The 281,468-nt window shown below is 39.7% G+C and overlaps 3 protein-coding genes and 2 long non-coding RNA genes across 11 annotated transcripts; 2 read left to right on the plus strand and 3 right to left on the minus strand.

The window, feature by feature from the left end:
• Positions 1-18,297: 18,297 nt before the first annotated feature.
• Positions 18,298-27,325, minus strand: LOC146439566 (uncharacterized). Of its 2 annotated transcripts, XR_014850836.1 has the most exons (4): positions 27,085-27,325; positions 24,891-25,050; positions 19,432-19,502; positions 18,298-18,892 (listed from the first exon to the last, which is right to left on the minus strand). It is a non-coding gene; the product is annotated as an uncharacterized LOC146439566 (long non-coding RNA). The 2 variants fall into 2 exon arrangements; XR_014850835.1 differs by having other exon boundaries at positions 18,298-19,502.
• A 111-nt stretch (positions 27,326-27,436) lies between these two features.
• Positions 27,437-39,904, plus strand: NTPCR (nucleoside-triphosphatase, cancer-related). Of its 2 annotated transcripts, none has more exons than XM_085055489.1 (5): positions 27,437-27,565; positions 30,065-30,227; positions 31,314-31,416; positions 34,135-34,344; positions 38,681-39,904. In XM_085055489.1, the coding sequence occupies exons 1-5, from the start codon at positions 27,532-27,534 to the stop codon at positions 38,747-38,749; spliced, it is 579 nt and encodes a 192-aa protein (XP_084911615.1). In that variant the 5' UTR covers positions 27,437-27,531; the 3' UTR covers positions 38,750-39,904. The 2 variants fall into 2 exon arrangements, with proteins under 2 accessions (XP_084911615.1, XP_084911614.1); XM_085055488.1 differs by lacking the exon at positions 27,437-27,565 and adding an exon at positions 27,741-28,186.
• A 3,893-nt stretch (positions 39,905-43,797) lies between these two features.
• Positions 43,798-195,665, minus strand: PCNX2 (pecanex 2). Its single transcript, XM_085055491.1, has 34 exons — positions 195,381-195,665; positions 189,010-189,215; positions 186,430-186,544; positions 184,100-184,136; positions 181,946-183,232; positions 172,432-172,579; positions 172,119-172,264; positions 170,790-170,883; positions 157,871-158,006; positions 154,704-154,846; positions 153,395-153,548; positions 153,264-153,296; positions 146,474-146,645; positions 141,411-141,521; positions 140,741-140,832; positions 130,999-131,108; positions 129,367-129,463; positions 122,860-122,952; positions 122,216-122,366; positions 117,974-118,115; positions 114,345-114,522; positions 103,081-103,190; positions 98,684-98,812; positions 84,750-84,808; positions 82,144-82,359; positions 71,522-71,775; positions 67,012-67,245; positions 64,764-64,867; positions 57,173-57,317; positions 55,927-56,157; positions 55,302-55,576; positions 54,096-54,283; positions 48,045-48,493; positions 43,798-45,986 (listed from the first exon to the last, which is right to left on the minus strand). Exons 1-34 carry the CDS (start codon positions 195,636-195,638, stop codon positions 45,813-45,815), a joined length of 6,471 nt encoding a protein of 2,156 aa, XP_084911617.1. The 5' UTR covers positions 195,639-195,665; the 3' UTR covers positions 43,798-45,812.
• Positions 195,666-200,258: 4,593 nt separating this feature from the next.
• On the plus strand, positions 200,259-242,954 carry MAP3K21 (mitogen-activated protein kinase kinase kinase 21). Of its 4 annotated transcripts, none has more exons than XM_085055484.1 (11): positions 200,261-201,124; positions 219,963-220,143; positions 225,117-225,265; positions 225,970-226,145; positions 230,341-230,581; positions 232,366-232,488; positions 235,023-235,163; positions 235,699-235,849; positions 236,882-236,976; positions 238,420-239,205; positions 239,743-242,954. In XM_085055484.1, exons 1-11 carry the CDS (start codon positions 200,389-200,391, stop codon positions 240,165-240,167), a joined length of 3,204 nt encoding a protein of 1,067 aa, XP_084911610.1. In that variant the 5' UTR covers positions 200,261-200,388; the 3' UTR covers positions 240,168-242,954. The 4 variants fall into 4 exon arrangements, with proteins under 4 accessions (XP_084911612.1, XP_084911610.1, XP_084911611.1 ...); XM_085055485.1 differs by having other exon boundaries at positions 200,262-201,124; positions 235,023-235,139; XM_085055486.1 differs by lacking the exon at positions 236,882-236,976 and having other exon boundaries at positions 200,259-201,124; positions 235,699-235,839.
• Positions 242,955-265,917: 22,963 nt separating this feature from the next.
• On the minus strand, positions 265,918-268,062 carry LOC146439570 (uncharacterized). 2 transcript variants are annotated; one of them, XR_014851278.1, is made up of 4 exons: positions 267,962-268,062; positions 267,268-267,362; positions 266,100-266,273; positions 265,918-266,011 (listed from the first exon to the last, which is right to left on the minus strand). It is a non-coding gene; the product is annotated as an uncharacterized LOC146439570 (long non-coding RNA). The 2 variants fall into 2 exon arrangements; XR_014851279.1 differs by having other exon boundaries at positions 265,919-266,011; positions 266,162-266,273.
• Between the last annotated feature and the right edge of the window lie 13,406 nt (positions 268,063-281,468).

The following is a 281,468-nucleotide window of genomic DNA, read 5'->3' on the forward strand; positions in this document are numbered from 1 at the left end:
AAAGCATGGACCAGAGGCATTTCTATTTTATGACTCCCATTTGCCCATGCAGCACACATTTCAGTATGCATCACATGCTCAGCAAGGGATCTTCTAGTCTCAAAGTATAATTCCCACTGTGGGCATTAAATGAAATTAGCAGGTGGCAAGAAGTTCAAAGCAAATGAGAGATTCTTGATGATACAATACATGGTTAAGCACGTATCTTGGCAAAATATCTTAGCAGGAATATGAGTAAAAGTGTATGTACATCCAAAACTGGAGAATTCACAATGAAAAATCTGTCCAGAACTCCTGAATACAAAGTTACCACCATTGCCTTTAGGGATTACCTGATACATAAATCCCTAGATCTTGGGGGAGTATTCTGTGGAGGGATTACTACAAGCTTGCTCTGTTCTTACATTCCTCTCCCGGCTTCCCCACCTGGCTATCACCACACGTACCCACCTTATCATATAATCCAGTGTGACTGTTCTGGATCCCCTTGGGTCCAGAGCCTGTGCCTCAGTTCCTCCTGAAAGTAATGGAGGCATAAATAATTTGTTGTATCACCTCTTGAGCTTGGCATACTTTCAAAGACACTCAAAAAAACCAAAAAAATCCTCCTTGTCATATAGAAACTACCCTACTGTTAACCCAAAGCTGAGGCTTTTAAAATCTGTGGTCCTGTGTTTTTTGCCCTGGTTCTAGAAGGACTGTGATTCCTCCTGATACCAGCCACATTCCTTAATTCAAAGTCATGCACAGAGCACACATGGTGAGTAGAAAGAAACAAGAGAAGAAGGTGTCCACTGAGGAAACCACCAAACCATGCCTTCAGCAAGCTGCAATGAGCCTGCCTCACACAGCGTAACTGTAGACAGACAGACAGGTCTCTCCAGACCTGTTTAAAACACAGTGCAGAGAATAAACAGCTGCCTACCTTTTTTATTGTTCTCCTGCCTTCTCTGCTCTCTTATACAACGAATACTGTGAAACAAAAAGTGCAGCCAAAGCAAACAGCACTTAGACCAAAACTCTGATGTCAGAGAGTTGAAAATGATGCTCCCAAATTCACAAGAAAACACCTACCAGAGCATTGCTAGGATGACTTTTGCCTCAGCATATAATGAAGGAACAACTACACACCATCAGAGTTACAAGCCCAGTCCAGAGATGAGGAACCTGGTCCCCACCAGTGGGTCTGTCCTGCATCACTTCCTCAGGACATCAGCAGTGGAGAGTAAACACCCACCCTGTGAGGATCTTACTAGAGAATATATAGGAGCCCAAAATTACTAACTTGAGAGATGAAAGTCAATGAAAACAGTTAATGCAAGCATCTGTGATGCAAGTTGCATTTATCACATTAGGGGAATTCATTAGTCATATTATTCTGGGAAACTGTGTCAGGTTGTGTTCAGCCTCAGAGCTCTGAGCCCTCATCAAAATATGCTATTTGGAAAAGGCAATTTCAAATCATTTCCTAAAGAACAAACTCTTATTTGTGCATATTTGCCCAAACAGACTTAAAATGAATTCCCAAGTCTTTGCAGACTTCACACAATTCATCAATTTCTCATGATCAGTCTGGGGAGGTGCAGAGGAGGCTTATGGTACTTTCATGTTTTCTCATTAAAAAACACCCATTGGTACATTAATAAGACAAGAGCATCTCAGCAGGACATGGAGCTATGTGACATTTCAAGCCTTTTGAAGAAAATGCACAGAAAGGAAATGAACCCCAGCAGCTACAGCCAGCAAGACAACAAGTAAATGAGCTTTTCGTGTAGAGAACAAAGAGAGAGGGTGCCAAGAATGGATGAAGTGAAGATATGACAGAAAAGGGGAGATCATTCTGCCTGAGAGCCTCATTAGTATCAACAGACTTGAAAGAATGAAAGACTTCAGAGGTCAAACTGTCCTGATGTGTCCATCTCACTTAGGGTAAGATAAAAGACACCAAAAAACCACTGTTCCATTCTTTCCTGTGTATACCACCCTGTGCTGAGCCCCATTCTGAAAGGGCTAAACAAACTGTTTACATTTATTGAGTGTGTGTATTACACTCTGTTTATTTTTAAAGTTTTAGCTTCAGAGTAGCCCCATAGAGTAGAACAAAGACAGAGCAAACTGTCTCATGGTAGGACTCTAGAAACCGGTATTCCTTGATTTTGTTACATATCTCAATTTTCTTGAAGACATGCCTCTCTATTTGGGCCTATCCATCTACATGTGTCTATCCTTCCCTTCTTTCAAACAAACTTTGTCTGAAACCACACAAACCATGCCTACACAGCTGTCAGCAGTAAATCCCCCCCTTTGATGCCCCTGCCATATTGACCAGCACTTCTCCACTGGGAGCAGCTGTTCAGCCCCACCAGACTGTAAGACAGAAAGGCATCTGCAAATACTGGCTACAAGTCTAAATACTGACTCCCCTGCTCTAGAGCATGAGCAGCTGCTGGCAGTAAAAGCACATAAATGTATGCTTTCCAGAAATATTTCCTAGTAGTGGGAAATTGTTTTTAAAACATAGATTCAGCTCTTCAAGATTGCCTTTCCATAAACCCCCCAGTCTGAGAAATACAAGTTTAGTGTGTATCTGGGCAAATGCATTCCCCACCATGCTGAACCTCTTTCACCTTTACTAGAAGGGCATCTCCCTCTAGCAAAAGGAAAGCAGAAGCCTTTTATGTATTCACTTCAATAGTTTTCATTTATTCCCATGTGATTGACATCCATCTTTCCAAGTAGCCTCCATACTTTATTAACATACTGGATTTATTAATCCCATTTTACAGTTTGTCGAACTTTCCCTCCATCCTTTCTCTTTGACCATAAAATACAATTTAAATACATTTAAATTAAAATACAATTTAAATACATAAAATACATCTTAACATCTTCTATTTTTCATCATATGCCCCCAGGCCTTTTATATATATTTGCATATTTTTGGCATATAACTTTAGGGGGAAATGCCCATAAAACACATCAAGTTTTTGTGTTTGTGTTTGGTTTTTTTTGGTTTTTGTTTTGGTTTTTTTTTTATCTTGTGTTCTTTTGATGTAGGAATAAAATACTCTCACAGAATGCCATATAGCATAACCAAAGCTTCCAATTTATTGTACTGTTTTGGAAATTTCCTCTCAAGAAACCGGACAGTACCTGTTTAAGCTATCTTAGAAATGCTGAAGTACAACAGTACAACATACATTTCCAAATATCTTCATGCTGACCTAAAACCATCCACATTTAGTTTCTAACAAGGGTCAAGGTATTTTACTTGCACGACTTGGTCAAATTGCCTTCAGATTTTTTAAAAAGTAAAAAAAATGTTTTAGCTAATATTGAAAAGTTTTCAGTATTATAATCTTATGAAACATACCTCAACAAACAAATTTCAATATATGTGGATACATTTTTTTCAAACAAAGGAAATCAGAAACTGAAACTGCTGTAACATTTCTTAAAAACAAAAACAAAAAGAAAAACAAAAACAAAAAAAAAACCCAAACAAAAAAAAGAAACTGCATTGTAAAAGGTAAAAATACAGAAATTTTAATTAAAACATCTGTTTTCCACCTCAAAGAAAATTCCTACATAGTTTTGGGACTTGTGACCTTTTAGGGTTGTTTAATTTTCATGAAAATCAAGCATTTTCATGAGGAAAATAAGCAATTCCCTGACCAGTTCTTTGAAGCACCTTGGATTATCTGTCCATGTTCGTCACATACAAGAAAAGAATAAAAATATCCCACAGGTGGTTTCTTACATACTGACTGTAATATTAGCAGGCAGATGCAAATAATTAACTTATGAGCTGATATTTATTGTCTTTTCAAAGTGATTAGGAATGGGTGGGTGAAGGAATATTAATAGAATATAAGGTACTTACTGAACTTAAGGAACCTTTTGGCACACCCAGCCCAAAGCATAGCACTCACATCCAGACAACCCAAAGACAACTAACAGAAAAAAAGTACATGAATGGGAGGCATTTGGAAACAGTATTTCTATATCAAAGTTAAGTTGGAAGAAAATAAATACTGGCTTTTATTTTGGTATGACATTAAGAAACATGGGGGATTTTTAATACAAAATGCTTCGAGCTGACCCTTTGGTATTAAACTGCAAATAAACATTCAGTAAGAGCTCCCACAAAACTGGTATTATATTTGCAATAGTGCTGACAGTCATCAGAGCAGCAGTTTATAATATGTTAGGCTGGCAGATCAGAGGTACAGATAATAAAGGAAGAATATATCCAGAAAACTATAGCCTGCAAAAAGAATTGTTTAGGTAATATCTAAGCTTGTTTTCCTTAGATGCACAATCAGAAAATACTATTTCCTGTGCCAATTCCTAGATAAAAAGCATTCACATTTTTCTTCCTCAGTAATATTAATAAAGTAATAAATATATTGTTAATAATGTTCTTCTTACAAAATTCTGATTTGCTGCATTGTCACCAGAAATTCTCTATAGATACCAAACATACCATTGGTTTTGATAAGTAATCAAACTAAAAATTCCACTGAATTATTTTCCTTCCATTAAAAAAAGAAGTGACTTTTGAGGTAGTTTAAGGAAGGTGACAGTCCATTTCTACTCTTCAGGTACAGTATGAGCAGCTTCCACACCTCTGATTAAGAACAGTAAGTGCTTTTACTCCTAAGCAGAGACTGAATGAAGAAATTGCCTACTAAGATGCTGGGCTGGGGAGGAACTTCTGGTAGATTGGACATTTAAACTAACATTCCAAATTGTTTCCCATCGAGAACTGAATGGCACTCTTTGGATAATAAATTGGAATCCAAACCACACCTATTGTCCTTCCAGTGGTCTGAGCTTTTTATAATAACCCCCCTTCAGATACTGGCAGCAGACATCCCTTCCTGCAAGAAGCCATACCAAATACACATTATTCAAATACTCCTGAATTATCCTTGTAGCAATTTGAAATGGCTGCAGAAAAAATCCATAGAAGAGATATAATGAAGCTGATTAAAAACAAGGAAGACACTGCAGAACACCACACAACCTGCTCTAGAGAGCAGCACCTCTGGGAGGAGCTCTGTGGTTTTGAACCTACAAGCTGAAATAGCAGTATAATGCTGTCCCAGGGAGAGAACACATCAAACAGCAAGAAGAAAAACATGGCACAGAGTTATATTGGTCTCAACTGCCATGTGCTGAGAGTACTGCCTCCCTCTGAACCACACTCTTCTGCAGAAATGTTTCAATACTATTTCCCTATTTTTGCTCTTTATTTTTTAACTGTTGACATATGGGAAGTTTGAACTATCCACTGTCAGTTTAAAGAACCATCTAGTTTACATTAGAGTCAGGCTTTCTATGTGTATCCTGTGTATGTCCTCTACATATCTTTTCAAAACCCTGGACAATTTAAACAAAATTTTATATAGATGCTGATAAATAAAAGAAAACAGGCCACTGGGTAAGGGAAGAAGACCACCAAGAGTGTGATGTCTGAGGCAAAAGAGGTCAGGCAATCTCACATGGAAATGGCCACCAAAGAAGGGACATGGGAAAGTGAGACATTCTCAGTGCTCCAACCAGGGGAAAATCTTAACTGCTGTAATTGCAGCTCAATCACAAGAAACAAATCCAAGGAGCTCCTTTTGGAACCAGGCCTCAGTTTATGGTGACTGGATTGTCAAGTGCCTCTGAGAACACAAAGCAGGGGCTTCCACATAAATACTCTTGATGGGTCTCCTGATCTTTGCTTGCAGCCTGGCCACAACCAGTGGTGGCAGTGCGACCAGCAGTAACAAGGTTATGCTGTTATGTCCCTTCTGGGCTCTCTCCCTCCCTTCTCCCTATGCCATTCCCAGGGAGGCCTTGGGAAGCTCTGTGTCACTCAAGTACACAGTACCATACAAAATTCCTTCTTCTCCCAGGCGTGTCATTCCACAGCTGCACTACTGCTTTAAGTAAATGCATGGACAATATTTTTAAGGTAAATATTCATATTAATATTAAATACTAAATATTAAATACCTGGTCAGTCAGACTCCTTGCAGGCAAATGTTTTAGTACACGGTATTGGCTTCATAATTCCCTGCTATTCTTATTAAACTCACCAGTCTCTCAAGGTGGCAAATCCCTTGTTAACGAGGGGACCCAGAATATAAAAATGGATGGTCCCATCAGACCAGAGAAACAGAGGTGCAATCCACATCCTCTGAGTATGTGAGATGAAAAATCAAAACATCAGATTTGTCTTGTAGTCCCAAAATGAACAGAAATGCTTTTCTTCATTCTCAGAACCTCCATTAACAGAAATTATTACAACTGTCTCAATATAAACAAGCAGTTCCATGGGCAGCAAAGCGATTCAAACCTATTTTACTTCAAACTGGTTTTCTGTAGTTGGCTTTGCTGATATGTAATACTATAGGAGAGCTGCTTATATAACATTTTGCCATTAAGGCATTATACTGTTTTTCTCCCACATGTACTCTTGGTGTCTAAAATGGCACAAATCTGTCCCACAGTTTTTTTTTTTTTTGTCTTGTGGAGACACTAATATGGAGTCTCTCTCCCTCCTCCTTGGCTTCTTCCTGAAGCTTGTAGGATTATAACACCTCTGAGATCAATGCCCTTCTGCCAGTCTGCCTGAACACATTGGTTCATCTCAAAGGTTGTTCATGGGGCAAGTGGGCATGATCCCAAAAACCTGTTGACTTATAATAAAATGCTGTAAGAAGACAAGACAGCTGTGTAGTGATAGAAGATACTCTTGTACCCCTTCAAACTGCACTGAGAGAGATGTAAAATAATCCTGCACCAGAAACATTTTCAAAATCCAGTCTGAGAAAACAGCATGACACAGCATTTGTGTTCCCAGATGAAAAAAAATCACTGTAGATTTTTCTACAGCTACACCATCCGTGGGATTTGTGGTTCTGTTTTCTGGCTGCTGTGAGATAGCAAGGAGTCAGAACTGGCAAAGCATCTCACAGAGTCAAGAAATAAAACACATTCACCCTCACCCTAAACCAAATACACTTATACAGTAGGATTGAATTGTTATTTCTCAGTCAAGGGCAGGACTTGCAATTTCTGTTATTTGTCTGATTTTTCCCTTGCTTTCTACAGGCATCCATCTTTGCTTTTACTTAAACAGTACCTTCCCTGAATGAAGGGGAAGGAAATATTTCTTAGCAAACTACATCACCCTGTTCTTCAAAAGCTTGCTGGTGCAATAAAAATTGAACCCTAAATGGTCAGTATTAAAAGAATTTGCAGGTCTCTATAGCACAATACAGTGAATCAGTATGAACAATGTCACAGAGACCCCAGAATTGTGGAAACCTCAGAAAGTATTGTAGGACCTTTCCCACAGCTGCATGTATATGCAAGGACTTTTTGTCTACAGAGACAGAAAATCAAAATAAAAATCCACTTCCTTCACAGACTTGAGACAGTGAGAACAAGTTAATGTAAATCATCTGCACCAGAATAGGGAAGATAAGTGGGGTTTTTTCACATCCTCACCTCACAAGAAAAAGCATGGAATATTTTAACTAGATTTATATGCCTCTGTTGATAACACCTACTGGTTTGAGGACAGTCAGTCTCTATCAATGGCAATGAACTCACAGCCAGGCTGAGCTGGCTGTGTGTAGTACTCTGTGTGCTGGCCTTTGAGGAACACTGATGAAAGGCTGGGGACAAACAATTAACCTAGGGATGCTTAAAAGAACAGGGGAAGGGGAGTTCTGAATAGCTACTGTTTTGGTTTATGAGTCCTGAAAGGCCACAAGTAATACTGTTGGTTTAACTTGTGCTTTCTATAACAAAATCAGACCTCTCAAGGTAGTCAGGCCACATGTCCACAATGCACTTTGGGAGCTGGGGGCAGAGATGTTGAAGAGAGAGCAGAGGCCTCACATGCTCTGTATCCAAATGCAGTGGATGTAAGGTCAGCACTGCAAGATACTTCCTTCAACTTAGAGCCTTGTTGCAATACAAAGACCATGCTGTTTCTCCCTTCCAGAACCATAATTTGCATATGGACAAACCTAGAGAAGATGAAACCAAATCAGGTCACTTGTAGCTTTGGCATCTCTATTGCAATTGTAGAGATGAGATGCATTTCCCAAGAACTGCTCAGTTCTCAGATGGGCTCAGCCTGGGACTGCACAGTGGGGAGAGCAGAGAAGGATATCAAGGAAGGGGGACACCATCCTTTGACTCCAGCTAGGACAATGGCAAGCCAGATGTGCAAGTAACTTAGAAACTACAACATGTGTCACTACATCCATGAAGCTGAATGGATGATTTCCTCCTCTCCTGCATCACAGAACAGTCTGAATTGGAAGGGACCCACAAGGACTATCAAGTCCAGCTCTTAAGTGAATGGCCCATAGGGGGATTGAACCTGTAACCCTGGCGTTATTGAACAGGACTGAACAGGCCTGTACTGAAAAGAAAGGCAGGAGTCTCCTTGACACTCTTCCTCTGAACCCACTCATTCAAAATGTTCAAAGGGGAAAAAGTGACATGTTACTGCACCACTCTCTTGTGTGATCCTGGGCAGCCTGGGGAAGCTACTCACACAGCTTTGAGAATTAATACATTTTCATGGGTTGGGGACTTTACCAGAAACAATTTCCTCCAAATCAAACTGACTGAAGAAACACTGTTTTTACAACCCAAACAAACAAAAACCTTGCTGTGATGAACCACCAGCAAGTTAGTCAAGAAACCACAATATTAAAATATTTATGTTACAGTAGTGACTCATAAAAGTATCTCAGAGAGATTACTCTGACAGGGAGTAAAGTGTTTAGCTAAAAAAACAGATAATAAAATCATTCCCTTAAGAGGTATTTCTTCTGTGAAATGGAACAGATGCAACTAAAGCTGCTACAATAATGGACACTTTGGTATCTTTAGATGACCATTTCAGACAGGTAAGATTTAAGCTGCTTCTGGATTCTACCAGAACTTCTTCTGTGCCCAGTAATTGATGGGAGGTTTTCTTATGGGGCTCATCCCTTCAACACAACAGGCAAGAATGAAGCAGAGAGTCCAAGTCAAAACAAGGCAGTGGGGAGTGGAGGGAGAGAGGAGAAGAAAAGAGGAGGGGGGAGAAAAGCAGTAGCCTCTATGAGACACATTCCATCTTGCAAAATTGAGCAGGATTTTTATCCACCTGGAGCTCCCTCTTGCATTGTTGAGATCACAGAATCACAGAATATTCTGAGTTGGAAGGGACCCACAAGATTCATCAAGTCCAACTCCTAGTCCTGTATGGGGCAGCCTCAAGAGTGACACCATGTGCCCAAGGGCATTGTCTAAACTCTTCTTGAACACTGTCAGGCCTGGTGCTGTGATCACTTCCCTAGGGAGCCTGTGCCAGTGCCCAGCCACCCTCTGGGGGAAGAACCTTGTCCTGATATCCAACCTAAACCTCCCCTGACACAACTTCAGGCCATTCCCTCGGGTCCTGGTCACCACAGAGAAGACATCAATGTTTGCCCCTCCTCCTCCCCTCATGAGGAACTTTTAGACTTCAATGAGGTCTCCCCTCAGCCTCCTCTTCTCCAGGCTGAACAGACCAAGTATCCTCAGTCCCTCCTCACAGGGCATCTCCTTGAGGCCCTTCACCATCTTTGCTGCCCTCCTTTGGACACTCTCTAACAGTTTAATGTCTTTCTTACATTGTGACACCCAAAATTGCCTCCAGCACTCAAGGTGAGGCTGCCCCAGTGCAGAGCAGAGCAGGACAATCCCCTCCCTTGCCTGGCTGGCCATGCTGTGCCTGATGCACCCCAGGACACATTTGGCCCTCCTGGCTGCCAGGGCACTGCTGACTCATGTTCAACTTGCCATCGACCAGGATGCCCAGGTCCCTTTCCATGGTGCTGCTTTCCAGCATCTTATTCCCTGATCTGTCCATACATCCAGGTTGCCCCATCCCAGATACAGAATCCAGCACTTTCCCTGGTTGAACTTCATATGGTTGGTGATTACCCAGCCCTCTAATTTGCTGACATCTCTGCAGGGCCTCCCTGCCTCTGAGGGAGTCAAGAGCAGCACCTTCCAGCTTTGTATAATCTGAACTTGCTTAGTATCCCTTCCAATTCTGTATCCACATAATTTATGAAGATGTTGAAGAGCAATCCACTAGTGACAGATCCCCAGTCTGATGTCACTGTAACCCTTTGTGCCCAACCCTTTGCATCAGCTGCTCACCCCTCTCTCTGTGTGCTGGACATTTAGTCCAGAAGGATCCTGTAAGAAACAGTATCAAAATCTTTACTGATATCAAAAAATATTACATCTGGCTTCCCTTGATCAATTAAGTGGGTTACTGAGCCATAAAAGGAAATCAGGTTTGATAAGCAGGACTTCCCTCTCATGCTGGCTGTGAGACATGTCAGTCTTATCAAACACAAGTCTATCTGTGGGAAGAACCATAGAATATACTCACACCAGTGCAATCCCATGTGAGTAACAAAGGTGTCATAGAGCAGAATGTGTCCCAGTGACATCCATCTCTTTGGGGACAAAAGGGGTTACTTGCCCTCACCACTGCAAGTTACGTTGCTGAAGCAACTGAAGCACTTGCCTTCAGTTTGTTGTAGACAGCTTTGAAAGTAATATACTTTTACACTGAACAGAAATGGATTGAAAACTACAGCTACAGAAGATGTGAGGAATGAGAAGACTCATAACAACCTCTGAGTAGTACAGAAATGCTGAACAACCTCTCCTAAATTAGCAGCATCAGATTATTTCACAGCTGTACATACAGTTTAAGAGGTTTGGATTTGATCTCCCAATCTGTTACATTACAAGTAGCATGGCAGTATTCCGTGGAATTTGCAGGACTCTCCACAAGGGCTAAGAAATAGTTGAGGGAATCACTCTCATATGGCCAAGTGTTGCTGAAATATAGTAGCAAGAACCTGGTGATCTGCCAGGTCTCACCGGAGATCCAGTGAGGACACAGGTGATCAGGATGAGCAGAGACCACTTTAAAATACTTTTTTTTTTAAATTACTTTAAAAAAAGTAGTGCTGGCTTGAGAGATGAACCACAAAGGGAGAGGGTTTCTATTCCTTCCAACACAGCAGAAGTGTTCCAGTGATCTGCAGTTTTAAAAGTGGTTTGTACCTTCACTAAAGTTGAATCTTGGAACCTTCTGAAGACTAGAACTGTACATCAACTACAAATAAGTTTAAAACAGAAAACACACATCTAGCCATAGCAGACACTCTCACACAACAATTCCCAAGTCACTTTAATAAGCTGCAGTCAAAACTAATTGTATGGAGAAGTACACAATCAGATTTAAGGTCTTGGAAGTGATGGAAAATCCATCATGATTGCTACGACCCAGGAGCTAATTACCATCCCATTAGAAAATCTGGCACTCTATTTCTAATATGAATTGGTCCAATTCCCCTATTACAGCTCATTAAAACTGCCATACTACAAATCTTCTTGTGTGTATTAAGATTGATATGTCACCTCAAGTCACCTCAGTGGGTGAATCTGAGAGCCTACCTTTTATTCTGGGAGACTTAATGAGTTTTCTACACCACTTTTTTCTTGTTTCTTCCTTCCTAAGTGTATGAACACAAGCACAGGATAAGGAAGCCCAGTAACAGGCACACTAATGCTGTATAATGACAGAATGTGCTTTTCCATCCCTGATCTGGATGCCTTCTGCTACAGTGCCTACAAGGACTGTGATAGCTACTCAGCCTCAGTGTAAAACTAGGGAGTACATGTCCAACCAACTACCCCTCCACCCCTGGCCCTTCCCTGTTATTTCTGAAGCTTTCTGAAGATGCAGTCCCACTATGTGAGATCAACATCTTTGTGCTTCTGAAACACACAAGCTTTCATTTTTCATGTTCAAATGCATCTAGTTGATAATACAATACCTTGTTCATTTATTTTATCCCACCAATTTTATCATCTCCAAACTTCCACGCAATGGCCTTACATTCTCTTCATGCTACAGATGGAAACTAACTCTCTAGATGAGAGAACTACTTAATCTTCCTTAATCTCAAAAAACTGCAAGCAAGACTGGTACCTTTTCTGTACAAAAGATGGCCAGCAGCATAAAAGAAACCAGTATTGTTGTTGGCAGACATGCCACAGCTCCACCAAGATATCAAACACAGTACAAAAGGCTATTACTCCATTCACCCCTCATAGGTCATTTCAATTTATTTTGTTTTAAAGAAACAATTCAAGCCCCATGGTGCTTCCTCTGACTGAGGACACTGCCAAAAGTGATATTTGGTGGCATCAATGTGCAATAAGCACTCAAAATTAGCAGCAAATCTTAATTTTAAAGAGCTTAATTTTGGAGCTATGTATGCTCTGGTATTTACTAAGACAATAGGACATCTAGGAAAGAGCCAAGAGGAGAAAAATTACTATCAATCACCTTTGTTATGAACTATGCCCTGAAACAGCTTTTCTATAAATACAGACTTTTCAAAATCCCATGAGCTTTTAAAAAAAGGGGAATGTTATTATTTCTGGTTTGCTTTTGCTATGGTTAGGTTTCGCTTGTTTCTTTTAACATAGATTTAGCAAATCCTTTTGACAGAAATTTCCACAGGAAAATCTGAGTTGGTCTTCTACAACTTCTGTATTTTTATGATAGGAAAGAACAAACAAATGTACAGAATTTATTATCTGCCTGCCACTATTTGAAGTGTATCTTGTCACCAGTTCTCTCTTTCAAAATACGTGCCACAATACATGAAGAAGACTGGAGGAGTAGAATGGAAGAGACTGATTACTCTGAACAAAAAGTTTCACTGATTTGCATTCCCCTCAATTTGAATGTTTCAAGCAGGTTATTTTTCTAACGTCTGGTTTTCTCCAGATAATTCTTTCCCTTACATGCCTCTTAAATAATTCTTCTCCAGAGTCAAGGACAACACTCTCATTTCTAGACAGTTCTAGACATTTTGTTAGCAAATTAGCCAGTCTGTTACCAAGATCCTCCACAATTAGACCAATCCTGTAGTTCCTGGTGACTCACTGCTTTCCAGTTTCCCTGGGCACTCCAGTATATGCTCATGTTCAACATATTCCTACTCTGGTGCAGCTTCAATGCAGAGCAAGAGGCAGCATAACAGCTGAGATGTCCCTACTGTATGACCCTCAGTGCTCAACGTGTCAAATTGGCAATGGCAAGGAGAGACGAAGTTGGGATACCATCTTGAGGTCCTCTCTCTGCCTAAATCTGTCCCTTCATCTCACAGGCTAAAATATACGGAAGAGAGGTTCTTAGAACTCTACATGAATAAGAGGCAGGGAATAGAAGAGGATTTTCTGCCATTCTGTCAGAACACAAAGAGCCAAACTTTCTGCTCAGTTTCACTCCAAAGGCCACATTCTGTCTCTTATTTTTGGCTTTAGTGGTGCTGTAAAATGCACAGTCTATTACCAGGCATAAGAGAAGGAAGCAATTTTAAAACTGATTCTGTGTAAGAAGAACAAAGAGAAAACAAAGAAACTAACTTTTCACACACCATAATTATTCCAGGATTCCACATACATCTGGTGCACCATAAACTGTAATTGTGGAATGAATTATAATTCATGGCTTTGTTAATTTCTAAGCACAGGAAATTCTCTCTACTTGTAGCTTCTCCTCTCCTTGCCACGCTTCTAGTCTTGGCCAGAAGTTGTAGTGGGAGAAGCAATTGAACATAAGCATCAAAAGAATAAGAAGTCAGAGTTCAGTGGTTTCTACAAGATAATCGGTGCCTCACACTTGGCTAGAAACTAAGATGAGAGGATTAAAAAAACCTCAAATCCATAGTTTTGAAGTGGTAAGTAGTTCTGAAAAAGTTACTTTGTGGAGATTGAAAACCATTTGGAAAAACTTCTTCCCATGGGTTTTACTGCATGTTTTTGGGTTCAGTGTATTACTGAGAATCTTTTATGGTAAGTCAATACCCACAACAAACAGGAAGATATATCTAAAACTTCAGGTACAAAATTAAAGATTGCACTTTTCAGTAAGGACAATACAGCAATCTAGCAAGTTCTAACAGTGCAAGAGGTGAAAGAGTGCTTACATTAAGTGGCATTGTGGAAGTGCACAATTCATAACCTCTGTAACTGTTTAAGCATGTGCAATACTTAGGGATTATTCTGGCAAACCAGCAAAAGCCTCAGTAACAGCTACAGACTCCTTTTTAATTCCTCTTGATGTCCATAGAAGTAAATTGAAAATTGAGCAGTGTTCATCACTCTGTGATCTCTGCTGGATTCAGTCCAATTTATATGTCATTGTGAATTACTGACACACTGTCGCAGTAATTTTCTGGGTATGATAAAGATAAAACACAACATGTAATTTGTTGACTCATTCTCAAAAATCAATTAATCTTCTTAAATGCTGTTTGCTTTGGAGAAAAATTAACATGGAAAGAGAATAACGTCACGATGAAGTTATTCAAGCATTAGTGCCACCATTATGGAAAAAAGTGGTCAAAATATATTGTCTGATGCTCACATCTGCATGACAGTGCACTTAGAGCTATGAATCTTGACAGGCTAGAGACAGTGTGACAAGGTTAAAAAATTCTATACATTCAAGAAAATAATTTAGAATCTGCACTGGTGGCTCAGTGCTGATCTGCAAACCTGTAACTCTGTATGCTGAATGTCTCAGCTGAAAAATGCAGCTTCGCTTCTCTGGGGGAGCAGCTCACCCCAGTGCCACAACCAAGAGGCGGGCTGTGGAGCCGAGTGGCACTGAGTCCACGTTGGATTGGCCATGGCAGTGCAGCTCACAGGTCGGAGGGCTGAGTCCCCAGGGGACGGAGGCAGGCAGGAACCACGGCAGGAGAGAAGAAATGCAGGCTGCTGAGGCTGAGATCCAGAGGTTTATTGAGGGTAGTGGGTGAAGGAGAAAGGGCGTGAAGGAGGAGCGGAGCAAGAAGGCTGGAGGAAGGGCTGGATCCAAGGCTCAAGAGCCCCGAGCACACGGTGACAAGGGGTTAAGAAGGTCGGCTGAAGGGGAGGGGTTTACCACGGAGAACCAATGGGAGCACGTTGGGACTGGGATAGACAGGAGTACAGAGCAATAGGGGAAGGTACAAAAATTGAAAATCCAATGGGGGAACCCGGCTGGGGTGAACAAAAACGAAGATTCCAGAACGTTAACCAAATAAGGGGTAGGGGAGGGGAGATGGGCAGGGCCAGTGGGCTGCTGGCCTGCTGCATGTTGATGACACCGGCCACAAGGTGTCCTGGGTGTGTACTGCTCTGTCACCCTGACCAAGACCTCACCTCACACCCAGGACTCCTCTTCAGGGGCTGCTGCCCCATGCAGTCGGTTGCCCAAGCCCATCTGGGCAAGAGCCACTGCTACAGAAAAATAAGACTCTTCCTTAGAAAATGAACCTGCCTAATAGTAACCTGGGTAACCAAGAAAGGTTTAAAAGAACTTGTTATCCCAAGAGAAAGAAGGAACTGAATTTAATGTGACATTCGTGAGGAGAGACAAATGGAAGAGTGGCCTAAGGACATTGTGTGCAGTTTGTTCATTGTTTTGAGCGTCGGTGCCTACATCGTTTACTTTGGGAAGTGGAGTAGATCTAAGAAGATCCAAGATCTACATGCTGAGAACTGCTAAGAACATGATGTATAGAGGGGAGAGCACTGAAGTTGTTTCCATTTTATTTCACTTGATTGTATGCTATGGCTATCTGTGTTCTTTCCCTTAAAAGTTTCTTTTCCAATTCAAGGAAAACCCCCCAGCATTTTGAACTGTAATACTCCTATGCAGATAATTATATTCAGCATATTAGGAAAGTTTTCTCCTACTGACAAGATAATCCTCATCAAATTGAACTGGTTTTATGGATTCCACAAGCCAAACAGGATGTCACATTGAAGTCAGACTTCTTAAGGGGAACAGAAAGCTTTCAATCTACCAACCTTTTTATCATGCCTCACCATAGAAAAGCAACTTGAGCCACACATGGCAAACAAGAGTTAAATTAATTTGGGAATTTACTTATACTGGTAAAGAATATTTTTTAAACTGTAAACAGACATCTGTTTTGATACTGACAACCATTCATTAGCCTTGGTGTTTGCCAGCATAGTGCAGCAGATGTTATTTTCTTGTTGCATATTTTCACAAGATGCGGTCATTGTTTAAGCTACATTCTAACGAGGACTCAGAATTAAATGGAACTGGTTAAATTAAAAATGGAATTTTACTCTCCAATGTGAATTAATTACAATGACACATTGAAGTGAGAAGAAGTAATTCATGTTCTGCAAATAGCTGCAAAATGGTTGCAATGTTAACCTTTGGCTGATCTTTATACACAAGTGGAATTAAGAATATACTGGAAATTATTGTTATTATGTCTCTAAACACTCTTTTATAACATAGATGTGTGTATAAATAATGTATATTTGACAGAAGCACACATATATGTGCACATATAAACACAGTCAGGTATCTAAATTTTGCATTTTTGTCCAAGCCAACAAATTTAGTGGGAAAGAACAAAATAATTCAAATAAACGGGAAATCTCTGGCTTTTCTCTGTCTCTCTAATCTGACATGTAGCTCAGGTTCAGACAGCTTCCAATTTCTGTTCTCATATAACAAATGGTGAGATGTAATTAAGAAATTTACCCTCATGCTATTTCATTTTAACAGCACAGAATGGTAAACCTATGTAAGATCTCTCTAGATTTGACTGGTTCATCTGATAACAATCTGAAGTGCTGGATGCTCATTTGGACTGCATTCTACATCCCTGAAGCTTTATCTATCACCAGCTTACAGACTGCAGGAACAAGAACCCTATTTACTTTATTTTTTGTTTTTCTTATCTTTCTTCCCCCCGCCTCAAATTTGCTACTTGTGAAAGGTCCAAAATTACTGTAACTGGAGACTAGATTGGATAAAAAGATGTTCTCTTTATCACCAGAAAAACTGCCCTACCTTGTCCTCTCAACAAAACTTCAGTCTGAAACTTAAAACCAGGGATACATTCTGACTACAAACATGCCTTTCATCATTGTGCATTTAACAGAAACTTTATGGCCCAGTTTGAAACGCCCTCTTCAGCATTCAAGGAACACAAAATATGTAAGAATTCTACAGCTAAAGACAAGACAAAGCTTGTAGGTCAATATAACTTATTTTATTAGACCAAGAGGTACAGCTTTTGAAAAACTTGAATAAGCTTTCAGACAGGCAATCCGTTCTTGGGATATGAAATACATAATAGAAGTGGCCTATTTAAGAACTATATAACATCAAGGGAACCTGAGAACTGTGACAATTACAACAAATCCTCACAAGACCATTGAAGACACTAAATTGTGCTATTTGAAATTGAGACTACACAAGATAAAGGCAGCAACGAAGTTAATAATGACATCTCTTTGCTAAGAGACCACAGAGAAACTGCAATTAGCCCTACAGTAAAAAAACACATGACTAAAAGCTAGTTCGTGTCCCAGGCTGTGCAACTATGACATTCTGTTACTATCTGTAAAACTGTAGTATTGACTTTCTACCTGTTCCACCAGAGCAGGCTCACCCCAATTACATTAATCTGAGTAAATCACATCTAGAACTTCAAAGGAAAGCACTGTAAAGTAAAAAGGATTGTATAAGGAATAGCACTTGAAAGAAAAGCATAAAAAACATACAGTGGTAAGCCCCCAAATATCCACAATTATCTGACCATCAGGTTTTGCCTCTAGCTAGAGTTCTGAACAAAACTTTGGAAGTCAACAGTAGAAGCAGAAATCATGGATGACATAATAGGAATGGACCTGAACACCATTTTATTTACTGAGGTATTTACAGCAGATCTTCCTGAAAATACAAGATCTGAGTCAGTACAGGTGAGAAGGGGAGAGAGCACACTTGTGTTCTAAGGAGGCCTTTCCCTTTCCAAGGCCAGCAACCACATCATTGGAGGACACAGGAGCTCTGACTTGCAAGCTCAGGGGCAGCAGCAAGCCTGCTGTCTCTCACACTGACGGGGTGTAACTGCAATCACCCAGAGTTTCCAGCCCTTGAGGCAAGCAGCCCTAGCGTAAGGTAAAACCCATCTTTTGTTTGGATTCCAGTTGCCAGGAAGGAATGAGTTTACAGCAGCATTAATTATGAGGCAGGAAGGAGCAACAGCAACAAAAAAATCCCCAAGAATAGAATTTTTAAAAATGCAGAAGAGGGAAATAGGAGTCAAGAGACAATGTAACAAGTTGGTAGAAAGACAGTATGTAGGATACATATATATGTGTGTGTCAGTGCCTGTCCACTACTAGCACTTCCCATAAGACTTAGCTGTTGAGCCAGAACTTGGCTTACTATTGATCATGATAATTTGAGACATCAGTGACTGTTATTCTCAGAAGACATTTAGTATCACTGTTCACTAGGCATGATGCCTAAATGTCATTCCATCCCTTGAGGAATTATATGTCAAACTTACGATGTAAATTACTTTAAATAGTGATATATTCTTTGTATGCTGCTTTGATTGATACAGGTTTTATAACAGCTAATAGAACCTACTGTAAAAGGTGCTGGGACCAGTTTGTGCTGAAGAATGGTTAGTTGTGGGAGCCAGGATTCTCACTTTATTCTCTTTAGATAAAACTCCAAAACATTAGGATAAAAGAGCAGGAAAAGCACTGAAAAACTAGCACTACCAGCAAGGAAAGGGTGTCAGAAGTATATTTAAGACTCTGCAAGCAGCATTCAGGTTTTTATAGCAGTCAATAATGATCTTACAGAGGATCTTCCATCCAGGAGGATTCATTTATGGGCTTTGTGCACACCATGGGAATAAGTGTCCTCTCTTCTGCCAACTTACATTGTGAAAAGCTGTTTACACCTCTGGAGGAAAATGTTGTGCTATGAGAATTGCTACATCCCAAACAAAATGGATTAGGACAGGCAATGCCAAGTGCTACAACAGTCAAGTACAAAACATAGTGGGGAATTTGAAGAAACAGAACATAAATAATCAAACCCACGTTCAAGACAGGATGCTGAGATTAACAGAGAAACTTCCAGAATGCATCCTGGTATCAATCCTCAAACTTCTGCTTTTAAATCTTTTAAATTGGACCTTTTGGCTCTCACTTAGTTTCTCTCAATGTATACTCATATAGGCTGCTCTCTGGAACATTAGCAACCAGTCAGCTGAACCTGACAGTACTGTTTCCAGGTACATTACATAAAATAGCTGGTAATTGCTACCTTTTAAATGGTACCCAATGTAAAAAAAGAAGGATTTAAAATCAAATAACATGAATTAAAAGCATTTATAGAATAACACTTATACTTTAAATGCATTAGGATAATTCTCACTAGGTTCAACTGCCTTCTTTAATTCAATTTGTTTCTGACTTAGTCCCATCATCCTTACTTACGGGTTTTTTTCCCATAAACGTGGAGAAGAACAGGATTGCCCATGGAGATAACAGGAGCAAACTCAGGACTTCTGCAACAGAAGAAAGGTAATATGAAAATTATGCACCACCACACCAACCAACCTACCTGCCTACCTATAAAGGTGCTGCTCTCAGTTTAGGAACTCAGGAAGAGAGTACAGAAAGAATGGGTCTTGCTATTCATTCAGCACAACACTGGTCTGATGTTTTCATTTGTTGGTACAGAGACTTATGACTGAGGGAAAACAGACCATCTTAATGAGCCTTAACTATTTCCCCCACCTCCATGTTTCCTTCCTCTCCTGGTCTTCCTAATTAAAAAGGTATTTTTGTCCCATAATCTCCCATTAACTTAACAAGTCAGAGCAGTCAGCTCTCCTTTTGACACCAGATTGCTCAGGTGATCTTTAGATGTTACTTTCCAAAATTTAATTTCCAACAATTAGACTTCATCAAGGTTAACACCGATTTCCATCCCTCCACAATGAAATGGGAATAATAATAAATGGGGAAAAGTTTCCTAGCAGAAAAGTAGGTATTTTCAAATTAAATTAAAAGGAAGGATCCTTCTACCACCTCTAAAAACATGCCAAGACATTGCTGGTCCATGAACAAGTAACAGTAGCAAGGCTGAATACAAACTTAAGTGCTTGCAGAATGATGGCCAACCTCTGATGCAAGGTCATGAGGCAGAGATCCACCCTTTATTACATTTTAAATGTTAAATGCATTGCCTTGCTAAATCTACCCACTTGGTGTTGATCGACTTGCTTAACTAATGAAGGATTTTTACTTGAAAAACACCTAAGCAACAAATGGACTCCAAATATCAGTCAGGCAGACAAAGCACATATTACAAACAAGTAAATAACAAGCTTTTCTTCTGGGAAGAAAACAAATCATCAGTTCCTGGCAAGGAGGAAAACCACTGTTTCCAGCAACCAAGACTTCAGAACAACAATCTAAACCGATGAATCAGAATTCATAATGACACAAATAGAATTATACACAGCCCTCTACAAGGGTTTATAGGAGAAATTAAACTTAACTACATTACCAGCAACATGACAAATGCAGCTATGCTAAAAAACACATGATAAAAAAATGGTAACTAAAGAAAATGGTAACTATGAAGATGGTTTTATCATTTAAAAAATTAATTTCATCCATCTGATTGCTCAAATTACATTTTTTCCCAGTAATATTGAGCTGAATTGGCTATTCAGTAATGTCAATACCATTTACTGCTAATGCTGAAATAGGGTTTTGTTTTTCACATCAAGCAATACATGATTGACAGCTATGCCAGAGATTGTATAGATTTTAGCACAGGAGAGACTGTTTGTTTACTCTCTGTGACTTTCCTCATTGTGGCAGGGCAAAAACATAGGTGGCACTAGGAGGAATTTATTCAGCACGCAAAATTTCTTTCCTTTGTTTTCTTGGTAGGTAAAGAAGGAATAGAAAAGCAACTGCAAGTGACACATTTTCAAGAAAATGTGTCCTTATAATAAGAACAGGGGGAAAGGATGTCCCTTTAACACCAAGGGTGAGGAAGAAGATGTAACAAGAGAAACGTACAGGCATTTCTTTGCTAGTGACACAAATACAAGTACACATAGTATCAGATTAGTAGAACAGCTTCCCCTTTCTAGAACAGACAAAGACATAACAAGATTCACTGGTTGAAATCCAAAGCTAGAAAAATCTGACCAGAAAGGGAAATGCAAATTTTAAATGAAGGTAATAAAGTACTGGGCTATGTTATGGAAATGTGTTGGTAGATTCCTCAGCAGCCCACTTGGACAACTTTCTATGAGATGAACTCTCAAATGACCACAATGCATTAGGCTTCACACAGAATAAATGGGCAATATTTTCTGGCATCTGATATAACACAGATATGAGTACATGTCCACAATGGTCTCTGCAGACCCTGAATGATCAAAAGCTTTAATGCAAATGGAATATACAAAAGAACAAGAGAACTATTTATGGCAGTTTTTAATGTAGCTTTCCGACAGCTTCATTTATGCTGATTAGTATCTTACCAGATAATAAAATCTAACAAGTAATTTCAAGGTATCACCAGTGTGAATAAGGCTGGAAAAACTGGAAACTTCCTGTTTTAGGAAAATTAGATTTTGTAGTTATGCTGTCTCTCCATTTCTTCAGACTTAATAACTTTTGAAAGTAATAACTAATTTAAAAAACAAATGGGATACTAAGTGTGTGAGAAATTAAATTTTTGAAGCTGATGGACCAGGCACATAATTTGCTTTTCCCCATTGTCAGCAAGAATCAACCTATTGACATATTCATGTCTGGAGACTTACTACAGGAATGTGGTGTCTGATCCTAGCAAGAAACCAGTCATGTTTCACAGATCTCCTAGATTTTATTAGAGCATGTGGAAATAGATAAACTGAATGGCAAAGTTCATTTGGGTTTCCAACAGACCTTTGGAAAGCCCATTCACCTAAGGCCTTTGTGTGGCTGTGTGTCAACTGGCAATATGTGCTTGGTGTCACTGCTGGCTGTTCCGTGAGGGAACATGGAGCCGAGCACACTTCTCTCTCTCAAGCTACCTGATTCAGCTGGTCCTAAACAGCATACATAATCACTCCATATTTTCCTCTTCTGTGTAGGTACCAAAGACATGAAGACCTTCCTGGAACATTCTTACACTTATCCATCAGTGTACTGCAGGGCTCACCACTGCATCCTTAATGCATAAAAGCTGTTAACCAGAAAAGGAGCATCTCTGAGGAGTATAAATGTGAAAATATATTCTCCTAAATACACATATATCTACAACTTGTCAGACTGGCTTAGCTTTTCCTTGTATTCTCTCAGCCCCAGTGGGAGATAATGTGCTTCACTTTCCTGTGATTTTTGTATTCACTTCATCCTATGGTTTCTCTGAATTGTCTTGTAGGAACTACTGTCTAATGCACTTTCTAGTAAAGCAGTTTGTACTCTGCCAACTGTCACTCAAAGTAGTATAGAAATTCACTTATATTCCTGCCTATTTAAATCAACAACCACAAGAATGACATTTGCTTGAGAAAACTGTTACACCTTAAAAAAAGCAATGAAAAATTTAGCAATACAAGTATTCTCTTTTGCAAAGCTCTTCCTCAATTACAGGTTATTCCTTTGACATCTGACATAATTGGTTGAAATTTGAAATTTTCAGGTCAGTATCTCTGTCAAAATAACAGATTAACACAATAAATTTGTTTTTATTATCTCATAACAAACCAAGCTGAATTTTTTTCAAAGTGAATGTATTTTGCTATTTCTAGTAAAAATATAAGTATACCATACAAAATGTCATGCAGTTTCAGGAAGACTATCTTTTTCAAGAAGTAGGAGGTGGGAAACTAGAAGAGCAAACAAACAAGATATTTCTTTGGAAGAATGGCAAAAATGAAACCTGGTTTCCTATGGATTTGTGCTGTGGGTTGAGCTCTATGTGACTTTTCTCCTGCCTAATAAGGATCCTGTTCATGCAGCGTAATTCCCCTCAGACCATTAAAAGGGTCTTCCTCTTATATCCCAAAATGTATGTTTTAAAAAATGTATAGCAATTTATTAGATTTTTTACTTTTTCCATTCTGACTGTGATTGCCCATAAGGTCCAACACGCTGGGCTGGGAGAGACAGAGAACTACAATCTTTGAATGCTGGTTGCACTCTGTTGCTTACAACAGTAAATTCAATTGCACAAATATTCGCCAACTTCCTTATATAGGGTATTTATAACATTTGATGTATTTATTTCTTATAGCTATTTTCAGGAAATACTTTCAGGAATTTATTCTATTTTTGGGGACACAACCATTGATGGAACATAAAGGATTTCTACTGCATGACCCACACAAAAAAGATCTATAGGTAAATCTCTGATAGAAGGAGTACCACAGTTTTCATCTAGAGGAAGCTCTGCATGTGGCTAATGGCTTATCTCTCTGGGAAGTTTAAGATTAAAGACTGTCAGGCTGTAGACACTCAGCTTCCTCTCAGACACCTGCTGATGCCATGATTACTCCACAGGCAACACAAAAGTCTACTCTGAAATACCTTCACTAATGTCATTAGATGGCCAGTGGATACAGCTAGAGCCACAGTGAGCAGGAGAATTCCCTCCAGGGGAGAAAAGGGAAAAAAAAGAAACCCTCAAATATGAAATGTTATTTTTTTAAAGTGTACTTCCCTATCCTGATGTAAGCAAAATGCTGTACCGACTTGAGATGCTGTGAATCGAAAACACAAGTTCTATTGGAGAGAAAGAAAAGGGTTTCAACTTAACCATTCTCTCTTCCATGAGGGGAAAAACTCCAAAACCCAACACCAGATAAACCAAGGGCTAAAACTGTAACACACTACTTTGCCTACCTTGAGCAGAGTGCTGAAATGTAAACTCCTGCCTACTGAGGCAGGTCAGAGATGGTAGATTACACTCTCATTCCTTCCAGCTTCTACTCTAGGGAATACCATAAATATCATAAATGGCCTCTTTTCTTACTCACTGGTCTGGAAACTTGCAGTTAATTAATTTTACCCCATTCAACATAAAGGTTTAGGACTCTATCCAATTTTTTTTTTTTTTAGGCAACATCCAGCAATAAACGCAAGCTTCCCCAGGCTTAGCTAACAGTTCATAACAACGACTGGCAGCTCCTTCCAAGGTCTCCACAGGTCACCCAGAATCACAGCCTGCCCCTGGAACTGCAGAAGGGGTCTTTTTGTAAACATTTTTTCATGGCCCTGCCCAATCACACAATTCAATTCAGCATGAAATGAAATTTACTGACCCTCACCTAGCAAAAACAGAGTTTAGGAACTTGGTCAGGAAAATATTTTGAACTGGGAACTTTTTAGGAATAAATTACTACTAATTAATTTAGTACAAAATATACATAAAAATTCCAGATAATTTAGCAAACATAAGGTCCACTTAACAGCAAAATTCTACAAAAACACAGCTGGCATAACTACTTCATGGGTTTCATGCTTTTAAATTACTTCAACCTAGACAGAGCATCCAGAAAGACAAAACATTTTATAGTAGAAATTACAATGGAAATCAAAGTGAAATACTAACTAATTTAAAGCTCTTGTGCTGCACCCACTTTGCTCACACATCTGTTTGCAAGACAAAGGTCTTAACCACACAGTGAAATAACTCTGGGAATCCTGTATCTGGAAATAGGATGAAATAGTTCTTAGAATACCAGAAAACAAGGGTTCTGTCAAACAGTAGCAATAGCCTTAAAATTCTCCACACACACTTTTGAAAAAAAAGGATTGATTTGTAAAACCTGGTAAAACTCTACATTGAACAAATCAACATTGTCTGGGTCTCTTTATGTGGTCTGCCTGGGAGATCAGCCAAAAGACTGAAATAGTTTAATATTATACAGAAAACCTACCTGTAAAATCAATCATGGTAAGCTCTGCACAGGCAGTTCAGGGCAAGGGTGAAGTAGCCAGTTGCAAAGTGTTGTTCTTGTGTTAATGGTCCTTTAAAATATCAAGTTCTTTGTGGTTCTCTCTTTAGATTAAAGGTGCCTCACAAACACCCTCAAGAAGCTGTAAGTTAACATCACAATTTCATTGATTATAAAAGCCCATCAAAACAAAGTACTGGAATGTAAACTATGAAAATGCAGTTTTAATTTTAGATGACAAGGGAAGCTGTCTTTGTTACTTCTCAACCCTCCAAACCCCCAAGAGGCATGCTAGCATTGTCAAGTTTTTTTAATTAAGTATTTAAGCATGAGTGTTCCCCACTACTCATGTGAAATGCAAAATAAAAGACATTATATTTAAGACAAAGATAAATTGACTAAATCTGAACATCAGTGAAAGCAGAGAACAAATAAACAAGTATTTGGAGTTACACCCTCTGAAATGACCTCTGGGCAGATCCAGTGAAGCAGTTAGGCCAAAGCAAGGTACAGATGTTCTTAACTATGGTAAGAACAATCTCTGGTCTGCTTGGAAGTGACACTTGAGTTTTGCTCCAGACATCTCCCCACATTTTACGTTAAAACACAAGTATACTGATTATATGTAACATATCCAGTGAATTGATTATATGCAATATATCCAGTAACTGTACAGTGTTGGTGGGGGCAGAAATTAGGTCTGCCTTCCTCTACATTAACATCTTAACTGTGCTCTATCTGGCCTCATCAGCTTGAACACATGTCAGCTTTAATAGGAATAGCCTGTGAATCTGGTTATAAAGACATTCTCCTGGAAAATGGACAATATGGATTTCAGCTTCTATGAGGCTGCAGTTGAAGAGGATGCACAGATCAAAATCTGTGCAGATGAAAATATGTGATGCACAGATCAAAAATATTTTGTTCAATTTATGGAAATACCCATCTACTGTAAGATGCACCCTACCTGCTGATGTGCACATTTCATCTGGTTGACAAGGATACTCATTATCTTTGTGAAAATGATGAATAACCATTAACTCCTTGAGAAATTACTGAAAATGAAAGCTCAACCAAAATGGGCTGAACCTGAAGTGATCCATTCTAGCTGAATCAAGCAGAAACTGGGATGTATCCCTTTCATACTCCAGTATTTCTGGGTAACCATTTTGGTGCTTATGGCCAGGCAGGAATCAGTATGCCTTGGTGTCAGGGCACCACTTCACCCAGACAGAAGCATGGGCACCACAGTCCTCCACACAAAAACCCTTTTCCCTGCTCCCTTACTACTCCCCATCACCCAAGTCTAAAAAAACAAGGAGGCTACATGCATATGGCATTTTGGGATCCAGAGGTCTATCAGCATCTTTGGTAAACCTGCTAGACCTTCTCATTTGTGACCCAATTTGCTTAGCTTTGTAACAATCCCCTGGATGTCTATTAATCCCCCCTAGTTACATTTGCTGTCTGCATCGAACTTTCAGACAAACTGTTCATCTTTTAATTGACTGGTGCACCCTGGAGCACATTGCTTACTTGAAACAGGTAAAAAGCTTTTGGGAGAGTTTATTATTATATCTCTGCACTTGTGAGGCCCCATGTGGAGAACAGTGTACAGTTCTGGTGTCCCCAGCCTAAGGAGAACATGGAACTGTTGGAGCAAGACCAGAACAGGCCATGAAGTTGGTAAGATGACTGGAGCACCTCCCCAACCAAGACAGGCTGAAAAAGTTGGGTCTCTTCAGCCTGGAGAGGAGAAGCAACCCTCCAGTATCTGAAGGGGGATACAGGGACATCATCAGGAACAGCCATGATGGGACAAGGAGTAATGGGTACAAAGTGAAAGACAGAAAAATTTAGGTTAGATATTAGGAAGAAATTTTCACTGTGGGGGTGGTGAGACACTGGAACAGGTTGCCCAGGTCAGCTGTGGATGCCCCAAGCCTGGCAGTGTTCAGGACCAGGCCGGATGAGGCCTTGAGCAGCCTGGTCTGGTGTGAGGTGTCCCTGTCCGTGGCAGAGGGCCTCGGGACTGATCTTTAAGGTCTATTCCAACACCTTAACATTCTATTATTGTATTAACGTACGCAGACATATAACGTGTCAAGCTAACTGGATAAAGAAAACGCTGGCCCTCAAGTAGGAAACTAATTGCATTTTCCCCCTCATCCCTAACCTGAAGTTGCTTCCATCCTCCGGTAATCACCACAGCAGCAGCCTTTCCCGGAGCCACACTCTGAGGCCGCCTCACGCCGGGCACTGCTCGTCACGCCCGAGACCTCGGAGGGCACCGCCCGCCCGGGGTTCGGGACACTCAGCCCGGGGTTCGGGACACTCCCTCCGGGGCTCGGGACACTCCCCGCGGGGTTCGGGACACTCCGCCCGGGGTTCGGGACACTCCCCGCGGGGTTCGGGGCACTCCCCCAGGGGTTCGGGGCACTCCGCCCGGGGTTCGGGACACTCCCCACGGAGTTCGGGACACTCCCCGCGGGGTTCGGGGCACTCCGCCCGGGGTTCGGGGCACTCCGCCCGGGGTTCGGGACACTCCCCGCGGGGGTGGGGCGGGAGCTGGGGCGGAGCGCCGGGCTGGTGCGGGGGCGGAGAGCGAAGCGCGGCTCCCGCCATGTCCAAGCATGTGTTCCTCACGGGACCCCCAGGTAATGGGGGCGGGAGGAGCCCGGGGAGCTGGACAGGGGAGGCGTTGTGGCTGAGGGGATGCCCTGGGACACGGCCTGGCTTAGCGTAGTTTAGCTCAGCTCGGCTCGGCTCGGCCTGGCCTGGCGCGGCCCTCCGCCCTGCGCCGTGCTGCGGGGCTGTGAGGCGCCTAGAGCCGGGGAAGGCAAGGCGGCTGCTGGCCCGGCCGGGTCCGAGGGAGCCCCGGAGCGCCTGCAGCCGCAGCTGGGCCGGCACTGCCCCAGCACGGCGGCTGCGGGCCCAGAGCCTCCCCCGTGCCTATCAGAGCTGCTGACTAATTAGTTTGTTCCTAATGAAAGCCCATTTTATCTCTTCATCCAGCCCTCCAAGGCATGTACTTCTCCAGGCGCTGCTGCTTTGTCCCTGGCTTCTGCCCTGGAGTTCAGTGTTGGGGAAAAAAAAAGCACCTCCTGGACAACTAATCCTGCTTCAATATAAACTGCAGCCATTAATAATTCTGAGAGCTTATCTTTCCTGTAACTGTAGTGGTTTAGCCCTTCAGCCTCAGAGCTGTGCAGCTGTAGGTAGTAAGTGGTGTTCCGGATGGGCAGGCCGTGATGGAAGCAGTGGAGCAGTTTGTCATGGTAAGGGAATCTGGTTATTGTGGAGGCTGAGCGGGACACAGGATGAGGGTCGAACTCTATGGTTAATAAAGAAATGAACCAGCTACTATGATTGCAAAGGTTTCCTTTGTGGTGTGGGAGTAAAGCAGTGGGCCTAATTCTCCTTTTTGTGAACCACTGACAGATGCATGCCTGTCTTGACTGGTGTTAATTTAAAATGCTGCTGCTAGGCTGAGATAGGAATAAATATCACCCCCTTCACTCTGTCTTTCCATCCACTTGAATAAAGGCAGCCTTCCAGCAGATGTAGAGGTTAGGGCTGCTTAGGCCTTGTCTCTCTTCATTTTTCTGAAATTGAATGTACTGTTTTGATTAGCTAAGTGTATAACTTCAACTTCCTTAAACTTAGTTTGAATCACTCTAGCTTTCCTTGGCAGTTTACTGAATGAATGTAAACAAATTAGAGATAGCAAATCCACTTAGTAAAATTAGTATAAATTCACTTCCAAGAGACAAGGCCTTGAAAAGATGTTAGATACTGAGGGTGCCACATTTGTCTTTTTTTTGTTGTTCAACTGCCAGGAAGTCCTCTTCTTCAAATTTGTAACGTTTTCTTAAACCTTTGACTAGCCCTTGAAGCCACAGAATATTTTGTCATTCGTACTGACCTTTAGGAAAGCAGTTCCTAAACCTGCTTGAAGTGTAAAGTAGAAATTTGGCGTGTGCATGTTGAAATTATTTCTGTTGGCATCTTTAGGCATTTCACATTTGGTCTGTGTTCCTTGTCACCAGGAATTTGAAGGTTTGTTCTGCAGGATTATTTTTTATTGTCTGAATTTTTAGAGCAGTGATTAGAAATGAAGTGATAGCACTAAATTTTATGAGAGGCTGTCAAGGTGAGTTTAAAAGGAGATTGTCAAGGGATGTACTTGTACAATGGCAAAGGAGAAGATCTGAAAGGACATCTGGAACATGGCCAGTGTTCACATTGTAAAAGGTACATCAGACTGTGCCAGGAGATCTCAGGTGGCGAGAGTTTTGAGGACCTGTCTTAGGGTAAGAAAATGAATTATAGGGTCAGAGGATAAATCATGTGAAAAGGGACTTGAGGTGTAAAAGAGGATCAGCTATGAGGCCAGGCTAGGTTGCTCAATGCTTTATCCAATCATGTCTTGAAAAACTCCCAAGTATGTGAAGACTGCATAACCTCTCTGGGCAACCTGATTCAGGGCTTCATTGGCCTCATGACAGACAGGCTTTTCACCATAGTTAGTGAAAATGTCTCTTGATTCAGTAACCTGAAGAAACATTTCTCTGTTGTTGGGACTACTTTTTACCATGTATGACCTCATATCTCAGGGACTTTGAGTGCTTCTGATTTTTAGGACGTGAGTGGAAGTAGTGTGTCCTTTGTGCTAGTTAGGCTTCTGGTAATAGCAGTCAGCTATATCTTTTGATCTAAAAAGAGGGTGTTCTTAAAAGGTGTTCTTAAAAAGTGTTGCATATCAGTGGTAGAAAGGGAGCTCATCAGTCAGTGTTCCAGCAAGCTTGTATATTGGTTTTGTACCAATACAGTCCTCACATATTTACCTGCCTTGTGGTAAGTTTTGTGGCCTGCTCCTGCATCATCTAAGATAACAAATTCGTTGGCAGCCTGGGATATCTGTACCATTCTGTTGTGACTTCTTAAAGACTAATAAAACTTTATGGTGTCAGTACGGGATGAACTTTAAAAGATGCTTCTGTTCTTTCCTACCATTTAGAAAAAGTAATTTGCAAACTTCAAAAGTAATCAATGTTCCTGCTGAACTGAATCATTACTGCGGCATTTTAAAAAATGGGCTTTTAGTGCAGAAGAAGATTAATGCTGTGTGCTTTTTTTCCCTTCTGCGTTTTTAGGGGTTGGAAAGACTACTTTGATCCAGAAAGTTGCTCAAGCTCTAAAATCCTCAGGCGTTCCTCTTGATGGATTTTACACACAGGAAGTTAGAGAAGGTGGCAGGAGAACAGGATTTGATGTTGTCACTCTGTCTGGAAACCGAGGACCTTTATCTAGAGTCAGGTACTGAGATTTTAATAACTGTAAGCAGCTTATTGTTTCATGTGTCTGCTCCAGTCCTTTGGCATGTTAAATGCTCCTCCAGAAGGTGATTTCCAGCACACATGGCTTTCATGGTCAGGTTCTTTGCTTAGTTTTTGTGTCCTGGCTGATACCTATATTGTATATGTAGGCAGTGTCTCTGATGCACAGTGAAATATTGAAAATCTGCTAGGCAGGGGTGTTGTCCCTTACTGGCTGTTTTGCACCAGATGAAGAAGAAGCACTGCTGAACCTTTTACTGTGAGGCCAAGTCCCTTTGGGATACAGTAAGCAGCTTATTGTGGGCAGGGAGGAAGATTTTTGTGTTTCCACTAGCTAATTTATGGACACAGAATTGGAAAATGAAACGGAAAATTGCATATAGCGTTGTTTCAAAGAACATTTGACTGGCCTACAAAAATTGCCTGTGAATTTTAAGAAAAAAAGGGTTTCAGAGCCCCAGAGTGGGGCCTCTGAAATGCAGAGTGGCTCACTGTCTCTTCTGATTCACTATAGATTTTTATACTTAGTGAAAAATTTAGTCTATGTCCAGGTGTGACCTTAGCACCTCATTCACACGGAGTTGATGTGACAAAATAATGTGCATTCTGCTAATAATGGAGGTTCACCTAGCATAGTGTGATACAGCACATGTAAACTGAGTATACTTCCAAGATTGTTCAAGGGTTTTGCAGCCCATATTGAGATTTGGGCTACTGCTGTAATGCTGTCTGTAGTGTCACATTACAAAATTCAAAGATCTGAACTGCACATGTGAGTTTTGATTTCAGTGTAAATATACCTGCTAATTTTTAAATGCCATTGTCCTTCCATATACTGCTGAAATTTGAGCTTGCATAGTTGTGAAGGATGCATATGGTATATTTATCTGACAGCAAACTATCTGCAGTATGACTTAGTGCTTAGAGTTTCTTTGTCTTCCCTTTTAGGAAGAATAAAGAGGATTTGATTTATTTGGGTAACTTTTTATAAATTCACTTGAAGTTACTGCAGTGGACTCTCACTAAACTCTGTATACTTAGAACAAATTGTGTATTTCTTTTTCAGCCTCAGTTCTGCTTCTTCTGCTTCAAGACGTGAATATCGGGTTGGACAATATGTTGTAGACCTTGTTTCCTTTGAGCAGTTGGTTCTACCTATGCTGAGAAATGTGAGTATTCTATGAAAGCTGCTGGTAAATGTATGCTTTATGGTAGTCAGTAGTACTGGAAGGCCCTTTTACAGAGCTAGTTTTTGATATTAATAAATGGCCTGTTTCTTGGGTGTTGCTGATTTTGATTGACCTTCAGGGTCAGGAAGTTGGAGGGGCAAATCAGGCTTGTTCTCTTGTCATTGTTGTGGTGTTGGAGAGATTGCAGTCCTGTGAGCAGGACTTCCTTGGCCTGAAGAGGCAGCAGGTAGAATTCTTCTTCCTATGCCACTGTCTCCTACTGGAAAGCAAACAAAATGCATGCATGACTTACCTTGAGAACTACATGGAATCAGTTGGTCCAAGAAAAAGGCTTTTGCTGCTGCTCTGTGTTACAGTCCCTTTTTCCCCCCTCCTCTTCTGATTTCCATATTCTTACAGTAGAAGCATTTGTTTCTTGCATCCCATGAGTATTTTTTATGACTATTGTATAATTACCTGCAGACTGATAATAGCAGCCTGATTATTTGGGATTTAGCCTGCTACTCAAGGTGTGCTCTGATTGTGGCAAGACTTTCCACATGATCTTTTTCCTATCCTTTTGCTAATACTCTGTCACTGCCTTTTTCCTTCTCCGTCCTCTCTCTTACTCCAACCTTTCCCCCTCCAAAATTAAACAAGAACAGATTTGATTTTGGCAATAACATAGCACAAACAGTGTGCAGCAGCTGCTGAACTGTACTACTAAAAAATCCTGTAGTGATTTTTCTATGCTGCCAAGGCTCAAGGGGACAAGGAAGAAGGGACATTTTGGTGAACTTAGAAGAAAAACAGCAAAGATGTGCAAGGATCAACAATGAGATTGAGCATCTGATTCTTGTTTTAGTCAAGGGACATTGAAGTGTGAGAGCTGGGAAGCAAAGAAGTTGGGGCAAGGGAGAAATACACATTGTCCCATTTTATTATTATATTCTGTGTTAGATTTCACTGGAACTGTATTTACAATGTGAATAAATAGAAAGTTTAATAAAAATATTTCATTAAGCTAGTGCTATACTTAGAATCCTTTTATTACTGAATTAAGGTGAAATCCAGGAGAGATCTTCCTAGAAAACTGTTAGCAGGGTTGAATTTTTTCTATTATATATATAGCATTCTGCAAGTACAAAAAAGTGAGGAACAACTGGGGCCAGCAGAGTTGCACAGTGCATGTGCTTGTGCTCACAGAAAGTGCTGTTTATACATTTTGTGGGAATGTGGTCACTCATGTAGATGGCCCAAAATGGAAGAGGAGAGTGAGGAAGATCATAGACCTGAAGCAAGGAGAGACAAATGAAGAATGTGGGCAGGAGAGCCATAGGTATGTTCTGGTTTGATCAGAGAGCAGCACAGAATGGGCACAAGGCCACTTAGACTTGAGGACAGATTCAGCTTTTAAAGCTTTGTATACTCCAGTGAGAATGGGATAGATCCTGCAATGGAAGATCTCTCTGGTTCTGCAAACTTTATCAGGCAGGACTGACAGTTTTTTCATTTTTCTTTCAAAGCAAAATACTCTCTTCTTCAATCTGTGACCTAGTGACTAGTATTGGCTTTTTGGCTCAATGATCCATGAAAGGATTTTAGATAAAACAGCTACTCAGTAGGGACTTAGCTTGAAAGGATTTTAGAATGCATGTTATACAGTTCTTTCACTTTCCCAGAAGCAAATACTTTGCCTTCATAAGGGGAAACATTTAGATTTTTTGGGGTTTTTTTTAGTTTCTGTATAATATGGCTTGGTATTGGTACATATTCATGTATCTGTAGAGGTTTTGAATTGAGTTGATTTTCTCCTCACTTCTATAAATAATGGAGTTCTCAGTCACTTTTACCGAAATAGGGTAGGCAGTGCACTTCTGTTGAAGAATTCCTCTGCTTTGCAAGCTGCCTTTCCCTCAGTAGCAATCACCCCTGTTTTCTCCTGCACTTCCCTGCTGCTTGCACCAGCCTGCAGCACAACACTGTTGGGCACTATATTCACTTCATGAAAAAAGCAAACCAACCACAAATGTGGTTAACTGTTAGTATGATGTCTCTCCTACTATCCAGTGGCTAGGGCTATAGAATAAGATATATCTCAATCTGTATCTGTTCTAATGTGAGGGAGGCTTGCAAATAGCTTGGTTTTTATCCAGACAGCCTTGAAGAAGGCCAGTTTTTCTGAGTGAATTGCTAGTTTTGACCTTCGTTTAACCCAACTACAAGAGGAGAAACTTCCACACCTAGATTTAATGGTGTAGTTTATTTTAGATAACTGTTTTGTGTGACTACTGATCACATAATTAAATGTCATCACTAAATGCATAATTTGGTGGGAAAAGTTTTTAAAAAGTGCTGATGGTCAGAATGGCTGAGAGCTGCTCATAGGCAAAGAGCAGTTCTTAATTGTCAAGTAGCTCATATGAGACCATTGTGAGAATTCTGCTTTAAAGAAAATCTGATACCATGGATATTTCCTGTTGTAGTTGGTATTTATACTGTACAGTTGTTTTCGTCCTTCCAAACATCTGTCTTGAAAAAGAAATTACAGATCTATAAGTCTATCATTTGCCAGCAGTAGCTTTGACTTTCCACTTCCCCCAGTATTGCAACTGCATTTATTTCCTGTGGAGGTATTTCTTTTATCAGCATAGAAATTACTTCCGTTGCTTGTTCCAAGTTTTGTTGTTTACGGTCTCTTGATTCACTTTTCCACAGGTAAACGATGGGGGTGATACAGAGAAGAGAATTTGTGTCGTAGATGAGATTGGTAAAATGGAACTCTTCAGCCAGGCTTTTATTCAAGCTGTTCGTCAAGTGCTGGCTGGCTCAGGGACTGTGGTGCTTGGAACTATTCCAATACCTAAGGGAAAGCCACTGGATCTTGTTGAAGAAATAAGAAGTAGGAAAGATGTTAAAGTGTTCAATGTGAGTAATATTTAATATCCTTAAAGAGCCTTCTGTTCTGGGTTACTGGTTTATATTTGGCTCTGTTTAAAAACTGTTACTGCCAATTGATAGCTGTGGGTAGCTTGCATGAAATAAGTTTTTTAGTTTCCATTTTATTCTTAATGGGCAGGTGTTCACCTTATTAAAAAAAATCCCATTTGGCATTTACTATAGCAGTCTCACACAGCTGGCTTTGCTTGTGAGGGGCTGCAGAAGTAATGATATAGTTGTTTTAAAAGGTTTCTTTGCTGTGGTATTATTGCTGCATAAGTATTCATTATTCCTAAGAGTTAAATCTTTTAAAGTACAGTCAGATTTTTAAACTTTTTTGTTTTTTCCAGACTGGCTTGCAGTATTATTACCAGTAATCATATTCAAGGAAAATAAAAAAGAAAGGAAAAAGGGCAGCAGTGGAGTTTGCAGGAATGATATATAGAAGACAGACAGTTGTAAATGGAGTGTACTTTGTCTGGAGTCAGTGTACCAATTTTGGAATTCATTATGTTTTTTTTACTGACATAATTTTCAGAATATTAGGGCCTCAAAGTACATTTGTGATTAGTTACAGGGCGGTTTCTCAAAAACTTACCACAGCAAAACGTAGCATGTTCCTAGGAGTGCATGTGTGAGGTTTTCTTAGCATCTGTAAGTGTCCTCAATGCTTCACAAAAACAAACTAAAAACCCTCCTCACTCCTTTGATTTATGCTGTTTCCTGTTCAAAGTTGGGTTAAAAAACTGCAGGGCTCAAAGTTCCTCAGCTTTCCTTTAATTGAGGGTCCCATCATCATCTTCAATTTCTGTTTTTATGTTAAATGCTGATGTAGTTAAGTGCTAAAGCAATTGTAGGAGCAAAGACGAGAGATTATTCCTTTCCTTGCATAAGCATTCAACTCCTACTGTTCCTTTCAGAGATAAACCCCCAGGATTTTCCACTACCAAGCTGATGTGTGTTCATTGTCAGGCTGTTGAACAGAGATGCACGTAAATGTGAATTTTGTATGAGTTGCTTTACAGTGGGGAAGATGGGATGGAGAAGCCTTGCTGAAGGTACCATTCAGTCATTCAAAGCTTAGGCCTCAAAAATTAAGGAAGTTTTTGAGGCTTCTACTGTCTCTTTTTGTTAGGTGATATTCAGAGGGCATGGGCTACTCAACCCTGGGTTTTCAGCAGTATCAGTCTGCTGATACATCTTTCTCTCAAGTATTGACTGCAACCAGCAAAAGTCTTCCTGTAAATTCCAACATAGCTGTGTTTTCTCTACCTAAAAGGTCTTTTCTGAAAAAATGACCCATCCTGTTCATGCTGCTGAGATTAGGGCATGCAGGTTTCTTTAATTAAATGGACATCTCTGTTGAATCCATTAACCAAAAGCGTGGATGTGAAATGTGTGACAGACTGCAGTCATTCCCAGGTGTCAGACCTGCTGAGCTGAAGTCTTGAACAGGAGAGCATCTGTCTCTCTTGCTCCAGTGACACTACATGCTCTTTCCTAGCTGGCTAGAATGTGCTCACGGGCAGGAGCAGAACCTGCTCGTGGGGAGTCAGAGGTGTTGGTAGCTGAAGTGAACACTGGGTCACCAGCTGTATTCTTCAAGGGCTGTGGCATGGGGAAGCCTGGAGTGCCCAAACAGCTTGCAGTCAGTAATTTCTTGCTAACTTGTATGGTGCCTGGAAGTGTACAGAAGTAGGTGGCTACCTTCCAAAACCATTCTGCCTGCTTTGTCACCTAGTATAGAGTTAGGCTGCATTCAAGTAGCTTATCTCAGTTTTTTTCATCCTGCTCCTAGTTTCGAAGGACAGTTTCGATGAGAGAACAGCTGTTTGGGGTTTTACAGTCCCTTCTGTCTTGAAAGCATATTTTGTTGGTGTAAATGGGCCCAGATGCCCTAAAAGCAGTTGAGCATTTGGTCCCAAATGTTTAATTTATTATGTTTAGGACACCTAACGATGGGAGCTCTGACATTTAACACATTTGTTTCTATTGTTTGCCAGTTCCATTTTGCTGAGAGCTAAACTTTCCAATGAAACTACAGAGGCTCCTTTTGCACTGGCTGTGTCTGTGTAGTTTTGCAGACATGGTGGCATGAATAGGATCAGGTTATCCTTAGCAGCTGGCAGATACTAATTTTCTCCCATTTTCCCATCTATTAATTTTGCTTGCATGAAACCCATCAGCAAAATGTGGTTGCATATGCCTATTAAGAAAGAAAGTAGTTAAATGGATAGGAAGAAGAAAAGGTTCCATTTGAACAGATCGTACACGACTAGTTTCCTTGATGGTATTTTGAACAGTTAGGGGAAGAAAGCTTTTGTCCTCTACAGTTGCCTGCTTGGCGTCTAGGTGGTAATTTCCTCCAGATTACATAAATGCTTAAGATAAGCAGCATCTACAGTTATTTTCAACTCCTTGTCTAAAAACGTACCCATATGTTTGTACATTCAGTACAGATACTGGGAGATTTGTTCTCTCTGGGAAAGCTGCCTGCACTGAATGTCTCCAGATCTTAAGAGGAGACTTATATCTATCAAGCAGCCTTTGTAAAACAGTTGTGAAAATTTCCCAGCACTTGGCACTTTCTCTCTGCTGTTCTCACTGGACTTCTGGCATGTAGGTATGGAAAAAGGATAGATAAAATGTAGTATTGTTTCTGTTGGCTGTGAGAGAGTGGGAAGAGCTATTAAATGTGCAGAAGGTCCTTTGAAAGTCAGGATATCGGTACACTTGCTGTGAGATTTAGAGTTTGGCTCATCTGTGCTATGTGTTGTTTACCTTAGGGTCTCAATAGCCTTACTGAGGAGCATTCTTTGTTGTCTTTCTCTGTTTTTGTGGGGTTTTCTGTTTATTTTATAAAAGCTTGGACTGATTCTCAATAAAAACAGTGACATTTTCAGGCAGATTTTGCCTTTCATTACTCTCCCCCCACCTTTTTTTTTCCCCTTCAGTGTCACTTTTTCATTAGTCATATGTTGATCTGCTGTCTTGAAGTCAGTGGTAGGTGACAGCACTGTCTGTAGGTTTTACAGTGTTGGTTTACAGCATTTGGATAGGATGTGTGTGACTGTAAATAGTGGTGGGCTCCTAGGGCCAAATTCTTCACATAGAACTGTCACCTATTTAGCAACAACAATAATAAGAGTAATATTTCTCCTGCTCATTATTGACTGTAGTACTGGAAGGGTACAAACTCTTGTGCTCACATCTTAAATGTAGATACAGGGAGTGCAGTGGAACCTTGCTAGTAGAGAGTTTTATTCTGTGCATGCTGTTGTGTCTCTCTTTCCTTGTCAAACAGCTTTTCTGCAACTTTATATGAGTGCTCTTACTTACTTTTTCAGCTCATGCATCTTTGTCTGATTACTTCCTGCCCTCTCTGCGGGGAGCTGAACAGTGGGGAAAATTTCTTAGGCTTTTTGAAATGAAGCTTTTGCTGATGCTTCACAGTTGCTTGTTACCCCTTTCCAACCCCAGTCATCTCCCCAGGTTTTGTTTGAGTGAGTAATGCATGGCACTGTGGGTCGCAGGGCTCTGGATCAGGACCCTGTCTGTCAGGCAGGGATAATTTACACACACACAGCCCCCCAGCTCTGTGCCCCTGGCAGCTGAGCTGATGAGCAAGCACCAGCATTTGCTTGGCAGTTTGCAGTCTTCTGTATGCACTGGAATGCAGATAGGCCCAGCAAAAGACAGGACACTGGACTACATGGATTTTCACATATGCTGGGTTTAAAGCCCAGCATTTCCATGGACTGGTCAGCCAAAGGCATAGCTCAGTGTGCAACAGAACATTCAGCTTTCTCAAGTAGTCTTACTTCTTTTTCAAGGTGTTTCTCTCCTGCAATATTAAGGTTTCTCAGAGTACAGAGTTATGCTGCTAAGCCTGTTTTAATGTTTTTTCTTTGCAGATGTTTTTGACGAGGTCTGTCATCTTAATAAATATGACCCTTTCAAGTAATGAAGGCATAAAATCTCCGCTTTATAGTAGGAAAGTTAAATTTGGTAGTTGAAAAGGATTTCTAGTTATGACAAAAGTACATGCTGGTTCTTTGAGTGGTTCTTGTTAGTTATTCAAGCCCTGAATAATACTGCACAATAGCATGGGTAATTAAATCAAAAAGATCACTAAATATTCAACTGCGGCTTTTGTGGGTTTAGCATACTGTGTTCTCAGTAGCAGAAGGCAGGTGTTTGACACTCAACATTCCTGCACTGAAAAAGAAATGCATTTGAATTTCTGCTATGATTGTTGCTGAAGTAAACACTAGTGTAGAAGCTATTCACCAAATTACATCAGTTTTAATTTCTCTTTCTCTAGGTTAGTAAGGAAAACAGAAACAGCATTTTGCAAGACATCTTGGCAGCTGTGGAATCCTGCAGAAAATGAAGACCTTTTCTTTCCTGTAAACACTAAAGCTTTTACTTCAGCAAAACATTACAACATTTTGCGGATGGTTTAGAGTCTGTCATTCCTGCTTCAGCCCCTGGAGGCATTGCTGGAGCCTTCAGAGTAAGCAGGGTAAAGCTGGTAATACTCTAAAATGTGAAAATGAAATAGCAGGATTGTCATTTGTTCAGTTCACTGGCTTAAAAAAATTGAACAGATGTGTAGCTAACATCCAGTTCTAATCTGGGTGTTTGGAAGTTAGGTGGTCAACTCTGATTAGAGTTACCCCACATAAAAATAATTAACTGTAAAATCTGTAAAATCAGATCTTAGTCTTTCTGAGTGTGTTTGGGCTGTTCTGCCTAGAGATCAATTCAATATCTGGAACATAGCCCTGGTGCAACAGGACAGAACCCTGTCCAAAACGTATGTGAGTCCTGCCTGATTTGTGTAGGAATATTTTGCTGCTGGTGACCCAGCTTAGGTGTGTCCTAGTGTGCTTTAGCATGGGTGCTGACAAGCCAGCAGGTAGAGGGAATAAGCTGATGTGTTCTCTCCCTCTACCCCAGACACCCCTGTCTGCAGTTGCAGTATAAGAAGGGTTATCCAGAGTTTCAAGAAACATCCTGTAGTCATGAGTGACATTTACAGAACTCAATTTTGGGAGGAAAAATACCCAAGAGTACCCTCTCTTACATGGCCCAGACACTAATTGATAAGAGGAGTGCATTTTGAATTTGTTTTCAATATTCTGGTGGCAGTCCTGTCCCACACCTCCTTAAAAATAATATATATATAAATCTACAAGTCCATGAAGTTAATAAAATCTTGTGTTTTTCATGCTGAGTTTGTTTAGTCATGACTGACTTAATACTGCATTTGTCTATATTTGTTTTACAGTCTGTTATGTTTATTGATACTTGGTTTGTTAGGCTTTCTTTTCCTTATTGAATTCTGTACATGCTTAATGGTGAACTAAGAAGTGTTTGCAAGCGTTAGACAATGTGTTTCCCAATGAGGTGTGTGAATGTGCTCAGCAAAAGTGCTGCCACTTAATCAGTTTTTCATGTTGTGAAAACAGAATTCCCTTCCAGGTGCACGCTGTTCATTGTAAAATTTATGATCATCTCTGGCTGAAGAAAGTTTTTAAAAATTGAGTTGTTTCTTGACTTTTTTTCTGTTCAGTTCAATGACTGCTAAAATGAGCAAACTGTTTAAAGGCATCTTCAAAAATAATTTTCTTAATTTAATTCTGTACAACTGACACCCCGAGTTGTATAGGGCTGGATGTAGACAAATATTTCTACACATGCCCTGCAAACACCTAGGAGCATGGAGGGAATATTCTTTTTTTTTCCTGTATTCAAAACGAGTGGTATAAAAATTGCCCCTCCACAGGTGGTAGGAGGTGCATGCCATGTTAAAGGATGCCATGGGCTCATTCCCTGACTGCCCTGTTGGGAATACCCTTCTGCCCAAATCCATCTGGATGGTAGTATTGTCTTCATCACATTTGGGAAAAAGAAAATTCCTCTTAAGGTTTCCACTTGGAAATGTACAGCTCCTGGCTGCTTTTTGCAAAATAAAGTTGTGCTCTAAAGACACCACTAATCCCTTAATTGCTTCAGGCATTTTACTCAGACAAAACACCTTTTTAGATGTGGAGGACTTGGGACCAAAGTGAATTTTCTCAGGGTTGTGTGCCATAGGTTTTTGAGCAGAAACGTCTCTGCGCTTAAGTTTTGGATGTTAACATCCTGTTTTGATGTTAAGTCTCTTAAGCTGTTAAATACGATGCAAAAGAATACTTCTTTCAATGGTTAATGCCAAAATCTAGCACAGTTTTAGTGGGACTGCTGTTGAGTCTTAAATGAGGACTGACCTTTAAATGTAAAAAAGTGGAGACATTTGACTCTTCTCTGGTAGAGGCTGTGGAGGGGAGTTCTGTTAGGAGTGAAGGCAGAGTTTAGTCTTCTGAATTCTGGTTCAGCCAGTGTTGTTGGGATATCACTTAAAGTGGTGGTTGTTCGCCATAAAAGTAGATCTATTGCCCTGCATATAGGGCCATGATGCCTACTGCAGTCCCATCATTTAGTAGACTGGGGGGGAAAAAAAACCCAAACAGTTATGACAAGAAGTTTGGGGAACTTTAGATCAGTGCTTATAGTACTTTGAACCATTGTTTCATGGTTCAGGGAAGACCTTTTGTACTGAGGCTAGATGGTCACTAGAAAATGCAGGTGGATTTTTACTTCACTAGAACTGTGAGTGAAGTATCAGCCCTTTTAAACCAATGCATATTTTTGCTACTGACATCAGTGTCTCTTGTTTTCTGTGACCTGTCTCTCCAGATTGGTGAGAGTAATTAATTCATTGTTCTTCTTTTATGCCCATTTTCTCTCTGAGCTAGAGTGCTTTACAAGAGAAATAAAGACAAATTCTGTGAACTGTGTTCAGCAGGAGAGTGTAGATGACCTTAACAGTCATGTGTGGCCTTTAAATCTCAGACAGTCCTGAAGATATGATTTGCCTGTTTCAAACAAGCATTGAATGAGTGAGAAAGTTGTATTTCCAACTGAACATAAGTTTTTATGACAACCTGTGTTTACTTTAAAGGTAAAAAATTATTGTCTGGTCTTGTACTAGCAAAATATTTGGAAGGCCCTGAGAGCACTGTAACAGCAAACAGAGCATTCACAATTCCCCTGATGGGCCAATGTTATTAATAGCACACATTTGGTGAAAAGCACCTCTGATGTACCAGCTAGATTCCAGATGACATTAGTGCACCTGCAGGTTTTAATTGGTGTAAAAAAGGGGAGAATGTGAGGTACCAATTACTGTCTTGAAGCCCGAGAAGCAAGGACATTTTTGGCAACAAGGCTTGTAATTCCAACATAAAATTGCACACAGCATGGAATAAACAGGACCTGCATTATTTATCATGTGTTAGGCAATTTTTGACTTGTAAAACTGAGTGAGAAAGGATACTGGACCTACTACAACGTTAATTATAAGTAATATGTCTGTGTTGCAGATTTAAGGATGTACAAGCACTAGTGAAACATGGTAATTAAATACCAGCTCCTAATCCAGGGAGTAATCTAAATACAGCAATAATTGGGTATTTTAAAAAAATGCATTGATGAGAAGATGATTATCACATGCTAGAGAATCTCACTGGTAATTCTAATCTTCTATAATGAGCTACACAAAATTCAGCTAATCTTTAACTTAAATTTTCCAGTAAGAGAAGAGCTGTCAGTTGGTGGGCTGAAGACAAATGCAGATGACATTTCTTGCCTTATTCTGATAAACAGTTTTATAAAAAGCCGTGAATGACATCACAGAGAGTCCTAAGAACTTAATAGTGTCAGAATGTCATTCAAAGATACTGAGAGTATCTGGTCATCCTGTCAAGGGAAAAAAGGACTTACTGGTAAGTCCTTTTTATTGAGATTTGTCTTCAGTGAAGTGAATGCCAAGATTTTCTGCTTGTGGGAATGAGGTGAGAGTTTGCAACAACTTCAGTTCCTCACAGAAAAGTTGCATGACACTGCTAAATGGAGAGAACAGCCAGAAGGACCTTAGGCTTTTATTTTTGCATGAACAGGAATCAACTTTGCAGACTATGCCCATCACTGGTTCCTACTTGCTTACTGTGGTGGGAAACAGCTGGGCTGAAGGCGTGGCTGGGGCTTGCCAGCATACCTGGTGGATGTGAGCAGTTTAGCAGTCTGTGCTTGGCTTTGGTAGAAAATCTTTTTGCCAGATCTTCAGGCCGTATTTCACCATTAGGAGTGTAGCAACTCGCTTTTACTATATGATATAAACAAGAGCCTGTTAAGGAAAGGAAAGTTTAGGAAAACAAAATGTGAGGGAGGTGTCACATGTTTAGTGCAAAGGCTGAAGTACTGTGTTTGTGCTTGTTTTACCATATAGTCATTATCATCCCTCCTGTAACCTGCTGTATTGTTCATATTCCTCTCTGGTTGCTGAGACTGTGGATAAAATCACTCCTAGTGTTTCGTTTCAGGAGTGGTGATGTTATCTGAGGTTAAGCTGGGGGGAAGCAGATAAGACCTCTGTCTCTTCATCCCTGCTGACATTTCTATGAAAGAACTGCACGAACAAATGGTCTTGCAGATTGAGCACTGGATTTCTTCAAAGGATGCATTCAGCTTGCTAACAAGATGGGAACATCACTGTCTTCATGGTGTAGAAACAAGAATATTCTGGACTGGTGAATGAGGTGAGTTAAGTGGCCTCTGCAGCTCTGGAAAAATCAAGCATGGCACCTGATGCAAAAAACCCTGATGGAACTCTTTATGAGAGGTACTTACGTGTTGGTGGTGCCATCCTTCCTGCATCACAGCTGTGGCAAGAGATCAGACATGTAGGCAAACTGTTAAGCCTGAGCAGCTTTAGGGCCAAGTTTTAACAGTGTTTGGCATTGTGAAACCCATCAGCAGTGTCACAGATGACATAAAAGCAATGAAAATTGCATTTGCTTTTCATTTAGAGGCCAAAACCTGCCCCAAAAGTGGCATACGTCCATCTTGCAACTCTGAGGCACCTCGTGTGTGAGGTTAAGTATCAAGCTGTTTAAGTCTTTCAGGCATAAAGGTGTGACTCAAAGCCTTCATGTCTATGTAGGCACCAGTGCTGAGGACTCGGGTGTCTTTTGGTGCTATGCAGAGCTGTTTGGAGCAGCTAACTGTTGAAATTAGACCTTGTATAAAGGTTAGGTTCCTATTTATTAGCTTGATATGCATCAGAGCCTCAAATACATCTTTTCACACAAGCAGAGTTAACTGGTATCTACCTCAAGCAGAAGTGGGGGAAGTCTAAGATGTGTTTAATAGATAAAACGTCATACCTAGTTGGAGGTTTCATTTCTAACCATTCTGTCAGATTATTCTGTAGGATTGGTTCATATTTAAAACCACTGCATATAGCAGTAAACTTACTAATGTAACAGCAGGCAATCCCCAAAAATAGGGAGAAATGTAACATGGGAGAGTTTGTTCTCATTTTTTTTTCTGTCCATGTTACACTTGTTAGTGGTCACTCTTGGGTTTTTAAACCCACTATGCTACATTAACAACTTTAAGGCAGAATAAAAGCCACATGTTTGCCCTGCCTTCATGCAGGACGACAGAGCATTGATTGTTTATCATGTGGACTGCCATGCAAAAGCCCCCAAGGCAGAAATGGGGCAGGTGGCTGTCAGTAAGAGCCCTCCATCTACCTGTATAACCTCCATCCTTCATTTGTAATGAAGCACTTCATGAACAGCATGGTGGAACAAGAGTCATCATCTGCCAGAACTGGTCAGATGGGAGCAGCTAAATTCAGTTTCCTCTTCCACATCTCACCTGGATGCTGGAGGAGACATAAGTAGGGCCTGAACTGATGACCATGTATCTAGAGGGCTGTACATGAGTACTCTGCTTTTGTCTTTGTGAACACGAGCAGAATTTTTCCAAGGCTGTGCCAAGCTTTATTAATAATCAACTCATCAAGATCTGAAGTGAACTAGAAAAGAAAAGATTTCTTAATTTTGTAAGGCAGAAAGCAAGTGAAAACAATTGCAAATAGAAAAGAAGACCCAGAAACTGCTGCCACACAAAACATACTTGGATCATTTTATTTTCACTCAGTCTTACTTAGTTCTACTACTCAGATCTGAAGTGTGGCACAGTAGGAAGCTCAGAATGCAACTGAGTATTGCCTAACAGTAATGAGACTTAGCTACAGCATCTCTTGTTAAATCCTGTTAATTGGGACAAGACAGCCTGGCTGCACATCATTGTGTTGAGATTTAGGAACAATCTATGGTTGTTACAGTAAAGAGGAACAGCAAGACACCAATAGCCGCAATTTTTTAAATTGAAAAAGAGAACACGCATGTGTTTGTTTAGACTCTATAGTAGAGGAAGGATTTGTAGCCTTTTGGGTTTCAAAGTAGTCATGCATTCCTGTAAATCAGTGTTTGTCAAACCTTGTGAAGGCATGGCCTCCCTTTTTGTATCATCTATATTTATTGGCAGCAGCAGTTTCTCCAGGGGAGGGAAATCATAAGGCTTTGTAATTACTGGCTACAAATGTTCATGGACAGTGAACTATGTCCAGCAATTAAAGGTATTTAGCTGTTCCCTTCCTAACACAAATACTTCCAGGCAATAATTACAGCCTGCTTTGCACTTTTCTGTCCTTGAGGAGTATTCCCCTTGGCCCTTTTGCAACTCCTAAGGGTACTGTTGCTTAGAATTTGAGAAACACTGCTGTAAACCAAACAGGAGCACGATATAATACCTAATTTATGCAAAGCTGCTTTGCAAATAAGGTGCACTGTATGCTTTGAAGACTTTCCATGCACTGGATACTTTCTTTTCTTACACTTGACTTTTGTTAATCGGTGTAGCGTGGCTGGTTCACACAGTATTTCAGTATGGCTGCATGCAGTATATCAGTCTGAGATGCTACGTTGCTATTCATCATTAGCACCTACATAACATGTCAAAGAAAAATAAGAGATTTGCTGTTGGAAAAAGAAATCAGATTTAGCTCTAATGTTACAGTACATTGTACTGTCCTTTTATGTATTCATTGCTTCTGTTCTTAGTTGCCTTTTGCCATATGTTATATACCAAATTTCAATTAGTTTGCATGCAATCAGCTGTTTAGTTATGGCAGGAAAGAGATGTCTTGTGTGCTTTTCACTGAGTTGTATTAATATTTCCTACTGTGTTGGTTTGTGATTCTAACCATTCCAGGGGAAGGAACATTAAACGGGTTGTATTCATTGTTCTAGGATTTACAAGAACCTGAGATGAAGTGGCACTGTGTGTTTTTTAGGATATCTTCCAACCTTACCCATGCCAAGGCCATCAGCTGAAGAACACCTGCCCTGTACTATTCTTGTGTAGAAGTTAGAAAAATAAACATTTGGAGGTTGCTTCTTAACATTTGAAAGAACCTAAACCCATGTGCAGCTTCCTGTCCTAACTGCCTGTATTGAATGCTAAGAAGCGCGTGGCCCTTGTGCTAGGAATGCTCCTTACTGCTCCTCGGACAGGCTCTGCTGAGAAGCTGTGTCTTCCAGGGCCATATCTTCCTGGCTGGCCCGCCTGCACTCCAGGTTCTGGCTCATGAACATGGCATGGGCTGGACCTGCCTCCCGCTGCGCTCTCGCTTCCGTAGCATCCGGTGCTTCGCAGGTCTCAGCCCGCTGCTGAAAAGTAAGGAAGAAAAAGTCAACTAGTTTAGGAAACTTCTAAGTAACACTTCAGCTATTTTTTGAAGTGACAGGTGAAAAAAGTTAAAAAATTGACGTAGGGATGTCATTCTGTGAAACTCCATGGGATTCTTAACATGCATTATTCACAAGGGAGTTCTGAAGAGGTACTTGTCACACTTTGTGTAACGCATAAATTTGGAAGGAAAAGCAGACCAGGAGCTGGAGGTTTAGTACCACAGATGTACATGTATAGAGAGCTGTAAAAGAATTTGGACTGAAAAGGACTTCTGGAGGTCATCCAGTCCAAACTGCTGCTTCAAGCAGGGCTGACTTCTCAGTTGTTAAATTGGGTTGCTCAGGAGCTTGCTTTATATACCAAATTTTAAATCCAACTTACAAAGAAACCTTTTCATCAAAACTGGGATGCAATTACCAGTCTGAAAACGTTAAGCACAGTGCCACCCCACCGTAAGGAGTCTTTTTGGATAAAAGCATTCCAGAACAGTGCTCTATGAACATTGATATGAAGCACATCCTCTTTACCGCTTTCAATCAAACAGGCACCTGGACTGTGAGCAGTCACATTGGCCAGGATTCACCTCATCTAAATTTAACCATGTGGTCTTGCTGTGTCATTTAGGCTACCAATGCATGGCAGAGAGATACAAATCTCCCAGGGAAAAATTTCCTCCTAATAGCTCCAAGGATGAAGTGGATTGGCCTCTCCACTGAATACAGAAGCCTCACCAAGAACTTAATGAGACATCATGCCCAAAGTTTACATGGCTTAAATTTAGACAAGGTGAATCATACCATTAGTCCTCAGTATTGCAGACTGGCTGAATTCTTGCAAATTAGGCCATAAACTCCTAAGAGTTGGAATTGTGCCTTGTCATTGGATATAGTCAGCTATATATGTGTAGAAATATTAATACTTGTTACAGTAACAAAGCAGGATTGGACCCAGATGAATAACATTCAATTGACTCCTGCTGAAGTTCATGACAAAACTCTAGGGAACTGTACCACACATGGTATTTTTGGGTTAAGAGCAAAATACACATAGGCTAAGGAGTTTTTCTCACTTGAGTTTTTGAGAATTCTTTGGAAATTAGGGAAGTTATATGCAGTTCAGAAAGATAGTAACAGCAACGTGCTTGGGAAAAAGTTTTTTTCCCGTATTTGCAGTCTTCCCCTGTCACCAGTTTGGTTTCCATTTTGATAGGGCAAATGCAAAATTCTGTCTCATTATGTTTTCTAATTGCAGTCACCCTTCATCTCTAGTCTATCTTCTCATGTTTCTACTTTCTGGTGCTGAGGTCAATTTTCAAAGTTCAGGACAGCAATGGATGGCAACCAAAGTTAAATAAATACACTTAAGTAAATAGTAAAACAGTAACTCTACAATGTGAATTGAATTTTTCAGGGAAGATAGGAATAAAACTGAGTCTGTTGGGAAGAAGGCTGGAAGTTCTTTGTGTGTACTGTTCTGCTGTTAGAAAATGCTCAGTCACAGGGCATGCTAGTTTCCTTTGGTAAATATTTCGTACAGGATTCCTTTGACTAACTTTCAGCAACAAGGTTTTAGGTCCTGGATTGAATTTCTGGTCAGAGAGAGGGACAGAATAAGTGCACTATTCAGGGCAAACCATTCCTCTTCCTACAAATAAAATAATTTTAAATCCTACATAAGCAGGCAAGGGAGGAGCTATTTAGTCTGCTTATAATGGTAGTCATAACCTGGGCTGCAGAAAATGGAGACATAAGTCTCTGGTTTGTGTTGAAAGAGTGACTTTGCCCCAGTTTGCAGGTGTGTATTTCATGTGTGTGTGTGTAACAGTTCCCATCAGTTACTTACAAACACTCTCACAGACACTAATATCAAACAGTCTCACTGTGTTGTAGCAAAATCCAAAGCAAACACCAAAATCCCGACATTGTGTTGGAAAAAACTGTTTTCTGACCACTGAGTAGGAAGAAACCCAGTACTGGTGAGAAGAGGTAAGAAGCAGGAGCTCACACTCAGTGCTGCTGTTCCAGTTTCAGCCTTACCCGAGCTGCCTGAGTTGCTGCTCTGGCCGATGGCCCCATGGCAATGTTCATACTGCTGGATGACTGCGTGTCACTGGTGTTACCTCCGTCTGCAGCCGAGAGCCCAGAAATCACCAAAGCACTTGAGAAACTTCTCTTGCCGAACAGCAGGCTGAGAGTTGAGCTGGTGGAGGAGGCCAGGCTGGACCTGAGCATTGCTGCAGCTCGGTCCTGCACAGTCAGCTGGCCAGCAACAGGAACAGCAGGGGACTGGGAAAACACAGACGTTGCCGAGTTGTGGAATGACAGCTGACTACTAGAAAGCCTTTGGGCAATTTCGTGGGCAGATGTAGATGTTTGGATGAAAGGCTGGCGGCTTTCTACTATTGGTCCAGAGTGACTTGAAGCAGGGGGCCTTTGGTTTAAAGCAGTGTGTGCCTGGACAGACTGACTCCTGGGTTTTCTCCTGCCTTCAAAAGAAAGATAAATATATTTAAGTAAGTGGCATTTTGATGAACTCCATGCTATTGACAGTGTCCCAAGTGTACATATTACTGTTGGCATATTACCACTGGTTTTACTAGCATAAGAATTCCAAGAACAGCAAAAGTAACTAACTCCTAAACGTATGAATCTTTCTATGTTTTCCACTACAGGTGTTCTGAGTTTTGGTCAGACTAGCTCTAGAGGTCGTGCACTGAGTCAAAAGACAGGGAAAGGAGAAGAGACCCCAAGCAAAGCACTCTAATCACAGGCTCACAGCTGTTCTGCTATGTACAGTTTAGCCAGCCCAGTGAATGATTGAGCAGTGTTGCTGTAACTCTGCTCCCCTTTGACAACCACACTAATGGAATGTTGAATATCCACCTTAAATGGCTTGGTGTAATTAAATGCAACAATGAAACCAAAAACCTCTAGGTTAAAACAATGGCACATTTAAAAGAATTATTCTTGCATATGCGGAGAGAGAATTTGAAAATTCAACCAAGTGGAAGAATACAGCATTCAAGCCACAAAGACTAACAGTAAACTCTGAGTTCCAAGAGAGATATTTGCAGTACATCTCAGACTTGAAAAGATGTGAATGCTTTTAGGTAGGGTGCACTGTTGAAGGTCTGAATGAGACCTACATAAGGATCTTGTCCCATTCCCTGAAGCATCTCAATGCAGCCACCACTGGATACAGAGAGTAGAGTAGATAAGCTATTCTGCCATGCCTAGACAAATTCTTCATGTACATATACATCCCCATATGTAACATTTATATCAACACTTCTGTCATTCAAGCAAACAATTTCTGTATTTCTTGTGCTTGTATATTTAAATAGCCATGGAATGAAAAATAAATCATAAAATACTACCCAGTGAACCCACCAGAGACCTGCTTGTACCCAGGCTTTCTGCAAGTAGCCTGCCATGGGCTGGAGTGTGCCACACGCCCCGTTTACTGTTTCTGTAGACAATCTCTAACCCAGGCTTACATGGCAATACCCAGTCACGAGAGTGCCTGCCTGGCTTTTTTTGCTCTCCAGGAAACTCCAAACATTAACACAAGCTGGCATTTTGGTTTCCTAGCTATAGCTGTGGGGTGGGGAGTTGATGCCAGAAAATCTGTTGAGAGCCATCAACACAGAAACAAGTTTTCCTGGCAGGCATTTCCAGGCTGTTGGTAATCTTTTTTTTTTTGCTTTGGTTTTCCCCACTACCCGAACTCCTCCAAATACTGAAATTTTGCTGGCAAAAAGGAACATAAATCTCACTCTATCTTCTGAAAACATGACTGCTGATATCACGCAGGTTCCAGCAATGCAGAATTTCATATCCAAGCTATTTTCATTACATAGCTGAAACATGCTGTTTTACATCCACAGACCTGCTTTTCAGAGGCTGGTATCATTATCCCCATTTTTCAAATGCTGAAGGAAAGAGAATTTAGGTAACTTGGCAGAGTCAGATGAGCAGAGCTGGGCTGTAACCTAACTGGAGCTCACTAAAACCTACTTGGTTTGGCAAGTATTGGACAATTTCACACCTCATTTACAATGTATCTTTAGCTCAACTTTTATACTCCAAACAATAAAAAAATAATTTTCCTAAGTAATAAGAGCCCCAAGATCTCTGCTTGCAAATGATGGGACAGACACACATGGCTCTTGGAAATGCCTGGACAATGCTCTCAGGCACAGTATGTGATTCTTGGGGTGGTCCATTGCAGAGCCAGGAGCTGGACTTTGATGGTCCTTGCAGGTCCCCTCCAGCTCAGGATATTCCATGATTCCATGGCCCCTGTGTCCTCTGTCCCTCAGTGGTGATCAGTAAGGAGAGCACGTGCTGTGACGAGGGCCAGGCCTGGCTGCAGTGGCCATGGTTGCACACATGCCTGGCGTCTGCAGGGATTCAGGTTCTTCAAACCCTGGCGTTCTGCTTAAGTGCTTCGGTTTCTACATCTGATGGTTATTTCAATATGTTACCTTTTTAAATAAAAAGGACTGGAATTAAGAACAGAAGGGCTGTGGTGTGTTAGTTTGTGCAGGGGCTAACGTGGCCAAACATCTGCTTGTGATTTAAATTGCGAAGCTGACCCCTGTCCAGAAGTATTCTATATTCGTCCCAAATGCAGTGCTTAGAGCACTGGGCAGGAGACCACCCATATCTACACATAAATAACTCTGTTCCTGAAAACACTTAGAAAAACAAAGCCTGTTCTATAAACTGCATCATGAAATAAGGACACTTTGGGGGAGAGCCCCACACATTTCCAGTGCTTCTGATTTTGGTCGCACTTTTATGGAGAGCTTTCATTGCATTTTTGCAGACTCAGTGGTACCAGGCTGCAAAATAAAATATGAAATACGAAAAAAATAAATGCACCTGATGCACAGATTGAGTATAGAAGGCATTGCTATGATTCTCCAGTCTGCTGTCCTATATAGCATGGGCCATAGAACTTCCCAGAATTAATTCCTATGTGGTTTTATTAATTGCTACTGTGATGTTTAAAAATGTATCCAGCATCTCCAGTCATGGAGAATCCACCTTAACCCTTAGTCTCTTGTTTCACTATTTATTTACTCTCTCAATATTAAAAATGTACTCTTGATTTCAAATCTGAACTTATTTAGCTTTGTTACATCCAAGTCTGCTCAAACCAATGGTCTTTGGTCACCTTTCGTTGCCCAGGTAAATACTTACAGACTACCATCAAGGCATCTTGTACAATACCAATTGTTTGAAAGCACTTTTTCTTTCATTATAGGACATATTTCCTAGAACTTTGATCATTTTTTGGCTCTTCTTTGAAGTGCTTCCAAACTAAAAATGTCCTTCTTAAATTAGGGCACTAGGACTGTGCAGGGCAGCAATATTCTGATTTTTAACGACAGGCATAGCGTAAGTTCTTTTCCAGTGGTCTGGTATTGCCTTAGCATCCTGATGCTTATTGAAGATCGAACACAGCTTGCTTTCTAACCAACTCTCTTAAAAACCTTCTTGAATGAGTCACTTGGCTTTGCTCAATTAAGCATATAGCTTTGATGGCCAGTCTTTCATGTTCTTTGTAGCTGTTAGGACGGAAGGAACTGTTTCATGATCAGATCACAGAAATAGATTATCTGCATTTTTTCCCAATATAAACCAGTTTTTCCCAATATAAACCTTTTCTCATTTCTACATATTGCATATTGGCAACTCTGCCTTTCTGTACAGTAACACATCAAGACCACTGCTAGGATTTCTTTTGCTTCTTAATATTCTTTAAAAATAAACAGCCACAAGCCCACTTTCATCTTGTTGTCCCTAATGGCCCTAGCCAAAAACTTCTTGTTTCATTCTCTACCAGCAGTATCTCAGGAGTGAATATGGATTTCCATTTGCTATTTTCCATTTCCTTGCATTTGTTGTGCGTGTCTTAATTTTGCCACAAGCTAGGTTGCTTTTCGTATCTTAAGTGTGACTTTCTCTCTTGATTATGGTTTTCTGGGCACCCACTCAGTATGTTATTTTAAACAACTCACAATTAACTTACTTTATTGCATGGTATGCTCAGGATCATTATTTCACAATTAAGTTCGCTACTCTGATTACCATTGTGTCAAGTTATGAGTATGCACATGGGGATTCCTCTAACACTAGACTCAATTAAAAGCAGCAGTTATTTTATTCTTGCAATGTGATTTATATGCGGGGCGAGGTTTCTTCCAGTCCTGCCCATTATCTTTAATGATAGGTCAAAATGATCTAACAGGAAACAAACAAGTGTCACACCCCTCAAGTTCTCTGCTTTAATTTATACCACATTTAGTAATATTTTAGTAATACCACAAACTTGTTAAAATGTGGAGTTAATTTGCTATACATTACAAGTCCTGATCCCACAGTGATATACCTCACAGTGACCCACTGATGAACTTAGAATCATTGAATGATTTGGGTGGGAAGAGACCTTAGAGCTTGTCTGCTATGGACAAGGACACCTATCACTAAATTAGGTTTCTCAAAGCCCCATGCAGCCTGGCCTTGAATACTTGCAGGAATGGGGCATCCACAGCTTTTCTGGGCAACATGTCCCAGTGCCTCACCACCCTCACAGTACAGATTTTTTCCTAATACCCAATTTAAACCTACTCTCTTTCTGTTTGAAGCCAATCTCCCTTGTCTTATCACTCCACGCTCCTGTAAAAAAATTCCTGTCCATCTTGTGAGTTCCCTTCAGGTACTAGAAAGTCGCAATTAGGTCATCCCAAAGCCTCCTCTTCTCCAGGTTGAACAAATCCAATTCTCTTTGCCTTTCCTTGCATGTAATCCTCTTGGTGTCCCTCCTCTGGACTCACTGCAACGAGTGAATGTCCTTCCTGTGCTGGGGACCCCAGCAGGGGATGCAGCACTGCAGGTGGGGTCTCACCAGAGCAGAGCAGAGCGGCAGGATCACCTCCCTCGCCCTGCTGCCCACACTGCTTTTAATGCAGCCCAGGAAAGTTGAGCTTTCCAGGCTGCAGATGCACATTCCTGGGTCATGTTCAGCCTCTCATCTACCAGCACCCCAAGCCCTTCTTGGCAGGGCTGTTCTGCATATGTTCATCCCCCAGCCTGTGTTGATACCAGGGATTCCCCTGATCCAAGTGCAGCACTTTGCACTTGGTCTTGTTAAATGGCATGAGATTCCCATGGGCCCACTTACTGAGCTTGTCTAGGTGCCTCTGGATGGCATCCCATCCTTCAGGTGTGTCAACTGCACCACTCAGCTTGGTGGCATCTGCAAATTCGCTGAGGGTGCACTTAATCCCTTTGTCTATGTTAATAATGAAGATGTTAAGTAACACTAATCCCAGTATGGACCCCTGAGGGACACCACTTGGCCCTGATGTCCATCGGGATTCTGAGCCATTGACCACTACCCTCTGGATGTGACTTGCCCAACCAATTCCTTATCCTTATTACTTAACATACATTTCCAATGTAAAGGCCACTAGTTCTACCCTGTGAATATGTCTGAAGCACTTTTGAATCAATAATTTGAGAAGGGCTCAGCTGTTAGTTGACAGAATGACTGGCAAGTTTTAATTTTCTCTTGGTAACTGCTATATAGACATAAGTTATTTTCCATTTGTTTGCTCTCCACATGCGCTGATGAGCAGCCAAACCAAATCCTCAAATAAATTGTCATGGTCCTTCCAAGATAATTAAGATTTTTGCATACTTTCATTCTGCTGTTCCCTGCCAACAATAAGCAGAGGTTCACTGTGGTGCAGGCTCCCTGCATTGCACATGTACACTTCCTCCCATCTGCATTTCTCATTCTGGAATTCTTAGTGGCATCTCCTAGGCCAAAAATTTTCCATAATGGACTTTGACAGTGGAACCTTTGGGGAATGACTTTTGTCTTATACCCTCCCAGTAAATACTTGGAACAACATCAGGAAGCCATTCCACAGGTTCTTGGTCATTACAAGAGACAAAGTGCACTCTCTTTCTAAAATTAGTTTTCCACTGGATTTGAGGGCTCCCCAAAAGCATTTGCCTATGTGACCCCTCAGGAGAAGACTCCAGAGAAAGCCAAGGAAATTGTGCACATACCTGCCCGCTGGTGGACCTCTTGAGATGAAGCCTGCAGCTGAGGGGTTCCATCCCTGGTGGGCTGTGAGCTGCTGCTCTGGCTTGAATTCCCTGTGGAGTTGTTGCTAGATGAAGATCCCCCTCCACTATCCACCTCTTCACCATTGCCCCTCTCGTGGTGAGCTGCAGCGTGGCAGTCCTTCCGCATTCTGTTTGCAGAACACACACAGTGTCAGCCACTTCTTGCAAATCAAAGTTTGTGTCACCAGTGTTAGGTGCCCTCAAACAGTGTTCTCTCACACCACTGCAGGTCTTCTGACATTTTATCAGATGGCAAAGATGATGGTGTTGTAAGTTTACTTGGAACAAAATTGTATACGACACGAACCAAATCTTTCCTTGTCTGTGTTTAGTGGCTTTGGCACCCTGCAATACCTTAGGACTCCATCTAATGTTACAGTGGTCTCTCAAGATTAAGTTCCACATGAGGTAACCAAGTAGCAAAGAGGAATGGGCTGGAGGGAGCTTGGAGGGATGAGCTACATGGTGGGAAACTAGCATGTTAAGCCACGAGATACAATCTTGACATTTTACCATAGGTCTTGGCCTGCGAGTTGGCTCCCACAGTGTCTCCATGTGCCTTGCCTCTCCTCAGCTACAGGGGCAATAGGGCAGGGGTGGGGGATGAGACAAGGGAGTTATTGCTGTATGAAAGGTGCATGCAGGAATGAGAGATGCAATGTCAGGTACTGATCCTGCATACCCCCAGGGGATGTCAGGCAGTTTTGGTGAAGAGCAAGTATATTTTTAGATGTGTTTTGGTAAAGAACAGTAACCTGGGGATGAATATACAACTGCCGAAGCTTTGGAGCATAACTCACCGTAACCTACCAGCACATTTGCTCATGTTCTGACATGTCAGAGTTACAGAAAAGATACCCTTACTTAGATGGCTTAAACAATAAAATTCCATTAAATAAGGCAAGTGTCTGTAGTGCTGTGTGATTTGAATGAATCTTCTTGAGCATGTAGAAAGCTTTGTCATATATGAGTTAATAAATTTGCTTTCTGCTCTATCTGCAGGGCTATTTTGTTATATTCTGAGTTATTTGCAATTAATCTTTTTACTCATAGATAACAGTACAGAATTACTCTCTTTTAACAGAAAATACAGTGAAACTAAAACTGTAGGGTCTCTTGTCATCATAGCCAAAACTTAACACCTACCTTAACCACTTGGATTTGAACCACTTTTTAATGTTGTCCAAACTGACAGGTCCCCCCCAAATGTTCCTCAGTTGGCTGTGTGTCCCAAGGTACGAGGTGGTTAAAGGGGAAACATACATTGGATATCCCAGTGGCTGATCACATGAAGAATTAATTAAGTTCCGCAAGACTTGTTTATTGTTCTGGATGCTTCCTCTCTCCGGGTTGCGATTGCGTAAGAAAATCAGCTCCTGCTGCTGCCCAGCCCAAAGCCCTCTGACACATTCCTTGTTGACCTACAGGTGGGTTAAAAACATGCAGTCATGCAAAAACGTTTGCTACTCAAGAAGCAGAACTACAGGATCTAAGTAGAACAGCAGTGGCTGCATGTACCAGCACCTCGTGTCTTCATGCCAGCAGTTTTTTATGAACTTTTGCAGCTACTCCCTGGTAAAGCCTGGAATGTTATTTCAGATACACAAAAATGTGGGTGGCAAAGTGGAATTCAACTGAAGAGAGCTCTTTTTGCCTCCAGTCCCTACTTTAATAACTACAATCAACCTCCCTATTCAACCACATTACTCAGAAAAAGTATTAGTTACCACAGCCCTGAATTACTGCCATATTCGAAAGATGGTATATGTACCTTGATCACCTTGAAGCTCAGGTAGCTTTTGTGCAGCATGATAACTTTATATTCATCTGCTCCTTCATCTACCACGTGTCTCAGAGTGAGCAGCTCCTCCCGGTTGGAGAGCACAGCGCTGCGCCAGGCTGGGTCTCCTTCGTGACAAATCACAACCTTTTCTTCAAAGGATTGGATGGCTTCATACAAAACTGCTGGGTCCTCATACTCATCCGGGCAGGTGAACTGGTCCTGGTTGTTCAGGGGAAAGTATTGAAGAGCCCAGGTATATTTGCGAAAATACAAAAATTATTGACACTAAACAAAATACTGCTTTTCCAGCAGTTGCCAGCTGACCCCCCCCTCCAAGTGACTTGCCATTTGATAAAGAGTGTCTTTTGGGAGGTAGAACAATTCATTTAACAGTAATATAGAAAGGTACAATTTGGTTTTATTGTAACCTTGTCTGATCTCATGGCTCCACTGGACAAAGACACCTAAAGAATACCAGCTTATCTACTTTTTTTAATGAAGTGTGAAACTGTGGGAGGCAGAATTTTTGGGTAAATTGGAAAGAGATTGGAAATCACCTAGGGCATTCCATAGTTCTTGTGTAAATCCTTATTTTTATTCACAAAACCTCACCAACAATAGCACAGACTGGGAATCCATCAGCAGATATCACAATACTGTGAATTCAGCTGTTCTGCAGCACCATGGCCAGCGATAACATCATAAAATTATTGTGTCAAAGAATCAGATATGAATTCACAGCAGTTCAGTAAAATCCCGAACAATTATAAATATAATTCATGATTAAAGCATATGATAATAAATCATAACATGCCAGAACAAGAGCAAAATCAACTCCAAGCTATACAAGGTCTGACCTGAAATTAGCAATGAAATCAGCATAATCAAGGTACTTCCTTTCAATCTAGAAACCACCTTTTACAGTATTTACACAAGTAAAATATGACAAGATTGTTTTCTTTTGATAAAAAAATGCAGGGTCAAGCACTGCAAAATGGTTTCAAACAGGCAGCTAGGGGGTACAGAAAAGAAAATCAAGTGAATGCCAAGTAAGTAAATGCCAAACTTTGCCACCTTGGTGTGGGCTATTTCTCAGAATAAGGCTACAAGTACTCCATCGACCTCTTTCTTTTTCTTTTCCCCTCTCCTTTGGACAGATGCTAAGGTTTCCTGTGTTTTCCTAAGAAAACAGATACAATAGTAAATTTATAAAATAAATAAATAATTACTCTACCTGGTGTAGCTTCAGAGACATTCGGATTGCTGGGGCAACAACCTTATGCAATAGATCCATGTCTGCAAAGACCCACTCATCTTTTGCTGCTATCCGGAAGTCTCCTTTAAACAGTGCATGGAGCCCATAAAGAAAAGAGTCCAAGCTGTAAGAGAAAGGCACCAGTCACTCCCAGAAGCCATTCCTGTTTCTCCAAGCCAGATCTGTCAGTCACCAGCCTCATGCTGACCTGTGCAGTGACTGGTGACCCTCTGGCCCAGGGGGAGTGCCTGCGGTGGGTAGAAAGCAGGGGTCACATCACAAGTTTCTAAAGAAAAAACATTCCTTGGGGCAGCTGGTTTTCCTTCTGCATGCCTTGTAAATGACTGGCCACAAAATGAATGCTGCACCCGGAATGCAGGATGTCCTCAGGATGGGTGACAGAGTCACAGGGTGCCTCAGGATGCCACTTCTCTTCAGCTGTGCCAAAGAGACCAGGTCAAAGAGTGCCAGCTGTAGTCCCAGGGCAGGCAGCAGAGGCTGCTTCCTTATTTGAAAGTTTATTGATCAGTCCTGTTAGCATTTCTCCTTGTCAGTAAAAAATAGTAATTAAAAAAAAATACTTTCGGCAAATATAAGACCTTTGTCATGACATTCAAACCTAAATGTGAACATAAAAACAAATGTACTGAGAATACTAAATTTCAGAACCGTTCAGCAAACTGGGTGAGAGCAGGAATCAAACAAGTGTTTCCTATTGAAACAATGAGCCCTAAAGTAAATGCACACTGGTTTCTTTTTCCTAATGTAAGAAACTAGCTGTAAGCAGTTCTGCCTGACTGTGCATGATGGTTTACCTGGACCTGAGATTTAAGCACAAGGTAAAAGCTTCAAAACCAGTTGTTAGAAGATGGTTGCACAAGGGCTTTGTGAAGGGGAAAAAACCAGCCTTCAGCTCCAATCTGCACCCTGAATTATGAGCTTCCCACGCCACTGTCACTTGTTTAATGCTTGTAGCTGACTGCAGTCCTCATGTTGCTCTGAGGAAGTGATCTCAAAATAGAGGGAAAAAGATCCATCTGTTAAAAACAGGCATCTCTTGCAAGCCCAAGGACATGGTTTCATCTACCTGCTAGATTTTACCCACTCTTACAACAGTTGATCTTTCAGATTGTAAAGGCTCTGAGGAGAAGCTGTATTAAGATGTTAGTGGTTTTCATTACTGCCCAGCCATTCTCTAGAGAACACATAATCTTTCCACATAATTGAGCTTTCTTAATTATTTTAGAAAAAGAAAAAAATCTTTTCAATATTTTCTCTTCTCTGAAAGAGGGAGAAGAGGGACTGGGAGACTGCCTAGCCAACTTCAGCTCAAAGGCATCCTAATTTTGCTCTTGGTGGGTAGCATGTTTTAAAAATTAAAATGGAAATACATATGTTGTTACCAGAAAAACAGCTGGATACTGATTTTCTCCATGAAAGCATCATGTAATACCAATCAACTAATCAGGGACCAAAGCTAGCCAGGAAGGCAGGGCTGCTGTGGCTGCTGGGAACATAAGGAGTACAGGGAAGCTCTTATGAATTCTTAACGGATTTACATTTATTAGTACTAAATTACATATTAAAACATGCCTATGTGAGACAGGCACACTCAGATCCTCAAAACATTCAAGCACTGATTTCAGTGGGAGTTATTATGTGTCTTCAAGGAGTGGGTCCTGGTCCCCACTGATTTTAATCCATCATCTCCACAGTTCAGAAAATGGTAATATACTCAAAGCCTGTTTAACAGCAAGGAAAGCCCTAGAATAAGCCAGCTGGGAGGGTGGGGGGGAAATGGTGAGTGCAGCCAGTGTGGTGAAATATGCGACTATCGTCCCCTTTGAAAAGGCTACACATCAGGAAGGCTCCTTTCACTTGCCAACCCACCAGGCATCAGCATAGACAGCTGAATTCTTGCCTGGAAAAAAGCCGTCTGTACCTAAATGTTCTTCCCAGGATTAAATTGTAAAAGCTTCCTTGGACTCTGCATCCAATGATGATCTATAGTACAGTTTTTCCCCACACAACACCCCTGTCTTTGCTCTGAAAAGTTGGCTGGGGTGAAGGGAGGAGTAGGCAGGAGAGAGAACTGGTTTTTATATCTTGGGAGGCTCTCAGTGCCAAATCTGAACACCAGAGCAGACAGAGGGTTTGCATTCACATCAAAGGGTCTTGCAGGCATCAGCAGCAGCTAAACAGGCTGCTGTGAACAGCAGTATGTGCTGAAGGCACGGCCGGGATGGGGAGAGCCATGCGAACTGCAGCCGAGCATCAGCAGAGGGAGTGGGGGAAGCACGTACAGCTCTCCCTGGGCTTAGGGGAGGTGCAGCCATTTGTCATCCCTCTGCATAACAAGTTCTCTAACTTAGAGGATTTTTAAGAACCAACATGACTGCTACAAGGAGCAAATCAGTGGTGGCAGTAGTTGTGAGAGGCTGAGAGTCAATTATTTTATGTATTGTATTTTCCACCAGAGCGGTCTGGAAGAGATTGCTGTATTCAGAAAACCATGGGCATCTTTTATTCTCCTGCCAGTTGTAATGAGGCTTTTGGGCACATTCTGCCTATAATGTGACACTATCTCCAGCCATTACTTCTGTTACATGCAGCCTCCTTAATCCATATAAGATACAGCTCTCGTTACTCTTCCCATTGTTATGCTCTCTCCTGAAGACACTAATGAGATTATTACGAAGCTGTAAAAGTCAACCACTTTGATCTCAGGCCTGACTCTCAACCACTTTGATCTCAGGTCTCAGTCAAGGTTGCTGCTGCTTTCTTGGCCCACTTTTAACACACCTCAATTAGTAATCTGCCGTACTTACATGCTGGTTCAAAATATTTAAAAAACTAGTTAAGGTAAAATTACATGTCAAAGAAACAGCATTAATCTGTAAGAGACATTACTATATCTGGCAACATTTCTAACCCTCTGAGCTAACAACCTGAAAAGCTGCTGTCACAACTGCAAGCTATTTTAGAACAAGACTGGTAGGTGCGTGGGAACTGTCAGCCCCTTGGATGTGCAGGAAAGAGGGGATTAAGTAACGCCACAAACACCAGAGGGAGGCTAACAGTGCCAAAGCAAATACTCCCTCCTACTGCACTCCTTACGCTGCTCTGACAGCTGAAACTAAAAGCATTTAGTGCCAGCCTGAAAACAGTATAGATGCAGACTAATGAGCTGGTGAAAATCTCTGTGTGTATTCTGCACACCAAAACCCATCCTCTGCCTGCAATCTGCAGACCTTCTCCAGTGTTAACTGTAGGTTTATTTATGGAATAAAGGAATGTGCATGTCTGTGAGCTAGTAATGACCTGAATGTCACAGTTCACCTGAAATATTTTCAGTGGTAGCCCTTCTAATTGGATATTTTAGATGATAATGGTTGTGAGCTAAGAGCAAGAGCAAACTTTTCTGCCCTCCTCAGCTCTGGCAAACATCAAGCTACACTGTGTGCTTGAACTCCCACCACCAGTGCAGCACCAGCAGCAGCACTGTGGTGCCATGGCCCATGCCCTCTATCTCTTCTCCACCCCTCAGATGCCAGGCAGTGCAATGGTGTGACCAGAAGTAAGGGACAAGTGGGCCCAGCTGCTTCCCTGGGCTTCAGAGTGAGCAACAGTTCCTCCAGGCAGAGGCATTCCTTGGAATGACCCTTTGCCCACACTGAGCTTGGGGAACATGAGCAGCCAAGCTTGGTAGTGTTGGAAGCATCTGGTGAGATATACTTTATTGAGAGATTTTTGTATTTTTCCAAATTTGAAATTTTTACTAGACATTTCTTTACTAGTAGCTCTGGTGGCTGAATAGTTATTCTGTAATTATTTTTTTTAACAAATACACAACTAAACATATCACTCACATTTGGATAAATGAATGGTAATGTCATGTCATTCTTGAAATTGCATTTTGTGCAGGATGCCTCCTAATGACAGTTTAAAAGAACAAGTGATTTGCATTGCAATGTTCTGCCTCCTTAATGAATGCATTTATTGTGTAATCTACTGCTAATGGTAGGTTTCTACTGACATTTACATGAACAGGTACACTGAATAATTATTTACATACATTATATAAGAGCATTTAAAATCTTGGTTTACACAGTGACATTTGCTGATTAATAGATTAGACAAAATCATGTGTAAATGAGTGCAAATTGATAGTTTGCATACAAAATGTAAACTTGACTCTCAACTCTGCAGTGCACAGCCCACAGTAACATTGCCCTTGCTCTACTGCACAGCAGTTGGATGACTCTCACTCCTCCCAGACACAGCAAGGACTAGACTTAGTCCAGAGAAAGTTTCCTACTACCTGCAAAGTCACCTCTGAGAATGGAACATGAACTGCAGAGCACAGTAGAGATTCTTGGGTGGTTGGCTCCCACTGAATATCTGAAATGCTTCATACAGTGAGGAAAAGAGTATGATACCTACCTGGCCCTTACATCTCAAGCTCATCACAAAAGCTCTAGCAATGTGGTACTCAAGATGCTCCAGAACACAACAGCCAGAATAAACAGAAAGTCCTGAGATGATGTTCAAGGTAATTTCTCAGCGTGCTTACCAGAGTAATCTAAATCTGTGTTTTTGTAATCCAGAATTTAAGTGAGACAAAGCGTGTGTTGGGAGTCCTGACCTCTGACAAAATGACCCAGCCCCCAACAGCCAGAGTCACAGAATGGCCTGGATTGGAAGAGACCTTGAAGATAATCTAGTTCCAGCTTCATACATGGGATACATTCCCCTCTCAGGCACACATCTGGCTGTGGGACTGCCCATTCTGACCATTCCTGCAGAAAACTAAAACCCTCTCCAGCACCAGTAGGCTCCAAAATGTCCCCAAAATATCAGGGCACCTTTCTGAAGAAAAGGACTGTGAAGCATCACCCAAGGAAAGGATCCTCATGCTTCTGAGCACCTTAAGCACTTCTCCCCTACCTGACTGCATGCAGACCTGCAGCAGTGTGAGAGCTGGGGGCAAGTACCAGCAGTAGTACTCAAAATCGCCCTTGCTGAGGGCTGCTGTGCTCTGCCAAACAGAGAGGGGAAGGTGCCTGAAGTTCATTCTCCAAAGCATCTCCTTCTGTCCTCATCAGCATTGCACACACTGGACAGTTTCCTTCCCCTGGCATGCTGTGTAATTGTATTCCTACTGAAGTCTCACTGACTTACTGCTTATTTGTGTTTAAACAAGTTGTGCAGGTCTGTCTGAAGCAATAAGTACTTCAGCAGGGATACACCTGCCCTCCGTGCTCAAGTGGTGTTTGGGGGATTTCTGTTGATAATGGTCTTGATGTCAAGGGGGTAGGATATCCACCTTTCTCCTTAGAAAATAATTTCTACTAAATTGGTTTTGAAAGTTACGGTACATACATTCTGAAAGATAAGAAGAAATGTATTTCACCAAGCTAAAATCATGTTTTGTAGCTGTAGCAATTTATAACTTCAATTGTGCTACTCAGATTCCTTTTCTATTTCTCAAAATCTTTCTGACAGTGGAAATGTTATTAAAGGTAATTTAACCAGGTGGGGAAGTGACACAGTTTTTCCACAGTGAAACTTTTCTAGGGAAACCTTTTGTGAAGTAGCATTGGAAAAGATACTGACAGAGGCTTCCACTTAATCCCTTTTATGTCACAAAATACATTTTAAAAATACAATTATTTGATACTGCCCTGGAACAGTTGCTTAATAAAAAGAAAACCAGGACTTAATTGAAGATTATATAGAACAGATTCAAAGGAAAAGTGTCAGAGCTGTGCACTTCATATGACTACCCCAGTTTTTGCCTTCCTGCAGACCTTTTCTCCCCAAGAAAAGTATTTTTAAATATGGAGTGTCCACTTACCAAAAGAGAGGAAATAATTTGATTCATTGGTAATTTGCCAGATTTTGAAAAGACATGGTATAATTGACTCCTGAAATTATTACTAAAATATTTACAGAACACTACACAAAAAAATTACCCTCAACATTGATATTTTCCATGTTAAGCTTTGGAAAGTCTCTGATAATATTATCCCTTTGCATTAGCTACTAACCATGTAAGCCAGTACAAATAGGTGACATTGTTATTGTATCTGTACTCGTGCCAAAGCACTGTAATGAAGATTTTAAGATCCAGTGGAAAGTACATGCAACGTGATGACAGTTTTAGGAAGCTTTTGTGATATTTTTAGATGCGTTCCTAATATCACTGTGACCTATCTATTGCAGGCCCAGATCAAAAATCACTTTAATCTTTTCTCAAACAAATATCATAAATGCACATAAACTTTTCCATCGTGCTCCTAAACTCTAAAATTTGGATCATCAAAAAAATAGGACAATTTAAAAGATATCAATGATTTACCAAACATCACACTAATTTGAGTGAATAGAAATGAAGGGAGAAGAAATGCAACCCTGAAGAAAACTACTACAGGAAGGGAATGTGCAAGGACTAACTAGTAGAAAAGAGATGACAAAAGCCCATTTAGAAAGTAGAAATCAGCAGCACACCATTAAGCCACGTGGGCCACAAACATTTTGCATGGAAGGCATAAAACAAAATGTTATAAATGTCTCAGCAGATAACAAAGCTAGAATGAATATTTTAAAGGACTGTTTTATCTTGTAGCAAAATGCATTCAAAATCACACATGCTGTCTTTGTTTGCTTGTTAGTAAGACAAATCCTCTCTAAGGAGCATGTTGATAGAGGTCTAGCTAGCATTGCTCACCGTTCTGTGCCAACACAGCAAGGTCACTTAGAAACTGCATTTATTCAACTTCTCCATTGTTACTAAACTCCTGTGAACACAGAGGGTTCAAATCAATCTAACAAAAACCTAAAATTATGTGGCAAGTTAAACTACTTCATTAAAATAAAGATTATTTCATTAATAAAATGCCTCATCTATAGCACACTGTATAAAACCCAAACAACCCAGAACTCCTAGTGAAAATGGAAGAATTTTAATGAAAATGTAAGATTAAAAGCATATTCAGAAACAATCTCCACATTTTAATTAACCAGACTTCCTAGGAAGAAGTGTTTTGAGTGAATGAACAAATGAGCAAGGCAGACTGAGAACAGACAAAGCTGCAGCCTCAGGAGATGAGAGGTTCTCCCTTCCTTAGTTGCTGCAATGAAGTGGCACAATGAACAGGAATACAACCCTGAGGCACACCGAGGGCAACCCTTATACATCTATTATTATTTATCTAACTACAAGTCAGATGAGAGCAGTTTCTTCCTCTTCTGGAGATTTCTTCCTCCTACTGGAATGCTGGAGAAAGGACAACATTCCAGTAGCCAGGCATGAGTGAACACAAAGCAATAACCACAGGAACCCATTCTTTCAATGAAAAATTCTGTTCTGCCCTATGAAATGAAGACTGGTATTACTTATTTAGCCAACCACAAAGAAAAAGATTACCAGGAATGACAGAAAACAAACCATTTTATGGAGGAAGGAGGCTTCACCTTGATCTGATTTTCTCTTGTGATTCTACATCATGTGAAAAAAGACAAACAGGTCCTTGTTTTAACATGAGGTAAAAAGATTCCTAAAAATTACCTGATGGCCATATTGTGAGATGCAGTTCCCAAAGCTCTCCGACCCAGTATACACAAGGCAAAGGAAAGTGTCACTAGAGGAGAGTCCTCATCGCTGTCCAGGTGCTACAAAGTTTTAAGATTAGAATGTTATTCTAAATGCAAACATCATATTTAAAAGCACCACAATACGACAAATGGTGACATTCATAAAATTTGCATGGAGCTGGACCTACACACCAAGACATTCTTTGCAATTAAAAAGAACAAGAAGGAAGACCATCACCATCAGAGGATTTTTGCCAAATGCAAGCTTATTTGCCCACTGGCTAGAAACAGAATATTTCATTCCCAGGTAGTGAGATCCCAAGGGAAGTGAGTTTTGGTGGTGGTGGTGGAGTTTTATTGTGGGGATTTTGTTTGTTTCCCCTGCTCTCTGATCTGAAAACAGAGGAGTTTCTTATTGTCAAGAGATATTGACTGCAGCTGGAGACAGCCAAAAACCTTTTCATGGGATACAGTTCCTATGAAACCCTACCACAGATTCCAGAGGTACAATCTATTTGGAAAAGTTTGGAGGCACACACTTTCAGTGAATAACAATATCTATCAAAATGGTTGATGGCAGTGACTGCCCATTTTAACAAGCAGTCAGAACATTCATTTATATTTACTAGCTCAGGAGACGTTTTTTTACTAAAATTTTTACAAAGAAAACTTTCCTGTCAAGCAGGAGTAAAGAACTGAAACAACCCCTCATGCATGTTAATCTTCAAGAGGATACAGATTATTATTTCAGTCCATGCAAGGAGTGATTTCTTAGAGCTTTCTCTGTCTCTGAAACTGAAGCCAATTACTATGGAGAATGTAGCTCCTTCTGTAAAATATATTGATTTTCTAGGTTATGTGTACAGTGAAGTTGGGTTTTTTTATCCCATCTCCTACATGATCTTTGCCTCTCTATAGCTACTGAATTAAAAAACAGATGTGAAATATGTAAAAAAAAGACAAATGTGTGAGTGTGGCACCAGTGCAGGCATTCATTTGCCTTTTGAAGCCTAACATACATGTTTCAAGCCTGTTGGCATCCCTAAATCTATTATTGAATTTGAAAATCTAAGCCACAGAACAAGTGAAAAGGCACCATTTAACAGGGGCTTTCCCTGCACCATGCAATTCTTTCTGTGTCAGAACTTGGGAGCTCAGACATGGAGATGAGAAAGAAAAGAGGTGCAGTATTCCCAGTAGGAGGAGATAGTGGGAAAGGGCTCCAAAGACAATTCAATGAAAATAATATCAATATAATGATATACAGCTGGACTGGTGGAATGGTACTCAGCATAAGAGACATGAGAAGGAACCAAAGTGGAGCAGAAATATCCAGTGATGTTCCAAAAAAGATTCAGTGATGTTGCAGTAATGGGATGTGCAGTCTGTCATCCTGAATGGAAAAATGCATAAAACACAGTGCATTGTGGCCAGGAAAGATACACTTCTCCATTTTTGCCATTATCAGCAATAATCAGAAAATTAGATCGAGGCAATATGCTTGTTTGAAACTGTACTCTCCCTCAGGGCTATTTTGAGCATTCCATGGAAATACAGTAGTGCATTTCTGACAAATGACTGCTGACCATCAGTAATCTTAGTGGCTCAGAGCATGCAAATGCACAGCTGTACATCTGCCCATGACCTTCTGGGGCTGCAAGGTGGTTTCACACAGCTTTGTGGTGTGGTTCATCTTTGAGCCTCAAGCTCCCAGAGGTGACCTCTGCCAGCAGTGAGTGTGCCATGCACTCCCCTACCATTCTGCCACTGTACACAAATACATGCAAACCTTCGAAAAGCATACAAAGACATCACAGACATTTGGCAAATGTACCAATCACTGGCAACACTGAAGGAACTGTAATGCTCTGATGACATTCTCTGAATGGAACCTGCTCTAGCAGTACTTCTGTGAGCACTTGATATATCCATGCTTTCTAGAGCTGACGAAATTAACGCTGTTGGAAATATGCACAGTAAATAATTGGTTCTGTATTCAAAGACTTAAGCTCCTTAAGACTCCATTTTTTGCACACGGGTAGTTTCCGAAATATGTTTTTTCCATTCCACAAAACATGTTTTCCTTTTACAATAAATCTAAAAGCTTATATGAAATAAATTTCATTATACTAATCCTGAGTGAAAGAGTAGTCATGCATCATTTAACTCATATCCCAAGAATTACACTAATACTACTAAAAAAAAAAAAAAAAGGCACATACCTCCACCCTTTTTCTAGCACAAAACTGAATCCAATCCAGATAAACACTGCAGAAGCTAGCTCTTGTTATTCCTTGGAGACACGGAACATAATCTTCATCTATGTTAACGTTAAACATGGCCAGGTCACGTTCAATATAATGCCACTTTGCATAAGGCTGCAGTATCTTTTGGATGGATTCATCTTTTATCCAGTCAAGGATTTTGGGAGAACTTGCTGTAAAGTATATTATACTCTGTTGACAAAATGTACAAATGTTAGTCATGCTTATCTCTGATTAATGCACACATATGTTACACAGAAGAGTATAAAACAAATAAGAACTATTATAAGAATAAACTATTAAGAACAACAGTAGTCTATATATTTCTTACATTTTACTGCTTAGCATAATTGCTTCCCAAAAGTGTTCACGTTAGAAAGATGATAATAATTGATATTGATAGTAGACAACAGAAAAAGAAGTCGTATTTTTAATATCCTTCTGCCTTACAGGAAAATCAATACAATGACAGGAATAGAGTTCCAGCATTCCAACAAGTGAACACTAGTGGGGTTCTAGAGTCTATCACCAAGAAGGTGATACTGATAATAGCTTAGGCATATTTTGAAAAAACAGCAGTAGATGGTCATATACTCAAAACAGGGTTCTTTTTTTCCTCAGTGGACTTAATGTTTTCTGGGTATGATGCTTTCCTAATTCCTTATTAGCCACAAAGATGAGATGTGACTGATGTGTATGACACAAGTCTGTTATTTGTCAATGCAGCAGGTAAAGAATAATAGATTTTCTCTTACATGTTGGGTTAAGAAGCTTATAACTGATATAACCAAATTTGCTTTTAAAGCACTGAAGGGGGAGCAGCCTTCAGTAGGGGCTCTTTTACCTAATACATAAATGTTAGAAAGCAGCAACACACATATCTCATTTGTGCCTGAGTTTCTAAGTTGAAACTCTTCAAACCACTGCATCTGGACACATTAAAATAATAATAAATAAGACAGTAATTAAAAAATTCTATCCAAACCCAACTCAGAGCATCTTTTCAAAAGAATATGAAAATTAAGAAGTTCCAGTGCTTTCCATTAGTGGCAAAGTCCCATTAAAATATTTTATAACATTAATTTAGAGTTGGATTCCAAAGCAAATGAGGAGTAAGTGTACATGACTGAAGATTATGTTGTTCTACTTTACCCAGTCAGTGGAAATAGTACTAAGTAAATAAATGTATAAAATGAAAATATGATGGATTACAGAGGACAGAAGCACTACCAGCCCTTTTAAAAAACCCAGATGCTCTCCATAGCTTATCTTTCAAATTATACAAAAAATACACAAGTAAGAGGAGAATCAAGCTTCAGAGGAAAGAGACAAGTCAGACAGATATAGACAGGATGGATCCTTAATTTCTTGGCATTTGGAGAACAGTACACTCTTTAAAAAAGATTCATGCAGAAACAATAGGAGCCGAAAACACAGCACTCAGCAAATACACAGAGTTCTTGAATACTAAAATATATTTAAATAAGAATATATTGAGGAGAGATGGAAGAGGCACAAGGGAAAAATATCACAGTAGTTGGGCAGGAAATTATTTCAAAATATATGCAGAAGGGCTACAGAAGCTGACCCACTTTATTTGTGGGGAATAAAAATCCTTTTATAGGAAGAAATATATGCATTTCTAAGCTATCCATGAAACTGCAAATGAAATAAATATGACTGCAGTAATAAGATGCGCAGTGCAACTCATTGTTTAAAAGACCAATACAATAATTATTCTTGAAGGATAGAAGAACTAAAACAAAGCATACATTCTCTTTGTTGATTTTCAAGATAGAGTTTGCTTTTTTTATTATCCTCATCTGTGTTTACAAAGAAGCCGATTCAGCTGGGAAAAAAATCAGACTTGCAATCAGACACAGAAACAACAAAAACTTCTGTCACCTAATTAAATTCTGCTCTTGGTAACTCTTCCAAGATATGTTTTGTGCACAAGTACATCCTCAGCTATATGGCAATTCTGAAACAATTCGGTAAATATTCACAACATTGTAAGCTACAGAGAATAAACCAGAAACACTCCAAATGCTCAATGTAATGGAAGTGCAGTTCCTGCAAAACTCCAGCCTAAGTGTTTTTCAAGTTTGTGATTTATGTGACCTGAATACTGCCTTATCTATAGTTCTTCTGACAATTACTTTCACACCATTAAAAAGAAAGTGTCAAGGACTTTCAAAATGTTCACAGTGAAACTGCACAGGGTCTTCATCTAAATTCTCCCAGAAGAAAGAGCTGGGGAAGGAATGAATTCTCACCTCTGCGTCTGATACTGTTTATTTGGAGGCAAGCATTAAATAAACAGGAAAAAACCTGATCTCATACATATTATAATCTTTTCACTTTCCAAGGCTGTACTACGGATTTTACCAAATCTTTTTAAAGCTCCTGTTTATAGAAAAAACCCGAATTACTTTAAAAATACAGAAAGAAAATATCCATATAACTTTCTTTTGGGAAGTGTCATTCTAAAGAAGGGATCTCCTTAGTGCACTCCCCCTTCACGGAAGGGAGCCCCAGCCCAGGCTAACATTGAAGATGCCAACAGATTATTATTATTATTATTATTATTATTATTATTATTATTATCTTCTGTTCATCCTTCCCTAAAAAGAGAAATAGATTAAAAAGACTGACTGTGTGAGACCCACAGCCTGAGAATGAAGACCGACCTTTCTGAGAATGAAGGTCTGTCAATGCAGTATAATAGTATTGTCTCAAATAAATCCAACCAGAAGAGATTTGATTTTCACACTTCCAGGGCCATCAGTGGTGAACACGAGCTCTGCATACAGTGGAGATGGAGCCACAGCACACCTCAGGGATGTGGAGAGCATTTAACAAACCTCCCTTTTACTCAAAACAGGATCAACTAACCACACCTGTATCACATGGGATGAAAGTCTGTCTAAGCCACCTTCCCTATGTCAGCTTCTTCTCAGAAGTGTGTCCAGAACCAAAAGCTCTAAACTACCTTCCAGTTAAGTTTTATGTCCCTCACGCTTTCCACAAGTCCTCCACATATTAACCCATTTAAAAGCACAAACACAGTTCCAGTTTACAAAGCACAAATCTTCACTGCTTTAACTTAATAAGATGCTGATTTGATTGCAGCTTAGACTGGGATTTTTTCAATCTCATTCCCCATCAAAAGCTGAGTCATATGCCAGCTTGCTTCAGTTTATGTTCCTGTTATTCAGGTTACCTTTTAAAGTAAAGCAAAGCAATTTTAGCAACATACTCATTACAGGTTAAAGAACGGTGGTTTTTTGGTTTCTTTTTAGTTTAGTTACATTGCTTTAAAACAATCTATAGCCACAAAACCCACTTCTAAAATGAAAGAATCATGCTCACATGCAGCTTTATTTCTAATTAGTTTGTTAAACAAAGCAGGTTGGTTACCACGCCGTACTGCCTGCAAAATTATTTATGAAATCCCAGAAGTAATCAACTGCATGATCAAAGCAGCTTTTTAAGGCAATGAGCTTGTTTTTACTACATTGGTTTATTTGCAAAAAATGGTGATTAACTTATTTACAACAGGTCTCTCTCTGATGTTGACAGATTTTTACAGTTACAGAGATATAAGTAGAAAGGAGATGTCAGGGATGGTTTGGAGCTTTAGTAACTGGCTTCATGGCTGTTCCAGTGGCATAGGAAGCAGCACTTTGCTCTTGCAGTTTCAGTAGAAGACTATAAAGCTCAACAAATTTTTCATTTGCTGGACTGGGAATTGTTTTGGCAGAGGACGATGTCTTGCTAGGTTCAATTATTTTGACAAATTAGTATCTGTGTGGTTATTTTGATCTTAATAACAATGCAAATATAGAAGTGACGTAAATGAGCTGCTGTGTAATCAATGGATAAACCAACTTCAAATGTGCTGTGGTATATATTTAAAACAGAAGGTAAGGCGGGGCTTTGCACTACTAAAAAAGTACATTTGAGAAACAGCTCTTCAGAGGTTTCACAAGAACTTTATGCTTGTTAATCTCTTTTTTTCCCAGAAAAAAAAAAAAGAACAGTGGAAAGGCCAAGACAAGAAGAAATAACAAACTGTTAGTGAAGTTTTGTAAGAACGTAAGAACATAAGTAACAACACCTTGTCTGGCTTTATCACTAGAGTATGGTAACTCACCTTCTTGATCTCCACTGAAGCATGCCTGCCATTTTCTATAAGTGTAAGTGTAAGTGTTCAGAATTAAATTTAGCAAAGGGAGACATGAATTAATTATCACTATTCCAGTGGAAGGTATCCCTGCCCATAGGAGGAGGGTTAAAGACCAAACCAAATGATTCTATGGTTCTGTGGTTGAACATCAAGTTCGTAGTGCAGATGGAAAAACATAAAGCAAAAAACTTCAAATGCTCTTTCTTCTATAGACAAGCAGCATTATTTCTATTTGACAAACCTGCCCAGGACCAAAGTACACTTGAGCAAAGGGTTTACCTTGATGTAGTATCTGATGAGGATCCTGCGCAGGTCGAACACCTGCAGCATGGTAGCAGCGTTGTTGTCGATGATGCTGTATCCCTCCAGGATGTACTGCGTCCGAGTTATCTCCCACGTCAGCCAGCGCAGGTTAAAGGCTGCATTACATGACAACAGGTGAGGCAAGTGCCCAGGCTTGCAACAGCAGCAGCCTTCGTTGTCTTCATCTCCTTCTGTGATGGCTTCCACTTCTCTCTGCTGGCAATATGTCCCTTGGCAGTGAGAAAAAGAGAATGTGCTGCCAGTTATTGGGGGAGGAGGAAACAAAGGACGTCTTGCAGGCTCACATTCAAAGTATGTTTGAAGGGTGTGCGCACTTGGCAAAAATCTAAAAGAGTGAGCTACGGCAACAAACTCAATGTGCTAATTGATCCACGTGCAGCAGCAAATAAAGGGATGTACATTACTCATTTACTATCATCTATAAAAGCCAAAAGGGCCTGATCTAATGTTCCAGTTCTAATGGGTTCTGAGCTGAGCTAAACTACAGACCACAGCTTCTGCCTTAATAAAAACTCACCAGGAAGCAACACTAAAGAGTCTCACTTCATAAGACATTAAGCAAATTGATCCAAGTCTCGGTCTGCTTCTTTAACTAACATACTGGACCCAGGGAAAGATTTTAGTGTGTCAGAGCACTTGTAAAATCTGGGTTTTAGCAAACTATCTTGGAAAGCAGGTTCCAAAAATAACATTTACCAGGTTGTTCTCTCTCCCACTGGAGTAAAAGCTACTCTGGATCAAACATCTCTAATGAACGGCACTAGTGGCAGTACATCACAAGAACAGAACAGCTTTCTAATTAGTCTATTACACAGGCTTTAGATCAAAGTAGAGTAAATTTTTCTAAAAAGGGTATGTTACCTCAAAAAGAAGTCACGAGGCAGATGCAGAAACAATAATGCAGACTCTGCATTTCCAGCCTGTGTTGTGCACACTAGATGGTCAAGCTGAGCCCTCGTGGATTTGAAATCTATGAACGTGGTTTCTATACTATGTAGGGCACTACGAATAAAGACCAAGGCAGCCACCCACGTGCTCCCCCCAGTATTATAAAAATACATGAGCTTTGTATTCTTGATGTATGCTTCTTTTAAAAATTTACTCTCCATTGCAGAGCTTATTCCCCACCGAGTTTGCACATAAACCACCTTTCAAGGCCATCTCCTGTGATGCAAGTCACACATCTTGCAAAAGCCTTCTGCAGAGGTTCAGTATCACCCCACGGACTGCTGACTCTGTCAGCTTCCAGACAGACTCGATGGGAGAGGAAGATGTGAGACACTGCACTGCAGTTCAACAGCTCCCTGCACACCAGGGCAAACAGGCCTGTTGTGTCACTGTAAATGGGAGAAGAATTTGGCTATGTTCATCATCTCAACATTTGACCAGGAAAGAACACAGTGCCAGCTCCAATTCCCTGCAGTCTGCCGACACCCCAAAAGAGAGCCTGGAGCAAGGAAGCATCCCAAAGGCCTTTCTGTGGAGCATGATGACAACTGCTCTGCCCTGATTGTCTGTTCCAGTCCCATCACAACTCTCCGGTCAACAACCTGTGAACTTCAGTTTGCATCAACAGAAGTAGCACCTAGAATATTCCTTTTTCCTCACTAAGAAAAACCTTTCAAAATACAACAAAATATACTAAAGTATTTGGTATCACCTCTTTTTTGCCTGTGCACCTGCTAAAATGTATGCAGCAAGCAAAACATACAAGTAAAAAAGAACAGAAAAATCAGAAGGAAATGTGTGAGAAAAAACAGAATTGTAGCCCTCAGAGATGGAGAAAAAAAATCCAGGATCCAGTGTATTCCAGTGTTCTCTGTTCAGTTTGCTATGAATGAACATTTACACTGTGAACCCAGTGCTGCTTGCACACTGATATGCATTCCTCCTTAGACTTCAGGGACATACAATATGAAAAATTATTAAATGTCTTCAGGTCATCCAAATATAAAGATCTTGCCTTTTAATACTGCCAAGTACAAAACATGACCTATTAGGCTGACATTTCCAGTTGGACTGGACATGAACTGGACTGCTTCTGCTTCATATTTCACAGATTTCTACATGAATTAACACTTACTGCTCAACAGCAAAAAAGAAATCAAGAACTGCTCTGGGTCAGCAGATGCTTCTGTGAAGTCAAGTCAGCAGACATCGTACTCAAACAGAAGTAGGGAAAACATTCCTTTGTGCATTGCTTGAAAAGAGTAAATAAATGCTCCATGCTGGTGCTGTTACTATTGCTGTTATGCTTATTTTTGAAAGTTTAAAGGTCTCTCAGTATTACACTGAATTTAAGAGAAGATACATCTTCATCCAGTTGCTAAATTAAGTATTGCCAAATGTTTGCAAGTGATGAAAAATGAAAAACACAATGAACAACTGTCACTGATCTGCCTACAACAACAGGATTTAAAGATGCCTTTGCTCAGTCTATGTAACTATTTTTTTTTTCTTTTGGAATGGAAATATGAAATTTTATTTCTGTGGAAGGCTGTACTCTCTGTACTACCTTTTTCAATAAATGCCAAATATTACTGAAGTTTCTGTAATTACTAGTTTTCTTAGGGGACACATTTTGTAAAATACAGGGCCTGAGGAGGCTGGTAAGGCAAAGAAAAGATGAATTCAAGAGACCCTTAATGTTTAAAGGAAACTGTCATCACATGCATAACAAACAGAAGATCATGCCACAGCATTATTTGCATTCTTAGCTAATTCAACAGGTTTAAATGCCTCCAAGTTGTCTTTGCTAGGTAATTTTAATCAGCTAGAGTTAAAATTATACTACAGGGGGTGCAATCAATGTTGAACTTGAGGCACAAGAGTCATTCTCACAAGGACTGTGTTATTACAAAAGCTCTGGGAAACAACCAAAGGAGCTCATGTGGTTGTTTTATGGATTTATTCCAAAGAATGAAATCGGGGTATGCTCTTCAACATCTGGCAAACATGCACTTGATTAACAAAAGCTGTTTGATGGACTTAGGCACTACACCACCTTGGGGATTTGGTGTCTTTACTGCTTGCAGAGTCTCTGGGGTATCCCTGTTAAGTTTAAAGGTGTAACCTGAGCCATGGCCAAGTGCTCTGACATAACACCAAATCCTCATTCCTGCTGATTAGTATTTCCAAACAACATCTACTGAAAGGACTCAAGTCCACAAAGACAACATTCAGGCTTGATGCTCAAGTACATGTTGGTTCTCTCCCAATTCCTGCAGTCAATTCTAGAATGACTGCCAGTCATTTTCTCTCATCTTTAATGGAGCCTTGCTTTGGTCCTTAATGCACTGGCTGGACTTCAATGTCAGGTTGCCATTTTACTGTAAAATTTCATTTACCAGTGCATACATCAATCTTTTTTGGTTCATTACTCCAGACATTGGTACCACAGAGACTAAGAGCACGTGCTCAGCTTTACCCATTGAGCCAGAAGGGACAGGACACAGTAAATGAAGTCAAGCATTTGTGTTTGTCTTTTACAGAAGGCTGGCCCTAGACTTTTTTTGTATGTGCTGCTATAAGATGATGATTTAAATGACAATTTTTATATTGCTTCTCAAAAAATTAGCAAGTTCAAGCAACTCTGAGAGAATTATTCATAAAACCAAAGAGCAGGGAACAGAACGTGCACTTCACTTCTGCAATATAATTAAGTGTAGTACCATTAAATATTAAAATATAGGAAAATGTTTTCACTAGTAATTAGTCATTTCAAAATCAGAGGGAAAACATTTTTTTACATTTCTTTCTGCAGTAGAAGGAAAATAATCTCTTGCACTTCACTCAAGTTTAATCATTCACTCTGACCCTTGCAAGTACAGATGAGACCAATTCATTTGTGAGATATCTAACACTGGAGGGTTGCCAAAAATCCATCAATGTGAAAAACATGTGCCAGCTGAACAAAGCAAGGTCAGCCTGTGTGAGCTCAGGAGAAAGCCAGGGTGAGAACTTGGAACTCTTTGTATTTTCCTGACACATCAGGATTTGAGGACAGACTTGTGCTCTGCCAAAATGATGTGATCTAAATGGAAATGAGAAAACTGAAACTGAAGACTCTTGCTTCAAGAGGATAAAATACACCTAAATGAATGATCATCCAGCCTTTTGGAATTTAAGGCTGAAACCATAGTGTGCTTTTGAATTCAATTTTGAAAACTCAGTGAGCGAAAAGCATTTTTCAACTTCTGAGGGGCCAGAAAGAAAAATCCATGATACAACCACATACTTCTAGGAACAGTTTTAATTTCCATAAAGCACTTCAGTTTAACAACTCATCCAGCACAGGGACTAATTATTGTGGCTGAAGGCAGCAACAGCTTGAGCCCTGAGGATTGCTGACATTTAAGCAACTCGGGTGCAAATCTACACAGAAAGGGCTCATGCCCAGGGTAACTCCTTTCCTAAGCCACGCAGAGGTCTCTTCACAGAAGGCTCCACAAAAATGCCTGGCTGCTCACCATTTGTTCAGCAAAACCAAGCACGTGAATGTCTTACAAATAAATGCATTACAGTAGAATTGTCTGGCTCTGCTTCAACAAGCTGTGCTGCAAATCCGAGTTTTCCCAAATTCTGATGGACAAGGCTCCTTCTCAACCAACATTTCTTTTCTGCTCAGGATAGAGGATTAATAAGCAGCAAGTTATCACACAAAGTAAGCACAATGAGCATAATTACAGCCACTGAAAGGCCATCCTCTATAGAAACATGCATCAGATATGGTTGTAGAAACACAAAAAACCCAATACTTCAAAGAGGAGTGAACTGAGCTCACAAATGGCAACTCATGAACCTCAGAATTAGACACATTCTGGAAACCAGCAATTTTTTGACTCCTTCCTGCTCTTCTGCTTGTGGAACTGGGATAAAGAACAGTAATTTATAGGTTCTGATAGCCTCAGCTTTTTCAAAGAAAAATGTCAGAACTCAAAAAACAGTATCAATTCCTCAAACATCAAAGCTCTTAGTTATAAAACTGTGGTTTGGCTTTCAGCTGCTTCAGGTGCTTGTATGTCTGAAAAACAATCCGGCTTTCAAACCAGATCAGTTGCTATAATAACAGGCATCCCCTTTCTTCAGAAACCTTCCCTTTTCTTGGCCCACAGAGACACATTAAGAAAGCCCACATGGACGTAGCATTCTCCAAAGATGTTTGCTGTTAAACTTGCAGCTATGAAATACCACAAAAGCTTCTCATGTCACATCTTTTGCAGTGCAATGCAAGATGCAGTATTTTGGTTTTGGCAAAGATATTTTCTCAATAAAAAGGCTGCACTGCATTTAATACTTTCGTTCCTTCCAGAAATCCTCTCCAGTGCACCTATAAATACATATAAAATTGTGAAAGGTAGAAAAAGGAAAAAAGACATCAAATATTTATTTTAGTATGTGCTACAGAAACTATTCTAAGCCTATTTGAAATTCATAGCTTCCGCTGTTGGAGCATCATTGTACACCTAGAAAGGCTTGTACATCACAGATTTCCTGCATTCAACATAAAGTATCCTCTTCCCTATTTCATGCTATTCTTCACAATTAAATCACCAAGATTAAAGAAACCCCTTCACATCCTTTCTGTCCATGTTTCTAGTACTTCCAAGAATTGTGTCTCTCAGTCTTTGTTCTTTCTCACAAACACAACACTTTTGGTTTTTAACCTTTTCTCCCAAGGGATGTATCAAAAAATGCTGTTTTTTCTGTGAACTCTGTGTAATTTATCAATACCTTTTAATGTTCTGGCACATATATTGAACATACCTCAGGTGTGGTCTCAGAAAAGACATGAACATGGGCACTTTTATTTCCCAAAAGCAAGAAGCAATTTGTAAAAAAATAAAAGTTGCAACCACTCTTTAAATAAAAAACTATTCTTCCTAGTGCTACAGAGCCTTCAGACACAAAACTCAAACACCAATAAATATTCCTTACACTGGTAATGTACTTCCTACTGTAATAAAACTCTGCAGCATACACATACACATATGCTGCAGAAATGAGTAACTGTCCTTATTAGACATCACTACTGTGCCTAGAGCACATAGCCTGAGCTGGCTGCTTTCATACTCCATTTTGCTTGGGAAATAAGCTAGCTAACACAGAGTGAGCCCCACAGGCTATCCCATCCTGCTGCCACAGCTGCCTTCCACTGTGTATAACTACATCTGTGTCTGCTCTGCGCCTCTTGCCTTGATCCAGCTAATGAAGTTTCAAGTGAAGCATGAATATTGCACGTGCAACATGCAATAACAAAAAATCACAGCAGAGATTTACAAGTTCATTAAATGACTGAAGAATATTGTGCAGGAGTTAGAAAACACTTCCTGAAGACTTCAGCAATGCTGTCAGTAAGTAGCTTCTATGCATGTAATGCCTAAATGAATATTCTCTAAAAGACACTTCATAGACACACAGACTAAACAGGAAAACATTTTAAATCTCCCTTGCTCTACAGGGAACTCGTGAGAGGGAGATATTTTGACATTGCTTCTGCTTGTTCCCTGATTGCGGGTTTTCCCATCTCTTCCTTTCAAATTAAATGATATGTTATGTATTTCTTCTGGCAGGCTGCTTTTAGCATTCCACTGTGGTCTAACACAGACAGCAGAGTTAAGTTACTGAAGGGCTCAATTCCCCCACACCACTGTGCAGCTCCTTGGAAGTGTTCCCCTAGTTTCAGCTCATTATTACCTTCTCTTTGTCTTCCATTAAGGAGGAGCTGGGCATTTCCTGTCAATGCCGGGAGCTCTTGAGCCTCCCCCTGGCTTTACACTCAGGATGGATGACACAATGGAGGCACATCCCCTCTCTGTCCACAGAACAGGAGAGTGAAGGACTATGCTTACTATGAACAGGACTAAAGACAGATGAAAGGAATCCCAGACTTGCAGACTCTTCTTTCAGTCTGCTCAGTCTATACCTTCTTATGCTGCCTGCAGACGTTCGGCTTGGTTTGTTTTTTCATTTAAAAGCTGAGTCAAATGCTTCTATTACAAACAGTTAGAAAGGCATCACTTATAAAGCCAACTCTCAATTAGGAGGGACTGCAAACTGGGGAGGCAGCAAGTGCCTCCTGCCATAGTACAATTAAATTCAGAGGGCTCTGTGACCCCTTCTTTGGGCACTACCAGTATTGCCAGCACAGCTCTTCAGCTGCCACAAGAAACACCCGTAGGAAAACCCAGAGCTCCACAATGCAAATATTGCTTTGGGTTTAGTCATAAACAGAAAACAGTCACAGAGAACACTGCTGTGATTCACTCATTTCCAAAGCAAACACAGATTTCCTATTTAAGGAACAGCAGATTTTTGGGGCCCTCAATTAGAATTACTTGTTTGAAGTTAAGCAGCCAAAGCTCAGAAATTACAGATTACAAGTTCCTCCTCTAGCCCTTTTTTCCTCCTTGCGGGAAACCATTCTCTACAATGAAAGGAATCAGGGTTCCCTGTAAAAACAGTGCATGACCAGACAATTAAAAACAGGAATGCAGGATGCCCAAAGCACAGCCTGGTGCTTAATAACTGCCACTTGACTTTGTAAGCCATCAGGTGCTTCCAGGGCTGTTGCATACACTCTCTCACTCCTGCAGAAAAAAGATCCAACTGTATTCAGTATCTAGGTTGTATTCACCAGCCCATTGCAAGACTTGAAATGGGGAAGAATGTGCCCAGTCCACATCGGAGATGGCTCTTGGAGCTGCTTGGCAGAAGCTGTTCTACCTTCCTGCACCCACAGGCAGCAATCCTGTTCAAAGGAAGGAGCAAGGAATGCCTTCCAAGGAAGAATTTCAGCCTCAGCTTTCACACAACTGCCTTTGAATAGCCTTAGTCCATCCCCTTATGTACTTGTGTATTCAGGTCAGCCCCTCTTTCTCCTTTTACTCAGACAAGTGCCTGAGCACCCCTGTGGCCTGCAGCCCCACCAGAGCAACCCAGCTTCATGTTGGCAGAAGGACCAGACCACGTACAGGAAGGGCACAGCTCTGCAGCACAGTTTATCTAAAGCACACCAGCCCTCATGGGTTTCCTAGAGACACAAACAACCCTCTGGTGTCAGCACATCACCCCAGCAGGTCTCCGCTGGGCACACGGCAGATTATCCGCTCACATTTTGGAGTCCATGAGGCTTTTGTTATACTCTGCATCAGGCAAATCCAGGCATCCTTATCTGGCTTGTGCTTGGCTCCCCTCTGGGCTCCTCTGCTTCTCCTACACCATTCTTAAGCAGGCTTGTAATTAGTGTGATTTCTCTGGCACTCATTCTGCACAGTCCAGTGGGGTTCAGCTCTCACATGGCATGGCAAATGCTACATGTTTGAGCTGGTTTTGTCTCTGGTAAACTCCTTTATTCACCCCTACATGGCTTCTCTGTTCCAGGCCAAACAATAGAATAGCAATACACACACTCCTAATTCCTCTTCCCATAACAACTCCTCTACTCAATACCCTGAAAACCAGAGACACCTTCCTTATGTATCATGTCTGTGAGGACACAGAATAACCACAAATTTTCTCTTATTCTTGGAATAGCATTATCCAGTGGGTTCAGAGAAGAAAGGGGGACCATTTTTCTCCCATTTCTAACTATTTCCTCTCCTAGCATTGAGCAGTCTCTTACTCCAGTGATACTCTAAGGGTAAGGAGGAATAAGGGACTAGATTTGTACTGAAGATGAGATAATCTAGGTGAAAACACCATTTCCCCACTGCTCTCCTCCTCCAGTAACCAGCATTGCTTTCCATTCAGTTTGCTGCTGCCCTCCTGGTCCTGGCCCAGTAAACACTCAGGTAAGAAGGAAATGCTGCTTTGCAGGCTGTCAGCCTCTGCCCGAGGGGTGCAAGACTGGGAAAGAGGATATTCCTCATGAGAACTCAGCTGGCTCTCAACAGCAGCCCATGAAAGATATGAGAGGCTGTGGGGCTCAGCCCCAGCTGAATATAAAGACCTGTGGCAGCTGGCAGACATGCTGGATCTATTAATAAAGTAAAAAACAGTATTAACTACAGTTAATTAACACTAAACAGTATTAGGCAATCTGCACGGAAAGGTCAATTTTCAGACACATTTAATTACTTAAACTGTGATTTTAGGGACTACAGAGATGCCTCGACAGGTGGCACACTGCAATTTTTGAGTTTTGCTCTCAGATCCAAATGCCAAATGGCACTTGTTGGCTGTGAATGATCCTGGCTCAACGTCAAAGAAAGTCTTACCAAACCACTTTGCAACAAAACTAGTTGTTCCCCATTCAACTTCCAGTTCATTATGCCAGTCTGCTAGGCCCCTGATCTTTTTATCCAGCTAGCACATGGCTTGAGCATCGTCTCATATGGTTTCATCTGTTTCCAGGATTTACTCTACCTCTACTGCCTGGGGATGGTGATGATAGAGAGCGACCCCGCAGTAAGGGGCAACCACATAGAGGAAAAAAAAAGCCACCTCACAAAACTCAAGTAATTTAAGTGTGAAGGAGATTTCTTTCTTCTGTTTGTTTCAAATCCCACACTGAACTATTCACAGAACGATGATCAGCAAAGATAAATTTCAGGTTAGAATGCAAGTCCCTATCCCTGACACTGCAGCACCACTGCTCACCCTGGGGGCACACAAGGAGAAGATGAACACAACAATACTTGCCCAAATGTCTTAGAAGTTCAAGCAAGCCTCAGAACCACACCTGCATGACCATGTAATCCTCACCAATCATCATCAACAACAAGAAATTATAAGGCTGATAAACAAAGTCTCTTTCTTCCTTTCCAGTTGTTTTCCCTCACATTTTGTATTTGTTCTGAATAGGCATCTCACCAGGTACTACAAGCTGTTTCAGCCTTTCATTGTTCTCTTTCCACATAACTCTGCTTAGGACACAAGAGTGTTATCTTCATCCACACCACACAGGAAGGAAAGCGAACACGAAGCATTCACCACAACCTGTTCAGCATCCTACATGGAGTCTGTCACAGAGTCAAGACTTGAGCCCACACATGTTAATCCCTAGTCTAATCCTCCCACACTTAAGTGCATTCAAAGAGCCAGTCTGTCACGTCTTTTCTCACACTCAACCTTGTTGAAAAGACACCTTGATTATACTCTGCTGTTCTAGTGTGACACAGACCATCTCAGTATTGGCTTCTTGCATGGTTTGACACAGGATATTTTCCATGGAAGGAGTCCTATTTTGGTTTTGTTTTTGTTTTTCCCAAAACCAAGTTTTTTTGGGTTGAAACATTTTAAGAAGAACTTCAATTTTTACAGTTATGGAGGAAAAAAAATAATCTGGAAACATAACTAAGCGTTACTCAGAAGATCTGTGAACCAAGGAAACCACTCAACATGCCTTCTTTCTGAAAGTCTTATGATACTGCAGAACATGGTTCCACATATCTTAACACCTAGATTTTAAAACAACATTCAAATGATACAAAGAACTAACAAGCTTTTAGACAGATAAATATCTGTAGAAAGAGAAAGGTCTTTAAACTCTACATCCTGCTATAGAGTTGTGATGGACTAAAAAGACAGGATTTATTGCTGGTTTTGCTGTAATTTAAATCATCAGGAATCCTTACCTCGAAATTCGAGCCCTCTGAGCTGGAAGGTGACAAGGCCATTTCCAATTTCGATCAAGTGCACAAAGGCATTTAAATAATCCGATGCCAGAATAAAACAGTCTCCTGTGTTGTAGTTCCCCCACCGGCCCAGAATCAAATCTCCACAAAGGGACTCCTGCAGAGATCTTGTCAAATGCTCATAAAAAATGGAGTTGAGATTATTGTCATCATTTCCTACAACCAGAGCAGCACACATTTGTAAAGAAAACAAATTACAATATGCAAAATCATTGTGCATAAAATTTCATGTACTTTTTTATTCCTACTTAAATCTTCTTCCCCTAGCTGGATGATGTCTTCCTGATACTTTATACAATCTGCATTTCCTAGGTAGCCCTTCAAAAAATCAGGTTAATACGAACAAGAATATTGTAAGTAAAAGATCACAACCGTGATAACATATTTCAGACTCAAGCAAACAACCTCCATGATGTACAACAGTAAGAATTTCTTGGCTCTGCTAAAAGTCTCTGAAATGCTAAGTTAATGTCCATATAATATTCTTAATCTAAAGAAACAAAAAATCAGTAGTACTTCAGAACATATGCTTAAATTTGAATGTTTTGTCTGAAATTTTTAAATACTTTGGTCACACAGCTTCCAATGATTTTGCTGGGATTTTTTTATTTTAGTCCTCCAGGAATTTTTCAAGGCTTTGTCCATGAACAACCTGCTGGTACTTAAGATGAGCATACTTATTTTAAAAGACTACTTAGTATACTAAGAATGAAACATTCACCACTAAAATTACTACCACTTTAAAAATAGGAGCTGTTCAATTGCACATTACTTGGACCAAATGCCCAGGTGAAAAACACCCCATCACAGTCTAGAAACGTCACCTCTTAAAGGTCTGTGGCATTTAATTGGATTACAACGAGCACTTTATGCTGGTGATTTGTGAAAGGGACTGAACCCCCCACAAATGCTATCATAGTGCCACATAACCCAGTGTGGTGTTGTCCTGTGCCTGTACTCTTTTACATAATATATACTTGATATGAGAACTGCTTTTCTCTTCTGTAGTGCATCAGTGTCTCACCTTCACTGAGGAGTCTCACTTACGCTTTTAAAATGCTGGTGCACGAATTCATGTACAAACCAACATCTTGTAGGTGTTTCTGTATGCATGAGAGTGTATGTGGATACAGATGTAGAGGCAGTCATGCATTTTCATGTTTGTGCATATTCAAAAGAAGATCTAACATGGAGGACAAAAAGCCCAGAAGATGAGGCTTCCAGAGGCTATGGCTTCCCCTGCAAATTTCTCCTTGATACCAGAGGAGGAGTGGGCCTGTAACTATATTGTTTTTCATGCCCATGGCCATTAAGCACCCAGCCCTGGTATGTCTGTCCATGGGTGTGCCCATGTCCATGCAGACACACCCACCTATGCACCTTCTGGAGTGTATTTGGGCAAAATTTAAGCAAGTAATGATGAGTCTTTTAAGCACATACACAAAATGAATGCTTTTCTTGAGCCACAGGGTTTAAAACATAATTAACTTATTAGCATATATAATAATGCTAAAGGTTAAAGCTATTAGATGACAGAATGGCCTTGGGGGGAAATCTAAGCTACCTGCCTTAAATGATAAATAATTAAAAAGCACTATTTGTGCTTCAAACTACTAATTTTGCATCTACTCTCTTGCCTTCTTGGACACTCTGGATTGCATCCATTTCTGCTTGAAGGCATGTATTTGTTCATGCTACTGATCTAATGGATAAGGATAAAAAGGGTATGGGGGTAAACCAGCAATTATTAAAATGTAAACTTCTAATTTCACAATACAGCCCCTGCCATCTCAGTGACCAGATAAGATTGGCCACAGAACACCAAAGTGGAAGAATCCTACATATGAAACCTTGGCCTTTCTCATTGGGATGGGATTTTGGCATGAGACACTGGTATCAGCTCCCCCAAAAAGGCTCTGTCCCACCAGGCACTGAAGAGTGTCAGCTGATGCACCACATGTTCTTTGTGTCCACTGATGTGCCAAAAACTGCTCTCACTTCCCAGTCTCACAGGAACCACTTGGTGCAGCCTGGGAAGTTGCTTTACACAGCCAGGGATTGGTGCTCATGTAATGCACTGATACCCAGCAGAACAGCCCACCATCTTCCCTACTTCTTCCTCTTGCAAGTTTTCCATTTTCCCTTCTCCCCCCTCTCAAAGGTCTCTCTCCAGGGAAGAGGAGACACCTGACTGCCCAAACTCCTCAGGGTAGGGGCACCACTAACTTGCTACTTTTTTTCCAAAACCTTTCTCTGCCCACAGCTGACCTCTAGCAAGAGTGCCTGCTGCATCTTCCACACAAACAGCAATGTTATGATTACCCAAGCAATTGGCAGCCAGCAGCTCTCTATCTGACCAGCTACACATAACTGAGGAGTAGATTTATTTATCAGGTCACACGACTGAAACTGGTGCTCTGTTACATTTAAAATGCTCTGCTTTGTACACACAACATTCAAATCCTTTGTATCTCTTTCAGCAAAGCCTCACCAGTGTAAATACATCACATTTTGCACATCAAGACACCCAAACTCCCAGGCCATACCTGCATCCTTTTCAATCTGAATTGCCAGTCTGGTGTTCGAATGGTCTGATCTTTTGGTGCTGGAAATAAAGACATGTTTACAGCCAACTCTTTTATTGTTAATAAAACAGTTCTCACAATAAACAATTTTTTTTAAACATAGCTCTTAATTTTGTATTTATACCATTAGACAGTTCACACTAATGCCTTTATCAGGTATATACAGTTATTTCAGGTCAGTATTGCTATTGATATTGTAGCTTACTAGCACACTCTTTCTCCCCATTTTCCTTCTTGTGGGGCATGGTTCATTCAGAATTTGGCATCTGTGGTAATACACAACACTACGCACTTAAATAATTGAACTGGCTCCAGAACAGGTGCCACCAAAACAGTGAATAGAAAGAATATTTAATCAGTCTTTCTTTCCTTCTAACCCTTAAGGGAAACAGCTGGACTCAAGGAGTTTTGTTTGAGTGAAAACATTTCTGTGGGTAACATCTATGGAAAAACAACAACAAAACAGTCCCTTTTTTAGTTGCATATTTAGCTAGCCAGCAACAAGAGTCCCTGGTCATTCTTATTGCTTGAAAAAGACTAAATTACAGGGCTTAGTCCATACAGGCACTAACCCCAACACCCTTATGAATGGCACATTCCCTATTCAGTATTTTCACTGCAACAGTGGAATATAAATACCACAGGAAAAATGGTTACAAAAGCGAAAGCAACTAAAAAGGTAGATTGGATTGAGCTTTTATTACTACAGGTAACAAAAGACACTAATAATGTCTGAAAATAAGGAACAGGTAAATCACTGTGGGCCATCATGTGTTAAACAGAAGGGAATGATTGTTGTAGTGAGTAGGGATATTCAGCACCAAGTCCAAAGCATCTCCCAAGCACCCATGGTTACTTGGGGTAAAAGCGAAGGCCTGACCAACAAAAATGCTATAGGAAATATCAGTTTCCTTGAAATAGTGCTCTAGCATGGGTATATAAGGATTTCAGGACACGTCATTAAGAATATTGCCTCAAAAGAATATTGTTCCAAAAATAAGTCAGCATAAAGTTAAGTGTGACAGTGTGACAGCCTCATCTGTATGGCAGCCTGCAAGCACAGGGGAAAAGTGCCACAAAAACACGTTCCCTGGCATGGGATCCATGGGACACACCCAGGCATGGCCCTCATCCTGTCCTGGGTCAAAAGGCAGTGAGGGTGGCATGGCTGGGTGGGACTGGCTGGGGTGTCTGTCCCAGGGAGCACAGGGCACAGTAGAGATTTTGAGCAGGCTAGTGGCTCATAGTCAACCTACACAGCCTGAATTTAACTATTCACTTTGAGAACTGAAGATGTGCCCCAAGGAAGATGGCACCAAACAGGGTATCAGTCATAAGGGAGGTTTTCAAAAAGCTTAAATAACACTGAAAAAGGATGACATAAAGATAATGTTGTCTTTGAAACGCAGCAGAGTCTCATCTCAGGGCTCGTTCCTAGGATTTTGTGTGTCAATATACAGGTTATTTAAAAGGTTGGAAGCTTCTGGCCTGAAGCTATAAGGTCATGCTGAATCCTACTGGGAGAAGGATGCCACTCATGTTAGAAAGTCTTTTCATGCACTCCCTACAGCCTCCCCAAAAAAGTTGTGAAAAACTGACCGACAGAAAAACTGCACACAGGTTTCCATGTAGTAGACAAAAGAGGAACAGAATTGCTTTAGTTCTACTCCCTACCAAAAACAACTGAACTTCTTTAAAAATCCATGCTCTTTACTTTGCAAAAAGTATGATTGAGAAAATAAGAGTCTTAATTAAAATTATTTGTAATTAGTATTAGTGTATTATCTACATAGATTAACATTTTATTTGAGCTATTATTTATCTTCCTGCTTCTGGTTGTCTCAGCTCATTGTAACTGCAATTTTCATTTCCTATTCAACAGAATATGGCAGTGGGGGGGAGGGCTTTCTAAGCAGTCCAGAATATAAAGAATGATTTTACTTCAGAAAGGTTGTCAGAATTCTTCCACACAGATATATATCCACCTGCATATGCAAGAGTAAGCATAAACATTAGGTTATGGAATTCAATCAATTTTGTATTCTCAGCAGAGAAACACTGCTGATTTCCAAATGCATGTGTTTTAAGATTATGAGACGCTTTATTAACTTTCAGTCCCTCTGAAATCAGTGCAGCAGTGTAAGGTACAAGTTAATATTATTCTTTACCCCAGTTTCCTACCAACCCATAAAGCATTTCTGTTCTGGAGGCATATTGAGACCCATACAAATCAACCAGTATTTCAGAAAATTCTACTCTATAATAAATAGGAATCCTTTTGCCCAGCATGCAGCTCTGGCTCTATTTCTTTCCCCTCCCCCTTTCTTTTTCCCTTTGACAGAAAGATGCATGAAATAATCAGGGAAAATCACAAGTGCTTTGGGATACTCCAAGACAGATGATGCAGCCTCACTGGGAAGAAGGGAAGGAAATAGAACAGCTCTCACAAATAAAAACAAAACAAAACAAAACAAAACAAAACAAAAAACCAAGCTCTGTTAAGGCTTTGTTTAAGTGGCTAAAACATGGACCTTGGGACATGAGACAAGGATTTGCCTTTTCAGACACAACTAGAAAAACTCAAATCTTTATACATATATCATGAGATATAATTTTATTTTGTTTTTTAAAGACCAAGGTTAATATAGATCGTTTATAAAGCACACTTCTGTGCTCAAAGTCAGCTTAGTTGAAAAAATGCAGTCAGGTGATTGATTTTGGATTTTAAAAGTCTTCTACAGTTATTAGTAACAAAAGCTGTGTTTGTATCTTCTTGAAGGCAATGGGAATTTGCATTGGATTAAACTATAATCCACTGCACCTAACAATCAAACTAACACTCTTACTTCTCAACTAGGACCTCTCACAGTGAACTTTTGGGATTAGTAGGTGATTGGACTTTCCTCCAGTGGCCTCTTGCTTTATATTTGGTTGTTACCACTCATCCAATGTGATAATTAGCTCAGTAATTGAATTTCTTCCTGAATTGCATTATTCTATGCAAAGCAAGTACAGGTCCTTCAGCAATTGCCCTAGAGAGAAAGTGATTGTGTTGGACTGTCTTCAGCTAAGTCTCCAGCAATTTTAAAATCAACATCCTACTTAGTTCCTGAAATATCTATTTCATGCTCTTTTAATCCCACATTTACATGGACACTGAGATAACCCACTGGTTTGTATAGCACTGTTCATGTCATTAAAACAATTGCTTCCCTTTGCAAAAAGATTAAGTCACTTCCTATATTCCCTTTTCCATACATATTGCCTGGAAAAATTTCCTTCTGCCACTTCAGTTTCCCAATTTCCCTAGTAAAACACAAAAAAGGCTGAGGGGGATTAAGGTAGTCTGGGGAATATAGAGAGTATGTTGAGAATTGGGAAAATTCAGAAAAATAATAAATCATTGCTGATTTGATGATGCTAAATAAATCATTATTTCCAGAAGATCAAAATAAAATTCCAGCTGTTCTATCTGCCTTGCAGCTGCTGAGCTTTACCCCAAAACACAAATTCAAGATTTCCAGGATTCCTGCTGTGCAGAAGAGGATCTCTACTTTGAAAGAGAAGAAAACAAAGAAAAGCAGCTCCCCTCTGGGAGATGCAGAGATGCCTTTCTAGGGTTGATCCAAAGTTTTTCTTTGTCTGTGTCCAATGAATTTTAATCCACTTTTCCATGACATCTAACAGGCAAATCTAACAGAGAGAAACTTTACTGTGCTGCAGCCCCATGATTATTCATGGGAATCTGGAAAAAAAAATTGTCAGTATTTTCATGTGAATGCCTAATGCTGCTGGCTCTATAAACAAAGGCTTAGCACTAAAAACACAGTAGCAGTTGTCTACAGTGTGAGGCAGGAGAATGACATGGCAGAATAAGCAGGCACCCATCAATATTTGAAGGACACCAGAGGCAAAAATGATGGTATTAATTGGAAGGGAAAGGATACTGAAGTAGTTTTAAATCAATTTCATCTGAAACACAGAATGATTTCAGTGTGGTTTGAACAGCAAGGGCTGACAGCCCCCTTGTGCATAACCATGTCCACGTTTTCTGGGCAGCTGCATGGAAGATAAACCTTGGGTTTAACTCACATTAAGAAAGAGATCTCTTAAAAATGAAAGCAATTTCTCCTTCCTGATCACTCACTCTGATTTTTATTTTTCATGCTTTCTTCTTCCTTTCCCTCCCTGACTGGGCCATTGTTTCATATACCAACAATAAAATGTGGCTTTGATTGCACACTAGGAAACTGGGGGAGAGATAAGGCATAAGAAGACCCAGTTGTTAAAGAGAGCACGGCTGAAGCATCCTTTTAAAACACAGAAAGGTCTTATTATCAATAATGCCTCCTGTTCTTAGAGTTTCTTTACTTCTTAAAAAGGCTTTTGTAACTGATTTGAGAACTTCTTGGGTTTGTTTGGTCTTTTTCATGTGGGGTTTTTTTGTTTGGTTTTTTGGTTTTTTTTGGTTGGTTTTTTTAATGTTTTGGTTTGGTTTTTTGCTTGCTATTGTTTAAGTAGGTGTTAAAAGCAGAGTTGCAGTCATCTGCTGAGATACCACTCAGCATGTTTATTTGGCATTTTCCAACACCTGTCTGGAAGTTTCTGTACTTCTGCAGCAAGGGGGATGAAAATGCAAGATGTGAGCTTGAGATCAAAAGCTGAGTGCCCAAACATGGGTTAAACAGCCCACCTAAGTGCTCTGACATTCAAAGGTTTAGCTGGGGGATTCACCTCTTATTTATAAGCCAGGTGATTCAAGCATCTGTGTACTTTAAAATATTCACTAATGTTTTACTAAAATGTCATCAATATTCCTGCTTTTGTCTTATTTAGCTACTGTGCTACTTAATTTCCTTCCCCTTTTCTAAGTATGCTTTTTCTTTTAAAAGGCATTTAATGACTGTCTTCAGACATTTATGCTAAGCAATATAAGAAGGTTCATAAGTGAAAAGATTTTGCCAGCTGCACAGAGATTTTTGTGCTCACTCTTGCCTAAGTGAAAAAGCTCTAGGACAGTGATGTTCCTCTAAGCACAGCCCTTACCACAGGACTCTGCTTCACAGCTGGACCTCACTGTCTGCAGTTGAAAGAAGTGCTTTTAATTTGAAAGCAAATGTGTTAATTACATTACACAAAAACAAGTATCTGAAACAGTACAGACAAGTGTTATTCTTCTGTTTTTCCCATCATGAGCCAACAAAAACATCACAGGAAAGGTCCTACACTGTGCCCAGCTCTGGGCAAAGAGTTCCACAGGACTGATTCCCTTGGGCTCTGCACTGGTGGGACCATGAGGGAAGCAGCAAAAGCCTGAGAAACTGCAAGGAGCTGGAGAGCTGAAAGGAGGTGATGAGAAAATCTTGGTGAAGTTTCCACCAGAAAGAGAGAGCGAGAACAGACAGGGGGGAAAAAAAACAAAACCAAAACAAATGTTGGGAGCTGCTTCAACAAACGAGGCCAAGATGTTTTTCTCCTTTACTTCACACAGAGAAACACATTGTTTAAACATCATAAAAGGAGGAAAGGATAACAAGGCATTTCAGAATTCATTCTTGATATTCTTTACTGCTCATAACAAAGTGCTTTCATGCTTTTTCAGTGGGCAATATTAATATAGCATATATTTAAGATATTTTAATTCTCACCTTCAGACTCAAGGTGATGGCTTAATAAAAAAATTAAAAGGTAGAGATGGCAAGAAAGTGCAAGGAAATACAAGACTAAGAAAAAGACTGGTCTTCCAAAGAAAAACAGTATCAGAAATACTAGTTTAGTTCACTACAGGGTTTTCCATATTTTTCACCGAAAGATGAAAGGAGGCAAAAGAGGAGCTAACCAATCCATTCAAGTGCTGCAAACCTGCAAGTGCAGCATCAGTGACACTACACTGAAGAGCACCAAAAATCCTACTCCTACTGTGCAGCTGTACAGAATCCAATCAAAACCAGGGGTAACTTTCAATACCTCTGGTTATTTTACGGGAAGGAGTGTTGAGAATGTTAATAATTTACAGCATTCATTTTGGCATCCTCTACAGTATTCTTCAGACTGAAAACATCTCTGATATTTTGAGAGCAAACACTTCTAGTCAAAGGACTTAAAAAGAAAAAAGAAAAAAAGTCCCTCTAGCTTTCATCCAGTGCTTACCTAGTCCCAACTAGCACAAAGTTTCAGAGGCAATTCTCAGTGGCAATGGTGACACAATTCTGCATTTTGCATTATCTCAGAAAGAAGAGATAGTTTACATTTTACTCTTATAAGCCCCAAGGCAACCTGGGTCCAGTGGATACCTTTATACATCAGATAACTAAGACCTGAGCATGCTGTAGCATGAACTATTCCCTGCAGCTATCGGTATACAATGTGTATTATCACCTCAGTGAGAATGATTACACTTGCTGAACATCTCCTCCGTGATCTCAGCTTTACCAGTTTTCACATTTTGACAAAAGTGGCTTGAATAGGAATTTCCTTGAATGGTGTGTTTGAGTTTAGTACTCCGAACCTCAGCTTGCCCCTAAACATTTGATTGAGTTAAATCTAAAACAGGATGTGATCACCATTATTCAAGTGAATGGGATGAACACTTGCTGAGAACGCTTATTCTTATGGAAATTCAGTCAACCCATTTCAAGGGGTTTCTGGTATTTGACATGATAGAAATTTCATGAGTTAACTTGATCTCATTAGATTTACATAATTTGGAAGCTAATGATTAGATGAACAGCATTATAAATCTTTAGTGCTACTGTATATCTTCATAAGCCCTTAAAATATTACATGTGCCCTAATTCTGATGGGAGTCCATTCTCATCTTTCTATTATGTCCTGTTGCTGCCTTCCTTTCAAAACATATTTAAATGCCCTTCTCTAGCACACTCATGATTTCTTCTCCTCTACAGGTCTGAGTTCCTGCTTACCAATGTCTGTTGGGTTACCCCCTCGGATATTTCACTGCATGCCTCCTTCTTTTTGCCCACCCACCCCTTTCCCTTTCCATTTATTCCACTTATGGTTTTGATCTCTACTTGTGTTCCTCCTGATCTCAGCATGCATTCCCTTTCTGATGTCTCCCTTCTGTCTTTGCTCTGTCCTCTTAGAATGATTCAGTGAATTGCAGTTGTGAATGCATCTTTTACTCGGCAGGGAACTACAGAGCACTGAATCAGAATACATTCTCAATTAATTATCACACATATGGCTCCTATTCAATTAGCCTCAATTTGTTTTATTGACTGCCAGGGGCAAAAATTGGAGAAGAAGAGACGTTACCAGTTAAAGAGATACTGCCAAACAGTTAAACTACATCTTGGAATTTTCTATAGCCTCCCTTAAGTGTGAAACTCTAGGCAACTCTGAAAACACTTATTCTAATACCAGACCTACTCGATTAAAGGTGCCTGGTTTTCTTTAGCCATCCCTTCTCAAGTTTTCTCAGCTCAGTATGACTCCACATGTGGAGGGGAGGGCTGGGTTGGAGAGGAGGTGTGCTACAGCAAGTGGCCAGAGGGGCACACATGGTCACTTGCCCGAGGGGAGATCACAGCTCAAGACACCGAAGGGAAGGTAGTTTCTAGCAGTGCTTCTTTTAGCCAGGGGCTGCTCCTGAAGCAACACCTCCCACACCTGAATGCTGTGAGTTGGTCACTCTACAAAGCTCTGCATTGAAAGGGATTAAAGACTCCCAAACCAGGCAAATATTGCAGGTACAAGTCTGTGGGCAGTACTGGTGGTGTGCAAGATGGACAGTGCTTAGACACGAGAGCAGGGAGCAGGCAAGGAAGGGTCTTGAGAACACAGTCAGATGAATAAGTCTAATGAGTAACATGTAATTTCAGAGAGCTTGTGAAGAACTAAGGCTGAAGTACACACAAAGATGTTCTTTGTTCTTCAAACGTTTTGGTTTTCTCTATTCTCTCCCCCGGTGCCAGAACCACGGCCACAAATGCCTCTGGAGAACAGGACACAACTTCCCAAAGACCAGTTTGTACTCATTCTTTAAAGAGAGGAGCATGTTTCACCCCCTCCCCCTTCCTCCAAAAATCACCTCTATTAGGAAATCTGCCAATCTTAAAAGAAGAGCAACAAAGGAAAAAGAGCAGCAGCTTGCTAACATGCCGGCTTTTGCACCACTGCCAGCCAGGGAGTGCCACTTACAACTGCATGAATGCTATTCTCAAGGACACCAAGTTAGGCCTAAGCATCACTCAGTATAGGCTGTAGTGTACCAGTGCTGGATTCTCACAGACCCAAGTACCTTCGAAGTTTCCAGAAAGACTCTCACCAAATTCTACATGCTCTGTAAATAGCATCAGTCAGCCTTTCTGATTTGGAGACAACACACCAAAAATTCAGATTAAGAACCATTCATTCACTGGGGGCTATTGGCTTTGACCTGAAAGTCCCATGCACTAATAAGCACCCATTTCAGGTTTATCTACATGCTGATACTTATTTATACTATTTTGCAGAGTGCAAATTCACTCTCAATAAAAGCCTGGAGGAGCCCTGAGGCCAACTCGGTGAAGACCTCTCTTAAAAGAACCAGAGCCACCAAAGGGGCCAGCATTCATCAATGAGTAATAACTGTGAACAAAGGCACCAGAACCTCAGCTCACTCCACAGTAAAGTCATGCAACTGAAATACTGTGCTTCTTGCAGGTCAGTTCATAAAAGCAGTATAGAAACAGAGGCAGCCAGAAAGAAACACAAATATTTGCAGAGAAATCAATTTGGAAGAAACTGAAACAATTGCAATGGACAGTAAACTCAAGGCTACAATGTGGCTTTCAGATCTGGTAGCTGGAAGCTTTCAAGAAAGTTTGAAACCTAAGTAGGGCAGTGACAGTAGTAAGAGCATAACATACCTGAAATGATATTTGAGGAAATAAGGCAAACACTATCTCCTGTCACTTCGGGAGGAAAAGCTTAAGTTATAGTATAACTGTTGACTTCGGAGGTTAATGTACCTTTCTTTTAAGTATTCACTATAAATCAAAGTTCAAGCCATTACAGAACTATAAACATCTGCTGCAATTGCTCCTCTGTAAACGTCACTACTATGGAGGTCTAAAAACTTGAAAAATCAAACAACGATGCAAGAAAAAGACTAAGTAAAAGAGAAATCCAGTCCTAAAAAGAACAACTTGAAAGATCTGAGTGTTCAGATCCCAAACAAGGCCCATGGACAGTTATGGGTGAATGATATTTTGTGTTTGGAGCAGGGGTTTTAACAGCTGTAACAGATGAGCAGGCTCACAGGGAAACCAGAGGCACCAGCGTGTGTTAAAAATAAGCATTTGGAAGTGGAAGGCCTGTTATTTTATGGGGAAAAAGGGAGGGAGCAGACAGGTACTTTTCACAGCTCCTTTTCCCTCACATGTGCATAATGTGGGGTCAACCAGAATTACGTGTACACTGGGAAAACTCTTCCCATTCCACCTGCAGGCTGTCTGCGATGGGCAGGTTAAGTGAGCTGGCAGGAAAAGTGAAGAAAAAGCCATCTGTGCTACATCTGAAGCAGGGCAGGTTTTCCTCACCCTCCATTCCCAGTTGTATTAACCCTCCAGGTGGTTATTTTCCAGACCACAACGACTGGAACAATAACACAGTGATACACTTCTTAAAAAGATGGAGAAAAGAAAGGTTTGCTCACCTAGTCCCAAACACAGAGAGGCATCCTATAATGCCAGTCTGAGATAACAGGCAATTTAATCACAGCCTCTTTAGAGACACCTAATTAATTCAGTTATACCGCACTGTAATTCATTCAGGGCGCTTCAAAGCAAATGCAAGCTGTGCCTTACCCAAAAATAGGCACTGAACCAGAAGAATAGAAACAGGAAGGTGTGGTAGAGACAAGCAGCTTGTAAACAGTGGAGTCTCCAGATTCCTGGTGGCAGTTTGCTGTTTGTGTGGACAGGTCACAGCTGTGGCAGGGAACAGGCTGTTTCACGTGATCCAGCTGTTAGACCCACTGGGGAATAAAAGTAAACTTCCCACTCTGTTCTGTCACTGTCACATCCAAGATACAAAGCAAGATAAGAGGAAGGGAGGAGAAGGACAGAGTCAGGCTGCAGCATGACAAAGTATTTGAGGAAAAAAGCAAAAGCAGGGGAATTGAACAATAGAGTTTGGACAAATACTTTATGCTTTAAAGGGCCTATACATTAAACAAGATTTACTGCTATTTCCTTTTCTCTCTCTGATATTACAGCCTAATCATTCCAACAGCTGCAAAAATAAGGACTAAAAGAGCACTCTTCAAACTGGGAAGCAGGACCCAGGCCAATGTCTGGACAAAACCAATGTTGCAGCAAACTTTTCTTTGTTAAAAAAACCCCCAAAAATAATGAGAGAGACAGAAATAAAAATTCTCATAGCTGAACTCCCACAAGGTAACCAGCTCATGAGCAGCAGCCCAGCTTCTCATTTTCCACCCCTCTCTTTTCAACAACAGTAGCAGCAAAAGCTGCAAAACCGTGATTGCAAGAGTTCTTTCTTATTCACTTTCCTTAATGCCTTAATTTTTCTTCTTAGTCAGCCTTCCTTTTCCCTTCTGAAAGATCCCTGGCCTCAGTGATGTATTGGTGCACTAGGCTCTGCATGCAGTGAGTACCAAAGGGCACAGGAAAACAAACAGCATCTGCTGATTGCAGGGAAGAACACCCATGCTCTGTGCACACACCGTGAGAGCACAAACAGGCACAGCACGAGTCCTGAATTTTGAAGAGCCTGTTAGGAATTTCACAGTTTGCTTACTATCAAAATGAATCCCTATTTCTTTTTTTACCCGCTGTAGTTCCTTCAGCTTCTTGAAAAAACAAACAAGCCACCATTTTAATTCTCCAAGACTTTCAGCTCCAGCTTGCATCCTCTAGAGTGGCAAAAGCTCAGCCAAAGAAATCTGAGGATTCAAACTCCTCTTTAGCCATCAGAAAAAGTGGGACCAAAAGAAACCTGGAAATGCAAGATACATGTGTGTGCATTCAGAAAACACCAGGTAGGGACTACCAAACTGACACTTTAAGGAACAGATGAATCAGTTGCTCAGCACTCACACTACTAGCCTAGTAGCCCTGTTTTATTAATAAACATGGTACTCTGTACTTGCTAAAGTCCTAAGTTTCAACTTTGGATTCACTAAACCAAAAATGAACTGGATTTTTTCCTTCCTCATCTAATTTCAGGCTGTTGGCCTGAATGAGATGCAAAAATAATTTTTCCTGAAGTGAAACAAAAACGAAGTTTCCTTGACAGCAGAAAAGTGTGTGAATACTGATGAACAGAAATGACAATCTAAGAAAGCAATCTAATATATGACTTGAAAGAAAAGCAATTTTGATATCTAGACTGCTTGTCAAAATTGCTTCCAGTTATTCCAATTAAAAGATTAAATTATTTAAAAAACCCCCTAGAACTGAGAATATCTAACTTCATGTAAGTGTAAATGAATTATTTGTAGCTAATATGTGATAATTTAACGTAGTCATCAATATAGCAAGGAAGTGTTTGAAAACGAGTATGCAAAGCAGGCCAAAAAAGGCAATGTAAAGTACATCGAAGGTAGCTTCCCCCTGGGCAAAAGTTCCTGTCAACAAGCAGTGAGTATGAAAAAAAAAAAAAAAATCTCCAAGAGCTTCTTCATATAAACTCATCTCAGACCACATTGCAGTGAACCTGTGACTTTCCATGAATACCCTGAGCTGAACTTGGGGAAATTGTTAATGCACCCCAGAAAGCAAATCTGTACACCAACTTCCCCATCTGTTTGTTCTGTTTTGTCTTATATGACCTTAAAACTCAGTGCACATCTGACTGTAAGGAACTGCAGCCCAAAACCAGGCCAGTGCAGGAGCCAGAACAACTTTCCATTCCAGCTCAAGTTCCTGATCCTATCTAACTCCACAGATCCAAAAGAAAGCAATTATGCCATCCCTTTGAATTTTCAGATGTTGAAAGGTCAAGATTCAAAGCAGTACGGCAAGGCCTATTCAGTTCATTCAATTATTTGAAGTATTTTGTAGAAAATGTCCTTATTTTAAACACAAAATTACTCCTTTTCCTTGCCTTTTTCTGTCTTTTCACAGTGTCCTTTTAATAAACCAGGAGTTTTTCTGTCCAACTCTCACTCATTCTGGTTAGCTCCCCATGTGAAATGGAAATAAGACAAAGGAGATTCAGAACCACTAGAGACAAAATGAATACAAATTTAGGAGGAGTCATCACATGTACGTAATCTGGGATGCCACAGGTTCAGGCAAAGATTTATTTCACTTTGATGACAATCTGAATCTTCTAAAAGGCTGTTTTCTACTTCTGAAAGGTTTTTGAGAGGTAAGGTTGTGGTTTTTGTTTTAGGTGAGATCACAGAAGAGACACTAGAATTTCTAGCAAGCAACAAAGCACGATTTTTTACAAAGAGAAATGTAATCCTTCAGGTTGAAGACAAAGCTGTAGTTGCTGCTTATTTTGACAGGACAAGCAGGGGTGGATTAAAGTATTAAAAGGGTTTGGGTTTTTTGCACTTGGGTTTTACAGTTTATGGATAAAATAATTACCTGGCTTTGAAAAAACATTAGCACTAACTTCTTCACTTCCCTTAGTGGGAATCACAGATAGTCTCTATGGATGAAAACAAGACACACACCCCCCCCCCCATATTTAGATATCAACCATTTTTTGGTATTTCCTGTGAATATCTCCTGTTAATTTTGTATCAAAAGATTAGACAAAGCAAAAGCAAATACAAATGACCCCCTCTATTTCCCTCGACAATAACCTAGAGACTTGACACTGATCTACCTATATGGCAATGATGTGCCTTCAACAGATTTTGGTTCTCCAACTGGTACCTAGAAAGGGAACTAGATGCCTTCAAAATGCTCTGCTTGAAGTAAAATGTAGCAGATGTTAAAATCCCCACTTCCCACTTAATATTTTTTAATGTTTCCATTCAAACATGTATATCTGTCTGTGAGATTAGTGGTAGCTTCCTGCCTTTTCAAAACTGCCCTCAACTTTACTCCCTTGAAACAATTAACCTGCTGACCCAGGAAAAAAAGATATATGAGAGAGAATTTTGTTAAGATCTAGTTCCAGATCTCAACAAACCAAGTACAAAACTCAGTTCCCCTCAAAAGGTTTCCACAAATCTCATCACATTCAGAAACAAATGCAAAGCCTCTTTATACTTGACTTTGACTAATTTCTTTATGAGTACATATTCACTCACTTGACACAAGTCAAAATGCAACAAAATAAAGCTCTTCAAACTAAACAGATCCTTTACCCTAAGAGATTGAAAATGAATCACTAATTTCTAGTTTTGAATTCTCTTGAGGTTCTCAGACACACCAGCAGCACCAACACAGGAGGTGCAGTAAGGCTCTCACTGGTGTGGCCAAGCCCTGATTGGCCAATGCAATTTTCACTCTGTGCCTCCTATCACTGCTCTGCAGCTGCAGTTACCTGCTGCATCCCACAGGGTAGCATTTAATCAGGCTAGTTAGTATAAAATGTATTTATGCAGTCTGACTGCTAGTGCCAAAGGCTTCACAGATGTAGCTGCTAGCACTAGCTAGCAAGACAAAAAAGGCTGACAACTGGGAGTTTTACTGCTTTTTTCTTTTTCACAGCTTCATTACTGTGTGGCTGTACAACAAATGCAACATGACACCTCATCTGTAACATACTGATAATTGTTTAAATACATTTTCAGAAATAACCAAATAACCATGAAGAAATAGAACACCAGAGACAAGATTCAAAGATTAACCTCCCATGCCCTAATTTAAGGATGACCTTTGGAAACAAAAATACCACCAGAAATGAAACTAATGAGAGTAAAACCTTTAAAAATAACAAGGGTAGAAATTTTTGAATTGTCTTACTTGTAGTTTTTCTCCCAGAACTTGACTGGTCGTGCGTATGATGCGATAAAGATGACACTACCCAGAAATGGACTCAGTGGTGTAGAAAAGACTGAAGTGGCCAGAGTTTGAAAAAAAAGCATAGCAGAGTCTGAAAATTGCAAGTTAAGGTAACACAAATGATTTCATTATACTTTACAAACGTTGAGGCAGTTCTTTGAACCATTTTTCTTTTTTCCGCTTGTTTTGGAAAGCCCTAGTGTGTGGTGAAACTATTGCCTCTATACTCCAACCTGCTGGTTAAACGTCATGCTTTCACTTTAATTCTTACTGACAATTATATAATCCATGCTGACTGAAGGCTAAAAAATGTTCACCATTTCATACTTTTTGAAATATATATGAAATGAGAAGGCAAGGACAGGAGAATAGTAAACATCACACATAAACGTCATAACAAATGCCTGAATCCGTAGTTTACTTTAACAGTAAAGCCATATTTCAAACTGCTGGAAAGCAAGTTAGGAGATGGATGAGGATACTGAAAAAGATGCAAGTTAAAAGAAACACAATTAAATAAATGCAATAAAATAAATGCAAGCAAATGAAGTGTTAGGCTTAAATTCTTCATTAATTCATATCACATCCATGAAATTTAAGGAAAAAAACTTTCAAGTTGGCATAAGAGACAAGTTGTCATTCCTTAAACCCCTCTTGGGAGGGAGGTGCGAAGTAAAGAAGCCATGAACTAAGGTACCGCTATCAAGGTACAGTGATCAAGCACATCTCAAACTAAATTTCAGGTAAAATCACCCAATAACCACGATCTTTTAGCTTACCCTCTTACAGCAATACACTGTGTGTGTGTCCCACAATTCCTGAGACTTCACAAAAAAAACATGTTAACACAAATAGCATCATTCTTGGTACAGCACCTCCGTAAAAATGCTAGCTAGCCCTGCTTTCAAAGCTATTTGCAAAATCTAGAAACAAATATTTGCCAACAGTTATCTTTCTAACCCCTCACCCTTACTAAAAGACAGTGGACTGTAACAGTGTCTTTGTGCATTAGAGAGACTGAAAAATGAGTTGCCCCAAGACTCTAAAGTTTAAAGAAAGAGACAGAGAGCACAGAGCAGAAAGCAAGTGCATCAAAAATGTTAAACTGTCACATTACACTGTAGTCATAACCAAGCACTGGCTGTGAAAGATGAACAAGTATTTACAAGTGTCAGATAAGGGAAGGAGACACAGGAGCTGAAGAGAGGAAAAGAGAACAAAGAGGACAGATAAGGACAGCAAATCAAGTTTTTTAAAGTGGGTACTAATATCGTGATTGATTTAAAAATTGCCACCATCGTGAGCTAAGACATTTCACACTCTGCTGTGAACTGTTTACGTTTAGACATAATCAGTAGCAACAAGGTTTTTTCCTAAAAGACGTCATGCTGTACTAAATGGATGGCAGAAGACATTTCCCATTTGACTTGTGAAAAGTGATTTTAACGGTTTCATATCTGTAAGTGTGTCATGAGAGCAAGCAACAGCATCTGACTCTCTTACATTATAGTTAATGTGTGCAATGGGCAATTATCTGTCATGGGGTTTTTTTTCATTTAAGGGTATCCAATTTGTTTGTATTAAGTTTGTTTGGTTTTGGTTTTTTTTTAATACCAATGCTTTAATGATGTCTAAGTAAAAAAAAGAAGTGTCAAAAACTTACAGGCATATTTTCTCACAACAGGACCCAAGCCAGGTGTCCTGTGGACCATCTTTGTTAGGCTACATTGTCTAGAGGCAGAACTTGTTTCTTTGTGAATAATGGATTTATTTTTTCTAACACAGCCAAAATCAAATTATCTTAAAACCCTTCCACATGAAAAAGAACATTGTCTTTGAGGATTAATTCTTGCAATTTAAAAATCTGTTTTAATTCAAACCAGCTTCAAAACAAGTAAGTGAAGACTTGAAAACAAGTAAGTGAATCTTGAAAATCTTCCACCCCCTTCTTTTAACACAAAACTATGCAGTAAGGCCAGTCCAAATCCTCTGTTTCTCAAAACCCACATTTTAACTTGCAATTACTAGAGGCCCCTTCCAGGCACACAATCACTTAGAGGATGGGAAAAAGGAGTGTCACAAGGCTCCATTTTCTGATGTCAGAGCTGTAACCCTGAAACAACCAAAGCATAAACTCTCCTAAACAGGATAATCATAACTACAAACTCCTGTTTCGCTTTGCTTTTTTATTTTCTCAATTTCACTGTTCACTTATCAGGTAAAATTGTCCTTTGAACTACAAACTACATTGACTTTCTCAGTGCGCTGATATTTATAAATGCATAACCTTATCTTACCCTTTTAAATACTAGGAAGTGAAGTTGCAGATCTGTCCTCAAGTCAGAAGCCCAGTCCCATTCCTGGTGTTTTGGGATTAAGAGGGACTTTGAAGAGTCAGCCCAGTCCATCTAGCAACCACAAGCAGGATCAGCTAAACCTACATGACTCCTGTCAGATATTCATCTAAACTTCTGAAGATCTTTAATGGTGGAGACTCTACAACCTGCACCAGGAAAAGTTCCACATGCATTGCCCTTCATGCTGGACTAAAATGTATTAAAGCACTCTGAGCTACTCATGTACTCATAGCAAAAGTTCAGCCAGGCACTTTGAAATTTAAAAATTTACATCCTGTGTGCAGAAGTGATTGAAGCAATTAAGAGCCACAAATAATTAACTCTGTAAAGAAATGGCAGGTTTAGTACCTCTGCAAACTGCAACATGCATTCATCATTACTGTTTGCAGGGTTATGATAACAACAAATAAAATTACTGTGCAAAGAGGCAGAGTTATTGCTGTTGTGGGAATATTAACTTCAGCATTTAACCAGTATCTTAATTGCAACATTGCCTTAGAAGACAGATTTGCATTTACAAAGCATACTATAAATATAAATAATAAAAAGCTAGGCTAGATCACCTTAGCAATAACTCTGTAAACTAACAAAACTCTGGTTTAACTACTTTCCATTTTGCAAAATTTAATTGGCATTTTTATCAAGAGCAAAGTTATCACTGCAGAAAATATTTGTAACCAAAGGGACACTTGTTGAAATATAATCTTAGTTCTTAAATGTTTTGCTAAATAACTTCATATACACTTCCCCAATAGAGATGAAAATATTTTTTTTGTTGTGAAATTCTAGAATGATTTGCTACAAATAATCTAAAACTCTTAGGACAGATCACTGCTTTTATAATGCTTTCCTTCTATAAGAAGACAATCTAAAGCCTTTCTTCTGGGAGTTATTCTGTGTGCACTTCCCTCTGTCTGAGGCTCCCATTTATTCTTCCTATCTAGAAATGTAAGCATTGTTACTCAACATTGCAAGTGTTTCACAGCAAAGAGCAGAGGGGGAAGAAATCACTCAAGGGAAAAAAAAACCCCAACCCTGCAGGATGAAAGGGACAAAGACTTAAGTGCGTATATCTAATAAATGGTACAAAGTAAACTCTTCAGTCGGTCTGAACTAAAAACATTCAGTCAACCCTTCTTCCACAACTTTGGTTAGCAGGGAAGGAAGAAATTAAAAGTTAGTATCTGATAATGCCTTAGATGTCAATAAAGTTAAATTTGTTCAGTTAAAATGTTTATTTTTTTATTTTTCTGTATTCAATCAAGTTTTTAACTCAATTTGACTTTAAACTGAATCATTTTTGCTCTAAAAATTCAATATACATTTTTAACACTACAGACATTTGGGGATCATTGAACTCTGTGTTTTACTCCTCATACCCACAAACCCTGGAGACAGCCCTGGAACAGGCACCAAAACAGACTGCTGCTGAAGGACTGCTTGGTGCTGACAAACAGATATTGCTACTCATAAAACTGACCGGAAATGTTAGAAAAGAGAATGCTTCTCAGCACCCCAATGAAAAATTTACATTAAAATGTAAAAATCTAGCTGCTTCTGAAGTTGAAAAAAGAAAACCAGGACATTTGCAGCAGAAATTGGCTCACTGAAGTGAATTTGTATCTGGCATACCAACTAGAAGCAACTGAGAAAGAAACTAATATTTGAGAGCTCAGTCAGCCATAAGCCCAGCAATATGTCTGTCACAACATTTCTTTCTGCATGCATCAAAACTCGGTGCTGAGGGCTGGGGAAGTAAGTGATCTGCAGAATGTGGCTGGGTGGGAATAAACACACCAGTTTGAGTCAGAGTTCAGTTTTCCAATTTCAGATCCTAAGCAGCCAAAAAAAAAAAGAAAACTGTTTCTCAGAAGATGTTCCAAGCATTTTCAAATTTTAAAATAGTTACCTAGGAATTTCAAACCTTGTTCAAACACTGTAAATAAATTCCATACATGAAGAGGAATTTAAGAATAAAGAAAAACAAATTTATAAAGGATATGAGGTATTGCAAAGAGCTGAGCAAAAACATGGAACGATGATCCCCAGGCAATCTGCCAGGGAGCTATGTATGTCATGATGAACTGCAACTTCTGCAGTAGGTCCCACAGCTGGAAAAAAAGGAAAAAAGAAAAACATGGTCACTTTTTAGGCACTGAGATAATGTCAAAATTATTATCTGAAAGAGACACTTAAAAACTGTGCCCTGGAATAAACATGAGATAAATTATATTGTATTATTAGCTTTCATGGGTATTAAGGTCTTACTTTCGTAAGGTATAAAAGTATATTCTTCATTCAAAATTCAAACTTGCAATGAGGTACGTTTTTAACCACACTGAGGAGGCTCCCAGATTATCTTTCAAAAGTATGTCTGCTCTAATTAGAAAGTGGGAAAACAGGTTCTGATATTCACTGACCATATATGGCCGCAAGTCAGACACTTACAGGAGAGGAGACTCCAAGTGAAATTGAATATAGTGAAGAGAGAAAGTTCAATGTGTGGCTCTGCACATGGAAACCAGACTTATTTCTCAAGAACACAACATTCCCATTTGTTGACTCAATGGGAGAAGCCATCATGATGTAAGCATATGCATGGCATTAATCATGAATTGTAGCTACATTTTCAAGACCATTGTACCATAAAAACATTGCATAAATATGAGTTTTTATTGTTGTGCAGTACAAACTGAAAAATGCAATGAATTTGCTTTTGCTTCCTGTAAAATATGCTTGGTGCTGCAACTAGCAGTTTCTGATTCAAGAATGATGTGTACTTATTCCCTGGAATACATTTTTTTTACCCCCCCTGTCATTTCCTGTGGCATCAGGCCAAAACAGATCTTATGTCTCATCTATTGCAGAGTGGGTTCCTGACAAACTGTCAGGAAAGATTTGGCCATCAACAGACATTAGTGCTCAACACACATAGAAGCTGACAGTGAAACAGGAGTATATGCAATATTTCATGCTCATATAGCAAATATATGTTGAATTTCTTAATTTTTTTTTTTTAAGTTAGCGAAAAACCAAGACTTTGCCAACATCCTGAAAGACATTAAGTCTGTATAAACACTTGTACATTAAAATGCTTCCAGGGAATGCTCCCAACCACTGATAATGTGCATATTTTTAAATTGCCAGAAAGTTGCCTGGGAAGGTTCTGGTCTGGCCCGGCTAACACAGTTCAAAGCAATCTCCAGAAATCCTTTTGAATGAAAACCTTCCATGGCTCATTTCTGGGTGGCAAGTCCATACCTCCACCTTGCATACCAGCTTCTCCATGAATTGCTGTAAATAATTGCAAATTAAACATGAGGGAAGTAAGAATGACTCGTAGAATTGACCTGTTTTGGTTTTTGTGCTACGAAACAATCAGAGCAGCAGCTGCTAACTCATAACCAGTGTCATGCTAGCTCCAGTTGCAAGTAATAAACCTTCCAGTCAAGATGCAAGCAGTGCTTCACACACTTTCTTTGCTTTGGCACAACTCAAATTAGGACCAATACACAAAGTATAGGTTACACTGCCTTTGCACAGATATACTATTTAAAGCCAGCAAAGCCCTGACAAAAACAAGCTGTTACAATCCCTTTAAAGCACAGCCTGGTTACCCCTACTTAGTTTGAGAAATTCATATCTTACTAACTTTGTTTTCTGTCAAAAATACTACACATGACTTGCATACATCATTAATGTAGGCAAGTAAAACTGAACTGAAACTCAAATGCGTATTTATTTATTTGAATCTTAATTAGCAGGTCGTGGGGTTGCTTTGTTTTGCTTCATTGTTATTTATCTGAAACATCACAATGAACAGCCGGAAGAAAAGTTTTATCTGCAAAAAGATTTAAGTGAAGGGCTGGAAAAAGGCTAATGACTTGCATTTGAAACCTCAAAATTCAAAACTGTAGCACAACCCAGTGAAGTTCTGCCTGTAACAGATTGAAATCACAAAGCCATAAATCACCCCAGCTGTGCTCAAAGCACAGAGTTCATCAAAAGGTTTTAAAATCTCAAATAAAATTCAGGTTTTGAATTTGCTAGGAAACCAGATCCAGGAGGACACCCTTTCTGGCTACTTATTCCAATACATAATTTTTAACTGTTCTTTAATATTTACACATTCTTGCAAAACAGGCCAAGTGGAGGCCAAGTTTCCTGTTGCATCTAACAAGTCCTACTCCTTCTGCATTCACCACGGCTTGAACTTGCTGTTGTTTCTTTCAACGCTTGCCTCTCGGCTAACACTTCCACAAGACAGGCAAAGGAGCTCATTTCCATCCACAAGAACATGAAGCAAGAACACTTTAGTGAACCTCTCTTGGCTTTTGAAAGCCTTAGACACAGCACTTAAAAGCCTAGAAATGTGTGATTTTCAAGCTACTGCTTTCATTAAGAGTTGTCGAGTGCCTCTGTTACCTCTTAAATCCCTGCTTCCAGGGCATGTTCTGCAAAACGCCTTCAGGGTAACATGCCATGAGCATTTTACATCTCTGACTATAATTGCTAAAGGTGATGTCATCTAGCAACTGCAACACTGAGATTTAGGAAAGGAGGACTTGGCTTTACATTTTCTCTTTTTCATTTCGCTAGAACCATCTGAAAAACTATTTCTCCTTATCAGTTTTATCCAATTTGCAATATGCTTTGTCCTGTATCTGATAGGGGAACTCCAGGGATTCACAGAGCTTTTCTCACAGAAAGAAACTGAAGCTGCTAAAAATTGCCCTTATAAACAGGGGAGGCTGATTCTCAGAAACAGCTCTTCTCTTGTTTCAGCTATAACTAGCTGCATTTCAGGCTTCAGTAATCTGAAGACATGAGCTAAAGAGGAAAACTTTCACGTTTTTAAAACTGTCAGAAACAATACAGAATGTATTGGAAAGACAGAGAAAAGCCAAAGCCCATCTGGAGCTGAATCTGCTGAGGAAAGAAAAAGGCAACAGAAAGGACTTCTACAGGTGTATCGACAGTAACACACAGACTGGAAAATAAATCACATGGACCTGCTGATGAACGGGGCAGGGCACCTGGTGACAAAGGGAAGGCTAAAGTACTCAATGCCTTCTTTGCCTTGGGCTTAACTGGTAACCTTGAGACCTGTGAGGAAGCATGGAGAAATTGAGACACCCTGCATAGCCAAGGGTTAGTTAAAGGCACATTAAACCAAAGTAGGAAAAAGAAATAATCTGTGCTGACTTTTAAGGCTCTTTTTATAACCATTTCATTAAGCATATATAAAAGGTTAGTTTTATTTAAGATTTCTGCATCCCACTTTAGAATGATTTATAAAAGAATATTTGTATTAAGTCTTATTAGAGCTTCAATATTTTCTATAGTTCAATAAGCAGGAACTATTATTTGTTTGTATTTTATTTATATGATTATATATTATTTAGGGGGCAGAGAAGTTCTTATATTCCTAGATATCTTTACTCATGTGACAGTTTTACACAGTAAACAGTTTTTAAAGTCTTTGATAAAGACTTTAAATTATCAGCATGTTCAATTATCAGCATGTTCAGTGAATTTAAACCAGCACATTCCCACTACTTTCAAGTGCAAGTGCAGAACATGCATCCATCTTTCATATTTATTTTATGTGACCACATATTTTATCTTAATCATCCTTAAGTCTTCTATGAGTTCTGAAGCCTCTACAGACTTCTGGCGTGTCAGCAAGTAATAAACAAAGCAAAGACTTATCTTTCCAGAATTTTCTTTAAATCTGGTTATTCTTACTTAATCAAATTTAAGTACCGTTACAAACTAGAATTTAATGGAAAACAGTTAACATACATGAAAAAATACAAGACTTGGGGAGTCTGAAATATCACTAGAATGGTATCTCCTTTTCTCAGTTTGGTAGATTTCAATAAACCAGGCAGAGATTAACACCTGAATTTAAATGACTCAATGTGAGATGGAGACTATGCAATGCTTTCAGCATTTGGCGGCCTTTTTCTATGTTTAGCATCTGTTGGGACTCTGTGTAGGAAGACTTCTTGGCAATACTGGGACTAAATAATGCATGAACATTAACATTTTCTTGCTAAGTTTGAATTTTTCTATGTTTTAAAAAACCTGTGTGTATATATATATACATTTACAGGTTTTAAACAAAAATAACTCTCACATATATATAGCTAAATGCTCTACACACAACCCAAAATTGAGAGATTAAAAAAGTTAAGTGCAGAAAGAAATTATTTCCCAATTTCTTTATATTCCTCTTTAGATCCTGAGAACTTGAGATAATTTGAACTGAGACTCTGAGAGGAGTATTTGCTTTTTCACGTTAAGATAATTCTGATCAACTGGTAACTCCAACTCTTGGAATTAATTTCTAATACCTACTGGTATATTTTTATTTTCTTTTTGGTAGATCAATAAAAATTACGATACCACAAGAGGGTGTGGTACCATGTATGTGTTTATGAAATTAACCTTAGGTGAAATCATTTTACTCTTTCTCATGTCTTTGCTTTGCAAATCATTGGCTTTTTGATTTTTATTTCATGCCATTTAAAACAAACTTCACCTATGAAACCCTACAAAACAAGAATTACTGGAAATACTAAAGATTTTTAATATTTATGTCTTAAGTCATTGTGACATTCAATGGTTGTATTTGGACAGCTGTGTTTGAACCTACAACAAAAACTTTCCAGGCTGTCTTTCTCTGCATATGCTTACAGACACTTGAAGACTTTATATGGTGGGCTTCAAAATCACTGTCTAATGAAATACATACAAGAGGATCAAAATATAATCAGTCCAAGTCTCTGATATCAAACCCTGGAGCAAAGACTATATTCCTCAAACACAGCATTCAGCACTTAACATTGACAGTGTACAAAACAGGCATGTTTTAAGCAGTTTGAGTAGCAAGCCTTGAAAGCCTTACAATTGAAGTTAAATGTTAACCAGCTGTAAGTATGATAAGGATTATGACAGTGAAATGATGATAAAACCTAACACAGCCCTGGATCTGCTCATGGCAAATGCTGCTTCTTCCTACATTGTCAGCTGATAGCAAGAGCCCAGGGAAGGAACCTGCAGCACTGCAAAAAGCCAGCTCACATAAATCCCAAGGTGGGGAAAAAGGACAAGATTAGAGCTCACCAGGTTAATATGCAAAGAGCCAGACAAGTGAAATAAATCAGAACAGCTGGGAAAGCACTCATCAGCTGCACTGATCCAAGCCTTTTCAGCAAAGCCTTCACAGGCACGGCTTCTGCCAACACTCTATTTTCCCAGAAATTTCCTTTTCTAAAGGATTGGGCCCATGCAAACCTCATGTAGCTGCACAAAGCCATGTGCAAGGTCCTACATCTGGGTTGGGGCAATCCCAAGCATAAATACAGGCTGCTCAGAGAATGGATTGAGAAAAGCCTTGAGGAGAAGACTTGGAGATGCTGGTGGATGAAAAGCTGGACAAGACTCAGCAATGTGCACTCACAGCCCAGAGAGCTAATTGTATCCTGGGCTGTGTCCAAAGCAGTGTGGGCAGCAGGGTGAGGGAGGTGATTCTGCCCCTCTGCTCTGCCCTGGTGAGACCTCACCTGCAGTGCTGCATCCAGAGCTGGGGTCCCCAGCACAAGAAAGACATGAACCCATTAGAGTGTGTCCACAGGAATAGAGTGCCTCTCTCATTAAGAACAGGCTGAGAGGGTTGCAGTTGCTCGGCCTGGTGCAGAGGAGGCTCCAAGGAAGACCTTAGAGCAACCTTCCAGTACTGAAAGGAGACGTACAGAAGAGCTGGAGAGATGGGCTTTTTATAAGGGCATGATGTGATATGACAAGGGGGAATGATTTTTAACTAAAAGAGGTTTAGATAAGGTATTAGGAAGAAATTCCTCACTAGGAGAGTGGTAAGGCCCTGGAACAAATTGCCCAGGGAAGCTGTGGATGCCCCATTCCTGGAAGTGTTCAAGGCCAGGTTGGATGGGGCTTTGAGCAACCTGGTCTAGTGAAAGGTGCTCCTGCCCATAGCAGGAGATTTGGAACAAGATGATCTTTAAAGTCCCTTCCAACCCAAGCCATTCTATGATTCTTGGTAAAAGTGGACGTAAGAAAAAGCACAAAGCTGTGCACTGAAATACTCCAGTTTTCTCTTTCAGTGCCTGCATCAACACATACAGAACAGGCCACTACCAGCATGAGCACACATGAACATAGTCCTCAGTGCACAGTGAGCCAGACTGACCCAGGGAGTGGGCATACAGCTCCCTGCACCCCCAGGTGAATTTGTCCCCTGAAAAATCACCAAAAAAGAGAGAGAGAAAACGTAATTTGGGAATAGCGTAAGGAATTAAGATTGACGAAGAGGTCAGTGACAGAAGGCTGAATGAAAAATCAATTAAACCATTCCACCAATATTAAAAGGAAACATGAACTCTACAATGCTCAAGAGAGTTAAGGAGTCTATGGAAAATACCATTGGGATTATCCTGTCAAATATCAGATGTAGCCTTGGGTATTTTCCTCAGCAGAAAGGGTCTTAAAAGGGTTTATACGCTAGATATCAAAAGTTGAGGAAACAGCTCTGAGCCAAGAGGGTACAGATGATTAAGACATTGGATTTCAGCATGCACAAATGGCAAGGAACGGATTAAAATATGAATTAACGACTTAGTGCCAGAAGCTTTGAAGTGAAACATCAGATTTAGAGAAGGATGGAAAATCAGAAGAGGAAAGGAAAAAAAAATTAGGCTCTTGACTTACAAGTAGCACCTAAATCAATGGGACATGCCAACTAAACAAGAGTTTTATTGCCACAAAGGCAATAAAAAGATCCAATAGGTTAATTACTTGACTTCAACAAAGCACCAAGAAGGTCAATGCACTTGGCAGCACTTTCTCATAAAATGAAGGAAAACAAGATGACACACATAACTTCTTTCCTGTCCAAGGGATTGTGTTGTGGATGTTGAAAGTTAAGCCTGATCAGCACAGGTCTGCCAGGTTGCTACAAATTGGCTGCCTTAGATAGGTCTACTTTGACAAAGATCATCTTTCATAAATGTGTGGTCTTGGATACTACTGCAGAAAGACTATACAGAAAAATTCTTATAAAAATGCAGATTCCTTATTAGCTGGAAAATGTATTCTCAGAAAGTAGAAAAATATCAAACAGGGAAATTGTATACTTAAGTGAGCGCAGCAGGAGTAAGAGTACTTAGGCAAATAAATTCAGTGTTAATGAAGGCAAATTTAACAAGCTCTGCTTCTTTGATTACTTTGCCTTATGCATGAAGACAAATTCAGAACCCTCAGAAGACCTGATGATAAGAAAATACAAGGTGATTTCATATTTTTGTATTGCTAATTAGTTCATCCACACACACAAATTAAGAGGCCATTAAACTGCCTGACAGTAACATACAAGACCCTGAAAAAGATAAGAAGTTGTAGTCCTATACATTAGAAGGTTAATGACACTGGGCCTTATTCCCATTCACATCTGTGTAGTAGATGAGTGTGCAAGCTAGGGGTGGCTCGCTCTTTAGGGCTTAAAGGAAGCTACACAGATTTGTCAAAAATCCATATTCTAAGTGCAGGTATAATTTCCCAGCTGTGCTCTAGAGATGAAAGAGTTGCTGGTAAGAGCCAGTTTAGCAGCATGCTCCCAGCAGGGAAGAGACTGGCAAAAAAACCCACTACTCTTGTAGCAGTCAAGAGCATAATAGTATAGCCAGAAGAATCCACAGTGACACTACCAAGTTTTTTGCTGTCTTTGCTCCTTCAGCTCAACATTAGCTCTACTTGAGGTTCCAAAAGCAGTTCAGGAAGATATTAGGACTCCTTTCCACCAGCAAAATTTAGAGGATGCCTGTGACACTTGGTGACATGGAAAACCATATTTTTAACAAAGCACAGCAAAAGAGCTGGGGACAAGTCTTGCCCTAAGCACCCTTGTTAACATTCAGCCAGTTCCAAACTGATATCCTTGCTCTTTGAATGAGTTGCACTTGCTTCTACCTCTCACTTGAAATACCAGCTCATTCTTGAACAGCTACTCCAGACATCCTTTAAAAGTATCTAACACATCTGCCAAGGAAGGCAGTGGTGGGTACATTACTATTCTGCTTTTTGTTTGTTTGCTTTTATCACACTGAAGAAAAATGGACTGGATGAGCTATAAAAACACTTTACCATCCACATGCTCTTCCTCTCATAGGTTTTGCACGTGTTTAAGTTTTTTCCTCAGTTACATATTATGTCAGTAGACAGCAAAAGGATGGAAGAAAGGCCCACCTTTTAATTAGTTCCAAATAGTTTATTCAAACCATTTAATATTTCCACTTTTTTTTACCCTGTTACAGAATGAGTCTCAGAATATTTCCTACTGTTAAAAGTCTAGGAAGAAATCGCCTAAGTTCTATTATATATATTCCATCTTTGTTATGCCTGTGAAGAGTATATTCTCAGGTTTTTTGTGAGTTTCCATTTTCACTTAATATGAACATTCTTATTAACCTTTGCACTGACATTATCTCCTAAAACATCCAGGGAGAATAACTGGCTCATTTGAGAAGTTTACATGGAGTCACGTAGACCAAGACTGTCTCGATTATGTGGTTTGACTTCCTGCAGAATATACATCAGAGCATTACACCCACACATCTTGAATGAGCAACCACATACTTCTAAAAGGCCATTCAGCTCTGATTTAAAGATTATAGACAACAGGAGTTTTGGGCAGAAGAATCCCAGGTTGTAGTCAAGGACACAGCCCGAACTCTCTACATGGAAAGTCTTATCTTAAGAAAGATGGAGAAGTCTTGTTTCACTTGAATTGAAAGCTGCAGTCATTCCAAAAACAAGTAAGGAAATCTTTCCTAAATGTTTGTCTTGCTGTCTTCCCAAGGCAATTTGAAATACAAAATAGCACACTCTGCATATGCCTAATCAACACTTAGTGTTTTCACATTGTGTGAACTGTCAAAATGTACACAGCTAATCATTTTTAAAAAAGAATTGAATCAACTGTGTCACATTAGTCCTATGATGTTAAAAAGACAAAAAATCCAAAGTGATTAAATAAATTCTCAGGAATAGAACTGAATAGGCTCTCTTGTTCTGTGTGTTACCTGAGTGTGGGAGTTTTGGCTAACAGAAATGAAAATCTGTGAGCAGCAATTCGGACTTCCATGTCCCAACTTGCTCAGGGAGCAGTACCCTCATTTGGAGCCTGATTTGACTAAATTACAATAAATCAACTGCACAATGGGGAAAATAAGGGAAGCACTATCAGTGAGATACTCAGAAATACTCTACCAAACATTATTAGCAAAACTTTATTCCACATAATCTGAGTCAAGAGTGACTACTGCAGTCGTGAATGTCTGCAGTTTAATTCTAAAAAAATTTAGATTTTCTTCCCCAGTGCCTGGAAAACGAAAAAAATATTACCACTGTGCTCTGAAAGCATGCAAAGATTTTTGTGGGGTAACTTTGCTTAAAAATTGCCATCACTATGACTAAGACACAGCACTTCTAGTGTTCCCTAATTATGAGGGTGGTAAATTGACATTTTCAATGTGCAAACAGAAAGCAGTCATGACTCTGTAATAAATTCTGCATAGCTAAAGGTGACAGTAATAGACAGTATTTCAGATCTTGTTTTTATTTTTAAAAATAATTGCAAACATAAAAATGACTGAAATACAGGCAGAATCTGTGAAGACCCATAAAGGTTTCAGGAACAAAGGTGGACACAGCTTCCTTAGGGCCTATAGTGTGAGATAAACACACATCATCGTTATCCTCAATGATCATTTCCTTTACTGAAGTTCCACAATGCTGAGCTAATTAAAGCTCAAACCTTAATTAGGGTAAAGAAAACTTATGCCCTTTATGATTTGAAATTAAAAGGAATTTAATTGCTATCATCTGCAATGCTATTTTTCATATTGGCTCTAATAATCACTGTGAAACTGTGCACATGCTTTTGTAACATAAATAATTCAACCGTTTGACTTAGAATTTTTTTAATGGAACAAGGACAATTCCACTTGCTGAACTAATGACCTGCAAAATTTCACATACTGCTAGAGAGAGAAAGGAGAATAACAGGTCTGAGGGTGAAGGCTTGAAGCAGGTGAAGCTTCTGTTGGAGTGTGGTCCAAGATTTCAACAAAAACAGTGAGCTCAAGTTTTCTCACCAAGTTGTGCCTCCTCTTTTCTCCTCCTCCATTAGAGCAGCACAGAAGTAAACTAGGAAAAGCATTTGATTTTTCCTTCACTCTTTCCATGAATGACTGGGAACTCCCAATGTAACACCAATGAGCTGGCCTGAAGCTTCCAGGTGGGCATGGACAGCAGTATGAGCTGTTGCCCCTCGTGCAGAAGGGCTAAACATCTCCAAGGTGCATGCAGCCAACAATACGGAACAATGTCTTTCTCCTCTCAGAAACTTAGTGATGCTAGCTGGGTCATACTCACACATATAGTAGGAATATTTTAGAAAAAGAAACCAAGCAAAGAAGCCTGACGAAAAAACCCCAAAAAAGCAAATAACAACAAAACCAAACACCTCACCAGAGTTATCCCTGGATCAATATTTTCAAATCTTGAGCACTTTCTCATGTTTTCTCCAGCTATCAGTTAAGCCTGCTTCTATCAGTAAAACAGCTTACAAACAGGGTCTGACCTGACTGATGCAGAAAGGGTTTTGTAGTTTTTAAGTAAACTCAACTCAAGCACACTTCAAGGGTTAACAGTGTAACAGAGAGGAAGGAGCTCTGAGGTTAAGGTTAAGGGCATCATCACAAGGATAACAGACTGAAAATAGGAAAAGAAAAATGTTAAGGCTGACATTAGGAAAACATTTATTATCATGAGGATGATTAGATAATGGAATAATTTCCCAAAGGAAGTTGTTGAGTCAACCACTAGAGGCATTCAAAGGAAACCAAGATAAAAACACCAGGCGATTGATCTGGAGGGCAGCCCTGCACTAATGACCCAAGAGGCTCTTTGAAATTTATTGAGGATTTGTCTCTTGAACAATTCTGAACTTTACATAGCAACATGTGAAAAAAAAGTAGATTAAAAACATTGCACAAACCCAGAAAAAAAACACTTAAACATAGAAATTTTTTCATTGTAACAGATTTTTTCCTCTATAGTACCAACAATATGAGTCTATACATGCATTTATTACTTCTAAAAAGTCCTAACACATACTGATCAGCCAAGTGACATTGAGAAGATATATTTTATAAAGAAATTACAAGAGCTCTAAAACTTGCCTTATGAAACACAATGGACATCATGAAGAAATCCAGCAAGAAATTTTCTGAAATGTCTCTGTAGTCAAATCGGAAGAAGATTACAGTAAAGCTCAAAGTAACAAATTGATTAATAGGATTACAGAATGAGGAGCGGAGGAGTTTCATTCCAGCAACTGTTATCAGGATAATATCACAGCTGTAAGAAAAGCAGAGAGAAAAACCTAATCAAGTCATAAGACATCAAATTAAGAAGCTCATAAATACAAATATCTGTACCAGATGTATTTTAGATTGCCATGCATATCTAAATCTACGTATCTTATTTATTAAAAGAATATAGAATTAATATCAGAAATCAGAATTTGTTTTACTTATAGGCAACTTTGTATTTTCCCCTTATCATTATCACACACTCATAAGCTGTAAAAAAGAATGAACTCTATACTAAAAAGGGTAGTAATGACTACTAAAACCCAAGAATCTAGACCAGACATTTTTATATCCCTCTTAAAATAAAATTTCAGTCTGGGAAATATCTTGGCACTTTCATTAATACCTTACTTTAATTTGAAATAAAAATCTTGAACTCCATTTTTTTTTATTACAAGAAATTTCACTTGATGACAGAATTTATAATTTTACTCGTAATTTCATTATGCACTGCCAAAATTCTGGATAGAAACACACGTAGATGTGAAGTGCTTGAAATTGTTACCGGCATTCTCGATCAGAAAGTTGACTATTTTATATAGTAGTTCATCAGACGAAACGAAATTGTGTTGTACCTATGTCATCCAAAACCTGGGGACTTCAACATATAATGAGTGACAAAGTAGGCCAGGTATTTGCAAAATACACAGAAGGTTTTCCTCTATCCTGCTGCTAACCAGGAGAATACCTGCTGCCATGACTGACACTTGGCAGGCTAGAAAGCTCTCAAGAGGTTTTCACCATTCTAGCAAGATTCCTGTTTCCAGGTTGATTTTATTTTATGTGGCATTTATTCATTATTGTGTATCTCCCATAATGCAGATGCAACTTCATTTGAGTGCTGGTCATTCTAAAGGATCAGCAGGGCATTACTGTTGGAATTAAATGCCAAGCTTACCTTATTTTCCACCTCGTCAAAGCTGTTCTTTTCAATTTGCCCCACATTTCTGAATGGGAAACCTAGCGACTAAGCTAAATAGATTCTGAAGCCACCAGAAGCCATCCCTGTATGAACCAGTTGTATCTCTCACTTTTCAGAAAGAAGAAAATTCTTGCAACATGGAGAAATTTTCACATGGAAATTTACAGATCATAGAGCAAAAGGAAGACTTTTCTGTCACTATGCCTGTTACCACAAGTAAAATCTCACCAAAAAATGACATTTTATAAAATAATGCATTCAGAGGTAACAGAAAGTATTTTCCTCATTATCCTGCTTTAAAAATACTGCCCCACAAGATGCTTTTCCTGGGACCTTAACTTCAGGGAAAAGATATAAGAGAGCACGGGAAGGGGGGCTGATATCAAGCACCTCTGTGGCAGGTAACAGGGGCAGGCATTGTCAGCATGGATCCTGCTAATAACCAGCACATCAGGGTCTGGCAAGCTCAAGCAAACTCCTGACTATAAAGGAGCTGTTCTGCCTTCTCAAGAAGCAAACTGCTTCACTCCATTAAAACACAAAGCAAGGTGAAGCTTCTTTAAAAAATAAAGTCAATGTGAGGAAAACTCTAACATCAAATCACACAAAATTTACCATCTCAGACACTTTCAGACACAGAGTGGGAGAATGTCTTCCCTTCCCTACAGCATGATGCCATCTGATCCTCGGGAGGTCAATAACTAAGGAATGTTCCAGGAACAGAAAATAGGTATCTATGCATTAAAGAACACCAAGTACAACCCTTAGTAACACTGTATATGGAAATAGCAAGGAGAATCCAGGATCCCTCACGGGCTTACAGAGTTAAGAAAGAGGTAGGATCTGAAGATGAATGCTTTGTTTGCGGCATTTGGATGGCAGCTGTAGGGAGAATATATTAAAGAGGAGAGCCAGAGGAAAAGGGATACTGGGAGGTTCACGGATAGACCTGAGTTTCAAGGAAAAGGACAAAACATGTTTCGCATACGTGATCACACAGACACAAGGGGGATGGGGAAGGAAAGGATTGCTCTGGTATTCCCCCACAGGCCAAACAATCAGAGGCAGACAAATGTAATTACTTTCTTTAATCTCAAGACTTCTGGGGGTCTGAGTCATTTCTTCTGAACACTTGAGGGAGGTGATACTTTAGAGTGCAATCTAGCTTGGAGGAATGACTATGTAAAAATAGCACCTTCCTAACCCTACACATTTGCTCCGTGCATGAATTCAGTCACGTCTTCTAACTAGTAACAAATTACATTCTGAATACTTTCAATTCTCCCAGCCTTGCAGAACTAAATGGAGCGATGAGTGTGGATTCAGTGTCACCCTGGACAATCCACCTGAACGCTTGAAGCACCTTGCCTGTAGCATCTTCTGAGTGCCTGGGGGGAAAAAGGTCAGTGGGGAACTACAGAGGCTATCAGTGAGTGATTGGTGAGAGTCTCCCATCTCCCAGGAAAAGTAGTTGTCTGGGAGAAATATGCAGAAAATTTGACTAATGCCCTAGTCCAATTTTCAGCCCCTGAAAGCAGAGGCCGCCTTTTCCTTACAGTTGTGTAGTTCCTAAAGCTGTGTTGCTCCTCAAGAGAGAGAAATAATTAAATCAACATTCAATTTTTACATCACAGTTTTTTTATCTAATATATGAAATTAAGAATCTGTATTATTATGAATACTGAGGAACCCTCCCCCACCTCCCAGCAGTTTTTCTTGCTACTGGAACATTCCAAGGCTGTTTCTTTGTTTTATCATCTGCATCACTGTCATTCTGATAAAAAGACTGCAGAAACTCTGCTCACTGGGGATACTGCAGTCACTATGCCTGCTGAAAACCTGCAGTAGGCAAGTCACTGACTAAAATACTTACCATAAAAGGCTGTCTGCAAGGATCATACTGTGAGACCATGGATCAGCATCACCAGTTCTGCTTAATATCTAAGACATCAGACTTCATCAAAACTTGTATCCCTCCCTACCTTTCTCACACCACTCTTAATGCAGGACTACCCACCCTTCTACACTGTTTAATATTTTATTCAGTCCTGCCTTAAAAGACTTGTGTGGTGAAGCTTCTGATAACTCCTCTGGGAGACTACGGCAGAGTGTTAAAAATCCTCAGTTAGGAAATGTTTCCTGATATCCAGCCTAGATTTCTCATTTTCATCTGATTAATTCTAGTTACCCACTGAGTTTATGCCCATCAAACACCTGCAGCCTGGTATAGTGTATCTTGTTTTTAATTGACATTTAGACCTTCCATATATATCTATATATAGCTCTTTAATCTTTTAATTTCATTCTCTCTCACTGGAGACATATTTTAGTGTGCTAAGGTAGTTTCGCATTTTTCTTGCGGCAAAGCCCATGATTATTGTATTCTGAACTAATATGCATGAAAGCAAACTGTGACAAGATTACAGGCTTATTTAAAAACAAATTCCATTTCTCAGTCTTCAGTCTAAAACCAAATATTCTACTGATCACATGCTTTGAGTTATAATCTACTTACTGTGTACCAAGCTTCTTGTATTTACTAATTGAGAAAGCATCAATGGTGAGTGCATTCAGTATTATGGCTGGATATAAAATGTATTTCTCAAAGCACTGTAGCCACACATAAAGCCTTTCAAACCACATCAAATGAGCAGCATCTGAAATAGAAATTCAGGTAACAGATCTTGTCATCAAATTATCAGCGTTTTTTGCACTGTAATACCATAGAAGACACAAGTTAGCTCACATTAATAAATACAGTCAACCACCTAATTTATGAAACAATGGAATTCATAATTCTTTGGCAATAGAGAAATAAATTTGTTCTCTGAGTTTAGAGAGTATCTCTCCTGCTGCTTATAACTGCACTCCTAAGACACACTCAGAAACAATAAAAGATAGTACATGCTAGAAGGTGGTTTTTACATCATCCAATTATTTAGTCACTATATTAAATAGTACTTTTAGCAGATGTAATAACCCCAAGGAGGCCCTCTCCAGCTCTGGCACTGACCTGGTGAATGACCTAGGAAACCTCATTTGAACTCTGTGCCTCCACTTCGCCATCTTATAGTAGCAAAACACTGTTCATTAGACTGTCAATTATCACGGACCTCATCCATACGTGAAACACCTCTTGAGATCTAAAGACTCAAGAATTATCCAGGAGCTAGAAACTGCCACAGATGTTTCCCAAAACACCTAAACAGACACTGTAAAAAGTATCTGCCAGAATCACATCTCACATAATCCTTCACTAAGGAATAGCTTTTTTTGCAGTAGACTTTTCTAACAATACCACAGTGCTTAATATGAGTCTTAAATGAGAACTGAATACTCCATACAATGCAACTGCTATGAGAACTTAGGCGAACTGAGTGCAGAATCAGTTGTGTACAGGAAAAAAAAAAAGTCTTTATCCTCAAGTGAGCTCAGCTACACAAGGTTGTTGGAAAAACAGTGAACACAAAAAGGCAAAAGTTGGTATTGACTCAGAAATAAATGTGCCAGCTACTGAATCTCCAATAATCATCCCTGCAGAAATGAAAACAATTATATATTGACAGCCCCCTCTCCCTTACACACCTTGTCAATGACAGACAAAGACATGCTGAATCAACAGATTTCTGTGTTCTACAGGCACAGTTGTATATTGCATAGGCTAAGAGAAAGATCTAAAAGCAATCCTTCCAAATTAGGTTGAAGTCATGCTTTGCCAGTACTTTAAGTTAAGGCAATGCTCTTGCAAAAAATCCCCCTTCAGAAAATATAACTAACTTCTGTTTCGTGTCATAACATAAAAATATTTCCTCCTCATTACCTAAAGACCACCTCCTAAAGATTCATACACACAGCAAAATGACCATTTTGGAACCTAGCTGTTCTTCTCTGTTCCTCTCTCCTCCTCCTAAATCCAAGAGGTCCACTCAAGAGCTTCATCCATGTCTCTGTGTAAGAATTTGAGCTTCACCAGGAGAGGTGCATGTCACGCAGACCAAAAAGAAGGTAGGTGCAGGAGCAGAGAGAGATCTGCATCAGACAATGCAGACAGAAAAAAGAGCTCACTTCAGCAGGGCACCAGGGAAAGATGTGGATGATTTGAAAATGGCTTACATGAACCTGAGGGGTGTAACAGCAGTAATGGGGAGGAAGGAGAGAAAAAATAGCCCAGTATATCAGGGTTTCTTTCTCATTTAGTCCTGCATTAGTCTCTACACATCTATTATAACATAAGCTCATACATCTTGACCTCAGCCTTTCTTCCTGCAGCCAGGAAAAACAATGACAAGTAATAGTTATCTCACAGGGGCATCACGAGAACTGGTCTGCTAATTACTATTCTATGGAACACCTTAAAGTTTGAGCAGCTCATCCAGAGTCTATAAAACAAAGGCAGGAATAAACTTGTGGAATTGTCATTGCCAGTTGTTTGTCTAATTGCAAGCAGTCATTTGTCTTTCCATAGCACTGCCCTTGACAAAAAAATAGAAAGATTAAAATTAAAATCCATGCAGTAAAAACCCCTCACAGACATCTTTTTTTGTGTACTTGTCCTTTCATTGTCTGTGCCTGACAACAACGGGGTACTACTGTCCTTTTTCCAAGTTTCTCTTTCTATACAAGCAGGGAACATTTTAAAGTTCGGTTCCTACATTTTTATTACAGGACAAAAGAAAGAAGACAGCCCCTGTCAGACATATCTATCAAAGGGATTACCTTTTCCACAGTCTGTCTCAGAACATGATAAAAATCCTCTGCAGTAGCCCAAGGGACTGAATTTTTTTTTTTTTTACTCTTGTTTTCTAACACACAACACCAGCTACATTGCAATAATACTTAGACCCCAAAGTATAGAAATGGACCATATATAAATGAGGACTGCAAAAGAAGAAAAAAAAAACCTGTTGCCCACAGCAGGCAGCATGAGAAATGCAGCTGGATCTCAAAACAGAAGGAAACCCATTTGTGGAAATCAGTGCAGCAGGTCTCTACCTTCAACCTTTTCAAATGCTGAGTCACTGCATTTAGGAAAACAATGTTTTCTGACAAATGAAGACAGACTTAATCAGGACAAGGCAAAGAAATTCTACAATGGTCATTTATGATTAAGTGCTGAAACAAACAGTATAACTTGGGTATTTATCGCAATTAGTGGTTATCAGGGACAAGAAGTCCTGGATACTCTTTTCAGTTGGACATGATGCTTAATAAGATTTATATTTCTATTACACTTTCCTTGGCATATTGCAGTAAAAGTTATAAGGCAACTTTCAATCTAGTGTCTTAGGTACTGTTTTATACCCAACCCTTGTTTGGAAAGTAATCGTTTTGAAACACATAATTTATGTTAAATAAAAAAGATTTAAATCCTTAATGTATGGTTTTGCAGAGAGTGAGCTGAACTCTTTTGTCATCTAGCTGAAAAACAGACTAAAGTACCTCCACAAACTGTTCTGACAATGCTATCTTCAAACACTTCAGAAACAGATATTGAGAATTACTAAGCCGTGGGATCCGTCAAGAAATGACAAGCAAGTTTTTGGATTGTAGCAAAGGCAAGAAGAGAGCTGGGGCGGAGTGGGGAAGCTTTGCTTCTCAAAGCACACTGCCTGCGTCAGAAATAACTCCATCAGAACAGGAAATCAGATCTTGACATACTAAAATACTGACTGATATGCACATGTATCAAGGCACTACCACTCAAGCCAGCAGACATTAGCAAGAACAAATCTCAAAGAAAACCTCAGCTCCTTTCAATTTTAATGTTTCTCTAAAACTGTTACGATTGAAATTAGAACTCTTAAATTGCACTACACTTGCTGATATGTCAGAAAGTAGAAAAAAAAACCGTCTCAATTTCATCAATCCTTGAAGTTTTTAAATTATGTAAAATGCCAACGTATTAGTCATGAACTGTAACAAGTCAAGCAACACAGCAAGTAACAGTACTGTAATGTAAAAACAAAAGGAGATCAGACAGTGGCTCGTGAACGATCGATCACATAACGGCCTGTAAAATGGCCAAGGGACAGGAACATTTGACATAGAAGGACAAACAGAGAGCTGGGATTGCTTAACCTTGAGAAGAGAAAGCCTCAGGGGGCATCTTATTAATTCCTGCCTGGGATATTTTTGTGGTATAAATACCTGATGGGGAAAGTAAAGTTGATGGAACCACTCTGTTCTCCGTAGAGGTCAGCGACCACAGTGACCAAGGAAATGGGGACAAATTAGAAACCCAATTTCCATTTCCAATCCATTTCAAATCATTTTCAATAAAAAAAAAAAGTACCAAAACCAACAAACAAAAAAAGCAGAAAAAAAAACCCATCAAAAAACCCCAAACACCACAACTCAAAGCAACCTTTCTTACTGTAAGGATGATAGAAAGCAATTACAGGTTGTCCAGAAAGGTTGCAGAGTCTCCCTGCTTGAAAACCCTAAAAGCGGGACACAGCCTCGAGCTACATGCTCTAGCTGACCCTGCTCTGAGCAGGGGCATCAGACTAGACAATCTCCAGAGGTGTCTGCCTGGTCTCAGCCCATCTGTGCATTGGTCTCAGAACACAACTCCTACGGGTTCACAGATCTGCTGGCAGTCCGGTGGAAAAATTAAAACAATCAGCTACATGTGCTACTCAAAAATAAAACCATAATTTATTCTCGCTGCTTTGTTACTTCTGGATTTTTATTTCTTCAAACCAAGGCAAGCTGGAAGTCATTGTATCCACTGTTTAGAAAAGACTTTATTACAAACCTCTCACTTCCCGCTGCTGGTGCTCTTTGCTTTTGAGTATGGGGTGGGAGATCCACAGCCAGGGGTGATGCTTGCGGAGCTGAGGAAGGATGTAATGTGTTACAAATCCCACAGTCCATGCTAAAGCAAATAGGACAATGCTGAGAAATGGCTGGGCCAAGGCAGAAAGAAAAAGAAATATGGTTATAATTCGCAAGCAACATTTTTATATGCATGTTTTAAACATTAACAGTTTCTATAATTGTATTTTCATGCAAAAATTTTTATTCCTATGTTCAAATTCTTGACCCTTGGCGAATATGGATTTTGACATATGCAATTTGCACACACAATTAATCAATTTTTTCCTCCATGATTGGAGAAAAGAAGGCAAAATGTCAGGCTTATTCATTCTGTCCCCTGGGTTTCACATCATAAGAGTGGGGGAGATTTAAGGAAAGAGATGTCAAGTAAGTCATACTAAAATTAATACAAATATCCAGAAACTAACTGCTTTGCACATATAATAATGTTATCATGACCACTACATACATTTTCACTAACTTCTCTTCCAACAGTCTCTGTTCATTCCAGTTAAAGCACCCTGTGGTTTTGCATAAGAGATATAATATCTTAAAGGGGGAAAAATAAAGATAGGTACACACCCTCAGTGACAGAAACACAGTACTGGCACTGACAGCAAACGAGAGAACAGCAGCTGCTGTGCAGACAATGAGATCCGATTTCAAGATTTCTTTCTGTGAAAATAATAATTTTATACAAAATTAGTAAGGCAGCACTACTTTAACCAAAGCAAATTACTCTGTTCTCAATTACTTACACTCTGCATTGTGATAAGGCTAATCAGCTCTCCCTAATACGAAGGTATTTTCTCAACTCTGCTTTTGGAAATTATTTCTTCACACTCTATGTGTGTTGAAGTAATCACATTTAATTCTTCATGCCTAATTTTGAATTATATTTTTAAATAAAAAAATTATAATATTGGAGTAATGAATGCAATACATTTTAATACTGAGTCTGATTCTGCTTAAGGAATATAACTCTTTTCCATTATGACACTCTTACTTTTGGGAATCAAAATTCTGGTTCCATTTCCTATTTGCAAGAACTGATGTGTCTTAAAATTCCCTTTCTCTTGCATTACCAAAACAAGCCATGCTTTTCTGCAATGTCTTCTACGACACAACATTAATACATTTATTATGTTCTAAAACAACATGTCCCATTCTCTGATTTTCTTTATTGGAAATCAAATTTCAACAAGATTTTGTGGATTTTAGACAAGGCCTTTTCTAGTGTCATTGAATGATAACAAAAGGATGTCTGCCTTTATGTAAAGATCTGTAACTACAGTAGGAGTAACTTGGTTTCCAAAGATTAGAAAAATATCACTGTCTTTACAGCCCATTTTTCTTGTGATTAAAATGTCATTCTCAGTAAACAAATAAACAAGATAGCTTGTGATCTGTGTGCTCTTCTGAATTGTACTTCAGAGGTCACCCAAATGCTTTTGTGAGTAAATTAAAATCTTGTCTTGGATTTATGAGAAGGGCATTTAGGTTCAGCACTCAATACTGCTGCTAAGTTACCAAATGAGTAACTATTTGTAGCTCTTGGTTTAGAAACTGACTTCTGCTTTAATTCAAAGATATCTAGAAACAACATGTGAAAAGCAAAACTTCTGCTAGAACTAGAGATTCATCTGATTTCCTGGTCCTGCAATGTAGGCTTAATGTATCTCATCAGAGAAAATGAAAGAAAACTAAAATCACAATGGTACAGCAAACCTTTGAAAAAAGGAGATAAAAAAAAAGCAAGCAGACCCAGCGAACAACAGAAGGGCTGCGAATTACCAGGGAAGCTGGTAGCAACCTCTATATTTAGGCTGCCTATCACTCCCTGTTATGAAAGATGCTTCTCAGTAAAAGGTCACCAGCATCAGCACTTCCACTTACTGCAGCAGCCTTTTGAAATGCAGCAGGACTAAAAAGCCTTCAGGCTCAGAAAGTACTTTTGCTTTGTCCCAGGAAACTCCAGTCTGGTTTAGCTGAAATCTCAAGCCACCACCATCTTTGCCCTTCCCAGGCTGCTCAGGAGCACACATGTACCTCCAAAAGAGCAGTGTTCCCTCCACCCTGAGACATTCTTCTCTGGACAGCCCTCTGCTCTGCGTGGGCTACATGTGGTGGGAAGGTGTAGGAGCAGAGTTAGGTCTTTGTAACTCCTCCTGACCATCTTTTCAAAGCATAGCCCTGCTAGCCTTTCTCCTTGGCTGTCACATTTAACAGAACCACAGCATGAGGGAGCTCACAGGAAAAGCCTTCTCTTCCCTGACTACACCTTTGATCCCTGCCTGTCCCCACAGGTCTTCTCTGTTCAGTTCCAACTTTCTCTTGCCAGCAAGCTGTCTATCCCTCTCTAACTCAAGGGGTTTTAGTAGGTGGAGCAGTACTGAAAAAACATGGTCTAATAAAAATGGAAAAGGGAATTATTGCCAACGCATGCAATGGAAAGGATTTTTTTTTAACCTTTACAGATATTTTTAAAGATGTTGCGTACAAAATCTATGTAAAGCAGCAGTATCTGAGAAAATTAGGCAGTGTCAAATTTATATGGCACTATTTCAGCCCTTTTGTGAATACACAGTATGAAAAGTCTTGATCAAGTATCATTTTCTGCACAGCTGAATTCAACTACTCAATAGTCTAAAACAAGCTTCTAAGAACAACAAACACACTCCAATCATGTTCACAAGCTCTTCTGTACAACCCCAAAAGACTTACTATTAAAATAACTGATTTCTCTCACAATCAGATGACTGAAGTAGTTACCACTTTAAAAACTATATAAATTATTAAGAATTTAGCTTTAAAATCAGCAGAAGTGATAACAATGCATATTTCAGGGAGAGGTGGCATCCTAACTTTCCATTCTGGCCAGATCACCAAAGACAGTTTTTTTAAACATTACATTCAGAAGGGAACATGTTAGACAAATTATACTGGACAGGACTTGTAATTCCCATCTTTCCCATTTTGCAATTGTCCTTTTCAAAGTGCTCTCATCACTTTTGACAATCCTATCCAGAAAAATGCCTATGTTTTTAAGGAAATTATTATTATTCAGATATTCAACCTCAAATTTAACAATTGCTTTCTAATTCTGGCAATATTGAAAGTGTTTAAAATATCATATATACCCAGGCTCGTCCTTCTGCCCTTGCACTGAACTGTTTCAAAAAGTAAATATATTGCTCTGCTGCTGACTTGCACAATGGTCCCCACAAGAGCTCCTTCTTGATGTGGCCAACACTTTCAAGCTTTTCACAATTTTTTTTCCTTCTAAAAAAAAGCTTTTTTCCTTCTAAAACAAAGCTGAGCAGGGGGTTGTTTCTGTTCAGTGTCACTGCATAGGGGACAGGATCCCCCAGGAAATGGCTGACCCTGGGCAGTGAGCTCTCTGGCTGAAGGGGATTCAGAGCTACCCTCCAGGAGAAAACCTTGGGCATCCACCTCCAGCCTGCTGTGGGTGGATCTGTGGCTTCTGGCCTTCCTGAGGAAGGCAGGTAGCTCCTGAAAAGCATGTTCCTACCTTGGACCCAGCTGTCTAAAGCAGCATTTTGGATGTCATTCCCAAGGCCAGACACTTATGAGTTGAATACTGAATAGCCCTATAACGTGGTACTTGAGTTCTCCACTGCAACTGGTGCAAAAATGTAGAAATTAAGCTCTATCCACAGTTAAAAATCTCCCCAGAGAGATATACTCACTGTTATACTTTGGGCTGAAAGAGGTCAGGGTTTTTTTTTCCATTTTACACTCAAGGAAAATCAACATTGCTACCTTTGATGCCTTGGGGATTTCACAAGCAGAATATATTAAGAGTGGCACTTTTTGTTGTTCTTGTTGTTTTAATTATTATCACAGAATCATAGAACTGTTTACAATGGAAAAGATGTTTAAGATCATGAAGTGCAACCATTATTTTTAATTATATTTTTGGAGCTTTGTACAAATCCTTTTATTAGCTATCTAAATGTTTGTATTAAAGACCAGGAAGGAGGCTTGATTTTGAATGTAACACATTATCACCCTCAGGCCACTGCTTAATCTAGTAATCAGCCATGTGGATGCCTACAGAAATTAATTATAATGGTAGGAAGCTCCATTCTCAAAGTTGAATGGTCAATTATCAATCACAGCTGCTTTATAATTCAGGCTTCCAAAGCTGGCAATTCTTACACAGCTATTCAAGGAAAAGAAAAGAGTAAAGGTCATGTAGCTAAACATTAGAGATGCTGTATTTATTACTCCTAACATCAATGCAAAGCCATCCAGAAAACAACACATTAATTTTCAATATTAACCTTGTTTGCTTTCAGCTCCTTGAGAAGGTGATTTGGCTCTGTATGCCTCAGGCTTTCTGATTAAAATGGGTCTTATTTAAATGGTGAGTTATGTAGACCACATGTCTGTATATAGACCAAGACAAGGCTGGCTTGTGCTGCATCCTGCCATCTCTTCCCACTCACAGGGGTTAGGAATACTCTCCTCACAGGGGAGCACTTCAAGGAAAAAATGAGCTACCATCATTAAATCTCTTCCAAATACTGATATATTGTTTCACCCAGCTTCTGAACCATTTGAAGATCCCCTTACAAAAGTTCTGGAAATTATTTTAAATTGGCTTTGCAGAGTCAGCTGAGTTCCACATCCTAAACACGACTGCTATTGCCGAAGCAAGTCAGCAAGGACTAGGGCTTGATTGTGCTCCTCAAACTCGATGCATGTGAATTTTCTCCTGCCTCAGCTCTTCCCTACTTGCTCTATTAGCACTGCACTGGTGAGATAGCAGTGGGAGTCTCCTCGGTGTTTACCTGAGACAGAGGTACCAAGTAACACAGGGGTTAGACAAAGGGCCCACATTAATCAGAAACTGCCCTCTCTTTCTTCAGGAGATCTCCCAGTGTGGGAAAATTAGCACTGCTAATTGACATCGTAAGCAAACACTTTTGCTTACAATTTTTATACAGATTGAAGGAAGCCCAGACCGAGGGGGGGAGAAAAAAAAAACAAAGGCAAAGAACTAGTAAGCTTCAGCAACACTGAAAGAAAGCAGCCTCTGCCTAATAGCAACAGCAGCATGGAGTATCAAATGTACAGAGCGGAAAAGTGCCAATTCTCAAATCCAGGTATTTCCTGGAAAGGTGCCAGGAAGCCCACTTAATTAATCCTATAAGTGTGGCAAAGCATGACAGGAATGAAACATTGTGAAGAGAACAGAAGTCCTATGTCTGGCAAATCCCAGTGAAGTTATCCTCACACTTCTACATCCTCCACCCCACTGGCTTAAGGGCCCAAGTGCAGCTGAACTGTGTTAGCGTAAGACATCAGATCCCTGTCCATGTCACTGACATTAAAATAGTTGAAGAGTCTGTAGCATTACTCCATTTTGAAAATACAGCCAGGATCTCAGATGTAGATTTTTTCACTCTTTTGTTTTTTGTTTCCAATATATTAAAGCCTTTCTCAGAGCTTTCCTCTGCACTGTGAAATGGAACGAGTTAAGCGGACAGTTGCAGTAACTGCTTCAGTCCCCAGGCTGGGCTCCATCTGCAGAACAGATGAGATCAGACCCTGTACTCCTCCAAGAAAGGTACTATCAGCAAAAGACAGAACTACAGGGGGATGAGAAGCTTTCCTACATCTGCCATACAGTGCCCATGAACGAGAGTGGAATGTCAATGAACCATGGCAATAACCTCCACAGCACTAATACCACAGAACATAGCAAAATTTTAACAAAAATACTTTCTTTCTACTCTGTTACTAGAGGGACATTTATATTCCAGCATCATCTGTTGCAAACAGTTTAGTTTGCAAGAAACTGCAGCTCAGTACAAGCAACAAGAAAACATTGGTAGTGTGGGATCAATGCATATGCTGAACGTAGGCTGTGTAACACCTTATAAAATGCCTAAGAAATGATTCAAGACGTATATGAGAGATGCATTCCTTTGAAGGGACATCTGGAGGCCAGGCCAGCAACCACAGTAGGAACTAGGGATTCGCAGGTCATGTCTAAGGGTCAAAAAAGTCAGTCTGTCTTCCAGAGACTCTCTGAATACTCCTGGCTTTCAGAGAGCATTCAGAAGTTTAGGAATAGCTGCCTAGATTGCAAATGCTCAGATGAAGGCACTGGGGATGTGGTCAGGAGGAAGAGCTGTCTGAGCCAGGAAGCAGGACAGTTCACATGACTAACAAATGTCAAATACCCCTTAGCACTTCTGGAAACTTGATAATCTTCCCACATGAACTCCTTATAAGACCAACCTCCCCTGGGCAACAACAAACATTTTTTTAGTATAAAAAGACACAAAAAGGAAGATGGGTCACTTCAGATGTTTATGCTGAAGTGAGAAACAAGCTGACACAAACTTAGAGCTTCCTGCCAGACAGTAGTAAATAAGGAGCCTGCCAAGCAAAGAAGAGCCGATGAGATGGCAATGCTTGGCACCAGGCATGTACCTCCCTCTCCCATACTGTCCCAGTTTCACATGCTTCTTCCATCTCTAGGTGCCAAGTCTGACAGTGTGCTCCACTTGGCTTGGCTGGGTTGGACGGCATGCAGTCAAGAGTACTTCCTGGCACAGAAAAGGCATTCCTGAAAAACAGGTAGCCCTAGCCACAAAAAAATAAAGAATAAGGGCTGTTTTAAACACACACAGTTTGGTGGACCAAATCCTGTTCCTCTCCAGTGTAGACAGGGAGTTTGGCAGGACTGCTCACGTTTTTGAACATTTGTTGAACAACCCAGCCTACCTTGGACACACCAGACTGTCAGGCTGTAACTCTGTGCACAGAACCTGCATTAGCTCTCTGAGTCCCAGGATGAGAGATGCCCCACTCCCCAAGCTCTCAGAGTGCATTTCCCATTGACTGTATTAAAGAATCAATGTTGCAGAGCCCTTCAGAAAGGAAAATGGTGTGTATCCCCCTTCTCGCTCCTGCCCTCACCATAAAGATCATCTATCTGTGCTTTTAGTAATTTGAATTGCTAAATGAGAATATTTACAAGGTTACAAGGTGGGCAAGATGGATGAGAGAGAGAGAGCTTTGAACAGAAAGTAATGAAAGAAGAAGTCTTACCACTGATTCTCTCATTTTTTCTGGAAGTGGATCTTCTGATGAATCTTCAAATCGTTGGCGCAGATAATGAGGGACATATTTACATTGAATAAGGGACCTGTTTAAAAAAAAAATCCTAGTTAGGATACTTCTGAACACATGTAACAGATATGAATATTCCTGAAGGGCAGAGGAGGAAGAACAGCCTCAGATTTCCTTCTTCATGATAACATTAGCATTCTTATCTCTGTATAGCTGGAGATTGACACAAACCAGCTGTACCTGTGACCAGGGTAGAAATTCCTCATCAGAATCTTGAAGACTCTCAGCAGCCCAATCAATGTGACTCAGTCATTTAGAGGAAGGAGCAGGGAAGGTACTGTTGCATTTATGACTCTTATTAATGCTTCAGCTACGCTGAAACTAATACGAGAGCTCTTTAGACATGTACAGAAATGGCTTCCTTGGCCATTTTAACGAACTGTACATTAATTCTCTCTTCAAGATTTACGTGCTACCTCCTCATCCATCTTGAATTTTCTACCATAGGCCATACCTTAAATACTTTTTTCAATCTCTTTAACTTATTTAAAAGAAATTCAGAGCTCTTTAAAGAAAAATCTTAAATCTCTTTTATTAAGGATAATGCGTTTTTACAATTGCACAGTAAACATTTGATATTGTTGAACATGTATCCTTAATTTTTAGATTTTTAACAGCTATTTCAGCTGCTGAAGATTTCATTACAAACATTATAAAATGGTTAACTAAATTTACAACTTAAAATGCATTTAATAGTTTCAGATTACTTCCTTAAAAAAAAGTTTCAAGGAAGACAAGCTTCTGTTTTACTAAAGAGGTTAATGAACTTGTGTGTCCTTCCTGGGGAGTGGGAGAAAAGAATACATTTAAATTACTTCAGAATTGAAAGAGCTCACAATTCCATGCTGATCTGCAATTAACTTGCATATATTTTACTCCAAGGCTAAGAAATCTCCCTAATACAGCACATAGCTTCATTTCCTTCCATACACAAGTTCCATACCGTAGTGGTCAGTAAACTACACACCATCTACACACAGCTTGATCCAGGTCTACTGGACATCAATGCCAGGCACAGTAGGCTGTGGGTAAAATTAATGGCAAGAGATGCAAGCAGTTCTTGTTGTTTTGCCACATCAGAACCTAGCAATATATAAATGTCAGATTCCCTGACTGGGAATGGGATGGTAAAGAAAGAATTTCTCAACTCTTCACTAAGATTTATTGGGATGACAATTTCCTACTAGTGCTCTATATCCATTCCATCCTCATCAGCGTTGTGCTCCTTTTTCCAAGTTTCTCCAGCAGCATGAACTCCCCCACAGCTAAGTCACTGTCCTCCAGCCTGGCAGGCACACAGATTCCCAGAAGGGAAAATCCGGTTCAGGGATTTTGGACAGTGCTGTTTAGAGAGCATCAGCCCTGCTGGTGATCTGACTGCAGCACTTCATTCATTTACAGCACTGATACCAACCATGCAGACATGGTGAGGAATTTCACCTCACCAGAGTACTTTCAGGAAGGAGTCCCTGTGGTCCTGAAACACACAGGCATCACTCTGGCTGTGTGCTGTACAGAGTAATCAACAAATAACATTTACAGGCAACTTACATCAGTACAGATGGGTCGCTGCTTTGTCTGCTGAGGTGATAAGAAAGTGCAACTAGCAGACCACAGAAAGCAGAGAACAGGGCTGGAATGTGCTGTGCATCCCAGGGTTCCTGAAGAGGGTGACAGAAAGCAAAGTTAGCAATGAAGAACTTAAAAAGCTCTTCATTAAAAAGTAAGCAGGTTAAGCCATACATCATACCTGTAATATTACATGCACAACATCTAAATTTCTACACTATCTACCACAGACTGAGAATCCTTTTTTTATATTAAAGTTTATTACTGTGAAAAAACACTGCAATTAAAGGCATGTTTTGTGCTCATATTATGCAACTCCCCTATAATCAGCAATTAGCTAGGAAGGCACATGAAAGGCAGGTTTTCTTTCCTCTTCAACGAAAGATTAGAGGAAAATTCTCATTAAAATGAGATCCAAGTGAAATCAACTGCAGTGTATTTATCTACATGCTAAATTGATACACAGTTACTTGACCATCATTTAACTGATAATTTAAACTTTACCATCCAATCCTACTCTTCATTTCACTGCTCCCAGTTTTGGGGCCAAATACATTTTGGGTTCACTTTTTCCACGCTTAATCTCCCACCATATTAAATTCATATTCTTCAAAACACTGAAGAAAATTACTGAAGCTAAATGTTCTGAAAATTGCTGAATCACAGCCTATACAAACATCCTTTGCATTTTCAGGGCAATACAATCTGGGTACAGATCTACCCAGCAGCTTCTAGTGCACGACTACCCCTTTGCCCTGCAAATTGTTCTGAAAGCAAAATACCATCAAGAGTTGAGCAATATTCCTGATATTGAAATTTATCAGTAGCCAGTTTTACAAATCATTCCACCCTCTTTCTACTTATAGAGCTGTACATGGCTGAATCCCCACACTAATGTCTCAAGAATTCTATTTCCATATCTTCTGTATATTACACTTGGCTTCTGCATTTGTCTGGCCCATGCTCCAGTTCCAAAATGTCATTGTCCCCTCAAAACTCAGACATCAGGGAGCCAAGAAAGCAGGTAGAACAGGCATCAATATTTGCTATGTGCCTAGAGAGCAGGATTTTCCAGAAAAAATGCTGCACAACATTGTACAAAAGATGAGAAAGAACAAAGGTGTAATTTCTCCAATATCCATGTGATGGCCCTCCTCAATTTTGTCATTTTCCTCCCCCACTAATGACGCCTGGTAGCTTTAAATTTAAAAAAAAAGGAGAAAACCAATATAGTTGATAATTGAACAATGATTCTTCTCAGTGGGAAAACAGGAATGACAGGTTTTACCCTTGGAAGCTGGTATTATCTGTCATACTAGACAGGGAGTTTGACTTCCTAGTTTACCTCTTTGGGTTGAAGTGGCATGTAGTGCTTTCATATATTGTTTTGACTTTGATGCAGACACTCACGTAGTCATTTCTAAAACAACTGAAACAGACTTACAGAATTAAGGATGAAAGTCATGAGTTACAACAGACCCAGTGGTGGGGATGGGGGTGTTCCATTCCAACCACAGAATTGCCTAATCCCAAACCAATCCACTAAAAGGGGAGATAAAGGTGTCTTTGAACTTACGAGGCCTTTACCACCGCTAGAGGTGGGAAGGCAAATACATTTTTAAAAAGTGATCATAGCAGTTTTCTGTCCTACATAATTTACCCTTTTTACTTCTTTCTTCTCCTGAAAAAAAAATGCATGTAGCACTCTTATCTTTCTAAGATAGGCTCAAATAAATTATATGTTCTACTCCAGAGACAAAAAGTGCTTTGAACAGAGAACCAGCTATGTTAAGTAGAAATTCTTGTTTTGTTTTTTTTAATTTCAGAGTATTCCTCTCAACTCAAAAATTACTTTGCAGGTGGCTGCAGTGACAGCATCACTGAAGGTGAAGGCATTGGCACTGGCTTTTTACATATGAAGACAAACTCCAGTTCTTAACACACCTGGTTTTCCACTCTCATGATCTCATCATTATCTGTAGAGTCATAGACTGGTTTGGGTTGGAATGGACCTTTAAAAGTCACACAGTCTCTCGTGCAATTCAGTCAAACTTTCTTTGGTCTTTCTCCTTACGTCGACATCCCTCCTACATCATGGATTTGTGCTACTGCTCACATACCAATCAATAAACAGGAAGTGCTTATGGTAAACCCTTCCACACGTGATGGTAAAGATGGAAATAAATACTACCATACTATTTCTGAACATCTAAAACACTGACTTTCTTAAAGAGATTGTAAAAGGGAACCTTCCTCATTCCCCAAAATATAAGAAAATAGTAAGAACTTATTCTCTAAATGGCTAACTATAATCTTAACACTATATTACCATGGATAGTCCTTTTCAGTGAACACTAATGACCAAAAATTGTGAATGAACAAGCTTTGGGCTACACAGCCTAAAGAAAATTATAGGAAGAGATGCCCACCAGCCTTACCTTCCCATCATCCATAGAAACAAAACACTACTCTCCTAGATGATCTCCAAAAACTCGGCAAATTATAAGCTACCAGAATACAAGTATCACTGCCCATTCCAAGCAACACTGTCTCTCTTTCTCTGCAATTGCAGCTATCTTGGACCATATTTTCACTGCTGAAATTTAAAATCTGTAAGGATTGAACTGATACAGGGGTGTCTATGTGTGTCCACACACACCACCTTACACAACAGGATCCCAGTCTGAGACTAGAGCTTCTTGGCTAAAGAATTAAGTTAGCAACAGCTTCAGGCAGGAAGCGTGAATACTCATATTTCACACAATGGTGAGTTTATCCAAATGAAATGGTGCAGATTTCTACATTCCTATACAGTGACATATCGTGAGAGCAATCCTAGGCCATGTTGGGTTCTACAGGCATAATTTCCTTTTTCTTATATCTGGAAAATAAGTTTTGGTTATACACAGAAATTTAAGACCATAACTATTAAAGTTATGTCTACAGTGCAAGACTTGACTATGGCTGCAAACATCACTTACTGAAAGGCATGGTATCTAACAATATTCTCCAAAATTAACACCCCTAACAGCTCTTCCTTGAACCTTAGGAAATTGGAAAAAACATAAAATTGATGAGCCTTACCTCCAAAACCCCCAAGAGGACTGAGAGTACTTTATGCAGCAGAAATAAACCTGTCTAGTAATACTATACTTCTATTTTTGATCACTTACACATGAAGGAATTCTCTCTACACACATGAGCCCATTCTGTGATGTCTAGAAATTTATTTGGGCAGTCTTAGCAGATTGAGGGAGACATGCTTGCAACTCTTTCCCACCATAAAACCATAAGACAAATATTTCAAAATTATCAGTACACAGATGAAAACTGCATCATTGAAGATGGGAAGCAAGATGCACTGTTACTCTGATTAATGAGTTTAGAACTCATTAAAAAAACCAAGCTACATCAATATGAGCTGAGAACAGTTTCAAATCCACACAGGATTTTTAGTAACTGTCCATTGAAGCGATAAATAAGTCACCAGAAAGTAGTGTCTTCAGGTATGAGGTAATGGAAACTATGTAGCTCATATTTTAAAAAATATGCATTTATATTGAGCTGGGAAAATCTGGTGTGCCACATACGAACACATTCACATCAGTTTAATTTTTCTGACTCAAGTCCAAAAATCTGGTTTTTTTCCGAAGCTGATCAAGACAAACTGCAAGTTCCACACAAAAATAAAAACACAGATTAAAAAATAATTTTTAAAAACCCCTATATCTGCATGACAAGTAATTAACTGGTTCTGAGTAAGTTTTAAATCCAAATCAACTAAAAATTATATGAACTGATATGAACAGAAGGCAGAAGACAAGGATTGATTGATTCCAGAAACACTCAGGGATGTGCTCTTCTGACCCCCAGGCAAAACCCTGGAACACTGGAATGCTAAAGGCTGATATCAAGATGGCTAAATTCCAGACTGAATATTTGTAGAAAAATTAGGAGGGCATACCTGACTTTTTTTTTTTTTCATATCTCTTAAATATTTGGGTGCAGACCACAAAACAGATGGAGCAGGAGACAAAAATCAGTACATCATGAAATTCTAGTCAAGTAAAAAAGATGGCACAGAAATTCCTATGCCTCCAATCTGATGAATGTCATACCTGAAAAATAAAAACACCTCCTCCTGGAACAAGAGAAAACCGTTTCATATATCAAAGCTAAGGTAGCTATCAGAGTTGCCAATTTCTGATCAAGATTATAGGACTGAAGATGAGATCAGAAATAAAGCCAGAAATAAAAGCTGAAGTGAACTCAGGCAATGTTAAACTAAGCTCAGTTACCCAATAGCTTCAAAAATGCAGCAAGCTGAAAAGTTGCTGCTATTAGATGTAAGAATCCAAGGAATGAACAGAAGAGCTGATAAAACCATGCTTAGGATTTAGAGCTTTGTATTAAGCTAAAGTAAATGAAAGTTCATAGAGGACCTGGAAAGAACTGGCATAAGGAGTGGTGATACCATTCTGGGAGATACAGAAATCTCAAAGCAAGCAGGAGAAACTCGGGTGTTCACACTTCAGAATCCAAGACATTTACCTACTTACTTGCCTGAAACCAGGTTTACAGTATTGTTACACGTCAGGATGGAGAAGCAGCTGGTGTCCTATCACTCATGATACAAACGTGTCATGATACACCCATGACACAAACATGTCATGGGATAAGATGTATGAAGAGATACTGTATAGCACCTCAAAGCTGTAACCAAACCACCTCTGCATCACTGGGATAGCATGACTGTAAACCAGAAATCTATCCATGTGACTTCACATCATCACCAGAGGGAACAACTTCAGTGCAGCAGCCAGGTCAGACTGAGACTTGCGAACCTGTTTCACTCAGAACACACTGCTTTCACTGACAGCAGTGGTGAACAGTGTCCTGCCCATCAGTCCTCAAGGCCTCAAACACACAGAGATGAGCTATTTTGTGCTCAGGGTTTTTATGGAGAAATTATCTGTTGTAATTTCAGATGAAATGCTCTGTACTTCCTACTGTGAACAATTTTGGGTTTCTGTTTTATGTGACAGCTTTACAGAAAATGAAAACTGATCATCCCAGCAGTAGCACCACCAGAGGAGGTCCTGACAAGCTGCAGACCCACAGCTCCTCCACACCAATATCAAGCAAGGGCAAAGCTGCTAGGGAGCACTATAGGAAGGGAGCCATTGCCTGGCCACAGCAGCTGAGAACTCCTTTGCTTCCCAGTCACCTCTGAACAACACATTCCTCTTCCTCCTCCAAGTGTCCAAGCTGCACAACTCACACACTGGTATCATCATCCTGCAAAGAGTTTGTGCCTCGCCCTGGTGACAGACTGTCCCATATTTTAGTTGTGTGAAAGTGCACATTTGGCCACATAACAAACACTCCAGGTCTGCCAGGTAAGCAGTGTGCAGCCATTCCCCAAAACATGTCATATGCTTCTGACCAAGCCTTGTGATGGGACATGACAGCAGCCAGACACGTGGCCCAACCCACACCCTTGCTGTTCACACAAGACTAGAGATCTGTCCATCCATCTTTAGGTGGTATTTAGGTGCATTTTAGCCACGAGAGAGAAATATTTCTGGTCACATGCTGGCAAAGGTGCTGCAAGGTCATTCAGAGAGAGTGACAGGGCCAGATGAACTTGCTGGACATGCCAAATGTCTCTGCAGGTCACAGGATGAACTCTCAACTGAGAATACTGTGTAATAATTTTCCTCAAGCAATATATCTGAACAAAAATCCCTGAGAATTATTAAGTTAAACTAATGATTTGTCTATATCACAGCTGCTGTTTCATAAAGACTCTCAGCTGGTCTTGTACAACATAATTCAATAGCAAAATTAGCCTGGACAAGGCACAGGATTTGAGCACAGGCCTGTTAGTCTCAGTTCTCACAGCTTATACGCGCATGCTGAAAGTTACGTTGAGTACACTGTTCTGTGGACATGCCCCAAAACAATTCCTACTTCCTAATTTTCTAAAACTGAAGTTCTAGAGCAAACAGTTAATCGCTGTGAATTTGCTATTCTAAACTAATTTCAAAATCTGAGCACAACTAAAACGAACTATCATACGTACGTATATATAGCTTATGCTCTAAAAAAGAACAAGAAAAAGTCACTTAAGAACATAGATTTATTAAAAAATAAAAATTGTTTTGATTTTAATAAAAAAGGAAACTAATATAGTAAATTAATTATTCTTCCAAGGAACTTCTTCAGGAATAAGGTATTTCCTTTCAAAATAATTAATGTACACAGAGAAATCAGGCTAGAGTATTTCACCCTCCAAGATCATAACTACAACACAAGAACCATTTAATGAAGGCAAGAATCAAGCCTGATACCACCGGAATGTTCTTCAGGCTGGGCATTTGATGTGAGCAATTGTTCACCAGTAAAAAGCACAAAATCACTTAGAGATCCATTCTCCTCTGCAATTTATTTCAGGAAATAGAACTCTGGTAGTTACACCTGCTGAGCTATAAGATGTTCTGCCAATAAACAGAGTTGACATTTCAGGATGCTATATTTCAGCCAAAAACATGCTTTGCAACCCAGAAGTCCTCTGCCAAATAGAGTCTATCATGTTTCCCTGCCCTGAAAAAAATTGATCATGATGATTTTTTTTTTGACCTCCATAAATATTAAAAATTTTGCTCTGTTGGTTTTGGCAAAGTGACTAAAAGTGAAAAGAGTAAAATAAGAATAAAAAATAAATAACAGCTATAAACTGCAAATATGGAAGAGATGCTATTTCTAACTTTAAGAAAACCATGTACTTCCCATTGTTGTGCAAACACCTCAGTGAAACACACTACAGCATTTGCTGAGTTTTGAGTTAAACTCTGCGATTTCTAGCACACCAGAAATTAAAATCTTCACTTGATTAAGATCATAAATCACTGCTCACCACGTATCAAAACAGTTCCAGTTACTTACAGGGTATTAGACCACTTTTCACAGTGGGCCCTACTCAGGATCAGATTAAGCCAATTTCTACTCTTCCTCCATAACTAAAGAATCATTCTTTTGCAACATTACAGACACCAGTCCAAAATAAAACATTTTGGACCTGACTGAAGAAGAAGGAGGGTTAAAACAAGTGCTTATTTCATAACTTCTAGAAGAAAAAAAATGTATGAAATTTCAAGCACCCCAGTAGACTGAGATTATGAGCTGAAGCAAGAGGAATCATCTACACATGCTTTAAGTTAACCTCCTCAGAAGTGCCTTTACAAGAACAGTGCCATTACAATTCAAATTAACTCTAACTTCTGTGAGAATAGAAAGTCTGAACTTAATATTAGTAATTTACAACAAATATCTTGTAAATCTTTCACAGCACTCAACTTCAGGGTGGTATTAAAAGCATATTTCTAAGCAGTTTGAAGCCTAATCCACAAGGAGATTGCTTATCTACAAAGCCACCTGCATGCTGTAATTTGAAGCATTATCCTGAGAAAAGAGTATGTAGACTATTTTAAGTGTCTTTTTTTCCCACTGTTTACAAAAAACTCTTTTTGAAGTATCCATCACACAACTTTACTACCCTCAACTACTGAATCACTCTCTGCTGACCTTGGAGGAAAAAAAATAATCCTTCCCCCCATATTTGCCTGTTTAAGAGTACTTTAACTCAGCAGTTTAACTCCTGCCTTCCATATAGCTTTTTTCGTTTTTATCATTGCTTCTCACCCCAATTATCCATTTTCTCACTCTGTTCTTATGGAGAGCCTCCTTCTCCATCCCAGCTGCCTGTGTGCATCATTAATACAGCCGGAAAACAGCAGCAGGAATATTGGCTACTTTAGGAAACTGCATAAGCAGCAGTTAAGCTTTGTAGCATCAATCACACAGCTGGGTCAGGTCTAACCAGTATAGCTGATAAACAAGGTGAGCCAGGTGACAAGATTCTCTGGGAGAACACCACATGTTCAAAGACATTTAATTTCAAGTTTCTTAACACAGCAGCTGAGTTGCTGCAATTTATTGTGTAAGGACTCAAGCCACCCAGGGACAAGATAAAATGGCAGCTTAACACATTTTACCTTACTATTGGGAGTAGTTAAGAACACACAGCCGGCTCTGATCATCTGCAAGTGACCATTAAGACATTATAATAATGCCCTTTTTTGAGTTAAGGCTCCTATACAAAATTTAAAGTGAAAAATTGTTAAAAGCCACTACAGAAATGCTAATGACCCTTAAAGAATTCCCTTAAAGAAACATCTGACCACCCCTCTCATCTGTGTGAGCCGCCAGCCTGGGTGCTGACATGATCCATCCTTGGCAGTTGCAGAGCCTCCTATTGGGACCTCTGTGTGTGCTATGCATGTGTGCCACCACAAAGCTCCCTCTGACATGAGGCCACAAGATGTCAAGGGCAGCTTGTAAATCACAGCACATCCTGGTGCACCCCTGCACGGACACTGACAGCATCCAGCCCTTAATGAAACATTGTCAAAAGGCTGTCCCTTATAGGATACATTTTATTACAAATCTAACATGAAATTCTGGTCTTGCTGTGGTCACTGGGAATTTTACAGCCAACTTGAAGGCAGACAAAATTTCATTGCCATTTCTTAAATGTCCCATGCAGAGGACATAGGCACTATGTATTGAAATAAAAAAAGTAATTAAAAAAAAAAGCTTTAGATTGAATATTGCCCAAAATTGGGCATCACTGGTAAGGGAACCAGTCCTATGCCAGCATAAAGAGCCATGACACACCTACATCCTGAGCACCACACACAACTTAATCTCCACATCTGAAGGTCACAACAGAGCAAGAGAAGGCACAGAGTAGGGTGACTAACTTAGCTACTCCTGAGAAAGCAGCTGCTTTACAAGGAGACGTGAGAAAGGCTAGGACTCTTCAGTTTAAAGGGATGGCTGAGGGGGATATGTCTGATGCCTACAAAATTGTGAAGGCAATGGATGAAAAGAACACAGACCAGGTTTTCCACAAATCCTGCAGTACTAGGCATCAGGAAGACTTGGTGAAATTAGCAGATCAGCTTAAAACCAATGAAGGACAGCACTGCTTTGCACAGAGCACAGTGAACATCTGGAATTTGTTGGCACAAAGCTGTGGAGTCAGAGAGGAGCAGCACATTTGGGAAGAGACTTGACAAATTCATAGACAAGAAGTCCACAGACACCAAATTAAATAAGCACACTCTCCAGCATCCCTAATGTAACTATTGTGGGATATTAGGGAAAAGAGTGGCAAACTCAGTCATCTGGCTTCCATTAAACTCCTCAATTGCATTTCCCTGTGGATGCAGAGATATTACTGAGTTAGATGGTCCACTGGTCTGCTCAGCATTTAAGTTCTTAGGCATATCGCAATGAAGCAACAGCAAAAGCCTTATGAGGAATTATGAGCAAATTCAGCCTGGCCATGCAGATCAACAGCAACTGTAGCTTTTTAAATCAAGGCTTGCTGTTCATGTTTGTAGAGAAAATTCAATGGATCATTTCAGACTGATACGTATACGAGGCAATTAATCAAGGAATTAGGCACAGGTTTACTTCAGAAGTTCTCCTGCAGTTTCAATCTATTTCAGTGTAACTAACAGGCAGAATCTGAATCATGCAAAGCTTATCTTGACAAGCAACGACAATGTAGGACCAAACAATGCTAGTCTCCCTAGGTTACATGAATTTCCAGCTTGAAATTTTGAATTGTAACGGTGTTGATTTTCTGGCTTACCTTCACTGCACTGAAGCAGAAAGCATATAGGACAATCAGAACAACAAAGCTTCGGGAAATACTGTATAGTGCAGACACAAACCCAGCAGCAGCTGAAATACAGACGTGGTAAGTGGGAAGAAGGCTTTGTTTCTGACCCAAACTAAGATGACAGTGTAGATACATCTCAATCTTCCCTGTTACTTAAGCTATAATGAAAAACAAAAAACCCACTACCAACAAAAAACGCTCAGTGTTTCATCTCTCAAGGGTCTTCTTTAATCTCTGATTGAATTAACACCAAAAAAATTATCACACATCAAGTATCTTGTCAATATACCTGTCTGTGGAAGAATGCAAACATTTTTTTCTGGATGTTAACAGAAAAAAAAAGTTAAAGGTTTTCTTTTTTAATAAATATAGTAAAGATTCACATCACACATGCCAGGAAAAAGCTCTTTGATATCTATCATATTCTGCAGCCTACAGTTTTGCGAAGTTGTTTACAACTTTTCAAAAGAAAAATCAATCTAATCAAGTGGGCCTTATAGGTATTCACCCCACTGGTAGATGAATACTATTAGCTGATAAAGCTTTAATATGCACTGTGCTTTGTAACATGCAATAATATATTCTAATCTGAGGTTATAAACCCAGAAAGGGATAGCTCAGGCTGCAGATGGCTACTTACCAGAACCACCAAAAAGCAACATGTCTATTTGTTCCAAAAGATATGTGCAGAAGGTGTTGATTTGAGGGAAAAGTCCAAGAAGAGAAATTGCAGGAAAGCAATATAAAAACACTAGAGGAAAAAAAAAAGTGTTTTAGAACATGGTCACACATCCAATGTATGGAAAATAGAGAAATATGCATCAAACCAAAATAAGAAATTGTTGCAATAAATTCTGAAGATTATTCAAGTGAGCATGCCTTAACCTTAGCAGCAATGATTTCACTTTCCTTCTCATGTATTTGAAATAAATAATGCTGTTTTACACATAAGAATCTAAAGCTCAGAGTTAACTTTAAGATTTATTTTGAATAAAAGCACCAGCAGAAAAAATAGCATTATGTAGCTTCCTTACTGCTTCTCAAACACTTTTGAAGTTATATTGGTTCCTTTCAAAGCAGAGAAATTTTGATTTCCAGGCTTTGGAACTTCCTCCTTGAATCTGAGATAGCTCAAGTACAGCTATGACAATTCAATATAACCAAAAACAATATTTTAATGGCTAAGATCTAAAATATTTTGGCTATCACAATATCCTGCCTCTCCCAGCAATGAACAGGAGACATTTACAGCATCCCCTAAAAATGGGACAAACCTATAGTGAAACTTCTTCAGAATATTCCGCCAGCTTCCAGCAGAATGGACTTTAACTTTGCAGCAGCAAAAAACCATTAAAAACAGGAAAGAAACTGAGGGGTAAAATCCAGTTTGACAGCTTTACATACTCTCTCAACAGAAATCATAAATTTAATGCCTCATAGACAAGAAAAAGCAGGAGTCATAATTCAGGTAATCACGCTGTTAGTCTTATTTTCTGTTCACTTCCAGTCAGTTCTCCTTCCCATCCATTTACTCTTAGCTCCACCACAGAAAATGCTAAGCAAGGCTGTCTGGCAAAGCATCTAAACACACACGTTTGACCCAAGTGTAGACTTTCAAGGACACACACACATATTTAATCATATTCTTACTGCTTCGTTGTACTAGTACCAGAATGTTCTGCATGACAGAGAGATGTGCGTCAGTCACTCTTCCTTGTTAACAAGTTTGTATTTGCTACTTTACATCCCAGGAAGACTGCAATTTCCTCCTATTCATTCTCATAAAAAGCAAATTAAACAAATCACTAGTACAACTTATTCGCCTTTCCCCCAGTGAGATTTTTGAGAAGGAAACAAAAGGATTTGTGCTCTTATCTGAATGCTACATTCACATTTTCCAGCTCGTCTTACTAAGGCATCTTGTGCTAAAAGAAAACAATACACCAAATTTGATCTGACAACTTTTATCTTCAACATATTATACACTACTGCTATCTAATACTGTAAATCTTGCCAAGGAAGTCCAACACAGGAGAGAAAATGACTTGCTCAAGTGTTAAACACACTTGCTTAAGTATACTTGCTTAAGCACTTGCTTAAGTATACTTGGATTCACAATGCACCTTTCAACACTATTTCTGCCACTGGCACAAATTATACATATATAAGAAAATAAGGAAATACTCTCTTCTCAATCTTTTACATAAAAATGGCAATATTAATTTATTCTTCCTTTACTACTCTGGACATTTTTAGATATCCCACCAAGTCATGCCAAGCCAAGCAAGGACCACTCTTGAAGACAGCCAATGGCACGACAGAAAACTGCTCAGCAGGCCATGTGGACTCAGCATGGATCAACTACCCCAAAATCTCACTGCTGAAACTCTCAGGAGATAGTGTTCCTTGGGCAAAGGACTTGCAGAACTGCCAGAACTCATCTTAGACTACTGACTTACAGTTCAAATGACTGCCTGTGCTGTAGCAACCTCAGAAAAAGTGGAATAAGAGCAGTGAAAGGAAGGATGAGATGAAAGACTTGACAGTACACCAAGATGCATAGAGACAAATGTAAACAGGGAGGGAAAAGTTAGTTGACTATAAAACTGTCCTCACTTCACCCTCTCTCTATTAATAATCTTGAACGATCCTGGCAACTTCTTTAGCTAAGGCAGCTTAGTTTATCTCATCCTGCACCAATGAGCATACCAGAGAGGAAAATAAATGGTTGTCACCTACAAAAAGGTTGAACTTAGAAGCAGTAGTTCCTCTAATGAGTTGCACACAATAAAAGTAATGGATTAATCCTTTGAAATTGCATTATGAACTCCAGAGGGAATTTCTTTAAGCATCACACATTTTCATACTTTAAACACCTTTAAAAGCTGGACTGCTGAGAGACACTTATGTGAGGTGCTGTCTCAAACACTGCAGTTTGAAGATTTCCTCTAAACTAGCCCCTATCACATAAATGTGAGAGGGAAACACAAATTATGACTTTGGAAAATTTGTGTCTTTTGAGAAATGTAGAACGGCAACATCACTGCAAACATTTTAGACATTTAGAAAATTATTATTTTTAAAAAACTGTATATATCTGAGTAGCAAAACATGTTTTTTTCTCACAAGGAAAATAAAAACCATTATTTCAGTGAGAAGTAACCTTTTTGCTCTCCCTCTTCTGAACATAGCATAACATTCATAGGCTTTCCTCCTTGACAGAAGCTCAGTCATCATTAAAAGTAGCAGGCAGAGGACTCATTATCACAAAATTTTGCCACCTCCTGATTCTTAAAGTCTTCTGAGATGTCTGCCAAATAATTTCACTTAACTGTTGAATATTTAAAATGGTTTCATCACAAGAACTATCATATATAAAGTCCATAACTACTTCTGTCACTAACCACACCTGCAGCACCCAGTGACTGAGGCTGGCTCTGTCTGTGCCCTTACCTGCATTTCATACATTAATCTAGCAAAAAAGTCAACTGAAATAAAGAATTCAAGACAAAAACCATAGTTAGAATAAAAGTAATGAACCCCCAACTAATGTAAGTATAAATCAATAGCAGAATTACCACCAACTGAAAATAAACCAGAATCAGATCATAAGTAAATTGCAAATAAATGGACATGTTAAAAAACATTTTTCATAAGTAATTAGGTTACGCATCTAGCAAATCTGCAATTATTTTCTTTTATGACCTTGTTTCAAGACTTTCATCAGTGTATGACATGCAGCATCACACTAGCCCTTTGGTAATTCTATGATTTCCATGGCTTTTGCTTCTTATTGTAATAAACACCTGAAATAAAAGACCTTTCCTTTCCTCAGTATTTGCAATGCACAGTCAAAAATCACTTGATTCCTAGATATATCAACTCCCAACACCACAATAAATTATCATTGAAATATAAACTAAGGAGTCATCGTATGATGAGAGACCAATAGAAAGAGATTTAAAAAAAACCCTATTAAATAGGCAAAATTGCAAAACAGTAGTAAGACTTAACTGGTATTCAGAGGGACCAACTTCCCCCATTATTTTATGGCCCAAACAAAATACTTCTCTACCTTCATTACCTAAGGGAATCTACGCTCAAAGGGCAGCAAGATGCTGCAGGATGCCAGACTGCCATGGCTTACAGAGGTTGCTGCACTGTGAACACTTGCAAGGATTCACAGCAGCCAAAAGTCAGAACTCCCATAGAGACAAAGCAAGAAATAGACAAAGCATGACACCAAACATCCCTTGAACCAATACACCTTCGCAAAATAAGAACAGGGGACAAGCAAAGGGAAATGGTTTCTTCTCTCCTTCTCATTTAACACATGCCATCTGGGGAGATGAGCCTGAATTTTCCTCTCTCCCCCACCCTCTCCTGCTTCAAGAATATGCTCTGCCATCTCTTTTGAGACCAGCCAAAATTAACACATTTATAACCACACTTCGTTTTCTTATACTGGTTGCTATAGTTTTTCATTTATCTTCATCCCAAGTGTCATCTAAGACTCTTGTTGAATTATTTATCAGCATTTTTACTGTTCACCTTTGACAGACAGAGAAAATAAGATGTAAGGAGAAACTTTAATGAGACCAAAGGAAAGTAATGAAAGAAGCTAATTAAAATAAGTGGAAATGCAGATCTTCATATTCTCCTGTTTCTGGTGAGAAGAATTGGGAGCCATAGTATCCATGTGAAGGACCAGGAGGCTTTCCTAAAATTAGTATACCTTTCAGGCAGTAAGTCTCGCCTGAGTAGGGCAAAAAGCAAGTACAACAGTCACAGGTGAACAAAGACCTCGAAGGTCCTACACTGCATCACAAAAAGTTTTTCTTCTACCACAGTAGGTTTTTCTGGTTCTAAATTCACAAACCAATAGGCCTTCTTTGGTACACTACAACACAGCTTTTTGGGAAATTTTCACAACTTTTACAGTAAACCTCACATTTCCTACTTTGTACCTTAACAGTGTTGCACTATTGACGAGAGGCCAGTTCAGCACTTGTATCTGTGGCTCAGCTGGTGTACCATCACATTTGTAGACCTTAAGTGTGGTATGCAACAGGATTAAGTGTCCTGACAGAGCAGGGTAATGTCAGCTGTGGCCACTCCAAATTAGTGCCAAGGAACCATCAGACCTGTCTTGGAGCAATATCTGAATGTCCTCAGCAACCTCAGAACACGATTCTAAAAGGAAACTAGTTGAAAGAGCTACTGCAGAGTGGCTGCTCCACACTATGCACAGGGAAACTAGGCACAGGGACAGTATGATCAAACTAAAGCAAGGAAAAGCATTTTCTTCATGATCAGAAGAATGTCTGTCTGAGGAATTGGCACCGATTGGCTTCCAGGCATTAAATTTAAAATTCAAGTTATTCTGCAGTAACTGCTCCACAGACAAGCCCTTACAAAGATAACTACATTTCACAGATGATGTCTTTTGCTAATAACATCAGTGACTTTTAGTTTTCTATGGAGACATTTCCATGAGCCTCATTTCATTAAGAACTCCTTTTACATAAGGGAAGGTTGCCAGATGCCCCCCGCCCCTGTCTTAAGTCATTCCAAATGTTTCTATCAATTTGACTTCAAGTTGTGCCTCCATAACAGGAGTTTGATTGCCAGCATGGGAAAACACAGACTTTCCTGCCTAGCACTTAATTCCTTTTTGCAGTCCTAGGAAAAATATTGACTCACCTATTACATGGTCTCTGGCTGACTGGAGAGATCTGGGTGAAAAGAGCTTCAGGCCATACATTGTATAAACAGGAGGATTTGTGTCTTTAGATCCAGCATCTAGCAGCAAAATAAGGCCACACAATATACAAAAATATACAGGTCTGCTGTAGATTATGATTTTATTATGTCCCTGGAAGAAAAAAACAAAAAGTTAGAATTTTGTATTCATCCTCCTACTGCATGCACTGCATTAACTAGAGAGAGTGTCAGGGGTCAGACAAAATATTTTAATGACTTATACATAATAATTAGTAATAGAAATGTTACAATTTCATCTTCTCCAGAGGAGACTTTCAAAAAGCACAACAAGCAGTTAAGACTGACTCCAGCAATCATTTATGCTTTTGAAAACCTAACCTTCTGGACCTTTCAAAATTTACTAATTCCTGGAGTCGTCATTTTATGTGGAGAAAAAACCCCCTCAATATGCCTGAATCATTCTTTTCAATAGAAAAAGAATTTTTCTCTATATTACTTTTATTTTAATGAACATCTGCTTCAGGTGGCTTGACTTTTTTTTTTTTTACTTTATGAAATATAAAATTAATTTAATTTTTAATTGAATCCTGAGAAGAAAAAAAATAATAGTGCACATCCTCAGTACAGTGTGAGGTATGGGGATGGATTTTTTTTCACCAACTTAATTCTTTTGTTGCTTTGAACCACTTGACAGCAAATCAGCATGCCTTCTGAAGGGGATCACACTCATCAGCAATTTCTGGTCTGCTTTTCATGAAGCACTTTGAAATGATGATCCAAAGGAATTAGGATGTAGAAGGATTCTCATCTGATGTCTCTCATACACATCTCTCACACAATTGATTCCCACTAATCCTACAAAATGCTGTTGTGGGGCTGCAGGCCAGGGAAACTAACAGACACTTAAGAAAAATCTTAATAGTTCTCCTGGTAGCAAGCTTAAGGGTAACTAAGACATTTTAAACACTGATGAGTCAAAAGATTCCTTGAGTGTGAAAAGCCAGGAGCAAAGACAAGAATCCAAGTTTGCCTTGCATAAAAGCTGCAACTGTTCTTATTTGAAAAATGTAATTTAAGTATAATAAAAGATCATGTCTTTTTTGAGTCTACTTACTGACTTGAAACAGCGGCTGTGTTTGTTTGGCTGCCAGCCAAGCTCGTATGTTAGCATTGCTATTAACTGATCTCTACTCTCTTTTGGGATCAATCAGTTAACAAGGTGGCAGATTACAGGGAACTGGTGGGCTTATATCGTGCCTCACATGCATGGAATATGAATCAAATCAGGGACACAAATCCTTGCTGTTTAATCAATTTCAATCTTACAACTGCCTTTTTTTTTAATAGGACACATGTAGACAAAATAATCCATGGAGAATTATAAGGATATAAATATGACTTTAAAAAAGAAAAATAATTTAATCATTTACTTTCTGGCCTTTTTTAAACTTCATTTATGTAAAATATGAGCTGTGCCTTAAGAAAACAAAACAATAAATATTCACCTAAACAATTGCCTAATGTTTTATATCCTGATGTGCACTCCAGACCAAAGTCTGTTTTATTGTGATGTTACATTCTTGTCTTACCTCTTGAATTACAAAATCCAGTTTTATCTTTGCATGTTGATTTTTTGAAGGCAGTTGGGTAAGACAGAGTTGATGACTGCAAGCCCAGAGGTTTAACTCCACACACTTTGCAGTTTCATGCAGAATACTGACATACTCAATTAGGTTTACAGTGCATATTTAACTCTTACTTCTAATGTAGTTTACAGTCGGCTGGGTGAAGAACTGGCTGAAGGGCAGGCAGAGCTCAAAGGGCTACAGTGAAAGGGGCTTCATCTGCCTGTTGACTAGAGAAGTTCCTCAGGGCTCAGGTCTAGAGCCAGTGCTGCTAAATAGATTTATCAGTGATCCAGATGTAGGAGCTGAAAGCACCATCAAAAGATCTGCATGTGACACCAAACTGGGAGGTGCTGCTGGCTCTGTTGAGGGTGAGGAAACTTTGTAGGCAGAACTAGATAGACTGGGACACTGGGTAGTGATTAATGAGATGCAATGCTGGGTCCTGCTCCTAGGATGGAATAATGCTGTACAAGTATAAATTGTGAGACGAGTGGCTGGTGAGCAGCCCTGAAGAAAGGGACCTGGATGTGCTGGTCACCAGCAGCTTCAGTGTGAGTCAGCTGTGAGCCCCAGCAGCTAAGTGGGAAAACTGCATCTGGGGTGCATCAAGCACAGCAACACCAGCTGGGCTTGAGGTGATTATTCTGCTGTACTCAGCATTGGTGCAGCCCTGCCTTGACTGTTCTGTGCAGTTCTGTGCCTCACAATTTAAGAACGATGCAAAGGTCCCTGAAGGCATCCAGATGGGGGCAACAAAGCTGGTGAAAGGGTTGGAGGGGATGTCCTATAAAGTGCAGGTAAGGACTTTGGACTTGTCTGCTTTGGAGATAACAAAGCTAAAAGGGTGACCTCACTGCTGCCTACAGCTTCCTGAGGAGGGGAAGTGGAGAGAGACGCTGGTGCTGATCTCCTATCCCTGGTAGCCAGGTATGGATGGGTGGCAATGGCTCTAAGCTGCATCAGGCAGGGACATTTCTTTACTGAGAAGGTGGTCAAGCACAGGAACAGGATCCCTAGAGGTGTTCGATGCCCCAAGCCTGCCAGTGTTTAAAAGAGGCACTTAGACAATGCTCATAACAATATGCTTTAACTTTTGGTCAACCCTAAAGTGGACTGGATGACCATTGTAAGTCACTTCTATCTTAGTTACAATAGAATAGACCAATCCAATTACCCTTACCCTGCTAACTACAATAATGCTAGTTATGACTGAGGAAGCAGATTCCAGAGGTTTTTCTGAAAGCTGCAAAATGTGAGCAAGTACTACCTTCCTGTTTTTCAGGTGGTGATGGAGAATGAGACAGAATCCTGAAAAGGAAATCTTTCTAGAATCATATCAATAGAAGCAAAGCAATGCAGTAGCAATGCACTCAAGTGTCTGCACAGCTCTTGCACTCCTCCAGATGTGCTCAAGCTGAATGAGCTTCCAGGAGCACAACAAATACTCCAGTGCCCACATCTGGGCAATATGCAACACAACACAAGAAAAAGGAACTGCTGATAGTGTTAGTGTTGTATTTCACTGTCATTTACATGCTTCATGTGAGGTGGATTATTTGGGATAGGACTGCTTTGAGGCCAACAGTAGACACCTTCTGGGACAGAGAGCATCACTTCCCAAAAGTCACAGCCAGGGAACAGACGTTACATTTCATTTTTTAAAGCTTTAGAAACAAACAGAAAAATAGGAGCAAAGCCCTCGTGTACCTGCCACTGACAGACCAAGCTAGGCAGCCCTTCACCAAAATGGGCATGTGGCAGCAAAACTTGTTTAACCAGGTATTTTAGATATTAAGGGATCATTTTGTTTTACTAGACAAGCTTACCAAATTTTGACATGCAAAAAAGATTTAATCTTGGTGAAATTATTCCACTCTGCATTCTCATTTAGAAAAATTTAAATAATGAAGCAGAATTCCTTCTCTATTTTACATCTCATTTGTTAAACAATCTCTTTTTTCCTTCACTGATAAAAATTTCAGTGAAAGCTCTGCCTTTCCCAAAGTCTGCTAAAAAAAGTCCCTGTTTATTTATAATGTCCATGTTTCTCATCAATATGTTTCAGAAACATATTCGCATCCTATCAACACAGCAGTGGTGCATCTCATATTCATATAAAAATATTAAGACTTTCAACAAAGAATAATTTCACAAACATTTCCATTTACTAAAATGGCAGCTTTGACTGCAAAGTATTTTGATGGGAATATTTTAAAAAGATCTAACGATTCTAAAGATTTTTTTTTTGTTTCTTTGTGGGTGCACACATGTAAGAGGAAGAAGACAAGGCTTTTTATATAAAGAAATGTGCATGTGCTCAGTTCTACAGAAAAGCTTACAGGGACAAATTAAAAATACTTTTAAAGTGCTTCATGGGGTTTATGAAACTGCTTATGGTAGCTACACAACTGAGTTATCTCTCTGCTTTGGCACGTAATGGGACTGAGACAATGAATTTATGCAAGAGATTCTCTAAATCTTGCTAAGAGCATGAATGCAATCTTTCAAGCTCAAATGCCTTTGTAAGCCTGTAGATCCTGAGCTATACAGTGTCTTATGAGGTACTTAAGAGACAAGCTGTCCTGACTCTTCTATATAACCATTGACTAAAAGCAAAGCCTTGCCTAAGGTTTGTCTAAAACCTTGAAATGCACATGACAAAGATCTCTGGGATCTTTGAATTTAATACCCTGCAGTCACCAGCAGCTCACTTGTATAAGGTCAGTAACAGCAAAATATAATGCACTTTGGAATGGACTTGATTTTTTTCTCTCCACCACTCGAGTGAGGAGGCTGTTCCTAAACTAGCTCTTCCTCAACAGCAGCGAGAGAACACATTGGCACTCAGGAGGAGTTTGGTATGAAAGCTTATGGCATCTCTAGGCGCTGTGTTTTCTGAACTCACCGAATGCTATTCATATTTCAAAATGCTACAGGCTAGAGATGACAAAATCACAAAGTCACATCAAACAGTGACAAACGCCGCTTGTGAGATAGGGAAGAAGTTTGGAACCTCTTTGGCAGGCATGGATATTGTAAGGCATTAGTGGCTACTCATGGATCCATGAATGGAACTTAATTCATTGTGCAGATCTGAGGCTCATGATGGTTTGTTTCACACTGAAAAACATCTCATCTGCATTTTCATTCATGGGCGTGATACAATGATTCTTTAATCCCTCTGCTGTTCTGCATCCTTACATTAACATCAAGAGACGTTATTCTCTTTAATTTTAATGCAGTCACATGAATTATGAAACAGTACATGGAGTATCTTTTCTTGCCTTCTCATTGTCCTATTTTTGAGGTGCTTAGCAGCTCAAGCAAGCCTTTACAAATACCTATTGTGTTAAGAAGATATAATGTAGAAAATGCTAATCTTCTATTTTAGCATAACACCTCCACCTTTAAAACCCTCAGAGGAAAAACTGTCTAAATTTTGTTTCTGTTGGAGTTTATATAGTGCAGCAAAAAGTTTGCAAGAAAGTATCCCTAATAAAGTTTTAGGAAAGAAAAGGAAGATGGGAATACACCGATTGTTACTTTGTTCCATTGCCATATGACTTACACAATGCAATACAGTGAATAACAATTGTAATAGTATTGTGAGAACCTGATATTCAGCCTGGATTCTGCACAAAAAAAGGTTCTGTTTAAAGACTACCTTGTGTTTAACACTATAAAAAAATAAGAGTGAGACAGGTTTATAATGAAGTTTTGATTAAACTGTTAGCCACCCACTTTAAACAAACATACACATTAGTAACGTCTGATTATGTGCAAACTATTTGATTGCAGTTCACATTATTATATCTAGACAGATGCCAGTTGAGCTGACAAATTACATTCTTTTAGTCGCAAAAACCCCAACTTTTCACTGAAGTTGGAATTATTTCTTTAATGTATTGAAAATATTATCCTACAATGTGTAAGTTGCTGTTTATTACCTTTCTCTACCTTTTATGCAGACAGTTTTTTCTTGTGAATGCATTATAACTGAAATCACCATAACTTCACCCCTTAATAATTGGCATGGAAAGGAAACTGAGAATCTTTTGATATCCATCCAGTGAAGTGTGTAGCATACATACGTAAATAACATCAATTTCAAGTTCAGCCTCTATTTCTAGCCTCTAAACTGACAAAAATAATTGCTCCCTGCCAAAGGGAACTGATCCAGCAGGCCTGAAGTTTTCAACATGTCATTTCTGAAACCTGATGGAAGAGAGAGTATCCTCAAAAATATTCAAAGAGCCAAATAAGAAACACAAGCAACTAAATATCCTGTGTAAAAGAAAGGAAGGGGCATTATGACCACTGAAATGTCTTTCAAGATCCGCAAATCAAAAATGCTGAGACACTGTGACAGGTGGAGTGGTAAGGTTTTAGTTGTAGGATGATGCCTAGACCAGTACTATAACAGGGACAGACTTGTGTAAAGAACTGGTTCTTTGTGAGGTGGTTGGCACCATCAGAGTTGAAGTCCTTAGATATACCGAGCAAAAAAATAGCAATCAGCAAGGATCCTTACATCCTGCATTTGCCCAAAGATTTGGCCATTTCTTCAGGATGTAAGCACAGAAACTGACCATATTGTAGTGAAGGGAAAACACCTGTGCCATTTGATGATACTATAATACTATTAATATATACTATTACTATAATAATACTAGAATAAATACATCTTCAGCAGCAGATTTAAAATATAAAAATATCAATCCCCAATCTCAAAAACAAAAAAAAAAAAAAAGAAAAAAGGAAAAAGGAAAAAATCCAACTGAGCAACAACTGAGCTACTAATCTGGAACTTCTGCTCTTTTCTGTCTGTTTCTAAAGGAAAGCAAAGAAAAAGTTTGTGTGATGTCACAGGACTGAACATCAGCAAGATAATCCAGATGAATTTTTTACTGCACATATTAACTCAAAGAAAAAGCACTTTTCTAATAGCAGTTACAAATTCAAATAGCTTAAAAATAATTAAACCTGGTACAAAGTCTTGAAATCACAGATGTCTTTTTCTTTTCAATAAATCAGCTAGAACAGCAAATTACTAATAGCTGTGTTTCACTGAACAGCCAGCTGTTTCACAGTACACAGGTGATAATAAAGGAGAAAGTCTTGTTTTACTGACTGACACTTACATGTATTGGCGAAGCAGGATCAGGCTGAACACTCTAAAAACAAAACAGAAAAAAAGATACTTGCTTACACGATTTTGTCTTCGTAGAAGTTAGAAGAGAATTCAGCAATTGGCTGTGGACTTGAGTCCTACCTTGAGGAGAGAATACTGGCAGCTGGCCATTACGAGACAGAACAACAGAACCCAAATGTCTTTACAAAAGCCTTGGTTCAGAGTCAGGAATCCAAGAAGTGAAACAAGAACTACTAGAAGGACAGCAAATACGTTCTCCTTTATATCTTCTGTCCTATGTGAATAAAAGTGTTGGAGAAGTACAAATATTTATAGATTCATTAGACCAAGGCAGGTGTGTTTGTAGTTGCTATGAACCATCATTGCTGCAGCTATCAGAATGTAGTGGATTCCAAAAGTACATTTCCGTATTCAATGGTATTCCATCCCCATGACAAAAAATCTTATCCAAAATGATAGCTGAAATGTGTAGGAAAAAAAGTCATTTGCACAGAAATCTAATATCCCTTCCCATCTCACTTCCCAATTATAATTCCACAATGGAGATTATTTGAATGTAGAAAAGTGTATGCTTGTAAAAGCACAAACAACATTAAAAAAACCCAGCACACAAAAACTAAAAATAAAATCAAATAACCAAACACTTTTAAATGAGGAAATAAAGCATACCATTAATGAAAAATATTCATCTGACAGCAACAAATTGGATGAAAGACCAAATTTGTCATCTGATGTTTTATTTGTTTTATCTGTTCTATTAGAACATGGAAGCTGAGATGAAAAACACTGTAAATATGCAGACTGTAACAAGGGAGCTTATCAGCAGAAAAGGTTTCCATGCAATTGAAACACAGAGATAAGACACCACAGATAAGTAAGTATCTGCTCTGGACTTAAAGCTCCCTGACATATTGTCTGATTTCTGCAGCAGGTAAAAATGCCATCTGAAATTTTTGTTGTGGAAGTCATATTAACATACATGGCCCAGCACCCCCACCAGAAGCAGAGACAAACTTGAACTGGAACAGAGGCAGCAGCTGAAATATCTCCACCTGAACACCATTCTGTAAGTTATTTTCTTTTTTTAAGATTGGAGTACTTGGTTTACAATACCCTGGGACCCTTCTAGTTCTGATTTTCTCATCAGAAATCATGGGATCTAACATCTGTGAGTCAAATTACAGACTAGTCTACAAGCCTGGTACTCACATGAATCAAAGTTTCTACTTGAAGATGAAGGGTAGCAAGAACCATCAAAACCAACCCTGAACTTAAAGCAAAACCACACTTATCTACTCAACCTGAATAGAAGACACTAACACAATTCTCACTTTTTCCTTCTCTAGTGGTCAGCATTGCCTTATTAATATGTGGAGCCACGAACTGTAACACTACAGATAAAGCAGCTTTTAAAAAAAAAAAAGCTTACCTGTCTAACAATGCCAACAAGGTAAGACGATCATACCAGACTTTAATCCACTTGCCAGGGAATATAACAAATCTGTAAAACTGCCTGTTCAGCTTCCGTTGTGCTGAAGAACATGAAGAATCCTCAGGGTCCTGGCCAGGTTGCTATTAAAACAAACCAGAAATACACAAAACTCTCTCACATTCACATACAGCTGCCAGCAAAGCAGGTGTTGAAAAGGCCAAATTTACATGAAGTATCAGATTTTTTTTTTCTAAAAAGGGTAGTGGGAGCATATTTTCATATTTATTTTCTTAATTTTAAATTAGAAACAAAAATATCACACTAGCTTAATTATTGCAGATTCTGTATTAATTATGGAGCTCAGTAGTGACTATATGCTTTAGAAATTAATACTAATTATTCATTTTTAAAGTAATTATTTTTTTGGTCCTGATCCAGTACTTGTCTAAGATTTCTTTATGATGATTTTCCCATGTCTCAAGCTAGTTACAGCACAACACAAAAACATGACAGGACAAATCCTTGTTTTTAAATAAAGAAACAAACAAATAAGTAGGCTTTAAGGCATAGAGGTGTGACTTATCAACCCTTATTCCAGAACACAGCTTTGTTTATCTTTCCTGAGATGCTTTGAATACCACATCAGGTGTGCCTCCTCAAGAACAGCAAGAGGGAAAAAATTGCAAACAAGCACAAATAGCATAAACATCGCTAGTTTAAGAGTCTCTAATCTTACCATCATAAACATTAATCCATCCTTTTAAATATTGCTTTCGTCAGATTCTAAGGCCTTTTCCAACTCTTCTCTACAACTCTCCTCCAACTATCTACAGACCTTTAGCCAAGCCTGCAAAGCTAAACTACAGAAGGAAATCACCTCTGCAAAGCAGTGATTTCTTTTCACGGTAAACCATTACTGATGTTTTGGAGGGGGGGAATCACATATTTTTCTTTCAAGAAAAAGAATTTGAGATTTCAAATCACTGTGAAGTCTAGGGGTTTTCAACCTCCTTCTACGCAGCCTTTCCCCCCTTAAAGATAATTAATCAACAAATAGACCTATTATGGAACTCTAGGCAATGTCTGCATTAGAATTATTTATGCTAGATTAACTTTTCTAGTCAGGGAAGGGGATCTCTGTGTGAAGTAACTGATCATCAAATTATAACTGTCAGCAAAAAACAGTTTTTTAAACATGTCCACCTGCACAAAGGAATTGTTAAATTTTTTCTCAGAATATTTTCTAATCTCCACTTTCTACGAAAAGGAATTTTACATAGTTTAGACATGATTTAATGTATTGCAATGCATCAGTTGGGAAACAACTTGTTGATATCCTCAGTCTGCTGGCAAACATGAGGTGAAACAGGCTACCATAAGCTCTGGAGAAAGAAATCTAAGTTTAGGTATTTTATCTCATGCCTCCAGTTGACTGAAGAGCTACAGCCATGCAGGGTCAGGGAGTTCAATTGCTGGTAGTGCAGGACAATCCCTCATGTTTCTGAGCATTGAGACACGCAAGGGGATGGCCAGGCTATTCGGCATTCTTTGCTTCATTAACAATTCCAAGTGATTTAAAAGCCATGTGACCAATTACAATCCTTTTACTATGCCAGCTTTAAAATTTGAAAGTAGTTTATGTAGTCCAAATATTAATATTTTTATTGCTACTTTAAAAAGTAACTTAAACGTGGGGTTGAGGCATTTTTAAAGAAAAAACCCATGTTTTAAAATATTGCAGTTGCTAACACTGGCAAAGTTTTGTTTCTCTTGGGTCCTATTACCCAACAGAAAGTAAAGCCAATCTCAGTCAACTGCAATCATTAACTTCACACTTCTAATGTAGATTGCTCACTATAACTAGATCAAAAAGTCAAAATGGTGGCAGAGAGTTCACTAAAAACACCCGAGGATCTGATCGCTCAGTCCTGAGTGCCTATAACATCTTTAGCTGAGTGCATAAGTGAACATTTTGGCTCCTGATGAACTGTAGCCTTTGGATGAAATCCTCTATGTGAGGCTTGGGTGGGAGTCAGATTTTTGAGCTGCATTTGGGAAACTCTCTGACTAGCCCTGAGCAAGTCACTGAAGTCTAACTGTTTCTCCTATCAAAAAAGGGCATATAAAAATTCACTTCATAAATTTATATGGTGTCAGAGACAGCCTGAAGCCCTAGCTTCATTGAAATCAATGACAACAGTTTTCCTGTCTTATGTAGGCTCAGAATTTCATGTTTAATAAAAAAACTCAGAAACCAAGAAGTTCTGAAATTACTGCCTGGCCTTGCTACAAACTTGCTATGTGACCTTGAGCAGCAGTCTTCCCAAAAGAGAAAGAATAAATGACAATTGTTCTCTAATTTACAAGCAGTTTGCAAGACTATAAATATCTGGAAAACATCTGAGCCTTTAGATGTAAGACACTGTCCAAATATGAAAAACACTATTTGGGACAATTTTCTGATTTTTAATTTAAAATAGTTCCTTTATACAAGTTGCTTCTAGCTTTACGTTCCTGTGTGAAATCTAAGATGAGAGACACTTAAATGTCATTTCAACATTATTCGTAAATATCAAACTAGAATTTGCCATGGCAGAGAGAAAGTCAAATTATTATAAAAGGAATTGTAAAAACAGATTACTGCCCCAAGTCTCAGACCCCAAATGCTGTAAAGTTCATGTCCACATAAGACCATGCAAACTGAAGTCTGAAGGCCTTTTTCTTTTACCAGCTGCATTGAGGAGGTGGCTTCAACATTCCAGAGCAGACATTCAGAGGTCTGGTTGCCTAATTCCAAAAAAGTGAAACCAGACATGAGGTTTTATGATAGTAATGATTCTGGAATAAACACTTCATACTATTAAAATCTGGTGGTGTGTCTAAAATCCTAACAGCTGCGTCCTCTTCCAAATGAAATATGACTGAAGATAGAAGATGAACTTTTTTGGTGATTGAGTCTTTAAAAACTCCCCTAGGACACTACTCAGTGTCAGTAGAAAACAGCTGAGTTGCATCCATCAACATAAAACACATCTTCTCCCTCATGAGCAATACAAGGAAAAGCAGTATAGCAAAATCAACAAAACTGTCTCAGGAACAAGCCTGCAGCATTTGTTTATTGAGCAGTTCATCATGATGCTAGAAACTCAGATATTACAATGTACCCGTGGGCTTTCTGAAAGGGTCCTTCTGGCCACCATCAGTAGGAGCTGCTGCTGAAGTGCACTCGCTGCTTGATCCCCAGAGGATGGCTCTTGGCTCTCTGAAGTGGTAGTACTAGAGGAGCTGAACTGTATTTCACTGTGCACAGAGGACAGAAAGGAAAGAGATTGTTTTAAGCAGCATTATTTTCCCAGTATTTCTGAAACATTACAGGAGAAAGCGTGTAATTAGACTACTGGCTCACAGGACTTGGGAACCTTCCACCTCCATATCTGAAATCTAGCAGAGACCCACAATTTTGGTTAACACCCGAATTCAGATACATTTGATTTACTACATCCACTGCAGAGAAACAGATACTTCTCTATCAGAGTTTTCATCATCCTGAGAGGAACACCCTCAAGCAATCACACTTCAGAAGCACCTTTTTCTGTCCGTTGACAACAATTCAGGTTTAGAGCTACACATCTACAGAGCAAAACTGCAGAGGAGATACTGCAGAGATCCTGGACTTGCTTCCAACAAGCTTGCTTAGGTACCAAGCTACTCTGGTCTCACCTGCACTGAATTCTGTGAGTACTGATTTACCCTGCTGAGAATTCAGGCTACAAGAACTTCCTTTTGCCCTAGCAAGATAACAATAACTCATGACCTAATTCACGTAAGGCTAGCTCAGATATCCTCCACACTGAGTTTAAACTTACCCTAGGAAGGCCCTGAGCCAGATGCTATTTATTGTTTTTCCTCACATTCACTGCTTTGTGTTTTAGGTACAGCACTTAAAACACTTGTGAAAATCTGCACTTAGAGCAGCAGTGCCTGTTGGGTTGCACAAATGGTGTGTTACCATGACATGACTGTCTGGGTTTCAGAGAGAACTTTATTGAAATGAAGTAATTGTTACTTGGGGAAGAAATCTATTTTGAACACTTTTTTCTAATTATTTTCCAAATGGGATTTATACATCAGGCACTCTGCCCCAAGCTCATTGTCCCACTTCCTCTGGATACCAGCCTTGGGCTCTTATTACTTTTGTATCTACATGAGGTGCAAGCACCTCAGTGCCCATGCAAGGTAGCCAATATCTGTTGTTCTTATTTTGCATAAAGACAAGCAGGAAGAAATTAGAGCAATCTGCCTACAGTCAGCCAGGAAGCCTATGGCAGTGCAAAGATTAAAACTCTCATCCTGCATACCCTACACTTGCCCCAAAGGCACCTTATTAATTTTAGTTAACTCAACCTTCCTTGCCTTTGGTCGCCAATTCCCAAAGGCTGCTGTGTACCCTCGTTAAGGTACTAAAATTGTGGCTGTCCTACACATAACTGGCTGTTAACTACAGCTGCAGTGGTTAGCACTGCTCTGGAACAAGGTTCAATGCCTGGATTACTTAAAAGCAGGGCTGGAGTGTCATGCCAACAGCTTGAAATGCACACGCTCTCCCCTTCTCCCTTCCAGGATTTGCTAGCTCTGCCTGGACCAACAGGAACACAATCAGCCTTGGGATGTCACCAGAGGAACCATCCTAACTCTGGTTTCTGAGCCAGGCAGTTTACATTTTCAAAGCCTTGATTGCTATCAGGCTTGAATTCCAGACCTGACATTCACCATCTGCCACCCCAGCAGCACTCTCAGCTGAGCAGCAATGAGAGCACCCCATGCTCCTGACCCTAGTGGCTTCCTCTGTGCTCCACACTCCTCCTGCTACAGACAGCAGCACGATCCCCTCCACAGAGTCAGGACAGCTGTCATGCTCCCTTTGGACAGTACTAGGAAATGAGAACATGGTCCAGCACAACCCATTTGATGTCCCAGCCACAAGGCACCCCTCTGTAAGAATCATCTCCTTTGTCAGCAGCTATTAACAAAGCTGTATTTATATAACAAAGTATTTATATAAGTTATTTCTATATAATATAATATTATTAATATAATAATATAATTAATACAATAAGATATAATACATAATTTATTTATATATAAATATAAGTTATATTATATATAAGTTATTTATATAACAAAGTATTAACAAAACAGTACAGAAGGGATGGGCACTCATCCAAGATCCAGGATCACAACCAGAAGATTTAAGCAGGAAGAAAGAGGAGGAAGCCTTGAGGAATGTCTCCCAGGAGTAAGATTCCCATAGATAGCAGACTACAGAGCAACCTTGTCCAATCTGAAGGAAGGCAAGGGATTTTTTGTTTGTTTTCTCAGGATGAGTTGGCCTGTTCTTTGTTACTGTGGGTGCAACCCTAAGACTCCTTGTTCACAGCAGGAAAAAGGCAAATGTAGCCTAGGCTATGCAGGAACACTAGCTTGGGAATTCCTGCCCAAAAGATGACTCACCAAAACAGCAGGGGAATACAACAGTGGTTGCTCATGCCTTACTAAATGAAGAGTCAATCTTCACTAAATTTCAGCATCTTTAGCTGTCTTTCTACAACAGCCAAAAGTATTTCAAGATCAGACCACATCTTTTATTTCACATTCACAAAAATGGAAATGGCAGAAGGACAGATGGACAGAGCAGAATACCAGGGGAGTCTATCAGTTTGGAGAAATCAAAAATCTTTTACTAATAAGACTTCTTCCAAGAATAAACTTTAGAGATCAAATCATCTCCCACCAGACTTGAAGATAATCAAATGGCCAAGAGCACACATAGCCTGTTTTCTGTTTACAGAAAAAATCCCAGCTCTGCCTACTAGCAAGTGACAGAGGAGACCACAAGCAGCCAGGACACTGACTGTGGGAAAGAATCAGACACTTTGTAAGCCTGAAAAGGCAATTAGGACAGAGAAGTTGGGAATGCAGAGCTAGCAAAGCAACAATTGCAAAATCAGAATCTGTCATCTGGCCTTCATCAGTCTCATCTCTCTTTATCTTCTTACTCTCTCCTCATCCTCCATTTTCCTCAGCTCCTGTTTGTTGTTTTTGCCTTCCTTATCCCTATTTTCCACACAACCTCCTTCTGACATTCACTTGCTCCCCTCAATGATGAATTGCTTGCACAGCTACTTAGAAACTGTACATCTCATCTGATGACATTGCTATCACACTGACAGCAAACACCAGTAAGAAATGAGATGATGGTGTTTGTGTTTTTGTAAGCCTATAAACTAGATTCTATAAATTTATTACCATATATAAATAGGAGCAAACACTCTCTAATCATAAAATCATTATAACAGAGCTGATCGCAGTATAACACGGAATCTTGCTAAATAGAAAATCTGTTCATTTGCAGAATCAAATTAATATTATCAAGATCTATCACAGTAAACTGCACTGCTAATGTAAGCAAAGGTATAATTGAACTAAATTTTGAATAATAAATTATTAACTAAAAATATCTTTGACAAACATACAACCTACGCAGATCAAATTCAAAAGCTACATAGCACCCTCTACTGATAAGTGGATATAAAATCAGGAACTTTTTTTCTGGCTCATAATCCCACTCTGGAAGAACACTGAGTAAACATAAACTAGTGGAGCAATTGTATAACACATAGAATGTTCAGTATAACCACACAGCACCAGAAAAATCTTCCTTCTCCCTCTCTGTTTAGTCTATTGCCTTACACCACTGACAACTTAGCCTGAGCCATTCAAATATAGCCCAGCCTAAGACAGTCCCTTTGTTAGGACAGCCTTGGGTCTGAACCCCTCTCAAGGTAAACTCATTATATAGGCAGACCACTAAGAATTCCCTGTTGATAAAGATGTTTTGCAGATAGTGACTACATTTTATTTTAACCTGCATATAGGAGAAAGGACAGGGAACCTTGGAGCCAACATCACAACAGTCACAATAACCAAGCACCTTCCTCTTGGTCCTCATGTGCTTAAAACCAGAAAGATCCCACTGAACTGCTTAAGACAGCTGTCTGGGTCACTACAGAGTTTACAGTGTGTAATACATACCCACAGCGATAATAAATAATATAGCTGAAAGCTAGGTGTAATACTCCCTAAAATACTGCCCTCGGGTGATGGTAAGCCACTATGGCTGTGAAGAGCCAGAGGGCAGCTCAGGGTCAGAAAAATCTCCTCCTGCACAACCAGCAATCCAATCCAAGAAGCAATCGCTGGTCTGAGGTGCATCCAAAAGCACTCGCTGAACAGAGACCCGAGCCATGTGGTTGCACAAGACCCAGCTAGTGCTGATAACACAGCAAGAACTCAAAAAAGCCCATACCTTTGTGTTCTTTCAAAACAGGCTGCGGCTCAAATGTAGCTGCCTGAACTGCTGTTGCTCATTAGGTCTCCACTAGAAAGCTGCTAGCACCAATCCAACCAGAGTCTTGCACAATTCAAGACTGACACTGAAGCCACTAGTTGCGGACGTTGCTTCTTTTAAGAAAATGATTATTTAGAGTTCCCAAATAACATGACTGAAACTAAAAAGCAACTCAGAGCATGTAAGAAGATTGAAATATGCCAGTGATAGCTGCATTAGGAGTGGCTAATTATGTGACAAACCCAATCACAGAAAACATAAATAAAACATAAAGAGGATGCACTCTTTACGTTTTTGGCAAGACATTAACAGTTTCATAAAGAGTAAAATTAATTGAGAATGTGTATCTTAACTTTCTTCAGTGCTTACATCTGAGAGGAGCTCAAGCTAAAGATGAAATCTCTCTTTAATCTTGTTCATATTTTGCTAGTTGTACAAATGTGTATTTATACACATTTTACTACAGGATTTGGGGAGAATTTTTGGCATTTGTTTTAACTAGCAAAAGTAACACCCCAAACACCAATAAAACAGAATATCGGAGTTTACAGAATATGAAAGCTGGATATAGTGATATACTGAGATAATAGACAGGAAAGATATAATATCACTGTTGAAGTGTTGCAATAGACTACAAACAAGCAGTGGTACATATTAAGTCAGCTACTGCAGATGGACAGAAAGGTCTTGTAAAGCACATTCCCAAAGGCACTGTGGTCAATATGAAGGCAGGAAGTGATGAATGTATTCTTACTCAGATGTTAAGAATGGGGTCCATTCAGTACACTCTTACTTCCTAGTATTTGGATACTTTTATTCTGCTAATAAGCACTAATAAGCACACAAATTGATAATTTTCAAGCCTATTATATTTCAAACCAAAGATAAATGTACCAAAAACTTTAAAAACAAACAGCATGTGTTAGCTAATAAACTAGAGGATGCATTTTGAGAAGACGCAGCCATATTGGAATTAATGCATTAATAGCATCCATGGCTGTGTTATCTCTGACACACTTAAGAACATGACTTTTGGCTTTCCTTATGGAAGGGCAGGGGATGGAACAGAAGCCAGTCCCAACACCTGAAGGACTCCATAAGCTCCGAGTCCTGAGCAGGATTTTGCTGCCATCATGTGGCAGCAAGGTCCCCTCTCACCTCTGAGCCTCATTCTGATGAAAACGCTCATGTCCCTGCCCAGTGTTCAGTGAAAGAAGGGCTAAAAGCCCCTAAACAAATAAAGGAAAGGATTTTAACTGGCCAAGCTTAACACAAGGGTTTCCTCCTGCCTCTTGCAAGCCATCAGGAAAATGCTACTGAGTTTGTAAAGAGTATGCTACTGAGTTTGTAAAGAGTACTTTTCAGAAAAATTCATAGCTTCATTACAATTCAAACATTACCATTTTCAGTGCACACACACCACTCATTTCTGTGTTCAAGCAGCACAGTGCTCAGAGGAGCAGCTCATCTGAAATCCCTGAATCCCAAAAAGGACTCTATAATATTTGTCGCATCCATTTCAAAACATGCTCAGCTGCAGAACTGCACAACAACCTGCCAAGTAGCATTAAGAAATCTTTAGGATTCAGCAGCTTATTACAAGAGCACTGGGGGATTGTGTTATTTGGGTCACCTTGCTGAGAAAGATGTTTTAGTGACACACTATTTTGTCATTCTAAAACATCATTTTGAAACACTAAAAAAAAAAAAAAAAAAAAAAAATCTACTGAAGTTTACTCTCTCCTATAACGAATAAACCTCAGAGGTTCACGGAATTTTCCAGCAGTGAACACACTAAAGTAGTAGTGGATTTATAAAAGAGACACATAATACCACTAAGGCATTCAAACAGGCTTTCATATAGTATAATGCACTCAAGCAGTTTATTCTGGGATGTGAATGTAAATCAAGTAAATTAACTCATTGATCTGACATTCTTTCTTTTGCTCAGGGCCAGAAACACCAGCACTCCACAGCTGTACTGACAGGTACCTTAAATTATTTTTTTAGTACTTGTTAGTCACTAGTTTGCTCCAAATACTTTTTTTAACTTTTGGCCCTGATGATACCAAAAAGAAAAATATTCTCAAAACAAACAAAAAAAAATTAAGCAATTTTTTTAAATTGAGGTTTTTATCTGTACTGCAAAACAGTTTAGACCCTAACTATGATATAGCTCTTTAGAAGCCTGTTTTTAATGTCAGAGCCTCATCTAAAAAAAGTGAGGAGTTCTGCTCAGACAGAACATGCAAAGTGCAATATGAATGCATGATTGTATATTTGAACCACATGTAGTAATGAAACATATATGAATATAATTTCATCCTACATAAAATGATATTATTTTAATAACTTTACAGTTAAATTAAAAGATACATGACCAAGAAAGCAGGATAAGGCTCAAACTGGAAGTTTCAAGATGGTCTTCTTCTCAGGAATTTAACACAGGAGAGAAGAAAATGGGCTCAAGAAATAAGCAGTATCCTTGTAAACTGCATTTGCTTAAACCTAGAGCATTTGTTAAGTGGAATACAAATGACCAAACACTTCCACAGCTTGCATAAAGCTCAGGTTTTGAGCCAGCAAAGAAAACATTCCTGCATTGGTATGGACATACCTACACCAGGATTTTCTGAGGAGTAGTTAACCATAGCATGTATGTGTTTGCACACACACCAAATAAAGCTCTGGGCCTTGAACAGAAAAAAAAAATGCAAGGATGCAGAGAAAAGTGCTCAAACACCCATATATACTGTCAGGGATCTAGCATGACCCCACAGTGGCATGCTCTTCAGGGATGCTGAATGAACTGCTGTCATCTCAGATCCAAATACCAATGAACACGTCAGAAATGAACTGCAATATACCTGAGTAAACCAGCGTAGGAAAAATTAAAAAAGCTTTCTGAAAATAAATCCATCACTCCTTGAAACTAGGATTTGTGCACGTTAGCCACCAAAACGCTGTGCTGAAATAAACATGATGATAGATCATCAGTAAAACTTATGGAGCCAAAAAATACCCGAGTCTCAATGGGCCATCACTCCTGTAAATTGCTTTGGGCAGAACCATGGAAGCTTTGGATAGTTTTACAGGTATTCCCAATGAAGAATAAACTATTTGATGCAGAGAAGCATAAAGAATAAATAATCTGGATGCATAATCATTGGAGCATTTCACAGATTATTATGTGAAAACATCCAATTATCTAACAAGCTTAGACCTAATAGCACTGGATTTTAAAATTGTAGGTTGTGTTCACTGTTTCTCCAAGCATTATTTCTTTCATTACAAAGAACACAATTTTACACATGCTAAAAATTTCAAATACATTTTTGATATGAGTGAAACTACATAAAAATTACCAAAACAGTGAAAGTTTGTTACATTAGTGCCCATAAATTTATTGTAAGCTTACTTTTTCTGTCTTTTACAATGTAAGTGAAGGGAAACAGATATGGGTTATACATTCTGGCAGTACATTATTTTAGTTCTTGATACCTGAGAAAAGCAACTGAAACAGTTTACATTAGTTGAAGAGAGATTTTAATGGATGTGAAACCAGGAGGGGCAACCTTCCTACAGATCAACCTCTCACATTCAAACAATTTAGAAAGGCAGAGCAGAATTTCATACACACGTTGAGGACAGCTACACTACTGAGAGGTATCAAATATTGACATGCTTTTCTATAATACCTCTGTATGCACTCACTGAAGGTCCTCCACCTTCTGAACAAGAGCCCCAATACACAAAGAAAGCACATGTAGAAAAGTAGCTAAACATTAAAAAACATTAGCCTTGTATGGCAAGTATGCACAGAACACGATTACTGTTAAATTTATATATTGCCATCGATATTATTTTATGGCTCTATCAGCTTCTGTAATGGGGACAGAGCATGCAAAAATCATTAATTATAGTACTGTAATACATACTGCAATTTTAGGGGGTTATGCTTCAACTGATATTTATGAATCAAGATAACATGATAGCTCACATGTATCTTTTTGACTGGTTATCAAAATTCACTTAGTTATTTAATTACAAGAGACATTCAAGGTAAAGAAATTGAAATCTTTCTGTCACAGGGTGACAAAAAAGGTGTATCAGAGTACACCTCCTTATTTGTTAAGCATTCATCAACTCCACCTTGTTTATCCTGAGTGCAGAATACAGCTATATAATGCTTTAATACATACATCCTTTCTGCTCATTCTTTTAAGATGTGCTCTTCTTAATGATCATGGGATTTACTATGTACCACCAGTCTTGTGAGAAGAATTTTAACTTGCATCTGCAACGGTTCATTGAAGGCAAGATGAAAACTTAGTGGCCATTTGGTGAGAAGTCAAACTAACCATGCCAAAAGGCAGTTCAGGCTTATACTGAGCTCATGCTTTATATGGAGGTGAACTCTCTCATCCTTACATACCTTCCCAGAAGCCAAGTACATACTGAAAACACACTGCATAGAAACATAAGGATTCACTGTAACACAGATAAGGCTTCTTCAACTAAAGGTAAGGAACTTTGTGCAATGGGGCAGGAGAACAGGTTGCAGGATGAGACAGCCATTTCCAATTTCTGACTTCAGAACAGACCAGAAATGGTCTTCCTGTACTAATTTCTAACACAATCCATGAGCTGGGAATACAGTTTATACTTTTGTCTTGTCAAAGCTAGACACAAAGCAATTTACAGCTAGAGGTAAACTTGGCAGACTAATGGGAGAATCAAATTTAGATGCAATTAACTCAGCAGGGAACCCATTCCATCGGGACTGCTGGCAAGAGGTGCTGCTGGCAAGCCAACAGATAAAAGTGGGGTCAGGGTAATTACATTGACAATAACTGGGAAATCGATTAGCTACCTACCAATGTTTAAATAACTTACCAAACTCAGTGACAACAATCACCCACCATTGTGGGGATTAACATGGAAAAGGAATTATCTATTTTTAGTGATTATTACAAAACAAAAAACCTCCTTGAGATTTAACTTGGCTAAGTCTTTAAATATTTTAAAAGCTGGACTGCTAGACAAGTGAGAGACAATTTGGCGAGAGACAAGTACAGAGACAGTCTGAAAAAACACTAATTCTCAGTACCCTTTAACAGCATTAAGGGATAATTTTGGAAATTATTAATAAGAAAATGTTTATACTACATTTAAGAAGCTCTGAAAATTTCTTAAGACAAGGACTGCAGGTATGGCTAATATTAGGACAACTACTATACCTGAAAAAGCCAACAATAAAACTAAAAACCCAAAAACAAATAAAGAAACAAAGACACAAAATGGAAACTGATGGAATATATATAAACATTGATAAACTGGAGAATATGCCAAAGAACATATCACAACACTTCAGAACCAAAAAGAGGTGATGGACCACTGATGTTTGACACGACAAAGTCTAATTCCCCTTAACAGTATTGCTTGCAACGCTAAGGAGTCTCTGAAGGAAGAAATCACAGACTCCTTCAGATTTGGACATCTGCTTTCTCTGGCACATTGTAATCCATTGTCGTCCACCTAGCCCCTCCTAAGCAAAGGAAGAGCAGGAAGCACACAAAAACAAAGAACAAAAATAAAACCATAACATATCCTCACTTCTGTGATGGAGTGACATTGTTAAGATTTTGCATTATTTGTGAGAAATTAATTTCAGAAGCTATGCCAAGAAGATAAAATGTTTACAGGCCATAGGAATAATACTTTAATTGCAGTTACTAATAATCTGACGTGAAATGGCTAAGCCTACAAATGGAGAAGACAACAGTAGGACTCAATAGACAGAAATAGCAAGCTATAATTTAAATTGAAGATCATTAAACATTAGTTAGTCTGCCTCAAGGCTTTCTTTAATGACTTCTTTTGAGTAATATTTAAATACCTTCTTCAGTTTTGCATAACAGTGTTAAAAGATAGTTACCTATGGGCAATTCATAAGGCAATTACCTTACTCTTGACAAACTAGCCAGAGCTTATACCCTCTCCAGTCAAAACTCCTTCCCCTTTCACAACTGCAGCATTACCCAGAAGCATCACAGCTCCTAGACACCAGCAACAGGTTTGCTGTCTCTCCCAACAATACCCACAAAGCAAGAGGCCTCCTGTCAACCTCTGTCTTGTGTCAATTCTCCTCATAAAGAAGCACATCAGGGCACTGTCCATTCAAACCCACATGGTTACTCCACTGGCTTAACTCAGTTTGACATTTTCCCTTTAGGAGCACCTTAATCTTAACAGTATAAAGCAAGCGTGATTGGTGAAAAGTGTTAAAAGAGCTCATACACATCTACTGGAAACCTTTGTATTGTTCTCTATGCTTATTCTAAAATCTGAAATCTGGGCTTCATGATCCAAAAAACATATTCCCTCCTAGTCAAGGAGAATGCCACCTCTTTTGTCTTAATTTTTTCCTGCATATCTTGACTTGTAAAATCTAATTTGGATGTCTCATTAATGAATTCAGACACCAGGCCTAAAGCTATTGGCTGTTTCTGCACCATCTCAATTGCTCATGAAGATGTACTGTCAAAATCATTGTCTTCCCCTGAGTTAACTTTTTCATGGGCTGGTAGATAAGCCAAGTTCATCTCAGAGGTGTTTTCCATGTCTCTTTTCTAATTTCCTTCCATAACAGCAGCATCTCCTGTTGGTATGGACTACACCTATGATGAGCACCTTCACCAGAGAAGGCCCACTCTCAAGGAAATAATTTCTGTCAAGGACCATCCAAAGACAGATACGTAGAAGAGACTAAGTGAAGCAGTTACTGATTACACCTTGTGCTTTATTTTATTCTATTTCCCTTTTTCTTCAGTAATAGCCTTGCCTTCACTGATCATTTGGTTTATCTATAGCAAAAAAGAAAGTAACCTAAGTGATGTGCAAGCCTGCAGGTGGGGACAGAGGAAAAGGGGAGGGAAAGATGCTTCATTCCTGAACTGTCCTTAAAGCACGTTTGCTCCTCTATTTTCTATATGCTATAAGTGCTCCATATTGCCTAAATAAAAACCTACTTGATGGTGAACACCTGAAGAAAAAACAAAAACCTCCTCCTTCTCGTGCTACCCTTCAATCTACCCACAAACGGCAGAAACTGCCCATTGAACAAACAGCTCTCCCTAATCTCTCTGGCCTAGACATTATAAACTGCCCCTGCAAAAACCAACTTAAGCACACTTCATGCTTCCTTGTCCCCTTTCCTTATTTTTCAAATTAACTTCTGCTTTGCACTTTCCTTCATGCTGCTCTGTTCTTGGAGAAGCTCGTGTTCTGGCTTCCCATTGACTCCCACCAAAAAACAGTCCTGGGAAGCCACTCCTCTTTGCTGATCTGTTCTATTCCCTGGTCTGAACTGTCATTATACTCTGACACTTCCATTAGCAGTGCTGATCTTAACAAATTACATGCATGTAAATGCCTGGAAAGAATATCTGAACTTGCTTGTGTTAACAGGGTTGAGCAGACCCCTTAAAAATAAACCAAACCTTAAAAATCCCTTAAGGTCTGCAAACCACAACAAAAAACAGCACTTAGCATAGGAAGACAGAGATGTCACATAAACATCTAGAAAAGGCAGATACAGCATGACTTCTAATATGAGAAGGAAGATTGTCCTTCCTTTGATTAAAAAAAAATTAATTGCCAAAAGTCAGGGGATAGAAAACTATTTCTGAATTTAGGACAGATTCAAGTTCATAGTTATAGGAAGGGGGAGCAGAAGAGTGTTCTGTGCAAGGTGAAACAAAGAGAGTTGCAAGAAATAAATAGAACCAAAGCAAAATGTTTGACATTTTAGGTCAAACCTGAACTCTACCAGAATGGGAGTGTTCATTTTGCTAAATACCAACAGAACATTTCTACTACTCAATTTTTTTTCTTTTTTTTTTTTTTTTGCTCTTTGCCCACTGACAAATAAAAGAATTATTCTCATCTCTCATACTAGCATTCTATCTAAAATGTTAATGCTGTTTTTAACATGATCCCAAGTTTTTCAGAAATCTCCACTGAAAGCCAAACACTTGGAGAACAATATTTGCTATTAAAAAGGTCCTTGCTCAACTTCTCCAAATGCTGTAAAACAGTACAAAAAGCAAAATTATTTCATAAAGATACTTATGAATAGCTAAAATTATTTTTACAGATGTGCAAACACAAGATCATGTGGAAGAGTGTGGAAACCACAGTAATAAATATGGGCTTTGTATGGAACACTCCAAAAAACTTTTGAAAAAAGAAAATTGGATTCTGCTGCTAGAATCCAGAGGTCACTGACTGACACTGACACAGCACTAAAAACTTTCAAAGTATACAACAGGTGTGGGAAGTGAACAAGACAACTTTGAGAGAGCAGTCCCACTTACTTTGTTTTATTTACAATTTTATTTATAATAGCTACACTTGACCTTGGCTATTCCCAGAAAGTAATTAAAGCCCAGTGGATAGTTCTGGTTTTCATTTTCACTTTTTCTTTCCAATATTCTTATAAAGCTGTCACTGTTTTAGCAGAAAACAAAAAAAAGTCATGCTTTGACTTCTCTAGAAGAGGTTAGCACATTTATTCTCCAGTACTCCCCTTCACATCCAAATTTCACTGCTACAGTTTCATGGTTAATGGCAATGAAAACTTTTAATGTTAATAAAAATAAGGGCTTACTTACTGAGCATTTGACATACAATCACAGTTTGATAGCTGATGTCTAAAATTTCCTTCCTTCTGACAGCCAGCTTTTAAATAGCAGGATCTAATTTCCCCTTCAGAAAATACAGAGGGAAAAAATATCAGTTCAGTGATATGATCATTTGTTTACACACAAAATTCATAAAATACACATATTAGGTCAGGTCTATTTATAACTATATATTTCTCAGTCTGTGCATTAGGTGCATTTTAGATTTCAGAAAGCAAATTAACATTGGAATAACTGAAAACCTGAGACAAATCAAAACACAGGAGCCACAGTGAAAATTTAAAAGGCTCGTAAATTAAACACAAAGTGCATCAATCAATGTAAGTTCACTGTAAAATGTGAAAACAGATTTTTCTCTTTCCATTCACAAAGGTGAGGCCAGGAGGTACAAAGCAGCAAAAAGTTCTGCTAGAAGTGTAGCCACTGCTCCTTCCTGTTTGCAGAGGCAGCACAAAGCAAAGGGTGGCTGCTCACTGACCCAGAGGCCGCGTCACCTGCCCCAGTGGCAGTGTCACCTGCCCCAGTGGCAGCTGCTGCCCTCTGCCCCACAGCATGTCAGCGGCTGCAGGCTGCCAGCAGGGCCAGCAGGAACTGCCAGGAAACCAAAGTATCTCCAGGGTCATGGATCAGTACCATTAGCACTCACTCCATGCTGGTTTTGAAGGCAGCTTTAAAGGAAATAGAAAATAGGGCTTTTGGGACAGCTGCATCTCAAAGGGATGAGCCAGTACCTCCACTACACAGGGACTCCAAACCAAACTACAGCTTCAGACTAAGAACAGCTTCAGAGCAGTGGCATTCCAAGAATAGGCCTGGGGCAAGACAACATTACTCATTAATTCTCTTCAAAGGGGTAGCAGATCACAACTCCAAATGACAGCAACCACCATGATATCAAGAGGTCAGTCTGATATCATGAGATATCTGAAGAACAAAACTGTAAAAAGGAGTCATGTTTTGCTCAGTCAGATCAGTGCAAAACTTCTAATCAGGCAGAAAACACATGAGGCTCTTCTGATGGGACAGAAGTTGTCTTTGGCCTAGCCAGCATCTTTTGAAGATGATGCTTGGAAGATAAACTTCAGGCACTGCATAAGGCTCAGGGCTCTGATGGTCATTGGTGGATTTTGAAAACTCCATTTATTGCCCTCCTGACTTTAAATTACTAAGCCCTTTTCTTTCACACACACAGAAGAACATGCAACCAGTAACAGACAAGAGAAATATCCTTCCAGGACATCTGAAGTGTCTTCAGAAATTCCCTCATGCATTGCAATTATCCCAGCTAGATAAACTCACCATTTTCATCTATGAACACGTGCATTGCATCCACGGAGAGCTCATCTTGCACAGATGCCTCAGGTCCACTTATTACTTGCAAGACAGAACTGTCTTGCTGAGAAGTTACCCGGTAGATTATCTGCCTTTGCCTGCTGCCCTGGTAACTTGACACAAAAATGTTTCAAAACTACTATGAGGAACTTTTTCTTGTTCTCAATAAAACAAAAAGAAAGAGAGGTTAATTAAAAGTTTATGTCATTTCTACTCAGTGAAACAAAACAGCTTACATCATATCTTTGAAGTACAAAATTGTAAAGTAAACTGGCCTTACAGTGCTGCAAATTTGGCAGACTCTGGTAGCACCGGACTAGTACTAGCACGATCTTGGCTTTGTACATCTGATCTTTCCTGTTTAGGAAGTTGCTCACAGTGCTTTTCTGTTCCCACCATTTCTTCTTTTCTCTCCGTCATCTGGCTATCTGGAAAACAGGGCAGTGAAGTGGAGCCACTCTCCACAGATGACTTGCAAGTTTCTTTCATTAACTCTAAATTTAAAGAGCATCTAAAAATGAAAATCTAAAACACTGCAGTATTTGCTAGTTTTATGGAAAGCACTGCAATTACTTAAAACAATACAACCACAAATCTGGATGAGGAGGTGCTCTGACTCTCATGAACAGGCTGTTTCAAGAACACACTGTGTAAAGCAAAGGACAAACGAGAGAATTTCTGCTTTGTTTCTCCTATTGTTTCAGAGGGAAGCAATCTGTTCCTAATCTAGAATAGTAAAAGGCTGCTTCCCTGGGGGCTGTAATTTGTTCCCAAGCTGTGTATGCTGGCAGTGGAAAAGCAGAGGCATTGGCCCATTCCCCTTTTACAAAAGGGAAAGCAGCACCTTCAAATGAAATAGAGCTCTTGGACAGGAAAGCAGATAGCTGCCTAATCCCTCTTCCCCACTGGCCACGCACCTGGTACAGGACAAAGGGCAAACTGGCAAAACAATTTCACAGCAGATTATTCTATGCTTGGAAAACACAGAACTATAGATTTAAAAATACATATGAAGTATTTGTCCAATTTCAACTACTTTGAGTACCAATTATATCTCTACACATGCATGTCATTTATTTATACACATATACGCGTACAACATATCCATGGTGAATAGAGAAACATTTTTCAACTGTGCTTTGTTTCTAAATTAAAAAAAAAATCTTTAGGGTTTTAAAGTGCAACTAAGACAATGATTTCATCAGCACCCTGTGCAGTTGTGCAATGAAATGCTTTAAGTGGAAAAAATGGGGGTTTGTGGTGCTTGTTGGAGAGACCTCAGTAAGTCCTGCAGCTTTTTGCACTAAGCAAAGTGTATTGAAACATACTTACCCATACTTCTCGTAATGCCTGCTGTTTAAACACCTTAGATCAAGAAAAAAATCACAGAAATTTCACCCCACCGAAAATTCCGTTTCTTAAGCCATCTTTCCCACCAATATAATTACCAACCTAACCTGCAAGAATCACCAGTCAAGAAATAGTGGTGTCATATCTAAGTTGGTCTAAGCATAAAACAGAATGAAAGCTTGCAAAGAGATGTTTTATCTTTTATAAAGTCAATTGATAAAACTGAAAAAAGCAAACTTTTGCATTAGTAGACATTTCAGAACATCTGTCTTGTTTTCTTCCAACAGTGTCAGCTAATCTACCAACACATTACTTCTACAAACAAACGTACTTTTATGAGCTAAAACATCTCCACATCAGTTTCAAGTCACAGGAAAAAGCCCCCTAGCACCCTAAAGCCTCAGACACTTGCACATAACCACTCTTGCACATAACCACTCTTCACTCCTTTTTTTTTTTTTGGGGGGGGGGGGAGGGGAGCAAGGGGAAGGAGGGGCAGCATCCAGAAGCACAAGAACAACTTTAACTGTACCACCACATCTTGTCCCAGCAGGTCTCAACCCTTACTGTGAAGCACAAGAAGGAGCATTAGCCCAAAGAGTCTCACTGGGGTCCCTAACACTCACCAGCCCAGGCATCAGAAGCAAGAGGGCAGAAGAGATAAAGACACCATGTAATTCTTGATTGGAACAGCAGTGTTCCTTCAGCTTCCAAAAGGAATAAAAAAACCAAAAGAATCTCACCACAACATTGCCAATGTTCCAAGTCTCCAGCTGTCCCTTTGTAGCATGGGACACCCAAGGGTCCTGACTTCCTGTGCTATAAATACAATGAAATGAGCACAAGTTTGGCGTAGGGAAATACTTTGTATCTGTCGTGCGTGGAGGCAAAATTCAATAGGTCTTTCAGATCTGTTTTATTCTATTTTGGGGAGGAAAAAAAAAGCAGGGGAACCAACAACATTTTTTTCCTTTCCTATTCAAAAGTTTAAACTACACTTTAAGCAGAAACTGTGCCATTACTGAAGCATCCCCTTTATGATGTAACCGTACCTGTGGGTGGTGATGGAGCCACAGACACCTAATCAAAATCACCCTCCTAAAGGCTTGGGCTGTTCAAGCTGTAAGAATAATTGATAGAGATCAGAAACTGCGGTTTTAATAACCTAATTGCTCCCATAGTGCCCCAAACTAGCTTTAGGGCGGGAACAATTAAAAAGACTTTTCAAATTTGATTATCTAGTGGTTTCAGAAGATGCCTCCCTCTTTTCCATTCCAAACCACAAGCCTTGCAGACTTCTTTTTCCTGCTGTGGTAAAGAGTCATAATAAGAAAAACCTAGACATACACCTTCTTACAGGCTTTATGGGCCTATCAGACGACACCATGGAGATGAGTACTTCCAGCACTGGAAAGGTGGGCCATGATGGGTTTGTGACTGGTTTTCAAGATCATTACTCATCTTCTTTCAAGTGACTTACACCTTCAGAATTTAAATGAAGATAGAGGTGTCTAGACTAGGAGTGTCCTGCCAGAGTACGCAATCGTCTCTGCGTCACCAAATGCTCCCTGCATGGTAATTGTGCTGGCAAAGCTGAAAAACTAGGAAAAGCCTTTTCCAAGTGTGAGAGCAAACTAAAAAGGACAACATGGCAGCATACTTGCACTTTTCCCTGTGCCATTTACCCTTATCCAGTGCTCCACACGTCTCCAGCACATACACAGCTGGGCTCACAGTAGTATCAAGATCAGACCTAGGCTCTGCAATAACCACATAATTTATCTGGAAATTACATGCCACATGACTCAGACGTGAGGTGTAACTATCAGGACTCATGGCTAAATCAGTCTTGGGGCAGGGTGATTCAGAAGAGTGCTGCACAAACTGCCAAGTTTTGGCCTGTACACCATTTTCATATTTTGATAGAGCACACGATACAAACTTAAGTTATCCTGGTAAAATACTTACCAAGAAGGACAATTCTTTTATGTCCTGTACATAAGATACTTTCTGTAAACATTTTTGTCTGCACTAAGGACTTTCAACAGCACAGCAACATTACTTAAAAGTATACTATCCCAGTGCTGACAAATAAGTTCCTAATTTAAAAGCAGCTACAGTACGAGAATTTCTTTTGCCATGTAACTTTTTCATTTATAGAAAAGATTTTAAGCATCCCAAATTATCTATATAGTCAAAACTTTGTTTGACTCTGGGAGGGGGCTGAAAACAGTTTTACAGTTCAAATGGAGCAGCCTTTTTACCTATGTAAATACAGTAAGTCCAGAGGAGGGCCACAAAGATGATCAGAGGTATGGAACCTCTCTCCTGCAAGGAAAGAGTGAGAGAGTTGGCTGAGATTTCAGCCTAGAGTAGGCGCCAGGGAGACCTAATTGCAGCCTTTCAGTATCTGAAGAGAGACCACAAGAAATCTGAAGAGGGACTTTTTACAAGAGTGTGTAATGATAGAACAAGGAGGAATGTCTTGAGGGAAAGGAAAGAGGGAAGGCTTAGACTGGATATTCAGAAGAAATTCTTCACTGTGACCGTGGTAAGGAACTGGTGCAGGTTGACCTGAGAAGTTATGGATGCCTCATCCCTGGCAATGTTCAAGGCCAGGCTGGATGGGGCTCTGAGCAACGTAATCTAGTGGAAGGTTTCCCTACCCAGGGCAAGGGGGGCTGGAACTTGATGATATTTGTTAAGGTCCCTTCTAACCCAAACCATTCTACAGTTCTGTGATACACTGATAGTTGGTTATCATGATTACTGTATCTCATCCTTAAATTTGCCTTATTATTAGGTAATTAGAATGAAATTTCATTGCACTTTTGTGCAAAAGATTGTTACTATTTTGTGGTCCCTTATCAGAGTATTCCAAACATTCTTCCTCATCTTTTACTTGATATCCCTATCCCAACCTCCACAAGTCACTCCTGTAAGACAAAATGCCACTGCTGTCATAATTTCAAACACCATCTGGTTTGAAATCTGGGCAAGCAGAATTAAGCTAATTAAGCCTGTCTCTCTTCTGTTCATTAATTGCTTTGCTACACAATCTACTTTCTTCAACCACACTATGCTCCAAAATAGAAAGTTTCACTTTAAAATATATTTGTTGCCTGTTCAGCCACAGAGAATTGATTTCAAATGACTCTATGCTTTTGTTAGTACCAGCATGAAACAAAAGTTCTACAAGCTGTGAACTGTGCCATTTGTATATCTGGAGTATAAATCCAAAGGACATTCCTAACCCTTTCTTCACCAACTGCCTTAGCAGAAACATCTGGATTATGCACTTTATTCCCAACCCAAGTTTGCCTATTGTGCCACAAATACAACAAAAGAAATAACTGATGTTTACGCTGGTCATCCACCAAACAACAAGAGTGCCCAGGGAATATCACACGGTCCAAGAATTGAGACAAAGAGTTCAGCATGGTCACTGAAGAAGCACATGGCATTATCCATTAATGAGGACTACCGCATTAATCCTGAAGCAACAGGAAAAACTAGCAATAGGCATTGTACCTGTTACAGGAAGTGACTTGCTTGAAACAATCTCCTACGTCAGCAGCAGAGCTAGGGATAGGTAGCCTAATCATTATACCTACCAATTACATCAGAATACAGACCTCTGCAATAAGCTCATATTTTCTTTGTGGATGTCACATTTGTCATCATACATACTATTACCTCTTTGATTCAAAGTCTGAAATCTTAAAATTTCAACCTATCAAGCCTCACACATTGAGTATCAGATTTAAAGAACAGAGTTCTGCACACCAGTTCCTCCACATCCAAAGAGGGGCACCACATGCCATGTGGTCCCTCTGGTACAAGAGTCAGGAATGACACATAGCTGCTCCAAGAAATGAGCTAGAACCAGGCAGGGCTTTATTTCCTAGGTGCTAACCACCTGCCAGCAAAATCCTCTGCTGTCACTTCCCACCACAACTGTCAACTGCTCTGGTGACTCAATGCACAACATCCCTCTTTCCCCATGACTACATGGCATGTGATAGCCCTCTTTCTCACATGCAAGTGGGGAAAAAAAAACCAGCCCAAAATACCCACAGGAGTATGTTTTAGTTTTTTATAGGAGAAGGGTAATTGCTTGGGATCCAGAACAACTCACTCAAGGTTGTGTGGTTTGTGCACTGCCCAGAATGATGAGTACCTTTTCTAAAAAGAGCCTGCAAAACATCTATATTCAGGCCATGCAGCCCTGGTTTAGTTTCTCCCACGTCAGTCCCCACCACTCCCATGGCAGGCTTTGCTCCCTGGATGATAATATTGCTTGTCCTAGATTACAAGCCAGCTGTGCCAAAGGGGACATACAGGAGGTTTTGCCTTACATAAGTCTGATGCACAAGTGCTCTTAGCTGGTTCAAGACACATCAGAGGGTCACAAAGCAGTCAATAAACCCAGCTCTCCTTACACTTCTTGAAGACTGAAAAAAATCTGTGTGGTGCAGTTGCCCTGCACCACACTTTCATCATGTGGGTGGTACAAGTGTGATTCAAAACTGAAAGGACACTTGTCTAAAAGACAGTTTTAGCAACAGTGTCAGTGGTATTTTCTCACAATCTAGAAGAGGTGGAGTGGCTATAGAACAGGTCTTGGAGCTTTTATATTCTATATTTTAACAGGTTAAATCTGGCACCCTTAGTAGTGTAAAGCAAGGCTTTCATTTTGTCATACTGCATTTTACCAAGCTGTCTGCTGGTGAAGGCTTATGTGGTCAGGATGATTACTCTCTTTCCATAGAAGACACAAGCTCTGTGTGGGACCACCTCTGACAAAGACCCATCCATGGACATTCACTCGCTTGCTAGACTGTTCTGATGAGCACATTTCCCCACCTTCCACAAATTACACAGAATATCAGCTTTCTTTCGTAAAGCTCTAAAAATCCAGCTTTCCAGGAATTTGCCAAGTTTATCACATTGCCTAATAAAAACCTTTCTGGGGTGCATTTCATGCTCATTTGGACCAGATATGTATTACTAACTTTTGCCAATTAGATGGTTTGCAGGGTTAGAAGAACAAAAACCAAACAGAACCAACCTCCTCCCTCAAAACAACTGGTGCATATCTTGACTTGCTCTATATTCCCACACACACGCTTTTTTTAACAACCACTCTAATGTGGGAATAATGTTTATTCAGATCTGTTCCAAGATGCTATATTGTTAAAGCATATTTACAATTGCATGGCTGTAAACAAATTAAAGGCTTTCTCATTCCTAAAATTTAGTCTTGCTGTGGGGAAGCTGCCAGTAATGACAGTAATTTATTTTAGCAAACAGCACATTCTGACTAAGCTAGAAAACAAAGCCTACTTGCTCTTAAAAATAACTGCCTTTGAACTACCTCTCCCAAGCTCAAGGAGTTCAGATTGAATCTTCTTTTTCCCACAGCACCAGCTCAAGTTGCAGAATCCATAGCTGCCATCCCTGCTCCTGCAGGGCACCCCCTTTCCAGTCCCTCTTCTGTTTCAGGGTGACATTCGCTGAGCCCACACTGGAAACAGGGACACTTTACTATACATGGATGCAGCTCAACTTCACCATCTCACAAAAGTACAGACTTAAGAAGACAGCAAGATTTACATTAGCTATTAGGAAGAAATACTTTACTCTGGGGGTGGCGAGGCACCAAAACAGGTTGCCCAGACAAGCTGTGGATGTCCCACGCTGTGGCTAGCACAGGTCTTTCCCGTGAAAACACCCTTCTGTGTTTTATAAACAAAGATAAAGTTTGGATGTTTTTCAGCAGTGTCTCGAGATTTGGACAGTTCAGGCCTGGCCAATCAGGCCTAGGGGGAGGTTTCTGACTGACCAGTCTGGGCGACCTCTGAAAAGTCTATATATATTGAAATCAAAATAATAAACTTTCTCTTTCTTGCCACACTGAGAACTCGGGTCTTTTTCTCTGCTAGCGGCTCAACAGCGACACCACCCCAGAGGCCCAGGCCAGGCTGGATGGGGCTTGCAGCAGCCTGGCCTAGTGGAAGGTGTCCTTGTCAATGGCAGGGGTTTGGAACTAGATGATCTTTAAGGTCTGTTCCAAACAAAAACATTCTATGATTCTATGAAATTCAGTTCAAGTCACTAAATTAGAGTTTGGTTTGAGGGAAGAGCAAAATTCTTCTGTTTCCTCTGGATCTTGTATAAGAAGAATCTTGTTTGACAGATCTAAAGCACAATAACTACACACACATTAATTAAGTTTTGGGGTTAGGGATTTCTTTTGTCACTATTAAATCTGAGTCTGACTTACTCTAATCACCCATTGCTTTCTTTTATGCAGCAACTTTCCCTGTTCTTATTATCTGAGGGTACTTGTCTGAAAGGTCTTTCTAGATTAGCTGCACTCTTTTTTAATTTTTATTTAAATTTGCCTCTGAAATTCTCTTTTCCAGCTAAGTCACATTACTCAGAATTGTGTAAATGCTCCTTTTTATTGTTGAGGAACAGCAAAAATACCAAAATCTGCTTGCTGCACCCCTCATATGGCAGCGTGCTCCTGTGCAGGCAGGTGACTCTGCACCCTGGGAATTCAGCAGGGCTCAGCAGGCTCAGGTGAGAAGCAGGGCTTGCTCAGCACTTGTCTTGGGCAACCAGAGCACAGACTGGAGCCAGCTAGGCAGGCCGATAAACTCAACAGAGAAGGACAGAAACTGCCCTGAAGAATAAACAGCCTGAGAAGGCAGGAGAGATGGGTAAGATATGCCAGAAGAGAGGCAGCAGGTCTAGGAAGAGCAAAATGTGATGAAGAAAAGGAGAGGAGGGCAAGTACAGGAGAAGTGAATGCAAGCTGGGGGGAGGCAACAGCTTTAGGTGGGCTCAATAAAGTGAAAAAGCCAAAAGAAGCAACAGTGTGGATTGCTAGGAATAAAGAAGGAAAGAGAAAGTACCAGTATGAAGAGGAAGACAAGTAAGGAGGTGGCACAGGAGGGGAGTGCCTAAACTCAGAAGGGATGACTGAGGAAGGAAAGGCACAGAACTAGAAAAAGTGCAAGAAAAAATTGACACAAATGAAAGATGGAATGAGACGGAGTGTAATGTACTGGATAGGACAGACTCAAAGAAAGACAGAGTGAAAGGTAAATGGAATCTAAAAGAAAATGACACATTGAGAAGATAAACAGTTTTTTTTTTTAAGTACACATTTCACAATGTTTTTTAAAAAAGCTAACAAACATTTAAGCTAGTTGGGCATTTTTTACGTTATGGAAGGTTCTTGCAGGAATGAGCTGGTGGAACAGGGAGCAGGCAAAATAGGAGTGCCAAGCTCTTCTTCTAGGGTGCCATCAAGCTTCTTACCTTCCAAGCAAGCTAGTATTGAGACTGCATCATCTTAGGCTTTCTTAAAACAGCTTATTACAGGATCTGAGGTAAAACATTTTGTAGAAGGGGAAGATAAAGGTTGTCTTTTTTCTCTTTGACTTAGATCTTCTAAGCTGATTGCAGTAACCACTTGGGAAAGTACCCTGAGACTGTACCTGCCTTCACTGCACCATATCTCACATCCTCATTAAATGGCCTTACTAATTGTGCTAGAGACACTACAACAGTCCTTCCCAACAGAAAGGGGTCACAGAGTTCAGTGACAGCAGTGAGAATGCTGATTAAAACCAGGTATTTTTATATAATAACAGCTATATATTGTACTGCAATACATGTTTTTAAATTAGCTGATTGAGATTTTTGTTTTATATAAAAGCCCTTTTGTTAAATGGAAACTTGCATGGGAATATACTATTTGTCATTAAAATACTGGGGGCTTCCACCAAAAACAGCCACCAAACTTTCTTCCTTAAAATCAAAGTATTTTAAGTGACTGAAAATCAAAACTCTTACCTCTTGAGAACAAATACATGATTTTCTTTTTTTTTTTTTTTAAATTATAAGCCAACCCACAACTATTCAGGAAATTTAGAAACATATGCATGTATGCACACATGTGCTAGCTAGAAGTTGAACCATCACTAGTGACAATTCCAGATTTCTACATAGAGGCATACACAGACAACACTTCAACATGCGCCTGGGAAGATGGGCAAGGGCTGGTGTAATGCTAGAGCTGTACATATTTTTGCAAGATACTTTTGGTATTCTAACAATCCAGGCACACTATTTTAGTACAGAATTCTAGATACATAATGGACACATAGTAAGGTTATCATTACATTTCCTAGAGGAAGAAAACCAGTTTTCTTTTAGAAAACAAATATATTTTAAAACTGCAGCTGACACCATCACACTTTCACTAAACCACTTGGTCCCACCAAGTCCAGCCCTACCTTGGCCCTATTAGCAAATCCAGTCTTCCTCTGGGAATTTGCTCTACTGCAGATACCCAGCTAAGCTGCTATAAATAATCAAACTCTTCCCAACATCTTTTGGAATAAAGAATTGTAAGCCATGCATAATACCTCCAAGTCCATTTTCCTTTGTCGTCTCCGTTTTGATAGTGGATTGAGTAGATGTCTTCATCTTTGAGGTATTAATGGATTCCAAGAGGGAGACAAATTCTAGAAAGTTAGATTCATTGGGCATCTGTCCTTCTTTAGCTTCTAGATCTGATTTAGAGGTTGGTAAGGTCTTTTCTTTGTCAGATACCTCCACAAGATTCTTACTTAAAAGCACATCTGTCCCACTATCTACACTCAACACCCGCATGTGCCTCTTTTCATGAGCAGTTCTACACGACTGCGGGTCTAAGTTATGCAGGTCTTCCTTAGAACTTAAATCAACAGTCTGGACATTTTCCAAAGCATCTTCCTGATGTGGATCTGAAAAAGTGTTAGTTTCTAGAGGTGTGTTTGCTGGGTTGCTGTGCTCCTTTACTGCATCACCCGATTCATAGCCAGAGCATTGGTTGGATGACAGCTCTGCCCTCAACATTTCTGGAGTTCTGTCACTTTCACTGACTTCTGAGCAAGGCTTAGCTTTACTGTCATCAGACAGGTCAAATGTGATAACAGGGATTTTGAGCTGTTCATTTGTCTGCTGGCTTGACCAGCCTGCTCTAACTACACCAGAGTCATGGGCTGAGCTTGTTCTCTCGGTTTCCAGAGCCTGTAAGTGGACAGAGCCTGGCAGGTCACTGAGGGTGGTGTTTGGTGTAGTACTCATTGTGATGACGATTTTGATGGGTTCACATGGCTGGTCTCCAGGAAGGGAATTGTCCACAACTGCAACAGCAGTCTCACTGTCTGAGCAATCAAGGTCCTCATGGCTATTACCAGCATTGCAAGAACCTTCCATGTGCTCATGCTCTTTGGTTGCAATGGCATTGCACTGTGGGCAGTTACTGGTAAAGCCTGTCTGTGGTGAGCCATCTGGCAATTTTTCTCTTTTGTAGCTTTTAGGATTACTCAAATGGTCTGAAATAACTGAATTTTCACTGTCCCATGGCTCTGAAGAAACTCCAGTCCTTAAAATATCACCTTGTGATGAAGAAATATTGGAGAAGTTTTTAGCTATATCTCTGTCCACAAGAACATTTTGGGATTCATGCTGTCCACATGGCTGTCCGTTGACTCCTTCTTCATTTACTCCATCACCAGGAAATGTTTCCATAGCAGCTGGTTTTGTTGCTATTGCTGATGTGGTGGCACCTGAACCAGAGGTTGTAGAAACAGGTAATATATCTGCTTTGATACAGGGTGAGGTAGATGAAACTGGTGGTGTAGCCTGGTCTTCTAGTACCATAACACCTAGGAAAAACCATTTGGGCATTAAGTCTCACAAACATGAACTAAGCATATGATCTTTAACTAACAAAAGCTGATATAGAGCAGGGCAAAGGAAGCACAAATGATGTAGTTGATTAAAACAGTTACAAAGCAGTTGTGCGTTTTTTTTGTTAACTGCATATGAAATACTACAAAAGCAAGACAGAGCCCTTCCAAGTCAGGACAAGCGTAGCAGCATGTCTAAATAATCAAAATAGCTGAACAAACGGCTAGTTTCAAACTCAGAATGTTTTACAGAACTATCCCCACTTAGGGAGAGATAAAAGAAAGAATAAGCCAATGCTGCAGGTTTACTACATCACTTTCTGCAATTCCTAAATGGTCACATAGGATGTGGCGACCAGCCTTAATAAAAAGGAGATAATATTTAATATATTAAGGCAACTCAAGCATTGGAAGTGTAGGCAAAGCAAGGTGTACTGGAATATACACTACAGAGCTAAAGGTCAACAATCACAACAGAAGTCTACAGTCAGATGTTTAATGGCTCTAAGATGCAATCCAAGTGTTAGCTTCCTAGTTTAATGCTTTACAGAAGCACAGAGTTTCCCAAGAATGTAGGGGGAAGGTTCTTTCATCTCCCTGTATCAAAATGGGGAGAGCTATTTGCATACCCCCCAGAAGGTTGCATCCCAAACAGCCTGGCTGACAGCTGAGAAAGCTTAGTCTGTTAGAATACCCTTGAAATTCAGTTCTGTCTGGCTCTTCAACTCAGATCCTAATAGGAGGCACAACAGAACCTGCCACAGGGTTCTCTGTGCCATTACTTTTCATGCCAAGCAATGATTAAACAGCAGTTAAAAGGGATTTATAAAGCCTTTAAAGTACCTCGAAGATCTTCAATAGTTTCTCGTGTTGGCAGGTCCTAAAAATATGAAAACAAACACGCAAGATTAACATGGTCATTTATTAAATTATATTGGGAAAAAAAATCTATTAATGTAGCTATCAATAACTATCTACTCAAAGATTAATTACAGCGTTGGTAAGCTGCTTAACATCACTAAAATTTGAACATGTACCTTGCACAAAATGCAAGGGGTGGGTGGAGGAGATGGCTGTAGAACAGTCATGCTCCAATTTGCATCACTGCAATTGTGTGTGATGTTTGGGGAGAGAAAAAAATATATTCTTTAAAAAAAAAGGTTTGCAGTGCCTAATCCAAATACATTTTTTTAATCATTAAGGAACAGAATGTGTTAATCTGTTCCACTTTTCCAGCTATGTGCTTCCAAAGCACTAGAATGAAAAGTTTGGTTGCTGGTATTAGTAAGTATCTCTCAATGGAAAACTAGAGGATAGAGACACTAAATTAATATAGAATCATTTAGATTCCAAGTAAGCTTTGAAGGTCATTTAGTCCAAATCCCCTCTGCCATACACACACACTCAAAGCAGGTACAGTTCGAGCAGGTTGCTCAGGGCCATCTCCAACAGAGCTTTGAAAGTCTCCAGAGATGGAGATTTCACAACTTCTCTGGAAAACCTCTTCCAGTATTTGACCACTCACTTGGTAGGGGGAAAAGAACCAAACCAACCACCAAACAAACAAAACAACCCCACAGAAAAGACACTACATCTAATTGACCTAAATGAAGCTTTCCATGGCTGCAAGTGTTTCTTATCCTGTCACTGGGCACCTCTGAAAAGAGAGTGCTCAATCTGCTGCGTGTCTTATTATTAGAAAGCTGAAGACAGCAGTAAGCTCTTCTTCTACTCTTACAAAAGATTTTAGCCTTACAAAGGCTAAAACATCCCATCTGCCTGTCCTCACACATCATGTTCCTCAATCACCTTGGTGGCCTCTGCTGGATTCTCATCAGCAAGTCAGCGTGCATGGCAACTAACTGGGCAGCTCAAAACGAAACACAATACTCCAGAGGAATACTTCAGGAGTTTAAATTCAACAGCCTAACAGTGAAGAATTAAGAACAAGACATTGAAAAAAATGACCATGGCTGTCTTCTGACTGACAGGCACCAAAACTAAGAGGAAATAACAACTATTTTCTAAAATTACATGGTGGTATCCTGGCAGCAAGAACAGGAGACTTGGTTTGACAAGACCCAACCTATATGTTTGGAAGTGGGAGACTAGGATGAGATCCCAGGAAGACATAGGTTTGCAGAATGGACAAATACCAGAATACTGGAAAGTAGGACAGAAACAAGGTGAAAAATATTTACCTCATAAAAAATAAACAAACCAAAAGAACTAATAATGTCTGTGGATCATACAGATGCTACAAAAAGGTAAAAACACTCCAGGAAATGAAGAACTAGTTCTGATTCAGACCAGGATTTGAATAATTTGCAGTAAATAGGGATAAAGGGTGGGTGTGGAGGAATATGAAGACAGAATGAAGTATCAAATAGCCACTTATTCAGAAATCACTAACCATCCTCTGCACTGACTGAGGCAGGAGTCCTGTAGAAAAAAATAGCACGGCATCACATAATTAAAGACGTTATCACAGTATGCAAGGGGAGTATCTTAAAATTACACAGACAGTGTTATTCTGTTTCTAAATATTTTGAAAATGTCTTCAACTTATCAGGAGTGTTCCCTATTTTTTTCCTTTAATAATACATCAGCTTCATCACTTCATATACCTTTGATTTATAAAGCACGGCCAATGGCATTGAATGCACATACATATACTTTTAACCTCCTGTAGACATCTCCTAGATTTAAATGGCTTTTATGCTTTGTAGAAATACTCAAGAGATGTTTTTGGTTCATTTTATAAGCATAAGTCTAGTTACACAAAAACCAAATTATTAATGCTCCAGGAGCAGATTCCATCAGAGGCAACAAGAGGCTGCTCTGATTGCATTAGCCTCTCCCTCCTCTCAAAGCAGCCACAAAAACTAGTTGCCTTTGGCAAGATTTACAAAGGCCACTTGCTATCTACAGAGCAGAGAGAGCCCTTTTAAGAAGTGCTGCATTATGTACACCAGTTTCAGCTCTGCAAAGCCAAACCTTTAGGACAAGGCTGAGTGGCAGCAGGGCTATACCCAGCAGGGGCATGGAATGACCCTTCCTCCTCGGAGCAGACCTACATTACAAGCAATCAGTACTTGGCAACACAGAGCTGTGTGTGGTGAGCTGCGAACTGCACAAAGTGAGGACACCACTGGAGAAGAGCACATACTAACCGTTGCTCCAGGTGAGTCCTGTGAGGGTGGAGCCTGGACTCTGGAGCTGTCAGGAATTGTTTGGGTAGAGCCATTCTGGCTGATCTCACCGATGACATGATCCCCCGAGTTATTGCTGAAGAGGAAGCAAATGAAAGATAAAGCAATCCTTTTTACCACAGAGCATCCCAGTGAGTTTTGGGAAGTAGATGAAGAATAAGAACAAAATGGGAAGAAGTAGCCCAGCACAATGAAGTAACAGCACTCCTTTCCCCTCCACTATAACAGCACAGGAGTGTAAAAATACTGTAATGCCTTTGTGCACTTCCTTCCTCACCAAGACAACTTGATAAAAATAAAAAAAAAAAAAAATCCCTCAATCTAAATTATTATGATGTCTTCAGTAGTAGAGCTATTAGAAATACAATGACATTTCTTCAACCTCCCTATGCATATGTAATGCCATTTAGTCTGCCTGACACACACACAGAATTACTGGCACAAAAGGCTATTTGGGGCTTTTCATTAGACATAGGACAATCAAATACTATTCCTTTCACAATTTTTGCTTTTTAAGTCCTTGTGTACATAATGCTTATCTAACTGCCTGTTTATTTGGAAACCCCTCAAAAAACAATTACTTGAACTGCAAGACAGTGAGTATTAATATAATTATTAGACCAAAAATAAAACTTTTGCTCTGGTTTAGGCAAAGCAAATATACAGCCATTACTAATTTCATACATTATGAGGCAATTTATTGATCACTTCCTTTGAGGATACACTAAACTAACCACTAACTCCTTTTACACATATTTACTACTATCTTTCCCATGGATATAAAGAAGTCTTTTTGGACAAGGTTTGCTACCAAGAACCTACAAATATTCTCTTTCTCAAGTATAACGCAACAAAAATTCACCTTAAAAACATTTAAAAAACAAAAAACAGAAAAACACCATAGTGAAATGTCAAAAAGCATAGGGTTGGGCATTTCTATTTGTTCATGGGGTTGTTTTTTTCACCAAAACCTTATGTTTAAAATTCTGAAGCTGTATATAAGCAATAAAATTATTTATCTGGGGGTCTCAGTCATCTTTCCACAATATTATTTTGTAGTTAACTAGCTTCAAAAACTTATTCAACCAACCTGCCAAATACCAAGGTCTGTTTAAAAACTTCTGTCATCCATCTGGTCAAAATAATATTAAGTTCTTTATTTTCTGATCAAGTACTAAATAATGAATTTCTGTGCATACACAAATAAACCTGGGAGGAATACTCATGCGATTTAACACGCAACTTTTAAGTTATTCTACCTTTACTTCTTAGCCAAAACAGTCTGAAAGGCTTAACCCCATCTAAAATAAAAACGTTCTGTGGTTAGTAACATACATCAGAGGCATTTCTCAAAAGAGTCTTGATCCAGGCAGACCTTGACACTCCCAGCAACATCACTGCCAGGAGTGTAGCACAGAACTGCATGTGTAAAGACATAGAAGAGCAGTAGCACCAAGGCATACTATCTTGATAATATTTAGCCGGTACAAAACTAGCAACAGAAACTGAAACACACCAAAAAATACCCTAAGTAAGTTCTTTTATACAAAACTCTCTGTTGAAGCTTGACTGGTAGTTGTAACAAAGCTACTCAATTTAAGCTCGCTTTGGACATTTCTATGCTTCTGTCGCTTTTGGATGTACCTTATTTCAGCATTTTCCACTTCTGTCATAACACTTGGGATCACTGAAAGCCACTTGCCAGCTTCATTTGTTTGTATGACTCAAGTTTGAAAAAGCAGCAGGAGAAGTCTCCATTTATTTTGAAGAGTGTACATTCATGGAACATTCTACCAATACACAAATCTGGAAAATGTCAGTACTAGTCTTCATCCCACTACTGTTTTTAGCTTTAATACCATCACAGCCTGGAAGCAGCCTTATTAATTATTTGCAGCAAAGACTAATAGTACTTGGCTCCTCAGTAGAGAAGCTACAACCACTTACCAAATGTCTCTGAGAAGGAAAAGCAATACTAGCATTCCTCATGAGCAGGACCACAGAAGCATCATAAGCAGCCACAAAAAAACATAAGGGGGGAAAACCAACTTATGCATCTAGGTGTGACCTGAGAGGGAAGTTACTACAGGCACACAAAGGCAACATGAGGTCAGGGTTCCAATGCCATGATATTAAAGCATTTTCTTTGCCAAAAGGTGCATGCTACTTCCTTGCCTCTTCCCAGCACTTAAGCACAGCAGGAAAAGGAAAGAGCAAGCATGTAGGGATTCCCCAGAAAACTTCTTCCAGGTTTTCTCCAGAATCTGTTAGCACCTCCAGTACGTCTCCTCTACCACCTTCATGGTGCCCAATTGCTGCCCAACTGGTGCCCAACCCCTGAATCATGTGCAGCTCTGCCAGCTTCACCACAAGAATGCTTCAGCCACCCAGTATAAAGCACTGAGCACGTTTTTAAAAGGGCCATTCCTCACACAACTGTAAGGAGTTTTCTTGCACTCAACAGACATTTCTGCTACACAGGACCATAGTGCAAACCCACCCATTTTACATAATGTGCCAGCAATGCAATAAAAGCCTTACCTACAATTTGAGGACACCACTGCTTCTCCTTTTTGAACTTCTGTATCTTTACATTGCCTTCCATTTTGTCTTGAGAGCTTTTGTTGAATTACTTCACCTCTATCAAACATAAGGTGCAAACGGTAGCTGATCACTTTTATTACCGTGAAGAACACTGTCACCGAGCTGCAGTACACAAAAACTGTCACTGCATTTGCTGGAAAAGCCTACAGAAAGAAATAATGAAGACACAATGATAACAGTTGGTTATGAGAACATGCTGCTAAAATTTTTAAATACTATATACATATATATCGAGTTCTGCTCACAAAAAAGGCTTAAGGGTTTCTTCAAGTTTCAAACCATTTCACAATATCTATTCTTTTTATTAACTGTAGATATTATTTATTATTAAAATCAGTAAAATCTCACAATTGACAAACATTATAAAGCTTTTCAAAACACTGCATCCCCACATATTAATGCAACTGCAGCCTTTATTAAACTATGAATTCATAAAAATACAGACACAAAATGAAACATTAGTTACCTACAAACAGGAAACCCCTTTAGAAAAATTCTGTCATCTTACCCTGCATGTCAGTTATGACTCAATAGTAAAACACTGTAGTTTGATGTCCATTTTCTAACACCTCGCAACATGTCCCAAAATACCTTAACCACTGAGGAATTTTAAATAATTAGTCAGGACTAGTCAAAACAAATTAATAAAAACGCAGTTGGAGAGGCATCCTATCCTGGCTAAGGCTGGAGGAGTGAGCGATTGGCTGTGTGGTGCTTAGTTGCCAGCTGGGGTTAAACCATGACACAACCTCTTTGAATTCCTTTTCTAAAGTACATAATTGTTAATTTGCAGCTGTCTGTGATCTGTTTGCTGATCTGTGATGAGCACCACAGTTCTTAGTCATTAAAATTAATTGCAGTTCCACTATAGTCTGTGAAGTTCTTTCACAGACATGACATACTAACAACATTTTTATATACAAATACTTCCTTACAGTAAAGGGCAAATAACAGCAATGGACATTTGCAGTTACAATTGAAGTACCAAAGTGTTTACCATTATAGTCATGGAACACCCTTATGTATTGTCATTACACAGCTGCAGTCTCACAGTGAGTTTAATCTCTTTTCAAGTTCTCGGTTTGTTTTTTTTAACAGAGCTTTACTATATTCCTGCACAACAACAAGAAGAAACCCCAAGCAACAAACAAACAAACAGGAAGATTTTCAATTCTCAGCATTTACTAAAAGTCTACTGAAGTTAACTTTTAAGAATGGTGTTTACTTCAAGATTAAATCTATCATTTTTTCAGATTCATAACTAAATCATACCAAACACAGGTAAAGGGAAGGGAACAAAGCATGCTTATTTCATCTTTAGATCGAGTCATCACACTTATCTTGATGTTGAAATTAATAAATTGAATCATTTCTGTGTTGAGACAAGCAAATAGGTTGCAATTCTGATGCTGCTTTTGGCTCACTGGGACTTCCTACCATCAAGATGTACACACAAAAATTTTCAGGCAAATCGTTTTTTATGATTATTCTGATTCATTTTTAAAAAATCTATTGCACAAGAGTGGAGAAGCTATTTAGAATGTATGTACTACCAATGATCTCTAATAAGCCAGGCATGATGTTCTGCAAGTTGAGGCTTATTCTCTTAAGAGGACTTCATGATACTGTGTACATATTGGCTCTCAGCATACCCTTCCATTATTTAGAGAACCTGGGCCAGAAAGAGGATCCATCTGCAAGGTCAGGTTCTCAGGGTATAAGGCTTGGTAGATGAGGCTGAAGAACTTGAGGTTGAAGAATTTGTGGTTTATGACTAATGTTTTTACAAAATGAGTTAGAAATTGCTTGGTTTCACAAAGAGTGACGGCCAATTACCTGCAATGACTTGTTAAAGAGAGATTTGTTCACCTTCCAAGGAATCTCTTCAACTATACATTAAAAAGCACAGATCAACCACTCCTTATTAAGTAACAACTCAGAATGGCCCACTAGAAAAGAAGGGCTTTATAGGTGACATTCATAAAGCTTAATAAATATTATATGAATAATGTCAAGAGGACACAACAAAAATAGACTTCCAGTAGCACAGCCTGTGCATGCAGAGAGCATGCTACAAGAGAGACTCAAAGGAAGCTCCCAGATTTCCGAGGGGAAAACAGGGCCAGTTTTAGCAAATGCTGAGTGCTGCATGTCCTCATCCTTCATCTTGTGACCAGACCTACCGGAGCTGTGCCCTGAGCCAGCCCGTGGTCTCCCTGCCCATCTGTCTGAGATAAAATGTGTTTTAGTGCACTCACCATACCAAGACTGTCAATGCATAACATGGCCAGGGCATCTTCAATACTCTGAATCTTGGGGCAGGTTGAGTACTACGAGCCAGCAGGTTGCTTCCTGCCCTTCTAATTTCATGAGAAATTAGGAGAAGGATGAAGCTGATAATGGAAAGCCCTCCATTCTCTGAATCAGGCCTCTTGCATAATGTGCAAATGTCATATGACTGCAGTTGGTGTTCCCAGGTACTGACAGGTGAAAGCTAACAAATCCACACTAAGAAGGAATGAAGTTATAGACCACTGTAGAATTGGATGATAGAGTCACTTTTGATGCACTATATTTATAATTAGCTTGGCTTGCTATGAAAATGAGGTTTTATAATCACACCATGTGTCTGTGTATTCATCATCTCCCTCCATCCCCTCAGTTGAAAGGCAGCCAAAGAATTAAAAAGTTATTCAGCAAACTTTAAGAGAATACACCCCACTGGGCAAGGTCACAGCAGCATACCTCCTCCATTAATGAGAGGAACCCACACAGCTCCCCGATCTTTTGATGCCACTCCAGTGACAGGAAAAGTTTCAATTGAGCTGACATCTTATTAGAAGCTAGAAAAAAAAAATCCACTAATACAAATTCATTAGAAAGTACACTTCATGACTTCCCACAGGTTTCTATGGAAGCTGTAGCCCTAGTTTTCTTCATTCCTGCCCCATTTAAAACTCTACCATAACGTACTTTTTGTTCTCCAGTAGCTTCTGTTGCTGTACTCCACACCAGAATAGCGTGGGGTCACAGCCAGAAATGGAGGCTGGTGTGTCCCAAACGTGCCCCAACTTACTACCGCAAATGCAACAGAGTTGATGTCACCATGTACAGAGCACCTTTGCTTGGGGCTTCTGCCTGCCCAGAGACTGCTTCCTGAGGAACAGCCACATTCTCCCTCACGTGTCTACTGACATTATTTGAGTAGCACAAAGGTAGAGGTGACTGAGATATATACACATAAGCATACGTGACCTTTGAACAAAATACCACACCTTGCTAATTGGGCTGAGTGATTAAAGGTGCTTAGACCCAGATGCATCCTACCCACTGCTGGAAACGCTGAAGCACCTAAAGCAAGGCAGTGCTGCACTTGGGCCTCACTGTCACCCTGTGCTTCAGAACACAAATGAGGGAACTACCAAACAAATGTCAGCCACTACTATCAGAGATACGCTTGGGACATGTAACACAGGGGCCAAAGATCTGTATTTATATGTTAATCAAGGAGAATCACTACCAAGAGATGTCCATCACATATATATAATATATGTATAATATGTATATAATACATATTATATAATATGTATAAAACATAGGAAAGCAGGTAGCAAACAAAATTCCAGGGGTGTACATTGAGTTCTAAGTGTGTTTCCTACCACACAATAAATATAGCACATAACAGTGTAGCCTGTCTGTCTGCTGTGGAGATGTACATATCCTTAACTTTTACAGAGAGATAGAGTAGGGCAGAGCGTGGCCAAGTGGGGACTGGAAGCAGCTGACACACTGATAGTTTTATCACAGGTTACCTCTGAGTAATTTATGTGCCCACACCCTTATTACTGCCATGTTGTACTTCTATCACAGCATGATTTGAAGATTGAATGCATAAGAAGTAACAACTCTGTAAGTTCAAGGGTTCCCTGTCCAATAAAAGGCAGGAGAAGCATTCAGTATGTTGGTTTGGGGACCTACCCAAACACGATGCACATTCTCTTGTGGCTTGTAAAATAAGCTATAGAACAAGTATTTCTCAAAGTTGCATCTCTGGGTCACTGGTGTTTTATTGGGGCTGAATTCAGCCCAGGGGCTGAATACTAAAGAGTTATCACTATTTTCATGCGCAAACACCTAGGAACCTTGGACTGTTTGGTGGAATAAGAGAACTTGAATTCTTAATATATTATGAGAGTTGATATGGCACAGTTAGAAGATATCTCATTATAATTTTGAAACTTGATTTTAACAGGAATGATGCTCCAAATATCCAATGTATATTTTTAATGTAGAAATGATAAATGAGAAAGAAAAGAAAGTGATGGAAACAGATCTGCATTTTCAGGGGTGGGAAAGCTAATAAAGGAATCCTTAGCACCAAAGTAAGCTATGCTGACAAAGCTAGAGAAAGAAATTCTCGATCCACACAATAGAAACAACTTGATACTTTAAGCTTCTCAGTGCTACTGTCAGCACGCCTCTGCTGAGCCACTGTGAAAAAACTAAAAACAGATGGATGAGTTTTGCCATTTGATTCAAATCAAACTGTTTCAGAGAGACTTCCTGACACCAAAAAAAGTAAGATTATCCCAAGCAAAGGAAAAATTTAAAAAGTAGTACTCTGATCTGTTTTGATTTCGTCATTTCAAGAAACATCGACTACTTTAACTGAATCCAAAACTATTGGAGTCAAGTAAATAACATTAATATCACCCTAAACAGTATTGAATATTATAAACAAAATTTATTATAAACTAGAGAAAACCTCTAGTGAAAAAGCAGGTTCAAGTTTCCAAGTGGCAAGAATAGATGTCTTGCATAAAGTTTACAAAGCCTTAGAAACAAGGCACTTGAAAATAAGAAAATGTGTAAGGACATAATTACTCTCAGGCAGCCATCATAATAAAAGCATTATTCTTATCAAGGAAAAAGAATTCCCATAACAATATGTTAGCTCAAGAACACAAGTCCTGCATTTAACCAGATGATTCATCAGAAAGCCAGTCTGCAGAAAAAGCAAGTCCATCTAGATAGGCAAAGATGACACTCAAGAGAGTTCAGTAGATAAGTTATGTTTTCTCCAATTCCATTTAAAAAATGCCTTTTTTTACCTTAGCTCTGACCTACAGTCCAGTGTTCTTTTGTGCAACCCCCATACCTTCCTCCATGCCATCAGTTCAAAAGTTTCCCACAAGGAAACACATATGCTTCCAGATACATACTTATATCAACTGGGAAAAAAAAGTTAGCCTCAATCTTTTTAATCACATATACAACTTGGACAGTAAATCCTAAAATGCAAGACTCTTGCTTTGTAAACCTTCTATGCAGGTTTGCATAGGAAATAGACCCTATCAATCAGAAGAAAGCATATTGTAATCTTGGTTCATTAACTCCATGAGCCATGCTTACAGGAATTCACTGCAATCCATGCCACAAAATCCAGTACCAACTCATGCTTAAAAATACAAGACTTGCTTTCCATTGGGATTGCAGGGGGATTCCTAAATGCACTTTGCTTTTGAAAATTGGGCCCATGTAGAGTGAAGAAACCTATTTAGAATTTTTGTCCAAAGAAAATTTCTACAGAACTTAGCTGAGAATTTAGTTGAGTCACTTCAGGAACCAAATGGATGGAAACTGCTTCTAACGGAAGCAATATTGCCCTATAATCACTGAAGGACACACCAAAATAGATTCGATGATCCAGCATACTTTAAGCTTTTCTCACACAATAGGAAAACACACAAAAAGGGAGCAAAAGTTTCAAACTCTTCAGGAAAATAAATTTTAAAGTCTGGCAAACAAACTCTAGCTATTATTCACTGGCAAAGTTTAAATTTCAGCACAAAGGGAGCTGCATGTCACAAAAAGCCATGTGATTCACTAGTGACATTCAGCAAGGCGTATTAATTACATGGTATCTGGATTTTTCCATTTATTTACCCTTCTCAGCAGGTAAGACTGGATCAAACCTCAAAAAAACAAAACCCAAAACACCTGTCTCCAAGTAAGATTTTTAACCAAACGTCCCCACGGTCATTCAGCACTTGCCGAGGCCAGCACTGCACCCCTACCCAACTCCTTCGGCAGGGCTAAGAGTCCGGCCCCTGCCTGGCAGGGAGCAGGACTCACCCCGTTAACCTTTAAACACAAACCCCTCAGGTAAAGCCCAGTATGCCCAATACTTAAGCCCCCCGAGAGGGCAGTTCCCAGCCCGCTGAGCGCACACGCCCGGCCGCTGCCGCCTCAGCCGCTGCTGCCAGCCCGCCGCCCGCTGCCTCCCGCCCGCCCCCAGCCCCTCTCACCAGGTGCAGGGCCATGGGCAGCGTCAGCAGGAACAGCCACAGATAGAGGTGGCAGCTGTTGGTGAAGGCGCCCTGCTCCGGGTCGTGGTACCAGCCGCCGGTCAGCGCCGCCCACACGCCCTGCCCCACCAGCCGCGCCGCCGGCGACACCATGGCTGCCCCCCGCCGCCGCCACCGCCGCCCCTCAGCCGCCCGCCGCCGCCGCCGCCATGCCGGGCGCCCGCGGATTCTCCCATGGTGCCCCGCGACGCCGAGCATCCCGCCCGCCCCACCCCGGGCGCCGCCGCCGCCGCCGGGAGGGCGCCGTCACGGGCCGTCCCCCGCCGGGCACGGCACCCTCTCGGCCCCGCCGCGGGCCGGGGCCGCCGCCGCACCGGGGTCCGCGCCCGGCTGCCGGGAGCGGCCGCGGCGCAGGGAGGCCGCGGGGCGGAGCGGGGCCGGGCCGAGCCGCGGCGGAGGGGGGGCGGTTCTAGCGCGGGGGTGTCACTCACGGCCGCGTCTCGCCGCGGGGAGGTGCGGGGTGTGCTCACAGGTGCAAAAAAAGCGCGGCACAGGGGCAGCCCCAGCGGCCGCCAGCTGGGCTGCGCGCCTCGCCGGCCACTCCCCCACCGCCGGGTTCTCACTGATCCTGCCCGATACATCACGAGTTTCCGATCTGTGCGCTCTGCCCAAATCCAGTGTCACCCGTTTTGGGTTGACTTGAGCTGTGTTTTGGGCGGGATGTGGGGAAATTCCTCGAAAAAACATTCGGTTTCTTTCAAGAATGAGTTTAGGGTAAAAGCCAGTCTGCCTTCGTTTCACGCAGCTGACCTGATGCTAGCGGAGAGAAGAGGTAGGGGCGGGGTGGAGGAAGCATAGGCGTGCGAAGTGGGGGAGAGTGGGGCTGAAAAGGCGATGGAGCTAAATGGAAGCTTTGAGTATGGGAGAATAAAGTCAGTGAAGAATGAGGCATAAGGATACCAGGTGTATTCTTATGGGACAGCCTTGAAGGAAGGGGTGTAAGGGTGGGTCGTGAACACCAGGGCTGACCACACACAGTGCTCCCCACCTGCCACCCCCGACCATCAGAAAATAGCTGTGAACTTCAGTTGTAAGTCTGCCACAAGTCCCTTCCAGGGACTTCCCCACATGTGTAGACCTTTATTTTAGTCAATTTTGTGAAGGATGCATGTATGTAATGGAGGTAGCCACGCACCTTGCACATCACCAAATTTCCCTACTTCAATTGTTCCTGACCATGGCTAGTTTCACAGACCAAACATGCCATTCTGCTGTGCTTTGTATGGATTTTTTTGACAAAGGTAAGAGACCAAAGATGCTATTATAGTATTTGTGAGCTAATGAATCACATACCTCAGATTTTTTCCTGATGTCGCAGGCGATGTGGTCGTGCTGAATGCTTGTGTTGGTCTGATGGGAGAGATGATACAGCACTATGGACAAACAGCTGGGAGAAAAGGCATCGTCCCCTTCAGCAGCACTGGCACCCTTAGATGCCTGAGGATCTACAGCCTTGGGGCTTGAGGACTTGCACAGTGTGACCTCAGTGAGCAGCGAATTTCCTGAGTTGTTCTCGAGCTGTATGAAGGAGGCACAGTCTCAGCTGCACCTCATGTGCTGCTCCCATGAACACATCTTGCCCAAACCTCTGCCTTGTTGAGTAATTTTGGGGTTTTTTATCCTTTGCAGGTTCTTTTCAGGGGTAACAAAGTTTATTAATGCAATTGTAATGATTAAATCAAGTGCAGTATGCAGCTATGAATAATATTTTTGATGTGTGATAATTAAAAATTTTAAGTTTCAGAAATTAATGAAGTCATTTTCCACAGGCATACTGGCAAATAAGATCATTTACATGCACAGCTCCAAAAAAGAAAGATGAGTAAACAAGGGCGTAAATGAAAAGCTTCTTCAAAACCTCCTCTCTTCTGTTTTTGAGACTTCTGACTCACGTAGGTTATAATGTGGAAGGCCTAGATAATGCAGACTGCAATTGATAATAGGTTGACTTGTTGTCCTGGGGATAGAGTTAATTTTCTTCTCAGTAGATGTTACAGTGCTGTGTTTTGGATTCCATATGAGAATGCTGTTGGTAACACACTGGTATTTTAGTTGTTGCTACATCATGTTTGTCATAAATCGAGAAACTTTTTGTGTCTCATGCCTTGTCAATGAGGTGGTGCGAAAAAGAAAAACTGGAAGGGAGCATAGCCAGGACAGGTGACCAAAACTGGCCAAAGGGATATTCCAGACCATATGATATCCTGCTCAGTGTATAAAGTGGGAGGAAGGGGGGGACATTAGGAGTGATGGTGTTTGTCTTCCCAAGTAACCATTACATGTGATGAAGCCATGCTCTCCTGGAGATGGCTGAACACCTGCCTGCTCATGGGAAGTGGTGAATTAATTCATTGTTTTGCTTTGCTTGGGAGCGTGGCTTTCCTTTCTCTATTAAACTGTCACTATCTCAACCCACGAGTTTTCTCACTTTTGCCCTTCTGATTCTCTCCTCAGTCCTGCTGGTGGGGGAGTTAGCGAGTGCCTGCATGAGGCTTGGTTGCTGACTGGGGTTAAACCGTGACACTTGTCCACACATATTTCAACTCTTCCTCATCTTTACATAATGCTATTACACCAAATATTTTTTGGCATAATGTACTTGCAGTTATGAAGAGTTCCTGTAATTTCCGGGTCAGGATATGCATTCTGGACACAATGTAGGTACACAGTATTGTAGCTACACAGTTGCAGGAGTGCCAAATGTAAAAAAAAGCCCTCTTTTCTCTCAAGCGACGCCAGTGAGGGTCTGAGCCGAAAGCTTTGCCGTCTGTACGCCGCTCCTCTAATCGGTAACTCCACTAGGTGGTGCCGTCAGGAAAGTTAAGGGCACTTTACACGGTTTTGGATCATAGTATTTCCATTATCGAAACTCCTAGGAACAGCAACTATACACGGAGATCCTAGAGTGCTGGGTGCTGAAGAAACACTGAACAAAGACTAATCCGAGTTGAGTGATTGCTAGTGGATAGTGGCACTTCAGAAAGCAAATTTTGGGAATAATAGCTCTAGATAAATATTTAAACATTTCCCTGTACTGCAACCAATACCTTGTCTGACCCAAAACATTCCACACTTAATTAGTTCCTGCAGATTATTTTAGATAACAAAGTACAAGGTGGAATTTGTGTGGCAGAACGCTTGTATTACAACATACTTTATGGCTTTTATAATAAGGCAAATATGCAGATAAGGGAAAGGTTTGTAATTACCTCTCTGAATAGCTGCAAGGCAATGTTATATTAAAGGAAATGGGAGAAGACTCGGTAGACATGCTGGTTCTGCATTCTTTCTTTTTAGTTAATGTGGTTCAATAAGTCACTTTGGCATAACTGTATTTTTGTCATGTGTACAACTATGAATATAGGGCGATAAACAAGAATTTATGATTTTTGAATACTGTACTTTTAATTTTTTTAAATTAATGTCTTTATGTTCAAACATTAGTTCTGTGGTATCCAGCTGCAAATTTTGTGTTTGTGTGGAGATGGACTGTGCTCTGGATATAGGCTTTTGGGCAAAACATTGAGTGTTCATCACACCATGTTATCCACCCGGCAAGGCAGTTTTACACCTTGAGCAAGCCTTTACTATCCTCCTCGGGGCCTCTGCTGGCAGCAGCCACTTCCATAACCACAGTCCCACAGCACAGTGATCGGCTCCTGGGATGAAAACTCATTTCCTTTTACTTTGAACCACTGTTTCCCACCACACTGGCGAGACGGGAGGGCGTCCCTAGCCCACACACTTCCCTACAACTTCCAAGGAAACCACGACTGTAGTTTAGAAAGTGATACAATTTTTCCATTTAAAACCAGGAGAATCTTTACCCAGAAATAACATGTACACAGCATTTGCTATTTTCAGGCACTCTCTTAATTGAAAGGATTGTGTGATCACACCACACAGGGCTGGGACTCTCAGCCTGTGTATGGACAGGGTGGTGAGCAGCTGAGAGTTGGAGAAGGTCCAGCGCAGTGCAACAGAGATGATTAAGGGCCTGAAGCATCTCTGTTACAAGGAAAAGCTGAGGCAGCTGGGCCTGTTCAGCCTCGAGAAGAGATGACTGAGAAGGGACCTCACCAATGTCTATTGGTATCTAAAGGGAGGGTGCCAAGAGGATGGAGCCAGGCTCTGCTCGGTGGTGCCAAGGAACAGGAGAAGAGACAATGGGCAGAAACTGACGCACAGTAAATTCCACCTGAAGGAACATGACGAAGAACTTCTTCACTGTACAGGTGACTGAGCACTGGAACAGATTGCCCAGAGAGGTTGTGGAGTCTCCCTCACTGGAGATGTTCAAGAACCATTTGGCCTCAGTTCTGTACTGTGTGCTCTAGGATGACCCTGCTTGAGGAGGGAGGTGGGACCAGATGCCCCTCTGTGGTCCCTTCCAACCTGACCCGTTCTGTGAAGGCCTACGAGCGGGTGGCAGAGCAAACACGAACCGAGGAAGCTCGGTTTCTTCAGAAACCGCTTGGGGTTTGTTCCAAAGCCCCAAAACCGCACCAGGAAGGAGAGAGGAAGCTGCCGGCGGAGGCAGGAACCCTCAGCCCGCTCCGCAGCCCTCCAGGGACAAAGGGCGGGGGGTACCGCGCCCCTCCGCCTCGTTCCGCGGCCCCGCCGCACTGCACCGACCCCTCAGCGCGCCGCTCCGCCCGCCGCGCCCCGCGACACGTGACGGCGGGCGGCCAATCCGCGGGCCCGGGCGGGCGGGCGCGGGGCACCGGCGCGGCCCTCCCCGCCTTTCCCGCGGGCGCATGCGCTCTCCCTGCCGGAGCCCCGCGGCGGCGGCGACCGGGCCGGGCGGCTCCGCCCCTGCCCCGCGCCCCGCCCTCCCCTCCCGCGGCTCCCGCTCGGCGGCGGCGGCGGCAGGTGAGGATGCGGCTGGGTGGGCAGTCCCGCGTCGGCGGCGCTGCTGCTGGTGGCCGCCGGGGCTGAGGTCGCTGCCATGGCTCTGCCGGGCGCCGGGGCGGCGGCGGCCGCCGGCGGCAGCGGGGGTTCGTGCCCTCTGTGGACGGCGCTGTACGACTACGAGGCGAGCGGCGAGGACGAGCTGAGCCTGCGGCGGGGGGACGTGGTGGAGGTGCTGTCGCAGGACGCGGCGGTGTCCGGCGACGACGGCTGGTGGGCGGGGAAGATCCGCCACCGCCTCGGCATCTTCCCGGCCAACTACGTGACCCGCCAGCCCCGCGGCGGAGCGGCGGCGGGGGCCGGCGGGCGGGGGGACCCCGCGGGGAGCCTGACGGAGATCGACTTCCAGCACCTGGAGCTGCAGGAGATCATAGGCGTGGGGGGCTTCGGGAAGGTGTACCGGGCCACCTGGCGGGGCCGCGAGGTGGCCGTGAAGGCGGCGCGGCAGGACCCCGACGAGGACATCACGGCCACGGCGGAGAGCGTGCGGCAGGAGGCCAAGCTCTTCTCCATGCTGCGGCACCCCAACATCATCGCCCTGCACGGGGTCTGCCTGCAGGAGCCCAACCTCTGCCTCGTCATGGAGTTCGCCCGCGGCGGATCCCTCAACAGGGCCCTGGCCGCCGCCCCCGGAGCCGCGGCCGCCCGCGGGGGCCGCCGCATCCCCCCGCACATACTGGTGAACTGGGCGGTGCAGATCGCCCGCGGCATGCTCTACCTGCACGACGAGGCCATCGTCCCCATCCTGCACCGAGACCTCAAGTCGAGCAACAGTGAGTCCCGGGCGGGGCAGGGGGGAGGTGAGGAGGGACCTTCGGAGCGCCGCGATAGCGCGGGGCTGTCCCCGGCTCAGGCCGCTGGGGCCGGCGGTGGTCCCGGCGTGGCAGCACTGGCCGTGGCCGCGGCGCTGGGGCGGGCGGCTGGGCCTGGAACGGGCTCCGTCCGGGAGCCCTGTGTCACCGGGGGATGGGTGTCGCAAGTCGGGCACCCGGTGCCAGGAGTTTGGGCCAGCGGCAGGTTAGTTTGCCGGGCCGTGAGCTGGGTTCGAGCTCGTGGAAAGGCCGGCAGCAGCCGGGGGTACCTGCAGCGCGCGGAAGTCCTGCCTTCTCGGAGGCGAGCTCACTTAAAGCGGGATAATATCCAGCGCACAACCACAACGGCAAATCCGTAAGGCTGTTTTTACTCTGATGCGTTGTGTGGTCCTGGCTTTTAAAACTTAGCCGAGGAACTAAGCGCCTTGTAAAGAAAAGATTTAATAAGGGTGTCCGGCTTCTGTTTCACTGCCGGACAATCATGTGTGTTTCTGGTTTCCACTCCATGCATTTAACATTGCTAAAATTTACCCACTTAGCGAAGATTGAGGTGGAAAAGACAAGTACCTTAAAACCAGTAGAAACTGTTGTTCAGATGCCAGATTTGCTTTCATCCTTTGGCGTGGACAAATGCACCTGCAAGAATCAGGGAGTTGCTCAATTCATGCTTAATGGCTCCTTGGTCCATCTGGCAATACAGAAGCATCTAAGATTTTGGCAACTGTGCATTTAGAAGGCTGGCTTACTAGAATGGAGTGTTTATGACTTGCCATTATAGTTGTGTTTTGAACTGATGACCTCAGAGTGGAAATCTGTGTGTTTCTATAAACATCTGAGGCCATCTCAACTCTTCCCTTTTTGTTCTGAATGTGCCAAAAGTGCAGCAATGTGTTAGTCTTTTTTTTTTTTTTCCTTCCAGTTGGGAGTCCTTAAGTAGTCCAGTAGAAATAAAAAAGCTTCATTCAAGTTTGAAGCACTTTGTTTAAGAGGCCGTGTGTCTTGAAGGTCACCATGCATGGGCTGTTAAGACAAGGCTCAGTCATGGGACTGACTGTTCCGAGAATACTTTCACTATTTGATAAAGAAAGGACCTAGCTCAGCTGTGTTTGTGGTTCTGTTTGTAGCACAGACGATGAACTCTTGGACCTTTAGCGTCATGGCCAACACCTTAATTTCTAGCGAGTGGTCTGTGGGCAGCTTGTGCCAGCTTGGTTTGCTGCTGTGTTCAGAGTGAGCTGCTGCACCTTAAGTATTTAATGGCTCTCCTTGGGCAGTGGGCTGCTGCCTGCTAACAGCCTGTTAAGTAACAGTGGCAGAGTTTCTGTGTGAAATAAATTCATGACTCTGTGGTTTAGCGTAACACTGGGAGCTGAGTTGGGTACTGCTGAGAACTGATTACCATTATCATCTTTTTATATATGGGTAATGGCAAAGTATTTAAAAATATACTTCTGATTATAATCTCAGCATATGGGCCTGTTCACTGCTTTCATTACTAACTCCTGTTGCAGATGCACTTGAGATCTCTCACCTGTATTTCTTAATCTTAGCAGAATTTGAAGACAGTAGTATGCTAAGTAGAATTATATCTCTTGATCATCCAGCTAAATGATAATGTTAGAAGACAGTGGTGCAGTGGTGGTACCATATACTGTTCAACAGCATGAATTTAAAATGACTGCAAGTCATGGCAGTATCCCCTGTTCTGGTAACTCATCCATTCATCGAAGATTTCCCTTCAGTCTTTTTCTGTAGTCTTTTGCAGTCTTGCACGGTGGGAGTGGAATCCTGCCAGGGTTGACTGAGCGACTTGCTTGGTGTGGGTAGTAACAGTTCCGCAGTGGCTGTAGTTCCAGACAGGGGTCTGGCAGCACCCATTCCTCACCTGCTCATCTCTGCTTTCCAGGCACTGCCAGTGGTGGTGGTTCCGTGCTCTCTGTTAAGCAGTTCTAGGTAGTATATAAATGTACCAGTTTTGTGCTGGCATAGTTATTTTTGTTAAGAAGGATGTTCTTTTCTTCCTCAGACAATAAATGAGAAAAATGACTGCCCCTTAACATGGTGTGGTAAGGAATGCTTCTCAAACTATTTCTCTAGCAAGTAGGCAGGAACTGAATTTTCCAGCCAGGGAAAAGGAGCCCCTTCTACCAGTGTATTTGATCCAGAAAGGATATGTGTCTGGGCTTGTGGTTGGCAAGTAATAGCAAGCATCTCAAAGACAAGCATGTTACTTCTCTCCATGCAATTTTATGGAGTTGGGATCTCTATAGCATATCTGTTGTGGTTTACTGATGCCAAATTGACAGAACTGGAAAGAAAGTGCCACAAACAGAAGGCCCATGAGAGCAACCAGCTTTTATTAACAGCAGTGACTATATAAGTTTGAATGCTGTAGTTTCATTTGGCTCCTTTTGGGAGGTGGAAAAAGGTTTGTGTTTCTACCAGAATAAGGGAAATTAATAGGTATCCAAATGTTTTCCATATTGAAAAGAAAAACAAACAAACTTGATTGTGAGGGCTGAACAAGGAAGTAAAGTGTGACTCTTGAGTTTTTGTTAACAGCAGAGAGTTTGTTCAGTTCTGGAGTCCATGTAAAATAAAATTTACGGGTTTTTCAGAAGTAGACAAAACAAAGGTCTAAAGAACACTTCTAGATTTAGATAAGTGTGATAAAATGAAACATAGCAACCATGGTATCTAATGTTGATTTATGAATTGTGGGTACTTTTTAAAACCTTGTGTGGCTGATGTGGTGAGAAGTTTCTCTGACAAAGATCATGGCTTGTTTTGAGGATAGCTTCTCATAAATAGTTCTTACATTCCTCAATAGACCTTATAGATTAAGGACATAATCTAAAATTAAGAGGTGAACTTTACCTATCTAAAATATGAATAAAAATTTTGGAAAAAAATTTGATTTTTTTCAAACCATCATTGTCAGTCAAGGAATTATGAGTTAATTGATGCTTTAAATGAAAAGGACATGTCTTAAAAATTGTGAAAATACTTGAATATTCCTAACTCTGTTTTCTGGTTAGGAACTTAGTCTTGATTAAGCATGCCAGCTGATTATGAAAAACCTTTAAATTTTACTGAAAATAAAAGACAGGAATTAATCTATGAGAATAGACACTTAAAGTTATTTGTGTCTTTTTACCACATATCAGCTATTTTTCTGACTCTTTGGAAGGGTAACCTTTTTGCTCTGAGGGAATCAAATTTCTTGCTTCTGAGCAAGGACACCCCATTAGTTACAAGACCTGTGGTTGTGTAAAGGCTCAGCACAGCCTCCCCTGATTATTTTCTCTTGAAGATAGCTAATAATATGCTCGGCTAGAATATGCCGTGTTTTCACTTTCTGAAGTCAAGTGTAGAGAAAACAGAGGTTTGCGATTCTGGGGTTGATTTCAAACTGTGCACTACTTCTGCCTTTAAAAAATGCACCTTATCTCTAGTGCAGCAGCCTTGTGTACTTCTAGGAAGCATTGCAATAAGTTCAGAATATCTTGCTTATGGCATAGGCCTAACCATGATTACAAAGTTGATTATGTGTAGATTATGTGTCCTAACACAGCACTGATAAAGTGCTCTGGGCTCACTTGTTGTAGATGGATATGCAAGTAGGGTTCAGTTTGCTATGGTTTTCAGCAGCTCCTCTGACATCCCAGTGTCCTTTACAGCCCTCAGCTCTGTGAAGGGCGTTGAGTTTATATTGCTTTTTGAAATTGTCAAGGTCAGCTTGGGTATCAATGGTTGTTGAATAAGACTATGGAAGTGGCAGTGCTGATGGGAACAGTACTTAGAATCTGAAGGAATCCAACATACAACAGGGCAGTGAAACTGCCAGTGGACAATCCACTGTAATGTGATGTTCTTCAAACTAATATGAGAAGCAGTCAGAAAATATAAATAATTTGATTTTAAAGCGTTAAAAGGAAGTATGATGTGTTTTGACAGAACTGTTGAATTAGTTGCTTTTGATGAGGCAAGGTATCCTGGAGTTTGATAAAAGCAAGAACAAATGGTCTCTGGTTCTTGGCCTTTACGGATCATTTGCAGAAGAATTGCTCCAGTTATGCTGTTAAACACCTTTAAAATAAGATGGAGATGTTTTCCAGAATTTATAAAAACTGCCTTCTCTCAAACTTCTCCATATAGCAACCTAAGGCTAGCTGTTCAGGGAGAGGAAGAGTAAGAAAGTAGAGTTAAGCCTATCTGCCATCTTCTGAACTGATTTTACATACTCCGAAATCACTAGGTTGCATAATTTGTCTCTTAACTGTTTTGAAGAGGTTAAGACTTGTTCATATTACATGTAGAGCTGTTATTAAAAGTTTGAAATTTAGAGTCCTGTACAGTTACCAAGAGAACTCAAAATTAAATTCTATTACAATTGTATTTGGTAGTTTTGAGAGAGAAGAGAAATGGCTTTTAAGTAGATTTGAGCTTCAATGTAACTTCCTTTGAAAATGAAGTTCCAAGATGCCCACTAATGGCAGTGGAACCTGGAGTTTTTTCTGTCAGTAGCACTGTGCCAATTACTACTCACCTATTGCAGTGTAACAGAACTAAAAAACCTAATGCTCTAATACAAAAACCTAATACATACCTATGGGTATGTATTCTGCATCTTAGTCTCCTCCTCCTGGCACTCCTGCTGGTGGAACTTACACTCTCATATTCCATTCTACATGTTCAGTGTCCCCAGTGGGCTAAGCCTGGCTGTCCCAAGGTGCCTATCTCCAGTGCTAGGTGACTCCTGCACCTCCTGTAGCAGGCTGTATATGCTGTAATTGGTTTGACACTGCTTGTATTGCCTGACTAGCTGCTAAGATGCTGGTGAATGGTGTCTCTGAGGTCTGGAGGGGAGTGGATGTTTTTTCTGTCAGAACTAACTGAAGTTCCTCTGCCATAAGGCAACTGACTGTCATGAAACCCATAGGAACCGTGTATTTGAGAACGTGGTATCACTTTGATAAATGTCAGTCAGGTAAAATAGCGGGCCACGAGATATTTAGCGGTTTAAAATCTGTTTGCTGTAGTTTTTCATGCTGTCTTCATATTGACAGTCGCGGTGCTTAAATGCTTTACCCTGTTCTCAATTACTTAAAATTGCATAAAGTTAGAAATTGTGCCAGGTATACCAAGTTCCTATCCCATATCTGTGAGGCAGTAGCCCTGCTTTGTGCTTTGCTGTAAAGATAATGCTGCTGCATTACGACATTAAGAACTGGTCATAGATCCTGAAGAATCTGGAAGTGTGTAAGCTGGAAGGAGCTCTGGTTTTTATAACCTTGTTGGCTAAGTATTCTTTTAAAAAAACACAGAAAACAAAAATCAAACCACCTTCATGCAAACATTGGTAGGATTGCAAAACTTCATTAATTTGGGAAATAACACCTGTTTTGAAGGTTATGATCTACTTAAAGTTAGCATGCCTTTGAATTCCAGTAAGTTTTTTTGTTTTGAATGCCCTTGTGTCACATGAAAGAGTTCTGTGTTTCATAAAACATTGCTCCCAGTAATTTGTTTCATTATTTGATGTGTGCTCAGACTATGCAGATAGGGATTCTATTTTTTGAGAGGCCCTGAAGGTTGGTTGAATTCTGTGGGAGCATCAGATGCTTAGCAGCCTTGAGCTAGAGTATTTTTCATCAAAGGCAATGTTATGTGTTATGCCTGTTTTAATGTTCACTTGATCTATTTACTTGTTGCATATGAATGTGCTGTACATTTTGTGCTCAGAAAGATGCTGGAATTCAGGAGAGAACAATTTTGAGTAACTGATTGCTGTGGTTGTCTCAATCTACCGTAGAAACAAGTAAAGTGTTAATAACTATAGTGTTAAAGTGTTGTAGAGGCTAATTTCCCGTTGAAGAATGTGTTTCAGCATTTAAAAATAATGTTCAGGAACCTGATGATTTTAATACAATATCCGTGAAGTGAAATTTTGTGAACTGCTGCTCGTAACACAGTATTTGCACAGTTCTAAGCTTTCAGAGGAGGAATAATATCCAGCAGTTATTTTATTTGTAGATGAAGACATAACTGCAGTACCCATTTATTTCACCTCAATTACTATCTTCTAAATTTGCTTCTGTTTGATGTTTTTCAGTGTCTCAAGTCTGGACATTAACAGGTGGAGAAAATTGCTCATTAATTTAGAACAAAGTCCCTCAAAGTTAACAAGGCTGAAGTATATTTGCATGTAGTGCTTAATGTTGAAAACAAGACTCTAGGCTGAAACACTTTCTGTATGTAATTTGATTAATTAAAACCTCATGAACTTTTAATACCCATATTTATAACTCATTTTTATTACAGACTTTCATTTTAATGTTTCCCCAACTATGTCCATCTGACACCTGTAGAGAGTTGTTTCTTATTTGGTGTTGAGACTGCGTCTCTAACAGGTAGGATTATTAAGTCAAGAAAAATATTACTTTGATCTTTCTCTGGATCTAACTTGGGTTTTCATGTCTTTCTTCTCTCTGTCTTTGTGTCTTTGTTCTGTCATTGTAAAACACCAAGTGATCTGTTTTACAACTGTTAGAAGGTTGGGGGTTTTTTGGTGGGGTTTTTTTTGTTTGGGTTTTTTTTTGTTTGGGTGGGTTTTTTTCTGTTGTTGTTTTGTTTTGTTTTGTTTTCTTTTTTGCTGCTTTGATTTATACTCACTCCTGGCAGTTTTCTGCAGGAATCTGCAGATTTCATTTGCACCAAAGTTTCTGGTGGCATCTTCATGGAGAATGTGGGGAATCACGTTCTAGTCTGTATGTCGTGTTTGCTGACTGTTTTTGATGATAAAGAGTTCTGTTCTGGGATAGCATTATAAATTGAAGTGTAGGACTTTGGATGAGAGTGTTTGTAATATTTGTAAATTAAAGAAGACTTCGAGCGTTACGTGGCTCAATTTTTTTTTTTAAAGCTAGTACCCTAAGGATATGTTCACATATCTTCCTGCCTCTGAAAATTGCACTGAGCAAGCAACCCATTTCCATGAAGGTCAATGGAAAAACAGACAGCTAAACATCTCCCATTAGCTGTAAAAATACTTATACAATTTTGTTCATTCCCCTAAACACTGAAAAATAAGTTTAACTGCTGATCTTAACACTTGTGAAATGAGGTATTGTACCTAAACAGACTGCAAAGTGCAGTTGGGGTTTAGACATTGGTAGTGTTATCCAAGTATTTGTGAAAAATGAAATATGACTGAGTTCTCAGTGACAGATTATTCTCCCATCCCCATTGGAACTGCAGGTACAGGGCATGTCTTTGAACCGTCTTAGCAAGTATTAAAAGTTCCATGAAAAAGTTATGTTCTGCAACCTCAAATGAATAGAGAAGTAACACATCAGTGAACTGTATTTGGATGTTGAATGCTGTTTTGTGGTTTCTTTGACCTTAGAACAGAATGGCTTTTTGTTTGCAATCTGTAAGTTTTCTTACCACTGATCTTCCAAACTTGCTTCAGTGTTTCAAGTTCTGAAACAGGCTGACCTTGTACAATAAACATTTGGAAGGAGTGTTTGCAGCATAGGGTAATTTCTTACCTTGAATTTTATTTCTGATTATTTGTTAAAATTTAAGGCATTTAAATTTTAATGATTAAATTTCCATGATTCTCAGTTATAATGCTTCTAAAAAGTGCAGCGTTGGTTTGTTTTGGGGTTTTTTTAGCTTTGGGATTGTTCTGTTCATTAGAAACAAAATTAGGGCATTGAAGTAAACATAAATACAGATTATGTATAGATACAAATAGATAAATACCAAATGACTTGGCTGTCTATAATCACAGTACAAAAGTAACTGGTGTAATAAGTGTACATTCCTGGATTGACACCTTAAAACTACATTTAATAATTTTTATCTTGCTTGACCATGTTATTAAGAGCCTACCTCAATCCAGTCACTGAAAGTAAGTGGATGTTTAAATTTTGACCCACTTACTGCACATTAAATTCATGGGTTAAATATGATAAATTGGAAAAGTTACATATTTGTATAATGTCACCACAGAAGCATTCTTCCTTTTTGGAACTTCCTGCCAATTTTAACCTTTTTTTTTGTGTATGTGTGTGGGGTCATAGCTCCAGTTAAATCAGTCCTAGACATGCCAGTGTTGGCTACATAATCATGCTTTGTTCTCTTCATAGTGACTAAAATCTGTGTTTTGGCAGGTGTGCTATTAACTCGGAGCTGATAAGTTGGCCCTCCCTCTCAAAAATGTAGGAGTAAATGCTTCATTGCTGTGGTTCATTATGGGACGACTTAACCCTTGGAACTGGTTATATTTTTGTTCCAGATGTTTAGGCAGTTTTGTGATTTTCTTTTCTATTCGGATTAGATGCCACTGCTCTTCCTGAAACTAACTGCTTTTATTTCCTCGTGTATTATGTAGAAAGGAAAAAAACCCTGTACTTTCAAACTCATTGCTTAATGTTACTCTAGTTATTGAGACAAACAAGCAGTTTCCCCTTTCATTTTCTTTTCTTAAGAGTAAGATAGCACTGTCAAGTTTGCAGACTTCTCATTTCACAGTAGGTGTTTTGGCTTTGCTGTTGAACATCAGAGTTCTTGAAAATGCACAGTCCTGAGAGGCTATTCCTCAGCTACTGAAGAAACTGCAAGGATAGAATGCAGGAATCCTACCCCACAGAGTGTATTTTGATTGGATTTCTTTTCCTCCCAAGTTTTGTATTAAAAAAAAGGGGCTCAAAAATTGTCTGGTTTTTTTATGCTTTGTTTTGAAACAGGTTGTTTGGCTTTTATTTTTAAACCATGAGACTCTTTCAAATATTCTTTTTAAAAGAAACCGACAGCCTAAAAATCCTTTATAAAGTGTAACCTATTAAAATTCCTCATAGAAATTATATTAAAGGAGTTTCATGTTAACTGATGAGATTCTAAGGGAACTCAGTGACTAAATCTGATTGAGTATCTACAACCAGAGTTTGTTTGGATTTGTAGCGGCTGGCATCTTCAAAGGGACCCAGGAATATTTTTGTCTTCAGTTCATTCAATGGATTCTTTTCAATAGTAAATTTAGTCAAAAGTGATTTCATAATGGAAAAAAAAAGTAGCAAAGCTGGATCCTATCTTTAAATCTCTGACTAAAACTAGATGTAAAAGGGTTGACCTATTTCTGAAATGTTGCTTGACTTCCCACTTCTTGCAACAGGTGACGCGTGGCTTTGTTGAGCAGCTGTAGCTGCTGAGGAGGCTTCCCCATCCACCTCCAGGGAATTTCTGCCCCCTCCCACCTGTCAGCAGAATCTGCACATCTCTCTGCCTGTGTGGTCAGTAGGTCTGGGTTAAATCACTGGAGAGGTTCAGCAGGAAACTACTCTAAACTGGTTTATTTGCAGGCTTCATTTTCTGCTGAGCTGTCTGGCTGGTTGAGTCTCCCAAGACTACCCAGTTGCTAGACTCGGTCTGGGGGGCAAAAAGCTGTGAGGATGAGTGGTTATAACTAAAGAGGAGGTTCAAGTAAATATTTTAGTGGCAGCAGTCTCTTACTGTCTTGGTGGTGACATCAGCCTTCACCCCTTTACTTCAGATTTGTTACAAAGTCACCTTTAAAAGCAGAATGTCTTTTAAAATTTTTAGGTATGTATCTATGTATTTATATTAAACTTTATTTAATTTTGATGTGACCTTTTTTGGTATTAAATATTCTAATTTCAATACATCAAATGAACCTTGAGATAGATCACAAAAAATAAAGCAACAAGGAAGTTTGTAATTGCTGAGTGTAATGTGTTATGATCAGGAAAAGTATGCCAACTATGTAAATACTTCCGTGTACTCAAAGCTGTGTATTGTTCTGATTAGCATGAAATATCAACTGCATCGAGTCATTTTCTATTTGCTTCAAAAAAAAAGCCCCAAAAAACATATAAATCCAAGCCAAATTTGAAATATTCATGAGTTTAAATAGTGAAAAGGTGTTTTGATTAATGATAGTTAAGTTAAATTGTTAGTTCTGAAGGACAGTAACCTGTCAGCTCTTGCCCTTGAATGCCATTTGTAGGATTATAAACCTCATCTGCATTGCTCGATGAATTCTGCATGTTGTATGACATATATTGATTTAGGGAATGGCCAGGACTTAAATTTGGGTTAGGTAGGAAATTAATATGTTTTCTCAAAGTTTGTCTTGGAGGAAACTGTACCTGATGTATTATATATTGACCAAGACCTTTTATGCACTTTGAAAATAATAGCTTTAGTTTGTCTTGTATTTTGTTTTTTTAGGAATAGGATTAAGTCCCTTAAAAAATAAATCACTTACCTAACAAAGATGCCATTCTTTAAGGAATGGATTAACAGTCACTAAATTCTCCAGAGTTTGAAACTAGAATGTCTTAGGAATTCACCACCTAACTGTTATCCTTCTCATCTGCCTCCATTTTGGTCACTCTTTTTTTGTTTCTGTTTTTAGTTTTGTTTTGTTGGGTTTTTTTTCTTCAGAGCTGCCTTTTAAAAATAGCAAGCAAAGAAAGAACTTGAAAGTAATTGCTGTTTCAAATAAGTGGGGAAGTTTCTCATAGAAATCACACAACTGAGTGTTTTGAGTTTTAAAGCTAAATTTCAGTATTGACTGATTTCCATGTAACTGTAATATTATGGAAGAATTGCTTTAATGAGGTAGTTTTTCTTAAATTTAGTATTTAAATAGGAGAGTTAAGTTTAATATTTTATTAAAGAGAACTTGAGAATGTTTAGTGTCCAGTCTGCTTTTGATTTTTCACAGATATAATATCCAAATCCTACATTTTTCAAAATTTACTGCTTGATCTAGTGTTTAAATAATGACTATTTGAATGTCTAATTATAAATGCTTGTTACCTCTAGTACTTCCTCTTACAGCACAATAGAAATTTCTGTTTTGCTTTACAGAGCTATCTGAAGAGCAAGTGAAGCACAAATGGCATGCAGTAAAGTAACTTGCTACATCTGTAGTCTGTGCCAATAACTTGTTAAAACTGCTTCTTTCTCTCAAGTTTCCATTTGCCCAAAGTTGCTTTAATAATAGTTATTAAAGAAGTGAAGGGGAAGCAAAAAAATGGTGATGCAAGGTGTGTTGAAGCTGTTGAAATCTTTTGTCCCTTTTCCTCTCTTTTTTCCTCCCTCCATTTTCTCCAGACAGGCAGGTGACTCCCAGTCATTCTCATCCTTTGGTGCTTTTCTTATGAGATTGGTGTGTATTCGTCAATTCACGCTGTCAAGGACTTTTTGTGTCAAGTTGTGTCTTGTTTTGGCTTTCCAATTGGGAACACTTTGTTCAGGATTTTTTTTTTTAATATATGTTGGCTCCTGTGAAGTACATTTTTGTTGGTTTTGTTTTGTTTTTTTTTTTTTAAGCTGGATGTTTTTAGACAAATGCATGTAAGAACAAACTGTTCCTTTCACTTAAGTGTGATAATTAAGAACTGGTTATATGCCTACTGTAAAGGGACATAGATAAGAGGAGCACAGTATCCATAGAATAAAAAAGTCTCCTGCACATCTAAATTGATATTTAAATGATTAAATTCCCTTGCTGATGGTGACATCTGAACTTAATCCAGTGAGACAGTCAGAATCTGACAGATAGGAGCTACAGAGACAGCAGAACCTGTCCTGAGGACCCACAGGAGTAAAGGAAGGTGTTTTAGAAGTGGTGCTGTATAGGCAAAAGTATAATCTTTTGTACATGCAAAGGAGTTTTGATCAGTTAATGTTTTCTCTGTGATAATTAATTTGTGGTTCACACACTTAATTTTTTCACTGTGATACTTAATCTACATTTTAAAATCAGGACATGGCTTCTATAAGCAATGTTGAAATTTTAATTTCCAGTTACAATTGGAGCCAAATAACAGTTCCAAATAACAGAGTTTGGTCTCTTAAAATGGATAAGGTGTTGCGTTTCACTAACTGAATATACAACATTTAATAAAGTTTTTTTCTGCCTGTTAGTCCCCAGGTAAAGATGCAGGATCACCCTGCTGGTTTTGTTGCTTGTAGATTTAGTGAATTAACAGGAACCAGGTTTGCTTGCAAACAATTGGAGAGGGAACTGGGTGCGGGGAGAACAGACAGTAGCAGCATTGTCTGGGCAATCTCTGTTTGCAAGTGGAGTTATAGAGCATAACATCTTTCTTTCCTTTATGGCACTCTCTAAGAATGACTTTGTCAGTGATGGTAAATGTAGTTGATATGTAGGCATTTTTACCTATAATCATAGTAACTTAAATAGCTTATATTTGCAAAACCCATGATAGTTACCTATTTAGCAAACTGCAGTTAACATAGCAAGAAATGGTTGGTAGAAAAATACTAACTTGGGAAAATAAGGTTGCTTAATGTTTATTTTTAGTACTTAAAAAATAGATAAGAGGATATAATAGAAAGTATAAAGATGATAAGAGGGACAGAATGAACTTGACTATTTCAGGATTTTTTTTTTTAAGTTTAAGCATTAGAAGATAGTTTGAATTCAGTACATCTAAACTATTAAAAATCCTTTGCCTTGGCTTCTCTCAGAATACTTTTTTCACTTAATTATTTTATATGGCTGGTAACTGAAAAAAGTCACCTGAAAACACTGGAATGCATTATGCATGCAAAAAACCTGATTTTAACTGCATGAAGTCTTTGGATTTCAAAAATTTTTTCAAATGAAGCATTGTATTAAATGAGGGCTTTGAGCTAGATAAGGACAAGAAAGAAAACTAAGACTGTAGGAAATAACCTGCACTAAAAGAGTAACATTGAGGAGCTTAGCTCTAGGTAGAGATTTCCTAGGTGTGCTGCCAACTCGAATGTCTGTCCAGGTCTCCCTCAGGGTTGTTGTAAATACTGTTTCTGAAGTTACATGAATTTTAAGAAATAGAAAGGAGAGAAGCTGAGGCTGGAACGTGAGTCTCTTATTTAGAATTATGCTTTAAACAAAGTGCTTGCAATTTAAATTAATACTTCTGGTTTCTCAAGTTTAGTCTTGAAAGTAGCACTGGGGGTATCCTTCTGGACCTGTCTGAGTTTGGCAGATGTGCACCACCAGGAATCACATCTGTCTAAATGTGCTCTGTTCTGTTATTTTTCGCCTATCTGTCCATATCCAGGCTCTTGCTTAATTTTTCCTTTACCCCAATAAAATTTCAACCCAAGCTCACAAGAGCAGAGAGTGCAGCAGAGGAGGCAGTTCTTTTTCAACTCTGGCCAGACCTGGTCTGCCACTTGATGCATATCTCACCTTTTGCTCACCTCAGAGAGCTTTACCACTATAGAGTGGAGAGTTTGGAGATGGGAGTGATGGGATGGGAATGGCGCAGGAAAAGGAGTGGCAACTGAGAGTATTTGAGGGGGATTTTACTGGGATCTGTGCCTCCTTTTCAAGCCTCAATTCTGTGCTTTTCTTGACTAAGAACATTTTGTATGGAAACAGTAGTGGTTTGGCAAAGAGTTGTTGCTGGTTCTGTTCTAGAGGAACACAGACATGGGAAGTACCAGCTGGTTCTGCTGCGGTCTTGGGCAGCTGTTAGATTCTAGTTTTTAAAAGTGTGCAGAAATTTACTTATCTGCATACTGTTACACCATGAAATATTTGCACTGCGCCATAAGATCAGTAGAAAAATATTCCAGCTCTAACTATGATAAAAGCAAGAAAGCAAGAAAGATTATTTCAGGACTACCAGGAAAGATTATTTCACTACTATTTCAGGAACCATTAGGTGTAACAGGAGTATATGTTGGATCTTTTGACTTTTTTGAGGAGTAAACTAAGCTTCATGCTGCAGAGGAGGGCCAAAAGGGGAATGGGAGAGCCAAAAGGGGAATGGGAGAAAAGAGGCAATGTGATTCCCCACTCTGGTAGCTCCAGATCTAGAAATGAGTTTAGTCATAAGCGTTCCTGTCAGACAGACCAGCTGGACCACCTAAGAAAATATTTTGTTGGTACGAGCACCAGTGCTGTAGGTAGGAATTCTGGTTCTACATATGGGTAACTTCTCATAACTTCTCTAAACCTTCGCTTAGCCTAGCAAAAAGGGCAAGCTCTTCTGATTTTATCTAAATAAAAGACATTACCTGGATCCTAACTATTCTATTTTCTATGTTTGCTTCAGTTCCTGTTGTTGGACACGTATGTGCAGGTTTAGTCATTCAGTATTTCATATGAGGTGTTATGATTTTTAAAATTCTATTGATACTTTCCTGTTTCTACTAACCAGAGCCTTTTTTAGTGCCTTTTAGAATTGTATGAACTACTTTGTATAACTACATGTAGCTGCTAGTTTTCCTTCTGTTAGCCAGAACAGCCAGGCTTTTCTTCCTTCATCTCTTCTTTATAACTATAGATTTTATGATTGATCCTTCCCAACTTTGCCTGTTTTTTAGTATGGTAGTCTGTTATTTCTTAGAGTGGGCTCTGCCTTCTGACTGTGCTATCGATTCTTGAAGTGCACCTTGTATTTGTGCTTTGCCAGTCAACACATAAGACAAACCAGCTTCCTAGTAAACACCACTGATGGTTCCTCTTTATCCTGATAATTCGTCTCTAAGATTTTCCTTAATATGACTGCTATATGGCATGAGTTGATTGCCCTTATTCTGTGTATATGATTGAACTTTCTAAAAGGTACATCTGCTCAGATCTGCAATCTTACCGCTTTCTAAGAAACCATCTGTGGGGACAGAATGGGACTAGTGTGATGTGACCTATTTGTGATGTAACTTTCTGTGCCTAGATGTCCTTCGTTACTGTCCTTAAGCAGTTTTCTTCAAAATCTATTCTAAGGGGTACTTGAGTCAATATACTTCAATTGTTTTTAATATAGGTATCTTTTACTTTTTTCTCTCATAAAGTGGCATAACATTACAGATTCATTTCATAGATTTACACGTTTTTCAACATTAGCCCTTCTTGAGTGGGGGGCTTGACATCTTGAGGCTTAACTTGAATTATTTAATAGTTCTATTAGTTCAGTGCACTAGGGTGAGTAATACTTGCATTTCTAAGTTCTTTTTAGATACATTAGACAACTGAAGAGTGTAAGGTTTCATTCAGCTGTATGGTTAAATAGCAGGATCTTTGTTATGGATGCTGTTAGAATCCTCGTGTGTGTTTGCTGCACTGTCAAAAGTGTCTTGACTCTGCAGAGTCATGCATTTGGGTCACAACGGCCCCATGCAGTGCTACAGGCTGGGGGCAGAGCGACTGGAAAGCAGCCTGACAGCAAAGGACCTGGGGATGCTGGTAAACAGCAGCTGAATGTGAGTCAGCTGTGCCCAGGTGGCCAAGAAGGACAATGGCATCCTGGCCTGTATCAGCAACAGTCTGGCCAGCAGGAGCAGGGTAGTGATTGTCCCCCTGTACTAGGCACTGGTGAGACCACACCTCGAGTGCTGTGTCCAGTTCTGGGCCCCTCAGTACAAGAAAGGCATTGAGGTGATGGAGCTGGGGAAGGGTCTGGAGCACAAGTCTTGTGAGGAGCGGCTGAGGGAGCTGGGGGTGTTTAGCTTGGAGAAAAGGAGGCCCAGAGGGACCATTATTACCCTACATCTGCCTGAAGGGAGGCTGTAGTGAGGTGCAGGTTGCTTTCCTCCCAGGCAACAGACAGCCAGACAAGCTGCATGGAGAGATTGAGGTTAAACATCAGGAAGAATTTCTTCATGGAAAGGGTTGCCAAGCGTTGGAATGGGCTGTGCAGGGAGGTGGTGGAGTCACCATCCCTGGAAATGTTTCAGAAATGACTGGATGTGAGACTTAGTGCTATGGTTTAGTTGACATGGTACTGTTTGTTCAAAGGTTGGACTTGGTGATCTTGGAGATTTTTTCCAACCTTTATGATTCTGTGATACCATATCTACCACTTCTAATACCAGTTTACTGCATAGCATTTGTTGGTTTTAATTTTTCTCTCTGACTTAACTGGCTTTTATCTTTAACTTGTTGATTTATATTTCAGAAATTATTGAAAATAACATGCAATAACATCGCTTTATTCCCCAGCTGTAAATGTTTCTGGACATGCACTGTCTCTTATGTTCAAGTAGTGCCCGGTATATTGCACCCAAGCCTGTGCTCTGTGATGTTATTAAATTTGCTTTCCCCTTGATCTCATTGCAGAAAGGTAGCGTCACAAAGAGAGATATACTAACTCAGAATTGAGTTTGAAATGGTGTTGCTGGTAGAAATCATATGCAATGTCAAACTATTTGGTTATTTTTTTACTTCTGGATGTAGAACATGGAATGTTTGGGTAATGATCCAAAGTAAAGCTTTACATTAGTTTAATGCAAAGTAATTTTCTTGCACCAAACTTAATCTCCTTCGATTTTGAATCATTCAGAAACATAGTATCTGGTTTTTCATATATAAAAATAAATAAGGTGTTATATAAATATCTTTATCCTATGTCCTAATTACATGTAAATAAGTAAGGACATAGGATTTTCCTGCTTTTCTGTGTACCTAATCTAATCTGTGGCTTTTGGTGGGCTTTGTTTTCAAATAGTCTTTGTACATCTAGATATTTTGGTCTGTGCTTGCTAGGAGCAAAGCACTAAGTATGAACTTTATTCTTTGAGGAAAATAAAAAGTCTGAATAATACTAATGTAGACCCGAAAGTGCTAAACTGGCTCTTGCCCAGCTTAACATTGCATGTATATTGGAGCCAGTAAAGACAATTCAAAGGATTTGAAAAAGGAGCAAGCAGTAAACAGGGCAAACTGGAGATTGTAAAATGATTTCTCCCAGGTCAGCAGCCCACAAGGGCCAGGAGGCTGTGGAAGAGGCAGAAGGATGCTATAGTGAAGGTTGCTAGGCTACTCCAAGGTAAGCACTTAGAGAGTGCTACTCAGCTATGCTGAGTATTTTTACTGCCCAGCTGCTAAGTAATGTGTGTATAGTATTGTTTGCCTGGCTACCGGCCGGAAAGGGAAGTTTGAACTGCTAAGAAATGTTGTCCCTTTGTAGGATGAAACTTGGTCACATGCCAGTTATTACCTTTTGCAAGACTGACTGTTTTTGGTTTCGGTCACATTGACTGACAAGGAATGTCAGGAATTCTGCTGAACATGTTTGAAATGGAATAGCAAACAATAGGTCTTTGATTCAAGTATAAAAGTATAAAAACTGTTGCATGAATTTAACCTGTTCTGGTGGTTCTCATTGGTGAGCTCTTGGTTTGTCTGTACCATTTTGGCCTTTGTTTCTTCTGCTCTGTTAAGAAGCTTATTGAAAATGGAATGTGGGTTCTTTTCCTTTTATCTGGATTTGATGTCATTTTTGAAATATTTGTAAGAGTTGTTAATCTCTGCCAGTAAAAATTACTTCTTTCAATTGCAAGTGCAAGGTCACTGGTTTTTTCTCTGGAAGGGAGGGTAACTCTTCATCTGCTTTTCTGTTAATGGGTTTCCTGTACTATGTTTTGCTGTACATACAGGTAGAAAACATATGCTTATGATTCTTCTTACATACAATTTAATCTTTGGTCTTTGTCCCAGGAGATCATTTTAACAGAAGGGTAAAACTAACAGTTGCTATCACAAACAGTGACAGAGGAACAGAATACGGAATTAAAATTCCAGTGTGTTAAAATGATTTTATCTGTTGTCTCTCTCCTTGTAAGCTCTAACACAATAACACAATAACCCAGTTAGCTTCTTGTAACATTGTTTCCTGAAGAGATACTACAACTCTGCCAATAATATCTCATGGAGAAGTCAGACACTGTAGGATGCAACAGCAAAAAAAGGGTAACTTACTCCTTAACATTCATGGAGGTGCAGTGTATATAACATAACAGGGACTGAATCCAGGTTCAATGGCATGTTGCCAGCTGGGGACTCCCAAGGCAAGCTAATTCCCCTGGTAAATAGTTTCCCAACTTTGTTCTGATTTGTGGCCCAGGGATCTGTTGAAAATAAACTAACTTTTTTATATAAATTGCCTTTATCAAGTTGACTTCTGTGAATTTGTGTAGTATGTTTTTAAAATCTATGTTAAATAATAATATTTACATAGTATGCCAAGAATTCCAAAGTTCACCTGTGTGTTTTCTGAACAACTGACACATTTGATTCTCACCTGCTAATTTTACCCAATGGTGTCTATTCCTTGTAGTGAGAAACTATGAACAATTTTTACCTATAGTGTTCTTCATTAACAAGTTATATAGATTTTTGTTTGCAAATGTTTCTTTTCCTAGGGGAAGGCTCCTTTTCTGTTAATTATTCCTTGTAGCTGTGCTTGTGTTGTTTTGAGCATCGCACTTGTGTCCTTCTCAGTTCAGTTACATGCTTGCTGAGATGAGTCGGGGCCAGGATTGGGTGCAAGTATCAAGGATGGATTTTGTACAGGGACATCATGTATCCCACTTTGTTCTAGAAGTCTTTTATAAGAATTCTTAACATTTGTGCTTGGTTTACTACTGCTTCTGTTTTTATGATTTCAGAATCTTGTTGCAAAGTGAATCATTCTCTGTCATCATCCTGGGATATTAGGATTCTGGGCTTTGTTAAATTATATGATTTACTTTACACATCCAATGTATTTCTTGTGCTAGTTTAATATATGCTCACAGTTGCATAAAGAGCTTATGACGCTGTACGTATTTCTTGGTTCTATAGCTTGGAATAGCTTAAAATTATCAAAAAACATTTTCATGCTTATAAAAATTGCAATAATATTTTCACAACATTGAAAGTATACAATTATCTGTGCAGTCCAAGTTGTATGTAAAATGAGTAACAGGAATGGATTTTTTTTTAATTGCCATTGCATTAATTTACAAACTCAATCTTTTGCAGTTTTGTTGCTAGAGAAGATGGAACATGATGACATTTGTAATAAAACTCTGAAGATTACAGACTTTGGTCTGGCCAGAGAGTGGCACAGAACAACCAAAATGAGTGCAGCAGGGACTTATGCATGGATGGCTCCAGAAGTTATCAAGTCCTCCATGTTTTCTAAAGGAAGTGATATTTGGAGGTAAGATGTTTGTCTGCTGGAGACCATGTTTGGTGGAACTGTGTTGAGGTTTTTGAGAGAATTTTTTTTTGGAGGTGGTTTGCTTGGTTGTTGTCTCAACATATGGCAAGTTAAGCTCTTCTAAGAAACAAACACATTTTTCAGTATCTACTTCACTTATTATACCTTTCCATTACTTAAAAACTGGGGGACTAAGAGGGAAAATAAAGAACATTTTTAAAAGCAAGCTCTCATTAAGAGAAGGCTTTAAAATATTTGTTGGTTAATATACCCAAATGTTTACCTGGAGTCTTAATACAAATAACTGTATGCTCTTGATACATTAATGTATGATTGATCTCATTTTGGTAGGTTTATTTTATATCAGATGTCTGAAAACTCTCAATCTGCTTAAAAAATGGGACCACCCAATTATTACCTTGTAGGTCTGATATATAAAAATAAGGTGCAAACCAGAACTTTGCCAAATGTTAACTTGAGTTAGTGTTGTTTTTAGAAATCTGGAATGTGATTGTGTGTAAAAGTTATTACTAGGTTTAAGCTTTTACATTTATAGAGATTTTGCTTCCTGTAGCTGGAGTAAGGAGAGTGTATTCAGCACAAAATTGTTTTAACTTGCTCTCTAATTTTAAACGTGGGAAACGCCCTATGTTAAATCTGTGAATTTCTTGTTAAAGATATTATTGTGGATAATATAAATAATATGGCTCTCACTACTGATGCTATTTTTGAGTGATGTAGTGTGGGATACATGTACTGTAGAAAGGTAATTTAAACTTTAGTTTTAGTGTAGTACTGTTTTGTAAGTGCAGAAAAGTAGTGATTGCACAATAGGCTCTAAAAGCTGCTGTGCCTCACCTTGAAAAGTCTGCATTTCCTTTCTTTTTGATATATTTTCTCTCGAGGGTCCAAGATAGCTATTTGGGGAAGGGAGGGAGGACTTTAATCTGTTTTCTCCTGCTGCTTTATGCATGTTCTGTTTTGTATAATTCTTAAATAGGGTCCTATTTTGCTTAGATGCATGATCTTCTACAGCATGAAGTAATACTTTTGGTATTCTCGGGATAATTCTGTATCTGCACTGCTGTTTTGTGACGCTCATTTGTCTTCTCTCTGGAACCAATTTTGTTTGCATCAGTCTCAGTTGATACCCGGTTGGGATACATCGTTGATCTCATTCTTTTTTTTTTCCATTCTTTCTTACTTTTTTCTTTAATTTTTTTTTCTTTTGTGGGATGGAGGTTGGGTGTAGGCGTTTCCCTAATCAGCTGTATTCCATGCTTAATTACAGGTCCTGTCCAGTCTTGTTGCTGTGATTTTAGGTATCTGAGGGGGTATGCTTTGGTGCAATTATTTTATATTCTGCTGCAACATTAGTTTACATTTTTGGAACCTACAGTATTTCTCTTCTTCGCCTTCTCTTCTGCACGCCTCTCTTGTAAAAATGTAAGTATTTAGTTCAATGATGGAAGTCTAACAGGAGAGGTTTTTAAGTAGAAAGGCTTTATTTTGCAGTATAGTTTAGACCTTCTTAGCTTCTAAACATTTTCTGCTCACTGCACCTTGATCTATTCTGTTGCTTATCTTTACTCTTTCTTTAAAAGAAAAGCAAATAAAAAATACCCTGGTTACAGCAGTGGTTTTTGTTTTAAAAAGCATTCAGGTTACCAGTTTTAGTATGTGGGTGTCTTTAAGACAAGAACGCAGTATGTTTCAGCAAAATTCGAAACTTCATTTACACATACGGAGTGCTGAGGCTTTGAATGAAATCTGCAGACCTCTTATTAGGAAGGAAAAGAGCAGTTGAGGCTGCTCAAGTTGAGGCAGCTCACACTTCCAGCTAGTATTCCAGAATCTGCCAGCACTCGGAAATGTTGTGGGAGTATTTTCATGCAGAGCCTTCCGGGCTGTATGTTCTCAAGTGTCATCCTAGATAGCAGAACTAGTGCTTTCCAGGCCCTGCACGTGTATCCTTTTGCTTTCCAAACCAGAGCTTTAACTACTGTATTTATTTTACTTTGGCACATGCTTCCCAAAAATTCCCAAACAAGAATTTTACTCTTCCGGCCCTACCCTTCCGTTGATCTACACACATTTCTGAGTGGTGTGTCAGTCTTGGTCTTTTGTGGAGCCTGAAAGTGCAAATATGCCCACAGATTTCCAAGTGCTGATGGTGTGCTTCAGCAGTCGTCTTTACAGTAGCGTGTGTCTTCGCTGTACAAGCCCTTGGCAAAGCCAGGAAGCATTTACTGTACAGCAGAATTAGCAGTTGCTTTTGCCTGGCACATTTTTATACATTTGAAGTGATTCATGTAGCAATGCATAGTAACCTCTGCTCTAGAAGATGGATTGTAGAGTAAAATAAGCCTTAAGAACTTTACCTTCAGATTTTCAGCTTCTACAATATTTAAAACCAGCAAGTGTTCACTGGAATGAGATACAGTAAGGCTTAAATCACATTTGATGGCAGGAAAATAATTTTAGTAATGAAAGTACTTAATGTGTTTCTGGAAGTGTATTAGTTTTCATTGTTTAAAAATGTACATTTCAAGGACATGCCTGTGGTTTTGGCCTTTTGCTGAAGATGGAAAGGGACATGGCTTTTGCTCTTCAAAAAAGCTATTTCTCATAAGCTCAGGCTGTATGCGTAAGGCAGTTGTATGTGACCTGGTGAACTTTAATATACAAAATAGCTACTTGTGTAGTTGAGAGAGTAAATAAGTAGTTGTTTTCCTAGAAAATGGCAGATTAGTACCTCCCAAGATCTCCAGCATGTCAAGACCATAATGTCTTTAGGCTTCCTTTTTGTAGTTTTTCTCCCACAGTGCCAACTCCTGATACTTGATATTAAGACTGCTTTTATTAGAAGGCTGTTACTGTGTTGGTCTATTTAAAATTTAACAATCACCTTCTTGGCACTGTTGAAAATTCCAAGATTAACGGCATGAATTGTAAACACCTAAAGCTAATAGAGTGACACAACTTTTTATAAAAGGTGAACTTCTTTTTAGTTAAATCCAATGTTCTGCTTAACTTCAGAGTTCATGTTAAAATACGTATAAAATCGTCTGAACAAGGGAATTACTTGAATTCAGAACAGTACTTGCTGAGAGGTGTTTTTTATGCTTTCTCCAAGGATACAGGTGAGCTGTAGTTCAGGAGAATTCCTCATCAGGCATAAAATGTGTATGTACAACAAGAAGTGTTTTATTCATTGTGGTCAGAATACCACTGCTTTAAAACAAATTGGAATTCATTATTTTAATTTTCTTTGAGTATACAAGCAAGTGCAGAGATTAGACCAGAAAAATTGGGAGGAAATTATTAAGAAGCCCCAGACTTTTTTGATTCCTTTTTCTTTTGGCAGCAGGTACAGACTGTTTTCTTCAGCTTTTGATGAAGTGTTAGCACTGTAAATTCATTAGTTTTATAAGATTTTTTGTGATGTAAAAATTCTCAGACAAAAAGAGCATATATAACAAAGCACTGCTGATATTTGTGTTGATATTGTGTAGTTTGCTGTTTTATTATTTATTAAAGTGATGTTGTAAGGTCTTGTATAATGCTGACTGACGTTTTCTCATTAAGCAGACAGTTACAGAAAAACTTAGCTGGTGTATGTGTTCTTCTCCCTGTCACATCTACTCCACTTAAGGTGTCATTTCTAGTGTTAAGGGGTGCAATAGCCCTCACTTCCCCAGTGCAGAAAGCTTTTTTCCTCATATTGGAGAATTCAGTCTAGTCCTGCAAAACTTGCAGGTGGTTTCTTTGCACACTTCTTTGGAGAGAAGGGGCAAGAGCAATAGTTTGTAAGTTTGTATTCTGTTTTTTCTTTTGCCTGCTCACTTTACTATTCACAAGCAGTAATAGGTTGTCCTTTGTATCCTTGTTCTACAGTTAGTGGTTCCCTGGCAGAAAGAGAAGTGGAGGGGGTGTGGGGATGAGGGGAGGAACAAAAAACCAAATGCAGTCATAAAGTCCACTTCAGGATTACATTCTGAAAGGAGTAAGTTCCCACTTCCACACAAATGACTGTGAAAGCTGTCCATTTCAGTGGGGGTAGAATGGGAGCTCCAGAGCAAGAGCAGCCAGAGTGCTGTCTCAGCCCTTTGCAGGGGCTTAGGTCATTGGAGCAAGCCAAGTGTTGGGCATACAGACTGAAAGAAGGTAAAAGCAACACCCAGCTCTTCTTTTGAGTGGAGAGCATTATAGAAATTCTTCTGGTTATTGTTACTGCAATAGGAATTCCTGTGATTCTTGATTTCTGTACCTGACATGGAAAAGATCTCTTCATGCTATCACCTTTCACTGGAAACAATGTTGTTTTGTTTGGATTTTGTGGGGGGGAGGTTCTAGTATGGAGAAATTATTGTGTATGCATTAAATATTTTCTCAATCTTGTTGCATCCTGAGTGGAAAGACAAGTTAACTGGCCTTTATATATACATGAGGGGATTAGAAATGCAAACTTCCAGATCAAGCTGAGAATTTTCTGTATTTTTTACTGTTATTGAAAACCGCCCCCCCCCCAAAAAAACCCCCCATCTATGTCCATCTAAGTAAATTGTTGTGAAATATTTGGAAAGGAGAATGGCCTGAATGTTCTGCTGAGGATTTCTTTTTATTGTTTGTTTTTTTGTGGGGAGAAGGTTGCTTGTTTTCCTGTCATTCAGACTTCCTATTGTAAGTCATATTTGTGTGAAACTAGCATTTCTGTAGAAGTGGCTTCAGGCTTACATTTTGAATAGGTGTGCAAGCCAGTCTTAAAGTCACATCCAGTTTGCTTAATCACTGTAAATGGAAAGGTGCACGATGACAAAAGTAGAGCTGAATTAAAGGCATTCACCTTTGACTGGGAAATCCTCATGAATTTCAGTATGTGGTTGGACAGATACTTGTTTATTCTTGTTTTTCTTGTGTTCTTGTTGTTTCTTTCTCAGAAAATAACTGTTTAAAAAAATTACCTTTTGTAGTTATGGAGTGTTGCTGTGGGAACTGCTTACAGGAGAAGTTCCTTACCGTGGCATTGATGGCCTCGCTGTGGCCTATGGAGTTGCTGTCAATAAGCTTACTTTGCCCATTCCATCCACCTGCCCTGAACCATTTGCAAAACTAATGAAAGGTATCTATGTTGCTTTTTTCCTACGTATTTAAATAGTTACGGTTTTGGGGGTATGTAATAATCATGAGGTTGCAAAATAAAAACCTTATTTGATAGTGTGCTGTGTACAAAGTATTTCATTTTTCTTTACACAGCAAACCTGGTGTTAGAGTTGGGTGTGTCTGAGGAAGTCATACAGTGTTACTGTGTTGCATTTAAGTTTTTCAGTAGCAACAGTACAGTTTTTGCTCTGATTTCACAAAATTCATTTTACACTGAAATTGCATTAATTTTCATAATTACAGGGTTATACTACAGATTAATATGAGATAAAATTAAAATCCCGCGGGGAAGAATTGCAAATGCCATTTTTCTTCACATTTCTTCCTGAGTGTCAAAAATGGTTTGGAAATATTTTAGAGAAATAGACATTACTTGCTAATGGCTATTTCCTTGCATTTAGTGAATATTTCCATCTTTTATGTATATCCTTTCTGGACAATATTGCTAGTTTTGCTATTTATTTACTACTCACACAAAAGCAATCATCTGAGTACGAGTAGGTAGGTGTCAGCTCTGTAAATTGAGATGGGACTAGGGAAGTCTTGCAGGTAAAGGGAACGCATTTGAACTTGAAATGCAGTAGCAAGTGACTTGAAATTCACCTAGTTCTTCAGAAAGCTCTATATGCTATTAAAAACTGACAGGATTTTGATAAATTCTAGAATGCTGGGAGCAGGACCCTCATATCCGACCATCGTTTGCCTTAATTCTTGAGCAGCTTACTGCCATTGAAGGGGCAGTTATGACTGAAATGCCTCAAGAATCTTTCCATTCCATGCAAGATGACTGGAAGTTGGAAATTCAGCAGATATTTAATGAACTGAGGACCAAGGAAAAAGTAAGTTAATTTTTCCAATTGTATGGCAGTGAAGGAAGGGTATGTGTATATGTATGTTTATATGATACAGCAGTTTTTGACTTTTGAATTGTTGCTTACCAATGTACTCATGCAAATATACAGACAGTTGAAAAAGAAGGTTATCCACACCCATCTCTCCAGAGAAAACGGGTTGTAGTTCTGTAACTGTGGAATTCTAGGCTCTTTTTAAAAATGTGTTATTGGTATTTTTTTCTTGTGTGTTTGTCTGTATCACTTAAGTTGATTTTATCCCTTAGCTAATCTTTATAACTGCAAATTTTCAGCTGCTCTTGAACATTCTCCTCAGCTGTGAGAATGGAAAGCCTTTCATCCTGTTATATGACTGTATCCCAAGGCTTCTTTTCCAAAAATGGAATAGTGTTTTTATCTCTCTTCTTGCTGAACAGACTGATCACACGGATGCCTTTCAATGTTGCAGTGTGGGACATATTCTTGCCAGATATTAATAGGGTGAAACTCATACACATGAATCAGCAAATCCAGTTTCTCTTGTTTATTACCCAGATTTCTGTCACTTGTCTTCTTTCCATACAGTCATATCATGATATGTTTGTACGAAAGGAGTATTCACTGTCAATTCTCTTTGTCTTTTCTTTTGCTAACTTCAATTTGGTTTTGTTCACACTGAGGTTTTTTTTTCCTTTAGACAACTTGATAAAGATAACAGTTGGAATAGGCCAGGTATCCTCTTGAGTCTCTGTTAGAAATGCTAGAATAAACAGATTTCTTCTTTGCAGGTGTTTCTTGCAGTATAATTACTGCCCAATATATATTTGATGCTATTTTTCATGCAGTGGTAGTAGACAAGGATGGCCATAATTGAGATACATTGACTTGTAGAGAAACTTTATAGAAGATGTAGCCACTAACTTTGACAAAAGCAAGAAGTAAACTTGTCTTGCAAGTCACTGTTTGTAGCCTTTGTCCTTCACTTCTTGTAGTCAAATGTCACTATGTGGACTTTTGGCTAGTGTTGGGTGTGACATTACAACGTGTGCTGTAATATCAGCATAGTGGTATTAGAATTTATTGATCACCCATAAGACTGCAGTATCATTACATACTTTCTATCTGTTTCTTCTCTTTCTTCTACCCTCTGCATTTGCCTCTTTTATTTTGGTTCACAGAACTGGGTGAGTATTGTCTGTGTAGTCTGCTCTGCCTGCAGCAAGCATACAGTGTGCTAGAGCTGAACTGTGTGCCTCAGTAGCTGTGAGATCTCTTCCTCTGCAGTTGAGTTATACTCCCTTTACAGAGAGTAGAGGCTTCCTTCTTTTACTTGCCGTGGGGTGACCAGCTAGTGTGTTCACTTGCCTCAACCTGCCATAGAACACAACTCTGTTTTTGGCCCCTCCAGCAACTGCTCAACCAACCATTTTCCTTTTTAGACTCTGGGAGCAATTGTAACAGGCCTTCCTGTTCAGGTTTTTTGGGGTTTTTTTTCCCCTTTTTTCTGGAGGTATTAGTCTAGTATATTTCCTATCCAAGAAAAATCTGACTAAACCAAGTTTAGGATAATGTAAGCCAGTGAAAAGGTTTATGAGAAGAGTCATGTTTTTGGTGCAAAAGTGAGTTAAGTTCAGTTAGAGAGGGGAAAAGTTAAAATGAAATTTACTTTTTACATGCCAAAGTAAATGCATCTCCAGAGGCATCTACCCTAATGAGGTATACTTCTTTAAGAATGAAAACATGTAATTCTGGCTTACACAAAGCTTTCATATATGTGAGGTTTTTTGATTTGGCACATTATCAATTTTGCTGTCAGCTATTAGAGAGAAAGTAATGTCTATAAAGTATTTCTATAATAATAATAAAGGAAAATCCTCTGTATGGAGTCTCATTCCTCCTGTAAAAGAGGAACTTCTGTAGCTGGAGGAATTTCCTCAAGGACTTGCTGCAAATGAGTGATGGTGACGCCTACTCGAAGAGAAGATCACAATCTTATTTTGACAAATGCTCTTGAGCAACTTAAATACAGAATTCTTTCCAAGCTTCCTTACAATGGGTGTTTTAATTGTAGAGTGGTGTGGAAACATTGCATAACTAATTGCAGTAAGTCTGTTTTTAATTAGTTTATTTGGAAAAGAGTAAATACTTAATCTCTCATTGAGGAAACACTATTACTTACACGAGACTGTCTACCATTTCAGTGCAGCCCCTCAATTCCTGCCTGATTGCTGAGCTCAATGGGGCCTGGATTTGAGGACTGCAAAAGATGGAAAATCAACAGTGTCTCCTAATATACCTTTATTACTACAGTAACGCAGTAATAAAGACCTTTTCTATTTAAACTCTAAAGTACCTTTTTGCTAAATCTGAGTTCATGTAGCTTCTGCTTTCAGCCCTTGTTATAAGTTGTCCTGTTTTGAGTGGACAGGAGGATTAGGAAAGTGAGGATTTGCATGAGTCTCTAAATTAAGTTGTTACGTATCTTAAAAAAAGCTAAAGCAAACAGAAGAGCACAACTCAAAGCCTTACTTGCTGGCATGAAGGCAGGTTTCTTTGAATTTCCAAGGGGCAGAATTGCCTTGAGCAGAACACTCTATGTTAAGTGGGTCAATTAAAAAAAAATTGTTTCCAATATTACGTTGAAACAAGTTCACTCAAAATTAGTATACCATATGAAACTTGTAAGTCATGCCAATTAAATTTTAAACCCATGATAAGCAGTGTATGTATGCATGCTATAGCTGTTTAAAATAAAAATTATCTCTCTGAAGAGCAGACACTTCTCACTGAACCAGTGTGCATCATTGCCAGCCTGTCTTTTGACATCCATAGTCTTTTTGGCAAGAACATTTGAACATCCTCTCATCTGAAAACACTGAAGTAGTATAGTTCACGAAGTAATTTATTCAAGGCAAAGTAAGAGTTAAAAATGGGAAAGGGTTGTTTTTTTGCTTTCACTGTATGAAATAGGCACTTCTCCTGGCATACAACATTGCTGGATATCAATGGGCAGAAGTAGGCAGTGTGCACTGAAATGAAAACAAAACAAGGCAACATCACAATTATAAAATTGTACAGTGATAAAATTAATTCATTTTAAATAAAAATAAAATTCTTATGTACCCTGAATTTCTAGCATAGCTTTTTTTCAAATGATGGTTTTCTATTTTGGGTTGAATTTCAGTTTCAGTCCATGTAGAATTTACACAATCATATGAAAAAAATATGTCATGAGAAACATATACAGTATGAATCACAGCTAGTTCTCCTTTTCCTGTACTTTCAGTACAGTCTTATTAGCAATATAGATTATAAGTGTTCTGTGTAAGTCTGTTTCCTGTGTAATATGCCCCATACTATGAAGCAATGGAGGTCTAAAATTAGGGAGGTCCTTATTTTTTAACAGATTTTGGAAACTGAAGATTAAGATAATTTTAAGAGGCTAGGTTTACAGCTGTTTAGCCTTTGGTATTCATTTACCCTGAAAAATTAACTAGCTTCCTTACTAAAGCTTTTCCTTTAACAAAATTAAAAAAGAATAAAAAAAGAGCAGCTCTTCTGAGAGTGGTGGTTGGGGAGTCTATGTGCTGTAATTCAGTAGCTGATGTTACAGATACCTGTTAGATTTTAATTAAGAAACAGCTGTCTTCTGTTTTATGACTTAGTTTATCCTATTGCACTAATCCGCATTCAGTGTAATACTGATTGCTTTTCTAGATAGAAAAGTGCTACTTAATGCATGGCTGAAAAACAGGAAAGGTTAGAGAATTTAAGATAAAGGCAATAATTTGTGTATTCGTCAGGCCATGGGCTTTGTGTTAAAGCGTAGGAGCTATCCAAGAGCAGCCCTCATGCTGTGCAAGAGTTTCTCATCATGTGAAATACTTGAAGTGCATTTTCTGCTGAGCTGTTAGCTGATAATCTTTGATTGCATGTGTTTGTCCCCATTGCCACTGATTACCTGCTTTAAGTAAAGTGACTCAAGTTAAATGGTTAAAAGGAAATTGTGTAAGGCTTGATTCTGAATACAGAATCTTGGTTTATTTGGAATGGAGGACTGTCAGAAGATTGTATCTGCATGTTGCATGCATATAGTGAATCATAAAAATAAATCAGGAAATACAACCTTCTGTGCACTTCATGTGTCCTTTAATACTGCCTTCCCATTATTACTTAGCTTCACTTTTGTGAATCTTGCCTTCAGGAGCTTCGATCACGAGAAGAGGAGTTGACAAGAGCAGCTCTTCAGCAAAAATCTCAAGAAGAATTACTGAAGCGCCGTGAGCAGCAGTTAGCGGAGCGCGAGATTGATGTACTGGAGCGCGAGCTGAATATCATGATATTCCAGCTAAACCAAGAGAAACCCAATGTAAAGAAGAGGAAGGGGAAGTTTAAAAGAAGCCGGTTAAAACTTAAAGATGGACACAGAATTAGTTTGCCTTCAGGTTTGCAGTTTTTAAAAAATTCACAATATTTGTAATGATTAAATATGCCAGCTTCTTCAGTTCTGGGGTTCATGTTTTCAGTGTTGGCTACTGTTATATTTTGTTGCCAGGTTCTTCTACTGTAATGCACAACAGGGTTTGGTAAGAATTGTATAGCTCCATTGCCACAAGGAGACAACTTTTACATATCATATTCTCATGGAGTAGTCCTCATTTCATCTGGAAGAATGATTCAGTTAGAAGTCCATCCCATTTGGAGGGAAAGGTCACTAGCATAAGAGCCACATGATTTAAGACTGGTTCAAAGTGCAGATTTTGTTATCATTGTTTCTGTATAGACAGAAAAGTACCTTTTTAGTACATGCCAGAACTGTCTTAACATGATCCAGTATCTCTGCTGTTTGCCCTCAACTTGCAAATGCCGAGGAGAAAAACAGTGCTTCAAAAGGGCTGGGGGGTGCAGTGCATTAGGTCCAAAGTGCACACTTATTGTACTCAATCTTCAGTGCCTTGTATCTTGCAAGAAAACACTCTAATAGCAGCAGCAGATGATTTCAGAATACAAGTGTGGTATAATCTGAATGTTAGAGCATTTCATTCTACCCATGAATGTGTTAAAATGCCCCCTTTGCAAAGCAGATGTTTTTGTATACAGGTTTAGTTGTTAGGGGCTGGTTTAGAGGTGCCATTTTAATGTTGCCACAGGATGGCACTGCACAAACTCAAGGTTTCACCAATAGTTGGAAAGCTTTCATTAGTGGCACCAGCATCCTGGTATTGATGGGCTTCCTTCCAGTGGCTTCCAGGTCAGAAGGAAATGCAATAAGGACTTGATGCTATGCTAACGCAGGTCTGACCAAATTGTAGCTGTCTGGTAGCTGGGAAGAGACAAAGCAGGCAGTAATATTTAGAGTACTATTTCAGCATTAATGAAATAAGCTTGTATTTCCTTACTTTAAAAATAAGAGCAAATCAGATACAGCCTCCTAGACAAACATGTTATATATATGCTGGATTGCAAGTTTAAATTGAATATTTGGTTCTTGGTTTCCAGTTCTGCTTATATGTAACATGAAACAGTGATAAAATAAACACTTTCATTCAATGTAGCAGTTAGTTCCTTGTTATCAAGAGCATCCAGATGAACTTGTCCTTGAGACAATTCCATTCTAAAAATAGTGTACAGTATAATTGCACTCATGATGGGGATTAGGGTGTCACATTGTTAAATTTAATTTCACACATTCTTTCCTCCTCAATATTTGTTGTTGTTCTTTTAACTACTTTGCTATAAATATTTGTATTTCTGAAGTTCGCTGTCATGGTTTTCTGACATGAATAGACGTGACATTTCTTTGTTAATGCTTTTTTTCACTGTATATATGAATTACATGTTTAAAAAAAAATAAGGCAAATCCAATTGTCATAAGTATTGATTAACTTGAGATGAAACACATTTTTTTTGCCCCTCCTGTGACAACCAAAAAGATTGAATAACAGCTTGTGGTGTGGTTGTGTCTCACATTGTGTTCACTTGCACTTACTTGCTGTTGTTCATGTTCTTGCAAACTTACCACATGAAGGTATGAAATCCTGCCTGTTTGACTCAATATCTAAATTGTTACATTTAGAGTTAGAGTTTTCAATGTTTTTAATATAAACTTCTCTTACACTCTCAAGTCTAATTCATTATATAACTTCATTTTAAGAAGTAGAGCAGCATGTTCTTCTGAGAAGTTTTTTTATTCAGAACATTAAACCTGATTTGTTTTACTCTCTTACAGATTTCCAGCACAAAATAACAGTGCAGGCATCCCCCAATCTGGATAAGCGGAGGAGTTTAAACAGTAACAGCTCGAGTCCATCAAGTAGCCCCACAATAATTCCTCGTCTTCGAGCTATACAATGTAAGTCTCCACTCATCTGATCAACAGAGAGTGTTCCATATACTTACTGAAATGTTGGTAGTAGTATCAGATTACAGGCAGATTTTTGTCTGATTTGCACATCCCTTGATTGGTTCTAACAGTTACAGCTTTTTTGAAAGGAGCGATGATCTTGCTAAAATGCTAAATAATTTTCAGTGATTCAAAATGATTGTGAATGCTTTAAATTGTATCTTTTCTTAATTACTTTGGGAACCAATTTGTAAACTAACTTGAATAAAACAATGACAAATCAAAGTTTATGACAAGGGGCAAATTATCACATTTAGAACCCAAGTAAGATGGAAAACAAGTTTTTATTACGTATTGGAGTTGATATAGGAAAAGAAAGGTTCAGAGAGTAAGGGAGTCTTGTAAGCTGGAAAGACCAAAGAATGAGCCAGTAACCCAACTTTCTTATGTCAAAAGAGAACCAAGCTTTAAGCAGGTATAAACCCAGAAGGAATCTTGCTTTAGGTTTTGTGAAGACAAGAAAAAGAGACAAAAATAAAATCATGGGTACATTTGTAGGTCTACATTATTACGTACACTGATGACAGAAAGGAAGGTATGTTCATGCTCACACAGTGGAGGTACCAGGAATAAGATCATGTTATTACAGTGAAGCATGCATTTATATTTGGGAATGACATATACACAGACAAAACAATTCCTACAGGATTCACTGTTTTCATTTGTACTGTCTGATCTGTTTTGCAAAGTAGATTGTCTAATTATCCATATTCAGAGAGTAATGCCTTAAGCTTCTCTCCCTATGAAATCAGTGGAACTTGTTCCAGCTGATTGCTTATGGATGGTGGCTTTCCTCTCTTGCGAGCATAATCACCTGTGAGAGAGATTGCTTCAGAATCTGGCTTTGTCAGCTATAAATGAAGAAAGGGGAAGATCAGAATGCATGAAGATTTTTGCCTACATACTGTTCTGTAGCTAGTTTAAAGATTAATTGATTTTTAAACCAGCCTGAAACTTTGTTTAAGATTTGGATAGAAATCAGATTTCTCATCTCCTGTGGAACACCTCTACCTTAGGAAATCCTTTTCATTGTTAGTGTCTAAAGGAGAGAAGTGATGTCTTCTCTGGCACTTCAGTGTGGTTTTGAGCTGCAGTGGCTACAGTTTTACAATGGGCAAATGCCTCTACTACCCCTGTGTTGTGGATAAAGGAGAGAGATGGACAAACTCTGTCTTGCTTTTCTTAATGAAAATTTGAGATGGGGGGAAAATTAAGTGAACTCTTTTTCAGATGTTAACTGACACGGTATCTGACACGGATACTGTGTTGTCAGTAATTTCCTGTCCTCAAACCATGGTGGGTTTTTATGGTTGGTTGCTTTGCTTTGCTTTTCACAGAAAGGTAAAGAAAGGCTTTTCTTCGTAAAATGTCATAATTGGATATAAATAAGAGTGTGTCATTTTATCTTTGATTCTTCTTGCTCTGCAAGGAAATGTTTGGAAATGAAGCAAATGTCAGGTATTGGCATGTTCTAAAAACTTGGGTTTTCTGTGGTTTTTTTATTGCATAGCCTTGTGTAAGCTATAGCAGTGTCACTCCTTGCATGTGTGCTAAGTGCTACTGGGAATTTTTTTTATTATTTGAGCAGGCATTTGTATTCATAGGACTTGAACACGCAGGACAACATAAAGGCTCTCATTTAAAAGAAGTACATGTCTGCTTCTGTGTTTGGATCCTTAGGTTTTACCTAAAAGCTTATCAGATATCTCAGGAGTATCTCGCTGAAACAATTTAGTTTCCACACCCATCTGCACCTGTGCAAAATAAATTCTGTTTCCCACAATAATGTCTTATCTTGATTTAACTTCAAAGTGTCTTTGTCTCAAGACGACTTGCTCAAATACAGGTGATTTGAACAGGCATATGTAACAACTGGTTACTTGACTGCTTCACTTTGTCATGAGCGAGTCTAGCTTTCAAATCTACCCATTAAATTAAAAGAAAAATCTAGCTCATTTCTTATTAAAACAAATTGTTTTGGAGGGAGGAGGAAACCACTAAGGTATATATTCCCTAGGAATGTGGTTGAAAATGAGAGTGTGAGGTAGGTGAGCATAGGGCCATGCTACAGGGTCAGCTGTGTTGGCAAGAAGGTGTATGGTGAGGAAAGAGGAGAATCTGTACAGTGAAGGAACAGCAGAAGCATGGACATGTTAATGCCACCTCCTTTATCATGCTGTTATAACTGGCTACATCATTTTTCTCTTAGGTCTCTCCATCATATCTGTAAGCATGCCATCATGATACCAAGCTAATGCTTCAATTGGTCAGTGGCATGTGAAAATCTGCCTTCCCATGTCTGGTTTTATAAAGAGGATCCTTTAAACCCCACAGTAAACAGTAAAAACTCATCATCAGAAGATGCTTAATGCCTTTATAGATCCCGGCTTTATGACCCAAAAATAAAAATATGAGGGAAACAGTTCTGTTTCTGAAATCAACTTGACTAAGATCTCTGCTACATTCTCTTAATTTTTCCTCAGTGATTCCAAAAACAGATACACACACAGCTAATGGCCGAAGAAACAGTGTATATGTGTACCAGCAAGATGTAGATATCACAAGTGAATGTGAACTTCCCAGTGGGGTTATGAAAAAAGGCAAGAATTCATTATATTTCAAAGGTGCTGGTTCTGTTTAATTTATCAGCTGAGACAGTGACAGACTAAGCATTTAATGGAGGCTGGACACTTTAAAAGTATAATTTGTTTTGGTGTAGTGAGAAAGAAAATGTTAATCACGGTCACAATTGGAATATTCTGTTTCATTTGATACCAGTTGTTCCACAGTATATATTTTCTTCCTTGAATTTAAGTGCTCAGTCTAACTCACTTTTCTGAATTACCTAAGTATAAGGTTCTCAGTTAAAGGGGAAGCATGGAAAATATGATTGCTTTGATGCTTTATCTTTAATCTGGGTCTCTTGTCAGCTCATAAATTGCTTTTCTTTCTTGCTCATCTTTCTGGATCAGTGAAGCTTGTGTGGTGGCTTTTGTAAAAGGAAAAGAAAATTTCAGGTTTTTTTTTGCTCCTATGTGTGTCAATGTGTCAAAATGGTTTTGCAGTGGAGAAAATACACAGTTCTGTCAAAATATTTTGAGATTAGAAACAGTATTTACGTGTGTGTGTTTTGTTTGTGTTTTTAAATCCATCCTCTAGTAACTTCAGATGAAAGCAACAGAACTTGGGGAAGGAGCACAACTTATCACCAAGAAGAGTTTGAAGACGTGAAGAGAAGTTTTAAAAAGAAAGGTTGTACGTGGGGACCAAGTTCAGTTCAAACAAAGGATCGTGCAGATTGTAAGGACAAGTATGTCTACTACATTTTGGTTTTTTGGTAATACTAAAGCATTCTTGGTAGCTGAATCACTGACATAGGTAGTGAGTGAAAAAAAGTTCTGCCATCTCTAGTTAAAGCAAAAACTCCTACCTTTTAATTAATTTAGAAATTACATTAATAATGAGTAGCTCCCCCACTTAGACTTGAGGGTAAAATACCTACTTACCTTAAAGTTTTATTACCCTTTATCTCTGGTTTTTTGAGATTTGGAGCATACTAGGATGCTGAGCTACTAATGCATACCAGACATTCATGGCCTGTCTTTCCTGCCCTTCCTCACATTATTTTGAGGAATTGCAAGCATGGCCCCCACTGGGTACTTTCAGTGTAATTAAGTAAGACTGACTGATTTGGCATATGTGAGGCACAATTCACACCAGCAACATCATTTATGCTGACAAACAGAGGATGAAAGGCTCATGAAAATCAGTTGGAATACCTTTACTTTCAGATTTTTTTTTCTGATGGCTCTAAACTAGAGATTAGTAGCTTTTCTGAAGTAAGAAATAATTTTCTTTATTTCTCTAGTCTATACAATTATTTATAGTGCCTTTTTTTATTTTTCTTGGTAGGGACATCCACTCATTTACCTGTGTTAAAAGTTGCTTCCAGACCATCAGTTGAAACTGGCTTTATATTATTTTTCTTTGGTTTAATGTCACTATGTTTAATAAACTTCCAATATTCACATAATTTCTTTGACACAATGAAACTGTTGTCCAGGTTTTTACAAATTTGTGTTGTTCAATAGGTAATGAGGGCCTATTTTTTATTGCCTTTCTTTTTAGGCATCAAATTTTTATCGCAAAAAGAGTACCTGACATTAAGGCATGTTTACATTTATAATAATACATTTAGTGCTACTGCATCTTTTTATTACCTTTGGAAAGATTTACAAGTTATGTACTACAGGTTTATAGTTTGAACAGAAAGTAATTTTCACCCTAAGTTTATGTGAGCATGGTATCCTCTGTAATCTCAAAATAACTATTGTTATTGCAGAGTAAGACCCCTTTCAGATGGCAGCAACCCTTGGTCAACTCTTTTAATGAAAAATCAGAAGGGTGTTCCCTTAGCTTCACTATTTGTGGACCAAGGTAAGAGCCATTTTTGAAGAAGTGAAAGTAGCCATATAATAGTATTAAGATTACCTCCAATGCTACAAATTATATTGCTTGAATTTTTGAAGGATTATACAGAATATTAGAGGAGTAGTCATGAAAATGCTGCCAACCACTTTCCTCTGCAAAAAAACCCTGTCTTTACATTTGCATCATTAGCAACTAAGAAATATACGTGGTCTGTAAGTGGTAACATATAGAGATTTTTGCCACGTTTATGAGTTGCAGGCTGCTCTGCATATAAGATCTGCAGTCATTACTTTTTTTGTTTTTCTTAAAAAGAATCTACATTACTAATTGTCTTGACATTTAAATAATCACTGATGGCATTGTAAGTGGGCTCTGCATAGCTGTTGAAAAAAATGCATAGTTTTTTAAAAGCCCGTAAGCCCTGCTTTATTCCCAGGTATTAGTTCCCTGTTTTTTTGAATGAGACCTATTATCTAAATTTTCAAGAAAAACATGTAGATTTCAAATCTTAGAAGTTACTTAGACAGCCTGTTGCTATTTACAGGTAAAAATCACAAGGGAAAACATACTTGGTCCCCTTAGGATCAGGAACATAATAGCTGCATGTTGTTTCTTATGTCCTTTACTATAATGTGACTATAAAATATTAATAATGATTTTAAAGTTTGCAAACACTTTTTCTATGCTGTGGATTCTCTTATCTGGGAAAATTAAGTTACCAGTGTCAGGAAAAAAGCTTGTGATATAACTTGGTGTCCACACCAGCAGCTATATTTATTTCAGCTGGTAGAGGAAATAGTAAGCTGCTTGGACATTGCTAAAAAAAGGCATTTTAATCTCCATGTACACTGGTAGGGGTATAAATCAAGGCTTCACAAATAGTAATTTTATAAGTTTTTTAGCTTACTACTAAAACCCTGCATACAAACTTAACATATTTGAATTTCAAGTACTTCTGTGTTTATTCTCTAGCATTCACTAGTTTATAGTAGAATAACACATGAAAGTCAAATAATGCCTCCTTTTTATTTGTGATTAGGTATAAGATGTCAAATTTATTTTTTTCTCCAGACCACCATGACCGAATGAATTAACTGGAAAAATTTCCAGTAACTGACTGGATTTTGGAACTCATCTTAATTGAAAATGTTGTTAAGAATATATTCCAGATCTTATCTGGCAGTTTGTATATAATAAATTACTTCTCTGTAATCCATACACTGATATATTTTCTGTGTTATTTAAAAAGCGTTATCAAAGTGTTGTAAACACCATGAGGTTTAGGCATAGGATATGTTTCTGAGCTTCTGACAGCATCTAAATGGATTGTACAATATCCTTCAAGGTTAATACTTGTGCATTTTAAAGGAAATAATGATGTACATATGCAGACATGCAATAGCTAAACAGTTGAATTGCAATCTTAAAGGATACTGTGATGTTTTACAGGTGCCTGTACTGATAAGAAACTTATCCCTGAAAGTTTGGACAGTAAAAGACCAAAGCCAATTAAGTTGCCCAATCAGGCCTATATTAATCTACCTCTTTGGAAAGATGAACAGGGAGAGAATACAGTAGAACATGAGAGCTTTGAAGAAGGAACCTCTGCTAGTTCTACCAATAGTACTCCTCAAATGACACCTACAAACAGTCTGAGCAGGACGCTGCACAAAAAGAAGACTGATTCAGTGCTGTATGGGTGTGCTGTCCTCCTTGCATCTGTTGCCCTGGGCTTAGATATCAGAGAGCTGAACAAATCACAGGGTCCAGATGAACTGTTGCCTAAAGATGAGAAGAAGAAGCGTGATGGAATATTTCAGCGTGCTTCAAAATTTCGCAGGAGTGCCAGCCCTACACGACTGCAGTCTAAGAAAGAGGAAACAAGTATTCCATCCCTAAATCCAGCTGCAGATACTGTGAATCTTCTCTCTATGCCCTCCATTTCCACAAAATGCCTACTTCAACCTGACAGTGAAGATGCTTTTGTAAGCACTGTCCTTGGTGATTGTGGTCGATCTAGTTCCACTGACAACTTTCCATCTCAAAGTTCTGAAAATAAGAGAGAGCAGAGGATACAGCTGGCTCCTAACACAGTTTCGACGCAATTGAAAAATCAGCCTTTTAACCTTGGTCTGAAACAAGAATCTCAAAATGTGCCAAAAGATTCCTCCGCAAAGTTAAGTCTGTTGGGTCACAGACGAACCTTATCAGATGGGAACCATTTTCAGACCACAGGTGGGTAATTAAGAACTTCCATGAACCTTTAAGTTAAGCTGCTGATAAAAATTTATGCTCAAAACAAAGTCTCTAAATCTCATTTACATTTAACTGGATTAGTTCATGATCAATGAGTTTTTGAAAAGAAGTTCTAAATTTCAATGCTGATATTCTAGGGGGCTTAAATGTAGTATTCTTTGTGGTACTCTATGAATGTGTAATTCCTTGTAATAACTGGATAAATGCATGGGGCTTTATTCAAATATTAATATTCATCCAGTTATTGGGTGGTTAGTGCTTTCTCTCTACATCTCTTTTACAGCAATAAAAAAGAAATTGTGGTTGCCAGTAGCAAAGAGTATAGGTGCAAACACATTACTTGAGCACTACTGGTCTTGCATTAGGAGATTCCCCACAATGCACAAGCCTCTTAATTCTGATGGAAGAAAAGCCACTAGTGTTTATGGCAACCTGGTTTTACAAATGACAAAGAATTCAAGAAGTCACATCATTTAAATCGGCTTTTTTTTTTTGTTTGGTTGTTCTTTCCCCTAGCAAATGGAGTTGCTTCAACCAGTGATGTTTCTAGACTCCCAGCCCTGTCAGTTCCTGAAACTCTGTCCTCTCCATCTTTTCAACGAAGAAGCAATCACAGTGGTGTTTCAAATGGAAAGCAAAGCGCTGTCAATACTATCTCAAGACCTCGACCTTCTTCTCTAAGAAGTAAAATTGATGCATGGCAGATTATCCCACGTATTATTAAACCAAACTCTAAAGACTCTGAATGTTCAGAGGGCAGTGTAGATCGAGATGTTAACTTCTTGGCAGATACTGAGGAAAGAACTAACTGCCACATGCCCTCATTACTTGATATTGATGTGGAAGGTCAAAACAGAGACTGTACTGTGCCTTTATGTAGAATGAAGAGCAAAACTTGTCGGCCATCTATATATGAACTGGAGAGAGAGTTTCTGTCATGAGTGCCTTTCATTTTAAAAATGTTTGCTTCATAAAGGGGAACAAATATAAAATTATTGTCCATCTAATGCTTTGTGCTGCTGTTTTCTTATGTACCGTGACAAGTAGTACCAAAATTATTAAAATGGGCAGCTAATTAAGTGTAGTAGGTGCCTTTTTCAAATATTCCTTGGAATCCCAGCTAGTAACTCTGAAAGCACAATGCTGCAAAATAGCATTCGAGGTGAACTTCGTAAGTATATTTTGAATTACTAAAGTAATATGCCTACCTCCCTCTGCAGTGTCACAGAAGTTCTCTTTAGGCTTGAGAGGTTTTGCTAGAAATTTAACTTTCACACATTGAAAAAATGAATGACTTATGAAACAAGATTTTGTTCCGTCAAGAAGAGTTTCACCTAAGAAGTGCTGGTCTGCAGCTTGTTTTTGTGGCCTGAAAATTCAGGGAGAGGGACGAGGGGTTTGATGTGCTGTTACTGTTCACTCCTCATTAAGGAGGTGGTTACTTGCTGGAATTTGATACTGAAATTAGTTAAGAGCCAGCAGCTGAATTTGCAGTTTTTGCCCTTGGTTATTGGGAGAACTTTCAACTGCGCGCATTAGTTTCTCCAGAGAGTTACGCTGCTTGTATAAACATTTCGGTTTCAGCCACCATATCGATTTGAGTGGGTAAACTTCAGTATTGTGATTGGAGTAAAGGTATTTGACATACTTTGTAATGTGAAACAACATTCCTTGTAGGTAAGGATACACTGGAACGTAAATATTTGTACTCTTAACCTTTTGAAGACTACAGTGTTTGCACTGAAAGCAATATTCTTGGGTTTGAATTTTTTGTTTGTGGTGGAGGGGTTTGCCCCCCCTTCATGTTTTTTAAACTCTGCTGCACCTTGTATTGAAGAAAGTTGGTGGGTTTTAAGGGTAATTGGTTTTAAGTGAGCCAGTGGTGCATTTTATTGCACTTAATTTTGAAACTGCTATAATTTAATACAAAATCTTTCAGTATAATCTCTGTAGCTTTTCTTCCTAAGGTACAACTGAGTGCCTGCTTACTCGTATTTAGAAATCAAAGGACAGAAACAGATGTGCTTGACTGGTTTTCAGTGATAGAAAGTTTCCAGAAAATTCCTAGTCGTTAATGGTGGGGGGAGGAACATTTAGCTTTGATAACACTGGTAGTTTAATTTTTTACAGTACCAGTAAGTGAATGATTAAATAAAACCAAATGTACAGTGTACTTTCCCCAATTAAAGCATTTTTAGAATTAAAGGAACATCCCTCATTTTCTAGTATTTGAAGTCTTAATTTTGCAGATCATTTGACATTTAAATAGTTTTCATAAATAAAATTAGATAATGTTAGATTAAAAATACAGTGTTCCCATCAGAATACTGTTTTGTTAAGGACTGTGTTTTATGTGTTTTCTTCTTTACTCTGGGGTCTGGGAGTTAAGTTGTCAAACAGAACACAGAGTTGCTCAAAACCAAGGGATTAAAAAAGAAAGTTTCTGTTCTAAGACTGGTATGCAAGTGTCTACCTTGAAGATGGCATACAATTATACAAATGAAGTCTTAATCACACAGAGCAGAACACAGAAAATGCAACTTCCCAGCTCTCAAAGTGAAAATAGAGAAAGATTTCCTTAAAGTATTAGTTTACCGTAAGTAAAGACAGAACCACTAGTTGCCTGTAAATCTAAATGCTTACATAGCAGATTAAGTTACTACATTTTCTTCAAGCCTGTTTCTGTTGCAGTATTCTTAGTTTTTTGTCAACGTGATTCAAGTCGCATACTGTTCTTTGTCCTTTGTTTAAACTTTTATTTCATCAGAACACTTCAATAGATTGTCTATTCCAGTTTTGATACAGAATGTTGTCATAAAATAAAGTCATGAATCAAATTTTTAAGTATAGATTGATAACAAATTTACCTTCAAGGCTTAATTAGAATTAATTATGTATATTTCCACTCCATCTTGATCAATTATTCCTCTGTAATACTGAGAGAAAAGGAGCTGATTGTATTACATGTTCCTGAAGAAAGTATCTATTTGGCTTTCTACAGGAAAATCTCAGGTGCTGAAGTATTTTGACTTGTAAACTTCTGTTAAGTTCTGTTCTGTATTTTTAAGGTTTATATAATTTCAGGTGTTGAATTTTGCACCCTATGTTTTGTAATCAATAGTATCAGCAGAAAAAGCTCTTTGAGCTATATGTTTTTTACTTATTAGTGGCTTATCTCTCTTGCAATTAAACAAAGATTTCTATTCCTGTTAAATGGATAATTTCCCACAAGATTGGGACGTATGATATGGCCAGCCTGGTGCATTCTAAGTAATTTAGGAGTTTGTGTTCCATCTCTTATTCTGAGACAGTTTAGGTAAGCCATCTCAATTATTTCTCTGATATGATGCAGTGTTTTTAAGCTATAGTTTGTAGTGCTTTATAATTGTTTTTATAGTTTAAAATTATAGGCCAGTCTTCACTGTAATTAAAAAGAAAAAAAATTATTTCAATCATGGTTTCACTCTATAATTTACTTGTCACCAGAGAAATTTTCTGTAAAGATCTAGAAATCTGGTATGCATTAAGTGACCTGTCTTCTTTAAAAGGATATTTATTTCAATGTAGGTTGATAGCCTGACCAAATAATAATTTATGTTGATTGTTTTAGCATAAAACTGAAGGTGCTTACACTACAAAGATTAAGATAAACACTTGATATGCTGTTTTACAAAAACTGATGATTTAAATGTTTTTATTTAAAAAATAAATGTTTTGTAGCTACTGTATTGGAAAGTGACCTGAATTTTCTTGGAAAATATATTTTAATGCTTTCTTAGCATGTACAATGGAGTTCTCTGGTGGAAAACCAGGAGACTATGGCCAGCCTGTTCTCAGAGGATTATAATGTAATTGTTACTCGAAGACTAATTATCCAGTACAGTAACATGAACATTCCTGGAATATCTTGCACTTGATGTGGGCAGAAATATATGGCATAAGCTTGTTCTTTCTCTTTCATGTGGCCCTTATATGTCTTTTGATGCTTTTTACAATATTGGCTGGGTATCTTAGAGGAGTTAGAGCAGTGGATGTAAATAAACTCAGTGTCTGATTCAGCACCAAAAATACAGGTAAGCAATAACATTCTTCTGTTGTGGGGTTTTTGTTGGGAGGGTCCATTGATTATTTGGGGGATTTGGTACTTTGAAGCATTTGGTTTGTTTTGTGGGGGTTTTTTTAGGCAAATGGAGCCAGTATTTTCCTCATAATATTTTTAATACCTTCTTTTGTGAACATCCCTCTTCCTTGATCACATCAAGGGTGCATTAGCCCATTTTTCAGTTAGGAAGAGGAAGTATCCATTTGCACAGTGACAACAGGCAAGATACAGTGAAATACAAATTGAATTATAGTGAATTATGTATTGAGTTGATAAGGTTGCAAACCCAATCTTATAAAGACATGCCTACACTGAGCTTACAGTGGGACAGTCTGCATAACAAATATTTACATGGGCTCTGAGGGTCAGTATGGAGCCCAGATTATAAGTCAAGCTGCAGAGGCAGTTTATTTTATACAGAGTTATCATGGTAATACTAAAGTCTGCATATAAGTGTGTAGTAATAAAAAAGATCGCATTGTCACCAGCCACTTTCTTTTTTAATATAATTAGTCAGATCACTGTGGTGTATGTGCTATGAGAGCTAAGGAGACTCTGTTATCTAATACAATTTTGATGCAGTTGTTGGTGCTTAAAATTGCAGTATTAGGTCTTCTAAATTAGGACCAGAGTCCTTGCAGTTCCAGTGCAGTGGATTTTTCCTGAAGAAACCAAATACGGGTCAGTTATCCCAGTGTTAGAAATCCAGCATGCTTGATATAGATAGTCTGATAAAATTGTTTCTTTAACCAAGAGAAGTGTTTCTTGATCTAATAAACTGGAAATAAAATACAGAGCTATGCAGGTAGTATGGTTTTTACTTTCTATTTCACAGAATCACAGGGTAATTTAGGTTGGAAGAAACCTCTGGAGATGATACAGTCTAAGGCCCTCTGATAGAGCAGGCTGCACAAGACCATGCCCATTGAAGTTCTGGGTATCTCCACAGATGGAGACTCCACAGCTTCTCTGGGCAATCTGTTGGAGTGTTTGACCAGCCTCACAGTAAAACCATTAGCTCATGTTTAGGTCAAATTTCCTGTTTGTGGGGGTTTTTTTAGTTGTTTTCTTGTTTTTCTTGATGATTGTTTTTGTTGTTTGTTGTTTACTTTTTGTTCTGCTTTTTTTGTTTGTGCCCATTGCACTGGATTTTTTGTACCAAGTCCATGTTTTTCTTGTATTGGGGAGCCCCAGAACTGGACCCAGCACTCCAGGTGTGGCCTCACAAGTGCTGGGTAGGATTACCTCCATCCATCTGCTGGCACCATAACTAGTGCAGAGAACTATTGTCTGTCTTTGCTGTAAGGACACATTGCTGGCTTCTGTTCAGCTTCTTGTCCATCAGAATTCTCAGGTCATTTTCTGCAAAGCTGGTTCCCAGATGGTTGGCCCCCAGTGTGTACTGGTGTGTGGGCTTGTTCCTGCCCAAATGCATTTCTGCTTCATGAGATTCCTCTAAGCCAAATTTTCCAGCCTGTCCAGGTCTCTCTGAATGGCAGCACAACTATCTGGTGCATCAGCCACTCCTGCTATTGTAGATTGTCTGCAAAAGTGCTGAGAATACACCCTGTCCCAACATCCAGGTTGTTAATGGAGGTGTTAAACCGTATCAGCTCTTGTATCAACCCCTGGGGTACTCCACCGGTGACATTTAAGCAAGTTATAGTTAAAACCATCTCATATTTTATTCATTCAATCTAAAATATTTTTCCTAAATTATTTTGGTAATTGCAATTCTTCAATTGCTTTTTTCTCCTCTGCTTCAGAATTAAAGACATAATGACCATTCTCAGATCTAGGCTTTAGTGAATTCTTCAGTAGTTGAGATTTGGCATCAGGATGGCCTGAGTTCATTGCTACTTAATGTAACAGCTTGTATCAGTTCAAAATGTTTGCAGTTTGCTTTAAAAGCAAAGTGATCAATTCACCCCAACTAGGCAACCAAACTAGTCAAATTTCAGTCAGGTGTTACTTCTTCGAGGGATCATTAATATGAAGTCTCATGCTCTGCAACGCTGCTAAAGAGACGTTTAAAAACACCTGTGTTACATCTGAGGACATCAGTCTCCCCTCCCACCACACAAAGCATGCAGTTACAGAGTCTGACAACTTGAATCTCTTTCAGCTGCTGAAGACATCGAGTACTCAGATCTCTGAAGGTGAGGCACAGCTGTGAACTCCTCAGCAGAACACTGTCAGTGCTTCTCCAAGGAAAGGTGCCCAGGGCAGCTGTGCCTACTGTAGCTGCTGAATTCTTCCCATGCCAGAGAATTTGCCCATGTGCTGTTGTCTTCCTGCTGAGTTCAGATAAACCTAGATAAAATTTTTGATGCAGCAGTAGTCACCATGAGCAGTCTAGTCATCTGAAGGCTTGCCAGTCCTTATGAAAGCAGGTGGAAGTCTGTAAATTTGAGGCAAAGGAAAAAATAAACAATGGGATTGTTCATTCCCTTCACTGTTTTGCAAATCACGTGAATAACTCACAGATTTCTAAACTCCCTTTTATGACAGAGGGAATTAGGCAATAATATTTTACAAAGCATTTTTACTCTCTGCTGTCTTCCAGACCAAAAGTGATGTTTGTTCCTTGTGCTAGATGCCACTTATTCTGCCTGATAAATGCTGTCAATAGTTGGAAGGATGTAAAATTTTATTTCCAAGCCTGATAAAGGTAGTTGTGCTAAGAAGCAAGTGAATCAAACATAGGTGTATTTGCCAGTAGTCTAGGCAAGCCAAAGATACGTACTAGACATATATTGTCCAATCACTTGAGTTGTATTGAGCACATGGCTCCTGGGAGTGCTGGAGAGTCTCTTCCTGGATACTTCCAGGGACAAGGTATTCACCCAAAGGGGATTCACTTCTTTTTCAGAAGTGGCCTGCATGGGGTCATAAGCCTTTTTGACTCTGTCATTAAGGAAACATGCATCTCCTTCAGTGCATGTGCCACCTGAAATGTTCAAGGCAGAAGTAACAGTCATTCTGTCACTCTGTAATGCTCATCAAAATACTGATTTTTCTCACTGTAGAACCCCTGAAGTTATTGGCATTGGTAGCTCCACTCTTGATAGCCAAAATTCTCATCACCAAGGCCTTGATTCCTTCTTATTTGTGATGCGGCTGCCAGACGGCTGACTTTGGAGCTAAGATACCAACAACCCTAGTTTACCCACAAGAAATACTTGTTAGACAGATCCTTGTGGGCAAGGGAGTAGCCTTATTTATTCATTGTACCTCAGTCAACTTTAGCCCACCAAAAGTATATCTTTTAGGTGCTTTTTCAGGTTTGGGTGGTTTTTGCTGTGGTGGTTCTTTGGTTAAGCAAATTCTTTTGGTTTATAGAAAGAGGCTATTAAGGAGAAAACCTGTATTGTCATTATCTATAGCTAGAAGAACAGGTACTATCTAAAGCATATTAAGAGTGTCATAGTATGGAATCATCACTCTAGATCACTTTACAAGTTTTGGGAAACTCTACAGAATAAATATGTATATTCCTTCAGGCATACAGAGCCACCATGAGGTGCTGTTTCCACAGCTTATGTTTATGGGAGAACAGTATGTTTAGAAGGAAAGTGTGCCTATTACCAATTTTTATTTTTGAACAGGGTTCTAAATCACTTCCAGAAAGTGAGGGGTACTCATTGTGTTGGCATATTATGTGGTTGTAGGTACTAAAAGCAAAGATATATATTCTTAGAGCTGTAAATACACTCCTAGAACAGTTTACCCCCTTTACCCTAAAACCTTTTAACACTTTCAGGGTTTGCAAGGAAGAAAAATAGCAGTTCTCCCTCCTAGTTGTGTGTCAGACAAGTAGAGGATACTGCTGGAGGTAGTTCCATGATAAAAGTATAGTATGACTATACATACAGTGCATGCTTTCAAAAAGAGAAAATTACCTCAGATTTTGTGTGTAATGATTGTAGTGCTTGTTTTGAGACTTAATTTTTGTGATATCTGATGAATTTTTTTGAATACCTGTGGAAGTCAGAATAGAATGAGGCTGGGTTACAGTTGAAAAGAAGCCTAAGTAGAAAAGTTTTGTCCTCTTCCTTGTCTATGTAGTCAAATTTAAGTTTCTGTTGCTGTTTGTTTTTAAATTTTCTGATTTTTTTTTTTGTAAGTCATACCTTTGATCCAAAGTTTCTAACTAGTTTTTCCCTTTTATTTTTCAACCTATACTCAAGTCCTTCATGTACTGAAGTCTAGTTTTGTCAGTTTGGGGAAGGGAGGTTGAGGAGTGCTCCCTTTTCAAATAAGTTCACAGAGATTTTTTTCAAAACCTGTAGTTCTTGTATTTTGGACTACTGAGCAAGCATATGAATCTCTAAAAAGTACGGCAACATTTCCATCAGTTCCCCATATTTAATAAGCCTTGGCTTTATGGTTTATATTTTGGTCATGATACTTCTCATAAACTATACTAATTGAGTTATAGTCTTGTTTGCTGTATTAAGACTTTCAGCTCTTCTTCATCTTTAGTGTGGTTTTATACAACTATTTAAGGTTAGTTTAATTCACTCTTCTCTCTCATTGCTTTATTGTTACCATATTTATCAGTAAATGCATCTCTCCTCATTTTAGGCCAATGTCTAGGTTGCCTTATTTTCCTGTGTGCCTTTCTCAGCTGCCCCATTCAATCCTTATATAAAATCATCCTTAGTAGGTTAAGACATCAAAATGCTGCATCAAATCTTTGTCTAATAACTTGTCTAGGTAGGCTTGTCCCAAGAGGTGTCCAATATCAAAGAGTTAAAAACACTATACCTAAGTGTTATCAGTTCAGTGACCTCTCCCATGCCACTTTCAACAATAATTAACAGCGCTGTTTCAAAGAAGATTTTTAAAAGTATGCACATGTAATTGCATTGAATTGATGCAGCCAGTTCACATTTGAGGTTATAAAATTCAAGTACTTTAGGAGTTCTGCAAATTGTTTAAAAGGCCAGTTAGATGTTAATTTCTGAAAACTTTTGCGTACATTTGAACTAAATGCTTTCTTTTTACTTTGTGATATGTTTTAATATTTTGTCTAGAAAATGCAGCATTGAACAGCATCTTCTAAATGGCTGTATTTTTCTGCTGTTTTCAGTGCAATGAGTTGATCAGGAAAGTTGTAACTGCAGGCAGTACAAACTGGAGATCACACCCTGGCTCCAGGGCAAGTTTGGCTTTTGATCTTGGGTGAGTCACTACCAATTTCTTTTTGCTTACATTGTAGTGCTTGTCTGTAAGATGAGCCCAAGGACTTCATCCTTTTTTGTAAGGGACTTTCAGAGCTCCGATCAAAGGCACCATGTTTCAGCGGTAAACAACAGCTGCAGCAGTAAATGCCTTGACTTCACACACAAAGGGGAGCTCTAACTCAGCCTGGGAACTGAATACACCACAGCTGTACATACTTTTCTTTCACATCACAGGTTTCTTGCAAGTTAAAGTTTAACTTTGGTAAGGAGCAATTCCAGTCACAACTGGTTGCAATGATTTAGCTAGTAACTGCCACATTAGGGAAACGAGTACACAAAGTTTAGTGTTTGGTTTTGGTTGGTTTGGTTGGGTTTCTTTTCAAGATTCTCATGATTGGTCAAAGCGATTAGTTTAGGATTGATTTACTGGTTCATACAACACATTTTGTTACATTGTTCTCTTCCACCCTAAATTCATTAGGATACTCGGTATTTTCCTTTGTCTGAATGAAAGAATCCTATTTCAACCACTGCTGATTAATACTACTCTTACAAAGTTGTATTGGTTGGTTGCTCCCCATTTATGAGTGGGCAGCAAATATGCAAATATTCCCTAAAGAAGAACGATGTTACAGCTTATTGCCTCAAATGTCAGGATAAGTTTGTCTTTTTCACTGAAGCATTATCTCTTGGAACGGCTCCATCTTTAGCTCGGAGAAGGGATTTAATGAATTAATGTGAAGTATAAGGATGAGGGAGGAGAAGTGTTACTCCATCATCTAGATTTAGGCTATGCAGAAATAAGTCCTGGCTGTGAGCTGGAAGAGTGAGCTCTGAATGGGTCTCTGGAGGCTCACTCAATGGTACAGAAAGCCCTGGCTCATAACTGAGCTGCAGAAGTCGAATGCCTAAAGTTGTACCATAAATCTCATCTCCCTAAAGTACAGATCCTGCAGTAGTACATTGTGGTGGGAGAGACAATCTGTTACTGCCAGCATTCAGCACCACAGTATCTGTGTGCTTTAAGGGTAAGGCAATAAGCTTGAAAGAATGCATGGTTGAAAGCCTCCAGCATCAAATTGCAGAGGGAAGCAGTTGATGGAAGAACTGCGCAGTAGAGCTATGTTGTGCCAAGTTTCGATTCTTTAAACGAGCCAAAATGAAGTTCGCTGCCCTTAAAGTTAACCACCTACATGACCTGAGGAGGTATTTTCTATGAAGTCTCTACTGATTAATAGTCCCTCTTTTGTTTACCTTTACTTTTTTGATCGTGCAGCCTTCCGTGCTACTGTGGCTGTAACCTGCCTGCCGTGGTTGTACACAAGTGGTAGGGCAGTCACAGCCAGTGCCTTTTGTGTCATTGATACATTGTTTGTATTTAGAAGCAGAGAGGGTTGGGAGTTTTCAATTATACTTTTGACAAAAGAAAAGCAAAACTGTCAAAGCCAAAAATTTTTGTCCAAGTATGTGTTTGATAATCAGTTTATCCTTGGTTCATCTCTGATAGCCAGATAATTTCCCATCACTGAGAAATTATAAGCCTCTTTATTAAGGAAGGAGTGTCTTAAAGGGACACCTTGTATTACTTGAGTTTCATGTATCTTCTTGGATTTTTTACATTAAAAGTGATTTTCCTATTTTTGGAGTATTCTGAAGTGAAGTTCATCATACAAAAGCTTGAAATGGATAGGTGGCAAAAGCTCTTGAGTCTTTTCACCTGGGACAGGGTAATTCCAAGGAGCAATCTACTTCAAGAGAATATACTTATGGTACAATGGTGAAAAACAAATTCTTAACCTCACCTTTTTCTTAAGGCTAGAAACACAGCACTCAAATCACAGCCAGACTTCAACATACTTGTACTTCTCTAGTGGTTACAGAAAAAGGTACTTCTTCTTTCTCTAAATTACTGTAGAGGGTTGATAACTGAGCCACTGTATTGCAGGGTATAACCAATTGCATTTCACCAACAACTGCTGTTGTTCCTCTGTGCCCTCAGCCTTGTACATTTGTTGTAGGATTTTAAACAATGTTATAAATGCCTTCTGGAAGGAGTCCTGGAAGCCTAAGATTTTCTGTATTTAATGATGTTTCAGTTGCACACTCCCTTGGTATGCCAGACATACTCATTTTGATGGACAAGGATGCTGCTTTTCGTAAGATCTACTGTAATCAACTTTCAGATGTAATTTGAGCCATGTGCTGAGTGGATGAAAAATAGTAAGTGAAATGTGATACCTTATAGACCCATGAACTTAAAACCAGCTACTAACAGACATGAAGTTTGCCCACTGGCACTTCATGCAATAGATTAACTTGCTGGGAGACTAAAGAGGAAATCAAGATGAATCTACTCTACTTTGTGAGCCTTGGAGACTCTCCAAACTCTGACAACTGCAGTTGCTGGGATGTGGAAATGCCGTGGTTTTGCTGTGGGGAAAAAAACAACAGTCATCTTTTGGTACCCAAGGCAACAAACAGAAGCAATTTCTGCCTCCTCTCCCCCCTGCCACATACCAACAGTGAGTATAGCAACAGAATTTGCTTTCTATTCAAGTACAAATAAATATTCAATACCTGTTCACCCCTGCTGATTAAAAGGAAAATTGAACTTTAACCTATTCAGTTATCAAACCCAGTTAGACTCCTTATTCCTCCAGTAAGCATGGAATGTGCCCAATGCCAAATTCCTCTGCTGCTCATAGTGTTGAAGTTGGGAACGGCAACATCAGCTGAGGAAAAAGGTTGTCTTTGCACTTAGAAAAGTAAGGATTGTAGAACACTGAGCCTTATGCTCCAGTTAATTAACTGGAGCATTGAATGGTCAGGTAGAAATCCTGACAAGAAAGTAATCTATTCAGAATTGTGTGCAATGATGTAGCAAAACCACAAGCAGATAAAGAAAATCAGTGTTCTTTCACCCAGCATGATTAATACACATGATGATGAGTATGCAGCAATGCAGCAGAATTATTAATTAACTCATACTCACAAGTGGCATAATTAAGGAAGAATTGCATTACAAACATAAGAGAACTAATTGACTCTAAAACATTTTTCATTTGTTTAAAGCACACAGAGGTAGCTGTCAATATGGTATCATAGGACTACCTGGTGGGGAGAATTACATTTCAGCTTCCTTCACTGCACTCACAGCTGTCTGAACTAGTGAGTTTGTGGTTTCAGGGGAGGTTGTAGGATGGCCATAGAAGAGAAAGTCTGCAGCATTAATTCAAGGTCTCTTCCCTGGAATTATACAGCCTAGGGAGGTATTGGAAACAAATTGGCTGGGCAAGAAATGAAGGTTGACTGGATGGAGTTCCATATGAGGAGGTGAAGCCCTAACAATCCAGAGCAGAAGCTGGAAGGCCACCTGCTGACTGTGCAGAAAAGGATGGCTCTGGAGGGCAGTGCAGCCTCAAAGGACCTGGGGGCTGACTCTGGAGCAGAGGGAAGTAGGGGTCACACAGGAGCCTGGGTGAAGGGTCCAGCCTCTTTCCCTGGATCATGACTAAGGAGAACTGTGTTGTGTCAGCATGCTGGATGTAATACCACCACCCTTGTTTTTGAATAGGATGTCTAAGGCTCCAGGAAGGAGGAGAGGCCCAATTTTTCTAATTATTTTATTCCCTTTTTAAGCTTTGTTAAAGTGCCTCTGTACAAATAATTCTCTTGAGAAGTTCACTAAAGTGTAAGATACCAGACCTAAATGCATGTTGCATAAGTGCCTCTGGGAATGAATTACTGGAAGTTCTTGTTTAGAATATCTTTAAGCGCCATCTAAAGAAATTAAAGATTTTTTCCAAAGTAAAAAAATTGATAAAAGAAGAATAAAAAATGCTACAAATGTAACCTTGCAGCTCTAAAAAGGTTTTTACCTTTGAGTGGCTTTTCTAGCTACATAAAAATCTCTAGTTTCCTTGAAGCTTCAGTCCTGTGCTTGAGCTCGTATTTGTCTATGAGACAAATAATTAAGGTTAAAAGCTTGGCAGTTTTGGTAGAGTTATATACATGTAAAAGAAGTTGAATCCTGAGGAGTGATCTAAACCATTTACTCTAATAGCCTTCCATGTCTCTTGTCAAAGCTAATTGAGAGAATTTTCCTTGCAGCATCTGGCTGTTTTGTTTTAGTCTGTCAGTTTGCTTGGGAAGTCCTGTCTCTTCTTTGAAGGAAAGCACGGGGGGAGAGACTGGACGACAAAAGGACTAGCAGAAACTGTAGATTCCTTTCTCAAATGTTAAGTCAAAATAATTTCAAAATGAAAAAAAAATAAAAAGAAAAAGCCAAACCAAAATGAAAAACATCTACTGGGACAGGTACCCATCAAAATTATGAGCTTAATAGCTTACACTTACTATTTCTCATCCTAACAGGCTTGGCCCACTCAAATCCATTTCTATGGGCAAAAGGTGCAAGTACCTGCAAGTAGCATAACTTCATGGCAAAAAAAAATTTAAAAAATGTTTTTTGACAACGCTGCAGATTATTTCCCTCTATTTTAAAAACACTTGTGATATTGTAGGTTGCTTGTACTTCTAAAAGATCAGCAACAGCCAGTCCTGGTATGGAAAAGGAGAGAAAGCAAGGAATTGAAGTCCATTGCTGGAGTGCTGCTTGATGTCTGGAGGAGCTTAACACTGAGAGAGGTTAGGCTTGGGTTCAAATTTTTGATCTCGTGCCAATGCAGAAGCGAAGCTCAAGAGAATGACGGTGAGTTAATTTTCTTTTGGGTAAGAAGTCCGAGGTTGTTTGGGGAGCCGAGCGGCTCCGGAGCTGTGGCCACCAGATGTCAGCAGTGCTCGCCGGCCGAGGGCACCGAGGGACTCAGCCTGGCCGGGAAACCTGTCAGCGTGTGGGGGGCTTGGTGGGCATCGACAGGTGGGCAGGGAGCGGATGAAAACCAGGGCATTGCACGGAATAAAAGCAACATAGTATGGTTTTGACACTTGTTCTCTGGTAAGGCTCTGCCACGTGCTTTAGAAACTCTTATATCTCTTTCCCAATCCTTCCCCAGGACGTTCACCAATTAAAAGCATGATTTCCTGTGTGCTCCTGATCATCCGGAATTGTACAGGATTATAAAGCATTCATGCAGTTTGCTGTTGCTGGTTTTTACCATTGCTGTGTGTGTGGGTAATGATGGTAACTGGTACAGCAAGGGCAGAGAGCAAGAGTCAAAGCTTAAGCAGAGAATTCTGTGGTATAGGAGGGTCTCCTAAGGAGCAGAGCTCTAATCTTGGGCAAATTCCTTTAGCCTTAGGTCCAGAAATAAAGAATTACTTGAGGAGATACCATGAGATGTAATTATCTCCGTTTTTCAACTAGCTTCCCTTTAATTGAAAGAGAAGCAGTATCAGGCTTGAGAGTCATAAAGGGCTTTTAAACATGGATGGGAATATTAAATCAAAAGTATTTTTATTTGAAGTATCAAACAGAGAGAATAAAATGACAGAATTATTCTCTTTCATAAATTTCATCATTCTCATAAATTTCTTTTAGTGAAAGATTTTCTCTTTAATCAAGGAGAAAGATGTCATTTTGCTGAAGCCTCCACAAGAGATATGGCTTTACTTCAACTTCTTTTATATGACCTTGTGTGCAAGGCTCAAGGACGAGATTTAAATACAGCATACAAGAGAGAAGAAACTTAGCAAGAGTCTGTTTGAGGAAAGTGCTCAGACCGTTTTTTCCTTTCTTTCAATGCCTTCACCTAGCCAGCTGGTTTGGACCAGGTTTGTCTTCTAATATTTAGCTTCTCTTGAAGCAACAATTGCTGTTCTTTACTTCTTTTTCACTCTAGCAACAGAAAATTATCCAGTGTTACTATTGTGTTGCAAAACTTATTCATCAATGTGGACTGCTTATCAGTCCTTGCTGTACCTTGCAGTTACCCTGTATGTCTTGGCTTTTCTCAAAGGGACATTTTCCCCCTCTTTTGATTCTTGTTGCTTTTCAGTCCTTTTCTAAGTCTTTCAGATTTGCTTCATTTTGTGGAGATATTTAAAAAATGGATTCTTCTGTGTCCTCATTTCTAGGGGGAAGACAGCACAGGTACTTCTGCTAGACCATGATCCTAGCCTGTCTTACATTTTTTTCTAATGCTGAAATTTCCCACGGGTTGACAGAGAAAGCAGAGTACTGGCCAGTGCAGCAGACCACATGATTTAACCTTTGTGTTTTGCCTACCACTGTGACCTTCATGTGTTTTTAGAAGCAGGTCAGTGTGTAGTGCCTCTGGCAGCACTTTTCTCTCACCCTTAAATAGCAAGCCAGCAGTTAGAGAAAGCCATGGTGATTTGAATTGATAATATGGCCTCGGTATATAATTCCATAGCCACCTGAGAAAATAAGCTTTCATTACTTTCTGTAACTATCTCATCTTTTATTGTTGCTTCTGTAAATCCATTCTATGCCGTTTCTCATGAGTTTATTTCCATACACAGACATTGCATGCCTTGTGTAATTTTTCCTATGGTTCTCAAGAGCAGATTGATCAGGTGCTCTTAGAAGCATGTCTGCCATTAGCAGATAATGTTGCATTTTGTACAGTGCTGACAAGTCATACAGCTACAGCTGGAAAAGGCCAGCTTTCTCAAAGTGTAATTCTTCTCTCCGCAGCAGTATTGTCACTGCCATTTTTTGCCAGAAGTGGTGCCCATTGAATGTGCCTGTGTGTAGCAACTCTGTTTCAGCAAGAACTCAGGGGGCATATGTTGCTCACACCCAAAGTTCATCATTTTCTTGCACATATACTGTGCCTTATGTTGCCTTTTGAGGTGTTTGTAGAAAACTTGCTCTGTCTTTTGGTGTAAAAGCATCATGCAAGGATGACAGCTTCATTTTAAGGCCTTTAAAGCAGGAAGATTCTTTTTTAGGAGGACATTCCAGCTCCTTCTCTCTGTACAAAGACATGGAGATGAGCAGAGGCTTACAAGGTCGATGTGGGTGTTCCTCCAGAGTTCACTGTGCCTGGATGCCTCTGTGTTAGTTGTATTGTTTTCTCCCAGTCTTTCTCCCAGCAATATCATTTAGGTGACTTTCAAGTTATCTCTCAAATTTCAGCTGTTTGTTGAGCCTATTCTGATCTGCTCTTGTCCTCCCAGGATGCTGTCAACAGATATTTTGCCCTGTATTCCTTCAGGAAAGAAGCTGTTTTAGGAAGCTGTGGTACTTTCTTCTAGGGGAAAAAAAAATGTACCAGAAGAGATTTTAACTCACGGAGTATATGTTCCTATGAGGCATAATGGAAGTGCATATTTAAGTCTCCTTATCCAGGGGAATGGGCCAGAATAATTGAAAATTATTTAAAAATATTGAGCTTTAACCATAATGATAAGAATGTCCTGCTTGTGAGATGCAATTGTATTTACCAAATATTTAATGTCCTTAATATTTACATCAATTGCTTACTATTTCTCCCTGCTACAGCTGGTAAATTCAGTTTGTTTTTTAATTCAGTTAATAAATTTTATAAATATATTTGTAGAGTTATTGACAAAGGATATTTCTGGTAGCATGAATTGCGGGGCAGTGGAACACTAAAAATCTACCTGTCACATTAAAGATATCTGAGAATTAATTTTGTGGGTTTTTTTAAGAAGTCCTAACTGTATGCACTATCTAAATCAAATCCAGAACCAAGAGCCCTTAAAAAAATTAAATGATCTGATCCTAGCTCTTTATTCTGAGATTTTACAGTCTTCTTTTAGCTGTGTTTTGTTTCTGTTTTCTCAATTCAAAATCAAATCATTCCCTTAAAAGAAATTGGATCCTTCATGTCCATTCCTAGTTTTTCTGGTTTTGCCTCTAAATTCTATTTTTTTAGAACAGGTGCTTGTCTGGGTGTAATTTACTTCTTGTGATAGAGTTAATTGGGATGTTCCAGCTCTTGCAGACAGGATCTGCTCATAGAAGTCTGCCCTGCCACCTGTGATGCCTCCTGCTGTACAGCATTACAGCATTTGTTGGATGGTCCTCACTGCACGTGCTTCCAAAACGTGAAAAATTATTAATTTCCTTCCATTATTTTCCAGTTGCTGCAGAGTCACTCTCCCATGTCTTCCACACATTTTTATTTCCCAATTCCAAGCAACCAGCTTTGTGAGGTATCTTCTAAAGTTCTTTGCTCTGAGGTAACTCTGTTTTTCAGTTTCCTTTATCACAGGTGCTTCTCATTGAGTGTTTTCATTCTCTGCTAGAGGAGCCAACAGCTTGACAACCTTTCCCATTAAAAAGCCTATCCCTTTAGCCATCTGTTCTCACTGTGAGTCTCTGATATCCAACTAAGGGATCTGTCACATCTGACTTAATTTAGTCACAAATACATAGCAGTAAAACATTAAACCAGCTTTTTCTGTTCCTGGACTTGCAGCAATTCCTTTTCTTCTAGAGGGGAGTATTTCTGAGCCTTGTTTCTGCAGGAGCCATGGTGCTGCTGGCACTGACTCCACAAGGCAGGGATGAGTCACTCCATCTTCCCGGTGAGTCCTGCTCCTCCTGCAGCTTGGCTGGCGAGCAGTGGCTGCTGCTGACAGGGACAAGTCCAGCGTGTCCCCTCCCTGCAGCACCCTGCCTGCAGCCCTCCAGGTCACTTGGGGCTGTCGGTGCTGCTGTGGGAAGCGAGGTGAGAAATCAGACGTGGCCCTTTTGGGCTCGCAGTGTGCAGGTGCTATTCACATTCCCAGTCCTGAGACTTACTGGATTTTTTAAGTGGCTCACTGATGAGTGTAAAAATAATTCTTGTATTGTTTAGTTAAAAGTCAGTGGTGTACAGAATAGTTATGAGTGCAGTGTGTGTGCACCAGAGGAAATAGGTAATAGGTTTTAATAGGTTACAGAGCTGTACAATGGGGAGAATGAGTTCAGCAGCATTTAATTAATTGCATAAGCTGAAGCCCATAAAAAGAAATTCAGCTTGTCTACAAGGCTTCTTTTTAAGTTACAGCACTTTATGTGTTGTAACAGGGAAGTCTGTTAGAAAGCTAATTAAAAATTTATCTGTAACAATATTTTTTGGAAGAGCTTGGAAATATTTGAGGGCTAAGATTATTGAAGATGTGCTGGAAGAAGAAAATCGTTTTAAGGAAGTGATTTCTTTTGGGCATTCCTCAGGGAGTGCTTTGTTGAAATATTGAAGCTCTGTAGTCTGGTTTTCCTGAGCATGGTGTAATAGCTTTACACAGTATCACAGCACAGTCTTAATCTGAGGAATTGAAATGCACAATCAAAAAGTGAAAAATATTTATTGTGTAAATTTTACATGGTTATGCTGATGTAACACTTTGAATTTTTGTTCTCTGAGGACATTTTTCTCCCCACTTCCATCACTACTGATATTCTCTGTGAATACAGTGAGATACACTGAGCTGGAGCTGGCAGAGACACACAGAGGAATAGCAGTGTGTTGATTTCCCTGTTTGCAGAGAAGCACACAGTCCCTGATAAGAACTCTCTGCTGGAGTGAGATAATTAGCTGCAGCAAAGGCGAGGGTTTGATGGAGCACTTCCTGGGGATTTGCAGAATAGTCTGACTCTCCCTGTATCTGATAAAACATTTCTCAAGGAGAGCAAACTGAGGGAAAAGGTTAGTGGATTTTTTTCCTATCAGAAACTTGTCAGTCTCTTTTCTGAGCCTAGCTATTCTTTTGAGCTCCGCAATATCCTGGGAATCACAAGTTATATAAACATGTATCCCTGTTCAATAATTTAAGGCCTGGACTCTGATACCATGTTTTGCCAGTGGGTAAGGTCAGAGACACAGACACCAGCTTAAGGAATAGTGTAATTTACTATAATGTAAAACTGCAAAGAATCACCAAAGGATAAGCTAAGCAATGCACCTAATCATTACTACAAAAGAAATGCCTATAGTGATTAAGAAAGGTACATCACCTGTTACCCTGATACTTTACCATCATCCATGTCCACACGTCAACTGTAGGGGGAAGCTGTCACAGCAGAGGACTGGAGTACCACACCCAGTAGCTGGGAAATCCTGTGGTGCATCCATCTTGCAGGCCACAGGATTCCCCAACTTTGCTGTGCCAGTAGCCCAGCTTTTATACTGTGAAACAAACAAGCTGACATAATTTCTAATTTCATTCTCCTGTTGGCTTTCTCCCAAAACCTGGTCAGGGCTCAAGAGGAACCAAGGGAGTTGTCTTTGATCCTATACCCCCCTAATAACTGGCCTTATCCTGTTTCTAGATACAAAATAGTAAATACATGTTTAGCCAATAAATGAAAACATTTAACACAAAACATTTTGTTAATGAGTGAATATATTTATAACATTTGGTTGAAAGGTTCATCTAGAGGTCAGCTTTGGCTCAGAAACTGTTGTTCAGGCCTTGGTACTTCACACCATCACTAGGTTTTCCATAATTTGGTACACTGATTATGACAAAGCAGTCCTTCCCTTCTTTCCATGGCCACCAGGAAGTTCAGGCCACTCTACAATCCACCTCTACCATTCATTTCCAAAATAAAGAGCTGCAGTGTGCAGATGCTAGAAGGTTCAGAGTAAAATACAGCTGGATAACAGCAATATCCCAGCTTTTTTTTATTTGTCAAGCTATGTGGCCACAGAACCAGGCACTGAAAGACAAACTAGCCACCTCTACCTTCCAGCACTGGGCTGGAGGAGCCACGGTGGGGACTGCCCATGCCATGCAGCAGCTGCACAGCTGCCTTCTCCTGCATCCACATCTGGTGCAGCGTGACAGAGACCTGGAAGGACTGTGAAACTCCAGCTGTGGATATTCAGTGGGCAGTGCAGGGCTGGAGCACCCTTATTGTGGACCTTTGGAGGGCAGCAGGCAGCTAACATGGCATGATGTGGAAAGATGGGCTGTCACCACAGATATGACAGGAGAAAAACTGACACGAAGAAAGAACACTTGTTATCTGAAAAATGCTGTTTGCTTGTCAAATGAACAAAATCAATACTCTAGGGTTTTATTAAGTTTGTTGTTGACAAGAACCTTTGTTCAGATGAAACTGGTACTCCTACTGGCTACTTCACAATAATATTCATGACTACTTCAAAAGCCTGTGTCTTTTGCAGATGCATGGAATCTAAATATTAGTGGTGCATTTTCACAGCAGTGAGTCATTAGATCTTAATGGAATTAATTTGTTTTAAGGACTACTAGGGCTGGCACCTGTCACTGTGATCAACGCTTGGTTGTCATCTCTGGGAAAAATACAGTTTATTCATCTCAGAGCAAGGCAGAAAATTCTAGAATTGGATTTTATTCAGGTGCAAATAAATAAAGCAATCAAATTAATCTCCATGGCTGACAGAAATGTTATAGAGTCCTGTAGCACCTTCTTCTGCCTCCCTTTATCTCTGTGGCTGTCAGCACGATGGAAAACATGTTATTTAAATGAATGTGAGATTTGGATTATCTTTGCAGTGAGTCTACAGCATGTTTATTGCTATCTTCTAAGATATCAATTCTAATTCTATAGATTCTAAGCTGTTGTCCTTTTCCTGTAGAATGATTTCAGACATGGTGCACTTTTACTGACTACCCAACAACTTTAAAGAATCACCACCTTTTACTAACAGGTTTTAAAGGTGAAGATTCCTAAAACAAGTTAGTCTAGCTGTCCTCAATAGACCTCTCTTCTTGATAACAGACCTAGCATTAAACAAACCAAGCCTCTTCTGCCAGAGGCCAGCTGGAGCTCCACAGGGAGAAAGTGAAGGTTAGTAAATGGAATAGGCTGACCAGCTAATGCAAATATGGTCATTAATGTACTGATGTTTTTATTTTGCTGAAATGGGAGTGTTTATTTCTAATGATATAGAGTGTGCCTTCTGCCACCCAAAGCTAATTTAAATGAGGCCAAGAAGCAAAATTAGAATTTTCCCAGCTCAGAGTAAAACTCTAACCTTAGAAAGGGTTCTAAGAAGCAGCAGATATTTCACTGACTTCCATGGTGCATGATGAAAGCTGTGCGTGTTTTCCTATTGAAAAAAACCCCAACCAAATTGGGGTGCATTTTATTTTCTAAACTATTTTATTTTCTAAACCATTTGCTAGTATTATTTCAACGTGGAGAATCAGAAGAGGGTTAAAGGTGTGCCTTTATTTTAAGGAAAGTGATTTTAAGGACTCAGTTGGGCAGAGGTGAGAGGTATTGTTAGAAATAACCACTGTTGCCACTGCCACACACCCCATCTCAGCTAATAAAGGTGACTTTTCCAAAACTCAGATTTTGTCACTAGCTGAAGCTTGAAAGGTTTTGCTGAATATGGCAGAAGCTTATATAAGCATTAGCTGCAGGGGAAGTTTTGGTCCCTGAAACAGGCTGGTGGTTTTCTCCTGTGATTCCAGCCAAGACAAATGGTACAAGAGCACACCTATATAATGCTGTGCAGTTCTTCAGCTGCCAGAAAGGTGATTTTTTTTGTTTGTTTTACTATTGCTATTCTGTGTAAATACAAATGCTTTCTAGCAGATTTCTTCCACTGCACAAAATTTCTTTCTAATCGGTGTGAAAGTTATCTGGCAACAGTAGGGTCCAGCTAAGATGAAGGTGCTGCAAAGTAGTAGTTAATTAGTCTAACTGAAACAAGGTGGGGCTTAAAGACTTGCAGATCTGGTAGTGGTGGGTGGGTTTGACTCAGCTGATGATTATGTTAGTTGAGAGGCAAGGTAGCTGTGCCAGTCTTGCTGGCCTGTGGCTTGGCATGCTTGTCTTGTCTACCCTATAAATCCTTGGGATTGAATGGTGAGAGGTCTCCGGATTTCCTGTGACTTACTGAAGCTGGCAGGGTTTACTGAGCTGTAAAAGTTTTGGTCCATCCAGGACTATCCCATGCATCCCAGGAGGAGGTATGAGGGTATTTGGCAACTCCTGCATTGTTTCCTGTCTGAGGATTTTTGTGACTGTTTTTCTGCTGTTTGTTTTAAGCTGTCAAAGCTTAAATTCAATTCTCTGGATATAAGAGGTTATCAAGGATGTGTGTGTGTGTGTTGATTTGCACACACAGTCCTGTATTTATGCATGCACACAAAGCTGTGTGTCAGTATGTGTAAATACACACAGTGTCCACAGCTTTTTAATCACTTGAAGGTCTTCTGGTACAACACTGCAATGAATGAAAAATACTGTATTTGGCTGTGAGCTATCTACTTACTGGTGAGCACAGGGGGAGATGGTGTGCTCAGTTGAAATGGTAGTGCTTGTATCCTCTTGAGTGGGCTTTGGGAATGTGCCTGGATCAACACGTGCTTCATATTGAACTATGTTCGCTTCAGCTGGGGGCTGCAGAGACAACTCCATTGTCTCTGAGCACAATGGAAAAACATGATAATGCTCTTGTTCCTGTTCATTTCACCTTTCCTAGCTCAGGAGTTTGTGCTAGTGGCAAATGTACAAGTCTTGTCAAAAACATTGTTGTAGACTTAGCCTTTAAATCACGTACGTGCCTGCAAGGTGGGACTGGCAACCATCCAGCCCTTTTGGGGGTCATGTCAACACATTTGTACTTTGCACAGGAGAATGAGTCTCAGTGGGATTGCTTAGGCATTTTTGCAATGAAAATATTGAATTTTAATTACACTAACTAGCATAAAAATGCAATAGATATTCTTTCACTTGAAATTAGAGCTCGACAGAGCTGTCTTCAGTATGCACATCATGCAACTGCTACAGCAGTACCAGTCTTTCTGTGGAGAGGAGAGGGAAAATGAATATTCAACAATTGTTTTAATCAAGCTGATGCTACTGTGGAATCTCTTCGTTCTCTTTGGCTTATTCTTTGAAATGCAAATTTTTAAAAAGCAGAGAAGTCAAGTGATGACAGTCAATATTTTTCTCCAGGGTAGGAGCAGTTTTAGAAAAATAACTTTTTTAACCCCTCCTCTCTTTGTAATATTTTTTTCTGTGGATACTCTGATAATATTCACAGGGGAATGGTGTACAGAAGTGTGCATATGTCTGGAAATAAAGCTAATGAAACAGGATTAAAGTAACACCAGCTATAGAAAGACATCTAAGCTTTCTTCTGTCACCTCTTCTAATGCTTAAAGTTACTCTTCCTCTGAGGATCTCCAACTGGCCACCCAAACACTTCACCTTGTTGTCAGCCTCAATAAGTGCACTCACAGCATTGAGTTTAGTCCCTCTGCTATTTCCTCTCTGTGTTGCTGACCCTATGAGGGAGACAAACCCTCAGCAACCAGTGGTGCTTTCTGCTCAGTGCCTCTAACAGACAGCTGGAGTATCCATCCTTCTGCTGGCTGTGCACTCAGGGTGAGCTGGGGAAAAGTGCTGAGGTGATTTAACTGCAAGTACAGTGTTGGCTGTAGCTGCCATCATCCATCCACTCAGCCACCAAAAAACCCTTTTTGCTTCTGGATTTGAAAGAGCCTGTATCTCTCTCTTGCTCCCCAGAAGCGGGGGACTGAAGGCTTTTTCCTGCCTGTCCTTTCATTTCCTTCCCTCCACTTTGACTGGACAGGAGGATTCTCTGGAACATCACATCACAAAAATATTGTGGAGTTTCTTTCTTCTCTCTGTGTTTTTGTTGTGTTTATGACTTCTCCACCTCTCCTAATGGCAGGGTCCATTTAGGCATAAGCATGGCTTAGGTATTGCATTGCAGAACTCAAACCAAGAGCCATCTCCAGTACTTGTAGGCAAAAGCAGGACAGAACTGATGACCCAAAAATGACAGAAAGCGGAATTCTTGTTCTGTCGTTAAAACTGTGATTAAAGATTTCAGTCCAGATCTCTTTGGGCAATTACACAGAAATTTGCATCATTCAGTCTATTGCCCAGGACCTCCAGGCACACACCAGCAGCCAATTTGTACTCTGTGACAATTAGCAAGCTGAAGTTTATTCTGTTGGAGATGCAGCCTGCCACCAGAGGTACACTGTGCCTCTTCAAATCTGTTTAACAGTGACACAAATATTGGGGTCACCTTTCATACATCACTTGTCTGAAATTGCTTGACAGATTAATATGTTTCATTACCCATGCTGTAGGGGACAATAATGATTTAAGCCTCTTAAAGGTACATTAAAAAAAAAAAAAAAAGGCAAATAATACCAGGAATCACAGAATCAGGCTGGGAAAGGTCTCTGAAATTGAGTCCAACTTATGACCTAACACCACCAAGTCAACCAGACCATGGCACTAAGTGCTGTCAGGAAGCAAGCAGGAAGAAAACTATTTCTGCACAGAAGTGAAGATGTGTAGGACTGAATTTTAAGTTGAGAGTGATAATTTTAAGTTTAAGTGTGATCTCAGTCTCCCATGGATTATAGGTTCTCCCAGCTACAGCTTCTTTTCTCCTGCATGTGACTGCTGGGAGGGCTGCTGGGGCTTGCAGCAGAGGGGGACATCTCTGGGCCTCCAAAGCCAGTTCCTGTAAGCATTGATTTTGTGTCTGGGCACAGGGAACTTTGAGAGATGGCTGAGATTTAGTTAAACCTACTCATCTAAGTTGTTGGAGCTTTGAGATGAGGTCTTTGTTTTGCCTATTGCCTTGTTACACTGGGAGACTAAGTGCCTTGCATTACAGCCAGCATCTATCAGTGCTGGAAGGGTGGGAGCTCCCTTACATGAGAAAACTCTGTTGTGCTTTGTATGGTAACAACCTAGAAGAAAGAGTTTTCCTAAAAGTTCATTTCTGCCTTGACATACACAGAGCAAGGAACTTTTCCCCAGGAACTGAGTGTGTTCAGTCCCAAGCACAGCGGGGCTGCTTTCTGGCAAGCTCTGAAGGCTATTGTGGTACTGTACCACTGTGATTATACAGATGTACCTGCTGCAGAGCTGTATTTAATGCCCTGTCATGTACGGTAGAACTGAACATTTCAAACTTTTATGAAGGTCCTACAACTCTTCTAAACTCTCAAAAATATACAACTGTTCTTAAAATTTCCAGGAACTAGTATTCTGGAATTTGCAGTGTGTTCATTTTTTGGTTGTTGTGTTTTGTTGTGTCTCTTTTCAAAATGAGCTATAGAATGGCTGCAGCCAGTTTAATGGGAGTTACCCTCTTGTGAATTTCTACTCATATAACAGGAGAGAAGGAATCCCAAGTTTCTCATTAGTACTTTGAAATGCCATTAGTTATTCTTTCAGACTTCAGGGAGCCATTTAAAGCCTACAGACGTTCTAGCATCAGTTGAACAAAGCTGCTAGCAAAAGTCACCTAAGACTTGAGCACATGGTGAGCAACATATAGTAAGGTGTTATTCTTCCATTTGTGTTGGTAAGCCTGAGAATGTGTTCTGAGTTATTTTGCTCTTGTTGCTTATTATCCATTTGCCATGACTTTTTCCTTGATGCAAGACAGAAGAGGTGCCCCTGAGCCTTTCAAATTCAGCTGTGCAGAGAATGAAGACTTGCCCAGGGTTTGACCCAGAATTCAGGTTCAGCTCAGAGCTTATCCGTTCTTTCAAGGTCTGTCTGGTGCTATGGCTGCAAAACAAGGACTGAATGGGAAAAAACAGCACTAAGTGGCTTTGACTTCTTATGTAAATTCATTGAATTTTTCCAGATGTTTGGACGATGTTCTGAGTTCTAAAATTCTGTATCAGAACCGAAATTATATAGGTACTCAAGAGGTCCTTTTGATAACATTGGAGCAAAATTATTTCTTCTTGTGAAAGTTTCAAAGATATTTTCTTTTTAGTCTCTTTTTGGAAAGAAAACACACTTTGAAGTCCATGGGTTGCCTCATAGAGCAGGAAGCTCCTTTTCAATCAGTTCCACAGAGAATGATTCTCTTGGAGCCTTGGATCCAGCTCCTTCTTGTCACAGATGCAGACATAAAAGTAAAATTCGTAGAGAGAAATTCATTCTTTTGGGGCTCCCTTAATTCTTAAAGGAAATCTCCTCTGTCCCTTCCATCCATTTCCCCAAACCTACTGAAATTAAAGCTCTTTGTAAGTAAAGTCTTAAATATGAAGTCTTTAGCTTGCTGACCCTTCCCTCTGTGCAGGAAGAGATGACATGTTGAACCATCTTTAGGCTGCAGCTCTCAACTCTGCTTCCTTGTTTCTATCTGGAAAGCTTTTTGCAGGTTTGTAAATGACTAATCATTAGCCAAAAGCGCAAATATACTTCACCCAAGGTAGAGAGGGTCTTGAAAGTAATAGTCTTTAAAAAAAAAGAAAAAGATTCACTGCACTCCTAACACCCATCATATCCCAAGTATATGATTATATCCCAAGCTATCATGATTTCCGCTTCTTAACGCCTATTCAAGAGAATCCCTTGGCTAATCCTGCAGAGATAACGAGCAGAATGATGGTAGTCATAGAAACTGTGCTTAAATATCTGTGTATTGCACAAACTCCAGGGTATGGCTAATTACACAGGTGATGGAAATCTATTTCAGCCCTGTATGAAGCACTGCTGTTTCATTACCTTTAAGCAAGTCTGTTCTTTAGCTGGGCTTACTGGTAATGAAGCTTAGGGGAAGTTCTGAGCACAGTGCTTTCTGTCTATTGGTAAACGCCCCTTGAATAAAGCAAGGTTCATTTCAAAGTTAGACCAGATTGTGCAGGGCTGGATGTAGTTGAGTTTTGAAGCTTTCCAGGGAGAATACCTGAGAGCCCTCTGAGCACTTGTTCCTGTGCTCAAGAAGTTAATCTCAATAGAAGTGGTTACCTTGAGGTTTCTGCTTCTGCAATTTGTGATAATTGCTTCTTGTCCTTTTGTACTGCTCCTTGAGCAATTGAAACTAGCCTTGCTTTGAATAGGAGGTTGAACTGCAAGATATCTAAAGAACCAGCATGTATTTTTCTGTGATTCTGTAAAAATGAGGCAAGGAACATGTTGCTTCAGGTCACACAACAAAGCTGTGTTCAAGTCAGGAACATGCATCCTCTATTTTCAAACTATTCTTGCATGGAGTAGCCTGTATTGCTCTTCTGGCAGAACAGTATTTCCCTGATGAACCTTATTTAAGAACATTCCTGATCTAATAATAAACAACTTTTTGTTCTCACTTGTAAAAAACCATAAGGGGATAGGGAAGAATATTTAACCCTTAATATTTCCAGAGTATCCTAAAGAAGTGGTGCTTTTAAGCCCTGTGCTTTGCCATGTGGCTTTTCTTGTGGAACTGTGTCCATGTGGAATAGGAGCCCCCACAATATGTTCTAAGGGGATCTTTTTTTTTTCTCTATTTTTCTTCAGAAAGAGTAGTGGTTAAGGTGCATCTGCATTCCTGGAAGTTCTATTTCAAAACAGAAACAGTAAGTATATTCAAATGCTAATATTTTCTGATCCATGTCATGGTTTCCTCTAATAATGTCATGGAAATTTTTATTAGAAGGCGGGGAATCTTTCTTTTTCCTGTGGTGCATGATGTAGCTGTTGTTATCTCAATTGTTGTTGCTGAAATTTAGTCTGAATAGATTCTTCTTGCTGTCAATGTAAATGCTACAAAGTGTTGGAGGGGGGTGCAGGGTTATTTTTGGCTGTGCTAAGATAGTTCATGAAATACCCCTCCATGAATCTGGTTTTGTAATTAAGGATATTGCTAAAATGTATTGTCAGCTGGTAATAAAACTGCAGCACACAAGACTTGGAGGTGTGGAGAGGAACCCACCAAAACCCCACCTGTACTGAACTTTATTAATATATTCCTATTATCAGGTTCTTGCAGATGTTTCTCATAAACTACATTTTCTGTTTTTCCCTTCCTCTACAGTACAAAAAGTATGTGTTTACACTGCCCAACTCCTTTTAGCTAGTACAATAATTCTTACCCAACCATCTGTGCTGTGCTGATCAGGCTCAAGAAATATAAAACAGGCTTGCTTTTTCCATCATGTCAGAGTCCTTGGCCGCATTACCATGCACCCTAAAATAAAATAAAAATAAATCAGCAATTCTGCAGATTAAAAGAAACTACAGGACGAAATAAGAAATAATTATTGGCTATGGCTCTGTGATCAGGCAGTAATCCTTGCAGTGTTTCCTTGCCTCTAGCAAAGGTCCTAGTCCTGGAAAGAGAGGGATACCATGCACAGGAGTAAGGCTGTTGCAAGGGAGGTGCTGGCAAATCTGGCTCTCATCTCTTGTGCAAGACCAGGGACAGGTCAGATAGCTCTGTGCCTGAACATGCCCTCCCCACTCCAGCTCTGGAGATGCCAGCACACTTGCTTTGCTGGCTTGGAGCTTGCTGCTGCATTTATAAATCCAACAGCCTGGTTCAGGCTCTCTGAAGGGACCTGTTCCATCTTCAGCCACATCCTCCTGCAAGCACTTTTGCACCTGATTAGCTCTTTAGTTAAGAGTATCCATTCCTTAAAATCTTTGAACACTTGTAGGTTGCAAAAATGCAAAATTTCTCCCCCAGGCCACCCTACTAGCAACTGGAAAGCACTGAAAGGCCTCCACACAGGAAGTGCATATTCTGCAGAGAGCACAAGCTTTTGGGCTGAGGCATAAGCAGCTAACCTGGATGAAATTATGGTGTATGACCAATTTAAAAGTTATTCAACATCACTTCTTTATTGCTTCATCTTCTCTGAAGCTGTTTATGTGGATCTGTCTTCTGTGGATCTAAGCATTATGAGGTGACTTGGACCTTACTGACCTCATAGTTTTACTATAGGGTAGATATTGGGAAATGGCAGCTATAAGCTGTGAAGCTGAAAAGGCTAGAAACAGCTGCTCAGTGCCTAAAGTAAGCCTTACACTTGGTGTCAGGATGGACAGCAAGGCTTGGAGTTTTGGTTTTTCTTTCTTTTCTTTTCCTTTTGCTTCTTTTTAATGTCCTACAGTTTACTTCAATAGAATGGAATCCTGAATGTGAAAGGAAAGGGGGCAGAGAAAGGAAGGAGAGGGTTGGTGTTGGTTTGGGTTGTGGTGTTGGTGTTTGTAGGTTTTTTAATTTCTTTTTTATTGCTTGAAAGGGGATGTGTGTGTGTTTTCAGTTATCTCAATTTACTGGAAGGTGCTGAACTGTCCCCATGGCATCTATGAAAACCTAATGCTGAGTTATTTTAATGACGTTTCTAAGCATCAAAGTGATTATGCAAGTATGAGTTAGGGGGAACAGATTTAAATCTGCTCCTTCATGGGGAAAACCCTTCATTATGGAACAAACTCCTTCAGAATCAACTTGGTAAAACTTAGATAAATTACATGGGGAAAGTCATAATGGAAAAATAGGTTTCTAATGGACCTTATTCACTGCTGAGCTCTCATTAAGATGCAGCCTATTTCCTCTGAGAGGGCAGGGGATGGAGGACAAAACCACAGGGCTCCTCTGCTGATTGTAGGGACTCTTAGCTCAGTATGGGCACTGGCTCTCACCTCTTCTGCTGAGCTGTGAACTAGAAGATTGGTGTTTAGATTTGGCCTGAAGGTGTCCGTAAAATAAACTTATCTTCTCAGTTGACAGTAGCCCCATTCACCACACCCTGCTCTGCTGGTGACAATAGCCATTTTCTAATCACTTCAGTTTCAGACACAAAGAGTGAGAAGCTCTGGGATGAGGCTGTGAGAGGTGCCCTCCTCTGGACTGACCTCCAGATGTTGCCCTTGCTCCAGATGTTGCCCACGCTGCATGTCTCTGCCTATCCTCTGCTGCTAGAGGTCACTGACTGCTTTGCTTTCCAGCAGTGGCTGAGAACATGAATGTCCATCTGGCCAAACACCTGGGTTAGTCACAGCTCCCCTGAGGTGCTTGGATGCCTTGGATGTTCAGCTGTCTCATTTGGCATTTGCTATCCATCAATGAGCTCCCTGCCTTCCACCTAATCTGTTGCTGCTGAGCACCCCTAGAGTCATCTACGCTGTAGTTATCAGCAGTTTTAGCAACAGCACAATCTCTGAAGACCTCAGATGGGGTTTTAAAACCACCCACTGCCACCCACCGGATTATCACTTTGGTGTCCCCAGAGAAAATGGAAACAAAAGGTGGTCAGCCAAACTCCTAGCTTCTCTTGGGAGGTTTGTAGGAAGGGTTATGTCCAAACCACTATGCTGACTAGGATGAGATGCTTCTGCTGTATCCCTCCCCATGCAAGTGGGTGCCCTAATCCCACATCTACCTGCCTTTTCTCTAACTGCACAAAACAGCTTCTGACTAGCACTCAAACACCTCCCTCTGCTCATTAGAGGAATCAAAGCTAGATTTAGGCTGTTTGCTGCACACTGATGGCCCTAATGAAGAAAAAAGATCAAAATAATGTTGCTGCTTTATCTGTAAAGTCTGCTTGAAAGCAGTGTGAGGCTCAGACTCACTGAAAACCAAAATTTATTAGTGATCCAGTTCTATTGATGAAGGTCATGAGAGAAGTTCAGGTACAAAACTTAATTCCTTGAATCCTCATAATATCTTCTTAAATGTTTTGATAAGAAACACAAGGTTGTGGAAAGAAACAAAAGAGACAAAATTTTTTAAATCTCTCTGGCAACTTGTCTGTTATTTGATGCACAACTGACAAGTGAGGTAAATTTTGACCTGCACTTCATTAGCTATGTTACAGGAAACTTAGTAATTTATACCTTGCTTCTTTAAGAAAACATTTCCCAGTGTTGGAAGGAAGAGAACTTCTTTTCTCCCAAGCTTTTTATTCTAAACCTTTCACCAACCTGTTTGTAACAACCTAGCAATGGAATAATCCCCAGTTACAAAACCTTTTTTGTAATTAAATTCAGTGGTTGGAAGGGGAGGTTTTGTTGGGGTTTTGTTTATGTTTAGTCAGTTCTAGAGGTACAACACCAAACCCTCATTTACTTACTTTTCCGATTTAAAAAAACCCAAACCAAACAGGATATTGGGCTGGAAGAATTCACTTTAATGGTGGTCTTTTTCCTTCAGCAAGTTAATTATACATGGTATCTGGAACATAATATTTAGCATCTGTTGTTAATACTGACCTGTCTGATGATGCAGTCCTGCAATTTCCTGGACAGTTGTAGAGTACCCACTGTGCCAGACATTCTGTACTGGGGATTAATCTAAACAATAGGCACAGCTTAGAGGAAATTGGGAAACCCAAATCATGAGCCTCGAACTGACTTTTGCTGAGAATTGTTTCCCTGTGTAGCTAGGGGTGTGCTTATGATTGCAGTGTGTTTGTAAAGAAAATTGGCTAGCTATAAGAAGCACTGTCTGTACCATTAAAAAAGAAAAAACCCTCATTTTCTCACAGGTCCACAATGACAGCAGACCTCTGCATCAAGAAATGGGAAGTGCCCAAAGTCTGATATGGAACACTAAGACTTCTGAACCCTTTGCAGCTTGGCTTGATTGCAAGATTTACACAGGACTCTGGATCTTTGCTATATTTAATGAGCTTTGGAAAAGCAGACTGTGTGTAAGAGCAGCCTGGAAAGGTTAGGCAGCTGACATTTTGGGAGGCAGCAAATAACACAAGTTGATAATGTCAAGGAGCTGGTGCAAACAGTCTTTTGAGAGCTACAGGTGGGTTCCAAATAAACACTGAAATAACTGGCACCTTCGATTTAAAAATTATGTTTTGGGTAGCAGTATTATTTCCTGTGCACCTGTGAGACTCCCCTGAAATGTCAGACAGGGATGGTGACAGGGATATGACATTTTTCTTCCTAGCTCTTTTCAGGGGTTGTAGAGATCTTCCTTGAGGCCAGGCTGTGTTCCCTTCCTTGCTGTGTTTGTGAGCAGGAGCTGCTTGCAGAATACAGACTCTTTGGGCTCCTAACCTACCCTCCAACACTTGTGCTGAGCCCCTGCTGATCCTTGCTCACAGCATGAAATGAGCAGGGAGCCGTGGCATCCAAAATACCCCATCTCACTGAATGTTTGTGCTGCAGTGCAGAGCAGCCAGCTCATACAATTAAACATGCTCAACACCAGGACATCAAGCTGGCTCCAAAAGATAGCTTTGATAAAGATCCAATGCTATCAAAGTCAGACACCACTTTCTTAAGCTATAGCACAGAGTTCTGTAACATAATTTTGGTCTTGGAAAGTGGTAGCCAAAAACTTGCAGCCTTTGATGTAACTGAATTTAAATATTTGGAGATAATTCTGTCATGAGTTTAACAGATTGTCAAACAAAATAATTTAATTTTGTGACAAGACAAAGGATTTTGGTTTTTTTGGGTTTTTGCCTGCTTGGTTTTGCTATCCTAAGTCCTAGAATACTCAGAAATCATATCTTTCATCATCTTTATCTCTTCTAGGATTGAGGACACGTTGTTGGCTAACACTCTAAATATGATGCTCTGCAATCCCTTAGCTAATCCCCACTGCACCAGCTTTTCTTGAAGCTTGTCTTGTTTGCTTGTGTCCTAGTTTCAGCCAGGAGAGGGTTAATATTTTACAAAAAACAGGAGGAAGGGAAGGGGGCATGGCCAGACCCAAATATTATTCCATACCATCTTGCATCACTTTCAAGGAGCAGGAGTCAGGAACTCACTCTCTCATTTTCTTGCGTGGGAAAGTACGGCATGGTAAGGAAGAGTTGGTCAGTATTTTGTTGTGATTTTTTTATCTTGTAGTTGACTTTGGTGAAAATTAGTTCTGCTTTATCAAGTAATGATTTTATTTGGATGATGGAATACTAGATGTGCTCAAACACCTCTTTTTACTTATAGAAATTTTATGGTAGGACTTTTTTAATGTGAGAAAATGAAAAAATCACTCTCTTTTACAGTTTGCCTGTATAAAAAGTTCACACACACATCCCATACAAGATTTTTTGACTCTTCTGTGACAAAAAAATTGCAAGAGGCAAAGAAAAAAAAAGTTGTAAATGCAGGAGCCAACATTTGAAACAATCCATTGCTGACTTTAACAAGTCTAAGATTGAACATTCATGTTTCAGAGCAGCTCTTGTTAGATTTCCCAAATCCTATCCACCCTCACCTGCCTTACAGAAGAGGCACATGACACAAATATGAAATGCAGCATTTTGGTCCAAACCATCATGTTGTCTATTTCAGCAATAAGCTGAAAAAACCAACCTAATAATTCCTCACTCCTGGTATTTGGTAGCCTGCCACATTCACACTATGCAATTCAAACCACTGTTCTGCATTGTAATCACTTAGAAGGACCCTCAGCTGAGAAATGAAACTGCTCTTGGTGCTCAGAGAAGCCACACCTGCCTCTAAAGTCAAGGGTGCTGAAGTGCTCCTAGTAATGGATGTCAGCAGCCAGTGCAGAGTTGTGCAGGGAGCACTTCAGAGAGAAGCATCACAAGACACTTGATTTCTGACCACTGAGAAATGCCTCTGTAACCTGACCTTCAGCTCAAAAATTATTGTGTCTCTTGGTTTATATCATCTGGGTCGGATTTGGGATGTCAGTGGGATGGGACTGAAGGTCAATGTCCATTTCTCTATAGCATTGTTGACAGCATGAAATTGGACTCCCTGTCTGTGTAGGCTTCATAGTAAATCCACTGTAATTTACTCTTAATGTGAGGTGCCTGGTGAAGTCAGTGAGGGGCAAAGACAGCTCTCTTTCCCACCCTGACTTCCTCACTCTATCAAGAAAAATAGGATGTTTGTAGGGGGATAAACTGAGACAGTCTGCTACCCATCAGTAATGCCCTCACTGCTTGGTACCAGAATACATGGCAGAGCATCAGTCGTGCTGACCTACTCTGCTCTCATTTGGCTCACATCTTCCTAGCAGCTCCCTTCCTCTTTCCAAACAATTCTTCTCCTTCAGAACCCCTTAACTGAATCCTTTCAAAACATTTTCCAAGCCACTTTGGACACAACAACATCCTTTTCTTCAACAGCAATGCATTGCTACACCTATTCTGTCACAGCTCAGAACAGCCTAGCTTTGGTGGTTCCCTACTTTGCTCCCAAGCACATGAGGTTTCCTCTATTCAATGGAAAAAACTCAATAATTTTCAGGGTGGAGGCAAAACTTTTATGTTTAGAGGGTATTCATTGCTGAGAGAGGGTGGAGGAAGTGCAAAAACTGTGCAAAATTCTCTGAGCTGTGGGAATCAGTGAAGGACTGTTCTATGTTCACCATAACTTCATGTGGTTAAATAGTTTGACACAGGTTCATAAATACGTCCATTCATAGAGGAATCAAGAAAATGTGAATGTGTATTTAACATGAAGAAGCTAAAATAATTACCTGTTAAGCATGGATAGACAGTATCATGAATTTCAGTGAAACAAATATTTCTTGGTGAACTACTGTATGTCTCTGTAGTGGTCGTCACTCTGGGTTGCTAAGGAACTTGGATTTTCTGCATTTCTGCCTTTAACATTTGCTTTTATCCTCATACTTCATGTGGAGCATTTTCCTTCTGTATTGATGCTGACCTTTTTCTTCTCCCTCATTAGCAGAAGCAACAGTTATGCTGCATTTATCCTCTGTAAGTCTGTTGCTTCAATGCTTGGAAACTAAAATACAGAAAACCTTTAGTCCTGCTGACACTTAATGATGTGGTCATTATGCACAATAACACAGTGGAGCAAAGTGGTTTCAAAGGGAAGGGAGCTCTGCTTTTGGTATTAGCAGTTTTAATGTGGGCACTTAAATAAATGACTGAGGGCAGATAAAATAGTGTAATCAAAAGAAATCAATCTCCAAAAGAGATGTCAAGAGGCCTGTTGCCCTGATTTGACATGCCATTAGCTTTACCTGTATAATCCCTGACAGATGTCCATCATTTTCACAGAAATAGTGGCGCTTTATATGGAGAAATTCAACTAAATTCCTTTGTCTCATGTGGACATAGAGTATAATCTGTTGATTGCTGTCTCTTTTGATAAAATCCCCTTTAATGTTTGGAGACTGTTGTTCTGTTCCCCTTTTATTTTCCTCTGGACATAAAACAAATTTAGCTCTTTCATCTTTTCCTTAAAAACCTTATTTCTGAACCTTTGATCATTTATGTTGCTCCAATTTGGACCCTTTGACTTTTCCCCACATTTTATTAAGTGCAGTTTCTCCAACAGTGGACATGTTGTTGATTGTGACCCTCCACTGCCCAGTAGAGGAATAATTACCTCCCTTATTTTGTACGCTATTTTTTCATCTCATGTACCTAAAACAAATCTAACATTGCAGACCAGAGGAGCTCTCCCTTTCCATTTGAGCACAGTTCATCCTCTTTCATTCCCACTCTGGTGTTAGTTCTGCTAAACAGTTCCAGCTAGTTGACTTCACATTGAGCTTGATAAATGGAAGAAACACTCTGAATTTTGATCCTGCCCCAAAGCAGGAATAAGTTTTGAGTTGGACTCTTTAGAAGTTGATTTGCTAGTCCATCACTCAAGTCAGTAGCATGTAGTAGTTTCAATAGATTTGAACTTGGCCTTTCTCCAGTCAATTAAGGTGACTAATGCATGATTTTACAGGAGCTTCTATCTTTGCATTTATTTACTATAGCTTGGTGGGAAGAGCAAGTATCATGGCCATTGCTGTGGTTCCTTTCCTGTCCTCCAAAATTCTTCAAGTCTTTTCAGAGTGTGTTGGCTGTCTTCACTCCTGGATGAATGCCATCCAGCACCTCAGGAAATTAGAAGAGGGAGCAGAGGCCAGATGGAGAAAAGAAATGTTAAACAGTGTGTAGGTGTCTAGCTAGTATTCCCCTTTCTTGTAAAGAACGAAGCATATAATAAAGTCAGCCTTTTTTGGGCATAATTCCACTTCTTCCTTCTTCCACTCACTGGCCATTGCAGTAGCCCTTTACAGAAAACTTCACCGTAAGAAGAGATGCCCAAATCTTTCCTACTCTAGCAAAAAGCAGTGATTTTACCTTCCCTAAATTTTCTTTTCTGAATTAGTATAAACAAAACATAGCCATAAAACTGGGAAAATAAACATTCAGGACTAAAGCTGGCTGAAGAAAAGAACTTGTTCTGGTACATCCCAAGTACAAAAAAATATTAATCCATGTGAGGTGCTTCTTCCTTGAATATTTGTGGAAAATGGCTCTTTGGAATGGACAAATATAGCAGCCTAAGAAAATACCAGGTTCATTTAGATGTAAGGTGTGTGTCTTCTGTTTCTCATCAAGATCCCAGGAGTGCTTGAAAGTCCTCACAAGAGATTTCACATTGTCTGTTCTTCGCCAGGCTGGAGCTGGACACAGTGCCTCAAAGTACTGCCACAGAACTGAGAGCTGAAGGTGTTGCTGATCTTGTGACTTTCCTGGTCCCAGCTCTGCCTAAAGAAGCTTTGGCATAGCTTTTTGCTCCTGAATCATTCACAAATCTGCCATTCCCTTGTGAGGATTCAAGTACCTTAAATCCCAGCTCTGAAGCCTGGGAGCCTGAAGGATCTGTAGCCTTTGGGGAGCATTGAAGGACCAGCTGTATGAGCAGAGGTTAAAGTCGCTTTTTAAAGCTGTTGTTTTGCCATGAAAAATAGATCAAGCCACTGGAGCTGTCAAAAATGTATCTTGGAAATATGTTATCAGTGCTCACTTGTTCCTTCTGGAATTAATGCTACTCACCGTGGAGGATTTTTCAGAAAGCATGTTCCTGTGGCTTGTAATGTTTGATACTGTTTAAAGGGCTCCTGGGAAACCTCTTTCCTTGGAGATGCAAGGAGAATCTGAAAGAGTGTATCAAAGTGGGACAGTAGCACTGTTTCAAGGAGTGTAACTGGAACACAGCTCAGCTGTATATAATGTAATTTCTCTTAAACTGCTATGTCTTTCTTGCTCAATATAAATTATAATTTATCATATGTCTTCAGACTCAAAACATGCTTTCCAAATTGAGTGGGGGAGAAATGCATTTACAGAGTGAAATCAAAGTCCTATTGAAATATGTGGGGATTTTCATTGACTTGAAAAGGGGTGAGGTTTGGTATGTAGCTGAAATCAGAGGTCCTCCTAAACATTTACAGGTAATGTGCTCTGAATATGCCTCTGTCTATCTGAGATGCACAGCAGCATTCAGATGCCCACTGAGAATTTACAGAGCACGAAGCAATCTCCAGGGTGGAGGGGAAGAGAGATGGTTCTGCTGCTGTGCTGATCCTGGGCACAACATCATTTTTTCTGTAGCACTGGGCTTTGAGGAGAGAAGAAGCCTCTCCTTTGCATGATTTCTTGTTCCAGGTCAGTCTTAAGGAGAACTTTGGCTCTGTCACTTTGGTGCCAATCTTCACATCCTCTTCTCCCACTGCTTAGTTACTGTCACAAAGTTGGTCAGGGTTGTGTCCACTGTGCACCTCTGCTGCCCCTGGCACTCACGGTGTAGCTGTGCTTTGCCCTTTGCTAACTCTGGGATACAGCTGTCTGCTTGGTCCCCTGGCAGGAATACCCTGTGGCTATGCCACAATTTGGCTGAGTTTTCAAAAAAAGATAATTTTTCAAGACGTTTTTCATTGAAGTTGTTTTCCCGGTAGGTTAGAATATTTCATTCAGTGACATTAAAGCTGTTTTCTAAACAAAACAACTAGTTTTTGAAGATTTTAATAATACTGCCTGCATTGTCTTCTGCCCAGTCTCCTTGTACTTTACACTTAAAATAAGCTTCTCCAAATGTATCTTCAATAAATAAATAAACACCTAGGCTTGCTTTCTACTTTCTTCTCTCAGAAAGTGGAAGTTTTTGGGGAGTTGGATAAGCCAGTGAGAAACTGAAATAACAGCAGGATGGAAACAGATTTAGTTTAAACTCCAGGAGCTGCTGTATCTGATGGAAGCTGAATGCTGAGTGAATCATCGTGACTCAGTAAATAGGATAATGGTCTCCCCCTCTGGGATTTCTATTCCTGCCTGAGGAAATAGAAGCCTTGCTAAGCCTGCAGACAAGTGAAACCCAGCCTGCTCAATCCTCCCTTGCAGGAGGGCAGAACATACACCTTTTCACCTGCTGCCATGTACAGCAAATCTATCCTGATCTAATACCATCCCAGTTTGATCTGAGTGGGTCAAACATATACTGCACATCCATCCCACCTACAGCATTCTTTGTCTCAATGTATGACGCGTCTGAAATCCCTGCTCCTGAAGTAGCAGGAATGCCATGTTCACGTACATGATTATAGGGATCCTGTGGTCTTGAGGTTCCTTGGAGCAAACAATTTTAGTTTGAAACATATCTTCTGCTCCCCTACTGTCTCATTTTCTAGACACTAAATTTCCCTGGTGAAAACTGCAGAAAATAGCAACCTGCTTCTGTACATATTCTTGTTGTACTTTCTTAAAGCATGCTGAATCACAAATTTGGAAGAGAGGCAGAAAGCAGAGTAGGTGAGACGTGGGCTGGCTTAAGAGACTGAGAGACAGAGAGCACTCAGGCAGTGGGGAGAAACCAAAAATCCATTTTGGTCAGCCAGAGCTGCAAAAAGAAAGCTCACAGCATTCCCAGCACTGCAGACAAATGAGCAGGGGATGTTTGCCTGGAGCAGTGGTGACAAGTCTGCACAGACCAGTAACTCTGCTTGAGTCACCTCAGAAGGCTGGGACTGCTCCAGAATGGACCCAGTTGGTGTGGTGCTGCATCTCATGTGCACCCCTCTTCCATTTGTTGTAGGAAGATGCATCTTCATTTGACCTTCAAAAGGAAGAATACGTCAGTTGATTATGCCTAAGAAGTGTTCCTTATCCCTTGCTTTCCCTGGGTAGTCAGGTACATAGATAAAGTAACATCTGTGGGAGGTGAAAAGCCTACTATCAAGTGGGCTTGAAACCCACTTCCAGTGGTGGTGTTGGTGGTTATTTTCTGATTTGTATTTGGTAAAATTTTGCTTGCTGGTCTCTGCCCTCTGGATGTCACTGTTGTGCTCACTTAGATTCCTCTTCTTCACAGGCCTGGCTTATCTTTCCCTCAGTATGTGACAAAAAAAGCTTGTAAGAAGTTAGTTTCCCTTCTTCATTGGCCTATCAGGGCGTCTTGGCTGGAAAACAGGGAAAAAGTATTTGTCCAGATCATATTGTGCAAATCATTTGAAAAGGTGATTGCCCTCAGAGGATTGGCTTAAATGCACCAAAGGCAAGCACAGCACCATCTGCTCCAGTCAGAGCATCCTTGGGTTGTCAGAGACAGAGTCATCTTGTAAATGTTTCCCCAAGGTTTCCTCCTCTGGGTCTTCTCTGCACAACTCCTTGGTCCTTACAGAGAAAGAGATGATATGAGAGAGAAAAGCAGTTCCAGTGTCCCTCTGTGGCTTTAGTTTTACTTTATTTTTGCCCCCTCTTCAGAATTGTCCAAGTTGTACAGCTACAGAATTGTGTGCAGTGCCAAAACCCTGGACTGCAGCAGTTGCTACAGCAGGCAGTAGAAATCTCACCTTGATGCAAGTCTCTAAGAGTGGATAGGGAAAAAGATCAAAATCCTGCTTCTCCAAGAGACTTAGGCTTATTGCAGCAAAGCTTTTCACATTTTGCTTTTGTGTTGAAGTGACCAAGCCCCAAGGACAGGTATGATGTTGCAGCTGCGGAGCCAAATTAAAGATCAGGCAAAGTGGAATACAGTGATGGTTGACACTTTAATGGGACAGTGACCAATGCAAAGGGAGATTTAGTGTTGAGAAAACTAGACAGCAGGGGAGCAGAAAATACATTTCAAATCTATGATTCGAAGTCAAGGGCTGTCAGAGCAGGTGACTCATTCAATTTCTTTTTTCTGTCTCTCTCTTTATAAAGCACTTCACAACTGAAATACTCTCTCTTGCCAGATTTTCTGCACTGTTGAAGGAGGCTGTGTTAGTAGGAGCATTTAGTTTGATTACTGCTTTTCTATTTGTAATTTACCATTTTATCCATGGACCATTGTGGTTTCTTTAAGATTTTTCTTATTGAGCCACATCTGCTCTTCCTCACTCTTCCTGCTAAATCTTTCAGGACTTATGCTCAAAAGAAAAGGCATCCTCTGGTCTTCATATGTGCAAATGGGCATTTTGGGATGATGAAGCAGGACAGTGAAAACTTTTAGGAAAGTAGAAGGTTCTCACAGAATCTGCACGTTCTCGCCACTTCTTTCTGTTGTTACTTTTACGTATGTGCAGTGATGTGAAAGGAGCCTACAATCAAGTGCTCTTAAAGTCTGCTTTGTAGGAAAGCTGGCTCTTTCCCTAGGCAGCTGCTTTGCTTGGCAGCCTGCAAGGGATGTGCCTGCACCTTGCAGCCTGAGGGAAAACATGCCAAAGAACAATCCTGCTTATGGCAGCTGGATAAATGTTGCCTTGCAAGGAGAAAAAATAAAGAGGTTCATCCATCCTCAGACTCAAGGTTATTCTTTCATTGAAACATTTGCTATCAGGCTTTGTACAATGTGATGTTACTTTTTACTTTTAAATACCTGGTAGAAGTACTCTGTGAAAAATGTCTAACTTGCCTGTGTAGAGCTGCTGCCTGCCTACAGACACAGCCTCAGCAGTGGCATGTGGAAGTCAAGTCATGTCCCCAGACAGACCCTGCTGGTCTCTCCTGGTGTAGTCTTTACAGCTGATTCTAAAAATGCACTGCTGGAATTCTAGGTACCATGCCATTATGAAAGAAAACATATCTGGGAAGTATGACAGATAATCAAACAAGGCTATATAAGGAATATTATAATTTACAATAGACACCTCTGAATAAATCCATTGTGTTCTTACATCGTCCCGTATGCAGAGATGATTACCACTCTAAGTAGTTCACATGAGGTGGTGTTTGTTAGTTTTTTCTTGATTATTTAACATGCTTGCAATTATCTCAAATTTATGCTATTTCTGTTGCTTGTATGAAGTGATATTTCATTGCTCTCCAGTGAATTGTTCTGTTGTCTTTTTGCTTTACTGGGCTTTAAACTTCTGTATTCCTCAGCTCTTAGACGTCCACTATATTCTGCTCTGCGACACTGTCCTTGAGCTGTTGCCTCCTTTCTCTCAGTATACCTGAAACATTTCAATTTTACATTCTCCAAATCCTCACTGCTAGGTGCAAAGGAAGCATCACCAATTAGCCCTTCCCACCAGCTGACTACCTGATCAATAAATGCTTGAGATTGGGTTGGAACCATGTTTATTCCACTCAGGTCCTTTTACATGGAGACCAAGAGGTCTCGGGTTTTTGTGTGTTCTTTTGCATTCTCCTCTTCTCCTGGTTTTGTCTTCCTGTTTGACTTAATGTCAGTGTGACACGTATTTTTTTTTTCTTTAAGATTATTTAAAGGCTCAAAAAAAGGCAACAGAAAAAGAACATATTGCCAATAAAGGCCAAAGATGTAATTCTCTTCCTTTGCAAGTACATATTCATTTTATGCTGGGCATGGGATCTTTCAGTTTCACTGTGGTTGCACCCAGAAATAATGATGGGTTAGCTATAGTGGTTCTGTGACCATTTTTTACTTCGTATCCAAGTGGCTTCTCATTAAAAGTTTTCTGAGCCCTGAAACTTGGCTTTTCTTTGTCCAGCCTCTATCATAGGTATTAGAAATCCTATAAAGGTCAGAAATTCTCCTTTTCAAATGACTAGCTGGTGCTGATACAATTATTAATTACACTGTATGATATTCTGGTCTTTAGCTGCAATGATCAATGATTTCCTCAGAGACAGTTGCTCTATTAAAAATATATCAGTAATAAATGACCTTCTCTGAGGTTCCTGCTGTAGGAGGTACCTAGCAGCTCTGAGAAGAACCATTTTAATAACAAATGTGAGCTGTTACATTTGAAACTTGAGATGAGGACTTTTTCTTCATGTGGGTACCAGGGTTGGTGATGAGCTGCTGCCACTGAGTTTGAGAGAATATCATGAGCCCCATGCTCTGCTCCAAGACCACCTGCTGTTCCCAAGGACATCCTTCATGACAAGGACCATGTGCCATTCTCTATCTCCAGTGAGAGTTCTCCCTGGAGTCCAAGTATAATCCAAGCAGTAAATGCACATCCTACAGTCAGGTGGCCAATGTGCAGGACAGATGAGGAAGACCATCCTTCCTGCACCCAAAAAGGCTGCAGTCTTCATCTCCCTCTCCAAAAATAATGATCTTATACCAGGGTTTTGACTAGCATGAAATGCCACTGTTGGCAGCATCATTCAGCATTTTC

Source organism: Lichenostomus cassidix, chromosome 3, assembly GCF_008360975.1.
Source record: "Lichenostomus cassidix isolate B80296 chromosome 3, HeHo_3.0, whole genome shotgun sequence".
NCBI classification, from domain to species: Eukaryota; Metazoa; Chordata; class Aves; order Passeriformes; family Meliphagidae; genus Lichenostomus; species Lichenostomus cassidix.

Bases quoted from the DNA above. Each gene is read 5' to 3' on its own strand.
- NTPCR (XM_085055488.1), top strand. From the start codon at position 27,895: ATGAAAGCCCATTTTATCTCTTCATCCAGCCCTCCAAGGCATGTACTT. The intron at 28,187-30,064 runs GTAAGGGAATCT...CTGCGTTTTTAG, and splicing joins CAGTGGAGCAGTTTGTCATG to GGGTTGGAAAGACTACTTTG. The intron at 30,228-31,313 runs GTACTGAGATTT...TTTCTTTTTCAG, and splicing joins GGACCTTTATCTAGAGTCAG to CCTCAGTTCTGCTTCTTCTG.
- PCNX2 (XM_085055491.1), bottom strand. From the start codon at position 195,638: ATGCTCGGCGTCGCGGGGCACCATGGGAGAATCCGCGGGCGCCCGGCA. The intron at 170,884-172,118 runs GTGAGTTTATCT...TATTTTCTGAAG, and splicing joins CGTGTTCATAGATGAAAATG to GGGAAATTAGATCCTGCTAT. The intron at 54,284-55,301 runs GTAGGTGTTAAG...TTCTGCAAACAG, and splicing joins TTCAAATCCAAGTGGTTAAG to AATGCGGAAGGACTGCCACG.
- MAP3K21 (XM_085055484.1), top strand. From the start codon at position 200,389: ATGGCTCTGCCGGGCGCCGGGGCGGCGGCGGCCGCCGGCGGCAGCGGG. The intron at 226,146-230,340 runs GTAAGTTAATTT...TCTTGCCTTCAG, and splicing joins AACTGAGGACCAAGGAAAAA to GAGCTTCGATCACGAGAAGA. The intron at 239,206-239,742 runs GTGGGTAATTAA...TCTTTCCCCTAG, and splicing joins GAACCATTTTCAGACCACAG to CAAATGGAGTTGCTTCAACC.